The sequence below is a fragment of the Rana temporaria genome, chromosome 12 (genome assembly GCF_905171775.1).
Source record: "Rana temporaria chromosome 12, aRanTem1.1, whole genome shotgun sequence".
In the NCBI taxonomy this organism is placed as follows: domain Eukaryota; kingdom Metazoa; phylum Chordata; class Amphibia; order Anura; family Ranidae; genus Rana; species Rana temporaria.
This window is the reverse complement of record NC_053500.1, coordinates 126,638,910-126,857,859: the sequence shown is the minus strand read 5'-3', so window position 1 is coordinate 126,857,859 and position 218,950 is coordinate 126,638,910. Positions and strand designations below refer to the sequence as shown.

The 218,950-nt window shown below is 43.9% G+C and overlaps 2 protein-coding genes and 1 pseudogene across 6 annotated transcripts; 1 reads left to right on the top strand and 2 right to left on the bottom strand.

Moving 5' to 3' along the window:
• Positions 1-9,589: 9,589 nt before the first annotated feature.
• LOC120918799 (deoxynucleoside triphosphate triphosphohydrolase SAMHD1-like) lies at positions 9,590-145,543 on the bottom strand. Of its 5 annotated transcripts, none has more exons than XM_040330600.1 (17): positions 144,147-145,543; positions 126,989-127,085; positions 99,646-99,707; positions 93,133-93,201; positions 92,293-92,453; positions 81,217-81,332; positions 77,283-77,353; positions 70,237-70,359; positions 49,288-49,397; positions 36,795-36,903; positions 29,502-29,593; positions 27,444-27,556; positions 25,006-25,130; positions 24,797-24,886; positions 19,604-19,708; positions 13,058-13,192; positions 9,590-9,624 (listed from the first exon to the last, which is right to left on the bottom strand). In XM_040330600.1, the coding sequence occupies exons 3-17, from the start codon at positions 99,664-99,666 to the stop codon at positions 9,595-9,597; spliced, it is 1,470 nt and encodes a 489-aa protein (XP_040186534.1). In that variant the 5' UTR covers positions 99,667-99,707; positions 126,989-127,085; positions 144,147-145,543; the 3' UTR covers positions 9,590-9,594. The 5 variants fall into 5 exon arrangements, with proteins under 5 accessions (XP_040186534.1, XP_040186537.1, XP_040186535.1 ...); XM_040330603.1 differs by lacking the exon at positions 144,147-145,543 and adding an exon at positions 138,357-138,556; XM_040330601.1 differs by lacking the exons at positions 126,989-127,085; positions 144,147-145,543 and adding an exon at positions 119,476-120,034.
• Positions 68,507-68,615, top strand: LOC120919656 (annotated as a pseudogene).
• Positions 145,544-148,262: 2,719 nt separating the features above from the next.
• Positions 148,263-206,606, bottom strand: SAMHD1 (SAM and HD domain containing deoxynucleoside triphosphate triphosphohydrolase 1). Its single transcript, XM_040330599.1, has 16 exons — positions 206,318-206,606; positions 197,348-197,414; positions 195,966-196,038; positions 182,214-182,374; positions 178,791-178,905; positions 173,810-173,881; positions 171,421-171,600; positions 168,464-168,573; positions 166,632-166,740; positions 164,798-164,889; positions 162,951-163,066; positions 160,488-160,627; positions 160,083-160,178; positions 157,566-157,670; positions 155,967-156,104; positions 148,263-148,789 (listed from the first exon to the last, which is right to left on the bottom strand). Exons 1-16 carry the CDS (start codon positions 206,502-206,504, stop codon positions 148,649-148,651), a joined length of 1,902 nt encoding a protein of 633 aa, XP_040186533.1. The 5' UTR covers positions 206,505-206,606; the 3' UTR covers positions 148,263-148,648.
• Between the last annotated feature and the right edge of the window lie 12,344 nt (positions 206,607-218,950).

Below are 218,950 nucleotides of genomic sequence, written 5' to 3'. Positions count from 1 at the left end.
AATGTAATTATAAGTCAATTTTTAAAGTTTCTAAAAAATCTTTGCATTAATCACTGTTTCTCCAGGGGGCTGCACCTCTATGGAAGGTCTGAAGCCAGTCATCTATGAAGCTAGACATAACATTTTGAAAGGCGATGTCACATTTATAAGGACACACTTTGAGCAAAATAAATACCCTGGTAAAAATACATTTGCGGTAACTATCCTAAAAAAAGATTTATTATTCTGTTTAGTCAGTTTTGATTCAGACAATGATGCTGGACAGCACAGCCAGGTACTTGAACTTCACTGCAGAAGTCGTACAGTCTGGTCTAGATTAGAATATACTCCCAGCCTATGGAAAATGAATGAGCAGCAGTACAGTAATTGGGACATCCATCTTTTTTCTGCTGTCCCCATATGTGTGTGCAGGGCAGCCGAGTTCCACTGCTGCTCATCCAGATGGATTCGGATACTACGGTAGTTTGAATTTTAAAAACACATTTAGGGCCTGTAGTAATGGACTTGTGTTCATGCATCAGAAATGCTTGTTCCCCCTTCTACAAGTGGATGGGAATGCAAAAGTAGCTTGCTAAAGCTTAAGAGGTCAAACGCACAATTAACTGTGAATGACCTCAGAAGTGACTTGACTCAGATGAAGGCTGAATGCACCATTAAGCACACTGTACTTTAATGATTTTTTATATTTTTTGTTAAATACCTTTATATACTCGAGTATAAGCCACGATTTTCAGACTTTTTTTTTTTTTTTTTTTGGGGGGGGGGCTGAAATTGACCCCCTCGGCTTTTACTCGAGTCAGTACCTGTCAGTCCATTACCGCCTGACCTCACGTTGCCCATTGCAGAATCCGATCTGTGTACCCGAGTCCATGATATATTCAGACTGCGGCCGTGCAGTTTTAAAAACTTGTGCTGTTCCGTGATAGGCGGAACACTGAACACAGTGTTTGCTGGGAAACCGAGTGTTCCGCCTATCACGGAACAGTTGCACAAGGGAGGAGCGCAAGTTTTTAAAACTGCATGGCCGCCGTCTAAGTCACAGACTCGGGTACACAGATCAGATTCTGCAATAGGCATGGTCAGGCTGCAAATGGGCAATGTTGACCCTCTTTTCTGCTTACAGTAGCTGCTGCATTCTCACCCTAGGCTTATACTCGAGTCAATACGTTTTACCATTTTTTTTTTGTGATAAAATTAGGTCCTCGGCTTATATTTGGGTCGGCTTATACTCGGGTGTATACGGTAAGTACATAAGTTCGTTATAGATTTTTTATTTTTTATTAAAAAAAATTTTTTCAGTCACTTTTGCCCTGGAAGATTTGGCTGCTCAATGAGCGAGCAATTTTTTTTTTTTTTTTTTTTGCGATTTGGCACTGCGTCCCTTTAACTGACAATTGCGTGGTCATGCGACACTGTACCCAAACAAACTTTGTCCTCACCTCCCCCCCACAAATAGAGCTTTATTTTGGTGGTATTGATAATCTCTGCGATTTAAAAAAAAAAAATCATTTTGTACTTTTTTGCTATAATAAATATCCCCACTATTTAAAAAAAAGCAATTTTTTTTTTCGTTTAGGTCGATATGTAGTCTACATATTTTTGGTAATAAAAATTGCAATAAGTTTGTATATATAGATTGGTTTGCGCAAAAGTTATAGCGTCTACAAAATTGGGAATCATTTTATGGTATTTTTACTAGTAATGGCAGTGATCTGAGTTTTTTTTTTTTGGGGGGGGGGGGGGACTGCGACATTATGTCAGACGTATCGGACACTTTTGACAAGTTTTTGGGACCATTGGCATTAAATACAGCGATCAGTGCTATAAAAATGCACCGCTTTACTGTAAAAATGTCACTGGCAGGGAAGGGGTTAGCACTAGGGGGCGATCAAGGGGTTAATTGTGTTCCCTAGGTGTGTTTCTAACTGTGGGGGGAGGGAACTGGCCTAGAGGAAATGACAGAACGTAATTTCTAGCTATTAGGAACTCCCCATCTGTCTCTCCTCGCAGAACAGGGATTTGTGTGTTCACACACGTGTGTCCCTGTTCTGCCTCTCGTGACTGGCGGTCATGGGCATCGGCACCCCTGCGAAAGGGACAGACGTACAGCTGTGGCGGTTCGTGCCGCAGTATAATGATGCCGGCTGGTCGGCAAGTGGTTAAAATGTTCACAATCATGAGGCACCCCTTTTAAAGTGTAATAAAAAGCAAATACTTTACATTTAACAGGGACATCCACACACATAAGACTTTTGCACACTACTACTGACTAATATTCCAGATTTTGGCAATTTTTAGGCACGTCTGAAGAACCCAGAAAGCGCCCTGGCTGTAAAAAGGTTGGTCTAGAGTTGTACTTACTGCCTATTGCACCTTCTCCCCCTTTTTATTTTACGAAACGGGGTACATTTGTACAGGTCTAGTTATTAAAGTGGTGCAATTCTGGTAACCAATAGATAAGTACTGATCCGCTACTATCACTGCACTTTTTTTTTTTCTGCTGTTTTACAGGATAATGGTGCGGAGAATAAAATGGCTGCCCACATATTTTTCTCACTGCAGGTTACATTTAAGCATTAATATAATGGCACAATTTAATTTGAGATCATTGTTCCCTGTGTGTTTGCTGCACACATTGATGCTGAGCCAGGGTTTGACAAATTTGTTGGAATCTAGGGGCCCGCTAAAAAAGTTAGGAGCCAGAAACGCGCCCCGCCCGCAGAAGTGAACGCATTCGTGAGTAGCGCCCGCATATGTAAACGATGTTCAAGCCACACACGTGAGGTATCTCCGCGATTGGTAGAGTGAGAGCAATAATTCTAGCTCTAGACCTCCTCTGTCAATTTTTTTTAAATTGTTGCCTATGGAGATTTTAAAGGGTAAAAGTTTGTTGCCATTCCACGAGCGGACGCAATTTTGAAGCGTGACATGTTGGGTATCAATCATTATCTTTCGCAATATAACTAACTTTACTGTTGTCTTATTTTTTTAGTTAACCACTTCCATACCAGGTACTTGCGCAGCTTCCCGCCCAAGCCAATTTTCAGCTTTCAGCACTGTCGCACTTTGAATGGCAATTGCGCGGTCATGCTACACTGTACCCAAACAAAATTGGCGTCCTTTTTTCCCCACAAATAGAGCTTTCTTTTGGTGGTATTTGATCACCTCTGCGATTTTTTTTTTTTGCGCAACAACTAAAAAAAGGCTGAAAATTTGGAAAAAAATTACGTTTTATTTTTTTCTGTTAATTTTTTTGTAAATAAGTTTTCTCTTTCAATTACGGGCACTGATATGGCGGCACTAATGGGCACCGATGAGATGGCACTGATGGACATCGATGAGGTAGTACTGACGGGCACAGATGAGGTGGCACTGATTGGCGGCGCTGGTATGCGACACTGATGGGCACACATAGGCGGCACTGATGGGCACATGTAGGCGGCACTGATGGGCACATGTAGGCGGCACTGATGGGCACATGTAGGCGGCACTGATGGGCACATGTAGGCGGCACTGATGGGCACATGTAGGCGGCACTGATGGGCACACGTAGGCGGCACTGATGGGCACTCATGGGCGGCACTGGGCACTCATAGGCGGCACAGATGGGCACTCATGGGCGGCACAGATGGGCACTTATGGGTGGCACAGATGGGCACTGGGCATGGATGGGCACTGTGGGGTGGCGCTGATGGACACTGGGGTGGCGCTGATGGACACTGGGGTGGCGCTGATGGACACTGGGGTGGCGCTGATGGACACTGGGGTGGCAGCACTGATTGTTGATTTTTTTTTTTAGACTTTTTTTTTTTTTTTTTTTGCTTTTTTTTTTTTTTTGCCCACCCTGGTGCTCCAGGGTGGGCATCCCTGGTGGTCCAGTGTGGCGATCCGAGGGGGGGCTGCGCTGATAAACAATCAGCGCTAACCCCCCCTGTCAGGAGAGCCGCAGATCGGCTATCCTCTACTCGCGTCTGTCAGACGCGAGTGAGGAAGAGCCATCGGCGGCTCTTCCTGTTTACATCGTGATCAGCCGTGGTTGGACACGGCTGATCACGTGGTAAAGAGTCTCCGCCGGAGGCTCTTTACCGAGATCGGAGATGCAGGGTGTCAGACTGACACCCCGCATCACCGATCGCCGCGATGCGCGCCCCCACGGGCGCGCGCGGCATGAAATCCTGCAGGACGTTCTAGAACGTCCTGTCAGGATTTCATAACCACTTCCCGGACGTAAATCGGCCATAGGCCGGGCGGCAAGTGGTTAAACATTTCTTCCCAAAAAAGTGCGCTTGCAAGACCGCTGCGCAAATACGGTGTGACGGAAAGTATTGCAATGACCGCCATTTTATTCTCTAGGATGTTAGAATAAAAAAAATATATATAATGTTTGGGGGTTCTAATTGGAGGGAAGGAGATGGCAGTGAAAAACACATTCGAACTGCTTTTACTTGTCATGCCAACGGCCACCACAAGATGGCGCCAGATTACAAAAGGAAGCATAGGCCTGCAAAGCCGTGGCCTGACGTGATCGCGCGGCGGGGGAAGCGCACAGAGACACAGGATGGGGTATTCTGTGTCTCCGTGTGCCCCCGCCGCACTGGCAGGTAATTGAGGCCGCTAATTCTAGTTGAAATTGTGACCAGATTTTATCAAACCCTGTGCTGAGCTATGACGAAAGAAAATAATACAGACTGAGCTAGTCCCAATTTCAACCAATCAGGTGCTGGATTCCAACCAATAACTCTTCTTTAAAAAAAATTGATGTTTGGAATCTAGAGAATACAGTTTTGGTTAGTTTGGAAATTGTAAACTTCCCTAGGCTCCTCTCAGTACCTCTTGCAAACCCAGAAGCCTACGTGTTTGGTCACTTGCACTCTGCTGAAAGGCTAAAACCAGCCAATTCTGAACTTTTCATCCATTCAACAGATCATGTGGTTAAGTGTTCCACAACCAACACATCCTAAAGCAGGGGTATCAAACTCAATTTCATCGTGGGTCGCATCAGCATTATGAAGGGCCGGTTGTATCTGTAAGATTAGATGTCCAGCGCATTCCCTCCCCTTTACATTAGATGTTAAGAGCCACCCCACTCTCCCTTACATCACAGTGCACCCCCCTTTCCTTAAGCTGCTGCTGGGAAGAAGCTGGATGCATTGCTTAAAAGCAGAAAGTACAGGGTCTTGAGGAGGGCGAGGGCCACATGAAATGGCCTGGAGGGCCAGATTTGACCCGCGGGCCTTGTATTTGACACCTGTGTCCTAAAGGAATGTTTTCTCTAGGCGAGACAATTTTTTTAGTCTAAACTATCATCTATCCCTGCAAGATTCTTTGTATAACTGCTTCTTCTTTTTTTTTTTTTTTATATAAATATAGGTTCACCTTAACTAAAACTATTAAGGTAGTTTGGGGGCTTCCATTGATGACCTTATGAAAATGCTGTTATAATGACCACCTGCTTTTTGTACCTTAACCACTTCCCGTCCAGGACACTTTTTACATTTTTCACACAGCTCTAATCTGCATTTTTTTTCTAGAAAATTACTTAAGCCCCCCAAATATATATTTTTTGAATTCAGAGACCCTGGAGAATAACATGGTGGCTGTTGCATTTTGACTGGTATTTTCCTGCACCTGATCAACACCAGTTGCTGCAAAATCACACCACAAAGTTGATGTGTGCGATCTTGAAAAATGTAGCACATTGGCTGGTGTGAACTTTGTGCACTGCCAATAAAGGCTTTAAAAAAAAAAAAAATCATTGGACTCCCCACTCACCACCCTTGAGTGTTTTTGTGTGTGGCTCATGTGAATTGATTGTAAGTCACTGGTCCAGAATAAGTGTGCAAAGCATTGTAAAGTCTATGTGCTAAAAATGATTAGTACATAAGGCACCTGAATCCCAAAATACTATACAGGAAGGAATTTGGTTGAGACAATACAAGCTTTTATGGTACCATTATAGACCTAACACCACTTTTTTGTATATGAATTATTAACATTTTATTGCAAGACTAAAAAATCTTGCAGCCCATAAATCATGCCTGATTATACCATTTCCTCAGGCATGATTTATTATCTACAATATTTTATAGCTTTGTACTAAAAAAAGGTTTTTAATTCATTTAAAAAAAGTGTTAGGTCTATGGTAGACACACAGACAGAATTCTCACCGCTCCAGGTGAGCCTCGTGATGATCAGGGGTTGTTGAACCACCAGGGTGCTGGCAATGCGGTAATGGCAAAAAACAAAAGAACAAAAGCTGGACAGCCACACTCCAAAATTTTCTTTAAAAGAGATGTCTTTATTTTCAACTGTGCATACAGTCACTCACTGCAAGCCCACAAAAATCAGTATGGCCAACGTTTCGCACTGGCGTCAGTGCTTAGTCATGGCTCAGCACTGACGCCAGTGCGAAACGTTGGCCATACTGATTTTTGTGGGCTTGCAGTGAGTGACTGTATGCACAGTTGAAAATAAAGACATCTCTTTTAAAGAAAATTTTGGAGTGTGGCTGTCCAGCTTTTGTTCTTTTGTTTTTTGCCGTTAGGTCTATGGTGGTATCACAAAGTCCGTCTTGCCTCAACCAAATTCCTTCTTCTGAAATTAGATTTTCTGATTTGCACACTTCACAAGGAAACCTCATTGGCTCTTTCCCTGGGATTGTTTTTCTTTAATCCTCAACCATTAAAAATACTATTTCCTAGTCCTTTTAAAGACCCCTTCCAGCTGTCTACCATGTTGATCATTGTCGGAGAAATTTGCCAAATATCCAACGACAATTTTTTTTTTTTTTTTATTATACTTGTGGGGTGTTTTATGGGGAGTGATTGTGTCAAACTTTGAACTTCATTAAATGATTTTATTTAAATACAGTTCTGATGTGTTTCTTATATTGTCATCCCTTTTTAGTCCCAAATGGGCTTGTCCTGTAGTATTGAAGACATTTTACTACTTTTGCTAGTTGCTTCTTCAGCTCTAAGGACGTTAAAATAACGTTATAAAAATGCCAGTAGCTTTGCAGTTTTTAGCTTTTTTTTGTTTTTAAGATTTATTTTTTTCCAATAGATCAAAAGCGTTAAATGCTGGTGAGTGACGTTTTTTGAGCGTTTATCAGTGTTGGGCTCCTTTCACACAGGGCAGTGGAGGTATGGTGGCGGTATAGCGCCGCAAAAAAATGGCGTCGATATACCGTCGGAATTGCCGCAGGATTTGCCCCCGCTAGTGGCCGAAAAAGGGTTAATACCGCCAGCAATGCGCCTCGGGCAGTATTACCGCAGTTTCCCCATTGTTTTCAACGCTCCAAAGATGCTGCTTGCAGGAGGTTTTTTTTCTCTCCTGCCAGCGCATCGCCTCAGTGTGAAAGCTGGGCAGGAGTTTTTCAGGCGGTATTTAGGTGCTATTTTTAGCGCCTGAAAAACTCCTTAGTGTGAAAGGGGCCTTAGAGCGTTTTTAAAGCTGAAAACGTCTCTCAGAACCCACTAGTCTTGTGTTTTTTTTTTTTTTTTTTTTACTGCTCAAAAACGCCACTGCCAATAACAGCCTATATGTGCCTGGACACACAGGATAACATGGAGAGTTTATTGACTGTAGAAAAAAAAAAGTCTACTGCCAAAAACATCCAGTGTGCATGAGGCCTAAAGAGCGACGGGAACATACTCTGGTAATTTTATAGACGGGTAACTAGATCACCATGAGGTCATGTAATGTGCATCTTGATTGTCCAAAAACATGACCGGAGGTGACGTCAATTTGGAGCTTTACTGTGATCGCTCCAGTCCAGACGTCTTCTTTTTTTTTTTTTTTTAACCCTGCCCAGTTCTTCCCCTAAGACTACAGAACATCGTCCCCCATGTTTAAAGAGATTTTGGTGTGTGTAAAATTGTGTAGTTAAGCAAGACAACTGGGCAAGGCTGACGGCACCATTTGTGCATTAAAAAAATAAATAAAAACCTTTACACCCACTTTAGAAAAATTAGTGAATTACGCAAACAGGAAATTGTAGTTCTCCTTTGCAGGTATACAGTATAAACACACACTGAAACAAATACAATACACAACTCAAACTGGATGACAAAGCTGAGGGTTTATTCCACCAGTTACATTCCAAGTCCATTTTCTATTTAAAATCAAGGGTTATATAACGCTACTTCTGCAATTCTCCTATAACCTGTTTTCTAAATATATTTTATATTATTGTAGAAATATAGCAAGAGGAAAAAAAAATACACACAATATCAATCCTAATGGAAAAATGCAAACATTTTAGAGTTCAAACATGATTATAAAAGAATAGATCCACAAAAGAAGATATACTGCGCTAAAGATAAGTAAAATGCAATTGATATAGTGTTAGTGAAAAAAAAAAAGCTGCGACACCTAAAAAACATGCGCTAACCATGTAACAAATGTATAGAAAAAGAGGAAATAAGGTTGCGCTAAATATGTGACACAACGTGATATTGTGCATGATTAATAAATAAATATTTGAAAACAATACCAAATGAAAGTGTCTATATATATATATATATATATATATATATATATATATATATATATACACACACACACACTGTACAAGTGAACGAAGTCCAGAAAATAAATACAAAAAATGAAAGTCCAACACTAAAAAGATGTTGGTGCCGTCAAACGTGGAGATGATAGAAATTGAGTGAATCCACCACCAAAGTGATTGGAAGTAGCTGCTCCTCACAGGTACACCGGAGAGGAAAATAGATGTATACCCTTACCGGAAATGATGGACCCCCCTGTTAGACGAGGTCGTGCGTGCCTGCAGATGACCCTCTGCGGGGTGACAAGAAATCCCAGGGCTGTATATCGCTCCACTCCTACTGGTTCCCAGCGGCTATGTGTGTGTCACGTCCGCTGTCTCCCTTGGGATGGGATTTCGCCCTCTATGGGGAAAAAAAAAAATAAAAAAAAAATCTTCTCCTAGACTGGGACTCCGCATACCATGGGAAACCGAAAAAAGAATCACCAATCACTTTGGTGGTGGATTCACTCAATTTCTATCATCTCCACGTTTGATGGCATCAACATCCTTTTAGTGTTGGACTTTCATTTTTTGTATTTTTTTTCTGGACTTGGTTCACTTGTACAGTCTTTATTTATATATATATATATATATATATATATATATATATATATATATATATATATATATATATATAGCCACTTTCATTTGGTATTGTTTTCAAATATTTATTTAATAATCATGCACAGTTAATATCACATTATGATTATAAAAGAAATAACACACAAAACAAAACCCTTTAAATAATGTGCATGTAAAGTGCAACACAATCTTAATTAAAGATATTACTGACAGATGAACTTTGAATGTTTACTGGTATTTTTGTACCAGAGCATAATAAGTTGGGGAGTGGTCGGATGTGCAGTGGATATGGAAACAGAAAGAATACGTTGGGGGCGTACAGAAGTGCCCTTGTGAGAACTCAGTTGTGAAGGAGCTGGCACATTCGTTTAAATTGTGCATTATATTATTGACGACAATGTGCAGACGTGCAAATGCACTTAGGGGTGCATAGACTGTGTACCCTCCTCATCACCTTTCCGTTTTTAGGGAGCGCTGGCGATTGTGGGTTCTTGCTGGAAACAGAAGAAACAGAAGATATGTTAGAATCATTTACATCATTACTCTGAGCTGGCTGGCATTGTGGCTCATGTATCTCACATGCAAATGCTTATCAACTTGAATGGCGTTTAGCAAGCCCCCCACCCTATTGTATTCTCTTTTCCCTCAGTTTCTCTCCCTCATACAGCAAACATGACCCCCACTGGGCAGGGGCGACCTGCTCTTTATCAACTGATGTCATGGGCCGTTTGGACGCTAGTTACTGTTTTTAATGCTGCACAATAAAAACTTGTGGCTTTGAATAGCAAAAAGGCAGAATTGATCCACTTGCTAGTCAATATTCCAATCGCACACGTTCCTGGAAAAACGGCTCATGGAAAAAAAAAAGTGGGTGCTGAAACTATCACCAGCTGGGCACTGGAACCATCAAACAAACGAACATATTCGCCAGCACACCATGGATTGTAGATTACGTCCAAAAATGTAATGAAAAACAAACCTCACAATAGTGCAACGTTTCGAGGTCACACAGCACCTCTTTGTCAAGTATCTTTATCACTCACCTGACGAAGAGGTCCTGTGTGACCTCGAAACGTTGCACTATTGTGATGTTTGTTTTGCATTAAATCTTTGGACGTAATCTACGATCCATGGTGTGCAAGCGAATATGTTCGTTTCTTTGATCCACTTGCTGGTTTGGAGACAATTTTGGGTCACTTTTAGGCATTTTGTCAAGGCACCCCTGAAGAACTCAAAAGGCACCCTGGTTGAAAAAGGCTGGTCTAATGTATATTTTTCTAAATGTTCCTTTAACTCATTCTCCCTTTGAAAAAAACAGGGTTTTCGCGAGTACAGATGTACTGTATTTTCCCACATAACATTTCTGGATCTCGCCACCCAATTCCATAATTTCAGTGTTGTATTGTTTACATAAGATGTTCATCATCCCAAATGAGCAAGATTGCAAATCGAGTTCCCAAGTCTGTTTGAGATCTTGCATGATTTTTTTTCTCACAATCCCCAGGGTGCAATTTTGTTTTTCCTCAAAGCTTTTTCTGTGCCAAAATCTGACTTTTTCAAGTAGCCTCCGTAACCCAAGAAAAATAAAATTAAATAATCCATCTCTATAAAATTCTTTTGACTGTATCTCGGTCTGTTGTTTCTTGGTCATGAATCCCTCCCAAGCAGTCCCACAATATGCAGCCATTGTAAATGTTATACACCTCCAAAAACATACACTAAGAATAAAGACATGTTACAAAAAAGGCTAGTTGTGTTTCCCACTGTCCTGATAGTTTGACCTCCCTAAATCGAAATAGATTTATGAAAGATCCACTAGTGGGAAACCCAAAGACACCACATCCCATGTTGGGCATGTATATCAAATTAAAAAAAAATTGTGATTTTTAAAGGTGCCAGTAAATTAAACCAGACTAATCTATAAAAACTGGTTGTTTAAAACCATATTTTAAAGAAACGGCAAGAATCGGTCATATACAGATAACTGTTAAATACAATGGATGGTTCCATACAAACTCTTCAAATTATGGGCTTTGAAGTGTTTCGCTGTATTTAACTTCATCAGGAAGCAGACACTAAAGCCTTGTACACATGGGCCGAATGTTGGGAGACACCCGGTTCAATAAAAAAACATTCAGCCCGTGTGAATGTCGGTTTGGCCAGCTTTTGTCGGACAACCATGCTGGAGAACCAGACTCCCAATCGCCGCTCTCAGCCAATAGTGGAGAGTGTTGATCAGAGTGTTCTGGCGGGAAGTTCTTTTAGGTAAAAAAAAAGAAAAGAATACAACAGCTCAGTGGGGGGGGGAGATCGCTGTACTAACCCCTTTTTGATTCTCTCTCTGTATATATCTCTCTATTTAGAACTACAACTGGTATCCTTTTTAGCTGCGGTAGATAACTTGATCTATCCGCAGCTAAAAGCTGAATTCTATCCGCCCGTGTGGAAGGGGCGTTACATAGTAGATGAGGTTAAAAAAAAAAAAGACACAAGTCCATCAATTCCAACCTATGTGTGTGATTATAGGTCGAAAAAAGGGGAAGGGAGTGAAGGGAAATAGGAAAACACAAAACTGGGGGAGAAAAAGAAAAGGAATAGGAGGGAAAAGGGAAGAGAAAAGGGGGGGGGGAGGGGGAGAAAGGAAGAAAAATTAAGAGAGGGAGGGGGGGAGAGAAAAAAAGACAGGAAAGAGGGAAGGGAAAGCAGATAAAGGGAAAAGAAAGAGGGGGGGGGATAGAGAAGACAAGATACACAAGGGAAGCATTCACATTAGCCACATCCGTAATGGTAAGAATATAGAAAAATCCTATTGAAGTCGACTTCAATAGGATTTATTCACTAGCCATATATTTCTGATCCAGATGGTTGTATTGTGACTGTAATTATTCACATTCCATTATACCACTGTTATTGTACATTTTATATATTTTTTTCAATTGTAATAAATTATATTTTTTATACTTCCACGTGCCTCAAAGTCCGACTTTGCCCACTCTTTGGATTGGGTGTTTTTCTATATTCTGTGATTATAGGTCAGTATTACATTTAAAGCGGGGGTTCACCCTAAATTTTTTATTTTTTTTTCTACTATGTCATCCAGCATACTAGCGCGAGCTACAGTATGCCTTTATTTTATTTTTTTGCGCCGTACTCACAGTTTAATCGCGTAGTTACGTTTCAGACTCCCCGCGAGGAGTAGGCGTTTCTAGGCAGAGGGGAACATGATTGACTGCCGGCTATGGCGCGTCACGCTTCCCGAAAATAGCCGAAATAGGACTTGGCTCCTCACGGCGCCTGCGCAGTCAGCTCCTAGTCTGTGCGCAGGCGCCGTGAAGAGCCCGAGTCCTACTCCGGCTATTTTCGGGAAGCGCGACGCGCCATAGCCGGCCGTCAATCATGTTCCCCTCTGCATAGGAACGCCCATTCCCCACGGGGAGTTTGAAACTTAACTACGCGATTAAACTGAGTACAGCGCAAAAAAATAAAGGCATACTGTAGCTCACGCTAGTATGCTGGATTTAATGGTAGAAACTTGTTTTTAAGGGTGAACCACCGCTTTAAGTGTGTATTAATCTATATAGAGCTGCATTCATTCCTGTTTTTTTTTTTTTTTAGATATGGCTGAAGTTTATCACTCTCTTGCACTTGGGTTTCCCATTATTATCTATTCAAGATTATGGAACATCCAGTGGAGGAGTGCAAGACCAGCATCTGTCTTGTCAATCCATTGAAATTCTGGTAAAGATCTCGCCTCTGTCATCCCTGAGACACAACATGAAAAGGCTTTTGATTTCAGCCAACACTTCTAAAGATTCTATATACAGTATGCTAATCTGAAAAAAAAAAACGAATGAAAACTTTCGTTATATGTAATACAAACTTCTGTTAAAGAAAAAAACAGCCGATAGCTCCACTGCAATCACAGACCTGAGGTTTGCAGCCATGCTTTTGGCACCATTGCTCAAAAGATTCCTTGGCAGCCTCCAGGATGTTTTCGTCCGTCTTTTTACAGTAAACACGGATTATCTGCTCCTCAAACTGCGTTGGCAAAAGCAGAGACACCTGGGGGGGGGGGGGGGGGTAACAAATATCAGGAGAAAGAAATGGACACATTTACAAAGGACAAAGGTATAATACATACTTTCTATGCTTATGTATTACGTTTTCTTTTAACACTTTGCTACACAAGTTCAAATATTTTGGGGATTGAAAGGCAGTTAGAAAGTTTTGCACTTAAGAGCCAAAAATAATTAGAATTCATCATAGGCGTGCACATGGGGTGTGCCTGGGCACACCCTAATCACTACATGCTGTGCACAGGGCCGGCGCTAGGCATAGGCAAGTTAGGCGGCTGCCTAGAGCGCCAGGGTAGGGGGAGGCGGCAAAATCCGAAGCCACTCGAGTCGGAGTATTAAAATACCTCCAGTATCTGTATTTTTTAAAAACATGCTTTATGGCGCGCTAGGGGGGCGGTTGCGCCGGCGGCCGGTGAAGACATCACTTTCGCCACTCTATCCCAAGCCTGCAGTGCCACCGTAGGTCCGTAGCAGCGGCAGTGAGATGATGAGGGGTGAGAGCCGGGACGACAAGGAGCAGCCGGCCGGAAGTGCTGCAGTCCGGGCTTGCCGTGATATCCGATCCCCCCCTCCTCCTGGGCGCTCGGGGGTCTGTTGAGAGGAGCGGCTGCGGAGGACAGGCAGACAGACAGGAGAGGACAGGCAGCAGCAGCAGCTGCGTCACTCTCCTTCAGTAAAGCCTTCACCGCGGCTGGCTCAGGTATTTACTGAAAGCACAGGCAGCACACTCTGCACCCAGTCACATGAAATAAAAAAATGGAATTTGCTGTTAAGTTTAAAGTGCATTGTGTGTACAGAGGGTGAAAAGATATATGTGTGTGTGGGGGGGGGGGGGCTACAGTGGGGGAACTGGTGTGTTTGTGGGGGGTGGGGGGTTCAGAGGGGAACTGGTGGGGGGGGGGTACAGAGGGGGATCTGTTGGGGGTACAGAGGGAACTGGTGTGTGGGGGGGGGGGGGCAGAGGGGGAACTGGTGGGGGGTTACAGAGGGGGATCTGGTGTGTGTGTGTGTGCGGGGGGTACAGAGAGGGAACTGGTGTGCGGGGGGATGTGCGGGGGTACAGAGAGGGAACTGGTGTGTGTGGGGGGGCAGAGGGGGAACTGGGGGCGGGGGTACAGAGGGGGATCTGGTGTGTGTGTGGGGGGGGGGGGCAGATGTGCAGGGGAGTACATATAGGAACTGATATGTGTGTTGGGTGGTTTAAGGGGAACACAGGTGGGGGGGTGCCGAGGGGAACAGGTGTGTGTGTGCGGGGGGGGTACAGAGAGGGAACTGGTGTGTGGGGGGGGGCAGAGGGGGATCTGGTGTGTGTGTGTGTGCGGGGGGGTACAGAGAGGGAACTGGTGTGTGTGGGTGGGGCAGAGGGGGAACTGGTGGGGGGGGGATGTGCGGGGGTACAGAGAGGGAACTGGTGTGGGGGGGGGGGCAGAGGGGGAACTGGTGGGGGGGCACAGAGGGGGGTCTGGTGTGTGTGTGTGCGGGGGGTACGGAGAGGGAACTGGTGTGCGGGGGGATGTGCGGGGGGTACAGAGAGGGAACTGGTGTGTGTGGGGGGGGGCAGAGGGGGAACTGGTGGAGGGGTACAGAGGGGGATCTGGTGTGTGTGCGGGGGGTACGGAGAGGGAACTGGTGTGTGTGGGTGGGGCAGAGGGGGAACTGGTGGGGGGGGTACAGAGAGGGAACTGGTGTGTGTGTGTGTGGGGGGGGGGGGCAGAGGGGGAACTGGTGGGGGGGTACAGAGGGGGATCTGGTGTGTGTGTGCGGGGGGTACAGAGAGGGAACTGGTGTGGGGGGGGGATGTGCGGGGGGGTACAGAGAGGGAACTGGTGTGTGTGTGGGGGGGGGCAGAGGGGGAACTGGTGGGGGGGTACAGAGGGGGATCTGGTGTGTGTGTGTGTGTGTGGGGGGGATACAGAGAGGGAACTGGTGTGTGGGGGTACAGAGAGGGAACTGGTGTGTGTGGGGGGGGGCAGAGGGGGATCTGGTGTGTGTGTGCGGGGGGGGTACAGAGAGGGAACTGGTGTGTGTGGGTGGGGCAGAGGGGGAACTGGTGGGGGGGGGGATGTGCGGGGGTACAGAGAGGGAACTGGTGTGTGTGGGGGGGGGGCAGAGGGGGAACTGGTGGGGGGGTACAGAGGGGGATCTGGTGTGTGTGTGTGCTGGGGGTACAGAGAGGGAACTGGTGTGGGGGGGGGATGTGCGGGGGGTACAGAGAGGGAACTGGTGTGTGTGGGGGGGGGCAGAGGGGGAACTGGTGGGGGGGGTACAGAGGGGGATCTGGTATGTGTGTGTGTGTGGGGGGAATACAGAGAGGGAACTGGTGTGTGTGGGGGGCAGAGGGGGAACTGGTGGGGGGGTACAGAGGGGGATCTGGTGTGTGTGTGGGGGGGGGCAGATGTGCAGGGGGGTACATATAGGAACTGATATGTGTGTGTTGGGTGGTTTAAGGGGAACAAAGGTGGGGGGGTGCAGAGGGGAACAAGTGTTCAGGATGATACAGTGATGGGGTGATCTGAGGTGTGGACGTTCAAATTCACTTTTGTAAAATAAATAAATGCAGATCTTTTTGCAGGTCAAAAAATTTGCATTTATTATTGTTTCTAGTAAGAACCTGTAAAGCATTGTCAGTGTATCTGTTGCTCGTACAGACAGGCAGTTACATAGTTAGGCCCCTTTCACACGGGGCGGATCAGTAATGATCCGCCTCCGTGTGCTCCGTAAGCTCAGTGGGGATCGCTCCGTTGATCCCCGCTGAGCCGTCGGATGACAGGGCGGCCTCCGCACACTGTGCAGGGACTGCCCTGTCTTTTCTCCGCTCTCCCCTTTGGGGGAATCGGATGAACACGGACCGTGTGTGAATGTATTTATCCGATCCGCAGACGGAAGAAAAAATAGGACATTCTTCCGTCTGCAAAATCGGATCTTTGCGGAGGAGGACAATTATAGGGTGTCAGTGGATGTTTATCCGCTGACACCCGTGATCTCATAGGGATCAATATATGTCCCTTTTTCATCCGCAAACAGATGGATAAGAAAGCGTACATATTGTCCGCAAGTGTGAAAGGGGCCTTAGCCTCTCTGTATACTGCTCTAGCCTGTGGACCACAGCTGGCGTGAGGAAGTGAGCCGGTGCCATCCTCTAGTTGTCTTTGGGCCAGGTCCAGGGGCACAGGTGCATGCATGTGGACCATGGCTGAAGTATAGGTGAAGAGGCACCGCAAAAATCTCAGTGAGCGGAGGAGCGAATGGGGCGGGGGGCGCCAAAATGAGGCTTCGCCTAGGGTGTCAAAAATCCTTGCACCAGCCCTGGCTGTGCAGATTCCTCCTACTGCCTGAGCTTCCCCCCCGTGTTGCCCCCCCCCCACACCCTACAGTGTTGCTGGCTTCCCTCCTCTCCTCCTGGCTGCTGTGTGGAAGGTTTCAGGAAAGAGAGCGGGGGGGGGGGGGGGAAGGACTAGTAATTGTCATTTACCGGACCCTTCCTTTTTAAAATGAACACACTCACTCACTGTGTTCATTCATAACTGAAGCACATTAAACTGTGTTCCTTATTCTTCAGATTGTGAAGGAACAGGAAGTCGTTTAGCACAGAGCACTTCCCATTCATTCACTGCCCTGTGCAGCGGAGGCTGCAGAGAAAGGCTTGTATGTTGGAGCTTTGAGGTCTACACCCTAATGCAATAGGCTGCGCACCCCTATGGAATTCATGTTAAAGTAATAAAAAGAATATGTTTGTAATGGAATGACCCGTTATTCTGGGATGTCTGATGTCTGTTGGACGGTTGGAGTGTCAGATGAGCTGTCGTGGATGGGATGGAAGGTCGTAAACGGTGGTGACCGTTACAATGTTTAAATAACTTTCATATATAAGTTCTCCACAGGGAATCCCATTCTGCACAAGAGACATTGTTGGTGCTTGGTGACCGATTTCTCTGGTACCTACTGCTGCTATATGGAGGTGGGGTAGGGAAACAATCTTCAGCACTATGCAAACTCCATGTTACTACTTACAAAGGGGTTTGCGTCCAGTGGCTCTACAGAGGTAGGTATGCAAAGCTGGTTGGGGTGAATTAATTTTTTTAACCTTTTTTTTTTTTTTTTTTTTTCTTGGATTACATCACAGAACACAGGGAATCTTCATTATGATAGGGTTATGCTGCCATTTTCAAGTGGTTAGACACTGGCAAAAAAAAAAAAAGGCAGGAAATTCTCTTAGCCATAACCCAGTCCCACTTGGACAAGGCATAATTTTTTGTAGTAAGCCATAAACAAAGGCATTTGGAAGGGATCCCTGTGTCCTGTGATGTAATCCAAGAAATGGATTTTACAGTTAAAGGGTTTGTAAAGCAAAATGTATTTATTTTTTTAAATAACAAATATGTGATACTTACCTCCACTGTGCAGTTCATTTTGCACAGAGTGCCCCCGATCCTCGTCTTCTGGGGTCCCTCGGCGGCTGTCTCTGGTCCTCCCCGCAATTAGTCACCACAGTCATGCGAGAGCTCTCATGGTGGTCACGCTCCCATGATACAGCGGTTCCATCCTGCCGAGACAGGGGGAACTCTACTTACCCGTTCTGCGGGGACTGCTGGACACATTCCAGACAGACCCATCACCCAATCAGTACGGGGTGGCTGTGACTCGGACATCAGTACCCCAGTCATATGTGTGCCCCGGAGCATATAGCTTACCAGCCACCCCTGGAGCAACGGGGCATGTCGTGGCCGAACCAGCGTGAAGCTAAAGGTCTGCTCACGCTCGATGGCCGGACTGGGGAGACTACAAGGATGTATATTATGCAGCCCATCACCCAGCCGGCAGTTGATAGTAGATCACTGGATCAAAAAAGTAGAAAAAAGGCAAAAAATCTCCGGGACCAATGGTCCCAACCGGGTGCCAGGTCCTTCTATGCTAGGCAGAATAAAACTGAGCTGCTGGATGCAGGGGTTATAGACAGAGGACCGCCCTCTGGGCGGGGCTGTACAAGTTTAATGTTATTAATCTTGTTAACATAATTATGCCTAGTTCTCTCCTAATAGGAGGCATACAAGCCCATTTTGGTGCAAATGCAATTTCAGCAATACAGTTTATATGGCTGAAATTCACATTGCATGTGATCTGCACAGCAATTTGGTGCGAATCACATGCGATGCCCGTCATTGCATATGTGTGAACCGGCACTAAAAGTCAAACACAACTATTTTTTTTTTTTTTACATTTATGTTAAAAGCCAACAAACAAGGCCAGAGGCTAAATAGATACAGACAAGAAAACATCACAGGATTATACATTGCATTGAATATTTTCCAAACACGTGAAATTGGCTTTTCTCTATATGTACATATATACAGTATGTATGCCACATATTGCTTATGTAAATACATTCTGTATCCCCCCAGCCCCTTCTTCCACCCATGACCAGGTGATAGTTGGGTAGTAGGTGCCTGCAGGGTGTTCACAGATCTAATGTGGGGTACACACAGATCGATATTTTCCCAATTCCTGCTGTGCCAGCAGAATTTCGATCTGTGCAAAGCCCTGCTTCTGTCGAACGGACCCACTGGAAAACCTTCTTTGATCAGCGGCTTGCGGCCAATTGGCTGCAGCGTTGATCAGTATATTCTGACAGCGGAGATTATAATACAATAATGTCCCAGAGGGGGGAAATTCCTGCACCCACTTCACTGCAGGAATCCACTGGCTGAACAAAAAACAAACAAACCGTGAGTACCTAACTTAAGACTTTCGCCAATTAGACTCACCCGTCTAGTATTTGGAAGAGATGTGAAGGAGTATTGTTTCATTTATGCTAGCCCGAGTCTTGTTTGACTAATTCTATCCATACATGCAAGGGTCCTTTCACAGGGGCAGTCTGCCCGACGGACTCCGCGTTGCTCAGCGGGGGATCAATCTGCTGATCCCTGCTGAGCAGGCGGATGACAGGTCCATCTCCGCTCACTGTGCAGAGATGGACCTGTAAGAGCCCTGTTCTTCTCTATGGGGAAATCGGATGAAAACGGACCGCCTGTCCATTTTCATCCGATCCACTAGACGGATGGAGAATAGGGTCACCATCCGTCTGGATTTCATGCACAGGATCGGATCGGATAGGATAGCAGCGGGTGTCAGTGAACATGTCACCGCTGACATCTGCTGCCCCATAGGAGTGAATGGAGGCTTCGATCAGGTCCGCCTGAAAAACTGACAGGCGGACCTGATCGGAAAGCCCTCGTGAAAGGGGCCCCATTATTGAAATCTAGTGCTCTTGATTGTCTGACCACTGTGGCAGCCAATCACAAGTGATTGAGAAGTCCGCCCTTCCTCCTATAGGACAGGAAAGGGCTAAATTCTTCCACATTTCTTTCATTGAAATACTCCCAATACATCATAAACTTACCTGCCCTTGAGTGATTTTTATAGCCATGTCCGGATTTAACTTCCTGTAAAACCGCACATTGTTAATTGGATCCTGGTCTTTCATTCCATAGTTCAAATCAATCACCTGATGGTCAAATATTATGATATACAGGTCAATGCCTTAGGACAACCCCTGAATAAAACAAATATTTGGGTACGGACATGCAAGTGCTAGTGTCAAGAGGCGAGTACAATAACATTTCTATTGTGGGACCTGCAGTTAATATTTTGTTAGGAGACAGGGTTACTCTAAGTTGATGTCTTTCAAATGCCCCAAATCTAAGATACCCCTTAAAACAATGTTTAGGCATTTGAGGATTAGTTTATATAAATCTTTGAAAAATTAAAAAAACGCTTTACAAAGTGGCTGAATTCCTGGAGTTCAGCTTTATTCTTTAACCACTTGCTTACTGGGCACTTATACCTCCTTCCTGTCCAGGCCAATTTTCAGCTTTCAGCACTGTCAGACTTTGAATGACAATTGCGCAGTGATGCTACCCTGTACCCGAATAAAACAATTTTTTTAATTTATTTTTTCTTTTGGTGGTAATCACTACTGTGGGTTTAATTTTTTGCTAAACAAGCAATATAATGTTTTCATATTTTGTTATAAAATTTTACAAATGGGTAATTTTTCTCCTTCATTGATGTGCGCTAAAGAAGCTGTACTGTTAGGTTGCACTGATGAGGCAGCACTAATCATGACACACTGATGGGCAATGATAGGTGGCACTGGTGGGCACTGCTTAGAAGCAGTGGGGGTGGAGTGTTTGGGACCGATGTCACATTTACACAAGCTGGTAATTGGCTTTTTTTTCTCCTTGCGCTGTCAGCATGAGGAAAAAAAAGCAGATTACCGGCTTCTGTTTACCTCACGTGATCAGCGGTCATTGGCTGACAGCTGATCATGTGGTAAGTGGCCGGGATCAGACCCTTACTTCGATCTGTGATGTCTCATGGACTTTCTGATCACAGGAGCGTGCCGCCCGTGCCCTGCAGGGGGCGTGCAGGCAGGACGTACATGGACGCCCTCCTGACAATTTAGGCCCACCCTGTAGCCATCTTTTGGCTATAGCGTGGGAGGGAAGAGGTTAATTACGCAGTATACTGCGTTTTCCATTTCATAAGCACAGTATGGAAGAGGGCACAAGCTGCATATACAGATATTATAAGTATAGTGTGGTGCTAAATTAAAATCAATACTATGATAATGATAACAAAAAACTGCTGTGGAAATGTTAATTTGTTCTTTAAATCTCCAATGTGATAGAAAATATATGATTCCATGCCACTATAGGAGTGAAAGTAATGGTCCCTTACCCAATATTAAAGGGGTTGTAAAGACAAAAATATTTTCCTCTTAAATTTAAGTCTGACAGTAGCTGATAAAGTAAAAAGTAATGTTTTGCATTATAACTAGTTTGATACCTGTTGAAATCAAGCTGTTTTATTCACCTCCGTCACTCCTGAATCATTATTCTCACTGACTTCCTGGTTTGCGGTGCGCATTCATTCTTGCTACATCACGGCCTAATGGGAACTACAGTTCCCATTAGGCTTAGCCTCCATGCCTGTGAGGGATAAGAGAGCATCTTCACGCAGGGCTGTAGTCATAGGGAGGGGGGTGAGCACATTCTGCTTTCCACCATGCAAAACGGCTCAGATGCTGGTGGAAAGCAAGAAGAGGAGAGACAGGAAATGGCATTTTCAAACCTGGATTACTGTATTTTGGAGGTCAAAAGGAAAAATGAAGTAAGTGATATTTAAATGCTCTTGCTTACAGCAATCAGTTGATCTAATAAAAAAACACACCTTTAGTGTTCCTTTAAAGACCATATAGAGATCAAAAAGGCATATACAAGTAAAATCTTGGTTTGAGAGCATTTTGCAACACAAGCTAATTTTTTTAATGAATTTTGACTTGATATACAAGCGATGTCTTGATATACAAGTAGCGTCATGTCACAACTGATTATAAAAGAGAAGAGAGGCGCCTCTAAGTGTAGCAATATGGTTGCATTTAATGAAGGTACAACATTTAGCATCTCACATGGTCGATAATTAAAACAGGCACATCTAAGTATGCAGGGATCCGGGGGAAAACTGTCCTCATAGACCGTCCTCTGCACCGCCATCGACGTTAGGCCTTCCATGCTGCGCTTCAAGCCTCGCTTTCAGATCACAAATGCAGACGGACAGCAGTGAGAGCCGGTGGTGTGGGGGAAGGTCTATATGGACAGCTTTAGCCCAGATGTTTGCATACTTAGATGTGCCTCTTTTAATCATGAACCATGTGAGTTGCTAGTGAACATTTTATGGTCACACAACCTATTACATTGCTGTAATATTTTTATATGGACTATAAACTAAAAGACCTATGAATAAATGGTTGTGGAACAAATCATCTGAGTTTCCATTATTTCTTATGGGGAAATTTGCTTTGATATATGAGTGCTTTGGATTTCAAGCATGTTTCCGGAACAAAATTATGCTCGCAATCCAAGGTTTTACTGTATCAGGTGCATAGCCAGTGAGGTGGTCCAAGTGCTTGTCACCACTGTGTTATCATTCCATATCAGGTAATAAAATCAGCCTCTTACCAAATAACCCCTTAACGCCCGCCGCACGACTATTTACGTCTGCGCAATGGCACAGACAGGCAGAAGGTATATATACGTCCTTGCCTTATAGCGGGTGGGGGGTCCGATCGGGACCCCCCCCCCCGCTGCGGGCGGATTCCCTCGGGGAGCGATCCGGGACGACGGCGCGGCTATTCGTTTATAGTCGCGATCGCTCCCCGGAGCTGAAGAACGGGGAGAGCCGTATGTAAACACGGCTTCCCCGTGCTTCACTGTGGCGGCGCATCGATCGAGTGATCCCTTTATAGGGGAGACTCGATCGATGACGTCAGACCTACAGCCACACCCCCCTACTGTTGTAAACACACACTAGATGAACCCTAAAACGTTCAGCGCCCCCCTGTGGTTAACTCCCAAACTGCAACTGTCATTTTCACAATAAAGAATGCAATTTAAATGCATTTTTTGCTGTGAAAATGACAATGGTCCCAAAAATGTGTCAAAATTGTCCGAAGTGTCCGCCATAATGTCGCAGTCACGAAAAAAATCGCTGATCGCCGCCATTAGTAGTAAAAAAATTTTTTTTTATAAAAATGCAATAAAAATATCCATTATTTTGTAAATGCTATAAATTTTGCGCAAACCAATCGATAAACGCTTATTGTGATTTTTTTTTACCAAAAATAGGTAGAAGAATACGTATCGGCCTAAACTGAGGGAAAAAAAAAATTGTATATATGTTTTTGGGGGATATTTATTATAGCAAAAAGTTAAAAATATTGCATTTTTTTCAAAATTGTCGCTCTATTTTTGTTTATAGCGCAAAAAATAAAAACCGCAGAGGTGATCAAATACTACCAAAAGAAAGCTCCATTTGTGGGGAAAAAAGGACGCCAATTTTGTTTGGGAGCCACGTCGCACGACCGCGCAATTGTCGGTTAAAGCGACGCAGTGCCAAAACGCAAAACCTGGCCTGGGCATTTAGCTGCAAAATGGTCCGGGGCTTAAGTGGATAATATGGACCATTATAAACAAAATCTCCTCATCAGATTGTCATCTGATTATTCTGCTGGCAACCAGTTGCAGGATGAATAGCAAAGCCATACTTCATAGTGTAATATGTTTTAAAATATTGCCTTTTTAATGCTATAATTGCACTTGCATGGTACAATGTCACCAACCATCCCAGGAGCAGTTTCCAACCAGGCGATTTCCGGGTGGCAAACTCCGGCGGACAAAGTCACGTGTAGGCCATTTTATCAGAAGATGACATCTACAAGTGGATTGGCCAAATGGAGCACATCAAGCTACAATGCCTACATAGTAACAGGGGCAACGCTCACCAAGAATTAACCCCTTACGTTTCCCATATATCACAGCACAAATGCTCATTGGAGACATTGCCAATGGCTGGTGTTAGCGCTTCAATCATCACAGAACAATGGCTGATATGGTGTTGGGATGATTGAAGCGCATTGCATTGTAATATAAAATGAAATAGTTCAAACTCACCATAATGCAGAATCTGCCACCAGATGCAGTTTGTCATTTGCCATGTCACCTGTCACCAGATGTGGATTGCCATGTCACCTGCCACCAGATGTGGATTGCCATGTCACCTGCCATCAGATGTGGATTGCCATGTCACCTGCCACCAGATGTGGATTGCCACGTCGCTTGCGACCTCGCCTGCCACAACACCTGCCACCAGGTGGGGATTGCCACGTCGCCTGCTACCAGGTTCGAATTGCCACGTCGCCTGCCGCCAGGTGTGGATTGCTACTTGCCATGTCACCTGCCACCAGGTATGGATTGCCACATCACCTGATGTGGTTTGCCACTAGATTTTTTTTGTCACCTGCCATGGTGGCATCACAGGCCATTGAGGGAGAACAGCGGTAATGCGGTATTGCAGCCCCGCTGTGTGGGCAGAAGTGTCGTGTTTCGGGCGGGCGGCGAGAGATGATCTCATCTCTCTGCTCCCGCGCCTCGCCGCAGTATTGCACCCCCCGCTGTGTGGGCGGAAGTGCCGTGTTTTGGGCAGGCGGCGAGAGATGATCTCATCTCTCTGCTCCCGCGCTTTGCTGCAGTGTAGCAGCCCCGCTGTGTGGGCGTAAGTGCCGTAATCCGGGCGGGTGGTGAGAGATGTCCTCTCTCTGCTTGCCTGCCTCTGCACCTTACACAGTGCAGCCTTTGCGGCCCGGTTGCAAATAGGCCATGGCCCGGCAGTGGGCCGCGGACTGGGGGTTGGGGAACCCTGACATACGGTATTGGTTGTTTCTTGTTATACTCATCATAGTATTGATTTTAATTTAGTGCCACGCTATATTTATAATTTTGGTGTTAATTTGGTATCACAAATTTTGTGTAGGCAGCTCTGTCCAGGTATTTTTTACCCCAGTGCAGAATAATTTCATACAGTATTTCAATCATTTCATTTTATACAGATCTGCTTAGAAGAGAAAGATTACTTTAAAAAGAGTATGAGAAATAGAGAATGTTAAAGACGGATAATGCTGGAAATCTGAATCGCATTTACAAGAACGCTATTTTTTAAGTACAGTATTACATTTTGGATGAAAACAAAAACTCACATCTACGATAAAATCATCTTTTTGGAGTTGTATTTGAATAGATATAAAGATGTCGTTTACCAGCTCAGTTTTTAAATTTGTACAGTCCTCCTGTAATACACAACAATATATGGTGAAACAGTCTTCTTAAAAATGGAAATATAAAAATGTATTTCAGCCCAGACATTTGGGGCCTCAAGGGCACATTTGCTGGTTACTGGACATCTCACCGCTTTGCCGGGCAGTCTCTCTCCTACAAATTTGTACAGTTCCCTGCGCTCCACTTTCTGCAGGATCTCTCTGGCTTCTTCAAGTTCGGGTTCGCTGGAGTACAAGATCTGATGGAACATGTTGTCTTTGGGAGAAAGAGAAAAGTGGAACTGAGGTGAGTTAAGAAACTTTCCACTATAAAATTGAAAATGAAAAGGAAAACAAAAAAAAAAAAAAGCTTTACACTTGAAATCCTATGGAGAGAGAAAACATTGCATTATCTCAATATCACAACATCCTAATATTACTTGTCATAAGATCATTTTTTTGCAGAGTTGGAAAAAAACAACAGACCTTTGGGGTATGTTCCCTGTTGAAACAAATTTGGAGTTAGGATACTGATCAAATGACTTAACTTCCAATTTATCTATACTACCTTCAAAAGTCTTCTTCATACTAGACACACTTAAAATCTGACCAGCTGACGCATATAATTAAGACGTAAAGTCATAGGTGTGCGCAGCCTATTGCATTAGGGTGTGCACACCAAAGCTCAAACACACATGCATGTGTAATATACCATATATGGCAGTGGGCAAGTCAGTAGGGCTTTGTCAGCAGGGCAGAGATCGGTGTCAGTAGTTTATCTTTATTTGTATTATTATTAATTTTTTTACAATTTTATTTGTATTCTTTTTTTTTTTTATATTCTTTTTTTATTTATTTTTTAGGAGCCCTGTTTGGGGGCTTTGGTGAAATATCAGTGGTCTAAACAGACCCCTGATGTCTAACTTTTGAGACACAGAAAGGGACTGAGGACAGAGATTCCTCAGTCCCTTTCTCTACAGCCAGGCAGCAGGGGGAATCTGCACAGTACAGGGTGATTAGGGTGTGCCCAGGCACACCTTACACCCTATGTGCGCACGCCTATGCGTATAGTGTCTTTATACTACCTGCCTGGAGTTTGCATGTTCTCCCTGTGCCTGCCTGGGTTTCCTCCCACACTCCAAAGATATGTTGGTAGGTTAATTGGCTCTTGTCTAAATTGTCCCTAGTGTAAGTATAAATGTGTGTAATGCCCCGTACACACGATGAGATGATCATCCGTTATTTTTTTGCATGCTAATCGCACATCGAATCTGATGAGTTTACTGAAGTCACGAAAATTCTCGTACAACATAATCAAAATTTCTAAGAGATGTCATGTGTTCGAACGACAGCTTACTTAAACAAAAATCATATGCTCTGGCATTGTACGAAAAAAAAAAAATCTGTGCATGTCTGTTAGAATAATATCGGATGAACTGTCATGATTGGCTCTCGAAAACTCTGTACTATCGCTTCGAAAGCGACATTTTTCGTACGATTTTCGGATGGTGTGTACGGGGGGCATTAGGGACCTTAGATTGTGAGCTCCTTGAGGGCGAAGACTGATCTACTAAATGTACAGGTTTGTTTTTTATTTTCTAAATAGGTTACTTTAATGTAGTGCATTGTTGGTTCACTTACCTTTTCCTTCAATTTCCCTTCTAAATGTTTTTTTTCTTTGTTTTCTTTGTCTGAATTTCTCACTTCTTGTTCCTCCTCAGTAAGCTGTTCAGTAAGCTGTTCTAAATGACTTTCCACCGCTCGGATTATGGTGGAAAGCTTACTGAGGAGAAACAGGAAGTGATGAATTCAAACAAAGAAAAAAAAAAACATTTAGAAGGGAAATCGAAGGAAAAAGGTAAGTGAACCAAAAATGCACTAGCTTAAAGGAACCAATTTATAAAATAAAAGACGAACCTTTACAACTCCTTTAAGGAAAACCGGCCCATCACTTTCAGCCACTAGTGAAAAAACTAAGAACTCACAAAGTGAGGTAGGATTATAGGGGAGGTGTGTCCTCAAAAGGTTGCCAGTGCCCAATTGCTTGAAGGTATGTACTTATAACCCATGGTGCACAAGTATGTTGCCTGTATCCTGTACGATTAAGATATAGCCTTTCACGATGGGTTAGAGAGGTTGAGAGAAAGGAATGGGATATTTTTTGGGCTTTAAAAATGCTTTTCATTTTAGAGGTTCATTTTATTTCAAACTTCTGTCTATGAGGGTTCTGGAGAGCTGCCTATACTGTGCTGCCAGATGTCATTATCAATTGTAAGCTAGATTTAAACACTGTCTGCTCTAACAATGGGTATTGGTAAATAATTTACAAGCTTGCCTTCTACACTGTATGTAAATGAGAGAAAGCTGAGACCGTCCTTAGCCTTTCTATTTGGACAAGCTTACTTTGAACCTTTTCAGGAATGCTTGATGCCTACCATTACACCTACTCTGAAGAAACATCTAAAAATAATTTTTTTTTGGTATGCTGTGTGAATGGGATTACAATGAATTTTTCGGATTTTTACTGTACAGATAGATGTGATGTAAAGGTATGGTGAGACACTTGATAACCTCCCCTAAAAGTTCTCACCTGTGAGCTTGGTATATGCTTCCATGTCTTCCACAGATTCAGAGATACTCATTTTGCCTTTTGACCCTTGTATCTTGATATAGGGATCTGCTTTTACGAAGGCTTCCATAATCCTAGAGAAAGAAGCAGAAAAGGGAAAGATCTCAGCAAAAATAAATAAATGCATTTAGGCATATATATATATATTGTCATCTGTATGGAAGAATTTTCCAATCCCGGCCCCAAAAATCATGCATGTTTAGTAGACCTCTTGACAGAAATGATTAACAAGTGTGGTCCTTCTGTTGCTCATTAGAGCCCTATGAACTACATCCTACCGACTAGGGATGAGCTCCATGTGCAGAGTCCGCCAAGAAGTCAGCACTGCTAATCACAGGCAGGGAGACATTGTCCCAATGCATGCTTTACCGCTGTTTAACCACTTCAATACCAGACACTTACACCCCCTTCCGACCCAGGCCAATTTTCAGCTTTCAGCGCTGTCACACTTTGAATGACAATTGCGCAGTCATGCTACACTGTACCCAAACAATTTTTTTTTTATCATTTTGTTCCCTTTCTTTTGGTGGTATTTGATCACTGCTGGGGTTTTTAATTTTTGCGCAACAAATAAAAAAAGTTTTTGTTTCTGTTATAACATTTTGTAAATAAGCAAGTTTTCTCCTTCAGTAACGGGCACTGATATGGCTGCACTGACGGGCACTCATAGGCGGCACTAATGGATGGCACTGATGGGCATCACTGATCTGGCAGGCATCCATAATTGTGCCAGTCAGTGCCCATTTGTGGAAACTAATTGGCATATGTTGGGCATGTTGTGGCAATCCTTGTGGCCATGGGGGACGTACCTGGTCATCCCACATGAAGGGGGGTTTCCTGGTGGCATCGCTGGTGGTCCAGTGTGGGCATCCACGGGGGAGGGGGTGCGCTGGTAATTGTTTACCAGCGCAGACCCCCCCTGTCAGAAGAGCCGCCGATCGGCTGTCAGACTGACACACCACTGATCGCTGCGGCGGCAGTTATTCTTTCTGGACGTCATATGATGCCCAGTCAGGATAACTGAACCACTTCCCAGCCGTCATTTTGCTATAGGCCGGGCGGGAAGTGGTTAAGCGGCACTTTGCCACCGCTAGCGGGGCGCTTTTAGCCCCCCAAGAAGGGGTTAAAAGCGCCGCTGCTGAAGTGCTTTGACAGCGCTTTGGCAGAGCTGCCCTTTGATTTCAATGGGCAGGGCGGTTTGGGAGCAGTGTATACACCGCTCCCGCACAGCCCTAAAGATGCTGCATGTAGGACTATGTTTAACATCCTGTAAGCGCACTACACCAGTGTGAAAGCACTCGGGCTATACCTCATTTCACAGCTCTTCTCAGCGATCACATGATCGGCTGGGCTTTCTTCTCTCCCCGTCTGATAGATGCAGCGGGCGGGGCCGAGATTTCCCTGCTGACATCACTCAGGAAAGGAAAGAGAGAGACAGCCGATCATGTTATCGCTAAGAAGAGCTGTGAAATGAGGTATAGCAGACTTTCTTTTTTTTATAAATCACTCACACAGGGGCTCACAGGATTAGAACTCAGAGGGGATGGTATGAAGATGTTAAAGTTATTTGAGCAGCAGGGGCTGAGGGGGCTGAGGGGGCAGGCACTGTCACAAGCTGACAGGCAGAGAGGGGAGGGGGAGAGAGCACAGAGCTGTGGATGACGGAGGCACGTACGGATGACCCTGGTGTAAGCATACAGGGGGGGAGGGTATAGCCAGGCAGGATCAGCCAGGTGTTACAGGGGGCCAAATGACACAACACAAGCACTGTGCTGTATAAAATACTTTAAAAGGAACAGGATCTTTTTTTTTTTTTAGGGGAAGGGGGGGTTTAACAAACGCTGTAATGTTCTGTTTGTATTTCTTTTGAAATCACCTTAAAACAAGATAAAAAAATTCAACTGGTTATTTAAAAACAATGCAAAAAAAAAAAAATCGTAAAATAGACTGCTTTAAAAATTATACAAAAAAATGTAATGAAGTTAAATATTCAAAATATAAAAAGTGTGATTGCTTTACATTATCTCAATGATGTTGTTAACTTTATGCTGGTATGCCCTCCGGTGAAGACTGTTCCGTGTGTAAAACATATTATACAGATTGTCAACTTCCTAAAACACAGGAGAGAGAGAGAGAGAGAGAGAGAGAGCATCCATATTAAAAAAAAAAGTTCAGGATTTTTGGTTTACCTGTAAAATCTTTTACTTGCAGTACATCACAGGACATCGTCTTCATTGTCATGACTACCTGGGTTCTGCCACCACCTTCAGATGAATGAACATTTGCCAAAAAAAGGCATATTTTCCTTCCCAGGCATAACCCTTTCCAGCTCAGCTAAGCCTCTAAGAGAGGTCCCTGAAGTTCCAGCAGACCAATTGCAAAAACCAGCCCTATTACCCAAAGCATCATACACAGACAAGATGTTGGGATAAGAACCAAAGGAATGACTGTTTATTGAAATGCAGACACATAGGCCCGGATTCACGTAGCACTTACGCAGATGTATCTTGAGATACGCCGCGTAAGTGCACATATGCGCCGTCATATCTATGCGCCGGACTCTGAAAGCTAGATACGCCTGAAAATAGGCTTCTTACGACCGACGTAACTTGCCTACGCCAGCATATCGTGGGCGCATAGTTATGCTGGACACCCCATTGCAAATGAGGGAGATACGTCGATTCACGAACGTAGATGCGCCCGGCGCATAATATACGCGGTTTGCGTAAAAATTTACGTCCGGCGTAAAGTTATTCCCCATATAGGAGGCGCAAGTCATGTTAAGGTATGGACCAGGGAACACAGCCTTCATTTTTTACATCGTTTACGTAGTACGTGAATAGGGCTGGGCGTAGGTTATGTTCACGTCGTAGGCAGTGATTCGATGTATCTTAGGCATTCGTTCCGACGTGATTCTGAGCATGCGCACTGGGTTGCGTCCACAGGACGGCGCATGCGCCGTACGTGATTCGTATCTTTATGACGCTCAGTCCTTCATTTACATGGGGTCACGCCTCATTAGCATGCCTCACGCCCATTTCCACCTACGCTGGCTTACGCCGGGGAAACCCAGCGTATGTTTGGGAGCAAGTGCTTTGTGAATACTGTGCTTGCCTCTCTGCGCTGCGTCGGCGTAGCGTATATTCGATACGCTGCGCCGGCATAACTATGCACCAAGGTATGTGAATCCGGGCCATACTTTATACCCCACAGGAGGACATTCCCCTCTTTAGGATATTAGCATGACAATGCAAACTTCAAACACCAATCCAATTAAAAGCTAACTAACAGTGTACTTAACTAAACAGTAATCTAATCTAACAGTAAGCTAATCAAACAAACATATAACTTCACACAATAATTTGGTTACAAGGTGAAGTGGACACAATACTAGTAGACAGACAGAAATAGGGGTGGACTGGCAACTCATGGGGCCCCCGGTCAATAGGAGATAATGGGGACCCACAGTATACACACTCACACACACACAAACACACAGTATACACAAAACACACTGAGAAGGTACTGGAGAGGTGGGGCAGCTATAATCTTGGGATTTTAAGACCAAAAGGATGTCGGTAAGGGACATTTCAGGGACAGATGTAAAAACAAAAAAACCCACAGATTTTTTACATACTGTCCCTGGTTTTAAATGAGGCTGGCAACCCTGATGGGGCTCCCTAGTGGCATGGGGCCCTCGGGCAATGCCCGAGTGCCTGAATGGTCAGTCCGCCCCTGGACAGAAAAATTAGGTGTCTCAATAACTGCACACCTAGGAGGAACCCAATGGAAGAGACACACTTAAAGTGGAGGTCCACACAAAAATGGAACCTCCGCTTTTTGGAACCCACTCCGATGTCACATTTGGTACCTTTCAGGGGGAGGGATGGCAGATACCTGTATCATACAGGTATTTGCACCCACTTTTGGGCATAGACACCCACAGAATCTGCGGGGGTCTATGCCACTTCCTGTCCCTTCTGTCTTCTGAGAGACACACGGATCCCAGAGGACAGCAGGGACCATTCAGCGTGACTCACGCATGCGCAGTAGGAAACTCGGAATGGATTCCCTTACAGAAGATGGTGGCGACAGCATCCAAGGACCAAGCGACGGGTTGGCCTCGGGTGCCAACATCGCGGGCACCATGGACAGGTAAGTGTCCTCATTTTAAAAGCCAGCAGCTGCAGTATTTGTAGCTGCTGACTTTAAAAAGAAAAAATTGGCGGACCTCCGCTTTAATAAACACAGAACACCTTAACAGACTATAGCAGGAGACCCCCAGCACCAGGTTGCTTGAGCTGATTATAACAACATCTCCTCAGAGTCTCACAGTCTGAAGCAGTCATTGCTGGTTTGGACCTAGAGACCCCAAATATGTATATGGGTCCTCCAGTTCTTAGAGTCTGTGTTTTGGGGAAACATGGACTTGAATCTGAAGCAAGACCACTCCAAGGGTACCCAGGCACACACCTCCTTAAAATCCAGGGCCCATAGTCAGTGGGTAGGAGGCTTGCCCCTAGACACCTCCAAAAGCCTCTGTCCAAGTTGGGTCTGTCAGTCGGGAAATGCGTAGGGCGGAGCTGTCTATGTGATGTCATGCCGCCACGTCGGTCTCTGAGGTACAAAAATAAAGAAAGAGATTAGGACTTCTAGCAAGGGCCACTCACAAATCCACCGATTTTAAACAGCATTAAGGCACCAATCCTCCGTTAACCGCTCAGCTTAGTGATGTACTCTCCTCATTCGGATCTGTAGTCCGTCCCGCTCGTAACTCCTCCCCCACGCGTTACGTCACTAGACACATGACTAAGTCACGTGTGCTAGAAGTCCTAATCTCTTTCTTTATTTTTGTTCATACATATTTGCGCTATGAGAACCTTCTCTTCTGTTTGTTTCCTATGAGCTCTGTCAGTGTGGAGGAGGCGCTGCACATATATGAAACAGGAGCCGTAGAGTGTGAACACATCGCACATCTCTCAAATCATTTGTTTTGGGTGTTGTCCACAGGAGAAGCACTGTTACACGTCTATGTAATTGGACTAATTGTTTGGATTTGTTTTTCATCTCTTTTCTTTTTTTGCATACACTTTTGGTTCATTAGAGTATTGAACCATTACGGTTTTCACATTATTTGAGTTAATATTCAGCGCATATTTTTTTTTATATATATATATATATATATATATATATATATATATATATATATATTTGCACTACTTTGTTTGACATACATCACACTATATGCTGCGTTTATTATTTGGTAATTTTTTTGATGTCATAATTTTGAATATTTAATTAGCGCTGTAGTACTATATTTTTTACCTTTATAGTTTATTTCAAATTACTACACTTTCTTTTTTGCTCTTATGGCAATTGTGGCACCACGGTATCCCAAGGAGAAGTTTAAATTGTGCATCTTTACCCAAGTTGGTTTTCCCAAGGAAATGCTCACAGATCACGGCACACAGTTCATGTCTCGCTTGATGGAATGTTTGTGTCAGAAGATGCAGGTAGAGTATATCATGGCCAGTCCCTACCATCCATAGACAAATGGGCTGTGTGAGCGATTCAACGGCACTTTAAAGCAGATGCTTAAAGTGTTTGTGAAATCTCAAGGAAGGGACTGGGAATGGTATCTACCCCACCTGCTCTTTGCCGTGAAGTGCCCCAGGCATCGATAGCATTCTTTCCCTTTTAGCTTCTGTATGGGAGAAGGGTCCGCGGACACCTCAATCATATTTCGAGAGGCCTCGGAGGGGCAGAATATTGGTCCAGAAGTCTTATTGGTAGATTATGTACTAAAACTTTGGGAGAAAATAGGCACTCTGATGGCCTTGGTGCTGGAAAATCTTACACAGGTCCAAGCTACCCAGAAACAATGGTATGACCGGACTGTCCGGGAGAGGGTGTATAAGGTAGGCCAGAAGGTTTGGGTACAGATTCCTCTGTGGCAGAACAAGCTGCATGAGATGTACAATACACTGTACGTGAGAAAAGGAGTGATGTGACCTACGTGGTATCCCTTGATGACCGTGGTAATCAGCTCAAATTGTACCATGTGAACATGATGAAGGCGCAACATGACAGATCAACCTGTGCTCTCCCAGTCTGGAGTCTGTTACCAGAGGGTGAGGCTGAGCCACTGGTGTATTTCCTGGCTGCCACCAAGGAGCCAGACTCCCTTAGGGAGTTGCAGATCAACCCCCAACTAACTTCAGGGCAACAAATTGGACTGTCTGGGGAGCTGGAGCCCCATCAGGATACCGTCACCTTCCAGCCTAGCCTAACTAACCTAGCTGTCCACCATGTGGACACAGGGACCCACAAACTTTCTACACAGGCTAGTGTATAGGGTTTCCTTTAAGGTTCAGGTAGACATTAAAAGTAAGATCGATGAAATGCTAGAACTAGGGGTAATACAGAACTCTGAGTGCATGTAGAGCTGGTGCCAAAACAAGACAAGACCAGACCACAAGGTTTTGCAAAGACTATTGGAAACTGAATGCAATTTCAGTTTTTGATTCCTACCCAATGCCCAGGATCGATTAATTATTGGACAAGCTGGCCAACGGCCGCTATCTGACAATCATGGACCTAAGCCGCGGATACTGGCAAAGCCCTCTGACCCCTGAGACTCGGGAGAGATCTGCCTATGGCCTCATTCAATGTTATGGCATTCGGGATATAGAATGCTCCAGCCACCTTCCAAAAGGTCGTGAACAGTATGCTGGAAGGGGTAGAACACTGCGCTGTGGCCTATCTACACATTATTGCCGTGTTCAGTGCAGCTTGTGAGGAACACTTACAACATCTAACAAAAGTCTTGAGGAAGATCACAGCATATATATATATATATATATATATATATATATATATATATATATATATATATATATATATATATATATATATATATATTAAAATTTAAAATGAATGTACCGTAATTACATTTAATGTCACAATCACATAGAATAATCCACGATTTTGAGAAACACCATATATCAATAAATAATAATATACATTAATTATACGAGATTAACATACCAAATATAATAATAATAAAGTATTTAATAGACATAATTAATTGACATGATTGGTACAAGGAAATCAAAATAGATACAGATCATCATATAGACATGATTAACAAGATAAATTCATGACTTAATCATACATCCGATATACAGGCCAATATATATGATAATATTAAAAAAAAATTAAATGTATTATTTAAACAGGCCAGCCAGCAGATCACTTCGGATGTTCCCATCACCAGGAAGGGACCCCCATTCATACCACTTTCATATTCATACACAAACCTCTATGGCTTGCAGAGGGTCAATAGGCCTATATAAAAAATTGGCTTTTTTTCAGCACATTACACTTTATTTGTGCACCTTGGACTTTTATATTCTTATATTTTCTATGCATGTCTTTGTTCATCATGCAATAAGTTATTGATAGTTTCTTTTTTGTACTGAGTTATCATTTAGATTATCACGCATTTTTTGCATGTTTGCACTTTTTTCAATCTTATTCAATTTAGGATCTGCGGGTGTGTATTTTGCACTTTACCTTTGTCACAGCACTTGCTGGTAAGGTTTTTTTCCGCAGAGATTACTTTTAGTTTTTTTCTCTTTGTATTCAGCACCCAGAATTTTGTTCTACATACTTTTTAGCAATCAGCACCAAATATTTGGAACATTTTCCTTTATTGGAGAGTTTTGCACATTATACCACATTTTAACAGCTTGGCACCATTTCTATATACAATGGGGGTAATCCACAAAGATCCGGCGTAACTTAATTTTTCCCATTTAAGTTACACTGCCTTAAAATTTCTACCCAAGTGCCCGATCCACAAAGCACTTACCTAGAAATTTTTAGCTGTGTAACTTAAATTCCGCCGGCGCAAGGCGTTCCTCTTTTCATGGGGGCGATTCCCATTTAAATTAGGTGTGCTAAATCCCCCGGCGGAATTCAAATTACGCGGCTAGGGGGAGTGTACTATTTAAATCCGGCGCCCCCCGCGCCGATTTAATTGCGCATGCGCCGCCAGCTAAATTTCCCAGCAAGCATTGCTCCAAATGACGTCGCTAGGACGTCATTGGTTTCGGCGTGAGCGTAATTTGCGTCCGGCCGTATTCTGAAACAACGTAAAAATGCAAAACTCGGCGCGGGAACGACGGCCATACTTAACATAGGATACGCCTCACATAGCAGGGGTAACTATACGCCGGAAAAAGGCGAACGCAAGCGACGTAAACAAAAGCGACGGGCGGGCGTTCGTTTCTGAATCGGCGTAAATGCTCATTAGCATATTTGACGCGTAAAAGACACGGAAGCGCCATCTAGCGGCCGGCCTGGAATTGCAGCCTAAGATCCGACGGTGTAAGTCACTAACACCTGTCGGATCTTAGGCATATCTATGCGTAACTGATTCTATGAATGAGTCGCATAGATACGACCGGCCGGCCTTAGAGATACGACGGCGTATCAGGAGATACGCCGTCGTATCTCCTATCTGAATCTGGGCCAGTGTTTATATCACTTGGTGTAATTTCTTAGCGCAACAATTGATATGTTTTGTCTGTTTTTTTTCCACTTGTCTATTGGTTTTGTAGCTGCTTACCATCCTAGATAGCGCGGAATTATTTTGTATTTGTCACCCTTACTGCTTCACAGCTGAAGGGCCAGAGGCTCAATCTTCACCTCTTATTATGGGCATGCCACACAGGGCCTTCAGAGTCCTGATTCCCCCTCAGGGGATTTCTGCCCTGAACCTTTAGCATCCTATAAACAAGGTCACCAGATAGCAAGTATCCTAGACATCATTGCCTGCAGGATCCAGTGCTGAACAGCAACCTTACAGCTCATCCCTGCATCTCCATGTGGAGTCTGAGTATTATCCCTCTGGGCCTCAGGCAACCAATCTGGAGCAAGTCTTTCCATAACTCAATAAGCAAAACCGGCCATAAAAACTGGATACTAAAACCAATATAAAAGAATCTTCAGAGAGACCTCACAGGAACATCCATCACCTAAGGACACTAGTAAAAAAAATGGAGGCATTCGCTGATCTGGGAGGAGGTTTGGCTTTTTTGGTCAGTGTCCATTCACCTGACAGTGAATAAATATGAAGACACCTTGTGTCCTGTGATGTACGATTAAGAAATGCTTTCTATGCACTGGCGCATAAGCTGTACATGATCAAGAGCTCGGGTTTGTGTCAAACAGCTATTTCAAAACACAACCATCTATATCTACCAAAATCACGGTGAGATGAATTACGTACATGGCATGGAGACTTACCTTATCCCTAAAACATATTTGCTTCCGGTTATCAACCTCACAGACTCTGGCAAATTTAAGACATCGCATATGATCAAAATTATTTGCAATACCCAAGTGATGGCAGTCTCTGTTGGAAAAGCAATGCGTTAAGTAATAAGACATAAATGGCACACTTAAAACATTGGTAATGCTCTACTCCGACTAGGGACGAACCATTTGTAATTTGTGTATTTCCACCTTCGTGGCCAAATTTAAAACACTGTTTGGTGTCCCAATTTACATGGCATACTTTTTTGTTGCTTTATATCTTTTACTTTTTAGATCTTTCTAAGGAGAAGGCCTTGTGGCAGATTGCAAACATTTTTTGCCTGTCACAGACTGGGGACTCACTGAGTTATACTTCACTAAAAGAGAAGTGTAGTGTGACAGACCACTTGGCACCCCACCAAACAGTGCCTCTTGGCCTCCAAACCCTTCCAGCAGACAGAGCTAATACCAGCCCTTTTACCCCAAGTATCGTATACAGACAAGATGTAGAGGTAAAAGCATTATTACCCAAAACATCACACATGAGGTAAAGTTGACACAAGACTAATCCCATCATCTAGGAACCTCCAAGAGGATTAGCCGACAGAAACAATAGGTGACTTAACTCAACCAACAATGGCAATTCACACCTAGGAGGCACACAATGGCAGAGACACACTTAAACACAACACCTAGTAAACAGATTATAGCAGGAGACCCCAGCATCAGGATGTTTTGAGCTGATTATATAAAGCAGTCATTGCTGATTTGGGCACAGAGTTCCCCTGCTCTACCCCTCCAGTGCTTAGTGTAGTGCTGGGCTGTAGAAGGGGTGGAAGGCTGGCTCAGGCATCTGGGCGAATCCTAACATGATAGTCGGGATCCCTGCAGAGCCTAGATTGGCTCTGTGATGACAGCGGCCTTTAACCTGCTGTCGGCTGAATCTGGGTCACAGGAATGCAGAAGTGCACTCCTGTGACCCACAGGAGAAGTATGGAAAAATAGCTTTGACCATACTTCTCCTTTAACATACAACACAAGAGGCCAGCTTCTAGATTTCTAAACTTTAGTTCGGCTTTATGTACACTAGCAGCTCCTAAACTTAAGTTTAGGAGCTTTTGGTGTTTTTTTGACACAGCTCCTAAACTGTTTTTCATAAAAACCCATAGGGTTGATTTACTAAAAGGCAAACAGACTGTGCAGTTGCTCCAGAGCTTCATATATGAGGTAAAGCTAAAAACAGCATTTTTCCTAGCACATGATTGGATGATGGAAGTCAGCATTCTGCTCATTTACTAAGCTCTGGAGCAGCTGCACTTGCAGAATACAACTGCACTTTGCAAAGTGAACAGTCTATGTGCCTATAGTAAATCAACCCCTATGTATCAATGTACACAGTGCCGATCCTGCCCTCCCCGGGGCCCTAAGCAAAATGACATGTCACATTAAAGTTGAGAAGCGGGGGGGGGGGGGCTACCGAAAGTGACATGTCACATTAAAGATTAAAGTTGAGAAGCGGGGGGAGGGGGTGTTCTGCTGTCGGAAATGACATCTTACATTAAAGTGAGAAGCGGAGGGTGCTGACTTCTTACCTCTTCTCCCATGCAGCCAGCGAGTTAAGAAGCGGGGTGAGGGGCCGAAAATGACTTCTCACCAGGCAGGGCCTCTAGTAATTTTGGGGGCCCTCCGCAGCTTTGCGGGGCCCTAAGCGGCTTGCATAGTGAGCCTATAGGGCGGATCGGCCCTGAATGTACACATAGGCTTTTAGCAGAGTTTATAGGAACTGCTGCGGTTAGGTGAGGTTCAACCTCCCTCTCCTGAATGCAGAAGAATTGCGTTCAAGCTAGAAATGTTTTGAGGACTTTAGCCCGAGACGAGATGACGGCTACTTGATGGCTGAATGGCCACATGCAGATATGCTGGCCAAACATTTATTTTCAGGAGATAGATTCCTGTCTCTGAAAGAACTTGAGAGGATGTCCCTAACAAAAAAAAAAATTCCCATATTTGCTTATTTTCAATTGAGAAACTTTCTAGATAATCCGAAGGTCAGGGGTTGTTTTACGAAATCGTCCACAGTGCTTGAATCATTATGCTCTAGTAAATCACCTCAGAGACATGCGATTTCGATGCTATATGCATCCATGTTTAGGGCACCCTTCGTGTCTATGCAGGCGGAATGGGCCTCCTGGGAAACCCGGCTGGGTAGACCAGTTGAGAAGAAAGCATGGGAGAAGATCAACTGGTTTATTTTCAAAGGCTCACTGAGCGTAAGCATTCAGGAGAATAGCTACAAGATTAGCTACAAGATTAGGACACGGTGGTATAGGACGCCGGATATTGTACACAAGTTTTCTCCCTCAGTGCCGGATAGGTGCTGGAGATGTGGGAGGGCTTTAGGCACTTTGCTTCATATCTGGTGGGAATGCTCCCCGATTCAGCCATATTGGCAAAAGGTGCACGACGTGACAATAGCGGTCTCTACGCTTCCCCTGGAGTTTTCACCAGCACAGTATCTGCTTCATCTCTCGAAAATTTCCAAAAAGCGGTATCGCAATTCGATAGCGATACATATGATCAATGCAGCCAGACTATGTGTTCCTGTACACTGGAGAGCCATGGCGCCACCTACTATTAAAGAATGGGTGGCACGCATTAACCATATTGCAGCGATTGAGGAATTCATATGCACTGCACATGATAAAATCTCCAACTTCACCTATGTTTGGAAGGAGTGGTTTGAGTTCCGAAACACAGCAGAGTACCAAACTTTTGCGGAATACAGGCTAATTATGAACCCTACAGGTACGCCTGACTGGCGACTGGTTTGGGACACCGCCAGCTTAAGGCGCTTTCACTGTGATGTAGACGGCAGGGGTAGTGGGCCTTCCCACCTACCTCCTCAAGTGTTACTTTTTGAGAAATGATGCTCTCCCCCATCTTGGGTCCCCCTTTTTCCCCCCCCTTTTTTTTCTCTTTCTTCTCTCTCTCAAAGTTCTCAAGGTTGGACGGCAGGGGTGGGCAGGGTGGTCCTGAGTTGGCCCCCTCGCTCTCCCCTTTTAAAGCAAGAGGATCCTAGTTGTGATTGTGGGACCAAGCTAGGCAGATGAGGGGTCTGGGTTGGTTGTTGTCTCTAGGAGGACATAGAGGCCCCTGAATAAGAACGAGCTGCTGTGTTACTTCTAGGACTCGCTACCATCTCCGTTAGGAAGTATATACAGACGAGATGGCTTATGCGGAGTATCCGTTTGTTCTCCGATATGTGCCTTACACACTAGCTTAGTACCCTTATCCCTAATGTGAACATTTTGTTATGGATCCTCTTGTGAGGGCTTGTTATATCTGTCGATATTATTGTCATCTCTGTAACATTGTTACTGTTTTTTTTTTTTTTCCAATAAAATCTTTATGGTAAAAAAAAAATTTTGACCCCAAAACGTGGCAAAAATCACGCTGAGATTTTGCTGCATTTTTCCACGGCCAATGAAGGCCAAGTGTACATGAAGCCTTAAGATAGATACAGTAGTGTTCAAATCTAGTTTACAACGGAGAATAAGGAGCTGCCAGGACAATACAGACAGGGTTAATTATTTTATGTTACCCTACAGACCCCTCCTAAACATTACAAAGCAAGGAAAGGTTGGTACATGGTTTAAGCAAGCAAAAAGTTTAAAAGGGTAACCATGTAACAAAATTAAAGTAGATGTTATCCCATATCACAGTTTGGCTGTAAAAGTGAAAATACACCTTAACAGGTTTAGCACACTTAAAGTGGAGTTTCCATCAAAAAATGTTTTTTCCCTTATAGTGCACATTAGACCTAAAAAAATAAAGAAAAAATTATAATTTTACTCACCTGGAAATGCCTCTTGCTATGCGGTCCCACGAATTCTGCATTCGGATTCACCTAGGATCTTGTCGTCAGCTCCCTCGGCTCCTCAGAACGCTAATGCTCCTGGGAAATGTGTGTCATCATTTCCCAGGATGCCGTGCGCTTCCCATACGGCGATTCATTGAAGATTTCGCCGCCATTTGAATCTCCCGGCTAGTTATTGTTTATGGGTTGCCATCACAAAGGCGTGCACTTCCACCACCGCTGCTCGTTGTGATGGAAACCCGAGAGGTTGACGGTGCGGCGCTGCTGCCGTCTTGGGCATGCACGAGAATGGGGCGGGACGGGCGGCCCTTTAGCAATCGTCACCAGCGGATTCCCGGAAAGTAATTGCTTATGGGTTTCACAATGCCTACAAGCAAAATGACACCGATCTGCACACCAGATTATAAAGTGTTAGATGTGAAGAAGTCAGCGGAACAACTGCGTTTTTTTTAACTAGTAAGTGACCGTATGTCTAGCATAACAATGATTGATGAAAGGACATACTTTGAAAAAATGCAAATTGTGGTTGGAACCCCGCTTTAAATATAATTTACTAAACATTTAATACATATGAAGAAGTACCCAAACGCTATTGTAGGGTGGAGGTTTTCAATGCAGCAAGACAGCTTGTCAACACAATATATCTTTTTTTTTTTTTTACTTTATAATCTTTTCTAGAAAGAGTGGAGTGTGTCCTGGAAAAACATGAGAACTGTTGAGCCGCCAGATTCCACGTTCTCCATATGTCTATTAGCCCGGCCTCTATCAAGAATAGGGAAAATCTGTCGTAAACGACAGCACTCGTTTGGGTCTTATGAGAAAACCTATCCACCTTTCGGTCCAAAACCATATTAAAATCATGCATTATAAATTGGCACACCTGGTTTACCCAGAACAAACTTCACCAACCTATACAAAATTAAAGTGTCAAAACGAGGAGGAACATATAAATTGGCCAACACATAGGTTCTATTTTCTATTGAACAATACAAAAAAACAAAAAAAAAAGTAGCATCCCAATTCATTCAGTCTAAATCTGCCTGCAGGTGAACATTACCCCAGACCTAATCAGGATACTCACCCCCCTAGAATAAGAGGTGTGAACTGAGTGGTACTGGGTTCAAAATTCACCCCCAGCCCAGATGCGGTATATACACATGAGTAAGGTGCGTCTCCTGTAGGCAGAGTAATCCCACCCCATACATTTTTGCTAAAGAAAGAACTGCTGTTCTTTTAACAAGATCTCCCAAACACTCCAAGAACATATAGTTCATTTTTTTGCCTGCATAGGATTAACCATTTGACCATTTAATGTACAACGAATGCATATAATTCAAAATATCCACTCCCAACTTGTGTAATTTCCATATACTTTGTGTGATCTTTCTTATTAACCAATACCTTTTATTCCCATTTTTCCCCTCAGTGATACTTTAGTGACAAAATATTTCTCATTTAAGATATATTTAAATCCTCACACATCCCCACGTATCCCTTTCATACCTTACAGACCATCCATGCCTCATTCCCCAATTCACTCACCACCCTCCTGGGTCCTCTCTGGAGACTTCCAAAGTGGCCTTCCCGTGTGCTCAAGATAACAGTCATTATTTCCCTTGTGTATAACCAGTGGCGTAGCGTAAGGGGTGCCCCCCAAACAACATTTGGTGGGCAACATTCCGCACCAGTGAGTGTCACCCCCCCCCCCCCATCATCCTAATTTCGATCTCCGCCATGTTTAATTTCAGGCGGGCCCCTGGCGCTCTGTAAAATAGCGAATGGGGTGTCACGTGCAACAGGCGGGGCTGGCCTGTCCTCGATCGCTGGTAAGCTGGGCTGGCCTCCACTTAGCTGTGTGCAGCGGTTGTCTCCTCCACCACCACCGGACCAGATCGTTTTCCCATCGTGGCAGGCAGTGTGACAGACCGCAGTGGCAGAGCAGATGGAAGAAAAGCAGGTGAGAGACCCAGTAAGTCTGGTCAGTGTATAGTGTAGTGGTACGGTCAGTGTGTAGTGGTCAGTGTGTAGTGTAGTGGTATGGTCAGTGTGTAGTGGTATGGTCAGTGTGTTTAGTGTTCAAGCACTATATGGACTATTTAATTATTTACTTTGAAATTTATTTATTCATTTATTTAGCCCTGCAATTATGTATGTTTTTGCACAATTGGTATTGTTGTGATATTGCAAGCAGCTTTATTTCACTTAGGTTATTATCACCTGTGCAGTAATTTTTACTTTGATTGCCATGGTAACAAGGAAGCCAATACTTTTGGAGATCATGTTACATGGAGACTGGCGGTTTTGGGTGTATTAACCTTCTTATTTATATATTTTTTTGATCATGTATGCAATATACATACAGTCTCTTTTACCCCACCAACACCAGCATGTCATCCTCCAAGACACTGTGGCAAAAAATTAGATATCCAAAACACTCACCATGCCTCCCACCAACAACCCTGGGTTGTCCACTTTCCAAAAAGGGTCATTTGTACTGTCGTGGCATTTTAACCACTTAAGCCCCGGACCATATTGCTGCCTAAAGACCCAAGGGGTTTTTACAGTTCGGGACTGCGTCGCTTTAACAGACAATTGCGCGGTCGTGCGACGTGGCTCCCAAACAAAATTGGCGTCCTTTTTTCCCCACAAATAGAGCTTTCTTTTGGTGGTATTTGATCACCTCTGCGGTTTTAATTTTTTGCGCTATAAACAAAAATAGAGCGACAATTTTGCAAAAAATGAAATATTTTTTACTTTTTGCTGTAATAAATATCCCCCAAAAACATATATACATTTTTTTTTCCCCTCAGTTTAGGCCGATACGTATTCTACCTATTTTTGGTAAAAAAAAACGCAATAATCGTTTATCGGTTGGTTTGCGCAAAATTTATAGCGTTTACAAAATAGGGGATAGTTTTTTTGCATTTTTTTTTTTTTTTTTTTTTTTTTTTACTACTAATGGCGGCGATCAGCGATTTTTTTCGTGACTGCGACATTATGGCAGACACTTCGGACAATTTTGACACATTTTTGGGACAATTGTCATTTTCACAGCAAAAAATGCATTTAAATTGCATTCTTTATTGTGAAAATGACAGTTGCAGTTTGGGAGTTAAACACAGGGGGCGCTGTAGGATTTAGGGATCACTGTGTGTGTGTGTTTACTAGTGTAGGGGGGTGTGGCTGTAGGATTGACAACATCGATCGAGTCTTCCCTATAAAAGGGATCACTCGATCGATGCGCCGCCATAGTGAAGCACGGGGAAGCCGTGTTTACATACGGCTCTCCCCGTTCTTCAGCTCCGGGGAGCGATCGCGACGGAGAGGCTAAAAACAAATAGCCGCGCCGTCGTCCCGGATCGCTCCCCGAGCGGACCCGACCTCCGCATGTACCGGGGGGGGGGTCCCGATCGGACCCCCCACCCACATCTAGCAGAGGACGTACAGGTACGTACATGTGCCTGTCCGTGCCATTCTGCTGACGTATATGTACATGAGGAGGTCGGGAAGTGGTTAAGGCCTGAAGAACTAGAAAAAAAAAAATCATAAAAACTTAGATTTTTCCTTTATACAGTGAAAAAAAAAAAAGTTATAAAAAAGTCAATGGTTAACACCAAAAAAGTGCTGTCTCAAAAAAGAATATATAATTTCTTTGGGTATACTTTTGTATGCCCAAGTATGTGTCAGTTAAACATTCACAGCACTAAAAAAAAATTACCTGGAAGGGAAAAGGGGTAGAACATGCTGGTATTGAGGGGATTTAGTGAACTGAAAGCAGTACTAAAAATCTCAAATATTGTTGTTGTTATTATCCTATGTTATGAAGATGCAGCCACCACCACAGCTGGTAAGCTGAAATAATCGTATTTCTGTTCTTGGGTTTAGATATACCCTATTAATCGGCATATAACACGCACCCTAACTTTTAGAGGGAAGTTTCAGGAAAAAAACTTTCCACTGCTCTCTGCGTATAACACGCAGGCACAGTTTACCCTCTATTTTCAGGGTAAAAAAAAAAGAGTGTTATACGCCAATAAATACAGTACTTTAAAGCGATTGTAAAGCCTAGACATATTTTTACCTTACCGTATTCCTTGTATTAAGGTAAGAAATGTCCTAGTATTTGTATCACACCCCCCAAATTCTTACCGGAATCATTCAATCCAGTAGTGTGCGCTGTCTGAGCAGGGCCAAGCCAGGCTGTGTCTGGACACACACAGCCTGGCTTGAAAGCAGGCCTGCAGGTGCACCCCCATAGGAAGCAGCTTTCTATGGTAGCACACAGAGAAGAGAAGCCAAGAGCGACAGTAGGGGACACCAAAAGAGTGAGATTCAGGGCCGCTTTGTGCAATACCATTGTACAGAGCAGTCAAGTATTTTATTTAAAGAATTTTTATATATATATATATATATATACACATACACACACACACACACACACACACATACACATATACATTATATATATATATATATATATTATATATATATATATACACATACATATATATACATACATATATATACATACACACACACACACACACATTGTATATATATATATATATATATATATATATATATATATATATACACACACACATACACACACAGTCATGGCCAAAATTGTTGGCACCCTAGACATTTTTACAGAAAATCAAGAATTTCTCACAGAAAAGTATTGCAGTAACATGTTTTGCTATACACGTTTATTCCCTTTGTGTGCATTGGAACAAAGGAGGCAGCTTGGTCACGTGACGTACCCCCCGTGCTTTGGACTGTCGGAGAGATCGTTTGGCTATACATGTGAGCGGCGGCTTTCATTCCCCAGCGAATCCCACTTAAGAACCGCTTTGAGCGGTGACAGGTCCGCAGCCTCAGTGCCGGGTGGGCACCCTCTAATGTAAGGAGCCATTTGGCTGTTTTTTATGTATATTTTAAAATTTTAATTAAAACGGTATCACGCTATTTGGCTTTCTGGCCTCTCTTCTTTTACATACAATCCCGTGTGAGGTTCTTGGATTTGCAGAGTGGTCTGTCCGTATCTTCATGTGTTGCAGGCACAATCCTGCACAAGCTTAGTTGACCATCTTTTTCAATAAAGGGGTCAACGAGCTCTGGTAAGAGCAAACCTTATCTAAAGCACCTTGGGTGGAATTGAAAATTATACTGAAGCGGTGGTGGCATTTCTTCTTTCACAGAACTACTGTATCAATACAATTGGACTTTGTTCACTGTTCTATTTTATTTTTATATTTTTTGATCATATTTGAATTCACTCGCGTGGTTTCAAGTGCAGCTCCGACTGCAATTGTTGGGACTTATTTATATACCATTTGTGTTATCTATGTTGCAATTTTATTGTTAAACAGATACTTTTTCACGGCACTATACTTATTTTGTAGGGGCCTAGCGCCCTCTATTTATATTCTATTATGTCCACATATCACTTGTGTTATTGAGGAGCAGCTTATAATTTACTTATATACACCTATAAATGTTTGTATATATTTACAAATATCTATATATAATCTTTTTATATATATAGTTAGGCGCGGAATTTCACTTTACACATGCATTGGAACAAAACAAAAAAAAAGGGAGGAAAAAAAGCAAATTGGACATAATGTCACACAAAACTCCAAAAATGGGCTGGTCAAAATTCTTGGCACCCCTAACTGAATATTTGGTTGCACACCCTTTGGAAAAAATAACTGAAATCAGTTGTTTCCTATAACCATCAATAAGCTTCTTATACCTCTCACCCGAAATTTTGGACCACTCTTACTTTGCAAACTGCTCCAGGTCTCTCGTTTTCCCAACAGCAATTTTAAGATCTCTCCAATGGGATTTAGATCTGGACTCATTGCTGGCCACTTTAGAACTCTCCAACGCTTTGTTGCCATCCATTTCTGGGTGCTTTTTGACGTATGTTTGGGGTCATTGTCCTGCTGGAAGACCCAAGATCTCGGATTTAAACCCAGCTTTCTGACACTGGGCTCTACAGTGCGACTAAAAAACCTTTGGTAACCCTCAGATTTTATGATACCTTGCATACATTCAAGGCACCCAGTGCCAGAGGCAGCAAAACAACCCTAAACCATATTTCACTGTAGGTACTGTGTTCTTTTCTTTGTAGGCCTCATTCCGTTTTCGGGAAACAGTAGAATGATGTGCTTTACCAAAAATCTCTATCTTGGTCTCATCTGTCCACAAGACGTTTTCCCAGAAGGATTTTGGCTTACTTAAGTACATTTTGGCAAACTGTCTCTGTGTCAGTAGTGGGGTCCTCCTGGGTCTCCTGCCAAAGTGTTTAATTTAATTTAAATGATGACAGATAGTTTGCGCTGACACTGATGCTCCCTGAGCCTGCAGGACAGCTTGAATTTCTTTGGAACTTCTTTGGGGCAGCATATCCACCATCCGGACCATCCTGCGTTGCAATATTTAATACATTTTTCTCTTCCGTCCATGCCCAGAGAGATTAGCAACAGTGCCATGGGTTGCAAACTTCTTGATAATGTTGCGCACTGTGGACAAAGGCAAATCTAGATCTCTGGAGATGGACTTGAAACCTTGAGATTGTTGATATTTTTCCACAATTTTGGTTCTCAAGTCCTCAGTCAGTTCTCTTCTCCTCTTTCTGTTGTCCATGCTTAGTGTGGCACACACAGACACAAAATGCAAAGACTAAGTGAACTTCTCTCCTTTTTATCTGCTTTCAGGTGTGATTTTTATATTGCCCACACATGTTACTTGCCCCAGGTGAGTTTAAAGGAGCATCACATGCTTTTTTTAAAAAAAATTCTGTTTATTGAAAATTTTTGGCATAACAAAACACACATCCCTTGGTATAACACCAAGTATACCCATTGGTCAACATGACCATGTACATAAAAACAGTGCCATCACAGATGGCAATAGCCGACAGAACACCCACCCTCCCTCCTCTACTCAGTTCCCTTCCCCCTGCAAACCATAGCGCGGGCACCTCTGAAGAAGGATCTCCACCTTGCTCAATAAACGTTACAGATCCCACTCCCGATGCACCTGGAGTAAAATAAAGCGAATACACAAAACAGGAAACTTCAGAAATTATTTAACATTTCTCACTACCCAACCGTCTGATCAGATTCATACCAGGCCCTCCAGACTTTTTCAAATTTTCCCACACACCCCCGAGACAAGTACGTTGCCTTGTAATATGGAAGCATAGCATTCACCAGCCCCTTCCAGAATGCCATCTCCGGGGCCCCCGGACTCCTCCACTTAAGCAAAATAGATTTCTTCCCATAGAACAGGAGGAGAATAGGATGCTGAGTAACGTCCTGTGCGCCCTGGATGGGACCACCTTCTCCACCAAGCCCAGCAAACATACACTTATTTCCCGAGGTACAGGTACCACCAGTACCCCTGCTATACAGGACGTGACCCCAGTCCAAAACTGCTGAATCTGAGGGCAGTCCCAAAACACATGGTGCGCGTCCGCTGGCGAAAAAGTACACCTCCAACATTCAGGGGGCACCGACGGATAGATCGATGCCAGCCTGGCCGGGGTATAAAAGACCCTATGCAGGAATTTAAACTGAATTAGCCGGTCCCTAGCCGCCACCAGAAATGCGTGCCTCAGTCTCAAATACCAGAAGAATTGCGAATTAGGAAGATCATGTTTGGCCTTCAGGAGCATCACATGCTTGAAACAATCTTATTTATCCACAATTTTGAAAGGAGTTTTGTGTGACATTATGTCCAATTTGCTTTTTTCCCCTCCCTTTTTTTGTTTCGTTCCAATACACAAGGGGAATAAACATGTGTATAGAAAAACATGTGTTACTGCAATACTTTTCTGTGAGAAATACTTGATTGTCTGTGGTGCCAACAATTTCGGCCATGACTGTATACACACACACACCTTTACAACTGCGTTAAGCCAATATATTAAAAGCAAAATCTGCAGCCATTTAGAACAAGTAAACAAAGCAGGAAAAAAACACAAGCACACTGCTGTATCTGCACATACATCTAGCTTGCAGAGCACAATGGTAACCACAATGCCCAGAAACTCTGCAAATAGACCCCCAAAAGATATGGCTTGCTCCCTGTTAGTTTCTGAATGTTATGAATAACATTGCTGACCAACAGTGAGATGTGGGAAGCACAAGGTGATAAACCAGGACAAAATAGTTTCAGTATTGCATAGCTCCCAACTGTCCCTGATTTCGAGCAATTGCCTCATTCCTCCTCAATTGTCCCTCATTTTGGTCTGATCTCTATAGATGCATGTAAAATTAACTTTGTATCTATCAAAGTGTTTTCCAGAGCTAAACCTTTCATCCAAATTCAAAATTTCTGCATTTGTAAATTCCAAAAGCCAATATAAAGGAATAGTAGTGGTAAAAAAAAGCACTTGTGGGTTTAACCAATCTTGTTTTTTTGTACAATTCTCCTTTAAGGGGGCGTGGCAAGGGGTGAGTCTTATGCCTGCATGCTTTTGCTGATAGGGGTCCCTCATTCCCATCTCAAAAAGTTGGGAGGTATGGTATTGTAGCTTGCAGTTTATGTTGTCCACAACAGTCACAATAAAGGTCTACTAAAATATGCGAGTACCTGGCAAAGTAGTCCCATTTATCCACATCGATGCCATTTCTTTTGTTAGCCACGATATCATATAAGAAGCTTTTCTCTTCTCTCTGACCTTCATAAGATGACTTTGGTATCTAATTTTTTAAATACACATAGATTTAATTAAATAAAAATATGACAGATACAAGAGAAAGATGTAAACATGCACCAAGAAAAAAAGGGACTTTTGACTTTCCTGTAAATTCTGTATCTTTTAGTACAGTACATGACACTGGATATTCATAAATCTTGGTTTATAGGGCTGGTTCCTTCATATGGACACTGGCAAAGCTTTTGATGACTCACCCCCCTAAGTATCCTCCTATAACCCTACCCCGATATGCGAGTGAGATATAGGTTGGTACATGGTACAGATGGACACTGGCAAAGCTTTTGAGGACACATCCCCAAGGTTTCCTCCTAAAAACCAACTGCCACACTGAGTCCTAAGTTTTGTAACATGCAATGCAGAGTTAAACCGGAACAAAAAAAAGGAGAGGATGGCCTATGCCTTTTACTGTACTTGTCAGGGAAGTACCAGTTATAGCATAGCTCCCAACTGTCTCTGATTTGGAGGGACTGTCCCTGATTAAGAACAAAGTCCCTCTTTCCTCATGTGTCCCGCTCTCTATCGTTTCACATAAAATGCACTAATCTTTCAAAAAGTGTCTACCAGTCCTAAATCTTTCATGCAATTTCTAATTTGCTGCATTGTAAATTTCAAAACGCAGTTAAAAGGAATATTAGTGTTTAAAAAAAAAAAAAAGAAGTACTATTTTTTTGCATAATTCTCCTTTAAGGGGGTGTGACAATAGGGCAAGTCCTATGCCTACATACTTTTGCTAATAGGTGTCCCTCAATCCCAAAACGTTGAGAGGTATGGTTATAGTGCACGTGATGCTCCGAGGCACACTCAAATGCACAGGTGCAGCCCTGCGGGTGCCCATCTTGCAGTGCACAGGTGTGGGTATGTATGCATGCCTGTTCCCATGTTTGACTTCGGTTTTTGACCCGGTTTGCCTTGACCTACATTAAATACTGACCTGCCCTGACCTTGGCCTGTCCCTGGATTTGCTCTGCCTCCAGCTCATCTGCCTGATTATATTGCTGACCTCTGCTTGTATCCTGACCATTCTCTGCCTGCCATCTACGCCTTTATCTGACCGTCTGTTGCCGACCTGGCTCGTCTGACTTTGCATCCATTTATCCACCTGTCCTACCCTGCATATACTACCCGGTCCCTGCTGGCCCTTAACCTGCTGAGTGCTGCCAGGCCTTTCCGCACCTGCTACCTGCCAGCTGTCTGTCACACACCTGCTGCGTGCTGTCTCCACAGTCCAATGGCAGCAAACCTATGATCGGTCTCTGGTAACGCACCTTCTACCCAATGTAATGGCTGGCGGACCATCTTACAGGCACTCATACCTTGCCACGCTCTTGTGGCCACTGTAGCAATATCAGTGGTCCCAGAGCTGAGAGGTTGCCCTCTATACGTCAGGCTCTGCCACAAGATACGTGACAGTATCAGACAGCCATGTCTGATCCTGCAAGAGGGACCTCTCCCATGGATGAGATTTGCCAACACCTTGCAGCCCTCACCCAGGCTGTCACGTCTTTGCAGGAGGAGTACATTCAGCTGGAGGAACATGTGCAATCCTTGGCTACATCTGCGAGTCCTGCCTCAGCTTCCGTCACATACTCCGCTGCAGTAAAATCAGAGACGGCTACTGCACCCACAGAAAATGATGCTGCCTCCTGAACCCAGAGTTCCTACTCCAGAGAGATTCTCAGGTGATTGACGTAAATTTAGTGTTCCGTAACGCATGTCAGCCATGGGTGTAGGAACCCTTAGAAATCTGGGGGGGACAGCATTTTTACTCGCCAGGTATATTCTTATTCAGTAAACTGGGAGTTGTTTATAACGTGTATGTTATTTTGAAGGGTTCTCCCTTGCAGGTAGCGCTCCCAATGCTTCCTGAATGGGAAAGCCTAGCTTTCTTCTCCCTCCCACCTCACTTATGCAAATCCGTATCTCAAGCCAATAAATCAAACTATTAAAGCAATCCAGAGAGGGTAATGCGAAGAGCAATATCCAGCAGTAAAAAAATAAACCATCATAGCATTAGTAAAAATAAACCGACATATAGCATTAGTAAAAAACCAACCCACATAGCATTAGTAAAAAACAATGAATCAAGCAATGCTATGCTGAAATGTTAGTTGATTTTTACTGATGTCCTCCTGATAGTATCAGTAAAACTCAACTAACACATGGCATCCGTAAAAATCAACCGGTATAGCATTAGTAAAAACCAACCCACATGGCATCAGTAAAAATTAACCCACAAGGCATTAGTAAAAACCAACCCACATGGCATAAGTAAAAATCAACCCACATGCCATAAGTAAAAATTAACCCACATGGCATCAGAAAAAATCAACCCACATGGGATTCGTAAAAATCAACCCACGTGGCATTAGTAAAAATCAACCCACATGTCATAAGTAAAAATCATAGGCGTGCGCACAGGGTGTGCCAGGTGTGCCCAGGCACACCCTAATCACACTGTGCAGCACAAATTCCCCCTACTGTGCTGGCTCCCCTCCTGCTTCCCCTCGCAGCGCATCCAGCGTCCCTACTCTCCTCTCCCTCCGGCTGTTGCTGCAGGGATGTTTTAGGTAAGGGGCAGGTAAATATGTAACTTACCGACCCCTTCCCTTTCAACGTGAGTGATCGGTAGTATGTGTTGAGTTTTGGGGTGCACACCCTAATGCAATAGGCTGCGCACGCCTATGGTAAAAATGAACCCACATGGCATCAGTAAAAATTAACCCACATGGCATTAGTAAAAATCAACCCACATGGCATAAGTAAAAATTAACCCACAAGGCTGACCCATCACAGACCCGACCCATCACAGACCCGACCCATCACAGACCACCCAATCACAGACTGATCCCCCCCCAATCTCAGACTGACTCCCACCATATCTCAGACTGACTCCCACCATATCTCAGACTGACCCCCCCCATATCGCAGACTGACCCCCCCATATCGCAGACTGACCCCCCCCCATCATCACAGACTGACCCCCCCCCCCCCATCATCGCAGACTGACTCCCACCATCATCGCAGACTGACTCCCACCATCATCGCAGACTGACTCCCACCATCATCGCAGACTGACTCCCACCATCATCGCAGACTGACTCCCACCATCATCGCAGACTGACTCCCACCATCATCGCAGACTGACTCCCACCATCATCGCAGACTGACTCCCACCATCATCGCAGACTGACTCCCACCATCATCGCAGACTGACTCCCACCATCATCGCAGACTGACTCCCACCATATCTCAGACTGACTCCCACCATCATCGCAGACTGACTCCCACCATCATCGCAGACTGACTCCCACCATATCTCAGACTGACTCCCACCATATCTCAGACTGACTCCCACCATATCTCAGACTGACTCCCACCATATCTCAGACTGACTCCCACCATATCTCAGACTGACTCCCACCATATCTCAGACTGACTCCCCCCATACCTCAGACTGACTCCCACCATACCGCAGACTGACTCCCACCATAATCGCAGACTGACTCCCACCATAATCGCAGACTGACTCCCACCATAATCGCAGACTGACTCCCACCATAATCGCAGACTGACTCCCACCATAATCGCAGACTGACTCCCACCATAATCGCAGGCTGACCCCCTCCATGGCAGGCTGACCCCCTCCATGGCAGGCTGACCCCCTCCATGGCAGGCTGACCCCCTCCATGGCAGGCTGACCCCCTCCATGGCAGGCTGACCCCCTCCATGGCAGGCTGACCCCCTCCATGGCAGGCTGACCCCCCCCCATGGCAGGCTGACCCCCCCCCCATGGCAGGCTGACCCCCCCCCCATGGCAGGCTGACACCCTCCATCGCAGGCTGACTCCCCCTGCCATCGTAATCCTCTCTCATTATCAAACAGACCCTTATCCTTCACATCACAGCACAGCCCCCCTCCCCACAGAAAACCTACCTTACTCACACAGGACATAAAGCGTGGCCGCTCTGGACAATGGGCGGGACTTTTCCCATTAAAAGTGAGTGATTTATTGCTGGGATTGCCCGGCTGCCTTGCAACCAATCACCCACTTTAACTTAAAAAGTCCCGCCCATTGTCCAGCGCGGTCGTGCTTCCAGTTTGTATGATTAAGACAGGCAGTGTGGGGAGGGGACAGTGCACAGAAATTAGAGAAGGCACGGACCTGCCACGCCAGGCGCGCTTGCTATGCTGCCGACTGTGTATATAGCGGCAGCGGGCGCGAGAGGACAGGACTGCCTGGGGGGATTTTACCATACCTGTCCCCCCGCATTATTTCCTGGGGGGGATGCGTCCCCCCCCGGTTCCTACGCCCAAGACGTCAGCTATACTTGTTGCAACCATGAATTCTCTGAATTCAAACTAAGGTTGGGGTTTATCATCTCTTTACTCCAAGGTGAACCTCAAACCTGGGCCCACTATCTGCTCAAGGAGAATAACACACAGCTGCATCCCATGACTTTGTTCTTTGATGATGTGACCCAGCTATATTGCGACTCTACAGCAAGGGTTGCTCCTAATGCACTCCAGAAAGGCCGCAGAGCAGTCAAGGACTAGGTTATGGACTTCAGATGCTGGAGCACAGACACGCAATGAAACAACGCAGCTCTGCAACACCAGTTGCACTAGGCCTCTCTGAAAGCTTAAAAGAAAAGTTAGCCCGGGTCGGAGTACCAAATACCCTAGAGACACTGATTACTTTGGCCATCCAGATTAACCGGCTGCTCCGTGAACGCAGGTTGGAAAGATCTACTCAGTTAAACAGAGATCCAGCTCATGCTTATTCTGCTCCAGCCATCCCTGCTCTTCCCAGTCCTGCTTCTTCCAGTGCAGCTCCTCCCTCATCTGAGATTCCAGAGCGCATGCAACTTGGTGCTCCCCTCTCTATCACCTTAGGAATGCCAACGTCTACAACAGAACTTCTGCCTATACTGTAGGGAAGCTGGACACTATATGCATTTTCACTGCAAAGCTGCATAAGTGTCTGCCTATTATTCCTACTAACCTGCCACCACTGCCACAGAATGCCCGGAGTAAAGGGAACCTAGGCAGAGGGGCCGCATGACTGGGGGAACGCTGAGGAGGTTGCTCCAGGAAGAGGATGTGGGGTGTGTGCAGTATTGGCGGGGGGGGGGGGGGGGAGTGGCTGGCAGCACGAGGTGGCTCACTATAAAGTTCTAGGATGGGCGGAGTCAGTCATTCGGCACCAAGGCAGGAAGAGGTAACACACAGGCTGTTTTTCCCTCCCTGTTGGAAGTTGTTTGGAATGGGTATTTGTTTTTAATGTGTCTTTTCGTTTCAGGTGGTGCTGGCAGGGGTATGGGGTTCCTGAGGGTTGGTTGGTTGGTGGTTGGTAGATATATATTGTATGTATATATCAGAGATGGTTGGTAGGGTTTGGGGCCTGTCTCGGGATGGGCACCTTCCCTATCTGGTAGGGTTGTCCCGATACCACTTTTTTAGGACCGAGTACAAGTACCGATACTTTTTTTCATGTACTCGCCGATACTGATTACCGATACTTTTTTTTAAATGCAGCCATGTCCCCCCCCAAATGCAGCCGTGTGTCCCCCAAATGCAGCCGCGTGTCCCCCGAATGCAGCCGCGTGTCTCCCGAATGCAGCCGCGTGTCTCCCGAATGCAGCCGCGTGTCTCCCGAATGCAGCCGCGTGTCTCCCGAATGCAGCCGCGTGTCTCCCGAATGCAGCCGCGTGTCTCCCGAATGCAGCCGCGTGTCTCCCGAATGCAGCCTTGTGTCTCCCGAATTCAGCTTTGTGTCCCCCAAATGCAGCTTTGTGTCCCCGAAATGCAGCTTTGTGTCTCCCAAATGCAGCTTGGTGTCTCCCAAATGCAGCTTGGTGTCTCCCAAATGCAGCTTGGTGTCTCCCAAATTCAGCTTTGTGTCTCCCAAATGCAGCTTTGTGTCTCCCAAATTCAGCTTTGTCTGTGTCTCCCCCCCCCAAATGCAGCTTTGTGTAGGTCTCATCTTTATCATTATTATTTTGGCCAATATTATTGTCACTAACATAAATTTCATACTCTATATTTATTACTAACCTTATTATTTTGCAATCAATTTAATTGTTACAAACATTATCATTGGATATGATTTTAACATAATGATTTCCATTTTTTACCATCAATAATATTTCCAATGTAATATCTTTTTATTGCTAATATGTTCCTACTATTATTTTAGTTTGTTCCATACATTATTACAATACATGATTATAAAATGTATGCAAGATGTGTTTACTTCCGTCTAGTTCGGCGCTCGGGGAACATTACAGCTTTCATTTGAATAGCTGTGTGTTCCCCGCCGCGCGTCGTCATAACCCCTCCCACTTGTCCAGGCACTTTGACAGATCACCCGTCCAATCCTATGATGACGGGGAACACACAGCTATTCAAATGAAAGCTGTTATGTTCCCTGAGCGCCAAACTAGACTGTTATACATACCCGAGGACTGCTCTGCTCTCTGCCTTCCTCTCCGCCTTCCGATCCCGCCTCCTCTCCGCCCCCTCAGTCTCCTCTCGGTCTCCTTTCCGACCGCTCCCCGCCCCCTCTCCGCTCCCACTCAGGAGAAAAAAAAATAAAGTATCGGGGGAAGCATCGGGAGCATTTGCACGAGTACAAGTACTCGCGCAAATGCTCAGTATCGGTCCCGATACCGATACTCAGGGGCGGACTGACAGCTCATGGGGCCCCCGGGCAAAAGGAGATCATGGGGCCCCCTGTGTCTCCGCCCATGTGTCCCCGCCCACGTTCAAGCTATATCCACACAAAGTCCCACCTACATATTGCACTGCCCACATTGCATGCGTTCAAAGAATTTCTCTACACAATGTTCAAAATACATGTTTATTATAGGAATTAAAAAATTCTTGCCACTGACCACCAATGTAAGGGACATTCTTCCCACTGATCACCAATGTAAGGGACATTCTTCCCACTGATCACCAATGTAAGGGACATTCTTCCCACTGATCACCAATGTAAGGGACATTCTTCCCACTGATCACCAATGTAAGGGACATTCTTCTCACTGATCACCAATGTAAGGAACATTCTTCCCACTGATCACCAATGTAAGGGACATTCTTCCCACTGATCACCAATGTAAGGGACATTCTTCTCACTGACCACCAATGTAAGGAACATTCTTCTCACTGATCACCAATGTAAGGAACATTCTTCCCACTGATCACCAATGTAAGGGACATTCTTCCCACTGATCACCAATGTAAGGGACATTCTTCTCACTGACCACCAATGTAAGGAACATTCTTCTCACTGATCACCAATGTAAGGAACATTCTTCTCACTGATCACCAATGTAAGGGACATTCTTTCCACTGATCACCAATGTAAGGGACATTCTTCTCACTGATCACCAATGTAAGGAACATTCTTCTCACTGATCACCAATGTAAGGAGCATTCTTTCCACTGATCACCAATGTAAGGAGCATTCTTCTCACTGATCACCAATGTAAGGGACATTCTTCTCACTGATCACCAATGTAAGGGACATTCTTCTCACTGACCACCAATGTAAGGGACATTCTTCTCACTGACCACCAATGTAAGGAACATTCTTCCCACTGATCACCAATGTAAGGGACATTCTTCTCACTGACCACCAATGTAAGGAACATTCTTCCCACTGATCACCAATGTAAGGGACATTCTTCCCACTGATCACCAATGTAAGGGACATTCTTCCCACTGATCACCAATGTAAGGGACATTCTTCTCACTGACCACCAATGTAAGGAACATTCTTCTCACTGATCACCAATGTAAGGAACATTCTTCTCACTGATCACCAATGTAAGGAACATTCTTCCCACTGATCACCAATGTAAGGGACATTCTTCCCACTGATCACCAATGTAAGGGACATTCTTCTCACTGATCACCAATGTAAGGGACATTCTTCCCACTGATCACCAATGTAAGGGACATTCTTCCCAATTTTGTTTATTAAAAGTCTTGCAAACAAAAAGCATAAAATCACTATAAGATATACATAAATATTCACATATTTACATAAAGGAAAATAAATATAGCAAATCTGCTCTCAAACAAAAGACTTTACAGCAAAGCAAAAATCATGTAATCACCAGGAAAATAAATCTTAATGCAACTCACACCACTACACCAGACAAACCTGCAAGGTCAAGAAACAAACCCGCACCCAATATTCATGCAGCCCTTCTAAGAAACGTCCAACACCATGCATCTACCTATTTCTACCTCAATTACCCGCCGGCGCGTTACCATATCGGTTTCAAAAAGTACCGCAACTCCGCTGCAGGGCTCAGCCGCAAGAGACCAAAAGGAGGGACCGCATCTCCACTCCCTTTTTGCCAGATGGACATCGGCCAAAGTATGGAGCCAGGTCTCTTGCAAAAATAAAATCTCGGCATCAAACTCACTGAGCAAAAATAAGGCCATATCACGAGCTCTTGCAGATTTAATGCTGGCGACATTAATGGTCGCCACCTTTATCGGAGGGGGAACTGCCATCAGGATGATTGGGGTAGTCGTTTCTTGACCTTCACCACACTCTCATCACCAGAAACCGCTCTCTTCAAACAACGTGACTCCCCCTCATCCATAGATGATAAGGGAGAAGACAAAGACATCTCATCACCCGACAACACAGAAAAGGTGTTACCAAGGGGAACCCCTCTTGGATCCGACTCTGAGGAAGAGACGACCGGTTTTCTTGTCTTTCTCTTCATTTTTTTCCTCCTCCTAATCTTCTCCCACCCCTCCTCATCCGAATCCCCATCAACGGAATGTGAGACATGGGGTATGGACACCCTTCCATCAGCCCCACCCCCATCCAGCACCCCCACATTCCCCTGACCACGCTTGCGCTGCCGAGGGGCAGGGACTGGAGGCTGAGTGGGAAGATCCGCTAAACCTGCCCCCCCAGCAGCCTCCGCCAGTCTGGAGGATCTACGAATAGATGGATTAGGGACAGGAGGGACAGATTTAGGGACCACATCACCAGGGGGAACAGAAACAGATGTCACAGACACAGAAGGGACAGACTCAGGGACCACATCACTAGGGGGGACAGAAACAGATGTCACAGACACAGAAGGGACAATCTCAGGGACCACATCACTAGGGGGAACAGAAACAGATGTCACAGACACAGGAGGGACAACAAGAGTTTCAGTGGCCTCATCCTCCTTATCCAGCCTCTGCAGCTCAGCCTCCAACCCTGGCAGGTTATGTAATGCCTCCGGGCATTGACTGTAGGGGTGACCAAGTTTTTGGCACAAATTGCAACGAATGTCAGTACAGTCTTTAGCCAAATGGCCAAGCTCCTGGCACAAAGAACATTTCTTGCGGGTGCAGGTGGAGGCAAAATGGCCCTTGTCACCACATTTATTGCACACCTTAGGCTGACCCTGGTAAAAAATGGTCAGCCTGTCCCTCCCCAGAAAGGCTGAACAGGGCAGATGTTGAACAACATTTCCCTGCACCCCCAATTTTAGTGACACTGTCCAGGCCCCTGTCCATATCCCATGCTGATCAAGGACCTTCCGCAGTGGAGCGAGGACCTCACCATATCGGCGTAACCATACTACCAAATCAGCCTCTGGGATGGATTCGTTACGCACAAGGATCGTCACTGATTTTATTAGAGGCTGCCTGGAAACCACCTTTGGCATCCAACCATTCCACTGCGGAAGGTCCCTGCGCCCCCTAAAACGTTCCCAAAATAAATCCAGACCCTCAGGTTTTACAAAGGATAAATCAAATTCCCAACTCCCAACAGGACAAATCAAAGCAAAAATGTCTGCGACTTTGAACCCCATTTCCAGGATCAACTCTGCCACCCTCCCCCTTACTGGTGGGGTCCCCTCCCCCTCCCACTTCAACTGGACCACATTTCTCCGCTTATACCCACCAACCATCCCCCCACTAAACCCCCCCAAATTGTGACCACCAACATTTGCGCCATTCCCCCCACCCTCCTTGGTGCGACTCCCCAAAACTGATGCGTAGGTCCCAGCAGAAAAAACATTGGTTTGTTTTGAACCATCTGACACATTTGCAGCAGATATCGATTGCACAGATTTGGTCTGAACAATCGGTGAGTCTTTCCTCTGCTGAGCAGGGGGAGGAATGTCATTTTTATTTTTCCCAGCAGTATTAACCCCTTCACCACCCACCACATCCATTGTTTTATCATTACTGTCATTCTTAGAACTTGCTGGAATATTCACAGTTCCTGCAGTCTTCCCAGCAGTGTCAGTTCCCACTGCTGTGCTTGTAGAAGCTTCAGCTGGTCGGTTCTCTTCTGTCAGGACAGGGTTGTCATCAGGGGATAGTGCAGGCTGGTCTGACACTGCAACAGGTGAAACCTCCATTGCTTCTTCCACTGCACATGGTGCAATATGCTGATCCCCTCCCCCACCACAGGGAGGCTCAGGTGAGGCAATCTCATTGCTAGTAACAGGCATACCTTGTACAGAGGAACTACAGGTCCCAGCAGAAACTCCAGGCAGCGCTTTGCACAAGGCCTTCCCTTTCTGCTCCTCAGTCAGGACACCGTCCACCACAGCAGGTTGGGCAGACATGTTGGAAAGCAGTGAGGTGTGCTGAGATTTCTCCACCTGTACTGGCTTGGCTTCAGGGATTTCTGTAAATACAGGCTTGTGTGCTCTCAGGGGTGACTCCATCTCCTGGATACATTTCAGGGTGCCATGCTCACTCTCAAAACCCTGGCTGGTTGCCGTCGGCGATTCCAAGCCCTGACATGGAGGGAGAGGTGCAGAGGCAGATGGACCCGGGTCATCCATTATCTGTTGCTGGTCCCTGGAACTTGCTGTCTGGCTGGCAAATCTCCTCTCATTATCAAACTTTTCTCCACTTTTATCTTTCAGCTTTTCCAATAATAAAGATTGTTCCTTTACCTTTTCCTCCAATTCCTGCAACTCAGGCTTCATGGCCAAACGATTTTTACTCCAGGCCTGGAAATACTTGATTTTGAAGGATTTGTGTTCAGCCTTCAAAATTTTAAGTTTTTCTTCAGCTCTTCCAATCGCCCTAAAACGATCAATGCTCTTCTGACTGAAGACATTTGCATCCACAGCAGGGCCTGGATCTACAGACAGATCCTCCACCTCCTCCTCACTAGGCCCCGTATCATCAGGGGGATCCGTCCCGGGGCCTCCCCCAGGATCAGGCATTATTCCTGGGCCAAGCTAGCAGGCAAGGCCCAGGCTTGAAAAAGGTTGGATCTCTCAGAGAGCTCCTTGGGTGTGTCCTCCTCCTTCTTCCCACTGATCACCAATGTAAGGGACATTCTTCCCACTGATCACCAATGTAAGGGACATTCTTCTCACTGACCACCAATGTAAGGAACATTCTTCCCACTGATCACCAATGTAAGGGACATTCTTCCCACTGATCACCAATGTAAGGGACATTCTTCTCACTGACCACCAATGTAAGGAACATTCTTCTCACTGATCACCAATGTAAGGAACATTCTTCTCACTGATCACCAATGTAAGGGACATTCTTCCCACTGATCACCAATGTAAGGAACATTCTTCCCACTGACCACCAATGTAAGGGACATTCTTCCCACTGATCACCAATGTAAGGGACATTCTTCTCACTGATCACCAATGTAAGGGACATTCTTCTCACTGATCACCAATGTAAGGGACATTCTTCCCACTGATCACCAATGTAAGGGACATTCTTCTCACTGATCACCAAAGTAAGGAACATTCTTCTCACTGATCACCAATGTAAGGAGCATTCTTTCCACTGATCACCAATGTAAGGAGCATTCTTCTCACTGATCACCAATGTAAGGAGCATTCTTCTCACTGATCACCAATGTAAGGGACATTCTTCTCACTGATCACCAATGTAAGGGACATTCTTCCCACTGATCACCAATGTAAGGGACATTCTTCCCACTGATCACCAATGTAAGGAGCATTCTTCCCACTGATCACCAATGTAAGGGACATTCTTCTCACTGATCACCAATGTAAGGGACATTCTTCCCACTGATCACCAATGTAAGGAACATTCTTCCCACTGATCACCAATGTAAGGGACATTCTTCCCACTGATCACCAATGTAAGGGACATTCTTCTCACTGATCACCAATGTAAGGGACATTCTTCTCATTGACCACCAATGTAAGGAACATTCTTCTCACTGACCACCAATGTAAGGAACATTCTTCTCACTGATCACCAATGTAAGGGACATTCTTCTCACTGACCACCAATGTAAGGGACATTCTTCTCACTGACCACCAATGTAAGGAACATTCTTCTCACTGATCACCAATGTAAAGAACATTCTTCTCACTGATCACCAATGTAAGGGACATTCTTCCCACTGACCACCAATGTAAGGGACATTCTTCTCACTGATCACCAATGTAAGGAGCATTCTTCCCACTGACCACCAATGTAAGGGACATTCTTCTCACTGATCACCAATGTAAGGAACATTCTTCTCACTGATCACCAATGTAAAGAACATTCTTCTCACTGATCACCAATGTAAAGAACATTCTTCTCACTGATCACCAATGTAAGGAACATTCTTCTCACTGATCACCAATGTAAGGAACATTCTTCTCACTGATCACCAATGTAAGGAACATTCTTCTCACTGATCACCAATGTAAGGAACATTCTTCTCACTGATCACCAATGTAAGGGACATTCTTCCCGCTAGTGCTAGCGCTTTTAACCCCCGTTAGTGTCCGAAAAAGGGATAAAACAACCTGCAAAGCACTGCTGCATTTCAATGGGCAGGAGCGGTGTACACACCGCTCCTTCACCACTCCAAAGATGCTGCTTGCAGGAAATTTTTTAACGTCCTGCCAGCGCATCACCCCAGTGTGAAAGTACTTAGGCTTTCACATTTACACTGCAGAGGAGACGTTTTACAGGCGCTATTTTAGCCCAAAAGTGCATGAAAAACTTCCCAGTGTGAAAGCGGACTAAGGCCCCTTTCACACGGGGCGGATCAGTGATGATCCACCTCCGTATGCTCCGCTTGCTCTGTTGATCCCCGCTGAGCCGGCGGATGACAGGGCGGTCCTCACACACTGTGCAGGGACCGCCCTGTCTTTTCTCCGCTCTCCCCTATGGGGGGATCTGATGCACATGGACCGTCTGTCCGCGTTCATCCGATCCGATCCGCAGACGGAAGAAAAAATAGTGTTTTCTTCCGTCTGCAAAATTGGATCTTTGTGGAGGTGGACAAGGGTGTATGTCCCTTTTTCATCCGCAAACCGATGGATGAAAAAGCGGACATACGGTCCGCACGTGTGAAAGGGGCCTTAGGGAAAAGCACTCAGTGTATACATTTCAATAATTATATATATATATATATATATATATATATATATATATATATATATATATATATATATATATATATATATATATATAGAGAGAGAGAGAGAGAGAGAGAGAATAACACTCACTTAGCCCAGGTTCACACTGACAGCGGGAATGAAATCCTGCAAGTTCAGCTAAACTCGCACGATTTCATACCCACATGTCAGTGCGAGTTTGGCGGGCGATTCCAAGAGACATCTGTGCGGGTTGCTGCACAGATGTCTATGGAAATTGCACCCAGAAGTCACTAAAAATTGTACAGAAACTACTTTTGGGAATCAGTGCGGTGCCACAAATGGGGCATCGCACCAATTCGGGTAGTGCCATTGCCATGCGATTTGACATGTCAAATCGCATGGCAAATTGCTCCGATGTGAACCAGGGCTAAGTGCTAATCCCTATATAACACTGATATCTATACACTGAGTGCATCGAGTGGCATTCAGTGTACCAGATATCAGTGTGTACCAGTGAATAGCACCTGACCTGCCACCTGGTAAATAGGCACACAGTACAGGGCAAGAAAAAAGGAACCAGGAAGTAACACTCAGCATGGCTCTTCTAACAACACAGACACAGTAACTGCAGTGCTTTCATTATCACACTGACCTGCTGCACACAAGGCAGATCAGTGTGGATGCCGTTTTGGAATTTGAAGCTGTCTCAGTCCCCTCCGCTCTGTGTGCAGTGCAGAGCACTCTCCCTCCAGCTCCTTCACAGACTGTACCCCACGGCAGTGACTTATGGCCCCGCCCCCTCAGCTGAATTCCCCAGGGGGAGAGGTGGCCGGAGCGCCTGTCACTGTCTGAACATCCCTGCACGGCTCACAGCTCTGATGAGCCATCCACCCCGGCCAGCTCACACCTCAAAACCGCTCATACAGCCACATCAACCGGGTGGCATTTAATAGTTCAATGGCACCGTTTTTAATTCTGTGGATAATAATATGCTGCTGCGGGCACCTCCAGGGGCAGACTGAGCCGATCCGAGCCGACCCCCCCCCACCACGGGCCCTCGGGCAGTGCCCGACTGACCGAATGGTCAGTCCGCCCCTGCCGATACTAGTATCGATATCGGGACAACCCTACTATCTGGTTAGGTGGGCTATTGGTCAATCGGCCTGAAGAGTGAAGGAAGGATCAAGTCATTGTCTCGGAGCTGGTGGGATCACGGCTAGAGGCCAGAATACTTTGGTGATGGTGGACAGCCGATGACATAGCATTCTTTACCTTCTCTCAGGAACCTCTTACGCAGCTGTTAGAAAAAGTTGTTTGGGTCAATTAAGCTGTTTATGGTTAAATATATATATTTATTTATTTATTTAAAGATTTATATATATTTAATAAAATGGTTAATTTTTTACGTTTATTTTATATGTTATCTTTTGGAATTAATAAAGGGGCCTTTGTTAGCCAATTAATCCAGGTGTCATGTCTTTAATTTATGGTAATGGTTATGTAAGGGGTTTAACATAATGGGTTAATGAGCTAGGACTCTAGCAGTGCACCAGTCATGTAACTCATCTTGCTCTCCCAATCTAGTAGCAGCTTCCAGGAAGAGCTATCCTAGTCACCTCAATTATTGATTCAGGGGCATGCTGCTGTTTTTTGACCTGGCCTTTGCAGCACAGAAATGCATTCCACTGCAACCCAAAGACTCAAGGACATACGGTATAGCTGGCAGACGGCTCCTGCATTAAATCAGGACTAATAACTCAGGAGACATCTCCATTGTCAGTTGTTACCCCTACCAAGCATAAAGAACTGTTGAGTCTTGATGCCATCTCAACTCCACTGTTTCCTGTTATCCTGGGTCTGCCTTGGCTGCAGGCACACAATCCACAAATCGACTGGACTTGGAGAGATATCAGGTTCCAGTGAACCTACTACCGGAAGCATTGCCTACCAGCAGAATCACAGAATCCTTGCCGCTATGGGGAAACTTAATACGATTATTGTAAAGAGCCGCTACCCTTTCTACTTGTACCCGAACTGTTCCAGAGGTTAAAGAGGAAGTAAACCCTAATGGGTTTTACTTCCTTTCTCTTTTTCCCTGCAAAGTAAAAGCATAATGTGCTAGTATGCATCGAAATACTAGCACATTATGTGACACTTACATTCAAGCGAAGTCTGCGCCGTTCCAACTGTAGACCGCATCCATGTTTGCCCCTCTTCCTTCCGGGGCCACGGACTCCAGCTCTGACTGGCTGGAGCTTCTTGACATCATTCCTGTGCATGCACGCAGGAGCCGCCAGCCACAGTACTTGCTACTGAAGAAACAGCAGGAGGGGCGTTTCTTCACAGCGCATGCGCCAATTATATCATCCGCGCAGTACAAAGTAAACATCTCTTAAACAGCGCACGTTTAGGAGATATTTACATTGCCTATAGGTATGCCTTATTTTAGGTTTACAACCTCTTTAAGGTCCGCAATCATTTTTTTACCAAAATGAATCAGAATAGGGCCTAGAGTTTGGTCCATATTCATGAAGGGGATGAGTGGAAGGCGTGCTTTTCATACCAGATTCAGCCACTTTGAATATCTGGTGGATCTTCGGCCCCTTTAACACTTCCGCCACCTTCCAGCATTTTATGAACTATATTTTCAGAGACTTTCTGGACATTCATAATTGTATACCTGGATGATATCCTGATCTTTTCTGTGTGCCTTGACCTACATCGGGGAGGCATGTCAAGAGTGTTCTGTGCCGGCTCCGCCAACATGAACTATATGTGCATTTTTTATTATTGTCCAAAATGGCTCACTTTCTTCCTCTGAAAAAACATCCTTTTCTCTATGGAAACTGCTCGCGTTTTCGTTAAAGAAATCGTGAGACTTCATGGGATGCTTGCAAATATTGTCTCAGATGGTGGGGTACAATTTACTTCATGGGTTGGAGGACATTGTGCGTGGTCTTGAAGGTCTCTATCCTCTGCTTATCACCCACAAACAAATAAGCAAACAGAAAGGACCGGACACTCATGCAGTACATACAATAATTTACGTCTTTCATCCAGGATGATTGGGTATTGCTGTTACCATTGGCAGAATTTGCCTACAATAACGCCAGCCATTCAACTACAGAACAATCTCCAATATTTGCCAGTTATGGCTTTCATCCCTGCTTCCTACCTGACCATGTTCCAGAATCCACGGTTCCAGCTGTTCAGAGTACAGTGGACTTCCTCAACCACAATAATAAGTTGCTACAAGAGGCAGTGACCAAGGCACAGGCGCATAGCAAAAAAAGCATTTGATAAGAAGAGAAGAGGGGAACTGTGTCTCCAACCGGGTGATCAAGTATGGCTGTCTACAGCAAACCTCAAATTGGCGTGTCCCTCAAAGAAACTTGCACCTACGTTTGTGGGACCGTTTCCGGTGAAAGGGAAACTTAAAGGTATCACACAAGTTATCCTTACCAGACTCATTTTAAAATTCACCCAGTATTTAATGTCTCGCTTTTGAAGCCTGCAGTGCCTGATCCCTTTCTGGATAGAGGATCTGGGCCAACTGAACCTGTGCTTATAAAAGGAGATGAGGAATATGAAGTGAAAGCCATTTTGAATTGCAGGACGAGGAGGAATCAGCTGAAATACTTAATTAAATGGAAGGGGTATGGTCCTGAGGAGAATTCCTAGGAGCCTAAACAGAATGTCCAAGCCAACAAGTTTATTTTGTGCTTATTTCGCACCTACCTAGAAAAGGAGACCCAGTTGGGCATCTGAAAGCTGCCCGTAAGGAGGGGGCAATGTCAGGAACGTACCACAAATGCCCAGGCTTGTGGGTGCCCGTCTTGCAGTGCCAAGGCACTCACATACTGTACACGCACTGGCCAACTCTGGCGTCAAGTGGCCTATATAAGTTGCACTAGTGAATTGCTGTCTGATGTACAGCTTTTACCCATGACTCTGCATCTGTTCCTGTGTTTGATTTCTGTTATTGACCCGGCTTGCTCCGACCTTGCTTTAACACTACCTGCCTTGACCTTGGCCTGTTTCTGGATTTGCTCTGCCTCCCGCTCATTTGCCTGATTCTACATTGCCAACCCAACCTCTGCTTGTATCTCGACTATTCTCTGCCTGCTGTCCATGCCTGTATCTGTCTGTTGCTGACCCAGCTCGTCTGACCTTGCATCCAGTTATCCACCTGTCCTGCTCTGCATGCTACCTGGTCCCTGCTAGTCTTTCACCAGCTGAGTGCTGCCAGTCCTTCTGCACCTGCTATCTGCCAGCTGCCTGTCAAACACCTGCCCATTCCTGGGTTTACTGTCATCCAGTGATCTGACCTGTCTCTGGTGGCGCATCTGCTACCCATTGTCGGGGCTGACGGAACATCTTATAGGTACTCATACCTTGCCGCACATGCAGTCACTGTAGCAACATCAGTGGTCCAAGAGCTGGGGCTGTACAAGAGGTCTCTCTACACGTTAAAGCTCTGCCACAAGGTATGTGACATTAATAAAAGTCAAAAGTCTTTATCTTAATCATACAATACAAAACACAAGCTAAATATTCAGCTGGGTAGTCCCCTAGTAATGAATGATTACAACAATTAGGCAAACAGAACTGTGCCAACAATAACAGGGGTCAACAGCCTCAAAGTCAGAGTGCCATTGCAAGAACAATAAGGCTGAAAGCGGAGTCCACAGAAGAGTGGACTCCACCTGGTAGAACCTTGAAAGGAATGAACAGAAGACCAGGGAGCAGGCTTACAGAGCCCTTTAGAGTGTAAGCTCTTGCAATGAGGCAGAGTTTGCAAAGGAGGCAAGGCATAGATTATATGCATCCAATTTCAGTGCTAGAGGATCCCTGGTCATGGCTACAGAAATAATTTGTTAAATCTAAAGGCCTGGATATCAACATCTAGAGTCCTTCATCTTTGACATATCAGGTTGAATATGTCAGGGTAAAGAGTCTTGGTCCAGGTGGTGATGGCTGAGGTAATCCTCTGCTGTCTACATCCCAGGAGTAGAAAATTGGAAAGCCATCCTTGGACTGTTTTCACAGGCGCACACAAATTTAAGGTTTGACATGTTGGGTATCTAGTTACTCATTGCAATCTCATCTTTTATATTTTACCAAACAATTGGGTAGTTTCTTTGCGTCCGTTTGCCCTAAAATTCACTTAATTTTATTTTTTACTGAGATTTTGCGTTTCCTATACCTTTTGCGGTAATATCTTGTGACATAAAAAATTGGAACTACCACTATTCTATTCTCTAGGGTGTCTGCTTTCAGAAAATATATGTTTGGACATAATGGAGCAGGAACTAGTCAAAGATGACACTAACAGCTGGGTCGCACGTCTTCTCTTCATACCCCAAAAGCAACGCCTACCTATTAACAGAGACCAAGGTACGAAGGTGTTTCTCTTCAACATCATTTTTAAAGAAAGCCAGAGATGAGAGACCACTTCTTTACTTTCATGGAGAAAATCTGTGAGAACAGCCATGCATAAATAGCCCTCACTCTTAATAAAAAAGACTGAGAAGTGCTGGTACCTACTGATATTTGGAGTATACCACCCTAGGAAGACGAGTCAGATCAGAGTAGTGTTTGACTCTAGTGCCAAATTCAAGGGCGTCTCCCTAAATGATGTCCTCTTGACAGGTCAAGACCTCAATAACAAACTACTGCTCTTACGCTTTGCAGAGACTCTGTTGCTTTCATAGCCGACATCCAACAGGCTTCTCTGCCTTTTGGCTAAGATCAAGTGTAGTATCTGTTCTTATCAGTTGCCAAAGGATGCGCTGAAGCACCTCCTAAATGGGGAGGGTGGATGCAAATCCAATGGCGTAAATGCATCTAGAAGAATAGTTTCGGTAGGGATTGGTGTATTACTACGCTCTGACTGAGTCGGGGGTAGGCCACCGTGGAGTCTGAGCCATCTGGAAAGGGTGCTTCTGGTGAGGATGGGTGTGGTCTTTTTTGCCGAGTCTTAGTCCGGCCTTCTGGCTGGTCGGTGTAAGTACTGCCCCTGTCAGAGATCTGGTGGAGGAGCTGGGTGGCGCCATGCAAATCCGCCGGGTTGTTGGCGGCCTGGAAAGGCTAGCATCAGTGGAGGCTGCTATCAAGGGGGCAGCTCTCTATGAGTAAAACCAGGAAGGGCTCTCTATCCAGCAGGGGCGGAGGGCTGTACTGACTGGTCGGGGGGTTGGATTTGAGACTAGAAAGTCTATGGTGTTTGTGCCCCTGGAGTGGCAGTCCAGAGGTGCCGAACAATCACTGTGAGTGAGGGTCACATTGATTTAAGGCACCACGGTCACTGCACCAGAACACGCTTTTTTAGCACCTGCCTCCTGGGCTGGGCTTTTTGGCAGGGACCGGAGGATTTTTTTATTTCTGGCCACCACATCCCTCTTATCACTACAGCAGCCCCCCCCCCCCAGCTCCTCTCCCTCCCCCCAGCTCCTATCCCTCCTGTCTGTATACAGCAGATAACACAGTATTCCTAGATCAGTACTGTACAGGGTTTGATTTATGCTGCAGTAGAATAATAGGCAATGCATTAATGGAATGTTTTTTTCTTTGTTTTTCCCCACATATATCAGGAACAATGCTATACAGCAAAAAGAATAATTGCATTTTGTGAGCTAGTGTTTATTTGTTTATATAAAAAAATGCAATACATGATATACCTAGATTACTTCATGTATGCCCAATACACAAGATTGTTGGTGCTGTGGTCTAGCAAGTAGGTAACCACTCCAAGGCTATAAGTACAGTGGAATCTCAGCTTGCGAGTAACGCGGTTTAAGAGCGTTTCGCAATACAAGCAATTTTTTTTTTAAATCCTGAATCGCTTTGCAAGTGTTGTCTCGCAAGTCGTTTAGGATTAATGCCGCTGGGGTGTGCAGTACCGCATTTGGGCAGAGGTGCGGGGGTGCCGGTGAAGCTCAGAGACACTTTGTTCCAGAGCGTCTGAGCATCTCTGGCGCCCCCGCACCTCTGGCCACATGCGGTACTGCATAGACAAGTACTGGCTGTGGAAGGGATTATCTGAGTTTCCATTATTTCCTATGTGGAAACTTGCTTTGATATACGAGTGCTTTGGATTACAAGCATTCTTCTGGAATGAATTATGCTCATACTCTAAGGTATTACTGTATCAGTAAAGGGAAGGGGAAAAAAAAGAAAATCGGAGCACACAATTGCCGTCTATGGCGTCTGCATGCAGCAGCTGCAGGTTGGTTTACTGAGGCTCTGAACACTGTACGGCTGCCTTACAACTGTGTTCATGAGCCCCTAAAATTGAACATTTTTGCAAATCCCCCATTTTTTCTTTCATTAATTTAATCCTGTATGCAGAGGAATTTATGCTGCATTAACCTCTGTCATCAAACATACCACAAAGACAAGCCTTAGTATGTACAAGCCCTTGAAAAAGATTCCACCCACAAAAAAAACACCTACTGAGGGATCATTCTCACTCTTGATCAGTTCTTTGATAAATTTTTTGTCTTCCTCCCCCATAATGATTTCCGATTTAATGGACTCCATAATGTGTTCAAACATCTTCAAAGAAGCAGATTCATGCTGTAAAAGAGGTTACATTCATAAAACTAGTTCATATATGTCCTGCGTGACAAAAGGACATCAATTCATGAATTTTTACAAATGTACTACCTTTTTACAATTGGGTTGGAACCTGAAGATGGCGAGGTTATGCTTTTGCACAATACTGCACTTAAAGTGTTTGTTACTCCAACATTTCATATTCATGATATGTGACGGTTGTACCATGTACAATTAGGAAACAAAGTGGGAGTCACTTTGGGCGGGGGGCTTGTGGAACCTGGCTTTTCTTGGAGAGCTCTGGAAACTCCTTGTCCAGCCCCTCCTATGTGTAATTTACCCCGTGTCTATTAGGGGCAAAGGGTGACCGAGAACCCCAGTCTGATCTCAAGAATATATGAAGATAAAGTCCCCCTTTCATCAGAGACCATTGCTTGATGGTTTGAGGTGGGGTGGGGGTTGCTATGTGTTTGTTAAGTGCATGTATCCCATTGTTCTATTGTGTCTGTCTGCCTTGGGAGGAAAGTATTATGGGATGTGTATGTGGATTAGCTGTGAGGAGGGGGGGGGGGATTCCTCCAACAGCTCTCCCTGTTGATATGACAGTCTACTGATGAGAAGTTTGAATACAACTTTCTTGGTGCCCTGCCCTGTGTCATTATGCAAAGGAGGGGGGATTGTCCCCTAAGTGTATATCTGTGTGCCTTTGTTCAAATAAAGAGTTCATGTTCCAGCTTTGCGGCCAAACGAGTCCTGCCTAATTCTTGGCTGCAATGTGCGGCAATAATATCTAAATTCAGACTGGAGGAAGCAGTATATGACGAAAGCATTCAAAAAGGAGTGTAGGAAGCCCACTGACAAAGAAATGATCAGTTTATTTATTTAGTAGGTTTATTTAAGAGAGACAGAACACCACAAATATCCAGAAAAACGCATTTCAAAAAAGTTATAAATTGATTTGCATTTTATTGAGTGAAAAAAGTATTTGTTCCCTTATCAATCAGCAATATTTCTGCCTCATAGGTGTCTTCTATACAGGTAACAAGCTGAGATGAGGAGCACTCTTAAAGTGAGTGCTCTTGATCTCAGGTTGTTACCTGTATAAAAAGACAACTGACCACAGAAGCAATCAATCAGATTCTAATCTCTCCACCATGGCCAAGACCAAAGAGGTGTCCAAGGATGTAGACAGACCTACACAAGGAAGAAATGGACAAATGGAAGAAAGTCAAAATAACTGTCAATCTGCCTCGGTCTGGGGCTCCATGCAAGATCTCACCTTGTGGAGTTTCAATGATCATGAGAATGGTGAGAAATCAGTTCAAAACTACACTGGATAATCCTGTTAATGATTTCAAGGCATACAATAGGAGAGGTAACTGTCAGCGCAGATACAAAGTACATGTATGGGTAGGAGTATGGTGATTAGTCCATTGGAAATAGTAGTAACAGGCAGTTCAATGGATAAAAATGCAGGTGATGTGGCTGTTCAATGGTGGCTGCTGTCCTCAGAGAGCTGACTCTGTGGTAAACAAAAAAGGGGTAGAGAAAGGAAGCGCCACCTAAGTGCAGTATTAAAAAGAGGTTCTTTTAATGACACATTGTACAAAACACACTTACAAGAAGGTAAGGAAAGAGGGCTCATCTGTAACATCCTGTAGTCCTCGTCCCGGATCCATGGGCTGCTTTAGAAGCGGAAAAAGCAGAATGTGTGGAGTCTTCAGGCCTGTCCTGTGGCCTTCAGGATGAAGTCTGTTCCAGCCTCACAGGTCACGTGACCTGTGAGGCTGGAACAGACTTCATCCTGAAGGTCACAGGACAGGCCTGAAGACTCCACACATTCTGCTTTTTCCGCTTCTAAAGCAGCCCATGGATCCGGGACGAGGACTACAGGATGTTACAGATGAGCCTTCTTTCCTTACCTTCTTGTAAGTGTGTTTTGTACAATGTGTCATTAAAAGAACCTCTTTAATACTGCACTTAGGTGGCGCTTCCTTTCTCTACCCCTTTAATGATTTCAAGGCAGATGGGACCATAGTCACCAAGAAAACAATTGGTAACACTATGTCGTGAAGGACTGAAATCCTGCAGTGCCCGCAAGGTCCCCCTGCTCAAGAAAGCAAATGTACAGGATTGTCGGAAGTTTGCTAATGAAGATCTGAATGATTCAGAGGAGAACTGCGTGAAAGTGTTGTGGGCAGATGAGACCAAAAATCGAGCTCTTTGGCATCAACTCAACTCTCCATATTTGGAGGAGTAGGAATGCTGCCTATGACCCCAAGAACACCATCCCCACCGTCAAAACATGGATGTGAAAACATTATGCTTTGTGGGTGTTTTTCTGCTAAGGGGATAGGACAACTTCCCTGCACCAAAGGAACGATGGACAGGGCCGAGTACCATCAAAGGGCATTGAAAATGGGTCGTGGATGGGTATTCCAGCATGACAATGACCCAAAACACACAGACAAGGCAACAAAAGGCACGAAGAAGCACATTAAGGTTCTGGAGTGACCTATTCTCCAGACCTTAATCCCATAGAAAAAACGTGGAGCGGGCTGAAGGTTCGAGCTATCAAACGTCAGCCTCAAAACCTTAATGGACTTGGAGAGGGTCTGCAAAGAGGAGTAAGACAAAATCCCTCCTGAGATGTGTGCAAACATGGTGGCCAACTACAAAAAATGTCTGACCTCTGATTGCCAACAAGGGTTTTGCCACCAAGTACCAAGTCATGTTTTGCGAAGGGGTCAAATACTTATTTCACGCATTAAAATGTAAATATATTTAGAACTTTTTTTATGGATATTTTTGTTATTTTATCTCTCACTGTTAAAAGAAATCTATAAATTAAAATTCAGTTTTCTGTCTGTACTGGGAGTACAGCCTGCGCTCCAATAATCAGACTTGTGCTGACACGCTCCCCTGCATAGCCATTCACTGGGATGATCTGTATACTGCAGGTTCTTTGCCTCTTGCCGACACCCGCCCCCTGCGGTCACCACCCCCACCCCTCTAAACCCCTCTTGCAGCTAAGAACAGAAGTCATGCATACCTCTCAACAGTTCTAGATTGGGCAGGACTTTCGCACATTTTCACCTTTGTGCCACATTACTCCATTACATGCCAACAGTCCAGCAGGACCTGCAGCAGTGTAAACATACAGCACAGCCAATGATTGTCGGGAAATCCTGTGGGGTTCGGCCACAGTGAGAGAGAGTGCAGCTGTCAAATCCAACCTGTGATTTCAGGGCCGATACGCATTTCAGGGGCTCCACCCCTTTGTCAAGCAACCAGTGTATAGACAAAAAACAGACATTGCTGGTTGGGGAAAAAGTGGCAACAGGCAGGACCAATTCGAAATATTGCATGTGCACCCACAGCGGAATATATTAAACCTGAAAAAATATATAAATGATACACTGTTGCGGATGCACATGCAATAGTTCCCAATTGGTCCTGCCCCTTGCCAGCATTTTTTCTGGCTGGCACTGTGTATAGATGATAGATGTTTCCTCATGAATGGACTGTTTGACAAATGGGGCGGAGCCCCTGAAATGCATATTGGCCCCGTCCATCCCCGACATCACAGGTTGGATGTGACAGCTGTACTCTTTGCAATCACACCCCTGCTGTTTTGCCTGCCAATCACTGGCTGTGCTAAATATTTATTGTACACTGTTCACACTGCTGAATGTCCTGCTCGGCTGCACTCATTTGTTATCCATCTGATGCCTGCATTCTTACCTCGGCTCCTGTATGCTGTTAATCAAGATTTTAGAATGCAAGTGTGCAATGTTTAATTAATTGGGGTCTTTGAGGTTTAACTCCTGAACCTTGCACTCTGTCCGTAACGCATTCCTAAACCTTGCACTCTCTCAGTAGCACACTCCTAAACTTGTATTCTCTCGGTAGCACACTCCTGAACCTTGCACCCATGGGCGTCCGCTCCATAGGGCAAGGGGGGGGCAATTGACCCCCCTGGAAAATCGAGAAGGTGTTGAAGAGTCTCGCGGCTGTGGGCTGTCTGGGCAGTCCCGGGCCGGATGTCACACAGACACAGCGAGCAGAGTGAAGCCACCTCCCCCTCCAGTGTTTATGTGTACACAGGGAACCTGCTGTGCCCATGCCGTGCTGATGGCTGATCTGAGGTACTGAATGGAATGGGGGGGGGGGTGGTCCGTCTGTGCTGAAGGGGGGGTTTGTGCTGAATGGGGGTCCATCTATGCTGAAGGGGGGGTCTGTGCTGAATGGGGGGCTGTGCTAAAGGGGGGGTCCATCTGTGCTGAATGGAGGGGTCTGTGCAGAATTGGGGGTCTGTGCTGAATAGAGAGGTCTGTGCTGAAGGGGGTCCATCTGTGCTGAAGGAGGGTCTGTACATTCTCTAGGCTAGATTTATATGGGCATGGAGTGAAGCTGAATTATCTCAAGAGCTATTTCACACTGCCAGCTGGCTGTGTTATCTGTAAAGCGGTGCTTTACCATCGTTTTAACTGCGCTATTTGGCCGCTAGCAGGGTGCTTATAACCCCTGCTAGCAATTGAAGAAAGGGTTAAATGCGACTGTGTATTGCCGTTGCGGAAGCGCCCCCCCCCCCCCCTGAAAAAATTTCAGCGGACGCCCATGCTTGCACCCTGTACGAAACGCACTCCTGAATCCTGCACTTTGTATGTAGCACACTCCTGATCCTGTATGTAATGCATTACTGAGCCTTGCACTTTGTGTAATGCACACAAGTTGTGCAAAACAATTTCTAATAGAAGCTTTTTATTCTTTTTTTTTTTAAATGATTGTGCAGAGTTGTGTCCGTGTGACTATTGTTTGTGGCACGTTAATCAAAGCATATTTTATAGGTACAAGGAAGTCCGGTTTTGTTTAACCATTCCCCTTAAGCCCCTCCTACCATTAATTGTTTGACCACACCCATATTTGCCACAGCGCACTACGGGGTAGATTCAGGTAGGAGATACGACGGCATATCTCCAGATACGCCGTCGTATCTCTGAGTGTGAAGTGTTGTATCTTGGTTCCTGATTCAAAGAATCAGATACGCCAGAATTTGTTTAAGATACGACCAGCATAAGTCTCCTACACCGTCGTATCTTAACTGCATATTTACGCTGGCCGCTAGGGGGGGTATACGCTGATTTACGCCTAGAATATGTAAATTAGCTAGATACGCCGATTCATGAACGTACGCCCGGCCGTCGCAGTACAGATACGCCGTTTACGTTAGGCTTTTTCTGGCGTAAAGTTACCCCTGCTATATGAGGCGCAGCCAATGTTAAGTATGGACGTCGGGCCCGCGTCGAATTGTCCGTCGATTACGTTGTTTGTGCAAGTCGTTCGCGAATAGGGCTGGGCGTCATTTACGTTCACATCGAAAGCATTGGCTTGTTGCGGGTTAATTTGGAGCATGCGCACTGGGATACTTTTAGCGTAATTTACGTGGGGTCACAATACTTTTACATAACACACGCCCACATCTTCCACATTTGAATTAGGCGGGCTTACGCCGGCCTATTTACGCTACGCCACCGCAACTTTCATTTGTGAATACTGCATTTGCCTGTCAAAGTTGCGGAGGCGTAACGTAAATAGGATACGTTACTCCCGCACAAAGATGCGCTCTTCTACGTGAATCTACACCTACGTGTTTTTTTAATATATACAAAAATGTTTTGCCTCAGTCTATGCAGAACTGACCCTTCCTCCCTTTTCCCAGACAAAGTGCAATTCTTGATTATTTTTTTGTGGGGAAATACACCCTTTTTTAGAAATGGATTGGAATCTAAAGCGGGCAATGCTATACTGCTGCATGATGTTGGAATAAACGCTGCTTCAATGGATGCAAATACCCCAAAATCAGCTTATAGCTAACATGTGCCAATGCAGACAAGATCAATTCAGCTGTCAGGAGGAAGCAAAAGGTCTGTATTCAGAGATGTATTATGGCCTAGGCCGACAAAGCCCAGGCCTAGGGCGGCACTTTGCGGGGGCGGCGAAAAAGCAATCCCACCCTGTCCCCCTGTGCTCATCCCACCCTGTCCCTCTGTCCTCATCCCACCCTGTCCCCCTGTGCTCATCCCACCCTGTCCCCCTGTGCTCATCCCACCCTGTCCCCCTGTGCTCATCCCACCCTGTCCTCATCCCACCCTGTCCCCCTGTCCTCATCCCACCCTGTCCTCATCCCACCCTGTCCCTCTGTCCTCATCCCACCCTGTCCCCCTGTGCTCATCCCACCCTGTCCTCATCCCACCCTGCCCCTCTGTCCTCATCCCATGAAAATGACAGGGCGGGTCTTAAAAAGGAAGGGGTGCGTCATATATAAAGTAGGGGGTGTGTGAGTTTCACCAGGCCTAGGGCAGCACAAAACCTAAATATACCCCTGTCTGTATTGTCTTACATAAACCTGCTCACACACTGAATAAACTTATCAAGGCGACTGATAATTAGCTCAGTTACTCTTCTCTAAAAAGAACTCTGCCAAATATGATGCAATTGAATTCCCCCTTTAGATTCACCCTTTAAACCTCTGGTTTGCTTGTTGAGCTGTCTGTACTGCTCTCGTATTGAAGATGAAACAGGAACTGCCTCTTACATTCAATTTTTTTTACAACTCTCGCCTTTTACTAACAGAGGAGACAGTTGATCTTTGTTGGACTAGAATGAACAGAATATACTCATTTTGATGTACTAGATCTACTTTGGATCCCATTATTAATCTATACACAATAAAAAAGCCTCCATAACAGCTGTAATGGACATGTAACTTTTATTTAGTCTGTACACCATCAGACCTCTCATGTGTAAACCTTCATATTTCTGTACTTCTCATTTAATTGAAAGACGAAAATAAAGAATTAAAAATATTATAGGATCTAATACATCAGAGGATTAATTGCATCCCAAAGTGAAGTTTAGGTAGAAACTGCATAAAAACTCACCTTAAAACCTTTATGTGGGCAAACATGAGGCATAAATTTTCTATCAAACATATGAGAAAACGGTCCATGACCTAAAACCAAGACCACTGTCAAAGTCAGCATTGTAATAAGATAACGCTTTGCACATATTATATTATATATATATATATTACACCCTGTTCCAAATTATTATGCAAATTCTATTTCAGTGTCACAAAGATGAAATATTTTGATTTTCAGTTCAACTCATGGATGGCATTGTGTCTCAGGGCTCTTTTGATCACTGAAAACAATCTCTGACACCTATGATAATTACATTGCCAGGTGAGCCCAATTAAAAGGAAAAACTACTGAGGCTGGGTTCACACTACTACACTACTTTCATCCTACTTTGCTCTGCTACATTGGTCCTACATTGGTCCTACATCCATCCTACTTTCATGAACAGGATACTACTTTGGTCCGACTTCAATGATATTCAATGGGCCTGAAGTAGGATCAATGTAGGACCAAAAGTAGTACAGGGAGCATTTTCAAAGTCGGACCGACTTGTGTAGGACGCTACAAGACGCTCTCATAGGGAAACATTGAACACAGAGCAAAGTAGGATGAAAGTAGTGTAGTAGTGTGAACCCAGCCTAAAGGAGGGTGTTCCACATTATTAGGCAGTTCATTCTTCCATTTTGCTTTTAAATGTCCATATTTCTTCTGAGAAATCCTCACTTCCTGTTCTTCTGTCTGTAACTCCACACAGTAATGCGAGGCTTTCTCCCTGGTGTGGAGAAAGCCTCTTGAGGGGGGAGGGGGCGAGCAGGCAAGTCAGGACACACTCTACTTTGCAGATAGAGAAAGGAGCTGTGTGTTAGTGGGCGTCCTGACACTCCTGCTCGCCCCCCCCTCCCTCCCCCTCCCAAGAGGCTTTCTCCACACCAGGAAGAAAGCCTTGCATTACTGTGTGGAGTTACAGACAGAAGAACAGGAAGTGAGGATTTCTCAGAAGAAATAAGGACATTTAAAAGCAAAATGGAAGGATGAGGTAAGTGAAGGAGGACTGCACTAAGGTAAAGGAAGCGATTTAGGGGAATTTTTTTTTTTTACCTTTACAACCCCTTTAATTAACAAAATGCAAAGTAAATAAAACAGAAGAGAAATCAAAATCAATTCAATATTTGGCGTGACCACGGTTTGCCTTTAAAACAGCATCAATTCTCCTGGGTACACTTACAGTTTTGTTAGGATCTCGGCAGGTAAGTTGTTCCAAACATCTTGGAGAACTATAACCACAGATCTTCTGTGGATGTAAGCGTCCTCAAACCCTTCTTTCCGGGAGAAAACCGTACAGGTGGCAATCTTAGTCCTAAGGTTTTTGTTTCATTTTTTAAGTCAACCTTAGATTGTAAGCTCCTTGCGGGCAGGGACTGATGTGAATGTATATGTAGCACTACCCCCGAAGGAGCTGCTGGTTTGTTTTGGGTGGCATGTTACCTCATGGCTCCTCCGCCGTCTAAGGGGTGTATGGTGAATGTAGCATTAACGGAATGTCCACGACAGGTGTCTTTTCTGTGCTCTTTATTACCCAGCCGGGTAAAAACAGTAAACTTGTGGTGAAAGGTAGAGTTGAAAGGAGAAGAACAGCAGATTCAGGCGTAGTATAGGGAAACAGTCCTGCTCCCACATGTAACACTTCTTTAAGTCCACTCAGGCAGGAGTGGTTCGTGTACCTGGATAGGCCTCTCTCACTGACCTGGCAGCCAGAGTATCACTCGAACCTTTAGGGAAAAGTCTCTGCCACAAACCCTCCTGGAATGAACTTGAACCTTTAGGGAGAAGTCTCTGCCACAGACCCTCCTAGAGGCGTTCAGGCGCTAAAGGCCTAAAAATAAAGAGCATGTAAGGCGCCTGAAAAACTGCCTCCCCTGCATCCCCAGTGTGAAAGCCCGAGTGCTTTCACACTGGAGCGGTGCGCTGGCAGGACGTTGGAAAAAGTCCTGCAAGCAGCATCTTTGGAGCAGTGTATACACCGCTCCTTCACCGCCCCTGCCCATTGAAATTAATGGGTCCCCACTGCAAAAGCGCTTTTTCAGGTGCATTTAACCCTTCCTTCGGCCGCTAGCAGGAGGGTTTAACATACTTGCCAACTGTCCCGTTTTTAACGGGACAGTTCCTTCAAATAGGACCTAGTCCCGGCTAATTTAGGCTGCCGGGACTTGTCCCGGCTAGTGGGGAAGGCAGGTGCGGCTTCTGGGTCTCGGCAGGGGCGGGTCTTGAACCAATCAGAGGTCCCCTCATATACATCTATACTAGGCGCCTTCCTTTGTTTACTTCCTTCCGCTGGGTGCAACACTGAGCACAGTCCTCCGGATCGGAAACTTACGGCGAGTGGCCAGGAAGACCCCCGAGCCTGTAGAAGGGGGAGGTTATTAAAATGCGCACACTTCCGAGGCTGTCAGTGGTTGCGGGGGAGTGAGGGACATGGCTGAGGAAGGCTGTGAACCGGCTCCGGGGGAGAGGTGGGGTGTCTAAGTGGGTCCGGCTCAATGTGGGGGGGACGTGCTTTTTGGCAAACCGACAGACCCTGTGAAGGACTCCAAATCCTTCCTGTAACGGCTGTGCCAGGCGGACCCGGACCTGGACTCTGATAAGGTAAAGGGGGGGCTCGGGGATTCCCGGGCTGTGGGGACATGGGGGGGCTGTGCTATTAGTGCTTTCTATAGTGACTGGGAAGGGCTGCCTCTCACAGAGCCTAGGCTACTATTGTCTGCTACTGCTACTATTGTCCTAGCAGAAACGCAGATTTGGATTCTTGATGTGAATGTACATTGTAATGTATATGTAAAGCGCTGCGTAAATTGACAGCGCTATATAAGTACCAAAAAAATAAAAAATTCTTACTCTGTGTGTGTGTGTTTTTTTTTTTTTTTTGTTCTTGTTTTAAATTTTTTTTTCCTGTAACCAACTTTAAAAAAAAGTAGATGACTCGATACAGAAGGAAAAATACCCTTTGGCTATGTGAATTGGGGTGTCCTTTGATTCCATGATATAATCGGGTAGCAGGGTCTGGTGGTGATGTAGAGTGGGACATTATGGAGGACAATAAACACCATTCTCCTGTCCTAATACCGGCTGTCCTGGATATCCAGGTCCCTTTTTCAGTAGGGATCAACCACTTTATTGGTGTGGCCAATATTCACTTTTTTTTTTTAAGTATTGGTCACAAATGTACCCGACTTATATCAATTGCTTCAAGAGGTTTCTCCGGGGTCATCGATTGTGTATCCCTAATAAAAGGGATCACACGACCGATGACGCCGCCACAGTGAAGAACGGGGAAGCTGTGTTTACACACAGCTCTCCCCGTTCTTCAACTCCGGGGACCGATCGTGGAGTGGGTGGAGCTTCGGGAAAGTGAGTGTGGTAATTAATTAATAGCTGTGCTGCAAAGTGTCCCTGGAATTTTTTTTCAAATGTTGGCAACTATGGGTTTAAAAGCACCCCACTAGCACCTGAAAAGCGCAGCTAAAACTGCGAGTGTGAAAGGGGTCTAAATCTCACCATTCAGCAGTATTGCTGCTCCCCAGTCTGCCACAGAGATCTGGTTCCAGTGTGGAGCCCCTTGTTAAAGCAACCTGGGAGTTCTATAGAGCCCTGAGTGCTTTATCTGTTACACCTCATTAATCCTCATTGAGCCCAAACAGACTCACTACATAGCACAAACACCAAAGCAATCAGTGTACAGCATGAACCTGGGACAAATATATATCCCATCCTGGACACAACCATAGATTTCCCCGGCTTCCTGTCACAATGGTCATAAGAGTATGTGGTAGAATAGAGACATTAAAGTGTATGCTTCCCAGAAGCAAGGAGTGATGTGAATGGTTCTATGTAGATGTGAAGTACAGTATTGATGAAGAAAGATGATTCAAAAAAATTAAAATAAAAACACACAACTTACCCAAATCATGGCATAGTCCTGCGATCTGGACACGCAGTATGTCTCTGTCATCTATACCTAGATCTCCTTGGCAATCTTGTAAATGCTTCATTAAGCATCCTGCTAGGTGACTCACACTGTGTAAACAAAGGAAAAATTGTATCCTACTGTTAAGCTGGACATACATTGATAAAAAAAAAAATGTATTCAGCTTGCATCGAACACATTCTTACATCTATGATAAACGCACAAATGGGCAAATCCTCCCAGTTATTGTATTCTGATAATTCTGACAATTTTCTGCATGGCTCCTTTCAGTTAAAGAAGGTGGAAGGGGCAGGAACAGGGCCATCCAAAGAGCACATTTTTGAGCCAGCTAAAATTCACTGAACAGCTAATGTAATTTTACAAAGACAGTGAACCAAGTAATGTTAGCTAATTACAGTGTTTGTATACCCCCAATGCAGAAGCTGTACCTATAGGTAAGCCTATAATAAGGCTTACCTATAGGTACTGTAAAGGTACTGTATAGGTACTGTAAATATCTCCTAAACCTGCGCGGTTTAGGATATATTTACCTTGTAGTGCACCGATAATGTCATCTGCGCATGAGCTGTCAAGAAACGGACCTCCCTGCCGTTTCTTCACTAGCAAGTGCCGTGACTGACGACTCCCACGTGCATGCACGGGAGTGACGTCACATGGCTCCGGCCAATCACAGAGCCAGTGTTCTGTCGAGAAGTGCCCCCCATTGAAAAGTGCCCGCGCATGCGCAGATTTGGTCGGCCATGTTTGGGTGGATATCTTGCTGAGCAAGCCCAGCCACGTTGAGAGGAGAACATGTGTGTGTGTGTGTGGAGACAGGGACAGAGACCACGCTTGTGAGGGAGAGTTAGGAGAAGGTAGGGAGAGTGTTCTGGCTTGTGAGGAATAGCTCAGGGTTCCTACGAAGTTCTGTATCAGCAATCCTGGTCGGATGAAAGACTCCCCGTTTCGGATATATCCCTTTGCTGAAGGAATACTGTTGCTACTGGATGACGTGTGTGACAATCAGCCTCTATATACTGTGTCAGTCAGTGAGAAGTGCCTATAGTGCTGACGAATACAACTACCGCTTACACCAGAAGTGACTGTGCTGTGTATCTGTGCCTCCATGCTTGAAGTAATGCTAGTGCTAGTGAAACTACTTGCATTACTGCTGAAAATACTCTTGCTACTACCATCTCTCCAGTAATAAAAACATTGCCGGTTTATAAAATCAGTACGTGTGATTCCCTCTGTAAGCCGTTACACCCCCCCCACCAGTGGCGGCTGGTGAAGTTTTAGGATGGGGGATTTAGGATGTACAGATATTAAGTTCCTATCATACAATGTAAAAGGATTAAACTCCCATATCAAGAGACATAAAATTCTTGGCGAATTAACGCAGTATAAAGTAGATATTGTCTACCTACAAGAGACCCACATTACCATAGAGTCCAATATAAAGCTGTACTCACTTGAATATCCTGTTTGGTATTATGGAGATACACTCTCATCGAGATCTCGTGGGGTTGCCATTGGATTTTCAAGAGGAGTTAGATTCACATTGGTGGACAGAATGATCGACCCGGAGGGAAGATACCTGTTCTTGAAAATAAAACTAGGAGCGGAGGATTACACCCTGGCAAATGTGTATGCCCCCAATGTGAATTCGGTTAAATATATCAGTAAAATCCTCAGAAAATTAAAAGATTTTGAAGAGGGACATGTGGTGTTGATGGGGGACTTTAACTTCTGCATGTGCCCGAGCCTCGATAGTACGTCCCAGGTACAGGGGAATAGTGGTGAGCATCTTAAGCTATTGAAAAAACAAATGTCACAAAACCAAATGGTTGATGTCTGGCGAATTCTCAACCCCAAGACACGTGACTATGTACATGGGACGTACTCGAGGATCGACTACATCCTCGTGGACCACAGACTTCTGGAGAGGGTGGTTGAAGCAAGTTGTGAGATCACGACGCTATCAGACCATGCTCCTGTAACCATGAAAATAAGCACATCCATACAAAAAACCATCCCACCTGAATGGAGATTGGATGAAAGTCTGTTGGGGGACGAGGATGTGGTCGAAAGAGTACAGAAAGAATTGGAATGGTATTTTCAGGAGAACGACAGGGAGGGTATCTCAAGAGCAACTCTGTGGGATGACCACAAAGCCTATATAAGAGGGATTTTTATTGCAGAAGGGGCAAAGAAAAAGAAAATAAGAATGAGTAAACTAAAAACATTAAAGGAGGAGATATATAAGTTGGAACAGGAACATAAAATACAGGGCCAAAAGAGGGAAACACTCCGTAAGTTAACTATAACAAGAGATGAATATAAAGCCCTTGCCGGGCAAGAAACCAAGAATTTCATTGACAGGATAGAGAGAAAGATATGTCTGGGGAAATAAACCTAGTAAAAACTTGGCCAGAATGGTAAGAAAAAAGAAAACCAGGAATTTTATTGAAAAAATTAGGAACGGGAATGGAGACCTAGTATACGCGACAAATCAAATAGCAGAATCTTTTAGAAGCTATTATGAAAAACTATACGACGTTCAACAGAAGTTTAGGGACCCAGCCGAAAAAAAGGGTAAGATCAGGGAAGTATTACAGCAAATTAACCTACCGAAGATAGAAGAGTACGAGATAGAAAGAATGGAGGAATGTATAACTGAGCAGGAAATAAGTGAGGTCTTAAAAAATACCCCCAAGGGGAAAAGCCCCGGACCAGACGGTTTCACGTCAGCCTACATACAAAGGTTTAGTACCATCTTAGTCCCTAGACTTTGCCAATACTTCAATGGCCTGGGGCTAGACTATGAGATGAGTAGAGAGGCATTAACAGCTACGATCACTGTCATTAAAAAAGAGGGAAAGGACAACACGATTTGCTCAGGGTTCCGACCAATCTCACTCCTGAATGCAGATACTAAACTGTATGCAAAAATTTTGGCCGAACGAATGAAGGGGGTGATGACAACTATTGTCCACCCAGACCAGGTTGGCTTTATACCGGGGAGGGACGGTAAGGACAACGGGGTTAGGGCACTACTTCTCTTGGAGCAGATCAAAGAAAAAGGGACCCCCGGTCTATTCCTGTCAGTAGACGCTGAGAAAGCGTTCGACAGGGTAGACTGGGGATTCCTGATACAAACATTAGAATTTATAGGAATAGGTCCAAGGATGATCAAATGGATCAAAACTCTCTATTTCCATCCATGTGCTAGGATCAAGATCAACGGATCTCTTTCCGCACCCTTCGAGATGAGAAATGGAACTAGGCAGGGTTGCCCCCTGCCCCCCTCCTTTTTGTCCTCTCATTGGAACCCCTGCTGGCAATGGTCCGACAAAATCCAGAAATATATGGAGTAGAAGTAGGAGAAGACGAGCACAAATTGTCTGCCTTTGCAGACGATATCCTATTTTTTATAAGCAGCCCAAGAGTCACTCTCCCGAAATTAATAGCTACCTTAAAACAATATGGTGAGGTATCAAATTTTAAAATAAATACAGAAAAGACGGAGATCCTGAACATTAACATTCTTAAAGAGGAAGAACAATATCTGCGGAAGAAATATAACTTCACATGGCAAAGAGAGATAAAGTACCTGGGCATAAAACTGGCAAATAACTTTAAGAAAATATATAGAATCAATTTTATCCCCCTGCTTAACGAAATTAAAAGAGAAATTAAAAACATATATAATAAACCAATTTCGTGGTTCGGGAGGATAAATGTGGTAAAAATGGTCCTTATCCCAAAAATTCTATATAAGTTTCAAATGGTCCCAATATACCTGCCACCGGCATACATCAAAATAATTAACTCCCTCATAATGAACTATATTTGGAATAATAAAAAACACAGGGTGTCTGCTCAAACACTAAAACGGGCCAAGAAAAAGGGAGGCTTAGCGGTACCGGATATCAGATTGTATTATAATGCTTCGGTTCTCTCACGGGTTATATAATGGGCTAAAGAGTCCCAGGATAAAAGATGGATCCACATTGAATGCACATTAGCGAGGGCACAGCTAGGGAGATTAATATGGAACCCACCACAATATAGATCTTTACACATATCAACACACACAATTACACATAATGCGTGGAGGATTTGGGATAGATTACATAAACAATTAAAAACAGAATTTAACTCACCCTTAATAGATTTAAAAGAAAATGAATATTTTCCACCAGGGACAAAAGAAGTAGGCGGAAATTGGATTACAAATAGAACACAGCTAAAAGACATAACACTAGAGGGTAAAATTAGGACACTTCACGATATCAAATATAGGATTGGAATTAGGGCGCTTGACGAGTGGAGATACTTGCAGTTGGTGTCATTTGTCAAGCGCCTTCCACACCCTTTGCGGTCACAAGAGGAGTACACTATTTTGGAACAAATGTGTAGCACCGAAAGCTCAAAAGGAAATATATCTAAAATCTATAATTATCTGCAGAAAATGGAAGAGTTGGACACGCTAAAATACATCCAAAATTGGGAAAGAGATTTAGGTGTCCCAAGGGGGAAAACGACCATAGGAAGAATCCTGAACATGACTCACACCTCGGCGGTGGATGTAAGAACCGCTGAGATGAACTTCAAATGTCTGACGAGGTGGTATGCCACCCCAGATAAAATGGCCAAATTCAGAGTGGGTGAGTCAGAGAAATGCTGGAGATGTTGTGCGTCAAGAGGAACGATGGCGCACCTTTGGTGGGACTGCCTGAAAATCAAAGCCTATTGGAAAAAAATCTTGGCCCTGATAAAAGTAATAACAAAAAATGAAGTAGAAGATAACCCATGGGTAGTTCTCTTTCACGGGGGGGAGGTACCAGAGAAGGAATATAAGGGTTCATTGATCCCTCATTTGCTTAACGCAGCGAAACGATTGATACCCCTAAAATGGAGAGATCTGGAAAGTCCGCAAATATGGGAGTGGATCGACTCCGTAGAGGATACTTATAGGAGAGAGAAATTAAAATATGGAATGTATGAAAACAAGGTAGGGGAAAAGGATAAGTGGGCACCCTGGTTGGAATTTAAAAAGTCCTGGAGTTTCGCAGAAAACCTGAGAGAGGAATAGGAATGTATTTGCATCTAAGGGAATGAATTCATCAAGTGGAGTCGTGGGATGGTCCAGGGCGGGGGTAGGGTGGGAGGAGGAGGGGGGGTTTTCTGTTGGGGAGGGGGGTAAAGGGGCTTTTGTTTTTTCTCTGTCACGCGGATAAAAAAAATTTTGCTATCGAAAATCCGTACTTATTACATTGGATATAGTTCCCGACGAAGAAAAAAAAAAAAAAAAAGGGGGAACGGTCTATAAAAAAAAAAAAAAAACAACAAGTATAAAACATGATAAGTAATAGACCACAAATGATGCTAAACCAGATGTAGAGACGGAATTATGAATAAAATAATGAGCATGTCTCTCGCTGTGGTGAAGTCTGAAGTGCCAGAGACTGCGGACATACTACACAAGATTACCAGAGACTGCAGACATACTGCATGATATTACCAGAGACTGCGGACATACTGCATGATATTACCAGAGACTGCAGACATACTGCATGATATTACCAGAGACTGCAGACATACTGCATGATATTACCAGAGACTGCGGACATACTGCATGATATTACCAGAGACTGCAGACATACTGCATGATATTACCAGAGACTGCAGACATACTGCACGATATTACCAGAGACTGCGGACATACTGCACAATATTACCAGAGACTGCGGACATACTGCACAATATTACCAGAGACTGCGGACATACTGCATGATATTACCAGAGACTGCGGACATACTGCACAATATTACCATACTGGGGACATACTGACTGCATGAGATTAACAGAGGCTGCGGAAATAACTGCACTGGGGGGGGGGGGAATAAGGGTGCTATTTTCGTCAGACATTAAAAAAAAAAAATAACGAAAGTGTTAATGCATCCCCCCCCCACTTATTAACAGTTTTTTATTTCATGTTTGCCAAAAATAGCAGCATGGAAACCAAATGTCGTCCGTCCGTCCCCCTGTTTATTAAAAAAAAAATTCTAAGGTTCGGCGGAACTAGCTGGGACACTTGCATTGGTCCCAGCTAGAGCAATACCTACATTTTAGCTTTAGGGCTCAGTCAAACCATACATGCATATTTTTTAATGTTCAGCTACAAACAGCCCCATAATAAGTGGGGGGATGCATTATGGGGCTGTTTGTAGCTAAAAAATAAAAAAATATGCATGTATGGTTTGACTGAGCCCTAAAGCTAAAATTTAGGTATTGCTCTAGCTGGGACCAATGCAAGTTAATAAGCAGGGGGGGGACGGGGACATTTGGTTTCCATGCTCTATACAGTAATCAAAGAAGAACTGTAATGAGGGGGGGGGGGGGAATGGGGTTGACTAATCCGGCTGCTATTTCCGTGATCTGGAAAAAAAAACACTTAATAAGCGGGGGGGGGGGGGGGGGGGGATCTGTGCCGGTGATTCAATGGGGGATGCCGGCCGTTAACATTGGAGTCTATGGGAACACAGTGTCTGCCTTGGAGGCCATATCTCATCGCCCTTACATGCTATTGACCCAGGGACTGGCTCTGTCGGGACCGAAGACATTGGGCTACAGGTCAGTCAAGAAAGCTAATCGGTACCGCTTATGGTTCGGGAGATACAGATGTGCAAAGTTGGGTGAAAGTCGGGTGTTTGAAAATAGTCCCACAATATCGGGGGGGGGGGGGGGGTGCCGCGGACGCTATTTCCGACGATACCACAGAACAACTGAATGAGCGGGTGGGTGGATGGGGGATGCCGAACAGGGGGAAACTGCTTCTGAGAAGCTTTGCCTACCTCCATGCTTGGCTCACGGAGGTGCGTCCCTTTGGGCTAGAGAGTGCCGACGTCACTTCCTGACGTCGGCACAGGCACAGTAATATACTGGGTGCCGTGCACCCGCACGGCCAAAGTGCACGTCCATTGCATCGGAAGCTGTGGCGCTATGGGCATAGCCACAAAGGCATTTTTTTGCTGCCAATGTAGCGCTACTCACACTGCACTGTGCCGGCGCCCGGACACAGTGCACGTAAGGACATTTTTTCGATTTTTTTTTTTTATTTAAAGGGACATGTTTAAATAATTTTTTTGTTTTTTTGGGGGGGGGGGGGGGCGGCGCCCAGGCGCCCCAATGGACGGGCCGCCACTGCCCCCCACCCCGCTTACATGCCAATGATGTCATCGGGGGCATGAGCTGTGAAGAAACGGCCCTCCATGCTGTTTCTTCACTAGCAAGTGCCGTGATTGACGGCTCCCACGCACATGCACGGGAGTGACGTCACGTGACTCTGGCCAGTCACAGAGCTGGTGTTCTGTTGAGAAGTGCCCCCCATCGTATAGTGCCCACGCAGGACGGAGCCGCACTCCAGCTGAGTTACCGATCAGCTGGAGTGACGTGACCAGGGCGCAAGTGCACATCGTAGGAGGTATCTCTCGATGGGAGATACCATTTCACAGGCACAACTGAAACCTATACAAAGAGCGGGGGGAGACCGTAGTTCTCACATTGTGCTTCGCTGTTGCGAGGCGGCTTTACAGTATGCTGATGGTCTGGTTTTGTCTTTGTTGCAGAGCGGGTTTGCTGTGTTGAATGTCCGGTTTTGCCTGTGTGAAAGGGCGGGTTGCAACACAGACAAAACCAGCCCTTCAACACAGCCACATGCCAATGCCGCCCTCCAGCAGCAGCGATGCACAATCTGAGGACTACGGTCTCCCCCCCCGCTGTTTGTATAGGTTTAAATTGTGCCTTTGAAATTGTATCTTCCATTGAGAGATACCTCCTATGATGTGCGCATTTGCCATGGTTACGTCAGCCCAGCTGATCGGCAAATCAGTTGTTGTGCTATGACGTACAGCGCTTACGCAGTGACAGAACACTGGAGTCCGCGGCCCGGGAAAGAAAAAGGGGTGAAGATGGATGCGGCCACCAGCGGGGACAGTGTGGGCTACGTTTGCAGGCAAGTGCCACATAATGGGCAAGTGTGCGATGCATACTTGCCCACTATGCTTTACCTTGCAGGGGAAAAAAGAGGAAGTAAAACTCATTGGGGTTTACTTCCTCTTTAAAGAGCACATGTGCATGCTGTGCTACACCACACCACAGATAATGCAGATAAATCAGTGGAGTTGGCTCCTCCTTGTTTTTCCGTCTCTCCACCCCCCTTTTTGGACCATCTTACAAAAAGCCATTTTACTGCGATTGTGACAGAAATGCAGAGGTAATAGGTAGATGGCCAGAAATGCAGGGATCCAACTAAAACAGCTCTGGCAAATGTCAACCAGGGTTCACTCCCTGTGTAGTTAGTGTACACTGGGTGCGTTTCAGTTTCATTTATAAGTTCTCTTCTGTCCTTGGATGGCCCACTCCTCCATTTGGTTTAACTTATTTAGTGAACATTATTGGTCTCTGACCTTTCTGCTTAGTATTGCAATGCCTGTTGTGGCTGCAATGGGTTGGAGGTTTTTGTAGGTGTAATAAAACTAGTTAGGGCTGCTTCTTTTACATGTTTCTACAGAAAGAGATGGCACACTTTTTTGCAAGGGCTGGTAAAAAGTAATGCGGAGTTCAGGGGTCAGTAGTACTGCAGGGTGCAGGGGTCACTAACACAGAGTGGAGGGCTCAAGAGTAAGTAATGCAGAGTGCAGTGATCAGTGGTAAGTAAAAAAATAAATAAAAATAAAAAAGAGTCCAGAAATCACCAATACTTAACAGAGTCTGCAGGGGTAAGGAGATATACAGGGGTCAGTATTATTAACACATAAGTAACACAGAGTGCAGGGGTCAGGATTAAGTAACAGAATTCATAGCTTAGTAGTATCAGAGTGCAGAGGTCAGCAGTATATAGGGCACAGTGCAGGGGTCAAGAGTGAGTTAACACAGAATGCAGGGGTTAGTGGTATGTAAAGTAAAGTACAAGGGTCAGTAGTAATGCAGAGTACAGGGGTCAGGGGTAAGTAAACCAGAGTGCAGAGGTTAGTTATATGTAATGCACTGTGAAGAGGTCAGGCATAAGTAACCAAGTAGTATGTAATACACAGGGCAGAGTTCAGATCTAGGTGGAATGTATCTCTATATATATATATATATACACATATACACAGTGAGGAAAATAAGTATTTGAACACCCTGCTATTTTGCAAGTTCTCCCACTTGGAAATCATGGAGGGGTCTGAAATTGTCATCGTAGGTGCATGTCCACTGTGAGAGACATAATCAAAAAAAAAAATTCCAGAAATCACAATTTATGATTTTTTAACTATTTATTTGTATGATACAGCTGCAAATAAGTATTTGAACACCTGTCTATCAGCTAGAATTCTGACCCTCAAAGACCTGTTAGTCTGCCTTTAAAATGTCCACCTCCACTCCATTTATTATCCTAAATTAGATGCACCTGTTTGAGGTCATTAGCTGCATAAAGACACCTGTCCACCCCATACAATCAGTAAGAATCCAACTACTAACATGGCCAAAACCAAAGAGCTGTCCAAAGACACTAGAGACAAAATTGTACACCTCCACAAGGCTGGAAAGGGCTACGGGGAAATTGCCAAGCAGCTTGGTGAAAAAAGGTCCACTGTTGGAGCAATCATTAGAAAATGGAAGAAGCTAAACATGACTGTCAATCTCCCTCGGACTGGGGGTCCATGCAAAATCTCACCTCGTGGGGTCTCAATGATCCTAAGAAAGGTGAGAAATCAGCCCAGGACTACACGGGAGGAGCTGGTCAATGACCTGAAAAGAGCTGGGACCACCGTTTCCAAGGTTACTGTTGGTAATACACTAAGACGTCATGGTTTGAAATCATGCATGGCACGGAAGGTTCCCCTGCTTAAACCAGCACATGTCAAGGCCCGTCTTAAGTTTGCCAATGACCATTTGGATGATCCAGAGGAGTCATGGGAGAAAGTCATGTGGTCAGATGAGACCAAAATAGAACTTTTTGGTCATAATTCCACTAACCGTGTTTGGAGGAAGAAGAATGATGAGTACCATCCCAAGAACACCATCCCTACTGTGAAGCATGGAGGTGGTAGCATCATGCTTTGGGGTGTTCTCTGCACATGGGACAGGGCGACTGCACTGTATTAAGGAGAGGATGACCGGGGCCATGTATTGCGAGATTTTGGGCAACAACCTCCTTCCCTCAGTTAGAGCTTTAAAGATGGGTCGAGGCTGGGTCTTCCAACATGACAATGACCCGAAGCACACAGCCAGGATAACCAAGGAGTGGCTCTGTAAGAAGCATATCAAGGTTCTGGCGTGGCCTAGCCAGTCTCTAGACCTAAACCCAATAGAGAATCTTTGGAGGGAGCTCAAACTCCGTGTTTCTCAGCGACAGCCCAGAAACCTGACTGATCTAGAGAAGATCTGTGTGGAGGAGTGGGTCAAAATCCCTCCTCCAGTGTGTGCAAAGCTGGTGAAAAACTACAAGAAACGTTTGACCTCTGTAATTGCAAACAAAGGCTACTGTACCAAATATTAACATTGATTTTCTCAGGTGTTCAAATACTTATTTGCAGCTGTATCATACAAATAAATAGTTAAAAAAATCATACATTGTGATTTCTGGATTTTTTTTTTTGATTATGTCTCACAGTGGACATGCACCTACGATAACAATTTCAGACCTCTCCATGATTTCCAAGTGGGAGAACTTGCAAAATAGCAGGGTGTTCAAATACTTATTTTCCTCACTGTATATATAATTATGGTGTGGGGTCTCTTTACTGAAATATCAGGGGTCTATTAGACTCCAGATGTCTGCCCTCCATTGGGGTGTAGGGAGGGAGAGCATGTTTCAGGGGTCCGAGAAAGCAATTTGGCAGCTCACTCCAATCTGAAAGCGGACTACTCTTGCCCTTTGATCTTTTTACCCTAAGTTGGGTTCTCCCTACTCTCCTGCAACAACAACTGAAACACTAAGCAAATAAGGCTGTGCTTCATGTATGCATCTAAATGGCCTAGTTGTCAAGTCTGGCTGTAGTGTGACTTTAGGTGACATACCCAATAGAGTGCTCAAATCTGTTGTGGGAGGCTCCTGGGTAAACATAATAGCAGCCACCGAGCTGTTTGATATACCGCAAACGCTGGAACTGTGGAGTGTCAATAATCCGGACCAGCAGGGGGTGCATTTCAATGTGACCATGGATTGGATCATTGAATACCTAAAACAAGAAAGAGGATATTCAAAATGCTGCAAATCTCACTCTAAAAATTAAATTGCCTTTAAGACTTGCTTTCTAACATCTTTTTAAATCAGTACTCTTCAGAACACTAAATATCAAAATTAAAAAGTGTAAATTCATAGGTTCGCCTGATAAACCTAGAATATCACATATAATTATGGAAGTCTGCAGAACTTTTTTCAGAGGGAGCATCATTTTAATGTCGCCCATGCTCCGCCCCTTTTTGCCTCCATAGATCCCCCTTTAAAGCAGGCCAGGCCAGGGTCCCCCATAGATCCCCTTTAGGGTAGGCCAGGGTCCCCCATAGATCCCCTTTAGGGTAGGCCAGGGTCCCCCATAGATCCCCCTTTAGAGCAGGCCAGGGTCCCCATAGTACCCCCTTTAGTCTTACGTTTTCACCCATATTCCCCATGCTACCAGGTTTTCCTGAACCACCAGGTACTCTAGGCTCTCCCTGCAAAGAAAATATATAATTTAGCCAACATGACCCCCTTTAGAGCAGGCCAGGGTCCCCATAGATCCCTCTTTGGAGCAGGCCAGGCCAGGGCCTCCCATAGATTCCCTTTAGAGCAGGGTCCCCATAGATCCCCCTTTAGAGCAGGCCAGGGCAGGTCCCCCATGGAATAGATCCCCCTTTACATAGTCTTCTTACTCTTACCTTTTTTTCACCCTTATATTTAAGATAATTAACAGGACCATCATTCTCCAGGCTCTCTGGACTCTCCCCCTGCAAAAAAAAATATATATTTTACTCCGCGAGTCCTCATTGCTTCCTCCTCGGCTCAGGATGCCTGCCTGTCCTCTGGTTCCCTCACCCGCGCTGGGCGTAGGGTTACCACCTGTCCAAGATTCACCTGGACAGTCACATTATTCAGATGGGGCTGTGGCTCCCCAGAAAACCAAGATGGTAACACACAAATCTGTTGCCCTCCAGGAGCTGCGAGCGGCTGTCTGGGGGCAGGTTGACATCAATGCTGGGGCAGGGCGATGATGTCAGCAAGAGCAATTTGGCCCCAACTCACTGTTCACTTGGGCACGCTATGCGCACCGCAATACTACTCTCCTTGGGGGCACCCAAAGGTCTCCCAGCCCGCTAAAGTGTTCGGGTTTGGCTTGAAGAAAAGGTGGCAACCCAACTGGGCAGCTGCTGCACAGCACAGTCTCTCCCCCAGAGAGTCCCACAGATTACTTCCCACGCAGGACTCCACTACCACTCCACTTGAGTGGGTGGCACCAGCTGGATCTACATCTCTCTCTACACAGTACACAGGAGGGACTGGAGCCAAGCAGCCGAGCCGAGGCCCGAGCCATTGCATCGGGGGTGAGGGAGGGACGGTCTCAGTGAGTCAAAGAGCAGCAGACTCAGAAAGAAATCTGCGGCGGACCTTGCAAGGAGCGCTCACGGACACCAGTGTCCATATGCGGACACCTTGCCGATCCCTGATTCTGGGGGGGGGCACTTGCGGTCGCTCATGCATATAATATATGTAGTACTACTGTGGAAAAAAATAATAAATGGTTAGTTGAGAAACATTTCATGCTAGTCTAATTCTTCCTAATACTTGTGTCTCACATAAATAATTCCATATGTCCACAGTGTTAAACATAGTATTATTATTATTATACATTATTTATATAGCGCCAACAGTTTGGGCAGCACTTTAGAACATGAAGGCAGACAATAGAGTTACAATACAATACAGGAGAAATTAGAGGGCCCTGCTCATTAGAGCTTACAATCTAGGAACATATATACATTTCTAAACTAATTGTTTATCTTCTTCAAACAATACCACGTAGACATCATACAAAGTATTCACTTCTCCTTGTGTATTAGCATTGTTAGGAAAATACTCTCCCCGCAGTACAATCTACTGACCAGATGAAATTGACTTCATACTTATTAAACAACAACACTTTTTACTTTCTCTGACACTTTCCTTAAAAAGGAGGTCCAGCCTTCCCATGAAAAATTAAAAGTCAGCAGCTACAAATACTGCAGCTGCTGAATTTTAATATATGGACACTTACCTGTCCAGGGAGCATGCAATGTCGGCACCCCAGCCGATCTTTGGATCGGCTGTCAGGTGCAGCCCTGCCACTCCAGTTAAGGGAACCCGGCAGTGAATTCTTTCAGCTTCACAGACGGTTTCCTTCTGCGCTTTCTTATTGGTCTGGCGGTAGAGGAGGGGGGCAAAACGAGACGGATAAGCCGAAGTTTCACTTTTGAGTGGGACTCCGCTTTAACCTCTTACAGGGCAGTTATACACACTTCCATACCAGGCCTATTCTGGCACTTCTCTCCTACATGTACAAATCATAATTTTTTTGCTAGAAAATGACGCAGAACCCCCAAACATTATATATGTTTTTTTAGCAGACACCCTAGGGAATAAAACGACGGTCATTGAAACCTTTTATCTTGCACGGTATTTGCGCAATAATTTTTCAAACGCCTTTTTTTTGGAAAAAAATTGTTTCATGAATTAAAAAAATTAAAAAACAGTAAAGTTAGCCCAATTCTTTTGTAAAATAGGAAAGATGATGTTACACCTAGTAAATAGATACCCAACATGTCACGCTTTAAAATTGCGCACACTCATGGAATGGCGCAAAACTTCGGTACTTAAAAATCTCCATAGGCAACGATTTGAAAATTTTTACAGGTTACCAGTTTAGATTTACAGAGGAGATCTAGTGCTAGAATTGTTGCTGGCACTCTAACGCACGCGGCGATACCTCACATATGTGGTTTAAACGGCGTTTACATATGTCGGCGGGACTTGCGTGTGCGTTCGCTTCTGCGCGCAAGCTACCGGGGACAGGGGCGTTAAAAACATTTTTTTTATTTCTTTTTTTTTTTTATATATTTATTTCTTTTTTTACACTTTTTTTTTAATCACTTTTATTCCTATTACAAGGAATGTAAACATCCCTTGTAATAGGAATGTGTGTGACAGGTACTCTTTATGGAGAGATGCGGGATCAATAAGACCCCACATCTCTCCTCCAGGCTGGAAAGCATGAAATCGGTGAAAAAAAATTCACCGATCTCATGCTTGGTGTTGCTTAGCAGCCGCAATCGCGGCTTTGTTTACTTACGGGGACCCGGGCATGACGTCATCACATCGCGCCCGGGTCCTCCGACGGTCATAGAGATGACTGGTGACCATCTGGTCACCAGTCATCTCTATGCTTCCTGCGAGCGCCGGACGATTCGTTCTCCGGGCCCCCGATGGCACGGGAGAGCCCTGAGAAGCACCGGATGGCGGCGGGAGGGGGGGGGGATGTCCCCTCCCGCCGCCTGTAAGAACGATCTAGCGGCGGAACCGCCGCTATGATCGTTCTTACGTTGTGCAGAATCGCCGGCACAAGAGAAGGATATCTGAATGATGCCTCTAGCTGCAGGCATCATTCAGATATCCCCCCCACAAAGCCCAGGACGTCATATGACGTCCACTCTGAACGGCAGAGGTTCTTTGTGGACGTCATTTTACTATGGGCCGGTAGGGAAGTGGTTAACATTGGTTTCAAATACATTCACACATTTATATAAATCTCTTACTATTAAATGCCTCACTCAGAGGAGTTCTATAGCAGCACGGTATTGTAAAGCTAGTCTTACATCAAGGGTGCCCAACCTTTTGAAGAGCGAGGGCCACTTAAGCGACTTGGTAACCGGTCACGGGCTACAATTTGCGGAGCATGTGGATGGCAGCCCACTCTACTCTTTTTTTTGATCGGATTGGAGGTGGACATTTGTAAAAGGACACAAGTCCATTTACACACTTGAGGTCGAATATAAAAAAATGTGTGCATATAAAAACACTGTGCCAGATAAAAAAATTAAAATAAACAATGTGTGCAAAATATATCAAGAAGATAGTTGTTATAAAATCTAAAACAAGCCATAGATGATTTGATTTCCTTTCCTTCTGCCATGGGTGTAAGGATAGAAAATCGCATGATTCCCACATCAATACAGTGTTGATGGGGCAATCCCTTCTGCTGCGCTATTGTGTTCTGACAGCAAGGAGCCTTCCCGGCTAGCAGAACACAATGATTACAGCTAGTGGCTATAGCTGCCAGAAGTAATCACATGTAAATAACCGACTTGGGTACAACCAGCTTGCCCATAGATGGATCGAATCTCAGCTGGTCCCTGCTGAACCGGCCATTATTCGATCCATCTATGGCTGGCATGTAAGAATTTATAGCGTTTACAAAATAGGGGATAGTTTTATTGCATTTTTATTAATATTTTTTTTTTACTACTAATGGCGGCGATCAGCGATTTTTTTCGTGACTGCGACATTATGGCGGACACATCTGACAATTTTGACACATTTTTGGGACCATTGTCATTTTCGCAGCAAAAAATGTTATAAAAATGCATTGTTTACTGTGAAAATGACAATTGCAGTTTGGGAGTTAACCACTAGGGGGCACTGAAGGGGTTAAGTGTGACCTCATATATGTTTCTAACTGTAGGGGGCGGGGCTGGACGTGTGACGTCATTGATTGCCTTTCCCTATATCAGGGAACAGACGATCAATGACAGCGCCACTGTGAAGAATGGGGAAGGTGTGTTTACACACACCTCTCCCCGTTCTTCAGCTCCAGGGACCGATCGCGGGACTCTGGCGGTGATTGGGTCCGCGGAGCTTCGGACCAGGTCGGGGCGCCACGGCTGGGCATTAAAAGTGGTTAAAGGGTTACTAAAGGAATTTTGTTTCTTTAAAATAACAAACATGTTTTACTTACCTCCACTGTGCAGTTCGTTTTGCACAGAGTGGCCCGGATCCACGTCTTCTGAGGTCCCTCGGCGGCTGTCTCTGGTCCTCCCCGCAATTACTCACCACAGTCATGCGAGAGCTTACATGGTGGTCAGTAATTGCGGGCGAGCTCCCATGATACAGCGAGCGACCATAGCCGCTCACTGTATCACTTGGCCCCGCCCCTTGGCACGCTGCATCACTGAATGTGATGGACAGCCAATGGCTGCGCTGCTCTCAATCCATCCGCTCTAGCCAATCAGCGCCCAGGCTGAGCGGCAAAGAAGATCTCGGGACCGCGCTTGGGACTTTCGAGGGGTCAGGGGGGGCAGGCAACATCAGATGTTTTTTCACCTTAATGCATAGATTGCATTAAGGTGAAAAAACATTTTCCTTTACAATTCCTTTAAGGGCATGGACTGATATGAATGTACAATATATATGTAAAGCACTGCGTAAATTGATGTCGCTATATATGTACCTATAATAATGATAATAAGTCATTTTATTTGAGAAATAAGCCGGATGTACATGGATCGAAATTCCTGAACCAGCCGACAACTGGCTAATTGTACACAAATAGATCCATCGGTTGACTTGTGTACACCCGGCCTGTCAGGTTTTTCCGGTATGATAAGTGCCACCGGCTATAGACAGGAACACTAATCACTGTGTTTTGCCGCCAGGGAAGGCACCCAGCCAGCAGAACACAATAGCACTGCGGGAAGGATTCCCCCATCAACACTGACTGTGCGGATGGGGGAATCAAGCTATTTTCTTTCTTTCCACTCTTATTGGAAGGAAAGAAAATAACCTAATCTATGGCCTGCCTTAGTCTTCCCTCTGTGAGGTACTGGGTAATCAGGCTAGGTATAGCTAAGATTTTATTACCTCCTGGGCCTTGTGCATTATATCTCCATATATAATTTAAGCCAGCCATAGATGGATCGAATAATGGCCGGTTCAGCAGGGACCAGCTGAGATTCGATCCATCTATGGGCAAGCTGGTTGTACTCAAGTCGGTTATTTACATGCGATTACTTCTGGCAGCTATAGCCACTAGCTGTAATCATTGTGTTCTGCTGGCCGGGAAGGCTCCTTGCTGTCAGAACACAATAGCGCAGCAAAAGGGATTCCCCCATCAACACTGTATTGATGTGGGAATCATGCGATTTTCTTTCCTTACACCCATGGAAGAAGGAAAGAAAATCAAATCATCTATGGCTCATTTTAGATTTTATAACAACTACCTTCTTGATATATTTTGCACACATTGTTTATTTTAATTTTTTTTATCTGGCACAATGTTTTTATATGCACACATTTTTTTATATTCGCAATGTTTTTATATGCACACATTTTTTTATATTCGTTAGCATAGCAGCAATCTATGTTTGAGAAAGTCTGGAAGGACACAACACGTCAGATAATGGAATCTATCACACCATCACATTAGTCCCGCTGTCAGGAGGATCTGGCTTACAGTCTGGTAGCTGGGAGTGTTTCTCTGATGCGCATTTTCTGTTTTTGCCGATGTGAGAGTATTTTATGGGGTTTTAATATACCTTAATAGTAAGGGAGCACTATATTGTGAAATCTTGAAAATTCTCTCACAAGTGGACTCTGACCGTGGAGAGGACCAGAGAAGGTTGTCATACAATGCACTTCTTGACCTCCTGTTAACAATGAGGTCCATCAGATGAGGTGAGGGCACATCTGATTTTGCAACTGGGTGAATTTGCCAACCCACTGGGGGATCTACTGATTTTTTTTTTGGGGTCGCTGCGAAGAGTTCAAATATATTGCCTATGAAAGGGAAATGGGTGTTGGTAAGATATGAGCAGACGCTTTAATTTTGCCTTGAAAGATGGCAACAGATTGTAGACATATTGGGCAGGGCTAGAGAGAATATTGGACAATGGGATTCCACCAACATGTATCTAGGTTACCTTCAACAAGTAAACAATGTTAAGCCTACCTTTGTCTGCATGAACATTAGGAGAATGGCTCATAGAACAAAAGATTACAAGACAGGTTGACAGTTGTGCAGGGTGATACTAGTAACACACTAGCAACCGTCCATATAACATTTGAAGGTGTTTTTGCACTACGATGCATGCAGAAAAGCTTCAATGACAATACTGATGGGACCATATTGTTCTGGCACAGAAAAAAATAAATAGGCAGTAAGGGGTCAAGCATCGCATTCATCATTCAGGCGGCCAACACTGCCCCCATGCAATTTTAACCTAACAGTATTAGGTCACACGACTTCCACTGGCAGAGAGAATTTGAGGACTGCAGAAGAAAGGAGAGTATTTCTAACCTGCCTCCATTATTATTATTTTTGCACTTTATATGGGGGTTGGGTATATGGAATGCTTAAAGTGACATACCTTCTGTGAATTTTGGGACATTGTCCAAAAACAATGCAGCAAATACAGTCACTCTTATGGTCCTGGTTTGAGAGAAAAACAAAAATGTAAAAGTAAAACACACACATGGCAAGGCATTTGTTACATAATTCAATGTAAAAGGTGCACAGAAACTTTAATAATATCTTTAACAAAAATGAATTCTGTTTAATTCCAGAGATTAGCTGGACATCGTTTGTATAGAATTTTACCCATAGTTTCAGTCCTGAGCAATAAAGGACAATGCAGCAACCTCTTTATCCCACTACTTCACAACATATCAGATACGGTCAGTCCCAGCTTGAATTGGGAGCTTATGAACATTTTGCAGTTAGAATCAAAAAGGGAATCTGTCACAACAAAAATAAAAACTGCCATTGATCACTTGGTTTTAAAAGAGCTAACCATTATCCTCATGGCTCTGACCCACAATAAGTTGGAACACAGTGGTGTAGTGGTTAGCACTTTTGCCTAGCAGCACCAGGGTCATCTGTTCGAATACCAACCACGACACTACCTGCCTGGAGTTTGCATGTTCTCCCTGTGCCTGCATGGGTTTCCTTTGGGTACTCCAGTTTATTGGCCATTGTATGTATGAATGTGAGTTAGGGACCTTCGATTTTAAGCTCCTTGAAGGCAGGGACTGATGTGAATGTACAATTTATTTATATACACACACACACACACACACACACACACACACACACACACATATATACACACAGTTGTATTCAAAATTATTCAACCCCCACTGAAATTGATTGTTTTGGCCAGTTTGACATTGATTTTGATCATTCAGTCATCCTGCTTACAATTAAATCAAAGAGGCACGTGTAGGTCAGACAAATATAACATAACATTTATAATGAAATAACCACAAATGTCTTTTCTGTGCTCACATCATTATCAGTTTTATTCAACCCCCAGTGACATTCAATCTTATTACTTTGTACAACATCCTTTTACAGTTATAACAGCTTTTAAACGTGAAGCATAGCTTGACACAAGTGTCTTGCAGCGATCTACGGGTATCTTCGCCCATTCGTTATGGGCAAAAGCCTCCAGTTCAGTCACATTCTTAGGCTTGCGCACTGCAACTGCTTTCTTTAAGTCCCACCAGAGGTTCTCAATCGGATTTAAGTCTGGCGACTGCGATGGCCACTCCAAAATGTTCCAGCCTTTAATCTGCAACCATGCTCTAGTGGACTTGGAGGTATGCTTGGGATCATTGTCCTGTTGAAAGGTCCAAGTCTCCCAAGCCTCAGGTTTGTGACGGACTGCATCACATTGTCATCCAATATCTCCTGGTACTGAAGAGAATTCATGGTACCTTGCACACGCTGAAGCTTCCCTGTACCTGCAGAAGCAAAACAGCCCCAAAGCATGATTGACCCCCGCCATGCTTCACAGTAGGCAAGGTGTTCTTTTCATCATAGGCCTTGTTCTTCCTCCTCCAAACATAGAGTTGATCCATGGGACCAAACAGTTCTAATTTTGTTTCATCAGTCCACAGAACACAATCCCAAAACTTCTGTGGTTTTATCCACATGACTTTTGGCATACTGCAGTCGACTCTTCTTCTTCTTTGGAGACAGCATGGGGGTGTGCCTGGGAGTTCTGTCATGGAGGCCTTCATTACGCAGTGTGCGCTGTATTGTCTGAGCAGAAACTTCAGTACCCACATCTGACAAATCTTTTCTCAGTTCCTCAGCAGTCACATGGGGACTTTTCTCCACCCTACGCTTCAGGTAGCGCACAGCAGTCGAAGTCAGCATCTTCTTTCTGCCACGACCAGGTAGCGTTTCAACAGTGCCCTTTGCCTTGAATTTGCGAATGATGCTTCCTATGGTGTCTCTTGGTATGTTTAACATCTTTGCAATCTTCTTATAGCCATTGCCCTTCCTGTGAAGAGTAATCACCTCTTCTCTTGTCTTCCTGGACCATTCTCTTGACTTCACCATGTTTGTAACCACACCAGTAAATGTCTAGAAGGAGCTGAGTATCACAGTCATTTTAAAGCTGCCTAATTGGTGCTTATTAGGCTTTATTGCTGCTCCCTGACATCCACAGGTGTTTTTAATACCTGATTGAAAACACTTCAATGAACCTCTGTTTTGGTAGTCTTTAAGGGGTTGACTAATTGTGTAAATGAAGAATTCACAAAATAAACATTTACTACTGTATTACAAAACCAATTGATGTAATTTTAGTTGCATATGGCTCTTTAAGAAGTCCTTGTAGGATTTCATTCTGAATACAATTACAAATGTACACTAAATTCCCTAAAACCCTTTACAGCATTGGGGGGTTGAATAATTTTGAACAAAACTGTATATATATATATATATATATATATATATATATATATATATAATAAGTGCTGTGTAAATTGACGGAACTATATAAGTACCTGTAATAAATAAATAAACTCCCAGCCTGCTCCTGGTTGGGGGGCCGGAGGGTGTGGGATCCTCCTCCCGTCTAATGGCACTTATTTCCATACACATAGGTGGACAGTATAGTCAGGTGATCCGGATAGGATCACTGGTGTTTGTCATTGTTATTGCTCTGCAACTGTTTTGTGTCCTTATCTTCCTTCTGTATACATAATATTGTTGTCACATGTATAAACTTTGGCTTTCCATTATTCTTCACATAAAACTCAGTGCAACGGCTTCAAAGTGACAATGCAGTGAATATATGAAAAAAATAATCAATGTGCCCAGTCCAAAAGTTCATAAATAAAAGTGGTCGTGCAAAATTAAATCCAATAAATCCAAATCACAAATGCTTCCACCATCCGTAGTGCACCAGTGGTTTGCCCCAGCCTCTCACCTTAAATGAAGACCCCTACTGGTCTAGTTGTGCCTTTGTTAATACGCGACTCAAAACTCCAGGACAGTGAATTCCTTCTCCTGGGACATCCAGCCAAATCGATTTAAGAGGTTTCCACTGGTACTAATATTCTCCTTACAGATCCTCACTCCCCTCCATATAACATTCATATGTAACATAAAGAAGTCTCCATGGTGCAGTAATCCCATAAAAGTATTTTATTACACAGCAGCAAACTTACAGTTTAAAATTACGGTGATCAGCTTCACATACAAACAGCAGCTGTTGTATGTGAAGCCGATTCATTTGAGGTGAGAGGCTGGGGCAAACCACTGGTGCACTACGGATGGTGGAAGCATTTGTAATTTGGATTTATTGGCCCAGATTCAGGTAGATCCGTGCAATATTTGCGTGGGCAAAGGGCAACGATGTTTGCTCTGCGCCCACGCAAATATTTTGAAATGCCCGCGATTCACGGAGCAGTAGCTCCGTAAATTGCGCGGGCGATATGCTAAATAGCTGGGCGTAAGGCTGCCTAATGTAAATGATCCCGCCGGGGGCGGGAATCATTTAAATTAGGCGCGCTCCCGCGCCGAGCGAACAGCGCATGCTCCGTCGGGAAACTTTCCCGACGTGCATTGCGGCAAATGACGTCGCAAGGACGTCATTTGCTTCTAAGTGAACGTGAATGGCGTCCAGCGCCATTCACGAATCACTTACGTAAACAACGTGAAATTTAAATTTCACGAGCGGAAAGGGCGGCTATACTTTAGCATTGGTTGCCCCTGCTACAGCAGGAGCAACCTTGCGCTAAAGTCGCCGTACGGAAACTCCGTACCTTGCGTGCGCAGGGCCCGCGCAACTTTTGTGAATCGGTGGTAGTATGCAATTTGCATACTATACGCCGATCACAATGGCCGCGCCCCCTAGCGGCCAACGCAAGAATGCAGCCTGAGATATGAAGGCATAAGGAGGCTTATGTCTGTCATATCCTAGGCTGCAGTCGGTGTAACGAGGTTCCTGAATCAGGAGCACTCGTTACACCGGAGCAAGTAAGCACTTGCGCCGCGCAACCTATGGTTGCACGGGCGCAAGTGCTTCTTGAATCTGGGCCACTGGATTTAATTTTGCACAAGCACTTTTATGGACTTTATGAACTTTTGGACTGGCCACCTTGATTATTATTTATATATATATTCACCGCATTGTCACTTTGAAGCCATTGCACTTTATTTTATGTGACTACCCAATATTGTGTGTGAAGAAACGTTATATGAATCAATATTTATTGCACGGTCACTTTGGAAGTTATTTGCACTTCTATCATATTTTACGTTTGAAGATTTATCACATCATTATTGTTCTTTGAGTAAGCCTTGGTTCAGCTGAACTCGCACGATTTCACTCCTGCATGTCAGTCTCGATTTTGGCGGCGATTTCAGTGACATCTGTGTGGGTTTCTGCACAGATGTCAATGGAAATCGCACCCAGAAATCGCAAAAAGTAGTACAGAAACTACTTTTTGAAATCGGTGCAGCGCTGCGTCGCATCGATTAGGACGCTGCCGTTGACGATAATTGCCGCCAATTTGACATGTCAAAACGCTCCAGTGTGAACCAGGGCTAAGCACCACATCTATACTGTGTGGGAACACCTGTTCATGTTGGCAGCCACTCATTTTTGATTTTGATTTGCGCATTAGCATTTTTATACAATATATAATAACAACAACCACGTGTTGCAGCGTGCCGCTTTAGGGCAGCTTCACATTCATCCTCTGCGCTTTGTCCACAGTGCAGTGTACCCGTGGTTTTTGTATGGGTTATTTGTGCTTTTCCATAGACTATTATGTTCCGCGGTTATGGTGTGTTTTCTGAAAGCACACCAAAAGTTCTGCATGTATGACTTTTGGTGTGCTTTCAGAAAACACACCAAAAACATGGGGATATAATAGAAGTCTATGGGAAATCGCAGCCAGCCTGCATTAAATCTGCAGATACGCTGCACGGTGGCCAAAGTTAGTGTATCTATATCTGCCAGTACATCCAACCCTCCCCTCCCTCTAGATTAGTGGTTCTCAACCTGGGGGTCGGAGGATTTGCCAGGGGGTCACCAAAGCATGGGCTGTTCCTGAAGCCTGCGGCCGCCCACTCGGCCTCTTCACAGCTGCCCATTTAGTTCATGGCATAGCTGGGGGGCAGGGACTAGAGGTCAGCTGACTGGTGAGGAATGTGAAGTGGGAGGGGCTGGAGGAGACCCCATCTGCTGATTTCAGCATAGGTGTCACTGCTACGAGAAACCACAAAGTCAGAGACACAGTGAGTAACACTACCTGAGATTAGAGTTGCCTTTAAAAGTCCCCACTACAGTTCTCAGATCAGCAGATGACCTTGATCAAGAGCACCTAAGTTGGCTGATCCCAACTCCCCACCAGCACTGCCACTGATCCCATACTACCCACCAGGGAGTAAGAGAAGGAATACAAATAGAGAATACATGGAAGGGAGAGGAAAAGAGGGGGAGGAACAAAGAAAAAGGGAGAGAAAGAATAAGAGAAAGAACAAGAAAGACGTCTAGAGAGGGATGGGGATAACAAACAAGAAATTAGGACAGAGAGAGAGAGATAAAAGGGAAAGAAAGGAGAACAAAGAGAAAGTGGTACATCCTAAAATGCACTATAAAGGGTTTTAATGCAAAAATACGAAGGAAACTTGGACAGCCGCACTCCAAAAATGTTCTTTTAATTAAAATCGATCACAAAATGAACATGCCACAGCAAAAAGATTGGAACACAAGCTAACGTTTCGCACTGTAGCTTCAGTGCTTAGTCATAGCTAGTACACACATAAAATGATTGTTGAAAATATATATACTTCACCTCACTGGTTACATGATCAGCAAGATGATGATTGGAGGCCTAGTGAACGAGCAATGAACTGGTAAACTAGTGTCTCCTGTGAACCCAGGTGAATAAAGACATGTAATTGAAAAACCTTTTCCCCTACACACACCCATACACTATTTACAAATCTATATGTATTGTTTGTTTGAATGTTGTGATAAAACTAAGTGAGAAATGAAAAAATGTGACAATGTGTGTGAATTATATCTTAATGTGTTGTGTAGGGTGACTAAATTAATGAAAAGATAAATGAATAAATAAATAAAATCAAAAAATGTGTATTTAATAAATATGTTAGTGTATAATGAGAAAAAATAATAAAGATCACAAATAGTGATGTGGTGATAAATGCTGTGAGGTGTGAATATATGTATTGTGGTATCCATAAACCACTATTAACCACTTCATTACCGGGCCTATTTTGGCACTGTTCTCCTTTATGTAAAAATCACAATTTTTTTGCTAGAAAATTAATCAGAACCCCCAAACATTATATATTTTTTTTTAGCAGACACCCTAGGGAATAAAATGGCGGTCATTGCAACTTTTTTTCTCGCACAGTATTTGCGCAATCATTTTTCAAACGCCTTTTTTTAGGGAATTAAATGAATAACAAAACAGTAAAGTTAGCCCAATTTTTTTGTATAATGTGAAAGACGATGTTACGCCGAGTAAATAGATACCTAACATGTCACGCTTTAAAATTGCGCACACTCATGGAATGGCGCCAAACTTCGGTACTTAAAAATCTCCATAGGCGACGCTTTAAATTTTTTTACAGGTTACTATTTTTGAGTTACAGAGTAGCTCTAGTGACAGAATTGTTGCACACGCTCTAACGCACGCGATGATACCTCACATGTGGGGTTTGAACGGTGTTTACATATGTGGGCGGGACTTGCATGCGCGTTTGCTTCTGCACGCGAGCGACCGGGACAGGGGCGTTTTAAATTTTTTTTTTTATTATTTTATTTTATTTTTTTACTTCATTTTTTTATTTTTACACTTTTTTTGACATTTTTTTTTTTGATCACTTTTATTCCTATTACAAGGAATGCACACATCCCTTGTAATAGGAATCACTGTGACAGGTCCTCTTTATGGAGAGATGTGGGGTCAATAAGACCCCACATCTCTCCTACAGGCTTACAAGCATGAAATCGGTGAAAAACATTTCACCGATTACATGCCGACAGCCGCGATTGCGGCTTTGTTTACTTCCGGGTACCGGGCGTGACGTCATAACGTCGCGCCCGGCCCTCCGACGGTCATAGAGATGACTGTGACCGTCTGGTCACCAGTCATCTCTATGGTTCAGCAACGCGCGCCGGCCGATTCGCTCTCCGGGCCCCCGATGGCACGGGAGAGCCCGGAGAAGCACCGGGGGGGGGGGACGTCCCCTCCCGCTGCCTAGAAGAACGATCGAGCGGCGGAACCGCTGCTTTGATCGTTCTTTTGGTGCACAGAATCGCCGGCTGAAGACAGAGATATCTAAATGATGCCTGCAGCTGCAGGCATCATTCAGATATCACCACTCAAAGTCCAGGACGTCCCAGGACGTCCTACGGATCTGAAGTGGTTAAAGGAACACTAAAGGTTCGTTTTTTATTAGATCAATTGATTGCTGTAAGCAAGAGCATTTAAATATCGCTTACCTCGTTTTTCCTTTTGACCTCCAAAATACAGTAATCCAGGTTTGGAAATGCCATTTCCTGTCTCTCCTCTTCTTGCTTTCCACCAGCATCTGAGCCGTTTTGCATGGTGGAAAGCAGAATGTGCTCACCCCCTCCCTATGACTACAGCTCTGCGTGAAGATGCTCTCTTATCCTTCACAAGCATGGAGGCTAAGCCTAATGGGAACTGTAGTTCCCATTAGGCTGTGATGTAGCAAGAATGAATGCGCACCGCAAACCAGGAAGTCAGTGAGAATAATGATTCAGGAGTGACGGACGTGAATAAAACAGCTCGATTTCAACAGGTATCAAACTAGTTATAATGCAAAACATTACTTTTTACTTTATCAGCTACTGTCAGACTTTATTTTAAGAGGAAAATATTTTTGTCTTTACAACCCTTTTTAATGTGTGGTTTGTGAATTGGGTGATGAATATCAAAACAAAACAAACAAAAAAATAGTAATGAGAACCAAGATGTGAACATCATGCATAGGGTGACCAGAAAACGAGTGTTTTCATATATGAAAAAATATATATTTGTTTGTTAAACAAGATCCCTAATCTCCGGATCGTGTATATTATAGTGCTAACAGATATGTTAAATATTTTGTGAATAATAATGAAAATGCTAATAATAAATACAAGTGAAGATTAATTAGTTTGCATTTCAATCTTGGTTTCTTGTTTGTTGTTATTGTTTGTTATTATTATTTTTCACTTTTTGTTTTTTCATGATTAATTATTATATTTGTTTTTAGTTCTTATTTTTTTGGCTTATTGTGTTCTGAGCTTCAGATTTCAAATATAAACACCTGAACTTCGAACTTCTTGGTTTATGGAAGAACAAGAATGATCTGTGGGAAATCTGCATGATTATAAACCCACATTAAAACTAAAAATAGAATAGAGTAAATCTCAACAAAATTGTGAGGCGTTGCAACCTCCTGGTCATCTGTGGAGGACACAAAACAATCACAGGTTGGAGGATCCACACACTTGGCACATCTTCCCTTCCCCCACCCACACATGCTAATCACCAGATAGAACAAAACAAAAACTTACCTGTCCTCACAGGAACATCTGATTGATAGCCATGCAGGCCCACCACCTGCTGTGGGTGGAAACACCGGGCCACTGCCCATTCCTCCTCACTCAGCCTGATGGGGCAGGGTCCGCCTCCTCCAGTGACCGTGGCATGGGCATTGATCTTGGCCATCTTGTCACGGACCAGGCTCTTAAGATCGTTGATCTTTTGTATACCACCAGGGGTCCTCGTCTCCCCCCCCCGCCGCATTGATCTGATCCGTTATTTTTTGGATGATCGCCTTCCTCTGGGCCGGGGAGGTGTTCCGGCTCTCAGGGCCATGTAAATAACGCCCATATTGGACGATGGCCCGAGCAAGTATCTGCTTCTCTACGACAGAAAATTTTAACTTCCTGCGCTTGGGTGCCATCACAGCCACCACTCAGCACCAACAAAAAACAAACACACAAAAATACTCACACAACAAACAAACAAAAATACTCACAGAAGATACATACACAAAAATCAAAAACACACAAGCAGACAGCTACTACAAATTCAAAAACAAACACGCAAAAAACAAACAGAAAATACACTTAGGAAAAAAAAAACTACAACTACACTCTACTACTCCTCCAAAACTTTTATCTCACACACAACTCACCAACACACACCAACAAACGACAGAGCAGAAGCAACTTGCTCTAGGAAGGGTAACACAGGGATATACTTTTGCAATGGAAGTGTGTTTTGTCTGGGACTATTTATACACAGGGCGATCCTCAAACTAAGTACGCTTGGCCTTTTTCCTATCTCACTGATTGCGCCAAGCAAAGTTCTGCACATGCCCAGTAAGGAGCAGATTTGTGCGCACATGCGCAGTACAGCCGGCCCTTCATTTGCATGGGGTCACGGCTCATTACAATGAAGCACGCCCACTTCCTTCCCACTTGCAATAACCCCGCCTTACGTCTCGGAATTTAAGTTACACTTGCGCAATTTTGGACGCAAATGCGCTGTGGATACGGCACTTACGACACAAAATTAGGGCGCCGTAACTTAAATGACATAAGTTTGGAGTAACTTAATTTGCGCCGCTGTTTGTGGATCTGGCCCATAATGTCAAACTAGCCATAAGCTGAGCATTGGAGAAATGACTACGCATAGAACAATAACTAAACATCTATATCAATGTTTAAATTAAAACTCAATGATATAAAAACATCATAAATAAGAATAAAGAGGAGATTAAAAATATAAACCATGCCTTACAGCTATAGTATTCCATGGTAACCAAATGCATGTATAGCAACACATTGAATGGACTCTAGTCAAATAAACAAATAAAACATATACAAACGTATATTAATGATCATGCTGAGCACTAAAATTTATGAGAATACCCTATGCCCTTGGTACTACAATGAGTGTATTATGGGTACAAATATATTGTAAAAGACACTCGTCTTATCATCAATCCGTGAACGAGACAACTACTCGGTTAATACATGGCAGAAGGACGAGGAAAAATAAGAAAAAATATATAGAATGGAAAAAGTTTTTGACAGAACTCTCACAGATATACATAAAGAGGGTGGGAACATGTACCTATAGGAGATGAAAAAAGGCAAATGAAAAGACACTATACGACCTAATCAAAAAACCAAAGATTTCTCGGGTTCGTATATCTGAAGTCTGGGCTACATAATAGCCTCCATGATCCTCAGTCAAACCTGGAGACAATCGGTGGACAATGTGTCTCGTTGCGTAGGATTTAGAAAGAATATTCTACTATAGAAGGATATGAGGAGACTGATGATGATGTGAAGGGTGAAAGGACCGTAGTTGGTAACAACACAGGGGGGGAAAATAGTAACTAACTCACCGATGCATGAAGAAAACTGTGTATTGCCGACAAAGTGTGGTATATCAGCAGCCCATGTCGGAACCATCAGTGTCAACATCAATATCGATACACAGGAAGTGCATGATGGGTGATCCCATAGGTGGTAAAAAGACAAAATTCTGGTAAACATCCCCTCGCGTCCAGCAATGTCGCAGGGATGCCCAAAGGCAATAAAAATGCAATAAAATGATCAAAAAAATAAAATTTAATCATAATAATGGGAAACATCCCATTCAAAATTCATGCCTGACGGTATTCTAGTGTGCAAGGAAAAAATACCTCGCGTTTGCACAGGATTATGAACTTGTCTCCCCCCCCTGATAGGGATCCTGACACTTTCCCATGCCCTGTATAGAAAGGCAGGAAGTGTCCTTTTGGTGTATATTGTTCCAGTGCTGTGCCACATTTGTTTTATTGTTAACAGAGATGTCATACAGGTGATCCCTTAATCGTTCCCTCAGTCTTTGGATAGTGCGTCCTACATATTGCATGTTACATTTTGTGCAAGTGATGAAATAAACCACATATTTGGTGTCGTAGCTGCGGTCATTACTGCAAGACTTCACATGTTGGCCCATTTTAATGAAGCCACAGTAGTCGCAACTTCTAACCACACTTGAAAGTGCCTTTGAAATTAAGCCAGTTATGATTTACTGGCTTACTAGAAAAAAGACTAGGTGAGAGGGACCTCCCCAGGGTGGGCGCCTTAATACCTCTAGATCAGGGGTGTCCAAACTTTTTTTTAAAGAGGGCCACATTAGATGAAGTGAACATGCTCGAGGGCCGACCATTTTGCCTGACATTCTTTGAACCATTAAAATTTGATCTACGTGTGTTTGCCCAAGCACTAATACACGGCCCAACAAGAATTCTCTTGCCTTCGTAGCTGTGTGTGGTGAAGAGATGAGCTCAGGCGTGTTATTTGGATATACTGTATATATCTCTTTTGTGGCCCCAACAATTTCCAGAGAGCTGCTCAGGACTAAGGTTGAGCTTGGGCGTGTTATTTGAATATACCGTATTTATCAGCGTATAACACGCACAGGCTTACCATTGCCATTAATGCAGCCTCACCATTGCCATTAATGCAGCCTCACCATTGCCATGAATGCAGCCTCACCATTGCCATGAATGCAGCCTCACCATTGCCATGAATGCAGCCTCACCATTGCAATCAATGCAGCCTTACCATTGCAATCAATGCAGCCTTACCATTGCTATCAGTGCAGTCTGATCGATGCCCATCTGCAGCCTCGGAGTGGACAGGGAGGGGGAGGGACAAGTCCCGTCAGATTACAAACAGGAGAATTTGTTTACTTGTGGCCTATGATAAACAGAACAGTCATCCAATGGCATCCCAGGAAACGGGACTTCCTATTACAGACGCCGCTGAGTAAACAGGAGATTCTCTTTATGTAATCTGACGGCGCACGTCCTGTCCCCTCCGAGGCAGCGGTATATATATTTTGTGGTCCCCAGGGCACATGTGAGGCTGCAATGGCTATATATATCCAAATCCCCAGGGGGCCATATTAAATCACCAGGGGGGCCACAATTGGCCCCCGGGCCGCACTTCGGACATGCCTGCTCTAGATAGTATGGCACTGTAAGCTGGATCATTATAAAGTATAGGAAGGTACTTGGTGACCGTATTTCTGATAATGGTGGTGGTGGGTATCAGTGGCAGTAATGGTGGTGGGTGGGTATCAGTGGCAGTAATGGTGGTGGGGGCATCAGTGGCAGTAATGGTGGTGGGTGGGTATCAGTGGCAGTAATGGTGGTGGGGGCATCAGTGGCAGTAATGGTGGTGGGGGCATCAGTGGCAGTAATGGTGGTGGGGGCATCAGTGGCAGTAATGGTGGTGGGGGCATCAGTGGCAGTAATGGTGGTGGGGGCATCAGTGGCAGTAATGGTGGTGGGGGCATCAGTGGCAGTAATGGTGGTGGGGGCATCAGTGGCAGTAATGGTGGTGGGGGCATCAGTGGCAGTAATGGTGGTGGGGGTATCAGTGGCAGTAATGGTGGTGGGGGTATCAGTGGCAGTAATGGTGGTGGGTGTATCAGTGGCTGTAATGGTGGTGGGTATCAGTGGCTGTAATGGTGGTGGGTATCAGTGGCAGTAATGGTGGGGTATCAGTGGCAGTAATGGTGGTGGTGGGTGGATATCAGTGGCAGTAATGGTGGTGGGTGGGCATCAGTGGCAGTAATGGTGGTGGGTGGGTATCAGTGGCAGTAATGGTGGTGGGTATCAGTGGCAGTTATGGTGGGGGGGTATCAGTGGCAGCAGTGGTGGTGTGGGGGGAAATCAGTAGCAGTGTTGATATTGACTGTGCCCGTGAGTGAGGGCGGCGAGGATAGGCGGAGCCGCCCCTGCCCTGTCACCCACTGCCGAGACTTTGCAGTGTTCCCGTGAGTGAGGGCCGGGAGGAGACTGTGCCCGTGAGTGAGGGCGGCAAAGATCGGCGGAGCCGCCCCCGCCCCTTCACCCACTGCCGAGACTTTGCAGTGTGCCCGTGAGTGAGGGTGGGGAGGATGGGCGGAGCGGGCGAAGAAGATGGGCAGTGTCGGGACTTTCAACTGCGGCGGAAGTCCCGTGATACTTCAGCACGGCAACCTTACTGTCTCCTGATAAACATCTCCCAGGAGGCATAGCAGTGCTGGATAACGCGGCGAGGCCGCTGCGGAAGAAATGAACTCACGGCAATAACAGTGAGTTTTTAAATAAAATAAAAAAACATGCCAAATATAATTAAGGGGGCAGTGTTAAATAGAATGGTATAAAGTTGAAAAAGAGGGTGGAGCTCCGCTTTAAGTTGTTGTGACTAAATCCCCTTTGGCAACTGCGTGCAAGATGAGTGAGGTCCCTCTCTATCATCCTTTGAAAAAGGTCCAGATCCTTGCCTCTCGACTCCACCGGGTAAAAATCAGACCTAAGTCTGAAAGATACTGTGTTACCTGCATCAGTGGGGTCGATGGGGCAAGGATCAGACTCGCAGGCCAATTCAGTGCGGTCTTGTAAGGCACACATTTCTTTGAAAAAAACAGAAGGAAGTGACTCACCCGCATCCCCAGAGGAGATTTCACAAATGTTATCCGTAGTGTCAAAATAATGTTTTTTAAAGTAAGACAACAAGAAAATTTGTTGACATCTAGTAATGTGGAAAATAAATCAAAATGTTTAGTTGGACAGAAGTTCAGTCCTTTTGATAATAAATTGGATTCCTCTGTACTCAAAACCCTGTCTGAGATATTCATAATGTTAGTTACTGTCTCTTCTTCCGTAAGGTGTATATGGTGTTTTTGGTGTCTTTTCCCTCTTCTGGTTTTCTTATGGCTGATTTCTTGTATTGGGTCCCCGAGGGTTTCCAGGAGCACGGCCTCCATTTTCTGCTCGGCCTGTGGAGGTGGATGGACACTCGGGCGATGACTCCGAAGCTGAGGTGGCCATTGTATCATTGGCTAGGTCACTCTCCTGATCTGAAAAACTGACCCGCTTTCCTGAAAGTTTGCGTGATCGACTTGGGAAGAACTGTGTTTTTTTCCATGTATAAACATTGTTGCTTTCATAGTCAACCGGCCACGGTTCATTTTCCCCTTTTTATAGTGTCGATCACTGATCTTTCTAATTTGTCCAGCTTTTTGTTTAGACGACCATCCAGATCAGTAAGATCGACATGTGTCTGTAGTGCCGTCAGACCTTTTTGTATGAGCGACATTTCAGCTTGCAATTTGTCTGCTGTTTTTTTGTTGGATTTAATGAGAATATCCATAAGTTTAAAGGAACATACATTGAGAGTGTCAGTCCATTCTCTCTTCATATTCTCAAAGAGGTCAGAGGTGGGGAATTTTTTAATCCTCAAACCTCTAGGGATCCGATTGAGCGTTAAATACTCTGTGTTAATGTGTGTCCCAATATGACCGGATTTCTCTAGCCATGAGATGCTCCAGTTTTCTAAACATCCTGATCAGCAATAGCTCCTCATTGTCTGTAGATTGAGAAGTATGTGTCTGTGAGCCAGATCTCAACGGATTGTCTGATGGTGCTGTGAGAGTTCTGCTGAAACCAATCTCAGCTGTTGGCAATGTAGATGTGATTTTGTCCATGACAGGAACTGGTTCGGAAATAAATCCGTAGGTTATATCAAACCTTGGAGCGATGTAATGGAGGGTTCAAATGAAACTCGAGCTGGTAAGCAAATGTTGCAAAGTCCAAGACAAGGCAGAGAGAGAAAAAAAAAAAAAAACGCTCAGTAGTCTTCAAAGAACCTCCTCACTGGAACCAAACCATGGGTGCCGGCAATGCAATAGAAATGCAAAAATACGAAGGAAACTTGGACAGCCACACTCCAAAAATGTTCTTTTAATTATAATCGATCACAAAATGAACATGCCAAAGCAAAAAGATTGGAACACAAGCTAACGTTTCGCACTGTAGCTTCAGTGCTTAGTCATAGCTAGTACACACATCAAATGATTGTTGAAAATATATATACTTCACCTCACTGGTTACATGATCAGCGAGATGATGATTGGAGGCCTAGTGAACGAGCAATGAACTGGTAAACTAGTGTCTCCTGTGAACCCAGGTGAATAAAGACATGTAATTGAAAAACCTTTTCCCCTCCACACACCCATACACTATCTACAAATCTGTATGTATTGTTTGTTTGGATGTTGTGATAAAACGAAGTGAGAAATGAAAAAATGTGACAATGTGTGTGAATTATATCTTAATGTGTTGTGTAGGGTGACTAAATTAATGAAAAGATAAATGAATAAACAAAATAAAAAAATGTGTATTTAATAAATATGTTAGTGTATAATGAGAAAAAATAATAAAGATCACAAAGAATAGTGATGTGGTGATAAATGCTATGCATAATGTGTAATGCGGTGAGGTGTGAATATATGTATTGTGGTATCCATAAACCACTATTAATATGTGTTGTTTGTGAATTGGGTGATGAATATCAAAACAAAACAAACAAAAAAATAGTAATGAGAACCAAGATGTGAACAGCATGCATAGGGTGACCAGAAAACTAGTGTTTTCATATATGAAAAAAATATATATTTATTTGTTAAACAAGATCCATAATCTCCGGATTGTGTATATTATAGTGCTAACAGATATGTTAAATATTTTGTGAATAATAATGGAAATGCTAATAATAAATACAAGTGAAGATTAATTAGTTTGCATTTCAATCTTGGTTTCTTGTTTTTTTGTTATTGTTTGTTATTATTATTTTCACTTTTTTTTTTCATTATTAATTATTATATTTGTTTTTAGTTCTCATTTTTCTGGCTTATTGTGTTCTGAGCTTCAGATTTCAAATATAACACCTGAACTTCGAACTTTTTGGTTTATGGAAGAACTAGAATGATCTGTGGGAAGTCTGCATGATTATAAACCCACATTAAAACTAAAAATAGAATAGAGAAAAACTCAACAAAATTGTGGGGCGTCATAGATCCAGGTGATCAATCATGACTGATACACCGGGACATATTAAAGGACGGGGTAGAATGATGTTAATGCAGCTGCGATGTTATATTATACTATACTGTGTTATACTGATGTGATAAAACTGCCATGATATCGTTTCCAAAAAACTGGATAGTGAACATGTATCAAAAACTAGTATAAAAATAGATATAAAAAAACTTGTTAATGACAACATGGAATTGGAATAGGGAATATTATTAATATGGCTATTTAGTAAACAAATAAACAAAGTTTTAAAAAAAATAAAAAAAATATGGCTATTTAGAAGCAAAAATCCTAGTTAGACGGAGGGAATGTAAATGTCTTCTCAATAAAATGAACAGTAATACTAAATTGTATTAATGGTGCGGTATATCGCGTGAGCGGTATTGATTGCAAAAAGAAGGGGGTTTACACTCCATCAATGTATCAATAAGGGGTTTTAATATTGTGCGAGTGGAAGGGACTCAGTGAGCGCTAAATGTCCGTGGGTTAGGGGAGCAAATTACTTGTCTTACCTTGGGTGCCAACAACCCACGATAAGAAAATAATTTTTACTGTTAGGGGTCCCCACAACTTGGGAAATTTTATCAAGGGGTCACAGCACTAGACAGGTTGAGAACCACTGCTCTAGATTAACAAAGCGGCTGTCCAAAAGTGCCCCTGTGCTTCTTCATCCAGAGTGGGGGCACTCTATATATTAGGCGAGTTAGTGGTTGAATAACCAGATAAAAACAGAGGGGAGAAAGCCTAAAAAAGAAAACGAATGCAGCTACCACATCTAATGCCGCGTACAGACGGTCGTTTTTTGTGATGAAAAAAAAGACAACGTTTTTGAAACTTAATTTTAAAAAACGACGTAGCATACACACCATCGTTTTTTCAAAATGCTCTAGCAAAGCGCGGTTACGTTCAGCACGTACGACGGCACTCCGTTCCATTCAAGCTCGCTTCATAACTTGCTTCTGAGCATGCGCGGGTTTAAAAACGTTGTTTTGCCCACACACTATCACTTTAAATGACACAAAAAACGACAAAAAAATTGAAGCATGTTCGAATTAATTTTTTTGTCGTTTTTCAGAAGACATAAAACGACGTTTTCCCCACACACGGTCATTTTAAATGACGTTTTTAAAAATGTCTTTTTTTCATCACAAAAAGTGATGGTGTGTACGCGGCATAAGAAATGGTAAGCTGCAATATGTTAAATTTTTGGTTTTGAATTGAATACAATTTAATTTTAAACACAAAACTCTACCCTTTTAAAATTAACCAAATGAGGGATGGAAGTGTGTGTTTTGGGACTTTTTTTTTTTAGTAAAAAAAAATATGCGTCTGCATATATATCTTATTGTAACTAGTATTTCCCATTTTTAAAAAATTTTCCTCAATACCGTATTTATCAGGGTATTGCGCGCTCCGGCGTATAATGCGCACCCCTAAAGTGGACCCGCATTCCTGTAAGTAAAAAAAAAAAAAAAAAAAACATTTTAGTACTTACAGTTTTGGTGTCTTGCACGGCGTCCATTGGCGGCCTCGTCGGGTCCGGGGTCCGGCGTCCGTCTGCGGCTTCGGGTATCCTCTTCGTCGGGTCTGGCGTCCTTCTGTGGTGTCCTCCCCGCTCCTCGTCGGGTCTGGCGTCCGTCTGTGGTTTCGGGTGTCCACTTCGTCGGGTCCGGCGTCCTTCTGCGGTGTCCTCCCCACTTTCCCGCGCCGAGTTTGAACACAGCGCTGGCATATACCGAGCGCAGTACACTCGGGTATAGTCGGGCAGGCTCGGCTACTCTCGCACTCATGTCCTGGACGTCCAGGAGGTGAGCGCGAGAGGAGCCGAGCCTGCCCGACTATACACGAGTGTACTGCGCTCGGTATATGCCGGCGCAGTGTTCAAACTTGGCGAGGGAAAGCGGGTATCGGCATATATCACGCACCCACGATTTTGCCCTGATTTTCAGGGCAAAAAAGTGCGCGGTATACGCTGATAAATACGGTACTTTTCATTATTTTTTTTTCCCCTTTGCCTGTTAGTCCTGTGCTCATATGTCTATTATGGGTTTTGATTATTTATTTTACTTGGCTTTGGATTTTTGGCTTCTCCAGGTCATCTCATTCTTCACGGGTCCCATTTGTTGTTTCTGGCTATGGGTGTTGTCTTGTCCCTGCTGGCTTTGCTCATGTCCGGGGGCTGTGACGCGCACTGCCTACCTACCCCCCTCTCACGCCATTTTGATGCGTGGATGTGTGGGCGGGCACTGCGCGTCGACGTCACGCCCTCTACGCCGCACATGGAGCTGGTCTCCTTGCGGCATCTATGGCAGCTACGAGAAATGTGGGTAGCTATTGGCACCAAACCACCGGGCGGCTCTTCCGCTTTGGGGTGGGCGCCTCTCCTCCCCATCTCCTCGCATGCGTGACGTAGGCGGGGTGTTTCGGACGGCGGCCCCTATATATGAGAGCACTGCCTTTGGGTGGTTTAGGCATTCAGCTCATTGCACTTCACAGCATACACGCATCATTATTGACTCTACAGGTAACTTTTATCCTCATTTCCACATTCATTTTTCTCACCGACACGCACTCAGCTTCACACCAATCCCTTCCCCTTTCATGCACCTTCTTGCCCTCCGTTTTTCTTTTCCTTTCAAACACTAATTGTCCAGTAATTTGCACTTCACTCTCTTCTCACCTGCAGTCATTATCTTGATCTAAGTCCATATATTACTTCCTGCCTGATGCCTGTCCATCCTGGGTGTGCGCCTCTGTGTGTGGGGAGCCGTCTGCCGTTCAGCACCCTGCCTCAGTCACAGGCAGGATCTACGCCTATTGGGGTTTGGTTGGGCTCGACTTCCATGCCAGCTACATAGGGATACCCCGGTAAGTACCAACTGGGACTTTGATTGCTCACAGTCCCCAGAATGTCAGATGCCCTGAACCAGCCTAAATTGTGCTTTTGTCTTTACAGAAGCACAATGCATCTTTGCTCCTGATGAGCGACTTAGTCGCGAAACGCGTAGAGTTAACAACTTCATGCTCCAACTATATGTTACTACAATACCTGCTTTAAGCTTTCCATAAAAGTCTATGTATTTTAATCTTATAATTTTTGTCTGTTGACATGAATTTGAATCATTATATATATATATAATCTTAATATATATATACCGTATTTATCGGCATACAACACGCACAGGCATATAACACGCACCCTAACTTTAAGAGGGAAGTTTCAGGAAAAAAAACGTTCCACAGCCCCCTGCGTATAACACGCAGGCACAGTTTATCCTCTACTTCCAGGGTAAAAAAGTGAGTGTTATACGCCAATAAATACAGTATGTACTTAATACTGTATAATTATGATCTTCTTCAATAATGTAATATAGTTATGTACGATACATTATATGAAAGTATTAAATGTTCATAATCTACTTCAATCATCCTTTACCATTTCAAGCTTTTCCCGCACACACTTCATTTAAAGTCCTGCTCTCCTTCGCTCTTCCTTTATTAATTTGAACACATCATTGTCATTAGAAGAACCTCCTAGATGTAATTATGCCCTCAATAGTAAATCACAGGGTTGGTGAAAAAATACATTTGTAATATAGGGTCAGGTAGTAATAGTCCAAAATGGAATCTACTGTATCTCATAGTTCAGCTTTATTGACAGTACATACAATAAAAAAAATAAAAAAAAATAAAAAACAGCTCCAAAGCAAGAAATATCAATCCTGTACTAAAGTAGTATCTCTAGTATGAAATTGAGCCCTAAAGATACTATATTCTGTGCACTGCAAGAATGAGCAGCGGTGAAGGTAGCAAGAGTAGCTACAAGTAGGCTTTACATGCATGTCAGAAATCTCAGCTATCACATTTCTATCCCAACAGGTTCCCTTTAAAATAGACTAAAAGGCTGTTTAAGACTAACCTGTTTTATAACCCATACTATGTTAAAACCTGATCTACTAATTTGCGCATTACTTACTTGCTTACCTATCGACGTTACAGGCTCCTTTGGTCTTCCACCACCTCAGACTGATGAATTATGGCGATGTGTAACATGGTTATATGGTGATGGGTTACGCAATAGAAGCCAATCAAGGAACCTGAACATAGATCCTGCCTTTTTGTCAGAGTTTACGTGCCACACTGTAACAACAGTTTCTATGTGCAAGTCACCAAGGAAGCCTTGGGTATGTGCCAGGTACATTTCTAAAGTAGTTCTGTACCGTGGAAGGTGGAAATGTAAAATAAGCGGTCATGAAATCGTATCTTGTTTTCTTACAGGTCAGTAATACAATGAGCTTTAGAAATCTATTTCAATGTTTATGTCCCTATTTGTTTAATTAAGTTCCATTATACAGAGCGGATAAACTTTTTATTTACTTTTTACAGATGACTATTTGAACAAACACATTGGACTTTAAACATGGAACAAGGCAGAGGGTGCTGGAGGCAAAGAGTTAGTACAGGCAGAGTCTCCTATACATTTTAGCTCTATAAATAAATGATCCTGAGCCCACACCCCAATGCCGCGTACACACGATCGGACATTCCGACAACAAAACCGTTGATTTTTTCCTGACGGATGCTGGCTTAAACTTGTCTTGCATACACACGGTCACACGAATGTTGTTGGAATTTGCGAACGTCACGAACGCGGTGATGTACAACACGTACGACTAGCCGAGAAAAATGAAGTTCAATAGCCAGTGCTGCTCTCCTGCTTGATTCAGAGCATGCGTGGAATTTTGTGCATCGGAATTGTGTACACACGCTCAGAATTTCGGACAAAAAAACTTGTTGTCGGAAAATTTGAGAACCAGCTCTCAAACATTTGTTGTCAGAAATTCCGACAGCAAATGTCCGATGGAGCGTACACACGGTCGGATTTTCTGACAACAAGCTGACATCGAACATTTGTAGTCGGAAATTCTGACCATGTGTATGCAGCATTACTACTAGCATTACTACAAATGTTAGGTTTAAATCGGAAGTCTGGGCAAATAGGGGGGGCAGGTTCCCCAATAGAAGATTTTCCCTTCACGATTTAAATTTGCACTCAAATTTGCAGCTAAATTGGCACAATATCTACTTTCGATTTGTTGTTTCCATTCACTTAGCACAACTTAAAAAAATGTATTAAAAAAAATTAAGCTTACTTTTTTTTTTTTGATGTTCTATTCTGGATCCTCTAGCACTGTAAAATCCAACTAGTTCTCTTTGTTTATGAGGTGGCTGGGCAGCTGTGTTTGCCATAATTAACCCTCTCTGTAGCAGATCTATAGTATCAATTTTAACTAGATTTGAGCACTGTTCGTCCTACCAAGAACTTTGAGGTTTAGAGGCTGGGTTTCTTGCATCGTTTGTTAATGAGGACAGACTAAAGCTGGTCATACATAGATCAAAATTCAGCAGGTAACAGCTACAGTGCCTTGCAAATGTATTCACACACCTTGGCATTTTTCGTGTTTTGCCAGGCTTCTGCAATGTTCCTTTAGCTTTGTGCGTGGATACCTTGTATGGGCTATCTGACACAATGTTAGAGGAAGACTGAATAAACTATGGCATATTGATCAATATGTTCGCAGTTCATTCAAACCGAGTCTGTTGAGGTGGCCAAAGGGATTCGTGGTTTGAAGGAAAAGTTCAACATTTCTAAAAAAAATAACAAATGCATATCTTTTTGCAGGTAAAAAATGTGCATTCATTTATTTTTTACTATGAGCCTGCAAAGCATTGCATCCATGATCAGCAGCTCATGGATGCAATGCAAGGTTCTTGCAGACAATCTGTATAATGGAAAATGTTATTCAAAGGGGGGACAGCTGGTAAAGGGGCTGGAGAGTGCACGCAGAGGCTGAGCGGAGTTATCTTGGAATTTCCCTTTCCCAACGGCACCCACACTGACCTGCCTTGTGTGTAGCATCAGGTCAGTGTAATACAAATATAGCAGCAGTTAGTGTATGTGTTGTAATAAGAAAAACGAGTCATGCTGTTGAGTGTTCCTTCTTGGCTGTGCTGTGCCTATTTACCAGGTGGCAGGTGCTATTCACTAGTGCACACCGACATCTGGTACATTGAATGCCACTCAGTGCACTCAGTGTATAGATATCAGTGTTATATATAGGGAATATCACTTAGCCCCGGTTCACATTGGAGCAATTTGCCATGTGATTTGACATGTCAAATCGAATGGCAAATCAAAAACTACCCGAATCAGTGCGATGCCGCATTTGTGGCGTCGCACTGATTCCCAAAAGTAGTTTCCGTACAACTTTTGGCGACTTATGGGTTTGATTTCCATAAACACTCACTGTAATGTATACACTGAGTGCTTTTCCCTAACACTGTACACCATGAATGCCCCTTACATTGGTGATCAGTGGGAAGAATGTCCCTTACATTGGTGGTCAGTGAGAAGAATGTCCCTTACATTGGTGGTCAGTGAGAAGAATGTTCCTTACATTGTTGGCCAGTAGGAAGAATGTTCCTTACAATGGTGATCAGTGGGAAGAATGTTCCTTACATTGGTGGTCAGTAGAAAGAATGTGCCTTACATTGGTGGTCAGTGGGAAGAATGTCCCTTACATTGGTGATCAGTGGGAAGAATGTCCCTTACATTGGTGATCAGTGGGGGAAAACAGGAGGCCCCAGGATCTCCTATTGCCCGAGGGCCCCATGAGTTGTCAGTCCGCCCCTGATTTGATCTATCGATCGACTTCTGTTCAACCTCACCTCCCTGTTGGTATTTTTTTCACTCGAACAATGCTGCAGGCTATAGCCTGCAGCACTGATCCCTATATTCTGATGGCAGGGGTGTCTCCCTGCTGTCAGAATACAAGGACACAGTAAAAGGATTCCCCAATCTACACAGTGTGTTATGGGGGAACAGATCAGGTTATTTTTTTGGTTCAATCTGCTGGTCGAGCGAAACAAACTGACCCATGCATAGCCAGCTTTACTCTGACACTGTTCAATAAAATCTTGCAGTCAAGGTTTTTTTTAAAGGTATACTATCCCAAAAAATATTGCTCTCAGAGATCTATGTGGCAGCCAGCACATCAACAGACATGTATTGACTTTACTGGAATTTAGTAATTAGTACAGCTCCTAAAATAAGTGCAATTACAAGCAAGTTAATGCAGTGTTTGATTACACTTGTATATTTGAAACACAATTTAAAAATGTTTTGTTTTTATATAAGCTATAATAGAAAGGGGAAATGAACGAGTCCAGAATATATCCAACACAATGAGGGGAACAGAATTCCTCTTCTATAAATACTCATATGGTAATCTTCAAGAAACCCCCGTCCTCGTGCACCATCACCAAAGAAAAGGGGGCATACTGTGTTTGGATGGAGTCAATCTCGCTAAATGTGTATGTGATCACCAAATCGGCACAGGGAAATCTCTCCCACACAGGTAATCATATGGATCGTATCTTGTTAATCAGCGCTCCAATCGTATCACAAGCATAGAGCTTAAAATGGGTCACGGTTCAACATCAACCATAATAATGTGAAAGAGAACTCCACATGTTGCAAAACCATAGCATTGGCATTTATTAAAAGGCAAAAAGGAATGACGCTCACATGTTAAAACCTTAAAAGGGGTTGTAAAGGCAAAACATTTTTTCCCCCTAAATAGCTTCCTTTACCGTAGTGCAGTCCTCCTTCACTTACCTCATCCTTGGATTTTGCTTTTAAATGTCCTTATTTCTTCTGAGAAATCCTCACTTCCTGTTCTTCTGTCTGTAACTCAACACAGCAAAGCGAGACTTTCTCCCTGGCGTGGAGAAAGCCTCTTGAGGGGGCGAGCAGGAGAGTCAGGACGCTCTCTACTTTGCAGATAGAGAAAGGAGCTGTGCGTTAGTGGGCGTCCTCACACTCCTGCTTGCCCCCTCCCCCCTCAAGAGGCTTTCTCCACACCAGGAAGAAAGCCTTGCATAACTGCGTGGAGTTACAGACAGAAGAACAGGAAGTGAGGATTTTTCATAAGAAATAAGGACATTTAAAAGCAAAATCGAAGGATGAGGTAAGTGAAGGAGGACTGCACTAAGGTAAAGGAAGCTATTTAGGGATTTTTTTGTTGTTACCTTTACAACCCCTTTAAAAGCGCTGGGATAGCAGAATAACCACTTCCTGATTCGAAGAACGCGACCAGATTAGAGCGATGTTTGATAAGATACCATTTTAATGATTACTTGTGTTGGAGAGATGTCCTTGCGCAGATTTGGTGATCACATTTAATGAGATTGACCCCATACCTCTGGTAAGGGAGTAGATTCCCTCTGGTAAGGGAGTAGATTCCCTCTGGTAAGGGAGTAGATTCCCTCTGGTAAGGGAGTAGATTCCCTCTGGTAAGGGAGTAGATTCCCTCTGGTAAGGGAGCAGATTCCCTCTGGTAAGGGAGCAGATTCCCTCTGGTAAGGGAGCAGATTCCCTATGGTAAGGGAGTAGATTCCCTCTGGTAAGGGAGTAGATTCCCTCTGGTAAGCGCGGTTTGTCCGCTCTTCTTTAGTGATGGTGCATGAGGCTTGGGTGTGTCTTGAAGATAACCATAAGAATAGAAGAGGAATTCTGTTCCTCTCCTAGTGTTGGATATATTCTGGACAGTTTCATTTCACTGTGGTGTGTTTTCTATTGTAGCTCATATAATTTTTTTTATATTTAATATAAAGGCTCGCTGTTTGAAAGGAAAAACAAACATGGTGGAGATTAATGATGAAATCAGTATTCCATTGGGAATCAGTATTCCTTTAAAAGCGCTGGGATAGCAGAATAACCACTTCCTGATTCGAAGAACGCGACCAGATTAGAGCGCTGTTTGATAAGATACCATTTTAATGATTACTTGTGTTGGAGAGATGTCCTTGCGCAGATTTGGTGATCACATTTAATGAGATTGACCCCATACCTCTGGTAAGGGAGTAGATTCCCTCTGGTAAGGGAGTAGATTCCCTCTGGTAAGGGAGTAGATTCCCTCTGGTAAGGGAGTAGATTCCCTCTGGTAAGCGCGGTTTGTCCGCTCTTCTTTGGTGATGGTGTATGAGGCTTGGGTGTGTCTTGAAGATAACCATAAGAATAGAAGAGGAATTCTGTTCCTCTCCTAGTGTTGGATATATTCTGGACAGTTTCATTTCACTGTGGTGTGTTTTCTATTGTAGCTCATATAATTTTTTTTATATTTAATATAAAGGCTCGCTGTTTGAAAGGAAAAACAAACATGGTGGAGTTTAATGATGAAATCAGTATTCCATTGGGAACACCATTTATATTTTAACTAGAAACGCAAATGACAGGTAGACAACACAGGACAGCATTTTGGAGACAGGGGCAGAGCATTGTCACCACAAAACAGAAGTGCCTGAACAAAAGACTTCATGGCAAAATAACCAGATATTATTTTAATGAAAGTTTTAAATTTAAAATATTAAAAAGAACTTAAATGATATTAACATGTTAAAGATTATGTTATATTTTAGCGAATGGGTTTACAATTTACCTTAACCCCCAAGCATACACCTTAGGGTTCTCCAAGACAAAAGATCCAAGTCACTTGAACTGGCTGTGTGTGGCTGGATTGGATAATGATGCAATGGCTGTAGGTCTCCACTGAGCTGGCCAGACACCGCTAGGGGAAAGTCAATAAGCTGGTTAGAAAACTTGCAGGTCTAGGCAGCCGTCAGGGCCGATCCTAGGCAGGGTGCACAGAGTGCTGTGCACCCAGGCGCCTGCAGAGGTGGGGGCGCCGAAGTGGCAGAGTTCTCCCCTCCCTCCTTCTCTCCTTGTTTGTGTCCGTCCAGACCTAATGTTCTGAGCATAGGTGTGTTCGTCCAGAACTGATGTGTCTCTGACCATCTCCTTTACTATATCTGCAGTCTCTGACCGTCTCCTATACTATATCTGCAGTCTCTGACGTCTCCTATACTATATCTGCAGTCTCTGACCGTCTCCTATACTATATCTGCAGTCTCTGACCGTCTCCTATACTATATCTGCAGTCTCTGACCGTCTCCTATACTATATCTGCAGTCTCTGACCGTCTCCTATACCATGTCTGCAGTCTCTGACCGTCCTATACTATGTCTGAAGTCTCCGACCATCTCCTGTATCATGTCTGTAGTATGTCTGGGGGCTCTTTCTAACAGACTCTCTAACAGAAGCCCTCTCGGTGTCCATCAGAAAAGCCCGCCTCCAGGTCCCAATAAAGTACTCTGCTTCTCTTCCTGTATTTTGTGTATTGTTAGGAGATCATGTAAGGATCCCAGGGTAATGAAGACTTCGTGGGGGAGCATCTCTGTGGTTGAGTCATTGCCACAGAAACATTTTTAAAGGGGAGGAGCTAGTAAAATGATCACGCCCATGTGGGGGTTGCGCCACAAATATTTCTCCACCCAGGCGCCTGTGACCCTAGGATCGGCCCTGGCAGCCCTCTTCTTCTCATTTTGCCCAACGATGGTCATATTAACCTTGATGTTCATCTGCCTCAACTCTCCAATTGCTTATTAATTAAAATAAATCTGACTTCATATTAACTCCCTGTATAAAGAAAGCTACTGCAAAAAATGTTGCCCATATTTTTTCATGAGTTGAGGTGCGTCACAGCCCATTCATTTTGAAAATAAAAACATTACATCAACCGGTCTGAGGGGTCTGCGACAAAGCTATATTAACTGCAGAGAAGAGTAAAGCCAACAACCTGGTTGAGCTGTCTGGCAGGAGTGCATGCATCACAAGGCAAGCTAACCAAATAACAAATCTTATGGTAGGTAAGAGAATTCATGCGCATGTATTCCATCTGTATATGTAACCGCTCACTAAGAGTTCAGATTTAAAGTGAATGTGAAGGCTTGTTTAAAAAAAAAAAAAAAAAAAAGAAGAAATACCAGACATATTATACTTGCCTCCTCTGCATGTGCAGCTGGATTTGCACAGAGCAGCCCGGATCCTCCTTTTCTTGGGTCCCTCTCCTGGCCCCTCCTCCTATCGAGTGCCCCCTCAGCCAGCAGCTTGCTACAGGGAGCACTCACGCCGAGTCAGAGCTCAGTGAATCCATTCAGACATAGAGCCCCGCCCCGGCCCAAGCCCTCTCCCCCTGATTGGCTGACTGGTTTTAAATGGACACAGGCGGGAGCCAAAAGCTCCGCTGCTGTGTCAGCCAAACAGGAGGAGTGTCTGGGACGTGGTCATTTCTGCAGAGAGAAGGGACGCAGGTAAGTAATTAGGGGAATGCTGCTACACACAGAAGGTTTTTTTTATCTTAATGCATAGAATACATTATAATCCTGTATAATAATAATAATACATTAAGATAAAAAACCTTCTGCCTTTACAACTCCATTAAACCTAATACTAGAAATAGGAAACCATTGTCACCACTAACCTACAACTACTGCATCAATAATTCTGGAAATATACCATCATCCAAAGAACATTTTTATGCCAAAACATCTATAAAAATCTATTTCAAACAGAAAATCATTTCACTTACCCTCTAGAAACAGAACAGGAAAAAGGTTTAGCTGACCTGAAACTCTTTCCAGTGCTCTTCTTAAGATCCTGTAGATGTCTTCCTTGTATACAGTGTTCTAGAGCCAACAAAGGCAAAAAGAAAATAACACCTCATGAATGCTGAGATGTGGCCAAGAATGAAAATAAACAAACAGTGATGAAATCATATTACATAGCAACCATTATTACATAATTCACTTAATCCCTGTTTACAACATTTAGGCCCCTTCCACACGAGGCGGACTCCGTCACTACGGAGTCCACCAGCTCTCGCCAGATCAACGGGAGATCAGTCCATTGATCTCCGCTGAGCTGGCGGATTACAGGTCCCTCTCTGTTCACTGAGCGGGGATGGGCTTGTCAAGCGCTGCTGTCTTCTATGGAGAGATCGGTTGAAAACGGACACCAGATCTCATCCGATCCGACATGGACGGCTGGGGACGTATTCCTATACGTCTGTTTTTTTGCGGATTGGATCGGGTCGGACGTCAGCGGACATGTCACCACTGACATCCGACGCTCTATAGAGAGGTGTGGAGCGGCCGTTCAGGTCCGCCTGAAAAACTGACAGGTGGACCTGAACGGTCCGACCGTGTAAAAGGGGCCTTAGAAGAATGCAATCTCAAGACGGAAAGTTGCCTGAGAGAGAAATAAATAATTTAATAAAGCTCACATATTTAAATCACTACAAAATGTAGAACTTGTTCCACAACTTACGTAATACATCCAGTGATCTGGTACATGAATACCTCCTTCCTCAATATAATATTTTTTTTTAAATGATTTAACCACTCAAGCTCCAAAAGATTTTACCCCCTTCATGACCAGGCCATTTTTTGCTATTTAGCACTGCGCTACTTAAACTGGTAATTGCATGGTCATGCAACGCTTAACCCAAACAATTTATATAATTTTTTCACACAAATAGAGATTTCTTTGGTGCCTACAAAACTATGATATACAGCGGGGAGAACAAGTATTTGATAAACTACCGATTTTGCAGGTTTTCCTACTTGTAGAGGTCTGTTATCATAGGATTCTCTTCTACTGTGAGAGATGGAATCAAAAATCATACAATGTGATTTTCTGGGTTTTTGTTTTAAAGTAATTAATTTGCATTTTAATGCATGACATAAGTATTTGATACATCAGAAAAGCAGAATTTAATATTTGGTACAGAAACCTGTGTTTGCAATTACAGAGATCATACGTTTCCTGTATTTCTTGACCAGGTTTGCACAGACTGCAGCAGGGATTTTGGCCCACTCCTCCATACAGAGTTTCTTCAGGTCCTTTAGGTTTCGGGGCTGTCGCTGGGCGATACGGACTTTCGGCTCCCTCCAAAGATTTTCTATTGGGTTCAGGTCTGGAGACTGGCTAGGCCACGCCAGGACCTTGAGATGCTTCTTACAGAGCCACTCCCTCGTTCCCCTGGCTGTGCGTTTCGGGTTGTGGTCATGCTGGAAGACCCACCACGACCCATCTTCAATGCTCTTACTGAGGAAAGGAAGTTGTTGGCCAAGATCTTGTGATACATGGCCCATCCTCCCTTCAATACGGTGCAGTCGTCCTGAAACCCTTTGCAGAAAAGCATCCCTAAAAAATGTTTCCACCTCCATGCTTCATGGTTGGGATGGTGTTCTTGGGGTTGTACTCATCCTCCTCCTTCCTCCAAACACGGCGAGTGGAGTTTAGACCAAAAAGCTCTATTTTTGTCTCATCAGACCACATGACCTTCTCCCATTCCTCCTTTGGATCATCCAGATGGTCATTGGCAAACTTCAGATGGGCCTGGACATGCGCTGGCTCGAGCAGGGGGACCTTGCGTGCGCTGCAGGATTTTAATCCATGAAGCGGTAGTGTTACTAATAGGGTTGCCCCGATACCGATACTAGTATCGGTACCGATTCCGAGTATTTGCGGGAGTACTCGTACTCCCGCAAATACCCCCGATACCAAAATAGAATACCCCCCCCCCCGCCTGGTTAATACGGGCGGGGAACATTACAGCATTCATTTGAATAGCTGTAGTCTTTCCCGCCGCGTATAGACACTCCCCCTTGCTCGGGTGAACTGTCCAATCCCGAGCAAGGGGGAGTGTCTATACGCAGCGCGGCACGAAAGACTACAGCTATTCAAAGCTGTAATGTTCCCTGCGCGTATTAACCAAGCGGGGATGCGGCAGCATGTACGGTAAGGGGGACATGGCTGCTTTTTTGGGGGGGGGGGGGCATGGCTGGATATGGGGGGGGGGGGTCATGGCTGGATATGGGGGGGGATCATGGCTGCATATGGGGAGGACATGGTTGCATATGGGGGGGGGCGTGGCTGCATATATGGGGGGGGACATGGCTGCATATATGGGGGGGACATGGCTGCATATATGGGGGGGGGACATGGCTGCATATATGGGGGGGGACATGGCTGCATTTGTGGGGGGACATGGCTGCATTTGTGAGGGGACATGGCTGCATTTGTGGGGGGACATGGCTGCATTTGTGGGGGGACATGGCTGCATTTGTGGGGGGACATGGCTGCATTTGTGGGGGGACATGGCTGCATTTGGGGACACATTTAAAAAAAGTATCGGTATTCGGTATCGGCGAGTACTTGAAAAAAAAGTATCGGTACTCGTACTCAGTCCTAAAAAAGTGGTATCGGGACAACCCTAGTTACTAATGATTTTCTTTGAGACTGTGGTTTCATCAGACCACATGGCCTTCTCCCATTCCTCCTCTGGATCATCCAGATGGTCATTGGCAAACTTCAGACGGGCCTGGACATGAGCTGGCTTGAGCAGGGGGACCTCAAAAATGTACACCCTTAGAAAGCCTGAAGACGGTGCTTGGTTTTTAGGGTCCTGTACACGGCTAGACTGCCAAAAAGTCCCACACATGTGCTATCCCCGTACTCAGGAGAAGCAGCAGAATACAGTTTGGGGTGTAATTTCACATATGCCCATGGCATGTTTGAGCAATATATAATTTAGTGACAACTTTGTGGGAAAAAAATAAATAAATACATTTTCCCGAAACTTGTGGCAAATTATAAAATATTCCATGGACTCAACATGTCTATCAGCAAATAGCTTGGGGTGTCTACTTTCCAAAAAGGGTTCATTGGGGGGTTGACCTGTCCTGGCATTTTATGCACAACATTAGAAGCTTATCCCACACATCACCCACTCTTCTAACTACTTGAAGACAAAGCCCTTTGACACTTTTTGTTTACATGGAAAAAACATTTTTTTTTGCCGAGTACATAGATACCAAGCATGACATGTTTTAAAATTGACAAACTACATACATTTTTAAAAGCCTTTACAGGTTAGCACTTTAGATTTACTGCCCTTGATCTGATGTTCGTGGTGATACCTCCCATGCATGGTGCAACTGCTGACGCCCTCAGACGAAGTCAGCCAATGACGAAACGCGTCAGTGCGTGGCCAGCATCGGACGATCCAAACGCTGTACCCTCCAGGGATCAGGAACTGAGAAACAGAGCCGGAGCGCCATTTTTCACCAACCCATCCAAAGGAGACAGGCACAGTACTTTACATGCACGTTTTATCTTACATTGTGGTACGCACATTTTATAAGGGGGGGCTTATTTTTGCTAAATAAACTTTTTGAAAACAGTACTATACTATCAGAATTTATTCCTTTATATGTACACGGGCAAGATCTAAACCAGCAGAGTGGTGGAGTGTGCAAGACCAATGACAGAGGCTGATTGTGTATCCCATGCTGTTGTTTATCTTCGGTCTGGTGAGTGCATCCCCATTAGGGGATAGTATCCCCCCACGTGGTGAAAATTCAACCCCCTTGGTGATAAGGAGCACACGTTATGGAAGACACTTTGCACAGCTGATGTTCATCTGCACCATTATTGAACACCTATGGTTTCATAGTATTTAAATCAGAACTCACGTTTTGATCTTTCAGCGCTGCTACAGTACACATTGAACTGTTTGGACTTTTTAGTCATTTGCATTCATTCACGTCTACTGTTTTTTTATATCATTGCATTTTTTATAAGCGGCTGCTTGTATTGTGTCTATTTTCCCTGGTCACCATACATCTTTATTGCTATTTCCTGTGCGCTGAGTAGTGTTTATCTGAAGGAAGGGCGCACATTACAAACACTCCATATACAAGTTCTGTTTGAATTATCGTTTAACGATTTTTTATTAGTTTAATTTAAATACGTCCATTGCTTAAATTTGTAATCTGTATGTATAGGAATATTATGATTGGTTCATGTTCATGTTGCAGATTGCACAATGTGGATTCCCCTTAGAGTGTCAATCAAGCCATAGATTGTTTTATTAGATTTGATAGCAGCATAAATATATCGATTTGTGTACTGATTTTATTTAAAAAAGCATTTTTATAGTATAGTGTATATTATTCATGCACTGTATTGCTTATCAGATATACGTATGACGATTTGTTTTTTATGAGCGATCTGCTTATATCAGCAGCTCTGTGGGGCCGGTCTCCTCTCCTTGGTTACAGTGTGATCTGTGCTGGGGGAGTGGGCGGGCTTTCCAATGCCGATAGTTACGATATCACTGCTGGGTTGAGATAACTCAGGCGGTGGTCATTGCCTGCAATACGAAAACTGTCAATAACCTAGAGCAGGCTAGTACCGTATATAAGATTGCTACATTGCATCGTTAGGCCACACCCTCAGATGATGTCGATGACGAAACGTGTCAGTGTTGGGCCAAACGACTTGATCGGGGACACCGTCACTGCTATCACCAGTGAGCCGAGCAGTTCCTCGCCATATGGTTTCTGATGCGTTATTGTTATGTATTTTAAGTAAGTGAAAGTCCTAAAAGTGGGGATGTTTTGGATATGAATACATTTTTATAAACGGAATTACACTATTGAGTTTCCTTTTTTTTCCACTCCGGAATGAGCCCATTGGCGCATGACCCATCCTCCCGGCTGCAATGAGTTTTATGGTGAAATCCATTCAGAAAAATTATTCAAGATTGGCGTTGATGCTTATATTTCAGCATTGTCTGGTAAGAGTTCACTTATATAGTATATAGTATAGGATATAGTATCTATCCCTCGTTCTTCTCACGTGTGGAGGTGATGGTGACAGCTCATTACTGCCGACGTATATCGGCGTTAGGCGGTCCTTAAGTGGTTAAGTAAACTAAACAGTTACTCAACTTAGGGTTTAAGATGTAATGTCCTTCATGGTTCCTTGCTCAGTCCAACTCAAAAGTTCTCCAAAACTCTCCAGCTTCTGGTATCCATGTCTTCCTCTTCGTCCTTGCAAAACACATCTCCTGTCCGAACACATGTTTCTTCAAAAGCTCCCTAAGCGCCTCCCACAAACTTCCTGAATACACCAACTTCATCCGCTCAGCTTCCAAAGCCTATCCAACTGGTTTATTTACATATCAATGAAGGGGGAAGACCCTCTGTAAACATATGCTCTTAAATAATATATCCGACTCCATATTATTGCAATAAAGTCACTAAACAAATGGCCATAGCAACACACTTTGTCCGTGGCCTTGCTCTGAAAACACAGAACCCAAAAAGAGAGAGCAGCCATAAATGTCTGCACTGACCCTTCCCCACCAGTGCGAACACAGAGGACCACCAGGGTTGTCCTCCCACAGGACCATACACCAGGGTCCCAGATGCACTCCCCCATTCCCCCGACCATCAAGGGGGGACAAATACCCGTGGAGCTTCTGGGACAGGGTAAGGGAACATCACCCCAGGGTTCCTCTTACCTTTGAGTGGCTGGTGCTGGAGTCTCCAGGAGCTGCTCGCCTCCGCTTCCGACTTTTCCCACTGAGGATTGGTGGTCACTCCTGCTATCCCCACAGCAAAAACAAGGCCGCCCCAGCTCGGCACCCAGGCCGCTTTCAGATCCCGCGGCTGGAACCGGAAGCCACAGGTCCGGTGGAAGTGCCTGCCCCTGCCAGAACTGACATTGCCCGTCACCTGGCCCAGATCCCAGAGTGCTATTGCTGGCTGCAAAGAGCAGGGAGGCCTCGGTGCACCTTACGCAACCCCCCCACCTGGGTAGAAGAAGAAAGCGGAACCCCCCAGTTTCCTGCTTCCCTAAAAGAGGCTGGGCACGCTCAAGATGCAGCTACCCAGGTACCTACCAGGCTCCCTAGCCTATTCGACTGCAAGGAAGAAGAGAGAGACCTTTGTCCCCCCCACCCTCAGGAAACAAATCAGCCTCATCCTCCCGGCTGTTCAGCCCCGGCCCCTTAGCGGTGTCTCCCTGCTGGAGGAAACACCAGAACTGAGGGGCTGGCGGGATGGTGAGGCTTAAATCTTGCAGTATGAGGCAGAGTTTCCTGAGATGGGAGGAGCCACGGTCACTATGGCGGCTGTCCTGAAAGACGAACAGGGGGGGGAAAAAAATAAATAATCTTCCATGGACTCAACATGCCTCTCAGCAAATAGCTTGGGGTATCTACTTTCCAAAAAGGGGTAATTTGAGGGGAGGCAATTCTGGCATTTTAGGGCCTCAAACTGATGGGTAGTGAAATGAAAAAATTACGCCCTCTGAAAGCATGAAGGCTGTGATTGTTTTTTGGCACCCTTATGCGGCTAGGCTCCCAAAAAGTATCACACATGTGGTATCCCCATACTCAGGATAATCAACAGAATATATTTTGGGGTGTAGTTCCACCACATACACCCATGGCATGTGTGAGCAATATATCATTGACACCTTTGTGTAAAAATAAACGGAAAGAATAGATTTTTTTTTAAAAACTTGTGACAAAAGATAAAATCTTCTATGGGCTCAACATGCCCTTCATCAAATTCCTTGGGGGGGTTTGGTTGTACTGCCCTGGCATTTTAGCACCTCAAGAAATGTGATAGGCGCTCAGAATATTACCAAATACATGTAGCAGAATACTTTTGGCCTAAATTTTTGATGAAATTTGAGTTTATTGGATTTTTTTTTTTTTTTATCATAGAAAGTGGAATTTTTTTTTCAAAACTTTACAAAAAAAAATCCAGTGGTAACCTAATACCACCAAAATAAATCCCTATTTGTGTGAAAAAAAAAAAGGACACATTTTGTTAGGGTAAATCGTTCCATGACTGTGCAATTACCAATTAACCGCTTCAGCCCGGGAAGTTTTTACCCCCTTCCCGACCAGAGCACTTTTTTGCGATAAGGCACTACGTCGCTTTAACTGGCAATTGTGCCGTCGTGCGATGATGTACCCAAATCAAAATTTGCATCCTTTGTTCCCACAAATAGAGCTTTCTTTTGGTGGTATTTGATCACCTCTGCGGTTTTTATTTTTTGCGCTATAAAAAAAAAAAAAAAAAAAGAGAACAGCAACAATTTATAAAAAAACACAATGAGGGTTATTTACTAAAGGCAAGTCCACTTTGCACTGAAAGTGCAGACGCTATAAATCCGAGGGGGACATGCTAGGAAAACAAAAAATAGCATTTTAGCTTGCACATGACTGGATAATAAAATCAGCAGAGCTTCCCCTCATTTCAGATCTACCCCTCAGATTTACAGCGACTACACTTCCAGTGCAATTTCAAGTGCACTTTGCACTTGTAGTGCAAAGTGGATTTGCCTTTTGTAAATAACCCCCAATATCTTACTTTTTGCTATAATAAATATCCCAATTTAAAAAAAGAAAATTGCAATAGGCGTATATTGATTGGTTTGCGCAAAAGTTATAGCGTCTACAAAATAGGGGACAGAATTATGGCCTTTTTTATTATTTATTTTCTTACTAGTAATGGCGGCGATCTACGATTTGTATCGGAACTGCGACATTATGGCAGACACATCGAACACTTTTGACACATTTTTGGGTCCATTGACAATTTTACAGCGATAAGAGCTATAAAAATGCACAGATTACTGTAAAAATGTTGCTGGCAGTAAAAGGGTTAACACTAGGGGGGGGGGGGCGCGATCAAGGGGTTAATTGCGTTCCCTATAAGGCTGAGTTCACACTGATACGACATGACAGTCATCCGACTTTCATCCTACTTTGCTCTGCAACATCAGTCCTACATCGATCCTACATTGGTCCGACATCCATCCCACTTTCATGAACAGGTTACTACTTTGATCCGACTTTGTGACAGTCTGACTTGTCCTTTGACCAATCAAAACAATCCCAGTGTGAGATAAATTCCTTTTACTGCTGCTGTAATCACAATGTCGGATGTCAAAAGTCGGATGGTAAGGACAGGGATCCTACTTTGGTCCGACTTCAATGATATTCAATAGGCTGAAGTAGGATCAAAGTAGGACCAAAGTAGTACAGGGAGCATTTTCACACGTCATGCGACATGAGCACCCAATGTCAGAGCGTTTGTCGGACCAGTGTGAACCCGGCCTCAGTGTTCCAACTGAAGGGGGGATGGGACTCACTTAGTATGAACAGACGATCAGTCATTTCTCCCCCTGAAAGAACTGGGAGCTGTGTGTTTACACAGACACAGCTCCCGGTTCTCGCTCTGTCACGAACGATCGCAGGTACCTGGCAGTCATCGCGCCTGCCTGGCACTCCCATCGGATCCGGAGGCGAGCACACGTGCTTTCGGAAGCTCTCGTGCGCCCCTAATGGCCACAGGGCGAAACGACAAAACATAACGTTGTTTCGCCCAGCCGTGCCATGTTGCCGCAGTAAAACTGTGGCGGTTGGTCAGCAAGTGGTTAAAGTAGCGCAGTGCCGATTAGCATTCCCCTGGTAAGGAAGGGGGCAAAACCTTCAGGAAGTCAAATAGTTAAACTGTAAAGCTGATTTCTTGTGAAAAAAAAAAAAACTGTAAAGCTGATAGCTCGGCAACATGCATGTTAAAAGCCACTCATGCTGACCTGCTTGTGTTTTAGTGCACAGGTTACTACAATGCCAGCAACTCCTGCATTAATGCCTTGCTGCTCATTTTTAATGGTACCCCAGCACACCAAACAATGCATTTGCATTACAGTGCACAACAATGTATATTTTACAGCAGTGTGCTGCTTTAGGACGACTTCACATTGATCCGCTCTACTTTGTCCACAATGCAGTGTACCCGTGGTTTTTATGTGGATTAGTTGCGCTTTTCCATAGACTGTTTTGGTGCGTTTTCTGAAAGTACACCAAAAGTTCGGCATGTATGACTTTTGGTGTGCTTTCAGAAAAACATGTCAAAAATGTGGGACAGAATAGAAGTCTATGGGAAAACGCAGCTAGCTCGCACTAATCCTGCAGGTACACTGCACTGTGCCCACAGTTAATGTATCTAAATCTGCTGGTGAGGAGGTGATACAATGCCTCCTCACTGCCTGTCAAATGTTCTGTTCAGAGACCAAAGCATATGAAAATCAACTCCTAAACAATGATATTCTCTGCAATGCAATACAGAGCAGCAGTGCAAGTAGCAAGAGAATGGCAATAGGTAGGATTTACATACAGGGAGTGCAGAATTATTAGGCAAGTTGTATTTTTGAGGATTAATTTTATTATTGAACAACCATGTTCTCAATGAACCCAAAAAACTAATTAATATCAAAGCTGAATATTTTTGAAAGTAGTTTTTAGTTTTAGCTATTTTAGGGGGATATCTGTGTGTGCAGGTGACTATTACTGTGCATAATTATTAGGCAACTTAACAAAAAAAAAATATATACCCATTTCAATTATTTATTTTTACCAGTGAAACCAATAGAACATCTCAACATTCACAAATATACATTTCTGACATTCAAAAACAAAACAAAAACAAATCAGTGAGCCTGCCATCCATGGATTCTGTCAGTGTTTTGATCTGTTCACCATCAACATTGCGTGCAGCAGCAACCACAGCCTCCCAGACACTGTTCAGAGAGGTGTACCGTTTTCCCTCCTTGTAAATCTCACATTTGATGATGGACCACAGGTTCTCAATGGGGTTCAGATCAGGTGAACAAGGAGGCCATGTCATTAGTTTTTCTTCTTTTATACCCTTTCTTGCCAGCCACGCTGGACTCGTGTGATGGAGCATTGTCCTGCATGAAAATCATGTTTTTCTTGAAGGATGCAGACTTCTTCCTGTACCACTGCTTGAAGAAGGTGTCTTCCAGAAACTGGCAGTAGGACTGGGAGTTGAGTTTGACTCCATCCTCAACCCGAAAAGGCCCCACAAGCTCATCTTTGATGATACCAGCCCAAACCAGTACTCCACCTCCACCTTGCTGGCGTCTGAGTCGGACTGGAGCTCTCTGCCCTTTACCAATCCAGCCACGGGCCCATCAAGACTCACTCTCATTTCATCAGTCCATAAAACCTTAGAAAAATCAGTCTTCAGATATTTATTGGCCCAGTCTTGACGTTTCAGCTTGTGTGTCTTGTGCAGTGGTCGTCTTTCAGCCTTTCTTACCTTGGCCATGTCTGAGTATTGCACACCTTGTGCTTTTGGGCACTCCAGTGATGTTGCAGCTCTGAAATATGGCCAAACTGGTGGCAAGTGGCATCTTGGCAGCTGCACGCTTGACTTTTCTCAGTTCATGGGCAGTTATTTTGCGCCTTGGTTTTTCCACACGCTTCTTGCGACCCTGTTGACTATTTTGAATGAAACGCTTGATTATTCGATGATCACGCTTCAGAAGCTTTGCAATTTTAAGAGTGCTGCATCCCTCTGCAAGATATCTCACTATTTTTGACTTTTCTGAGCCTGTCAAGTCCTTCTTTTGACCCATTTTGCCAAAGGAAAGGAAGTTGACTAATAATTATGCACACCTGATATAGGGTGTTGATGTCATTAGACCACACACCTTCTCATTACAGAGATGCACATCACCTAATATGCTTAATTGGTAGTAGGCTTTCGAGCCTATACAGCTTGGAGTAAGACAACATGCATAAAGAGGATGATGTGGTCAAAATACTCATTTGCCTAATAATTCTGCACTCCCTGTAGATGTCAGACATGTCAGCCGTCACATTTCTATCCCAACAGGTTTGAGTTAAAGAAGACCTAAAGTAGGGTGACCAGAAACCCCCGGTTTCCGGGCACAGTCCCCGGATTGAGGACACTGTCCCCGGATTGGATTTGAACAGGGGCTGGGGCAATTTCAAAGACAGTCAGTGCAGAATAAAAAATAAAATCTGAATTACACCCCCGCTCTGCCGCTCCCTGGTGGAGTGATCTTCCTCCGCTCCCCCACCCAGTAGTAGCCAGGGCATGGCAGTGGCAAGAAGGCGCTGATTGCCACCATTACTAGTAAAAAATATAAAAATAATATGTCCCCAGATTTAATTTAAAAATATGGTCACCTTAACCTAAAGGCTGTTTAAGACAAGCCCGTTTTAAAACCCATCTACTAAACTGCGCATTACTTACCAATCAGCAGCTACAGGCCTTTCTCGATTTGCCACCACCTTAGACTGATGAATTATGATGATGGGTAACACACTATCTGAGCAGTAGAAGCCAATCAGGGAATCTGAACACAGAACCTGCCCTTTTTTTAGAAAGCATAAATGCCACACTGTAGCAACAGTTTCCAAGTGTAAGCCCCAAAGGAAGCCTTGAGCAGGTGCCAGGCAAATTTCTAAATTAGTTCTATGCAGGGTGGCACTGTAAGATAAGCTGCCATAACATTTTATTTCATGTGCACAGTTCTTACAGATCAGTAATCCAATGAGCTTTAGAAATCAATTTCTATTGTTTAGGTCCTGGTTTGTTTAACACTTTCCCTACCGAGTCATTGTAAAATGACGTCGGCGGGAACCCGCCCTCCCTCCGGGTGGCCACCATATGACGTCCTTGCCTTCCCGCGCCGCAGTGCTCGGAACCCGGTGCACGTGCCCTGCGGCCGCGATGTCCGCCGGGGACTTGCGATTGCCCGCAATCACAGCAGGACCATGGATCGGTGTGTGTAAACACACAGATCTATGTCCTGTTAGAAGTGAGGAGACAGATGTGTGTTCCCAGTACAGAGGAACACAGATCGGTCTCCTACCCTTGTGAGTCCCCCCCCTCCCCCTACAGTTGGAACACACTTTAGGGAACATATTAACCCCTTCAGCGCCCCCTAGTGTTAACCCCTTCCCTGCGAGTCACATTTACACAGTAATCAGTGCAGTTTTATAGCACTAATCGCTGTATAAATGTGAATGGTCCCAAAAATTTGTCAAAAGTGTCCGATATGTCCGCCGCAATGTCATGATCACAAAAATAAAATAAATAAAAAAAAAAAAAAAAAAAAAAAAAAAATAATCGCAGATCGCCATTACTAGTAAACAAATAAAAATGCCATAATTCTATTCCCTATTGTGTAGATGCTAGAACTTTTGCGCAAACCGATCAAATACGCTTATTGCGATTTTTTTTTTTACCAAAAATATGTAGAAGAATACGTATCGGCCTAAAATGAGGAAAACATAAAAAAAAAAAAAAAAAATTATTAAATCAAAAAGTAAAAAGATATTGTGTTTTTCTCAAAATTTACGCTTTTCTTTTGTTTATAGCGCAAAAAAATAAAAACCGCAGGAGGTGATCAAATACCACCAAAATGAAAGCTCTATTTGTGGGAAAAAAAGGGCGTCAACTATGGTTGGGAGCCATGTCGCACAACCGAGCAATTGTCATTCAATGTGCGACAGCACTGAAAACTAAAAATTGGTCTGGGCAGGAAGGGGGTGAAATAATATAATAATACAGTGTTATAAGCCAGATTTCACAATTACTGGTAATTAAAAAAGGCACCAATTAGTTCCCTCCTTTTTAAAGGATAGGTTCACCTTTTGTGCACGTTACAGCCATATTTAGGATGTAACCTTTTCGAAAGAGAACCACCCCATCCCGTGACAGTGGGCTTGATTCTTCTCCCCATACTCGCTGTCAATTTAAAGTCAGTTATTTTGTCTTTGTGCCAGCTTTCTAACAGAGAGCTTGTACAGGAAAAAAACCTGGAGGAAGTGTCTGCAGGATGTTGACACTGTATCCACAATCAACTAATCAATGGTGCAATGTTCTGCAGGCTCCTTTGAAAAAAATAAAAAATGCAGATTTTTTTCCTGCAAATTATGTGCATTTATTTATTTATTTTTTTCAAAAAAGGCAAGCTTAGTCTTTAAAAGGACCCCTGGACATGTCATTTAGCCAATACTGTATTTGAAACCACACATATGTAAAGAGCATTTGAGCAATCCTTGCTCTTACAAGGTGTCAAGTTTTGTTTTGTTAGAAATGACCAAGGGATTTGTTTTGCAGGAAATGGCCCACTGCCTCAGGAGGATGGGATAGAACAATCTGTAAACATGTACGATGATTAATAGGTTATGCAAAGTTTTTATAGAACACCATAATTTACTTGACAAATAACATTTTCTACACTTGTACATAAAATCCCATGTGAATCGACTGCACCATGGAAACCCCCCCTGTGGACAAACACAGGTGCACATTCAAAGGAAAATTGCATTACATAACCCGAATAGTCAGGATCAGGGTGAGCTCTCCTATCCACGCGATTATAAAAAGGAAGATGCATGTAATGTAATGGTTATATGCAAAAATACACCACCTATTAAAAAAAGGACCACCATGTAGATTATATGTCAACATTTTTATTTTCTCTAAGGATAATGTAACATTCTTTAGTTCCTAGTTGCAAGTCGGAGTTGTCACAGAGAGGTGTCAGTCTTCTTTCTGAGCGTCACATTGCGATGGCGGTCTACTGCCGCTGTGCACTTGCTCCGCCTCCTCGGGGGGCCCGCCAGCTCCTGCGGCCATCTTTCTGAGAGCCAGTTGGGGTGACAGCTGGTGATCTCTGTGCCACCATCTCTCCCGTCTTCTCTGGGCTCCCCACGACACGCCCACTCTTCTGGTTGGGGGTTGGACTCGGTTTCCAGGAGCCCGCCTTCTCGGTGATGGTGAGCCTCAACCCGTTGGAGGCGCTGATGAGAGGGTCCGAATTCTCAACCCACTGTCAGGTGTTTCGATGCGTCTGCTGAGCGGGAGGTGAGGCTCAGTTTAGAAGGAGGGATCTTCAGAGGCATGTCCCACGTCCCCATGAATGGGGGCACCATGTAGATTATAGCCTGGACAATAAATATTGTACCCCAAATAATGTGATATTTTTCATAAAGAATACAAATAAAAACCTAAACAAAATCAGCATCTATGCTCACCTGGTAATCTATACTTTATCCTCATGAAGCTAGTGTAGACCAATGAATAGACACACACACCTTATCAGATATCCTAACGGGTGGTAAATGGATGCCGCTCAACGGCTATAGAACAAAAAGTCATACGTTGAATAATGCCCATATGACCATAAACCCCCCTGCTTAACTATATACTGAGTCAGTTCAGTTTCAACACAAATGCATGTAAAGCAATATTGTCATCCAACCTGCTCATACAAAAGTACCCACAACAATATTCAGAGATTTAATGATTCCGGATCCAAACAGCAAATCAAGTCTTCATACACTGTGGCATTTAATGTCTCCCCAAGTTACACCATTACCAAATTAAAACAGAACATGAGCCCCTGTAACTGTATGTTAAGATTGAAATCCGCACACAAAGTTGCCGGTCATTGTTGTTGCAGCAACTGTCTCCCTCACAGCCTCCTCCTAATAAAGACCCCCATTGGGTGCACACGTGCCAGTCTACTTTCGCCATTGCATGGCATTACACCGATCCGGCCACCCAAGTCAAATGAGCATCACACCACACCATGCATGCGTACACATTTACCAAGCACAGATACAAGGGGCAGTATACAGAGGGAGTTGTGGCTAGGGGCAGCCCACTTACAACTCACCAACACCAATGAAAAGGAGGGACTCCATCAAGGCTTAGTGTCATAATCGGCATCGAAACCAGATGCAGCAAGTGTTAATATAGATCTATACAAGTAATTTAAACATAAAACATCTTACAGAAATAGTCCCATGCATGCCTGAGCTAAGGGCAGATAGATTCTAGGAAGTAAATGCTAAATTAAATTATTTGTCTTTACTCAAAGTTGGCCACAGCCAGAAATACAAGGAGATGTTTTTTTAAAGTGATATCTCAACAAGGTAAATAATGGAGACATGGATAGAGGAGTTTGCTTTGAATATTAAAAAATAAATTAAATTGTGTTTTTGGTTTGTTGTGCTCAGATGTTGTGCATCTGGAAAGTATTTGCAGCGCTTCACTTTTTCCACATTTTTTCTATGTTACAGCCTTATTCCAAAATGTATTAAATTCATTATTTTCCTCAAAATTCTACAAACAATACCCCATAATGACAATGTGAAAGAAGTTGTTTGGAATATTAGCAAATTGAGCTCAGATGCTTCCTGTTTCCACTGATCATCCTTGAGAGGTTTCTACAACTTGATTGGAGTCCACCTGTGGTAAATTCAGTTGATTGGACATGATTTAGAAAGGCGAACACCTGTCTATATAAGGTCCCACAGTTAAAGCAGTTGTATACCCCGCTTGGCTATTTTTACCCATAAAAAGGCTTACTTCTAGGTAAAACGAATATCTCCTAAACCAGTACACCCCGCATGCAGCTGCTGACGTCAGAGGCGCATGTGCTCTGAAGGTCCTGGGTATCGTGCCGGCACTTTAGAGCTCCTTGAACTCATTGTGGGTCTAGCGCCAGAGCCTGCAAACCCAGAATGAACGCCGTGGGAACATGTCAGCCACCTCAGCAGTGACCGGGCGCCGCTGCGGGAGCTTCGCTCTAAGGTTAGCATTTCGTAATGTGCTAGTATGCAATGCATGCTAGCATATTATGCCATTGTCTTGCAGGTTTTTTCTTCTTTTTTAGCGGTTTACTACCGCTTTAACAGTGCATGTCAGAGCACAAACCAAGGCATGAAGTCCAAGGAATTGTCCGTAGACCTCCAAGACAGGACTGGATCGAGGCACAGATCTGGGGAAGGGTACAGAAACATTTCTGCAGCATTGAAGGCCCAAATGAGCACAGTGGCCTCCATCATCCGTAAATGGAAGACATTTGGAACCACCAGGACTCTTCCTAGAGGGCCGCCCGGCCAAACCGAGTGATGGGGGGGGGGGGGGGGGGGAGGAGAAGGGCCCAAGTCAGGGAGGTTACCATGAACACGATGGTCATTCTGACAGAGCTCCAGTTTTTTTTCTGTGGACAGTGGAGAACAACCATCCCTGCAGCACTCCACCAATCAGGCCTGTATGGTAGAGTGGCCAGACAGAAGCCACGGCTCAGTAAAAAGGCACATGACAGCTAGCCTAGAGTTTGCCAAAAGGCACCTAAAGGACTCGCAGACCATGAGACCCCACATCTCTCCTCCAGGCTTACAAGCATGAGATTGTGAAAAAAGATTCACAGATCTCATCCCGACAGCCGCGATTGCGGCTTTGTTTACTTTCGGGTACCCGGGCGTAAAGTCATGTCGCAGCCGGGCCTCCGACGGTCATAGAGATGACTGGTGACCATCTGGAAACATTATGCGTCGGGTCGTTTCTCTGCTAAAAGGTACAGGCTGACGTTGCCACATTAAGGTGCCAATGGACGGGGCCATGTATTGCAAAATGTTGGATGAGAGCTTTCTTCCCTCAGCCAGAACACTAAAGATGGGTTGTGGATGGGTCTTCCAGCATGACAATGACCGAAAACATCACCACCAAAGGAATGGCTCAAGAAAAAAATAAATAAAAAAGGTCATGGAGTGGCCTGGCCAGTCTCCAGACCTTAATCCTATAGAAAGTGTATGAAGGAAGTTGAAACTTCGAGTTGCCAAGCAACAGCCAAGAAAACTTAGCCCCCATTCACATCTAGGCGTTTTAACGCCTGTAGTGCTACGCCGCTGCCGCCAGAGGGATGAGAACACATGTCCCTCTATGGAGATGGTTCACATCTCCACGCCGAACACCGGACGCCTGCAAAAAAGGTCCCCGACCTTTTTTTCAGGCGGCTTTCGGCTAGGAGATGGGAAGCATCTCCATAGAGGGGGTCAATCTGGGGCACATCTAGGCGGACAATACCGGCTTTTTGTCGCCGCAAGTCGAGGTACAAAACGCCACTATTTGTACCGCGATTTGCGGCGACAAAACGCCGCAAATTTGTCTGCCTAGGTGTGAATGGAGCCTTAAGGATTTGCACAAACAGAAAAGTGTAGTTATCCTTTAATAACTTACCTGCAGGTCCTTATTGGATAAACACACACTGAAAGAGGAAACCATACAAAACTCAAACTGTTTGGCAAAGCTGAGGGTTTATTCCACCAGTCACATTCCAAGTCCGTTTTCTATCTATAGTGCAAACATTTAAAAACGGGATTATAAGAATAAAAAAATACTTCTGCAATTCTCCTATAACCCGTTTTACAAATACATATTATAACACTGTAGAAATATAGCAAGAAAAACAAAAACAAACAAAATACAAATCCCAATAGAAAAATACAAACATTTTAGAGCCCGAACATGATTATATTCAAAAACACAAGAAAAACAAATAAAAGCAGTGTAACATGAAAAACAAAACCCCTTTTACATACCGTGCATACAGAATATAAAACAATCCAAATAAAGATATTACGGACTTAGTGTAAAACATAACATTACTGCTAGATGAAAATGGAGTGGATGAACTTTGAATTTTCCCTGTTGCGTTCGTATCAGAACAGAGGAAAAATGCTGCCGTTGCCTATAGAATGTTTTTTGTAACCTACTATACTCTCCATGCTCCTCTGCTCAAGTTTTGACATGAAGTCCAATTGGTTTCAATCTAATTATGTCAGCAAACACATCACCGGCATGTGCAGCATGCGAGGTCAGAGGAGCCGATATACCATACCTAACAGAGTGCAATTGCTGAACTAGTCACTTGTATGCAGGCCGATAGCCAGGGAATAACTCCTTTTGACAGAGTCCCTTTAAAAGCCTAGTGCTTTCAATATTTATTTATGTTTTGATAAATAACTTGGATGTAAATCAAATGCAAATGTAGTATGCTTTTTATTTTATGTAAAGTTTGAAATTACGTATATAAATATACTGGTGCAGCCATCTTTGCATATTATATACTCAGGCTGCTTTTCAGTGCTACACATTGGGGTGGATTTACTAAAGGCAAACAGACAGAGCACTTTGCAAGTGTAGTTGCTCTCATCTTCCTTGGTAAAAGGTAATGTGGTAAAGCTTCACTTTGTAAAAATAACCAATGAGGTGCAAGGGGGAAAATAAAATAAAAAAATGTTGCTTGCACGATTGGATGATGTACAGTAAAATCTGCAGAGCTTTACCACATTTGCCAAGCCCTGGGGGAAGGAGCGAAACTGAACTTGCACAGTGCACAGTCTATTTGCCTTTATTTAAATCAACCCCAAAGGCTGCGATTTACTGCTTCCTCCCATAATGTAAACCAGCGAGGCAAGCAACCCAATGTTCTACCCGTGTGGTCGATACACTTTAACAGCTGTTGAAATAAGGTATATAAAACTAAAAGATTACTGCATTTATTGGCATATAACACTCACTTTTTTACCCTGAAAAAAAAAAAAGAGGGTAAACTGTGCCTGCGTGTTATACGCAGGGAGCTATAGAAAGTGTTTTTCCTGAAACTTCCCTCTCATGCCACGTACACAAAAAAAATGCTCTGGCAAAGTGCAGTGACATACAACACGTACGACGGCACTATAAAGGGGAAGTTCCATGCGGATGGCGCCACCCTTTGGGCTGGGCTGATTTTGTGTTAGTAAAAGACGATTTGCGCTTTTCTGTATGTTACAGAGTGATGAATGTGCTTACTCCATTACGAACGGTAGTTTTACCAGAACGAGCGCTCCCGTCTCATAACTTGCTTCTGAGCATGCGCGGGTTTTTCACGTCGTTAAAGCCTACACATGACCATTTTTTACAACCCGAAAAAGGACAATGTTTAAAACGTCGTGAAAAAAATAGAGCATGTTCGAAAAAAAATTGCCCTGTTTTTCAGAACCCGAAAAATGCTCTGAAGCCCACACACGATCGTTTTAAATGAAATTTTTAAAAAACTTCGTTTTTTACAACCCGAAAAATGATCGTGTGTGCGCGGCATCAAAGTTAGGGTGCGTGTTATACGCCGATAAATACTTTAACGGCTCTTCCCCCCCTCCCCCCTTTTGGTCTGATAAATATACCATTGAAAGCATTGCTAGATCGGTTTGCAAATTCCAAAAAAATACCTCTAATCTACCAAAAATCTTGTCAGCTGCAAATCTTCCTGTGCTCTCTTCCTTTGCTGCACTCTTATCACATTGTTCTCAATGCCTATATGACCTCACCTATCTAGGGTATGTACAAAAAGGACCTGCCCTGTAAAGCCAGCCATAGACAGTTCGAACCGGCTGAGATTCGAACAATGCATGGGCAGGCTGATTGAACCCAAGTTGAATGATCATGAACACACACACACACACACACACACACACACACACACACACACTATACCTTCCCTTTAAAAGAGAAGTATGGCCAAAGCTTTTTTTGGGCCAACTTCTCTTCTGGGTCACAGGAGTGCATTTATTGCTGCACTCTTGTGACCCAGGATTCAGCCAACAGCGGGCTAAAGCCCTCAGTCAGCTGACATCACAGAGCAGGTCCAGGCTCTGCAGGGATCCAGACAATAATTCAGTGCCGCTGAGAGCCTAAAACCAGCTGCTCCCACCCCCTCCAGTTCAGTGGGAACTGGGAGGGCAGAGCAGCGAGCCGGTATCTTACAGTCACCGCTCTCTGTTCACTGAAGACCAAGAACTGAGCGATCAGCAGTCATGTGATCACTTGGTCTTAGAGCCAGCGGGGGACAGCTGCAGCATTAGACCGATGTATGTTTTTTGCCATCCCACACTTCTCCTTTAAAAGGCCTGAAAAGAAACTCTGGATTAGAAAGTACACCCTTGAAACATAACAGGGGAACATTTTAACAGAACACAGAACCGACGCTGGCGCACCCAAGCGTCAAACTAAAGAGACATTTTAAAAACGCAAAAAAAAAAAAAAAAAAAAAAAAAAAAAAAAAGAAGAAGAAGAAGATCTTAAGTCGGAACTTGATTGCTTGTAACATTTTTTTTTTTTTTTTTTACAATCTTTTGGTCGGACCTGATATTTGGTTTGCAATGATTATAACACTTTCTGTTTTCTACTTTTAAATAAAATCATATTAAAACCCATCTAAAACACTAATAAACGGAACTGAAGAATAAAACAGTGTTGAAAGCAAATCAAAACATTCCTTCTAAAGCCTAAAAATAATAATATTAAAAAATATATTATAAATGAATTATTATTATTATTAGTTATAGTAATAAACTCTGGCAAATAAGCCTCCACAAGGGAAGAAAAGAATTCTGGGTAAATGACAGATTTCAGATGACCTTTAGAAGAGAGACATCTAGTGGCTTAAGTCTCCCTTCTTGTGCATTGCACCCCAGTGATGTCAGTAGTGGCCAATCACATGATGGACAGAACACCAGCACCATACTGCTGAGGCTCGGGACTGAAACGGGCAATGTCCTGTGGCAGCAAAAGCCGATACTTTAAGGGCACCTTCGCACTTATCCATTAAATTGCAGTATGGCACACGTTACTGTGCACATCAAAATGCCTTGAATTACATCAGCCTATTCCTTGAATTACATCAGCCTATTCATGGACTGTCAATACACATCAATGGAAGGAAAACCAGACCTGCAGTTTCTTTAACAGAGTGCACCGCAATGCAAGATATGTGGGTTGTGGTGTGCAGCAGTACAGGTCCATCAACATCCACTGTATTTGTGTGCTGGGATGGCACTCTAAAAAAGAATGGCACCACAACTCAGAGTGCTTTGTGTTTTGGTAATGTGCAATAAGACGCTTTACAGCAAGAAAACATTATGAAGTCAGCCTGAAAGACTTTTACACACAAAAGGCCTGCATGAAAACAAGGCGTTTACCCAGAAGCCCTTTCTGTTATTCAACAGGGTTATTTGCATACATTTAAAAGAAAGCACTGCCCAAAGTCTTCCTTCTTGTATTGTAATAAAGAAAGTCTTAAGCAGAATATAAAAAACAAAAAAAAAATCCACAAACAAAAACGTAGGCCAGATGATCAGCAGTTTGGCATTAAGCTTGATAAGGTGGATTTGTTGCTTCCCAATTTTTAGAATCTCTAAGGCAGTGTTTCCCAACTCCAGTCCTCAAGGCACACCAACAGGTAATGTTTTCAGGATTTCCCTCAGATGAAACGGCTGTAGTTATTACCAAGGCAGTGAAACTGATCAAATCACCTGTGCAAAATAATGGAAATCCTGAAAACATGACCTGTTGGTGTGCCTTGAGGACTGGAGTTGGGAAACACTGCTCTAAGGGACTAAAAAGGTGGGGCCTTTGCAATGGCCTACGAACTCCACCGCCACTCACAGTAAAGATAAAAGGCAGGCTAAGGAAGTATTCCTCCTCCTGCACCCTCCATAACGTAAAACTGAAGGAATCTAGACAATCAAGTGACGGAAACTGGGAAGCACCCAAAACCCACTTTAGATCACCACTTGAGCCTTTAAATAAAAAAGGTGCCTTAATCATATGACCTCATGCTGTGTGATCTTAACCTGGCTGTTCTAACAGTACAGATGGTAAATAAAAAGGTAGAGCTAGTGAGGTTTGCCGTTCACAGGAGTCTACGAATTGTTGAATCGATTAACAAGCTTGGTTCTGGACTTGTGCAGAGACTCCACATGTTGCTGGTCTTCATTTTCATCCTCTTTATCACGCCAACTGTCCTTCAGCGGAGTCATATCTGGAGCCACTACATCACCATCCTGAAAAACAGATGTGCCAGGTTCATTTTAGTCAGGGAAAGAAAGGATGGAAATTGGTAAAAGGGAATTTCTTAATACAATTTTGGCTAAAATATATTCTGCAACATGCATTTGGTAATTAAAAAAAAAAAAAAAAATGTTATATATATATATATATATATATATATATATATATATATATATATATATATATATATATATATATATATATATATATATATATATATATATATATATATATTAGGGCTGTGCAAATTAACTTTTAATTAATCGATTAATCTTTAATTTTTTTGATCGATCAAAATCTTTTTGATCGATTAAAATTATTTTGATTGGTACTCACCTCCCTGCTGGCTTCTGGGCCTTCAGGGAGTTCCGTCGGAGATCCGGTGATGTCACGGACACCGGCGGGGCTTGCCATGTCCATCTAAAGGGCTCATCTGCTGTGCCTTCATATATGCATGCTGGCGGGATCTTACTATCTGCCACACGCAAGGTCTGTTACACTTCCCTCTATCAACCTGGGATTCTACAGCCATCCACTGGGAGTTGTGATAGTTCCCTTCATGGGACATCTACATACCGACGGACTGATGTTAACCTCTCCTCATCTGGATTCAGCAGTGGTATCGTTGTACACATTTTTATACCAGTATCATACTTAGCTACATGTTTTTATGACTGCTTTTGGTACCGTTTGGTATTACTCGCACCATTTTTACAGTTTATGTAGCTACATCGATTTTATCTCCAGTGCAATATTTATTTGGTTACCTACTTGAAGACTATAAAAGTTTTAATGCTATTCCCATCGAGCGCTGCCTTTGTGTGTTTTTTGTATCCTGCTATCCATTTTTCCAGTGGTTGGTAGCTGCACTGGGAATCGGCCTGCAAGGAGATCAGCTAAATGTAGTTGGATCTGTATGTGCGTTATAAATTAATCGAAATTAGTCGATTAAAAAAAAAAAAAAAAAAAAAAGAAGATTAATCGAACAGAAATTTTTTGATCAGTAACAGCCCTTTATATATATATATACACACACATAATGTATGCATGTATGTATGTATGTATGTATATATATACATACATACATATATATACATACATACATATATATATATATATATATATACACACACACACACACACACACACACACACACACACATATACATACATACATATATACACACACACACACACACACACACACTAATATATACAGTTGCAATAAAAAGTACCGTATTTTCCGGCGTATTTTTGGATGCAAAAAAATGCATCCAAAGTCAGGGGTCGTCTTATACGCCGGTGACAGTCTCCGTGCTGCGAGCGTCCATGATTTAAAAGCAGCTCCTTCTCAGAGTGTCCTGTGATAGGCGGAACACAAATCTTCCCAGCAGCGCCTCTGTTCTGTGTTCCTCCTATCACAGATGCCTTCTCATCCTCGGACGAGAGGACGTCTGTGATAGGCGGAACACAGAACAGAGGCGCTGCTGGGAAAATTTGTGTTCCGCCTATCACAGGACCCGCTGAGAAGAAGGCGCGGCTTTCAAATCATGGACACTCGCAGCAGACGGAGACTGTCACCAGCCTGGAAATCAGCAAAACGTGAGTGTTGGCACAGTGGGGGCAAGTGGTGGCACAGTGGGGGAAAGTGGTGGCACAGTGGGGGAAAGTGGTGGCACAGTGGGGGAAAGTGGTGGCACAGTGGGGGAAAGTGGTGGCACAGTGGGGGAAAGTGGTGGCACAGTGGGGGCAAGTGGTGGCACAGTGGGGGCAAGTGGTGGCACAGTGGGGGCAAGTGGTGGCACAGTGGGGGCAAGTGGTGGCACAGTGGGGGCAAGTGGTGGCACAGTGGGGGCAAGTGGTGGCACAGTGGGGGCAAGTGGTGGCACAGTGGGGGAAAGTGGTGGCACAGTGGGGGAAAGTGGTGGCACAGTGGGGGAAAGTGGTGGCACAGTGGGGGCAAGTGATGGCACAGTGGGGGCAAGTGGTGGCACAGTGGGGGCAAGTGGTGGCACAGTGGGGGCAAGTGGTGGCACAGTGGGGGCAAGTGGTGGCACAGTGGGGGCAAGTGGTGGCACAGTGGGGGCAAGTGGTGGCACAGTGGGGGCAAGTGGTGTAATGGCACCGTGACATTTGAAAAAAGCCTGTTTCTGTCAGCGGTTCTGGCTACCCCTCAGCTTCCAGAAAGACTAGTAGGAAGGGGGTAGACTTATATGGCGAGTATATCCCAAAACCAACATTTTTCCTGGAAAATTAGGGGGTCGTCTTATAAGCCGGCAAATACGGTATGTGAACCCTTTTGGAATGATATGGATTTATGCAGAAATTGGTCATAAAATGTGATCTGATCTTCATCTAAGTCACAATAGACAATCACAGTCTGCTTAAACTAATAACACACAAAGAATTAAATGTTATCATGTTTTTATTAAACACACCATGTAAACATTCACAGTGCAGGGGGAAAAAGTATGTGAACCCCTAGACTAATGACATCTCCAAGAGCTAGTTGGAGTGAGGTGTCAGCCAACTGAAGTCCAATCAATGAGATGAGATTGGAGGTGTTGGTTACAGCTGCCCTATAAAAAACACACACCAGTTCTGGGTTTGCTTTTCACAAGAAGCATTGCCTGATGTGAATGATGCCTTGCACAAAAGAGCTCTCAGAAGACCTACGATTAAGAAGTGTTGACTTGCATAAGGCTAGAAAGGGTTATAAAAGTATCTCCAAAAGCCTTGCTGTTCATCAGTCCACGGTAAGACAAATTGTCTATAAATAGAGAAAGTTCAGCACTGCTGCTACTCTCCCTAGGAGTGGCCGTCCTGTAAAGAGGACTGCAAGAGCACAGCGCAGACTGCTCAATAAGGTGAAGAAGAATCCTAGAGTGTCAGCTAAAGACTTACAAAAGTCTCTGGCATATGCCAACATCCCTATTAGCGAATCTACGATACGTAAAACACTAAACAAGAATGGATTTCATGGGAGGATACCACAGAGGAAGCCACTGCTGTCCAAAAAAAAAAAACATTGCTGCACGTTTACAGTTTGCACAAGAGCATCTGGATGTTCCACAGCAGTACTGGCAAAATATTCTGTGGACAGGGCCTGGACGGATTGCCATCATTGAAGGAAAAGTGAATTCCCAAGTTTATCAAGACATTTTGCAGGAGAACTTAAGGCCATCTGTCCACCAGCTGAAGCTCAACAGAAGATGGGTGTTGCAACAGGACAACGACCCAAAGCATAGAAGAAAATCAACAAGAGAATGGCTTAAACAGAAGAAAATACGCCTTCTGGAGTGGCCCAGTCAGAGTCCTGACCTCAATTCGATTGAGATGCTGTGGCATGATCTCAAGAAAGCGATTCACACCACACATCCCAATAATATTGCTGAACTAAAACAGTTCTGTAAAAAGGAATGGTCAAGAATTTCTCCTGACCGTTGTGCACGTCTGATCTGCAACTACAGGAAACATTTGGATGAAGTTATTGCTGCCAAAAGAATGGTTCAACCAGTTATTAAATCCAAGGGTTCACATACTTTTTCCACCTGCACTGTGAATGTTTACATGGTGTGTTCAATAAAAACATGGCAACATTTAATTCTGTGTGTGTTATTAGTTTAAGCAGGCTGTGATTGTCTATTGTTGTGACTTGAAGATCAGATCACATTTTATGACCAATTTGTGCAGAAATCCATATCATTCCAAAAAGGGTTCACATACTTTTTATTGCAAGAGTGTGTGTGTGTGTGTGTGATATCTATCTATCTATAATATGTCTGCCTGAAAATCAGCTTTAAAGTGGTTGCAAACACCCCCCCCCCCCTTTCACCTACAGGTAAGCCTAGATTAAGGCTTACCTGTAGGTGCAAGGCGGCTAGATTAAGGCTTACCTGTAGGTGCAAGGCGGCTAGATTAAGGCTTACCTGTAGGTGCAAGGCAGCTAGATTAAGGCTTACCTGTAGGTGCAAGGCAGCTAGATTAAGGCTTACCTGTAGGTGCAAGAAATAAGGAGATATTTGCTGAAAATACAGCACTGATGTCTACGGCGCCAGCGCACTGAAAGTGCAGTTTTTCAGCCTGGAAATGACAAATTTTTGTGCATGCAGGAAGATCGTCTGACACATGATGGCGGCGGAGAACTTCGGGGGCTTTGTTCTCAGGAAAGTCTATCATAATGAGCTAGTATGCTATGCATACTAGCTCATTATGACTATCTTGCAGGGTGCTTGACAGCTGCTTATGGTGGAGGTGACTGTCTAGGAGCTGCCGGTTTTCGTTGTGGCTAGCCAATTGAGACCCTGGGTTGACTCCATTTATATGCCCCACTTGGCTGCTATGGATCTCCAAATAATACTGCAATAGTTGTTTATCAGATCACTGCTGGCTCTGATTGATTGATGGATGATGGCTCCAACATGGATTTTTTTTCTACATGGGGTCCGTTTGACCCTCTTTAACTCCTGAATTCAATTAATATTATAATTTATTTTGCTCCCTCTACTATCAGACAGCTTTTTACTATTGAGAAGGTTCATCATCTTCAAAATATCTGTCTGGCCTTCTTTAAAAGTGGTTGTAAAAGGTAAATGTTTTTTCACCTTAATGCATCCTATGCATTAAGGTGAAAAAACAGACGGTTAAGCCCCCCCCCCCCCCTGAACCCCCGTTTACTTACCTGACCCCTCGAAAGTCCCGCGCGTCCATGTGATGGTCTTCGGTTCTCAGCCTGGCCGTTGATTGGCTAGGCTGGACGGATTGATAGCAGCGCAGCCATTGGTTGGCGCTGCTGTCAATCACATCGGATGACGCGGCGCGCCGAGGCCGAGTGATACAGTCGGCGGCTATGCCCGCCGCTGTATCACGGGAGCGCGTTTACAAAAGCTTTCCACCATGCAAGCTCGCTCGCATGAAGGAGGAAAGCTTTTGCGAGGAGGAGCCGAGACAGTCGCCGAGGGACCCCAGAAGACAGGGTTAGGGGACACTCTGTGCAAAACGAGCTGCACAGTGGAGGCAAGTATAACATGTTTGTTATTTAAAAAAAAAAAAAATTCTGCCTTTAGTGTTGCTTTAAGTGCCATCTATTTTTGAGAAGTACAGCCTTTTTATACTTTCACTAAATATTATGCTTCAAATGCAACTTATCAATCTCTTGCTATAAGTGTTCAGCCACATTTCAGGATACTAATGCTACTATGGAAAGAATCGTGTTGATTTCCTTGAAGGTCCTGTTACCAATGTGGTTTCCCTGTTAGCACATGCCATGTTTGGATTGTATGTTCTGTATATTTTTTTGTAATGTAAAGGCTTTTTAGAATTGAACTTTATTAATAAATTCTTTATATTTTTCTAAAAAACTAGTTTATTACTGTGCCTTCAAAGTCCAAAAGCCCCTCAATTTTTCTTTTTCAAAATTATCTTGCAGGGTATTAAAAAAAACAAAGCTGGCCCAAACTAACTTTTTCCATTAACAAATGATTTGGTTGCTGTGTGCTCTCCATCATAATGTGGTAGCATCAGCTATATAAAGTATGCAGGCACCGTGTTCCACAGCTGCATAGGTGATTTCCCAACTGCCGTCAGAACAAAACATTTTTGTCAGCCTGAATTCTTCTCAGCAAAGAGGCCTTGTATTTTTACATATAAAAACAAGGCTTCCTCTGATTGGCTGAGGTGGACATATCAGGTCAGCCTATACTACTGCAGAACACACACATCGTTACCACTGTATGATACCATGCACACAGAGGCAGAATCACTTATTAATAGATGTTTTGGACCAAAACTATTTAAAGTGAAAGGGAACATGGAATTCAGATTTAAAAAGTCACCATGCACCTCCAATTATTATCCATTAATGTCAAGTGGAGTTCCAGACGTTTTTGCGTTTATTAAAAGTCAGCAGCTATAAAAAGTGTAGCTGCTGACCTTTAAAGTGGATGTAAACCACTACACCTAGTGAAGTAAACAGCCTCAGATGATACAAGGAGATGAAACAAATCTCCCTACACAAGTTTTACATGTATATCTGCCGTCTTCAGCTTTATATAGAGTTTAGAGAGTGCACATTGTGTTAGAAGACTTTCTCTTCCTGGTTAGCACTGCAGTGAAGTCTGGGCATACAGCCAAGACAGCTTATTGGAGAAAAGGCACACACACCCTCTCCTCATAGGTAGACACTTTCAGAGCCGACTGTTGAATAGTCCAGGGCTCTGCTAATCTATTTATAGCATCCTCAAACACACACACACACAAAAAAAAAAAAAAAATACTCTGGCTGCTTTTATTATATGTGACAGAGAACTTGTCAAGAGTTATCATACTGATAACAGAGGAGCGGGGGAGGAGACAGCTATGGGACTCAGTGCTTTGAAGAGAGTAACAAAAAACACTGCAGATATGTGTGCCCAGCTCAAATTTCATGAATCGTGTTTACATCCATTTTAACACTCACCTGTCCCAGGGTCCAGCGATGCGTCTGCCCGAACGCTTGGCTCTCTCCCTTGCCTTTTCCCGGCATTAGAAGTGTGGGCACCCGGCTGTGACAGCTTGCGGCTTCACAGCCAGGTGCGCACTGCGCGAGTCGGGCTGTGCCTCCTCAATGGCCGGGCAATCTTCTGGGACCTGTGATGTGTCCTAAAAGATTGCAGGGAGGGGGAACAGACTTCTGCACGAGTCACCTAGGCGGCCCAAGGGGAAGTGGGAGCTGGGTACCTGCTCTCCCCCCTCCCAAAAAAAAAAAAAAAAAAAAAAATGACATGCCAAATGTGGCATGGAAGGGGGTGAGGAGTGCTTAAAAAAACGGAACTTCCACTTTTGGGTGGAACTCCGCTTTAAGGATATGGAAAATCCAGTGAAGGAGCATATCCCCATAGTCTGTCTTTGTGGCAGTTGGGAATAATTAAAATTCTGGTAAAAAGTCCCAGCTCTTGCATCCCTGAGGCACAACATGCCAGCAAGTACACCAACTTGCCAGTAATCTCACAAAACAGAATCAGCTTTTGATTCCAGACAATACTGAAAAAATAAAAAATAAATAAAACATATGATACATGATCTGCAAAAAAATGGATCAATAACTTTTATTAAACGCAATACAACCTTCACTTGTAAAAAACATAGAAGCTAAAGACAGAGACATTCAATAGCTCCACTGCAGTCACAGACCTGAGGTTTGGAGAAGTCTCGGTCCATGCACCATTGCACAAAGTATCTCTTGGCAGCCTCCAGGCTCTTCTCGTCCATCCTCTTACAGTAGACGCGGATTATCTGTTCGGCAAACTTTTCTGGCAAAAGCTGAGACACCTGGGGGATGTCAAGTAACACGTCTCAGGAGGGGGAGTCACAGACAAAGAAAAGTGTGACGTGTGATCACACCAGCACATATTTTTTCTGTATTGCATGTTAGTCTAAAAAAAAATCTACACATGTGCAAATATATTGTGGCAAAACATTTAAAACGATAACTACATCATTTAAATACAGCAAGTTGTCCTAAATTCCCATCACTGACCCTGGATTATATCAACCCATTCCGCAAACTGACCTACACCAGTCACTTTTTTTGATGGGCTTTTATTCAGGTCAGAACTGCTTCAAGCCAAAAGGGAATCTAAAAGCAGCTTGAAGCAGCTTAGGAGGTCAAATGGGCCAAATGAATCAGAATGACCTAAAAAGTGTAAGGCTGCATTCACACCTTGGCGTACCTAATCGCGGCGTTTTGTCCCGCCAATTGCGGCGACAAATTGCGGCGTTTTGTACCGCGATTTGCGGCGACAAAACGCTGCGATTGTGAATGCAGCTTACCCCCAGGTCCACATCTCCTATGCCGATAGCCGCCAGAAAAAAAGGCGTACGGCGTTCGGCGTGGAGATGTGAACCATCTCCATAGAGGGCAATGTAAAATCATCCCTCCAGCGTCTTAGGGGCTGCTGCGGCGTCGCGCTTCAGGCGTATATACGCCTAGGTGTGAACAGAGACTTAGCTGCATTTGCACATCAACACTTCAGTTCCAAGTAGTACTGCACATCTGTTTTTCTGCACTACAAAGTGTAATGGAGAATGCCTCTTTGCAGTTTCAAGAAGCAATTGGTGGGTGAGAGGAGATCACCTGGGGAAACCATATACAAAGTAACGTTGCCTTAACCATAGGAGGCTGGAGATCTCGTACAGAAATGTCTGCTTTACATTGACTGAAATTCAGCAGGGACAAATACAATTTCTGTCCACATTTGGATGCTGTGGTTGTACAGATGTTGATCTGTAATCGACTTCTGTACAACCCTCCTGTCACATTTTCCCTGCTCGATCAATACTGCCGACTATAGCCTGCAACGCTGCTCAATGTACTCATCCAGATCGAGTGTGTAAATGGGGGAATCAAGTCAGTTTTTTTCTGTTCAACCAGCTAAAAAAAAAAAAAAAAAAAAAAAAAAAAAAGGGGGAAGACGACTCATATATGGGCTGCCTTAAGCTGGCCATACACTAGTAGATTTTTGAAGATATGTATGAAAATTTCCATCAGTACATTTGTTCAGTAAATTGTGTTATGAATCTTCCAAATTGAGCCAGACAGGCGACATCTGGGTTAGGAAGAACGAGGGTTAACAAGAACACGTTCTGTTCACAAGATATGATCCTTACATTAGGGTTTGTTTGGATACCAAAGGATTTGAGCCCATATGCTCTAGTGATAGAAATTCAGCCCCTGATGAGAAGACATTGTTTCAGCATCAGAACATTCCCAAACACAAAAGAAAAACGTACCTGCTGTTTAGTGATTTTTATTGCCATGTCTGGATCGGACTTACAATAAAACCGCACATTGTTGATTGGATTCTGCTCTTTCATGCCATAGTCCATATGAATTACCTGAATCAGTGTCAAGTATAAAGACATACAAGTCAATACTACCATTGCATTAACACAATACTGTGCCAAAGTTCAAGTGCCAGTGCAAGAGAGGCGAGCACAATAGCTTTTCTATTGACAAGAGTACTTTAAGTAAATGTATTTTTACAGGCATATGCAAGATAATGAAGATGGCCTTAAAAAAAAAAAGTTTATAATATAAATCAAAATTATATATATATATATATATATATATATATATATATATATATATATATATATATATATATATATATATATATATATATATATATATATATATATATATATATATATATATATATATATATATATATATATATATATACACATATACATACATATACACACACATACACACACACACACACACACACACTAAGGCTTCATGCACACAGATGGTGAGTGACAAAAAAAATAATAATAATTGTCCAGCGTAAAATTTCTGAGTGGGGGGAGCTGCAGGTGCTTCATACGGCCCATCATACAGAATGGCTATATATGTAAACGTCTGTGCAGGGGGAATTGCATCAGGCGCACATGCACAGGAAAGTGCCAATGCTCAGAAGCACTGATGTTTACACAAGTACAGCCACTTGTATGGCTGGCTGTACATGGCCCCCGCAGCTTAAAATTTTATGTGGGCATATTTTCAGACCGTCACTGTTCATGTGTGTTTTTTTGTTATACAGGATTTATATAGTGCCAACAGTTTGCGCAGTGCTTTACAAAATGAAGGCAGCCATTCCAGTTACATTACAATTTGATCAGAGGGTCCTGCTCATTAGAGCTTGCCAAGAGGGAGGGTCAAGCGATACAAAAAAGGTAATAACTGTGGGGGATGAGCGGATAGAGAAAGTAATAACATTGTAACAAGTAACTGCAATAACATAACAACAAGTGCATTAGTTAGAAGAGAAGGGTTTTTCGTGGATCATCCAAAGATGGACAAATTAGGGGAGATGGTCTAACAGATTGGGGTTGGGAGTTCCAAATGATGAAACGCCTTGGAGAAATCCTGGAGGTGAGCATGGGAGGAAGGGAGCTAGAGGTCTTGGGAGGACCGAAGAGAGCGGCTTGGTTGGTATTTTGAGACCAGGTTAGTGATGTAGCTGGGGGCAGGATTGTGGATGGCTTTGTAAACTGTTGTTAATACTATTAATTGTATTCATTGGGTGAGCATAGTGGAGGGATTGGCAGGAGTATCAGACACTGAATGGCTGGTAAAAGGTGGAGGATTCTTGCAGCAACATTCATGGACTGAAGGAGGATAGCCCATTTAAAAGGTAATCCACTGAGAAGGGAGTTGCAGTAGTCCCAAATGTGAATTATGCAGCATGCTTTGTTTTCTATTTAGTAAGCACAGTATGGAAGGCGGCATGGACAGGTATAAGCAGGTCTGCATAAAATAGCATACAGCTAACCATTGCATAACAGAGAAAAGGAGGTTGTCTGAAGAAAGATCTACTTTATATCCAAATTGCATTAAGCAATGCTGATTTGCCAAATTTCTGCTGTGTCCATTAACCACTTAAGCCCCGGACCAATATGCTGCTAAATGCCCAAAGGCGTTTTTACAATTCGGCACGGTGTCGCTTTAACAGACAATTGCGCGGTCGTGCGACGTGGCTCCCAAACAAAATTGACGTCCTTTTTTCCCCCACAAATAGAGCTTTCTTTTGGTGGTATTTGATCACCTCTGCGGTTTTTATTTTTTGCGCTATAAACAAAAATAGAGCGACAATATTTTTTACTTTTTGCTGTAATAAATATCCCCCAAAAACATATAAAACAAATGTTTTTTCTCAGTTTAGGCCGATATGTATTCTTCTACCCATTTTTAGCAAAACAAATCGCAATAAGCGTTTATCGATTGGTTTGCGCACAATTTATAGCGTTTACAAAATAGGGGATAGTTTTATTTTATTTATTTTTTACTACTAATGGCGGCGAACAGCGATTTTTTTTTCGTGACTGCGGCATTATGGCGGACACTTCGGACAATTTTGACACATTTTTGGGACCATTATCATTTTCACAGCAAAAATGCATTTAAATTGCATTGTTTATTGTGAAAATGACAGTTGCAGTTTGGGAGTTAACCACAGGGGGCGCTGTAGGAGTTAGGGTTCACCTAGTGTGTGTTTACAACTGTAGGGGGGTGTGGCTATAGGACTGACGTCATCGATCGAGTCTCCCTATACCCCCGACCCGCGGAAAGGCAAGGACGTACCTGTACGTCCATTTGCCTGTACGTGCCATTCTGTGGACGTACATATACATGCGGCGGTCGGGAAGTGGTTAAAAGATCTTTGCTTCAATGAGAAGTACTGCATATTTACAGTTTTGTGGTGCATTTCAGATAAAAAAAAAAAAAAAAAAGGAAGGACTTACATCTACTATAAAATCCTCTTCTTTGAGTCTGATGTCTGTTGTAGTAGATATAGGAATGGATTCTGCCAGTTCAGCCGATAATCGGTCATACTCATTCTGTAATACACAACACAATGCAGTCAATTTACTAAATGCAAATATACTGTGCACTTGCTCCAGAGCCTAGTAAATGAGGTAAAGCTTCACTCTCCAAAAGAATACTCAAATCACATGCTAGGAAAAAAAAAAAAAAAAAGCAAGCATTTGCACATGATTGAATGATATAAATCAGCAGAGCTTCTCCGCAGATCTAGAGCAACTGCAAAATATTTTTCCCTTTAGTAAATCAACCTCAATATCTACAGTGAAACAGAGTGTCCATACATATGGAGGGGGAGCATTTGTTGATATTTCTGGGCAGCTCACCAGCAGAATCCTGTTGCTACCGTTGGGTTGCGTCTGCCCCACATATTTGTACAGCTCCCTTCGCTCCACTTTTCGCAGGATCTCTCTGGCCTCTTTAAGCTCGGGTTCGCTGGAGTACAAGATCTGTTGGAAAATGTTGTCTTTGGGAAGAAGAAAAAAGTGGAAATGAGGCGTGTCAGAAAGCTTTCTACTGGAAATTCTGTGGAGTATGAGAAAATTACATTATCTGAGCTTCACAACATCCCGATATAAAGTTTACTTTCCACAAAATTATTTTCTTGCCGAGGTGGCACAAACAGGCCCCAGGGTACATGTCCTGTCTAAACCAAATAAGAGGTAGGATGTTGGCCAAATAGCTTCCCCCATTCATCTATTCCTCCCTCAAATTTCAACTAGACACTTAAAATCTGACTAGCCAGTGTTCAGTTGAGAAGTACAATGTGTTCGTACGAGTCCAACTTCCTATAATCACGGCCAATTCGCCAGAAGTCTGTAGTGTCATACACACAGTAGGATGATGGATGGATGATTGAGGAGGAGGGAGTATTTTTTTTTTTTTTTTTTTTATAAAGCCAGCAGCTGCAAATACTGCAGCTGCTGACTTTTAAGAAATTGACGCTTACCTGTCCAGCGCACCTGTGATGTCAACAGCCGAGGCCGAGCAACCGCTTGTCTCTCAGCTGCCCCCGCCACCATCCCCTGTGAGGTAAATCAGGAAGTGAAGCGTTGCGGCTTCGCTGCCCAGTTCCCTACTGCGCATGCACGAACAGCGTGGCCCGTCCTCACTGGTCCCTGCTCTCTCCTGGGACCAGTGCGTTTCCCAGGTGACAGGAAGTGGCATGACTCCCAAGGGAATCTATGCCCGGAAGTGGGTGCAAATACCTGTATTATACAGGTATCTGCACCCCCCGCCCCCCTGAAAGGTGCCAAAATGTGACACCGAAGGGGGGGGGAGGGAGGGCTCCGAAAAGCGGAAGTTCCATTTTTGGGTGGAACTCCGCTTTAAAGCCGAACTCCAGGCACAAACACTTTTCTCTCATTAACAGAACACATCAGGAGGAAATACATAAAGGCACACCAAGATTAAAGATAGAGTGCACACGACTCCTGTACTTTGACAATATTTGCCGATCCCGGAGTTCAGCTTTAATCAAACTTGCAGTAGTACGGGCCTTTGGTGATGGGTTCTGTCCACTTCAAACAGGGATTTTACAGAAACACAAAGCCTATTTAAGGACAAACCCAGTTGAAACAGGTACTTAAAAGCGGGGGTTCACCCCAAAAAAAAAAATTTAACATTACATTCAGCCGAGTTGTTACAATGATAATTGCCTGTTTTTTTTTTACTTTATCCCCGTACATACCGTATTTTCACCGCTGCTTCCGGGTATGTCTTCTGCGGGACTGGGCGTTCCCGTCCCGCAGAAGACATACCCGGAAGCGGCGGTGAAAAAAAAAAAAAAAAAAAAAAACAGCCGATTGTCATTGTGACAACTTGGCTGAATGTAATGTTAAAAAAATTTTTTTGGGGTGAACCCCCGCTTTAAAAACAGCCAATGGGGGTTATTTACTAAAGGCAAATCCACTTTGCACTACAAGTGCAGTTGCTGTAGATCCGAGGGGGACATACAAGGAAAATAAACAGTATTTCAGCTTGCACATGATTGGATAATAAAATTAGCAGCACGTCCCCTCATTTCAGATCTTCCCCTCAGATTTACAGCGACTGCGCTTCCAAGTGCACTTTGTACATAACTCCCCCCCAATACATCTTATACCACAATTGTTCCGTTTGTGAATTTATCATATTGCTTGCAACGGTAAGCGCTCATTGGTCAGCGCAACATGACAAATTAGAAGTACTTCTGTCTAATAAGACACCTTGCCAGAAGAAACCTGATGTGCTTCCCATTGGTTAGAATTATCACATGGGTGTACTGACCAATAAACGCCTGCCATTGCAAACATTATGAAGGGGAATTCACTCCAGGGTTGAGTACTGCGGCACGTGGACTTATACACTGGCAGCACTGGGCCCCACAGTCACTATATGCAGCTGGGTCCGGAGGGGTGGCCAGGAGTTAGTTAACTTTTCGTGAACATGTGACCTTACCCTTTCAAGATTTATAAGATTTCCTTCTGCACTGTATGTTAACAAAAGAAAGCTAGGGCTGTCCTGAAGCTTCCTATTGGAACAGACCTAAGCTGGCCATACACTGGCTGAACAAAAAAATACTAATAGATTCCTCCATCAATGCTTTGCAGCGTGGACGGACAAATCTCCCAATGTGACTTTTGTAATTTGCCAGCTGTCAAAATACCTGGAAGAGCAGCTGCGACAGACTTGGTACACCCACTTTTTGGCTGGCTGTACAGCACTGTCAAATACGTCAGTGTTGGAGAGACCAATGAGTCCAAAGGGTTTGAAGGGACACTTGGTAACCTTCCCTTAAAAGGGCTCACCTGTGAGCTTGGTATACGCCACCATATCTTCCACAGATTCAGAGATACTAAATGTCTTGCCACCTGACCCTTCTATCTTGATAAATGGATCTGCTTTTATGAAGGCATCAGTAATCCTGAAGAAAGAAGAGAGAGAATAATCTCAGCAAAATAAATAAAATGTAGGCATCCATATTGCCATCTGTAGGAAAGAATTTCCCATTGTTACTTTTACTCATTTGAGCCCTATGAGCTGTATCCTGCAGGACCAAGTCATTGCAAACTTCATTTTTTACCACATCAATACTGGGCACTTTCGCCCCCTTCCTTCCCAGACCAATTTTCAGCTTTCAGCGCTCTGGCATTTTCAATGATTGCGCGGTCATGCTACACTGTACCCAAATGAAATTGTTATCATTTAGTTCACATATAGAGCTTTCTTTTGGGTGGTATTTATTCACGACACAGTTTTTTTTTTCTTTGCGATATAAGCTAAAAAAAAAAAAGAGCGAAAATTTGGAAAAATATTTTCTTTTTTACGTTTTTAAAAAAATCCAATAAAATCAAATTTTGTCATAAATTTAGGCCAAAATGTATTTTACTACATGTTTTTGTTAAAAAAAAAAAAAAAAATATCCGTTAAGTTTATAATAATTGGCTCGTGTGATCACGAACAAACGTACGCAAATGATCATGGACATATGTGTGCAAAAGATCATTGGGACATATGATTTTAATGTTACATATGTGGGGGGCAGGTGTTTTTACTATGTGGGGACATGTGTTTTGGGGACATGTGTGTTTACTTTGTGGGACACTAGACTGGTGATTAGTGAGTAAAAAGCTGAAAAAAACAGCTCATACTCACCGATCACCAGCCAGCTGCAGCGATCCACCCTCCTCTCGACGACAAATGTGTGCGGAGAGGAGAGACGATCACCTAGCAACCGGCTGTTTGTTTACATCACATGACGACTGTGATTGGACACGGCCATCATGTGATCAGGAGGGCCAATCACAGAGCCTCCTGCCGATCTATGATGCGTCGTGTCCGGGTGACACGAGTGCATCGGGATTCCCGCTCCTTCCGACGGATGTTCATGAATCCGAGGAGGGGCTACGCTGATAAACAATCAGCACAGACCCCACCTGTCAGGAGAGCAGTCGATCAGCTCTCCTCTTCTTGCGTCTGTCAGACGCGAGTGAGGAAAAGCCAATCAACGACTCTTCCTGTTTACATCGCGATCAGCCGTGGATTGGACACGGCTGATCACGTGGTAAAGAGCCTCCGTCACAGGCTCTTTACCGAAATCGTTGTAGCTGTGTGTTAGACTGACAGAACCGCACCATGATCGCTGCAGTGCACGCCCCCACAGGCGCGTGGCGGCTGTTATACTGCTGGACGTCATAACGCCCAGTCAAGATAACTGAACCACTGCCCGGCCATCAGTCTGCTATACGCCGGGAAGTGGTTAATGCATCAAAAAAACGCTGGCGAGTGCGTTTGAGCGTTTATTAGCATTAGAGCATTTTTATAGCTGAAAAACGTCACTGCCCAAAAACTGCTGATAACAGCCTATGTGTGCATGGACACATAATACAATGCAAAAAAAAAAAGCTGCTCTAAAAAAACGTGTGCACGAGGTCTCAGGAAAGAAAAGATGTGTATTATGGAAGAAGAAAGAAGAAAGTACTTGGAAAGGCGTTGAGATGAAAAAGTCAGTCGATTATCAAAAAAAAAAAAAAGCTAAATAAAAATCCAAAATGGGCGCTTTAAAAAAAACGACAGTTGGTTATATTTTCATACAATGACGTTTTTAAAAACAGATGCATAAATAATTTTCAAAATAGAATTGTGATTGCTTTACATTGTCTCAATGATATTGCTAACTTTGTGTTGGTAAGCCCTCCGGTGAAGACAGTTCCGTGTGTGAAACATATCGTACAGATTCCCAACTTCCTAAAAAATACACAAAAAATAGATAAAATTAAAAAGATAAAATGATAGATATATAGATAGATAGATAGATAGATAGAAGAAGAACACATACATTCCTCCCATATGTATATATCTCAATCTCACAGTTAACACGCATTAAAATAAATAGTGCATCCAGGAAAGTATTCCCAGCTCTTCACCTTTCCACATTTGTTTACATGTTACAGCCTTATTCCAAAATTGATTAAATCCATTATTTTGCTCAAAATTATACAAACAATACCCCATAATGACAACGTGAAAGAAGTTTGTTTAAAATCTTTGCAAATATATATTAAAAAAAATAAAAAAAACACCCATGTACATAAGCATTTACAGCCTGTGCCATGACACTCAAAATTGAGCTCAGGTGCCTCCTGTTTCCACTGATCATCCTTGAGATGTTTCTACAACTTGGAGTCCACCTGTGGTAAATTTGGTTGATTGGACATGACTTTGAGAGGCACACACCTGTCTATATAAAGTACATTAGTATATAAATATATAAGTAAAGTGCATGTCAGAGCACAAACCAAGCCATGAAGTCCAAGGAATTGTCTGTAGACCTCAGACAGGATTATATCAAGGCACAGATCTGGGGGAAGGGTTCAGAAAAAAGTATTCAGCATTGAAGGTCCCAATGAGCACAGTGGCCTACATCATCCATAAATGGAAGAACTTTGGAACCACCAGGACTCTTCCTAGAGAGGGCCGCCTGGCCAAACTGAGTAATTGTGGGAGAAGGGCCTTAGTCAGGGAGGTGACCAAGAACCTGATGGTCACCGACAGGGCTCCAGCACTCCATCAACCAGGCCTGTATAGTAGTGACCAGACGGAAGCCACTGCTCAGTAAAAGGCTTATGACAACCCACCTTTAGTTTGCCAAAAGGACTCTCAGAGAAACAAAATGGTCTGGTCTAAAGAAACAAAGATTGAACTCTTTGGCCTGAATGGCAAGCTTCATGTCTGGAGGAAACCAGACACTGCTCATACCTGGCCAATACCATCCCTACAGTGAAGCATGGTGGTGGCTGCATCATGCTGTGGGGATGTTTTTCAGCGGCAGGACATGGAAGACTAGTCAGGATCGAGGGAAAGATGAATGCAGTGCTGTACAGAGACATCCTTGATGAAAACCTGCTCCAGAGCGCTTTAGACCTCAGACTGGGGTGAAGATAAGGGAGTGGCTACGGGACATCTCTGGGAATGTCCACGAGTGGCCCAGCCAAAGCCTAAACTTGAAACCGATTGAACATCTCTGGGGAGATCTAAAAATGGCTGTGTACTGACGCTTCCCATCCAATGGAGCTCGATAGGTCCTGCAAAGAACGGGAGCAACGGCCCAAAATAGGTGTGCCAAGCTTGTAGCATCATACTCAAAAAGACTTGGCGGCTAATTGATGCCAAAGGTGCTTCAACAAAGTATTGAGCAAAGGCTTTGAATACTTTAGATTTTTTACGGATTATTATTTTTTTTATATAAATTTGCAAAGATTTCAAAACAAACGTCTTTCATGTTGTCATTATGGGGCATTGTTTGTAGAATTTTTCTATTTTGAAATAAGGCTGTAACATAACAAAATGTGAAAAAAGTGAAGCGCTGTGAATACATTCCAGATGCACTTTATGCACCAGCAGAACAACCATCTCACATAATACCCATCTATATTTACCAATGTCACAGGTAGAATGAATTACATAAAAAAGGGAACAGAGACACTTGCCTTTTCCCTCGTACATATGTGCTTCTTTTTGTCGACCTTACAGACTCTGACAAATTTGAGATATCGCGCATGATCAAAATTGTTTTGAATACCCAGATGATGGCAGTCCCTGTTGAAAAAGCAGTATGTTGTGTAATAAGACACATAATTGCATTCTAAAGGATTAGCGATGCACCATCTTTAAAAACAGGGTATTCACACTTATACAGAAATCGCTACCAACTGGCACTTAGGAAGGATTGGGAGACAAAGAATATCAGTTTAATGTCCAAACAATTATGATTAAGAAGGGATTGTACTTGCTCTGCATATAAAAGGGGAAGGAAGGAAGAAAGAAAGAAGAAAGAAAGAAAGAAGGAAGAAGAAAGAAAGAAAAAAAGAAAGAAGAAAGAAAGAAAGAAGAAAGAAAGAAAGAAGGAAGAAGAAAGAAAGAAAAAAAGAAAGAAAAAGAAAGAAAGAAAGAAAGAAAGAAAACTACTTTATGTTGCATTTAAAGTACCAGTATATGTTGATCAGAAATGCACTCGACTACTTAATTAAATTAATGTTAATTTTGGCAGCAAATTTAAATTTAGTCTTAGGACTAAAATGGCATTTTAGTTTTAGCCCCATTTTAATCTTCTGCAATAGTTTTAGTAGCATTTGGTCGACTAAATCTCCAGGACATTTTAGCAGACTAAAACTAATTTTAGTCATCTAAAAGCTAATGCATTCCTCTACAATTTCCAAACTCATTATATACTGCTGGAGTGAAAAAGCTATTATGTTATCACATAGTATTGAGGTACGAACAGAAGTGTTCATTTTGTCAAATTTCTATTTAGTATTAGTCTTGACTAAAATGCCATTCTAGTCCTATTTTAGTCATCTCAATTGTTTTAGTCTAAATTTTAGTCGACTAAAATGGCATTAAGTTAGTTGACTAAAAATGTTTTAGGTCGACAAAATTAACACTGGGACTACTGCCATCTTTTTCTCAAAAGTACACCACATGCTTTTTGTGGACCGAATTTGCAAAACCTGGTGTCAGCCATGCCCATGTATAAACCACTTTAATCATGTATGCAGTACCTGTCCCCTCACCCACCCAAACATCAACATGTCTTCTCATCCTTCATAAAATGATGGCAAAAAAAAAAAAAAATATGTGATCTTCAAAATACCATGCCTCCCGCCAAAAAAACCCTGGGAACATTATTGCATGAATGAGTAATTGTCAGTCAAACTATCACAGCAAACGTTAAAAATGATTTGGAATGAAGGGGGTATAACATGCTGTTGAGATTGGGTACCCGATAATGCTGCACTATGAAAAAATAAAAATAAAAAAAATAATCACAAAATATTGTTATCAACCCATTTAAGCTCACTTCAACTGCAGAACATGGTTTTCCAATGCCATTAGGATAGTGGTTTGTAGTCCTAACACACTTCCTGTCCTAAAAAGTGATTACACTGCTCCTTCATAGATACAGTGCAATATATGGAACTAGCACTGTCACCCTAAGACAGGAAGTGTTCCAAAAAGAAAGCGACTGCAGCCATCACATCTAGGGATGGGTAAGCCGATATAGAGAGTCTAGATACACTTAGGTGTTAATATATTAAAGCAAACCTATAGGCACTTACAGCAGGGAAACTGACTTTAGGAAACAAATGCAGGCACACTGAGGTATCTGCAAATAAGTCTGTGCTGACCAACCAAAATTTAGAAAGCAGGATGGAATAAAGCCAGAGCAAAATCTTTTCAGCATTGTACCGTGCAGTTCAAGTTGTTCACAACAGTTACATAAAAAGGTATTCTAACTATTCCAAGAAATGCGAGTGAGTACCTGGCAAAGTAGTCCCATTTATCCACATCAATGCCATTTCTTTTGTTGGCCACAATCTCATACAGGAAGCTTTTCTCTTCTGGTCGACCTTGGTAAGGCCACTCCCTAGACTGATTTTTTTTAATACGCAGGAGTTAAATCATGTAAAACATGACAGTAGATACAACAGAAAGCTGTAAATATACATTACATCAAGAAAATAAAACATTCCAGTAGAATGCCAATGCATTAGAGCTCAAGAACAGAGTTTAGATACATACAGCATGTTGTTTTGTACGCATCTAAAAGTAGTGCTATAGGAAATAAAGCAGTAGTAAACTTTACTATCATTACTTAATTTTAGGGGCCCCCCGGGTGGATTATGCCATAATGCACTACCGTGGCAACAAAAGACACAGTAGGGCTTATTTTCCGAGTAGGGCTTACCATGTAATGTGATGTCTTCTCTCCCCCTCTTTCCCTGCCTGACAGGAATCCCCAGTGTGAACCGAGTTAAAATGTGTGTAAAATCCTATAATCCACTCCATTACAGTAGTATTTAATGTAAAATGTGTGTGTTTCTGTAATATAATTGTGCCAAATACCTTTATTACTGCGCCGCTCTGTGCTTCTGTGACCCACCGAAGCCCTCTTCCCCGCAATTATATTGCAGAAACACACACATTGTACATTATATAATACTGTAATAGAGTGGATTATAGGATTTTATAAGCATTTTAAAAACTATGGCTTATTTGTGGGGTAGGGCTTATATTGTAGCCCTCCTGGAAAATAATGATAGGTCTTATTTTCTGGGGGACACACTGTAGTATGCACAGCATATTAGCACACTTACCTGTCAAACCGAGCCCTCCAGCGCTGCACCCTGATTAATCTGGCGGGTCCCTGGTGCTTTCATCTTCGCCGGTCTTCCTTCTGGGTTCTGTGTCTTCTGCCGCTTGATTGGCCGGGCTGCAATGATATCACTCTCCTGCGTGCAAGTCACATCAGAGCTGCACAGATCGGGGCTGAAAAATGTTCGCTAAGCTGCACATGCGCAGTTTAGTGAACATGGACGGCTGACAGGTAGGAGGATGCATTTATGATAGAGACCTAAAGGGTCTCTATCATAAATATCCTGTCTGTCAGCAATTTACTGTACTACCATTTTAATGCGGCCATACACACAGCTGAGCCTACAAAATCAAAATGAGACCGTGTACAGAGGTAAAACAAAAATAGTAGAACACAGCTACATCTGGGAACGGACACAGTTGCAGATGTTATGCATGTAAACATACGCATAGAGATTTAAAAAGTCATTTGATTTATGTGCACCTAAAAACACAAGTACTTTAGGTGCGCACTTTGCTAAAGGTGCACACTTTACACAGAATCCTCTGCTAGCTCCGCCAGCAACAATGCATATGCCTGTGTGAATGACATCTTATTGGAAGTTTTTTTTCCCCCTTATAGCACATCCCCATCCTATATGGCAAAGAGAATGCCTGCATTTTCAGGCTAGAATGTATTTTCTTTATATGCACAATACAATATTTCCTGCACTTTACAATGCATGCCTGGACATGTGGCATCCCAACGCACTAAAACAAGACACCTATACTGCACATTGGTAATGCACTAACATGCAGTGTGGCGTGCCATGTTTAAAAAAAAAAAAAAAAAAACCACACATGGTACAGATCTAATATTAGGTCTGCTGTTAACCCATGCAAATGAATTGCCCATCTTAATACAAAGCACAGACTGAGTAGACGTGAAGATGTTTGCAGCTGGAATCTGAAATGACTAATTGAAAGTGAAAGATTATTTATTTTTAAATAAAATTTGCAAATCCCCCAGTTTAAAGATTTAGGTATTGAATTCAATCTCATCTGCAAATGAATTTATGTAGCACTGACCTCCGATCTATAGAGATAGATCTCTCCTATCCATCTATCTACACACACACACACACACACACACACACACACACACACACACACACGGCCCCGGGGAAGTATTCTTCAGCCAAACAACCCCCCCCCCCCCATTCTTCAGCCAAAAAAAAAAAAAAAAAAAAACCCCACACATATTATATATATATATATATATATATATATATATATATATATATATATATATATATATATATATATATATATATATATATATAATATATATATATATATATATATATATATATATATATATAGATATATATATATATATAGATATATATATATAGATATATATATATATATATATATATATATATATATATATATATAAATATATATAAAACTCAACGTGTGTGTGTGTACGTTCCAGCATCACGTCCAAACGGCTAAAGATATTAACATGAAACTTGGCACACATGTTACTTATATGTCAGCAACAAACATAGGATAGGTGGTTTAACCCTTACCCACCCCCATTTGCCATGGTCGGGGTTTTCCTTTAAAGTCCCATTCAACTCTATGGGAAATACATGTTACTTCATAACTTCCAAACGGCTGTAGATATTTCGATAACACTTGGTCACATGTTACTTATATGTCCACTTAAACTATAGGATAGTTAATTTATCCCTTAACTACCCCCATTTGTGAGGGTCGGGGTTTTTGTTTAAAGTCCCATGCAAATCAATGGGAAATGTATGTTCCCACATAACTTCTGTACGCCTGGAGATATTTCAATAATACCTGGTACACATATTACTTATATGCCAAATAAAAATATATGACAGTTAAATTAACCCTTACCTACACCCTTATATAAAAGATGGGTATATTTATATTACTATGATTTTCCTCCCCAAAAGGTTAAGATAGGAAGACCGGGCAACGCCAGGTATTCAGATAGATAGATAGACACATACATACATACATACATACATACATACATACATACATACATACATACATACATACATACATACATACATACATACATACATACACCACAGTTTCACTTACTGAGGAACTACTCTGACTAGAGTTGAATGAATCTTCTGCTTCAGTAGTCAAAGGGCCAGCGATTTGTTCCTCGATAAATTTTAGGTCTTCGGGCAAGTGGAGGCCATATTCCTTCATAATGCTCTCCAAACCGTTTGACTGGATAAGGTGGTAAAACATCTTCACAGAGGCAGATTCATGCTGGGGGGGAAACAAAACAAAAAAATAGAAGAGGAGGTGGTCACATCCAGACTGGGAGGGAATTTGGACCTCAAAAAAACAGAACAGAAAACAAAAAAAAAGGTTTAAAAAAAAAAAAAAAAAAAGCGACTGTGTGCAAACATACAGCAAAATATATTCCCATAGGCAAGACATAGCTCCTAGAAGCAAATAGTGTTATTCTATATGTAAGCTTGAAGTGTAGCTTCTAGAAGCAGGGGAAACTTTTTTTTTTTTACTTTATGGGAGAGATTTGCTAGCTAAAGAAAAGCTGAAGAAGTTAACAGCATTTAGAAACGTCTAGGAGCTAAACACCAGTTTCTAGCACCCCCGTCCCCCATCCAGCGGACAGCCGGCATCCTTCACAACCAGTGTATAGCTACAGGCTGGGAAGGTGGCCGCCACGTCCTTAACGCACGACTTATCAGTGGAATGTAAAGAACACAATTACCGGGGGAAAGAAAAAAAAAACACCCACACACAAACACACCAAATACCAGACCCTTAACCGAGCATGCAGCCTGACAGGCTAGGAAATGGGGGGGGGGGGGGGGGGGGGGGGGGAGCACGAGCAAGCGACTAGGGGTACCATGTAATCCTTACTCATTTACAGGGCTAAAAAATTCCAAGTCCTGAGCCACTAGCCAGACCTTAAAGCGGTTGTAAACCGCATATATAAATTTTTTTTTTTTTTTTTTTAAACCTGCAAGGCAAAAGGCATAATCAGCTAGTAAGCACCACATACTAGCCGATTATGAAATACTTACCTCGGAACGAGGTGAAGAACACTTACCTGGTCCACGCCGAGCGAGATGTCATCTTGCTCCGGCGTGTCTTCCGGGTATCGCCGCTCCAGCGCTGTGATTGCCTGGAGCGGCGATGACGTCACTCCCGCGTGTGCGAGATTTCAAATCGGCAAGGTCCGGCCGCCGTGGATTCCCCCCTGCGCATGCGCCGCTGCAATCAGCAGTGCATTGCGAGGGGAATATCTCCTAAACCGTACAGGTTTAGGAGATATTCTTTATACCTACAGGTAAGCCTTATTATAGGCTTACCTGTAGGTAAAAGTGAAAATAGGGGTTTACAACCACTTTAAGAGTTACTCGCCACCAGTTGCCCCACCCACCCTTTCCCCTGCCCCACCCCCAAGTCCGCCCCTAAACACGCCCTTGTAAATTATCTCATGAAATTACACTGTTAAATGTTTTCAGCAGAATTAAGTTAAAAAAATAAACAACATTAACATAAAGCATATCAGTACCCATCAAATGCAGCCCCACTGTGCCCATCAGATGCAGCTTTACGGTGCCCATGAATGCACACTCACTGCGCCCATCAATGCAGCCTTACTGTGCCCATCAAATGCAGCTTTATGGTGCCAATGATTGCAGCCTCACTTTGCCCATCAAATGCAGCTTCACGGTGCCCATGAATGCGCACTCACTGCACCCATCAATGCAGCCTTATGGTGCCAATGAATGCAGCCTCACTGTACCCTCCATTTTCCTCCTGCAGTCACGGCAGCAGGAGGAACATGGAGGGTATTGGTTCCTCTATATACCGCCCACTGCCCCTGATATCCGGGTGTACAGGGGTGAGACATGGGTCCCCTGAAGCATGGGGCTGGGATGAGTGACAGTGAGCGGTGGTAACAGTGATGAGGGAATGGGATGGGATCAGTGGTGATGGGTTGGATGGGGTGAGTGGTAGCAGTGGTGGGGGGATGGGATCAGTTGTGGCTATGAGGGGGGTTAGAGCACTGGCAGTGGTGACGGTGAGGGGTGATGGGATCAGTGGTGGAATCAGTGGCGGGGGTGGTGGGACAGGTAGCAACAGGTAGCAACCTATCACGGTACCACGTTTGAATACATGGAGCTCCTGAGAGTGGCCAATTCTTTCACAAATGTTTATAGAAGCAGCCTGCATGCCTAGGTGCTTGGTTTTATATACCTGTGGCCATGGAGGCAATTGGAACACCTGAATCCAATGCTTTGGAGGGGTGTCCCAATACTTTTGGCAATATAATGTATATAGCGGATACATTTATGAGGGTAGCTGCCAACTAGCTTAACCATTTTTATCCAATTCGTCTTCTCTTACCATGTTAGAGGATTAATTGCAACCCATAGAGAAACTAAATAAAAGTAAAAAAGGTACAAAGTAGTAAAAAAAAAAAAAAAAAAACACGTACCTTAAATTTTTTATTTTGACAAGCAAGAGGCATGAATCTCCCATCAAACATATGAGAAAATGGTCCATGACCTAAAAGAAACCACAGATGAAAAAACCCAATATAAAAATATTATTTACATCATCATCAGAATGTCTATGCAGAGCCACAATCGTGTGCTCACATTGTAGTTACCGACAGCTGTAGCCTGACAGCTAAAGCTGTCGCAGTCATTGCCCCCCTCCCCTTCTACGTTGGCCCTTTCACTGCTGCATCAACTCCAACATCGGTCACACTCCTAGAGAACACCTTTACCATCATTCCCACTTCACACAATCCTTTATACCAGTGGTTCTCAACCTGAGGGTCGAATGACGATTTGCCGGGGGTCACCGAATCCTGGGCTGTTTCTGAAGCCCGCACCACTCTCCCAGCCTGTTTGCAGCTGTCCAGCAGGGCTGTCCCTGGAGCCTGCGCCTGCCCACTCAGCCTCTTTGCAGCCGCATTTAAGTCACGGCTTGGCTGGGGGGGAGTGGGGCAGAGACTAGAGGTCAGCTGACTGGTGATGAATGTGAAGTGGGAGGGGCTGGAGGAGACCCCATCTCCTGATTTTGGCATAGGTGTCACTGCTACAAGTCACCACAAAGTCAGAGATACAGTGAACCCGGAGACACAGTGAGTAACACTACCTGTGATTATAGTTGCTATTAGAAGTCCCCACTAAAAATCAGCAGATGACCTTGATCAAGAGCACCCAAGTTGGCTCCCCCAGCACTGCCACTGATCTCCTGACACCCCCCCTCCCCCCAAGGAGTAAGAGAAGGAATACAAAATAGAGAATACTTGAAAGGGAGAGGAAAAGGAGGGGGAGGAAAACAAAGAAAAAGGGAGAGAAAGAATAAGAGAAAGAACAAGAAAGATGGCTAGAGAGGGATGGGGGATAAAACAAGAAATTGGGATAGAGAGAGAAAAAAAAAAAAAAAAAAAAAAAAAAAAAAAAAAAAAAAGAGAAAAAAAAAAAAGTGATACATCCTAAAATGTACCATAAGGGGTTTTAACCACTTCCATTCCATGAGTGTGCGCAATTTAAAAGCGTGACATGTTAGGTATCCATTTACTCGGCGTAACTTCATCTTTCACATTATACAAAAAAATTGGGCTAACTTTACTGTTTTGTTATTTTTTAATTCACAAAACTGTTTTTTTTCCCCAAAAAAGGCGTTTGAAAAATGATTGCGCAAATACTGTGCGAGATAAAAAGTTGCAATGGCCAGCATTGTATTCCCTAGGGTGTCTTCTAAAAAAACATATATAGTGTTTGGGGGTTCTGAGTAATTTTCGAACAAATAAATTATGATTTATGCATGTAGGAGAGAAGTGCCAAAATAGGCGCGGTATGGAAGTGGTTAATACTCTACGAGTGGAAGGGACTCAGGGAGTGCTAAATGTCCGTGGGTTAGGGGTGCAAATTACTTGTCTTGCCTTGGGTGCTGACAAACCACGCTACAAAAATAGTCTCTGTTGGGGGTCCCCACAACTTGGGAAATTTTAATTTTGTCCCTCCAATTCTGTTCTACTACTTCTTCCCAGACCCCCGTTTCTGTACATTCCTGTGGTCCACCAGCAGTTGCTCTCTCTCTTCACAGTTCTGCGCTGCACTGCTGGCTCACTCCTACACTACGTATGCATTTTCTGCTGTACATTTTTCTTTCCTGCACTGCCTTCCCACCCCAGCAGCTTTGCTCTGTCCAACCTGCCATTAACTTGCTCCCCTCTCTCTCTCTATATTTTGCCTCAGTCCCTTTGTGCGGCACACTCTCCTTTTCACCCGCTCTCTCCATTGTCTTCTCCAGCAATCCTGCCCTGTGCTGCTTTCTCTTTAGCCCCTCAGTTCTTCACTTACTATTGTCTCCCACAATGATCAACTCTATTCCCATCATCAACTCTATCCTTTTTGACCATATCCTAGTCTAATCTGACTCGCTTATCCCCTTCAGTGGCACCTATTCGCCACAGTTTTTCTCTTCCAGCTTTGCACTCATTCACATGGCAGCTTTAAACTTTAATAAATCAGCAATATTCCATCAACTTCTCACCCCACAGCTTAACCAACCTTCCATCTCTATGGGTGTCACCCCATTGGGCACGCCACACAACCCTTTGTCACTGCTTCTGCAAGACTCATCCTCCCCTCCAGAGTGCTGAACCCTCTCCTAACCACTGTCACATCTATGCAGCATTTTCATATTGTGTGTATAGAAAATAGTGCTGAGCTGTTGTCAAAATAAAAAGTGCAATGTGCAAAGTGCTTGTTTATCAAAAACACCACAATGACCAATAAACAATATTCTGGATCCTTAGTGTACTAGTAGTACTAAAAAGTTGTTGCACAAAGGAATGCAGATATATACAAATAGGCAAATCTTAATATACCTCATATTAGTAAGATATTTTGCCCCATCAGCAAGTACTGTAGCAACGTTAAAGTGCAAAAACAAATCCTTGAGGTACATATGCTGAAGTGGAATAGTGCAAAAATAACATGCAAATCATATATGACAGTACCAAAAACTTGTTGAATTTCTTATAAGGTGAACGTGCAGATTAAAGTCCAAAGTGGCAAATAAATAAATATGAAGTGCTAAGATTCAGTGTCTTCTATTATTTCCATGCCGTGGGTGACCCTCCAGTAATGGTGAATAGGTGGCCCCTTACCTCACTGCTGTGAGGTTACAGCATATATATCAAATCTTGCCTGGTGCTGCCTGGATGGTTCCTTAGAGCATAGGGATATGTTGCCTGGATGTATGGAGCAAAACGCCTATTCCTGGGGTATGGGGCCTCCAAATCTCAGGTGTGTTACCAGGGGAAAAATTAAGGAATCCCAATAGTGTAGTAATTTTTAAGGAAAGGAGAAGTTTATTATATAAAAAGTTGGTACTCACATTTAAAATCACATTACAGACATGTAAAATACGAGCGCCGAGCTCGTCCACGTCACCTCCGGTGCTTGTAGTGTCCCTACGCATATCGTCATTGACCACATCAGGTAATGTAAACAAGCATGGCAGATGTCCTTCTATTGGTGAATGATATTGCTATTACGGCAGCCATTTTCCTGGAGCTCAGTCACAGGAAGTGATCGGCGGCCATATTGCTGGAGGTATGTGTACGGCGCTGAGCGGTTTAGGATACAATGCTATGTATTTAGAAGCGTGTAAACCGTGGATTCGGCATACTAATTGGGGGGGGAAAAAGGTGTTGAAATGTATAAACCATATGGAATATTAAAAGCATCAAGGGTGTAAGATTGGTTCCTCCATGTGGCTGCAATAAATATATTGTAAATTTAAAAAATATTAAACAATATGCTACTGGAAATGACACGGGCGACATCAAATTAACATACAATATTAAAAATGTTTGCATAAGCATGCAAGTGATCTTGTGCGAGGTGAAAAGGGAATAGTTGAGACAGCTAAAAATAGGAGTGGTAAAAGGTGCTAAAAGTCGCTGAGGAAACAGTTAAGATCAAATTCCACATTAAGGCCCCGAGGTCCAAAAAAAATATCCATTAGGATTCTAATTGGCTTATAGTCATCACTTTATGACCTCCTCTCCAGTGTTTGTTGTAGGGCTCTAACCCCCCAAAACGTTAACTGAGTGGGAGGACATCTCCCATGCTTGTTTACATTCCCTGATGAAGTCACATGGTCAATGACAATACGCGTAGGGACGCTACAACCGGAAGGGGACGCGGACGAGCTTGGCGCTCGTATTTTACATGTCTGTAATGTTATTTTAAATGTGAGTACCAACTTTTTATATAATAAAACAGTCTTTTCATCAAAATGACTACACTATTGGGATTCCTTCATTTTTCCACTGGTAACACCTGAGATTTGGAGGCCCCATACCCCAGGAATAGGCGTTTTGCTCCATACATCCAGGCAACATATCCCTATGCTCTAAGGAACCATACAGGCAGCACCAGGCCGGATTTGATATATATGCTGTAACCTCACAGCAGTGAGGTAAGGGGCCACCTATTCACCATTACTGGAGGGTCACCCACGGCATGGAAATAATAGAAGACACTGAATCTTAGCACTTCATATTTATTTATTTGCCACTTTGGACTTTAATCTGCATGTTCACCTTATAAGAAATTCAACAAGTTTTTAGTACTGTCATATACGATTTGCATGTTCATTTTGCACTATTCCACTTCAGCATATGTACCTCAAGGATTTGTTTTATTTGCACTTTAACGTTGCTACAGTACTTACCGATAGGCAAATCTTAATATACTCATATTAGTAAGATATTTGATTTTGCCCTATTTGTATACATCTGCATTCCTTTGTGCAATAACTTTTTAGTACTAATAGTACACTAAGGCTAGCCATACATTATACAATTTCTTCTATAGATTTACCAAAACCATATAATAGAAGGTCAAATCTAAACACTTTCAATTTGTATGCAATCAGGCCGGCTCTTCTACTACACAGTCGAAGGTAAATCTAAAGGAAATTGAATAAGAAAATTGTATGGTGTATGGCCAGCTTAGGATCCAGAATATTGTTTATTGGTCATTGTGTTTTTGATAAACAAGCACTTTGCACTTTTATTTTGACAACAGCTCAGCACTATTTTCTATATACTTTTCTCACATAGGGTATGGTTTTACCTTTTTTCAGCTTTTGTAGCAGTTGAACCATTGTTCCAATCATCCCTTAGTAGCGCGGAAATATTCTTTGTACACTTATATTCCATATTGTGTGCAACCACTTCATTTCAATACATTGGCAATCTGTTCTTACACCCTATAGATTTAGGGCCTTTTTTTTTTTTTAACACTTTTTGAAAACTGCTGAAAAACTGCTAGCAAATATGTGGTAGTGACATTAGACTCTAAGCTTCCTTGGAGTGATGTGAATGATTCTTTGTGGCATGTGAAGTAGGAATAAATAAAAAACAAAAAACAAAAAACACACACCAAATCGTGGCACAGTCCTGCAATCTGGACACACAGGAGATCTCTCTGGTTTATGCGTAGTTCTGGTTGGCGCTCATGTAACACCTTTACAAGGCATCCTGCAAGGTGACCCACACTGTGCAAACAAGAGACAGCCGAGATGTTACCAGTCTTCGTGCTTTATGCGAGTATACCAGTTGGCAAAATGCATAACATGAATCTTTATCAGCAAGGCAACATTCTAGGCCAGGGGTCTCCAAACATTCGAAACAAAGGGCCGGTTTATTGTTTTTCAGACTCTTGGAGGGCCGGACTTTGGCAAGCGGGAGGTGGAAATTTTCCTGACATCAGTGGGACTTAACATATGGTATTAGGCAGAGAAATAGTGCCCCATCGTTTGTATCATAGGAAGGAATAGTGCCCCATTAGTGGTGTCAGTGGGAGAAATGGTGTCACATGTCAGAATAGTGTCTTGTATCAGTGGGAGGGATACTGCCCCAAGGGCCAGATAAAAGCAAGCAAAGAGCGGTATCCGGCCCTCGGGCCGCAGTTTGGAGACCACTGTTCTAGGCAAATTTAATGAATTGTTTAGGTTTGACCTTATATTACCCCTTTCATGCCTAAAACTATTTATGACATTTGGTGTTTACAAGTTAAAATCCGTATTTTTGGCTAGAAAATTACTTAGAACCCCCAAACATTATATATATATTTTTTAGCAGAGAATCTAGAGAATAAAATGGCGATTGTTGCAATATTTTATGTCACACTGTATTTGTGCGGCAATGTTTTAAAACGCAACTTTTTGGGAAAAAGGAACTTTCATGAAAAAAAAAAAAAAAAAAAAAAAAAAAAAGAAAAAGTAAAGTTAGCCCAATTTTTTTGCATAATGTGAAAGATGTTACGCCGAATAGATACCAAGCATGTCACGCTTTATAATTGCACGCACTCATGGAATGGCGACAAACTACGGTACCTAAAAATCTCCATAGGCAACGCTTTAAACTTTTTTTACGGTTACCAAGTTAGAGTTACAGAGGAGGTCTAGTGGTAGAATTATTGCTCTCGCTCTGACGATCGCGGCGATACCTCACATGTGTGATTTTAACAGTTTTCATATGCGGGCACGACTTCCGTATGCGTTTTCTTTGTTGTGCAAGCTCACGGGGAGGGGGGCACTTTAAAAGATGTTTTTTTTTTTTCTTCATTTTTATAATATTAAATTGTGTTTTTTTTTACATTTTGATCACTTTTATTGCTGTCACAAGGAATGTAAACATCCCTTGTGACAGTAATAGGGGGTCTAAAATCCCTCCTTTGCACTTCAAAGTATTCAGATTGCCGAAAACGGCGATTCTGAATACCGTGTACTTTTTTAAATCCGGCGCCATCGGCAGCCGAGAAACCCGAAGTGACGTCATGACGTCACTTCCGTGTTTTCAATGCAGAGACTGAATCAAACCTGTTTACAGCCTAGTTTCAGTTCCCGCCTGGACACAGAAGGCGCCGGATGGAGGATCGGGTCTCCCCGGTCAGAGCGTCGAGAGGCGGCGGGGGAGGGATGTCCCCTCCCGCATAACAACCGAGCGGCTTTTAGCCGCATCGGTTGTTATGTCTGGATAGCCGATCGCCGGCTCTAAACACTGGACTTTATATACAGCATTATTTTTGCACATTGCACTTTAATTGATGTAGCATTTTACATTATTTATTTATTCACTACTTACATTTATCTTATGAATAATTTTTACAATGGTCACGTCTATATATGACTATATATAGATTCTGAATACTGCGTTTTTTTTATTTTTTTTAAAAGGAAGTGACGTTTCTTCCGTGTTTACACTGAAGAGACTGGATTGAAGCCATACGCGTCTGCGGTTAGGCACTGGAGGCGGCGGATCGTAGATCGGGTCTCCCAGTGGGAGGGAAGACCCAGTAAGAGCAGCGGAGGCGGGGATGTCACCTCTCCCGCTCCTCCTGGATAACAAAACGGCTTTTAGCTGCATCGGTTGTTATCCCTGGAAAGCCAAATCGCCAGCTCTAAAAAATAATACCGGATGATGCCTGCAGCTGCGTGCATCATCCCGGTATAACCCCCGAAAGCCGAGGACACATATGTGCGTACGCACGGCGGCAAGGGGCTAATATCACTTTATATATTGCTTGTTTGTTAGCGCTGCACTTTTCTTAATCAATTTTTCATTTATGTAATTTGATCCACTGCTGTGCTGCCTGCTTTTCTGTTTTACAAACAGCACGGTATATGCGTTTCTAGAGTTCACATTTGTAGTGCGGTTGAGCACTGTATGGAAACGTAGAACATAGTTTTGGTGAATGTAAATGAGATTGTACAACGTCTAGTCAATTAGAACACGTTGCACACCAGCAACAGGAAGGACAAAGGTAGGGAACATACTCCTCAGACTGAACACAGTGGTCACAGCAGAAAAATATATAGAATTTGTTTTTATTCTGATTCTGTAACCTGCTCAATGAACAACTAATGCCTAGTACACGTACGGCCCAAATGTCGAATGGCCCGTGGGAATGGCAGTTTGGCCGGCTTCTGTCAGATGAGCATGCTGGAAAACCAGCAGCCGACTGGCTCCCAAACAGCACTCTCAGCCAATTGCTGACTTGAGTATTCTTGGGGGGGGTGTAGATTGCTGTACTAACATCAGACCGTTAGTACAGTGGCTAGTAGTGTGCACTAGGCTTAAAGCACTGAGCAAATAACACTGCACTTCCTGCATCTCAAAGAGTTTCCCTCCTTCACCCCCCTCTAGGGCTGCACGATTCTGGTCAAAATGAGAATCACGATTCTTTTGCTTAGACTAAAGATCACGATTCTCAAAAAAATTTATGCCAGAACCCCCCCCCCAAAAAATAATAATAAATAAACCTGTGATTTATCTATTTATCTGAAAAATATGAATATATATAAAAAAAAAAAAAAAAAAAAAAAAAAAAAGAGACCAGTGATATGTCTATAATGTTAAAGATCATATAACTCCTATGAAAAAAGCAGAATCAAACTTTGATTCTGCTTTTTTCATAGGAGCTATATGGTCTTTAACATTATAGACATATCACTGGTCTCTTTTTTTATAGATCAGAAGCAGTACTGCCAGCAACCATTGGGTGGCGCATGGATACACACAGTTGTACAGAACTGTGAGAAGGATGAATACATCACAAGCAGTACCGCCGGCAACCACTGGGTGGCGCATGGATACAAACTACTGCAGGCTGCTGAAGTTGGTTTTGATATCGGCGGCTTTTGCGTTCCACGCTGGTTACGTGGAACCAGCGGTGAAAACAGAAGAATCGCCGGTCATCCCGCGGGGAGAATCGAAATCGCGATTCTCTCCGCGATTAATCGTGCAGCTCTACCCCCCTCCCCACCTGGTCTGTCTGGTGTGTAAACTGTATGCGACATACCCAATAGAGTGCTCAAATCTGTTGTGGGAGGCTCCTGCGAACACATAATAGCAGCCACCGAGCTGTTTGATATACCGCAAACGCTGGAACTGTGGAGTGTCAATAATCCGGACCAGCAGGGGGTGCATCTCAATGTGACCATGGATTGGATCATTGAATACCTAAAACAAGAAAAGTAATATGCAAAGCAGCATTAATACATTAATCAAAAAAGGCATAGCTTTCCACAACAGGATACCAAAAAAAAAAAAAGGCTCCACTACATCTCCATAAGCATATGTTCATTAAAACTTGCTGTCTGACATCTTATTTAATACGCTTCAGAACACCAAATATTAGAAAATAATCACCTATTTTTTTTTTAATAATTCGAGAGAAAAAAATGTATATTATATACACACACATATATATATATATATATATATATATATATATATATATATATATATATATATATATATATATATATATATATATATGTGTGTATAAACTGTGGCATCTATATAAATAATTCGTAGGTTGTCCTATAAACAGATAAATCCCATAAACAGATTAATCGTAGCTGTACAAGTACCTGTAATTGATTATTAAATAAACGTAGTAGCATGTAGTCCTTTCTTTGATTAGTTAACAAAACAGTTGATAGCCAATGCAGGTGTTCTAACCTTTGTGTCTCACATAAAAAAATATTTACCACACACACACACACACACACAATTTATTAGTTACTTAATAATCTGCTTATCTTCTGCAAACAAAAGTGTGGACATGACACAAAAGCCACTTCCCTTTTATATTAGTATCTGTCTGACTTCACACTCCCTGTAGTACAATCTACTCACTAGATGAAATTGGCCTTCTATGCATAAAAGTTCAATTCTACTTTCCCTGACCCTCCGCTTGACATCAGTCTCTGATATATCCACAGATTTACAAGAAAAACTTCCATACCCTATTCCTCCATTCAAGGGAGGAACGGCTTTTCTGAGGATTTGACAAAGTGAGTGCCAGACTGCATAGGAAGCCAAGCTGGGGGGGGCGCAGAGAATTGAAGGGACATTTCCTAACAATCAGAATGGAGAAGTCTTTGCAGGCTGAATGTAAATTCTATTGGAGCTTTTGTGTCACCAGTACCATCCTTGAGGAGATCATCAGGAGCGGGTTCAAAGACACAGGGGGGGTAGCATGGTAGCCAATCAGTTTCTAATCTCAGCTTGTTCAATTAAGCTTCGGCACTAAAACCTGGAAGCTGATTGGTTTCTATGCAGAAGTGAGCCTCAGGCTGGGTTCACACTTGTCCGACAAACGCTCCGACATTGGGAGCTCATGTCACATGACGTGTGAAAATCAATGTTTCCCTATGAGAGCCGTCCTAACTGGTCCGACACAAGTCGGTCCGACTTTGAAAATGCTCCCTGTACTACTCTGGTCCTACTTCAACCCATTGAATATCATTGAAGTCGGACCAAAGTAGGACCCTTGTCCTTACCATCCGACTTTTGACATCCAAAATGGTGATTACAGCAGCAGTAAAAGAAATTTATCTCACTCTGGGGATTGTTTTGATTGGTCAAAGGACAAGTCAGACCGTTACAAAGTCGGATCAAAGTAGTATCCTGTTCATGAAAGTCGGATGGATGTAGGACCAATGTCGCAAAGCAAAGTAGGATGAAAGTCCTTGTGTAGTATATAGTGTGAACCCAGCCTGATTTGGCACTCTCCAGCTTTAGTAAATAAACCCTAGAAGGAAGGCCATTAGGATCAAACACTTCTTACACAGGGGTTCCCCAGCACTTTAACTAACGTGTCCTATACATGTACCGACATCAAACATTTGGGAGATAAGTAAAGAGTCACAGCTAAAAATCTTCAACTTCATCCATCTATCCCACACATTCAAAAAGCACAGGATTACCAACCAGTGGTTTGCGCATGAAGTGATTTTGACCCGGCAGACATAGTTTGATGACTAATGTCACAGACAGGGTTAAGGGAAGCACAGAGTTCTAGAAAGGGCTTTCAATGGCTTATTGGTTAGGTCTAAGGCGAGGTTCACATTGCAGCGATTTGGCAAGCCAAAAATCGGTGGCAATTGCACCCTCCGAAATAGTGCGACGCTGCACCGATTCCCAAAAGTTGTTTCTGTACTACTTTTGGCGACTTCAGGGTGTGATTTCCAGAAACCCGCACAGATGTCTCTGAAATTACCCCCAAAGTCGGGACTGACATGCGGGAATGAAATTGTGCGAGTTCAGCTGAAGTCACACCATTTCATTCCTGATGTCCGTGTGAACCTGCCCTCAAAGTCAGACATGTGGAAACACGCCTTGGTAAAGTGGACATCAGCTGGATCCACAATGGTAAAGGACAACAAAACTAAAACAAGGACTAATAAATGCCATGGTGAGAAAACAACTAGTCAGGATACTTTTAATATAATTTGAAAGATTTTTTTTTTTAACCAATGAGAATCAAACATTTATACTTGATTTATCAATTTATATATTCTTATTGCTACTCAAAAACAGGCGATTTACTGCTTTGTTTTAATCCATGCGCTACTACTAAATATGATTTTATTTTCTTTCTAATTAATTCCCAGAATAGAGAAATAACCTTAATTAACCACCATTCAATGGGCAAACGCCTGTTGGATATGGTGTACTTGCTTAGTTACTATTATTTTTGTCAACATATTCAATTTTTGATTAATTCTTATTATCTTATATTTAATATTCAAATTTTTATTTTATTTTTCTTGCTACTGGTGATTTATTTGATTTAATTGATCTGCCCTGTCTGGTGGTTAGGTTCATTAAGTACGCTGCCGTTAATGCTTCTAAAGTGGATAAAATACACATAAAGGCATGTGTATATACATATATGTATACTTCACTTTTTCCCCCTCTTTACAAAAACTATTCTTTCAATCGTGATCTGTATGCCATTTTTATCCTTCTAAATCCATTGCTGAATGTTGATGAGGAGACTTGCCTGACATCTTGTGGTGGAAATGTGGAACTACATGCATATATGGCTATTTAAAGCGGAGCTCCACTCTAAAGTGGAGTCCCGCTGATCGGCACCCTCCCCCCCTCCGGTGTCACATTTGACACCTTTCAGGGGGGAGGGGGGTGCAGATACCTGTCTACAGACAGGTATCTGCACCCACTTCCGGCCCTACGATACGGGCAAAAGACGGGTTTTTTCTCTGTTTTCTCTCATCCCCCGTTGTATGCTGGGAACACTCGGCTCCCAGCACACAGCGGGAGCCAATCGGCGGGCGCAGCGCGACTCGCGCATGCGCCGTAGGGAACCGGGCAGTGAAGCTGGAGCGCTTCACTTCCTGGTTCCCTCACCGTGGATGGAGGGGGGAGCAGCAGGGTGACGAGCGATCGCTCGTCATCTGCTGCGATCGGCGCTGGACTCCAGGACAGGCAAGTGTCCTTATATTAAAAGTCAGCAGCTGCAGTATTTGTAGCTGCTGGCTTTTAATATATTTTTTTAGTGGCACATCCGCTTTAAGCTCACCTCTCGGTCTCCTCCCCGCTTTGAGGAAAACAGCGCTCATTGGCTGTTGAAACGCGTCAGCGTCACACGGGAACTGTCAGCTGACCACACAAGGGTAATGTCCCCTGCAATTGCACGCTCCTAGGGGAGCCTGTTCAACAAGTGGACCACATGTGAAGCTACCAGCACGGCATTTTGACGTCACAGCAAGGACGTTTCTTTCCCTTGCGTGCGCAACACACAGTCCATGGGAAACGTCCCTTTCATCTGTATGTAGTGTGGGGTAGAGAGAAGCTTCAAGGAAGACTGCACCCGAGGACTTGGTGAGAGTACACACACCTGCCCACTGATCTGTTATGGATGCATTCAGTCTGCTTAATGGGCCCTTCTTGCCCAGTGGGATGGAAGGCACAGGAAGAGCGGCGGAAGGCCGAATCGGTTGTTATCCCTAAAAAAAAAAAAAAAAAAAAAAAACACCCCAACCGCCCGCCCTATCTAAAATAAATACAAATAAAACAGTACCACGGTGATGCCTGCAACCCCTCTAAAGGGGTTGTAAAGGTACAATGTTTTTTCTTCCTAAATAGCTTCCTTTACCTTAGTGCAGTCCTCCTTCACTTACCTCATCCTTCCATTTTGCTTTTAAATGTCCTTATTTCTTCTGAGAAATCCTCACTTCCTGTTCTTCTGTCTGTAACCACACTAGGGAGAAAGCCTCACATTACTGCGTGTAGAGCATCGTATTCGCCCCCTCCCTTGGGCTACAGGAGAGTCAGGACGCTCTCTACGTTGCAGAAAGAGAAAGGAGCTGTGTGTTAGTGGGCGTCCTGACTCTCCTGTAGTCGAAGGGAGGGGGCGAGCACGACACTCCACACCAGGGAGAAAGCCTCGCATTACTGTGTGGAGTTACAGACAGAAGAACAGGAAGTGAGGATTTCTCAGAAGAAATAAGGACATTTAAAAGCAAAATGGACACCTCAGCCTAATGTCGCACTGCTGAACCAGTGTATCCCTGGCCTACCTAAACAACCCCAGAGCTTAGCCTTTTTCATACTGTTGGAGGCCAAATTGACCATAGCTAAGGCATGGAAGAAGCCTTCAGTTTCCTTCCTGGCATTTAAGAGAAAAGTCTCCTGGATAATGTCACAGGAGCAAATCGTGGCAAAATGTGCGGACCAATCAGAAAAATTCAGGTCCACATGGGAGCCTTGGGCTACATACTGCAATGTGTCTCTTCTACCAGGGATACAGCCTGGGGGCGGGATCACTCCACTCTTAATGGCATCTCTCTGTCCCTCTTCTTTTTTTTTCCCTTTCTCTCCATCCCACGTGTCTCTCTCTCTTTCTCCTTTTGCACCTCTCTTGGTGCTCGATTCAGTTGTCATGTTTATTTAGTTATATTGTGACATGCTCTTATATTGACTGCTTGCTCAGTTGCAGGCAGACTCCCTGCGCCACATAGGCCGTGCGCTACTGTACATGGCGGCGTGGGATTCCGGGGCCTTGGCTCCCAGGACGCAGTGTGAACCCTTTAGGGGCGTCCGGGGTGCTGAGTGTCACGGGACCTGCGCGGCGGTATTCTACAAGTCTGTCTACCTTCCTGGCGGACACGAGGCTGACTTTACAACCACGGACACTATAGTTTGGCTGAGATAGATTGTTTTGTTTGCATGTCCATTAGGAGTATGACTCCAGAACTGTTATTGCATTGGCTCTGTACTTTTATGTGCCATTGTCTTCTGGCATTTTGTTATGATAAAACCTTCAATAAAAATCATTAAATATAAAAGCAAAATGGAAGGATGAGGTAAGTGAAGGAGGACTGCACTGAAGTAAAGGAAGCCATTTAGGGGGGAAAAAATAAATAAATAAAAAAAAAAATTGTACGTTTACAACCCCTTTAAGCCACAAATGCAAATTTGCGTACGGTCAACGCTAAAGGGGTTAAACTGGGTTTGCATTGAGTCCACTTCTGGCAAACAGCAAAGTTGTTCTTCAATGCTGGGTACTTAAAGGGTCACTAAAGGAATTTTTTTTTTTTTAGCTAAATAGCTTCCTTTACCTTACTGCAGTACTGGTTTCATGTCCTCATTGTTCGTTTTTGCTTTGAAGTAGCTGTAATTCTGCTGTGATCTCCACACTTCCTGGTTACCTGTTTCCTTATAACCATCGTACTGGGAGATTTTCACGGTGGTCTAAGCTGTCATTACTGTGTGTCTAAAACTCCTCAGAACCAGATTCATTTTAAAAACAAAACACTGCCCTGGATTTGTTGTTTTTGTTCTGTGAGTCTTCCCGACTCACCTCTCACCCGGAACTTCATGTATGTACCTTTAAAACCGAACGTGAAACTAGAGGCACATTATATGATAGATTAAATTCAATTTTTAATCATTTTTAAAAGGAATCAGTTAACTTTTATGTCTCTATACCCTGTAAACAGTAATTTCAGCAAAACATTTTTTTTCCTTTAGTGACCCTTTAAAGCTCTAGATTATCCAGGCAAGAAAACAGAAATAAACCCACTATCACCATGAGAAAATGGTCTTTGTACACTTCTCTCAGGGTACAGAAATCATCAGCACAAGGAAAAACAATCAATACACCCCACAACAGCTGCTGGCTAAAGCAAAAACAAAACCATTTTCAAACACTATAAAACAAGTTATCTGGTGGGATGATGCTCTTATCTGCTTCTCCTGTTTGAGAAGCTGAAAATACCAAGGAATCTTAGTGTGTGCTCTGGGCAAGCACAGGGGCAGAGTGACCTTGTGATTTTGAGCTGGGAATGAAAAAAGGGGGCTTGTGTGACCCTGGAGAAGGGGGTGGGTTGGAGGGGGTGCCGAGGTCACATACAGAACACAATTTAACCTGTGAATAGATTTCCATAAACGTAAAAGTCAGAGGATCCCACTGCTCAATGGCATTGTGCCGACAGTGACAGAGCAGAGAGAAAAGAACCCAAACTATCGATTCTTCCTCCTGCACAGATCCCAAACCAGAGTGATTCATAGGACAATCATTTCATGTTGACTTCTAGCGCCTAAATTCAAAGATAAAAAGAAATGAGAAGACACTGTGCACTTTCAAATGTTTTGACTAGGTATTAGGCTGGGTTCACACTTCTGCAAATTCTTTTGCGAATTTAAGCCTTTGCGATCACACAAATTCGCAAGTCATTCAAATAACATGGTTTTACATTAGTGCCGTTCACATCAGTGCTGTGCGAATCTAAGCTGCGTGCAAAAAGGGTCCTGTGCGAGTTTGATCCGTGTGCGATGCAAATTCAGCTTCATAGACTTCAATGTAAATTGTTCTGGAATCGCATTGAGCCTAGGTTCACACTGCTGCGAATTCAAAATCGCGGTAAAATGCGCGATTTTACCGCGACTTCGATTTTGCCGCAATTTAATGTAAATCGCGGCCCGAAATCGCAAAAAGTAGTACAGGAACTACTTTTTGAAATCGCAGATGCGGCGTTGCACTGATTAGGACAGTGCCATTGCCGACAATTGCCGCCGATTTGAGATGCGATTTGACATGTCAAATCGCATCTCAAATCGTTCCAAATCGTACCCAGTGTGAACCAGGGCTGATGGTCCACAAAAAACAGGAAGTACACAGGAAGTGAACACCTATTTTTATATTACGATTCCATTGGCTTTTTTTGTCCCGTGTGGGGTGCGAATTTACTACGAATTTCAGGAGTTGGACATAGCTGCTATTGATGTTCTCATCAATTGCAGCAATGTCCAACTCCTGAAATTTGTGGTAAAATCGCGGTAAATTCCCACCCCACACAGGACAAAAAAAAAAAAAAAGGAACAAATTCGCAGCGCGGCAGTGTGAACCGAGCCTCAGTGCAGTTATATTCCCGATGTCATACGATTGCCTTACCTTATAACGGTGGGCTCACATGTTGTGGCTGCAGATTGTAGTGTTATGGCCCATCAATTCCCCCCATGTCTAGGCATTAATCCACTAGCTTGTTCCTATTCACTAAAAAAGGACAGACAACTTCTTGCTCCAGGGACTACTTAAAGTCGCACAGATATGAAAAGGAACTCATTGGAACTCCTGGGGTACGACTTGTCATGCGACTTTGCAGTCCCAAGTCGCACAAGTGTGAAAGGGGCCTAAATAGCACCCGTGCCAAGCAGCTGGCCTCCTGTGTTCAGAATGCAGCAGGGCAGCTGCTTGGCACAGAGATGGAGATCACTGGAATGGCGGTGTCTACCTCAGCGATCTCCAGCCTCCAGAGGCATCAGCTACATATGAAATATGCAGAGTTACGCACGGTCAAGCTGTTTTGTCTTTAAAATTTTTATTTTAAAACGGAGTGGGTTGTTTTACAAGGTGATCGCTTATAACCACCTTAAAGTGGCCCTTTAGTCAGTTTATAACATTTGGCACCTTTTAGGGGGGAGGGGGAGCAGATACCTGTCAAAGCCAGGTATCTGCTCCAACTTCAGGTCATTGATCGCCGAACGACGCAATGTCCAGCAAACCCCCCCCCCACACCCCGTCTTCTGGGAGACACACAGGTCCCAGAAGACAGCAGGGACCATTCAGATCGCGCAGGGAGACTTGAGCATGCGCAGTAGGAAACCGGACAGTTTCCCTTAGTAAGGATGTCAGCGCCAGCACCCGGAGCCGAGGGACGGGTCTGCTTCTGATGAGGACATTGCAGGCTCCCGGGACAGACAAGTGTCCTTATAATATAAGTCAGCAGCTGCAGTATTTGTAGCTGCAGATTTTTTTTTTTTTCCCCAGGCGGAACTCTGCTTTTCTGTCATTAACAAAATCGCATTATCTACCTCTAAATCCCCTTTTTATTGTAGTTCTGGCTTCCATTCATGTCATTCGTCTAGGCTGGGATATCATCGGCATAAATCTCAGTAGTCATCTGGCTCCCCCCCTCCCGAGCATGCAGAAAGGCGTTCGGAAGGAGGGCCGGACAAGCGTGGCGATGAGCAGAGACGGGAGTGGTCTTGAACCACTGTGCCTTTACTGCACAAGCGTGACGCCCGCAGGAATACTGTGCACGTATTGCCATACTGCACGTGCACGAGATTTAGCAATGTAGGACAGAGAAGCGCCTGGATTACCAGGAAGTGAAATGGCACTGGCTTCAGTTGACCTCAGTTAAAATGGCTGCATTGACACTACAGGGTGAGTGCAGTTCTAGGCTACTTTTTTTTTTATTATATTGGAAAAAAAGGCAGATTTTGCTAAATGGAAAAAATAAATAAAAAAAAAGGGTAAATCGCTATTTTTACATGCTGCATGCATTTTTTTCTTAAATGCATCATCAGAACATGCTAGACTCCTAGAGAAAGATGCACAATGGGATTTGTAGTAATGAACATTGCCTACCCCTGGTATAGATCATTAAAACAGAACATTTAGAAGGATACTGAGCAATTCCTACCCTTATCAGTAAATTGTAATTTTATGAGAAAACAAAAGGAACTTCAGGTAAGGTGATGGTGTCTGGACACATGCCTGGGGGCAGGTGGGCTAACAAAGAAAGGTTCCCTTACTGTGTTCCCACCATGTCTCAAACTTTGCTAATAGTGCATTGCTTCTGGGCTTTCAGGGGGGGTTAGGGACACTGATGTTACAACATATGCAACAGTGCCTAGGCCCGAGTGGCCAATCACCAGAAAAAGAACCTGGTCACATGGGAAGGGGGGGGGGGGGGGGGAAAAAGTTATGCCCCGGTCTGCCAAGCCAATACCAGAGCTTAGAATGGGATGCTTCTGTAAGATGGACTGTGGCAAGGAAGCCTGAGAATGAGGGGGGGGGGGGGGCTATGAGCATACAGACATTTGTACCCTGAATGGGTAAAGTAACATTCATTTAGAGTGCGGCATCATTTGACAAAGTTGGAGAGAATATTCAACATTCACATCCTATACCAGTGTTTTACAATCAAATACTACCAACACAATCTTACAGATACACACGACTGACAGTTTAGATAGAAGACTTATAATTTATCAGAATGTTTTTAGTGTGTGGAGGATGAGGGGGGGGGGGGGGATCCTCCCCACTGTTATTGTAATCTGACAGCAGGGAGACTCCCCCGCTCTTGCAATGCACAGATCAGCTTTTATCTTTTTTTACTTTAGTGGCCACACATGGATCGATTTACCTATGGCCACCTTAACACAAGTTAGCCTGTTCCTTTAAAACCAGAGTCTGAAGAAAGCCAAACGCTCACAAAATTACATTAAAATCCCCAAAAGGATTCTACTCTGTTATTCAGCTTTTTTCCCTCCCAATCCAGTCTAAGCTTTCATTGCATTTTCTAGATATCAGAATTTGTTTGCATGCTTTAAAAAAAAAAAAAATATAATAATTAATATATAATAATTATATATATATATATATATATATATATATATATATATATATATATATATATATATATATATATATATATATATATATATAGATTTTTTATTTATTTTTTTAACAAAGGGCATGTTTATTTTATTGTTAAAATATATTAAGATACAATGATCCAAACAACCTCAATGGCTCGCCACCAACAAGCACCCAGGTTATCTTCATAAGGTCAACAATGTTCAGTTTATCTTTGTCTTTGTGAAGATTAGGAGAATGACTCATGGAAAAATAAAAAAAGACTTCAGGACAGGCTGACCGCAAGGCTTCATTCACACTGGCAAAGAAGAGGAAAAAAAAAAAAACTCTGCTGCAACTACACAAAAGTTCTGCCTTTAGAAGCCGCTCAATGTTATCGTATGTGTCCATGCATATTTTAGGCCACTTTCACACTGCAGACTGCCCCGCGCTGCTCATGTTAGTGGTTGTGGGGCACTTTTAACCCCAAAGGGCTGCCCATTAATTTCAATAGGCAGCGCCCGAAAAAAACTCTGCGGCCCATTCATTTCAATGGGCAAGGAGTTTTGGGAGCAGTGTATACACCACTCCAAAGATGCTGCTCGCAGGACTTTTTTTTCCCTGTCCTGCAAGCGCACTGTCCCAGTGTGAAAGCACCCTGGCTTCCATACTAGGGTGGCTTGAGAGGTGCTTTTCTGGTGCTATTTTTAGCGCCAAAATGCCTGAAAGGAAACCCAGTGTGAACGTGGCCTAAACGTTTAGAGGCAAAAAAAAATAAAAATCTTCTGGTTTGCCTTTCTGATTGGAACTTGGAGAAAAGAAAAAAAAAACCTCTCCAAAAAACTTGTAAACTCTGTAAAAAAAAAAAAATGCTCTGTATGAGGGTTTTTTGTTCTGCCAAGTTTTTTTTTTTTTTTTAAGCCCAGTGTGCATGGAGCCTTATGCAGGGTGATAATAGTAACACACTGACAACTGTCCCGAAAACATATGAAGGTGTTTTTGCACTGCGTTACATGCAGAAAAGCATCAATGCAAATATTGGCGGGACAGTGCTCCTCCCCCCACCACAGCTGTACCATTCCTCTGGCCCAGAAAGCCACAGGCAGTATAGGGGCCAAGCATGGAGTCCATCATTCAGTCTGCCAGGCTGCCCCCATACTGTATCAACCATTTCTAGTAAAGAAGTCTGAGCTAATATTATCCAAGCTTAACTGCCTGCCGTTACCCCCCCCCCCCATTCTAAGCCCTATATCAACTATCCTGTAAGGGAAATATTTCTAATCTAAGGACGCTCCGGTCCAGTCATGCGATTGGCTCCCAGCACCGATTTCAGGGAAGAGGGACAGTGGACAACGAATGAACCATACCAAGTCTATGGGGGAATGTCACCTCCCAGGTATTGCAGCTGTTGCTGTGTAAATGGGGGGGGGGAACTAATGCGCAAAACCACTCCAACCAGGGCACTACAACCTAATAATCATAAATACAGATTAAAATAAAAAAAATGAGCAGCGGCCACAACTAAATGGTGCTCACACACCGATGATAAATGTAAAAAGAGGGGGTGAAGTGGCGCTTGCCAATAAACCAAAATATCTAACTAGTTAAAAGTGCTTGATATCACACAGACAATAACGTAATAAATCCAGTTATAAACCGTGTTTCACTCCTTATTCATTGATATCCCACCAACCATCAATAGCAGTGATGAGGGGGATGAATTACGTGATAATAATGAGATCCAAAATAAACGATTGACTAATAATGATATCAATCATCAATAAACTTCCAAAAAATATGCGAGTAGGCATCCAAAATAAAGTGAGAAGAAAACAGTGGGATAAATAAATCCCTTCAATGGGTGGAACCAAACGTCCAGTGAAAGAAATATCAAAAATGTGAATAAATAAATAATAAAATATCAATATATAAAAATTCTCAGTGCACAAACTCGTGCTGATAAGATATACAATTTATGACAGTGATTAATCAAAATAAAAGTGCTTCAGCAAATTTTTCAAAGTGCTCCAAAACAGTCCAATAATGAAGTGCTTGAATCAATGTTCCCAAAGTGCAAAAGTGCTTGATAAATAATAACTGCAATCCACCGCACGATCACTCTGTGTAGCTGTGCAGAAAAAAAACACCAGTGTTTTGTTAACACAAGCCCCTCACCTTCGGAAAGGCTAAAATAAGCCTATAGTATTGCTAGCTTATGACAAGCCCAACCGATTCCACTGCAGATCTGTGTCTCTAGATCAGCCTGTTGTTTCAATCTCCCAGCTGCAGATTTTTATTGAGTGCCATCCATCCTGGGAGCGATGCAGCTGTTGCTGCTCTCCTCTCCCCTAAAAGGGATATTAAAAAGGCTCTTGTTCGCGTTCGCTGCTGGACACAGGCTTTTTTTTTTTTGCATGCATGAAGTAAAAAATCTTGGGGTAGATCCACAGAGATCTGCACCGGCGCAGCGTATCAGGCCCCGTACACACGACAGAGTTTCTCGGCAGAATTCACCGAGAAACTCGGTCAAAACCCGTATTCTGCCGAGAAACTCTGTCGTCTGTACAGTTTTGGCTCGATGGAGCCGCCGAGGAGCTCGACGAGAAAATAGAGAACATGTTCTCTATTTTCTCGTTGTTCTATGGGAGAAGGCGGCCCGCCGAGCTCCTCGGCGGCTTCATCCCAAAACTCGACGTGAGATACGCTGCCGTACCTTACCTGGCTTTAGTTCGAATCCTTAAAGATTTTGCGCCGTAAGGTACGGCGGCGTAGTCCATCTCTGGCGGCGTAACGGCGCGCAATTCAAATGGGCGATTAGGGGGCGTGTTTCATTTAAATGAAGCGCGTCCCCGCGCCGAATGAACTGCGCATGCGCCGTCCCTAAATTTCCCGCCGTGCATTGCGCTAAATGACGTCGCAAGGACGTAATTTTTTTTTTAACATAGACGTGAATTACGTCCATCCCGATTCACGGACGACTTACGCAAAAAATAAATAAAAATTCAAATGAAACGCAGGAACGACGGCCATACTTAACATGGCAAGTCTAACTATACGCCGCAAAACAGCAGCTTTAACAATACGCCGGAAAAAGCCGACTAGAGACGACGTAAGAGAATGCGACAGCCGCGCGTACGTTAGTAGATCGTCAGAAATAGCTAATTTGCATACTCAACGCGGAAAACTACGAGAACTCCACCCAGCGGACACCGAAGTATTGCATCTAAGATCCGAAGGCGTACAAAGCCATACGCCTGTCGGATCTAACCCAGATGCCGTCGTATCTTGGTTTGAGGATTCAAACCAAAGATACGACGCGGGGAATTTGAAAGTACGACGGCGTATCAGTAGATACGCCGGCGTACTCTCTTTGTGGATCTGCCCCCTTGAGCCTATACAACCATTTGAAGCCGGCTGCTGGGGAGATCATGTGACTGGACTGGAGTGCCGTTATGCTGCGTACACACGATCTGCCTTTTGCCCGGCCAAATCACATCGGAATTCCATCGGAAAAATGTTCTAAATCTAAACTCCGATTGAAAAACTCAGATGGGGCCACACACGATCGGAAAATCTGATGGAAAAAAAGTCTGACTTTTTCTATCAGAAATTCCGATCGTGTGTATGGGGCATTAGATTAAGTATACACATCTTTCCTTTACAGGATAGTTAGTATAGGGCTTAGAATAGGGGAGGGAGCAGATTTAAACTTCGATTGTATTAGCCTGGACTTCCACTTTAAGGCTGGGCAGAGAAAATAAATTTAAAGAAGCACTGCAGAAGAAAGGTGGGTATGGGTTCAGACCAGTCTCTTTGCTTTCCTGCACATCACTTGGTGGTGGGGTATAATGCAATGATTAAGAAGTGACATACCTTCATAATACTGATTGAATTTTGAAACAGTGTCCTAAAGCAACAGAGCAATTCCAATCTTTCTGCTACAGTCCTGGTTTGAGAGAAAAAACATAACATTTTAAGAAAACACACAAACAAGGGGCAACATGTAGAGATAATTTAACGGTATGAGGAATATTGAAACTTCAAGAATATCTTTACCCAAAAATAAATTCTGTTTTATTGCAGAATTTAGCTGGACGTCATTTGCATGTAATTTTACCTTTTACAGTCATAAGCAATAAGGACAAAACAGGAAACTCTTCATCTCACTACTTCTACATATCAGATCCCCCCTCCCCCTCCTACTATCAATGGGAGGGGGGGGGGGTCTATGAAAATTAATATTAAACCCAATGGTTTAATTTCAGCTTCTATAAAATTACAAACATTAGAATGCCAAAAGGGCTCTGCATCAATACATATCAAACACAAGTAGTATATACAGAAATTCTGATACTGTAATTTATTGAAAATAAAATATTTTGCCCGGGAACACAGAACAGCACTTATGTTCATTATATTCATAAGGAAAAATAATGTAGCTTGTTGTTGCCCCTCAGAAGTCACCATAAAATATATATATTTTTTTAAAGCACTCTGGACACTAAGGGGCAGATCCACATACATACACTGCGCCCGGCGCAGATGCAAGATATGCTGCGCCGCTATAACTTACCTGGCTTTGGTTTGAATCCTCAACGAATTTGCGCCGTAAGTTACGGCGGCGTAGTGTATCTCTCGCGGCGGAATTCAAATTGGGCGGGTAGGGGGGCGTGTTTCATTTAAATGAAGCGCATGCCCGCGCCAAACGAACTGCGCATTGGCCGTCAGGAAAAACTCCCAGGGTGCATTGCTCCAAATGACGTCGCAAGGACGTCATTGTTTTCAACGTGAACGTAAATGGCGTCCAGCCCCATTCACGGACGACTTACGCAAACGACGTAACATTTTTAAAATTAGACGCGGGAACGCCGGTCATACTTAACATTGAGTACGCCACCATATAGCAGCTTTAATTATACGCCGGAAAAAGCCGAACGGAAACGGCGTAAAAAAATGCGACGGCCGGTCGTACGTTCGTGGATCGTCGGAAATCGCTAATTTGCATACTCGACGCGGATTACGATGTGAACGCCACCTAGCGGACGCCGAAAAATTGCATCTAAGATCCGACGGCGTACGAAGACGTACGCCTGTCGGATCTAACACAGATGCCGTCGTATCTTGTTTTGTGGATACCAAAACAAAGATACGACGCGCAAAATTCGAAATTACGCGGCGTATCAAGAGATACGCCACGTAATTTCTTTGAGGATCTGCCCCTCAGTCTCTAGAAACACAACAGAAAAAAGGTTTACCTGATCTGAAATTCTTTCAAGTGCTCCTCTGTGAGATCCTGCAGATGTCTTCCTTGTATACCCTGTTCTAGAGACAACAAAGGCAAAAAAAAAGAACAGAACATATCATGAATGTTGAGTAGTGCCAAAAATAAACAGTGAAGAAGAAATAATATTACATAAAATATGGGGTCACTGTAATCCAAAAGGACTGAAATTTGCCTGATTAAGGCCCTTTTTACACTTTTTTTTTATTAAAAAAATAAGACAACAGTAAAGTTAGCCCAATTGTTTTTATATTGTGAAAGATAATGTTACGCCGAGTAAATTGATACCCAACATGTCACGCTTCAAAATTGCGTCCGCTCGTGGAATGGCGTCAAACTTTTACACTTTAAAATCTCCATAGGCGACGTTTAAAAAAAAAAAAAAAAAAATTCTACAGGTTGCATGTTTTGAGTTACAGAGGAGGTCTAGGGCTAGAATTATTGCTCTCGCTCTACTGATCGTGGCGATACCTCACATGTGTGGTTTTAACAACAACGTTTGCATATGCAGGCGCTACTCACGTATGCGTTCGCTTCTGCGCGCAAGCTCGGCGGGACGGGGCGCGTTTTCTGGCTCCTAACTTTTTTAGCTGGCTCCTAGATTCCAAGCAAATTTGTCAAACCCTGTCAGCAGCTACACTTTTTGTATCTGACTCTTAAATGGGTGAAACTCCTCTTTAACAAATACTGAGCTGTAGGCCTAGAACATGTATGAACATGAAGGAAGTCGGAAATGTCTACAATTCAGATATTACGACAGCCAGGAAATTAGTATTTCTAAAGTAAAAGTCAACAGTGGCAACCTGTTTCAGGAAAGGTTTCCTGGAAATCAGCATACGAAGGGGGCCTCATGTCACTTCTGTAAAGCGATAGGCACGGGTTCTATACTAATTTAAAGTGAAGGTTCCCCCTAAAAAAAAAATTCTAACAATACATTCAGAAGACTGATTACACTGCGGGTAGGCTGTTTTTTTTTCGTACATACCTCGTTATCGCCGTTTCATCCCTCGGCTTCCAGGTATGATTCTTGCTGGACCTAGTTGATTGACGTTCCTCCGACCGGCGCAAATTGCGCGTCACGACTTTCCGACAAAAGCCGAACGTCATTGCGCAGGCACCGTATAGAGCCGGCTCTATACGGCGCCTGCGCAGCGACGTTCGGCTTCTCTCGGAAAGTCGTGACGTCAAGTATGCGTCGGTCGGAGGAACGTCAATCAACTAGGAACGCCCAGACCCACTAGAATCATACCCGGAAGCCGAGGGATGAAACGGCGATATCCAAGTATGTGCGAAAAATAAAATTAAAAAAAAAAAAAAAAAAAAAACACCAGCATACTCGCAGTGTCTTCTCAATGTAATTGTTAGAATTTTTTTTTTTAGGGGGAACCTCCACTTTAAGTTTGGAATCCTCTGTCGCATCCAGAGTTATGCCGCATACAGACGGTCATTTTTTGTGATGAAAAAAAAAAATGACGTTTTTGAAAACGTAATTTAAAATGATATTGTGTGGGGAAAACGTCGTTTTATGTCTTCAGAAAAACGACCAAAAAAAATTCGAACATGCTCGAATTTTGTGTCATTTTTCAAAATGTCGTTTTTTGTGTCAATCAAAATGATAGTGTGTGGGCAAAACGACGTTGAAAACGACGTTTTTAAACCCGCACATGCTCAGAAGCAAGTTATGAAGCGAGCTTCAATGGAACAGAGTGCCGTCATACGTGCTGAACGTAACATCGCTTTGCTAGAGCATTTTGAAAAACGATGGTGTGTATGCTACATTGTTTTTGAAAATTAAGTTTCAAAAATGTCGTTTTTTTTTCATCACTTAAAATTTCATTTTTTTTCCCATCACAAAAAATGACCGTCTGTACGCGGCATTAGATCTTCTTCAGCTGCTGTGGCAATATGATTTGCTAAAAAGTGTAAAATACAGATGGGAGGAGGCTGTTCACATGTCACGGGCACAAGGTTTTGCAGCAAATTTAGCATGCCAGGTAGAGTTGACAGACAAACCTGCCTGTCAAACTTGGCTATTTAAGGCAATAGGGCCACACCCCAACCACAAGTGTATTGCTTTTCAGGGCATTGGCCAGGGTGAAGCTAGCCTTAGGGCCACATCATTTGGAGAGAGAGAAAAAAAAAAAAAAAAAAAGCTGCTTTTTAAAGTTTAAATTTTAATAAAACATCTTGACTGTTGGCAATTTGAAAACAGATGCCTCATTATTACTAGCATTTGGGGAAGGGGTGGTCTGTAAAATCATGTGCTTGAGCTGGGTACATTCAATAATAATAATAATAATAATAATAATAACAACAATTATTATTAAAAAAAAAAAAAAAAAAAAAAAACTCAAGTTTTTTTTTGCCAATATGTATTCTGCTACATTTGTTTGGTAAAAAAAAAAAAAAAAATCCCAATAAGCGTATATATTGATTGGTTTGCACAAAAGTTATGTCTACAAACCATGGGATTTTTTTTTTTTTTTTACTAGCAATGGCGGCGCTCAGCGATTTTTAGCGGGACGGCGGCGGACAAATTGAACACCTGACACTTTTTTGGGGACCAGTGACATTATTACAGTGATCAGGGCTAAAAATATGCACCGTCAGTCACTGTACTAAAGACACTGGCTGGGAAGGGGTTAACATCGGCGGCGGTCAAAGGGTCTGTGTGTTTAGCTGGTGCTTGCGAACTGTGCGGAGGATGGTCTGACTGGGTGAAGACAGAGATAGGGACAGAGATAGGGAGCATGAATGCAAGATCTCAATCTTCTCCCTCGTCAGATGACCCTTCTGCCTCTCCCAGGAATGACCGCGGGTGGCTGGTGGACATCCCCCAGTGTTCAATCAGGGTGCCCCCTGGTGTCTATTGCACAAAATGACCTACAGGTACGTTTTTGTGCACATAGTAATCAGTGCATATGTATAGCAAAAATAAATTATAATTTATATATATATATATATATATATATATATATATATATATATATATATATATATATATATATATATATATATATACACATATATATACATACACACACACACACACACACACACACACACACAACTAGCAAAAAAATTTAAATAAATAAGAACGCCATAAATCTTTCCCATTAATTGTAGACGCTATAATTTTGCACAAACCAATCAATATACTACTATATATTACCAAAAAATATGTAGAAGAATACATATCAGCCTAATCTGAGGAAAACTATTTTTATTTTTTTTTATTAAAGTGGGATATTTATTATAGCAAAAAGATAGTGTTTTTTTTCCCCGAAATTGACGCTCTTTTTTTGTTTATAGCACCAAAAATAAAAAAACGCAGAGGTGATCAAATACCACCAAAAGTAAGCTCTATTTATGAAAAAAAACAAAAAAAACATTGGTTAAAGTGACGCAGTGCTGTATCACAAAAAATGGCCCAGTCATCGAGCAGCCAAATCTTCTGGGACTGAAGCAGTTAAATAACGCAACTCTGTTGCAAAAATAAAACATGACAATGTGCCCTCTGTAAAGAAATTGAATAGTCACCCATCCCACTGCCTGCACCGCCAATCTCTGCTGTTGTACAGAGAAACCATGGCTGAAAATCCTGCAGAATCTGGCCCTGATCCTCATTGGACGCTGTGGTTTCTTCAGAGGTCCAGAGCGGTCACATTGTGCAGGATCTTCAGCCGCCAGCTTCTCATCAATACTGCATTGCATGGGAGGAGATCAACGGCATAATATTACAGTTAGGGCCCTTTACACGGGCGGACGAACGGTCCGTTTTTTACAAGTCTGTTTACGGACTCACAATGCATCCCTATGGGATTGTGGACGTTAGCGGATGAGCATCCGCTAACGTCCGTAAAGATCCGCCTCCGCAAAGATCCGCTTTTTCAGACTGAAGAAAACCCTATTTTTCTTCCGTCTGGCAGAACGGATCGGATGAATACGGACACACGGTCCGTATTCATCCGATTCCCCATAGGGGAGAGCGGAGGAGAGACAGGGCGGTCTCTGCACTGTGTGCGGGGACCGCCCTGTCCGGCGACAACTCAGCTGGGATTTACGGATGATCCCCGCTGAGCAGACGGACACACACGGGGCAGATCAATACGGATCCGCTCCGTGTGAAAGGGCACTTAGGAATTAAAAGAGTTTTTTTTTTTTTTAAGCATTTAAAAGGAAATGTAAGGAACAAAAAAAAATTATTATTATAAACAAAGATTTGCAGTTTTATGATTAATATTTTTTTTTATGAAACAGAAAATGTAAACGTCGCCTGCGATAGTCTCTGTGCTCACTCAAGAACTAAAAATAAATATATATATATATATATATATATATATATATATATATATATATATATATATATATATATATATATATATATATATATATATATATATATATATATATATATATATATATATATATATATATATATATATATATATATATATATATATATATATATATATATATATATATATATCTATGAGTCACATGTGACTCAAGTACAATGCCAATCACTTTTAACTAAACTGGCAATTGCTCAGTGTGGTTGCAATGTATAGAGCCAACATTAGGACAGCCAGACATAGTTACATAGTTAGTCAGGTTTTAAAAAAAAAAAAAAAAAAAAAAGACAAGTCCATCCAGTTTAACCACAAAAAAACAAACAACAAAACAAATAAAAAATATAGTACAGTCCCATACACCCACAGTTGATCCAGAGGAGGGCAAAAACCCCAGCAGAGCATGATCCAATTTGCTACTGCAGGGGAAAAAAATTCCTTCCTGATCCCCCGAGAGGCAATCGGATTTTCCCCAGGTTAAAAACTTTTCCTATAAAGGTTAGTACTAGGGTGGCAACTAACGATTATTGTTTCGATTAATCGATTAATTGGATAATAGCCTTAAAAAAAAAAAAATATATATATATTTTTTTTTTGGGCCAATTTGTTGTTGGGCAGATTACAAAACACAAATTGCCGCAAAAACACATTACATGCTTTTCTGCAGCTTCTCCATTGAAGTATATCGAACCAAAAAATAAATAAAAATAGCACCGTTTTGAGTTAAAAAGTCCTTGCCCTTTCCAAATACGCAGCAGCTGAAAAAAAATCATAGATGTGAACGTGTCCCATAGGAAAACATGTAAATGAACTGTAGTGTGTTTCTGCAAAAAGCACCAAAAAACAGAGGTGTGACCCCCGGCCTGAGATGTTTAGTAACATAATGGGGTTTAAAAAACAAAAATAAGTACAAAAAGAGCAAATAATCGCTACTGTAAGGGGTTCATTTTTTTACTGTGGGACAGTGAAAGTAATATTTACAGTAGCGATTTGCTTTTTTGTACTATAGAGGGGCAATTTTAGTTTTTTTAACCCCATTATGTTACTGGCCGATTAATCGATTATGAAAATTGTAATCGATTAACTTCCTAATCGATTAGTTGTTTCGGCCCTAGTTAGTACCCAGTTATATTATATTAACATTTTGTACATATTTTGTACATTTAGGAAAGCAATCTACTGAGCTGGCCAGAACCACCTCTGGAGGGAGTCTGTTCCACATTTTCACAGCTCTTACTATGAAGAAACCTTTCCGTATTTGGAGGTGAAATCTCTTTTCCTCTAGACGTAAAGAGTGCCCCCTTGTCCTCAGTGTTGACCGTAAAGTGAATAACTCAACACCAAGTTCACTACATGGACCCCTTATATCAGGGCTCGACAAATCTAGGTCGCCAGGGCGACTAGAAATAGGGTCCTGGCGACTTGGCTTGGAAGGGGGGGGGGGGGGGGATTTTTTTTTTTTTTGTGAGCTGGCACCATTTGGTGGTGAGCCGGTGGTATTACAAGTTATTACCACCAGATGTGTAAGCTGGCGCCATCTGGTGGTGGCCGTTGGTATTACAAGTTAAGCATTACAAGTTAAACAGCAATTCTAATGTAATTTTTCACTATTTTCACTGCCATCTCCTTCCCTCTAATTAGAACCCCCAAACATTATATATATTTTTTATCCTAACACCCTAGAGAATAAAATGGCGATCGTTGCAATACTTGTTGTCACGCCGTTTTTGCGCAGCATTCTTACAAGCGCACTTTTTTTGGGGAAAAAATTACACTTTTTGTCATTAAAAAATAAGACAACAGTAAAGTTATCCCCATTTTTTTTATATTATGAAAGATAATGTTACGCCGAGTGAATTGATACCCAACATGTCACGCTTCAAAATTACGTCCGCTCGTGGAATGGCGACAAACTTTTACCCTTTAAAATCTCCATAGGCGACGTTTAAAAAATTCTACAGGTTGCATGTTTCTAGTTACAGAGGAGGTCTAGGGCTAGAATTATTGCTCTCGCCTCTACCAATCGCGGCGATACCTCCCCATGTGTGGTTTGAACACCGTTTTCATATGCGGGTGCTGCTCAAGTATGCGTTCCCTTCTGCGCGCAAGCTCGCCGGGACGGGGCGCGTTTTCTGGCTCCTAACTTTTTTTAGCTGGCTCCTAGATTCCAAGCAAATTTTTCAACCCCTGCCTTATATATTTGTACATGTTGATCATATCCCCCCTTATTCTCCTCGTCTCAAGAGAGAATAAATTCAGTTCCTCTAATCTTTCCTCATAGCTGAGCTCCTCCATGGCTCTTATCCGTTTGGTTGCCCTTCTCTGCACTTTCTCCAGTTCCCTGATATCCTTTTTGAGAACTGGGGCCCAAAACTGAACTGCATTTTCCAGATGAGGTCTTACTAATGATTTGTACAGGGGGGAAAAATGATATCTCTCTCTCTGGAGTCCATACCTCTCTTAATACAAGAAAGGACTTTTCTCGCTTTGGAAACCGCAGCTTGGCATTGCATGTTATTATTGAGCTTATGATCATCTAGAACCCCAAAATCCTTCTCCACTATGGACCCCCCCAGTTGTACTCCCCCTAGTATGTATGATGCATGACTATTCTTAGCCCCCAAGTGCATAACTTTACATTCATCAACATTAAACCTCATTTGCCACATCATCTGATATAAATTTTGATTCAGTTTTCTGTCCAAAGTAGATGAAGTAACCCGAACACGGTGGAAAATAACACTAGGACAGAACGGCACTGCAGGGATACTGGTGGCACCACGTGATGCTGGGCAACACAGTGCGGCTGCCATTGTGTAACACAGTGCTGCTGCACGACATTGGCAACACAGTGCCTTTGTCAGTGTGTGACACTGGGCAACACCGTGCCAGTGCCACTGCGTGACATTTATATCACTACACAACACAGTGCAGCCATGTGAAAATGCGCAAAACAGTGCCACTGCATAGCATTGGGCAACACAGTAATGTTGCCAGTGCATGAAACTGGACAACACAGTGTCACCATATCATGCTGGGCAACACAGTGCCGCTGCATGACATTGGGCAACTAGGAAACACAAGGCCACTGCAACACAGTTCTGCTGCATGACACCAAAGTGCCGCTGGCACCATGTGAGGCAACACAGTGCTGCCATGTGAAACTGGGTAACAGTGCCACCATGTGATGCTGGGCAACACTGTCCCGCTGCATGACATTGGTAAACACAATGCCTCTGCCAGAGCGTGATGCCAGGCCGCTGTCAGTGAGTGACACTGGGCAATACAGTGCTGGCAGGTGATACTGAGCAAAACAGCGCCGCTTGCAGGACATTGGGCAACGCAGTGCTGCTGCCAGTGCGTGACACTGGGCAACGCAGTGCCACTATGTGATGCTGGGCAACACAGTGCTGCTGCCATTGTGCAACACTGAGCAACACAGTGCCAATGCGTGACACTGGGCAACACAATGCGTGACAATGGGCATCACAATGCCACTGCATGACACAACAACACAGTTCTGCTTCATGACACCAGGCAACAAAGTGCCGCTGGCACCATGTGAGGCAACACTGTGCAAGTGATGCTGGGCAACACAGTGCTGCCGTGTGAAATTGGGCAACAAAGTGCTGGCATGTGATGCTGGGTAACACAGTGCCGCTGCATGACATTGGTAAACACAATGCCTCTGCCAGAGCATGATGCCAGGCCGCTGTCTGTGAGCGACACTGGGCAATACAGTTCTGGCATGTGATGCTGAGCAAAACAGTGCCGCTTGCAGGACATTGGGCAACCCCAGTGCCGCTGCCAGTGCGTGACACTGGGCAACTCAGTGCCACTATGTGATGCTTGCCAAAACAGTGCCGCTGCATGACATTGGGCAATACAGGGCCCCTGCATGACACCGGGAAACACAGTGCTGCTGGCACCATGTGAGGCAACACAGTACCGCCGTGTGAAATTGGGCAACACAGTGCTGCTGCAGGACGTTGTGCAACACAGTGTACCTGCCTGAGTGTGATGCCAGGCTGCTGTCAGTGAGTCCTGGGCAACAGTGCCACTATGTGATGCTGGGCAACACAGTGAGACTGCCAGTGCATGACGCTGGGAAACACAATACCACTGCATGACAGGGCAACACAGTTCTGCTTCATGACACCGGGCAACAAAGTGCCGCTGGCACCATGTGAGACAACACAGTGCTACGTGATGCTGGGCATGACATTGGTAAACGCAATGCCTCTGCCAGAGTGTGATGCCAGGCCGCTGTCAGTGAGTGACACTGGGCAATACAGTGCTGGCATGTGGTGCTGAGCAAAACAGTGCCGCTTGCAGGACATTGGGCAACCCCAGTGCCTCTGCCAGTGTGTGACACCGGGCAACACAGTGCTGGGTGTCTCTGGACAACACCATGGCACAGGGTGACAGGAGATCCCTGAGAACATCATGGGCTCTCTTGTGTCAGATACAGAAACTTCTATAGCAAACACCTCTCCAGCTATCTCTTCTCAGGACATGCCGGTACCTGTAGTCCCTCTGCCATGACACACACAGTGTAGGACATATGAGATGGCACCACACAGCGGGCTTACCTCTGAAGACCTGCTGCAGCTGCTCGAAGCCATTGCTGGCCAGGAAGCGGCACACATCCTCCACATCCCACTCCCTGAAGTCCCCGCTGCCAGCTCCGGGCCAGGTCTTCGCCCGTTTCTCCGGTGTCCGGTAGCCGTCCTCCAGCACAGGAGACACGTCATGCCGCCCTCGCTTGGCACCGTTCATCTTCACAGCGACAACAGTACAGGCAGAGGAGGAGAGGGCCGAGGGAATAAAACCGGCTCCTGACGTCACCCAACGACACCGCCCCCCCCATGAGTTCCACAGCCGCAGCCCCCTTCAGGCTCTGCGCTTGCGCACTCACACTTGGCGGGAAGACGATCTGTGAGGAGAATTTGAGAGCTGGATGAAGAGGCACCTGCCACCATACATATCCTACCATTGAGGAGGGTGAGGAACGCTCAGTAGAAACTACAGCAGAGTTTAAAGAGGAAGTATACCCTCTAGAAATATTCCTAAAAAAAAAAAAAAAACCTGCAAGAGAAAGGCTTAATGAGCTAGTATGCATAGCATACTAGCTCATTATCAATGACTTACCTGAGATCGAAGCCTCCAAAGCGCTCCTCGTTCCCCTCCTCTGCTGCCACCATGTCTCCTCCGAGTGGCTTCTGGGTATCTCTGCTCCGGCGCTGTGACTGGCCAGAGCGGCGATGGCGTCACTCCCGTGCATGCACACGGGACCGGCAGGTCCCATTCAAGACCTGGCATGCTCAGTGCGCCTGCACCGTTGCGCGCCGTAGACATTGGTGCATTATTTTAGTCAAATATCTCCCAAACCGTGTAGGTTTCGGAGATATTTCTTGCACCTACAGGTAAGCCTTAAAGCGTGAGTTCACCCGAAATTTTTTATTTTAACATTAGATTGATGCTCATTTTGTCAAGGGGAATCGGGTAGTTTTTTTTAAATCGAAGCCGTACTTACCGTTTTAGAGAGCGATCTTCTCCACCGCTTCCGGGTATGGGCTGCGAGACTGGGCGTTCCTATTTGATTGACAGGCTTCCGACGGTCGCATACATCGTGTCACGAGAAGCCGAACGTCGGTGCAGCTCTATACGGCGCCTGCGCACCAACGTTCGGCTACTTTCGGAAAATCGTGACGCGATGTATGTGACCGTCAGAAGCCTGTCAATCAAATAGGAACACCCAGTCCCGCAGCCCATACCCGGAAGCGGCGGAGAAGATCGCTCTCTAAAAGTAAGTACTGCTTCGATTTTAAAAAAACTACCCGATTCCCCTTGACAAAATGAGCCTCAATCTAATGTTAAAAATTAACTTTTTGGGTGAACCTCCAAAAAATAAATTTTTAACATTACATTCAGCCGAGTTGTCCTAATGACAATCGTCTGTTTTGTTTTTTCGTACATACCGTATTTTCACAGCCGCTTCCGGGTATGTCTTCTGTGGGACTGGGCGTTCCTAATTGATTGACAGGCTTCCGACCGTCGCATACTGCGCGTCACGATTTGTGGAAAGCAGCCGAACGTCGGTGCGCAGGCGCCGTATAGAGCCGCACCGACGTTCGGCTTCTTTTGGCAACCCGTGACACGCTGTATGCGACGGTCGGAAGCCTGTCAATCAGATAGGAACGCCCAGTCCCGCAGACGACATACCCGGAAGCGGCAAAGAAAATACGGTATGTACGGGGAAATAAAAAAACAGCCGATTGTCATTAGGACAACTCGGCTGAATGTAATGTTAAAAAATTATTTTTGGGTGAACCCCCACTTTAATCTAGGCTTACCTGTAGGTAAAAGTTGTCACAGAGGGTTTACAACCACTTTAACCACCTGCTATCTGAGGCAATTTTTTTATATATTTTTTTTAAATCAGCATTTTCTTTTTGCTAGAAAAATAACTATGGCCCCCCCCAAACATTATACATTTTCTGAAAGCAGAGGCCCTGTAGAATAAAAAGGTTGCAGGTGCAATTTTTTTTTATAGTTCATGATATTTGCGTCTGTTTATCAAACACATCAGGAAAAAAATACATTAAAATTTGTTTTCGTGGTCCCGTCCTGTCAGAAAGCTGCTACCCATCAGAAAATGCAATTGAAGTGACATTCCGTTGTGGCTGGCCATCTATTTTTTTTTCTAACGTTAGAGAATAAAATGGCGGTTGTTGCAATACTTCCTGTCACTTTTTTTGGGAAAAAAATACACCTTTTTGAATAAAAAAAATAAGACATTTTTTAATTTTTTCACTGTTCTTTAAAAAAAAAAAAAAATGGTGTCACTTGTATTCCTATTACAATGAATGTAAACATCCCTTGTAATAGAAAAAAAAACATGACTCTTTAATATGAGATCTGGGGTCAAAAGGACCTCAGATCTCCTATTTACACTAAAATGCAATAAAAAAATAATACCGTATTTGCCGGCGTATAAGACGACCCCCTGATTTTCCAGCTAAAATGTTGGTTTTGGGATATACTCGCCGTATAAGACTACACCCTTCATACTAGTCTGTCTGGAAGCTGAGGGGTAGCCAGAACAACTGCTGACATAAACAGGCTTTTTTCAGATCTCACTGTGCCATTACATTACATGCCTCACGGTGCCATTGCCTACCTCACTGTGCCGTTATACATGCCTCACTGTGCCATTAGGGACATGCCTCACTGTGCCATTACGAACATGCCTCACTGTGCCATTGCCAACATGCCTCACTGTGCCATTGCCAACATGCCTCACTGTGCCATTAGGAACATGCCTCACTGTGCCATTAGGAACATGCCTCACTGTGCCATTACCAACATGCCTCACTGTGCCATTAGGAACATGCCTCACTGTGCCATTAGGAACATGCCTCACTATGCCATTAGGAACATGCCTCACTATGCCATTAGGAACATGCCTCACTGTGCCATTACCAACATGCCTCACTGTGCCATTACCAACATGCCTCACTGTGCCATTACCAACATGCCTCACTGTGCCATTACCAACATGCCTCACTGTGCCATTACATTACATGCCTCACGGTGCCATTGCCTACCTCACTGTGCCGTTATACATGCCTCACTGTGCCATTAGGGACATGCCTCACTGTGCCATTACGAACATGCCTCACTGTGCCATTGCCAACATGCCTCACTGTGCCATTAGGAACATGCCTCACTGTGCCATTAGGAACATGCCTCACTGTGCCATTACCAACATGCCTCACTGTGCCATTACCAACATGCCTCACTGTGCCATTAGGAACATGCCTCACTGTGCCATTAGGAACATGCCTCACTGTGCCATTAGGAACATGCCTCACTATGCCATTAGGAACATGCCTCACTGTGCCATTACCAACATGCCTCACTGTGCCATTACCAACATGCCTCACTGTGCCATTACCAACATGCCTCACTGTGCCATTACCAACATGCCTCGATGTTCTCCCTACCTTCTCCTGTATGCACAGTATGTCAGACGGCGGACATCCATGATTCAAAAGCCGCGCCTCCTCCTCAGGCTGTGATAGGCGGAACACTAGTTTTCCCAGCAGAGCCTCTGTTCACTGTTTCGCCTATCACGGATGTCCTCTCGTCTGAGGGTGAGGATGAGAAGGCATCCGTGATAGGCGGAACACTGAACAGAGGCTCTGCTGGGAAAACAAGTGTTCCGCCCTTTACGGAACAGCCTGGAGGAGGAGGCGCGGCTTTTGAATCATGGATGGCCGCCGTCTGACCACAGGTACCCGGCGTATAAGACGACCCCCGACTTTTGGGGCATTATTTTACACGCCAAAAGTCGTCTTATACGCCGGAAAATACGGTAATAATTTTTGTCATTTGAAAAAATAAAAATAAAATGTCCCTTTAAGAGAAATGGGCGGAAGTGAGGTTTTGACGTCGCTTCCGCTCTGCAATGACTTGGAGACGGGTGGGGGCCATCTTCCCCTCTCCATGTCACAGAAGGGACAGGTCCGGATCGCATCCGTTGTTACCGGCGGCGGAAGGCACCAGAGCGTGGCGGGAGGCCCTCTCCCGCCACCGATAAAAGTGATCTTGCGGCGAATCTGCCGCAGAGACCACTTTTATCTGAAAGATAACTGCCCGCTCTTGAAGAGGATACCGGGGTTATGGTAGCCAGCTGCTACCATAACAACGGTATTCCTCTTCAAAGACAGGACGTTTATAGTCGTACTGCGGGTAGGAAGTGGTTAACCACTTCCGGACTGCCACACACCGATACACATTGTCACTTTGAAGATGGATATCTTTGTTATGGCAGCAGCTAGCTGCCATAACCCCGGTATCTTCTTTAGCGGGGGGTCCGGTTTCCTATAATAGTGGTCTCTGCAGCAGATTTGCCGCAATATCACTTTTATCAGCGGCTGGAGAGGGGCCCCCCTCTCCCCGCTCTCCAGTGCCCTCCGCCGCTTACCAGAGCTGTCGGCAACAGCGGAGGGGATCGGGTCCTCTCCCTGGCTTGGCATGGAGATGAGTGAGGGGAAGATGGCCCTCCCATCTTCATACCATTGCAGGACGGAAGCAGCGTCAAAATGTCACTTCCGACCATAGCTCTAAAAAGGCCATTTTTTTTTCAAATTTGTTTAACCACTTCCATACAGGGCATTTTCACCCCCTTCCTGCCCAGACCAATTTTTAGTTTTCCGCGCTGTCGCACTTTGAATGACAATTGCGCGGTCGTGCGACGTGGCTCCCAAACAAAATTGACACCCTTTTTTTTTTTAATCTTTTTATTTATATCAGAACAGAGCAGAAACCCACAGGGGCCGCAACAATACAAGATAGAAAATAATGCACAGAGAGACATTGGTATATGTACAGAGTCACGACATGTCAAAAAAAAAAAAACAGTATCTCAGAAGCGTCATTACAGGTAGAAGCATGTAAACCTGGTATCAAACCATCACAACATTGTGTGGCTCACAGAATTCCTGCAATTGGTCCCAATGTAACGGTCTTATAAAATCTAAGAGGTCTCCCATAGCTCTCCCACCTGGGGGAGGCCGGGGCTGTGTCTTCATAATGGTGCGACAGATGGCCGCTGCCCCATGAGCACCGCTCCGTCCTTTCCGTTTTCTCATAGGGGTAGGAACATCCAGGCAAAATTTACCTGGGATTCAAGGCCTAAGGCGGGGAACAGGTGGAAATAAACTAAAAATAGAGGGGAAAGGGGGGGAAAGAAAGAAGAGGGGGGTTGGAGTGTAGTGTGGTGAGGGTAAAAGTAGGACAAAGTAAGAGTAGAGGTAAAAGTAGAAGAAAAAGAGTAGAGGCATCCACAGGCAAGGGGCACCAAGGAAGCGCTTCCACAGTGGCCTCCAAGGTGCCAATTCGGATTACAGGACCGATTGGGAGGGCATATCTGTACTTTCAACTGGTAGATGTGTCGTCTGTGTCCCCCCGTAAAGCCTGGCCCTCCGTGGAGAAAATAAAAACATTTCACAGTTGCCAGGTGTTGGTGTATGTCTCCTGTCTCTTTTGCTCTGTAAGGATGAGGTCTTCCATGTGCTGTATAGTTTCAACTTTCCGGAGCCACATGGCAACAGTCGGTGGGTGTGGTGACTTCCAGAGAAGAGGGATGCAGGCCTTGGCTGCGTCTAGCAGGTGGCGAATCACAGATTTTTTGTATACCCTGTCGGGGATGGAGGATGCATGGAGAAGGAAGAACGCTGGGTCGTTTGGGATAGTATGGTCCGTAAATTTTTGCATGGTCTCCCTTATTACTCGCTAAAAGTGCGTCAGTCTGGGGCAAGACCAGAAGACATGAAGCAAAGTACCTTTATGCTCCAAGCAGTGCCAGCAAAGATCTGACGTCGCTGGGTAGAACTTGTGCAACAGCACCGGGGGTCCTATACCAACGGGACATGACTTTATAATTGGTCTCTTGGATCTTGGCACATATAGAGGACTTATGCGTGTATCGAAGAATGTGTTGCCTCTCAGTTGGGTTAAATTGGCGATCTAATTCCTTTTCCCAGTTCAGAATACCCGGGGGCACAAAGTCAGGTGATGGCGAGATCAGTAGATCATAGGCCAGTGAGAGCGTATGCCTCAGAGTCCCCGTGGAGGCACAGAGGTCCTCCAGCGCTGTAAGTGGTTGGCCATTATCATCAAGGGGCCTCTTTGAGCTGAGGAAGTGGCTTAACTGTCGCGCTCTCAGGAAGTCCAGGCGGAACGGGCCCAAAGGGAAGGTAAGTTCCGAGATTGTTTTCCAGCTCCCCCTCGCGCTGAAGTGTGAGGCTTGGTTGAGGCCCGTCCCGCTCAGACCCCGGAAGACCACGTCCTGCGTACCAGGCAGGAACTGGGGGTTCCCCAGTATGGGGTATAGAGGTGAATTCGGGGATGACAGTGACAACTGGGACAAAAGTCGGGAGCAGAGTCGTGAGGAGGTCCCTATAAGAGGGTGGTGTTTAAGGTCTGTCAGGAGTGAGTGAAAGCACCATGGGGTCCCCCCTAAGGAAATCGTACTTTGGGCCTGTTCTATCTGTATCCAGAGTTTGGTATCTCAGTGATGCCACCAATCTATCAGTCTCCCGAGATGGACCGCATGGTAGTAGGTAGGCACATCAGGTAGTGCCAGGCCACCCCCGAAGCTTCGGGAGGACAAGTAGTTTGTGTGCTAGGCGAGGTCTTTTCTTGGCCCAGACAAAGTCTATAAATACTGACTGCACCTGCCTAAAGTATGACGTCGGTATATGGATGGGTAGGGCCTGCATCAGGTAGAGCAGCTTCGGGAGAATCGTCATCTTTAAAATATTACACCGGCCCAGCCAGGAATGCAGGCCCGTGTTCCACTTAGCTAATAATAACTTAATCGATTTTAATAGAGGAGGGAAATTAAGTTCGAACAACTTCGAGAATGTCGGGGGTATGTGTGTACCCAAATATTTTAGCGCTGTGTTTGTCCACTTCAGGGTGAAACTGGTCTGGAGGTAGTTTAGTTGTGTTGGTGGTAGCCCCATTCCCATGGCCTCTGATTTGGCAAAGTTAATTTTCAAATTGGAGAGCGCTCCGAACGTCTCAAATTCTTGCATTAAGTTTGGGAGCGATACCAGTGGCTTGGCGAGGGAGAATAGCAGATCGTCCGCATACGCCGAGACCTTATGTTGGGAGGAGCCAAACCGGATCCCTGTAATGTTTGGGTTAATCCGCACGTGTCCCAAAAAAGGTTCCAGATAGAGCGCAAAGAGCAGGGGCGACAACGGGCAACCCTGCCTCGTCCCATTGGTAATGGGAAACGAGTCTGAGATCACGCCGCCAGCCCTAACCCTGGCCGTCAGAGATGTGTAGACCGCAGATATCCATCTTTGCATATTCACGCCTAGCCCCACATGACGTAGTGTTGAAAACATAAAATCCCAATTAACGCGATCGAATGCTTTTTCCGCGTCAGTGCCTATGAAGACACTGGGTGTCGTGGAGAGGGTGGCCGAATACAGTAAGTTCAGTACTTTAGTGGTGTTATCCTGGGCCTCTCTGGTGGGGACAAAACCGACTTGGTCTAGGTGAATCAATCGAGGGAGGTGTGTTTGCAACCTAGTGGCTAAGATTTTAGTAAATAGTTTAAGGTCGGAATTAAGCAGGGAGATCGGTCGATAACTACCGCACTGAGACGGGTCCTTGCCGTCTTTGGGGATGACTGATATTTGGGCCTGGAGGGTAGCGTTGTGAAATCCGCTTCCCTTGCCGAGGTCGTTAAAAAAGGCGACCAAATGGTCGCCCAGCGAGGGTAGTAGTGTCTTGTAGTAACTGGCTGTCAGGCCGTCCTGTCCCGGGGACTTCCCCGGTTTGGTGTTCCCTAGTGCCATTTGGACCTCAGGTAGTGTGTCTCCGTGGACAGAGTCGGCATCAAGGAGGTGGCAATATAGTCTGCCAGATGGTCGGGGGTGGAATGTGTCTTGGGTAGGTTGTAGAGGGCCGTGTAATAAGTTTTAAATTCCTCGGCGATCTGACTAGGGAGGGCCGCCCGCCGTCCCGACGCAGTGTGTATGTAGGGAATATAGGACGCCACTCTCTGTGAACGCAGTGATTGTGCCAGCAGTCTACCGCATTTATTTCCTGCCTCGTAAACCCTTTTGTGGGAGATCCTAAGGGCCACTTTAGCTTTATAAGTGAGCAGTTCGGTAATCTGACTACGCACTGTGTCCAGTTCCGCAGTGAGTGCACCCGTCTGGGTCTGTTTGTGTGCCGTTTCCAAGTATCGCAGTCTACTTAGCAGTCTATTCATTTGCTCAGTCCGAAGGTGTTTCAGTTGGGCCCCATGCTTGATAAGCACCTTCCAGACCAGTACCCTGTCGCCCCCCACCGTGGTGTTTGTTTGAAAATATTGCTGGATTTCCCTTGTCACCTCTGCCACCACTTCCGGATTCTGCAGAAGGCTTTCATTCAGCCGCCACGGCTTTCTTTGGCCCCTGTAGAAATCAGTGAGGCCGTAACGCATGGCAACGGGTGCGTGATCCGACCAGGTTATAGACCCGATAGAGGTGCTCAGCACCCCCCTCCAAAACCCCCAGAGACAAGCATCCCCCACATCACCCCAGTAAAGGTGTCCCCGGTATAAACATGTTGGCTTCCGGCAAGGGCCGGCGTCCACGAGCTTCCCCCCACAGCCTCTCACCCCCACCCCAATGCTCTGCCGGGTTACTGCTGTCTGTAGGGCCCAGAGTCTCGCAGCAGCGGAGGCTAGTCGGTACCAATAGCTAGCGGGACAATTGCATATAGCTCACCTCCATCTCTCCTATTAATGCGAAGGCATGCCTAACAGCGGCCACGGGAGGGTTAAAAGGTGATCCGTACATGAGGCAGTAAAACGTGGGTGGCTGGAATACATCAACTGCTGCTCCCGGAAACATGAGCGGGTCGCAGGCCAGAACTCAGGCGAGGGGGGCATAACATCCAGGGGGCATCCGGGGTCCATCGGGAGCGGAGAGGAAAAATCAATCTATACCAGCAGCGGGGTTCCCGTGCTCAGCACAAGCCGTAAGGGGGGTAAAACTGCCAGAAGCATGCAAACCGGCCAAAGAGGGATAGCCTTCGATCACATTTCACGTGACCCGCTGCTGGGCGAGGTACGGGGACAACCGCGGGACCTCTGGGCCCGGAGAGGCTGATTGGACCTGCCTGGGTATGGGCCCGCTCGACCTGTCGGTTTCGGGATCTTCGCCAGCCAATTCTGTACCGGGATCAGATCGCACTCCAGAAAGGTGAATAGAGCAGGTAGCTCTGCAGGAGTACGCAGGGTAAATGAAGCCCGCTCCGTGCGGAAACTGACAGCCAGGGGATAACTCCAGCGGTAGGTGCAGCCTCGTCTTCTTGCCAACTCCAGGACTGGCTTCAGCATTGCACCCCTCTGCAGGGTAGCCCTGGAAAGATCAGGGAGGATCTTTACAGGCACTCCGTCGAAATCTATGTCTCCGTGTTCCCAGGATGGATTCCTTATGTGTATATCTGTGCAAGCGGCATAGGACATCCCGGGGTCTCAGGGGGTCGGTGGATTTAGGGCCCAGTGTGCGGTGCACCCTATCAATTTCCAGAGCAGGTGGCTGGACTACCAGGACCTCCTGACCGGTAGCCTCTGGGATCCCCCGCAGATGCAGATTATTGCGTCTTCTGCGGTCCTCCATTTCTTCCAGATGGAGCTGCATCTCCTGGGCCTGCAACGCGTGCGTTTCCTGCTCTTGCTCCAGCGCCTGTACACTGGTCTCCAGTGAGGTGAGTGAAGCCTCACCTGTGGTCACTCGTCCACCGATCGCCTGCAGCTCAGTCCTCACCTCCTGTATGTCACTGATGTGGGCCTCTTCTATGCGGAGGATCAGTGATTCAATATCTGATCTCGTCGGCAGGGTCTCGAAGTCAGCCTTCGTCGGGAGGGCACAGAGCAGGGCGCGCAGATCATCATCTATCCTGCTCTGGCTCTGTGGGAGGCCAGCCCAGGGTGTTTGTAAGTCCGCCACAGCTCCCGCATACGTCCCCGCGCTCGGCGGAGGTGTCGGGACGGCTGGCGGCGGCGAGGAGCTGGGGGGCTCCATAGAGATCCCACGAGGTTCAGCTACAATGGCGCCCGGAGATGCTCTCTGCGGGTCTCTAAGGAATTGCCGGATCCCGGGCTGCGATGTCTGGTGACGGGTCCCACGGGTCGCTGAACATGTCCTATACCGTCTGGGGGTGATCATGCCGTGCCCACATGGGTCTAGAGGTGGTCGGTGGTTAAGTGCAAAAAAACTTGCAATACATAATTAAAAAATGAAAATAATAATAATAAAAAAAAACACACTGACACTACCCCCCACCCCTAAAAAAAAAAGAAATAACTGTAAAAAAAAAAATTGTGTAAAAAAAAATACCGCCACTGTCACATGACATTAAAAAAAAAGTATCGGTATCGTCGAGTACTTGAAAAAATGTATCGGTACTTGTACTCGGTCTCAAAAAAGTGGTATCGGGACAACCCTATTATTTTCGTAGCGTGGAACCCGTACTACAGTGGTGTCTCGCAGCAGTTACACCTATGCTGAAATCAGGAGATAGGGTCTCGTTCAGCCCCTCCCACTTCACTTTCCTCACCCGTCAGCCGACCTCTAGTCTCTGCCCCTCAGCCATGCCATGAACTGAACGAGCGGCTGCAAAGAGGCTGAGTGGGCGCCTGCGGGCTCCAGGAACAGCCCGGCTGGGAGAGCGGTGCGTTCTTCAGAAACAGGCCAGGATTTGGTGACCCCTGGCAAATCATCATTCGACCCACAAGGGGGTCCCGACCCCCAGGTTGAGAAGCACTGCCTTACAGGGATCTTGGTTTCTGGTAATCGGCAGTGATTTTAGAGGTGGAGGATCCCTTTTCTATCTTAACACTGTTCTTGGGTGAATTGCAGCTTGATGTCACCAGACAAACCTTAGGAAGACTCCATGTTTTTGATACACTGGCATCCATCTTTTTAACTATGAAGTTTGCTTGATTTCCATTTCCAGGACTATTTTAATTATTTGTTTTTCCATAGTGATTGGTGTTATCATTTGATATATGGTGCAATTTATTCCGTATATTATAGCACCCCATTTTAATAGTTTTTAATATTATTTCGTACATTCGTATATTATTTGTTGGAGTTCACTTTCTGTATATTTTTGAACTTAGTAACATTGACCACTATTATTTTTGCGCAGCTATTTATAAATTATTCTTCAAAGAACCTGTTATCTCCACTTAGACCAGAGATCTGGCAGTGTCTGCTAGCAATCCTTAGCTACACACTATCACTTTCCTGAGGGAATTGGGGGTTGACCAATCGTAAAAGAGTCACAGAATTCTTCAGTTCTGTCTCCCATGGTTTGTAGGGCAATTACACCCATGAGGAATACACAGTGTGCAGTAAAATGGTCATTTGAACCATGTTCGGGCTAAAGGGACCAGTAGTGAGATTATGGTAATTTTTAGGGTTGTCCCGATACCACTTTTTTGAGACCGAGTACAAGTACCGATACTTTTTTTCAAGTACTCGCCGATACCGAATACCGATACTTTTTTTAATGTCATGTGACAGTGGCAGTATTTTTTTTTTTTTTACTATTTTTTTTTACTATGTTTTTTTTTTTTTACAGTGATTTTAATTTATTTATTTTATTAGGGGGGGGGGGTGGGGGGTGAATTGTCAGTGTGTTTTTTTTTTTATTTATTTTTTTACATTTTATTTATTTTTTAATATTTATTGCAATTTTTTATTTTAATTTTAATCAGCCCTGTTGGGGGGCTTTGGTGAGATTTCAGGGGTCTTAACAGACCTCTGGCATCTCCCCTTTAAGACAGAGAAAGGGACTAGGGAAACAGATTCCCCAGTCCCTTTCTCAGCAGCTTCAGCTGAAATGAATGGAGGGAAGCTCCTCCATTCATAAACTGAAGCATCGTAAACACAGGAGGTTACGATGCTCAGTTATATGAATGGACAGAGTCGGTAATCACCGACTGTTCATTCAGAAAAGGTAGGAGCCAGGCTTAGCGGCTCCTACCTCCGCTCTCCCCCCTGACAGATTGAGGGGGAGAGCGGCACGGACGGGGACGGGATGGATGGAGAGAGACTGCAGGGACGGACGGGGGGGGGGGGGAGAGAGAACGGGATGGACGGGGGGGGAGGAAAGAACACTGCATGGACGGGGGGGGGGGAAGAGAGAACGGGACGGACGGGGGAAGGGGAGTTAAGAACACTGCATGGACGGGGGGGGAAGAGAGAACGGGACGGACGGGGGAAGGGGAGGAAAGAACACTGCATGGACAGGGGGGGAAGAGAGAACGGGACGGACGGACGGGGGAAGGGGAGGAAAGAGCACTGCATGGACGGGGGGGAGAGAGAACCGGACGGACAGGGGAAGGGGAGGAGAGAGAATGGCACGGACGGACGGGGGGAGGTGAGAGAGCAGCACGGTCAGGGGAAGACAACACTGACCATGGGGGAGAGAAGATTTGCAACTCCCCTGCCTGCCCGCTCAAGTATCGGCTGAGGCATCGGGAGCATTTCCCCGAGTACAAGTACTCGGGGAAATGCTTGGTATCGGTCCCGATACCGATACTAGTATCGGTATCGGGACATCCCTAGTAATTTTGGACCATTTTCTGGTTAAAAGGGCCGGGGGTGCGATTTTCGCCATTTTGGACCATTTTTAAG

What these genes read in the sequence shown, in the direction of transcription:
- LOC120918799 (XM_040330600.1), bottom strand. Translation starts at nt 99,666, where the DNA reads ATGTCCCAAAATTCACAGAAG. An exon ending in AATATAAGGGTGAAAAAAAG is followed by an intron (nt 92,454 to 93,132) that starts GTAAGAGTAAGA and finishes TTCTTGTTTTAG; the next exon opens with GTATTCAATGATCCAATCCA. An exon ending in AAATGGGACTACTTTGCCAG is followed by an intron (nt 36,904 to 49,287) that starts GTACTCGCATAT and finishes CTTTTCCAACAG; the next exon opens with AGACTGCCATCACTTGGGTA.
- SAMHD1 (XM_040330599.1), bottom strand. Translation starts at nt 206,504, where the DNA reads ATGAACGGTGCCAAGCGAGGGCGGCATGACGTGTCTCCTGTGCTGGAG. An exon ending in CAGGACTGTGCCACGATTTG is followed by an intron (nt 173,882 to 178,790) that starts GTGTGTGTTTTT and finishes TGGTTTCTTTTA; the next exon opens with GGTCATGGACCATTTTCTCA. An exon ending in ACATATGTACGAGGGAAAAG is followed by an intron (nt 164,890 to 166,631) that starts GCAAGTGTCTCT and finishes TGTATTTTTTAG; the next exon opens with GAAGTTGGGAATCTGTACGA.